This window comes from Stenella coeruleoalba (genome assembly GCF_951394435.1).
Source record: "Stenella coeruleoalba genome assembly, chromosome: 2".
Classification (NCBI taxonomy): Eukaryota; Metazoa; Chordata; class Mammalia; order Artiodactyla; family Delphinidae; genus Stenella; species Stenella coeruleoalba.
The window spans coordinates 157,075,809-157,319,601 of NC_137147.1; the positions used below are offsets into that span (position 1 = coordinate 157,075,809).

The 243,793-nt window shown below is 44.2% G+C and overlaps 3 protein-coding genes across 3 annotated transcripts; 1 reads left to right on the forward strand and 2 right to left on the reverse strand.

The window, feature by feature from the left end:
• Positions 1–84,138: 84,138 nt before the first annotated feature.
• ASB13 (ankyrin repeat and SOCS box containing 13) lies at positions 84,139–112,679 on the reverse strand. The gene is made up of 6 exons (XM_079913871.1): positions 112,591–112,679; positions 98,845–99,032; positions 97,549–97,699; positions 95,181–95,315; positions 88,690–88,881; positions 84,139–87,492 (listed from the first exon to the last, which is right to left on the reverse strand). Exons 1-6 carry the CDS (start codon positions 112,631–112,633, stop codon positions 87,365–87,367), a joined length of 837 nt encoding a protein of 278 aa, XP_079769997.1. The 5' UTR covers positions 112,634–112,679; the 3' UTR covers positions 84,139–87,364.
• Positions 112,680–127,974: 15,295 nt separating this feature from the next.
• Positions 127,975–195,180, forward strand: TASOR2 (transcription activation suppressor family member 2). Its single transcript, XM_079912534.1, is given in 26 exon segments — positions 127,975–128,503; positions 145,535–145,561; positions 145,564–145,668; positions 149,841–149,986; positions 150,283–150,378; positions 151,463–151,535; positions 154,555–154,646; positions 155,870–156,007; positions 156,141–156,271; positions 156,354–156,373; positions 156,474–156,573; positions 158,402–158,502; positions 162,088–162,191; positions 165,332–165,404; positions 165,502–165,564; positions 168,828–169,532; positions 169,847–170,134; positions 173,060–173,302; positions 177,113–177,980; positions 178,307–178,736; positions 181,891–185,703; positions 188,857–188,982; positions 189,748–189,901; positions 190,834–190,939; positions 193,029–193,210; positions 193,636–195,180. Coding segments are annotated over 26 exon segments (8,364 nt in total). The 5' UTR covers positions 127,975–128,442; the 3' UTR covers positions 193,755–195,180.
• Positions 195,181–196,074: 894 nt separating this feature from the next.
• GDI2 (GDP dissociation inhibitor 2) lies at positions 196,075–241,355 on the reverse strand. Its single transcript, XM_079912535.1, has 11 exons — positions 241,099–241,355; positions 229,898–230,005; positions 225,878–225,977; positions 220,591–220,725; positions 214,856–215,054; positions 214,462–214,593; positions 201,465–201,564; positions 199,670–199,841; positions 197,994–198,138; positions 197,755–197,809; positions 196,075–197,666 (listed from the first exon to the last, which is right to left on the reverse strand). The coding sequence occupies exons 1-11, from the start codon at positions 241,141–241,143 to the stop codon at positions 197,520–197,522; spliced, it is 1,338 nt and encodes a 445-aa protein (XP_079768661.1). The 5' UTR covers positions 241,144–241,355; the 3' UTR covers positions 196,075–197,519.
• Between the last annotated feature and the right edge of the window lie 2,438 nt (positions 241,356–243,793).

The following is a 243,793-nucleotide window of genomic DNA, read 5'->3' on the forward strand; positions in this document are numbered from 1 at the left end:
AACTCGGTGTAGGAATGCTTTTCCAATGTGGACATACCCAGACACGAGTGAGTCTGGCCAAGGGATCACTTTTTGAGAAGAGCTGCTTAACTGGGTTGTCCACTGAGCCTTGATTTTGGGGTGGAACTCGGTAGTCAGGGGTCAGTGTTTGGTTGGCTCAAGATATATCTACTTTAACAGAACCTGAGGACAAAAAAGCTTCCTTTTTTTTTTACCATGAATGTGATTGCACAGCACACTTTTGATGTGTCATTAAGCTATACACACACACACACACACACACACACACACACACATCCCAGCAGTAGCTCAGTTAGGGAGGGACAGAGAGGGCTGAGATGCCAGGGAGTCCGTACCTCGATTGTAGGGTTTTCTTATTATTGATAGAAACTTCTTCCCACCATTGGGATAAAATGTGCCCTCCAGAAATTCTCACCATTAGTCCTTACTCTGCCCTCGGTCCTGCGGCCATGGCAAGGTTGCCTTTCTGAGACTCTTCCCACAAGGCCAGGGCCTTCGTCCGTGGCCCAGTAGACAGTGGGCCTGCACATGAGCCCGAGGAGAGCTCTGTTCATTTTAACAGATGAAGAAACGGAGCTTATAATGGAGAGGGAGGAGAGCTCATAAACTCACAGGGTTGCCTCTGAGTCAAGACAGAAACTACTGAATTCTTCCTTCTCTAGCTGCCTTGGGCCTGAGAGCTCTGCCCCATCAGAGCCCCCCAGAAACACTCTCCTATCTGCCCCCTAAGGATGGTTCCCCTGTCCACACACCCACCTCCCCCTAAGCCCAGCCTGGCTAAGAGCACAAGGGCCTCCCCAGCCAGGGTGTCTGGGACTGAGAAGCCCTTACTTCCTCGTTTCTTTCCACACGGCTGGGCCCAGTTATACTAGATTATGTGCATTAGGAGCTCCAGTCTCAGGAGCAAAGGCATAATTTCCCCCCAAGGGCATTGTTCCATGCATGCCAGAGGGATGAATTGACACTATTGGATTAACCCTGGAAGCAGGCCCGCCCTGTTCCCTCTCACAGGTTGTGCGCTGCACAACTTCAGGGGTGCCGGGCATACAGTGACCTGCCTAGAGGGATTTATGATTTCATGGGAACAAACAAACCTTAATATAGATCTCTCTTTACTGTAGACAGAAGGGTCGGGAACAAGCAGACTGTCCACATCAGTTCAGAAATGACAGTGGAGGATCCCAGGCTAAGCCCGAGCTGAGTCCCAAGTGACCTGCTTCCAGCCCCAGCTCAGCCGGGGACCAGCTGGTTAACCTGAGGCAGGAGCCTTAAGTTGCATCACTCCCAACAATACAAAACATGCACAAGTACTGCAGAGCTATATAATTTAATAAGTATCACGTATCATTGTTTGGAAAATTAAAATTCAGCTGGACTAAAGACCTCAGAAATCCCTGCTGGCTGCGTGGCTCTAGCGTTCTCTACGGCAGACGAAGAGGGTTAATTGGTAGAGGACTCGGGGTGGGAGATGGGGAGGGAAGCCAGGTGGTTTTACCTAAACACTAAAAGCAGAGAAACAAGCACACACCCTCTCCCAATTCTGTGATTTTTTTCACCCGTCTCAGCTGGAACAAAAAGCCTTTTGTGAGCTTAGTGGAGCCTGACTTCGCACACTTTTCTGTCTCCTTCTCCTTCTGTGTGGGAAAAAACAAGCCGTTCCATCCGGGTTTGCTAGGTTCCTTTGAAGGCCTTGCGGCTTTGGTTCAGGCAAACAGGAACCTGGCCGGGCCGCCTCCGCCCTGCTGAGGGAGCTTTTTGGCAGGACTTTCTCCCGGCCTCCTCGTGCAGAGATTGCAGAGGGGGAGGGGAAGGGGAGCACGGGATGGGCGTGGGGGGAGAGCAGGGCTGCAGGTGCTGTGCCAGGCGAGGGACCTGAGTGCTGAGCAAGCAGGGCGCTGGGCCCTTTCTTGTGTGATGGGAACCCACCGACATCCCCTCACTGAATCCTCTCCTGCGCCCAGGGAGGCGGGAACCACGGCCTGGTTCCACATCAGGAACCGAAGCTCGCAGGGCGGCCTGCCTTTGCCGGAGGCCACACGGACCAGGTGAGTCTCACCCCGTGGCCTTTACTCCTTCATGGGAGCCGTCCGCTCCCCAGAAAGTCCCGGCCTCCCTCATCCTTCGCAAACCCAGAACCGGGGCCTCCACGGAGGCAGCGGGATAGCGGAGCCTGAAATCACGTCTCAGTGACTTGAGACTGGGGTCAGTTCCCCAGCATCGGGGAGGAGAGCAGGTTCACGCTCAGACTCCAGGTGCTGTGAGCCCGGTGCACTCTGCTCACGCCCCCGCCCCGGGGCTGCTTCCACTCGGTGCCGGAGGGGGGTTGGCCCCGCGCGGCCTGCCTGTTGCACGCTCACACTCTTACGCTCACTCACACTCATATATTCACACTTATGTGCACTCGCACACAGCCGCTCACCCACAGTCACACACACACACCCCTCCCAGCGCACCACGGGGCGCTAACACCCAGGCACCTTCCAGGAGCGCGGAGCCTCTGTCTGCACGTGGGGTGCGTCGCGGCCGGTGCACAGCTCAGCAGTCACGCAGGCTGACTAATGCTGGGTCAACCCGGAGGATACACGGGGGCCTCGGGTTGGAGGGATGAAGTCAGTTTCACGCAGTATCCTCTCATCGGAGTGGAGTGCCTGAACTAAGGGGGAGGGAAGGAAGGTCTGTCAGGAGCCCACATTTGGGGCAGAGGTCTGTGAGGGGCCCTTGCGGGAAATCAGGACCGCACTGGGAGATTCAACGGCCTCATAGCGCCCATCCTTGTACACACGCACACATGCTCACACACACATGCACACTCACACAGCAGCCGCACGGCCTGGTCAGCTCCCCGAATGCTGCAGGGCTGAACAGACGAAAGAGCAGAGTTTCTGAATATCCTCATTATGACCAGCATTCGCTGAACCCTCAGTAAGTGCTCGGCTTTCTGCTGAGCTCTTTCCATGCAAAAAAGAAATTTCCAATTAATTCGCATGACAACCCAGTAAGGTAGGCACCGTTGTCCCCATTTTCCAGATGAGGCCACTGAGGCTTAGGGCTCTGGTGACTCCTCCAAGCTCCCACCGCTGATAAGGGGCCAGAGAGCCACTTGGTAACCAGCTCACTCATCCCTCCCCTGCGGGGCCTCTCGGGCACCGTGAAAGCCCCTGCCGGCTGAGCACCTGCACTCAGAGGGCAATGCCCAGAGCCTGACTTTAAGTCACTGCTTTTAGCCGTTCAGCATTTCTGTGCTACAGCGGATGGACTTGCAGAGCAGGACGAGACCTTTCTTCTCACTGGCCCCCCACTGTGGAGGCCTAGTGGGGACGATGTGGAAGCAGTGGCTGGGTGGGAGGCCGGGACACCTCCTATCTTTTGCTTCCCCAGCAGCCTCTGATGATTTGTAAGGAGGCATGAGTTAGGGAGCCGGAATGGAGAGGGGAGTGGGGCTGAACCACACCATACCTCCCCAAAGACTTCATGCTAATCCCCAGGACCAGGGACTCACAAGGCAACAGGGACTTTGCAGATATGACGAAACTAAAAGTCTTGAGCTGGGAGAATCCCTGGGTTATGCGGTTGGATTATAGCCAGTGTGACCACAGGGTCATCGCACATGGGCCTCCATCCTCCCTGCCCTCGGACAGCAGCTCCCCTGCTTCGGGTTTGGACTGAAACTACACCACCAGCTTTTCCTTCCAAGGGGCAGGCAGGAGGGTCAGGTCAGCAGCAGGAGCTCACAGATGGTGGAGTAGGTGAGGAAGGGGCCATGAGCCAGGGACTGCACAGCCTCTAGAAAAAGCCAAGGAAACGGACTCTCCTCGACACCTCCAGAAAGAACCAGCCCCTCAAAGCCTTGGTTCTAGACTTCTGATCGCCCGGACCATCGGAGAATGCATCTATGTTGTTTGAAGACACTGAGTTTGTGGTAATTTGTCACACGCAGGAAACTAATACAGAGGGAAACCAGCGCAAGGAGGATTCAAATCAGCTGGAGAAGATGCTGGGGACCGGTTTAGTCCACTCCGCTGCCATACCAGAGCACCACACGGGGGCTTAAACAACAGACAGTCACTGTCTCAGTCTGGAATCTGGGAGTCCGAGATCAAGGTGTCAGCACAGCTGGTCTCCTCGGAGGCCTCTCTCCTTGCTGTGTAGGCAGCCACCCTCTTCACGTGGCCATCCCTCTGGGCACACGCACTCCTGGCTTCTCCCTGTGTCCTAATCTTTTCTTATAGGGACACCAGCCAGATTATGGGCCTCATTTTAACAAATCATCTCTGTAAAGACCCTGTTTCCAAATAGTCACGTTCTGAGGTGCTGGGGGAGGGGTTAGGGCTTCAACATGGGAATTCGGGGGCACGTAACAGGGAGCCTCCAAGCCTGCCTCATTCCCACAAGGCCCTCACTTTTCTGGCAGCTTCCAGACCTCCCTAGGGCCCAGCTTGAGCCCAGGCAGCCTCAGCCTGTAGAACCAGTTAGAGCTGCCAAGAGAACAGGTCGGGGCAGTCCAGGGGGCGTGGGTTTGCAGAAGGGACCTGGAGTTCCCTGAGGACTGGTGGTCAGGACAGGACCCAGGCACCGGGCATGGAGGAACTCAATCTCTCCCAGGCCAGACCCCAGAGCCACTCTCCCAGTCCTAACAAGGGCCGCTGAAGGCACCGGGGAACAAGCGGCAGTGGCGGGTGGCAGGCAGTGGGATCGGGAGTTAGACCTGCTCTGGTGACTTGGCTCTTTGCAGGGACATTGACACAGAAGGGCCAGAAGAGGCAGTGAAGCATGCAACATGCAGCCCCCAATGCAGCCCAGGACTGAGAGGAGAGGTCTCCTGATTCCTCCCTCTCCCGACACCACCCAGGCCCCTGATCACACGTGGCCCCAGAGCCTCAGGCAGCAGGAGTGACGCAGACTGCCTTCCAGACTCCCTCCTCGCTGACCTGTATCCTCCAGCCTCCACTGGGCTCCCCTCCCCACTTCTCCAGGCCAGGATGGACTCGCTCACACCCACAAACTGCAAAGGTGCAGGGCGTGTTTCAGACAGAAGACAGCCCACGCCAGGTACGCGAATGGAGAAGATTCGATACGTATAGTTACATAAGGTATAAAATTGCTATGCTGGTGACTCAAAAGGTAAAGAGAACTTGACAGTATCATCCCCGAGGCTGAGGCAGCAAAGGGAACGGCTGGGATTATTAAAATGCGGAAACATGGGCCTGGGACCCCAACCTCGGAGGGAGGGGGTCTGGCAGATGCTGGCGTGTCTGAGGTGCCATGAAGTTGTTTTTACAAGCGTTGGAAAAGCCACGAAGGGATTCAGCTCCCCACCCCGATCCTCTGCCTCTGAGACGCTGAGTGTTTCTACAGCTTCTTCATAAAAACACAACTCACATCCACGCGGAGAGAATCACATCCTTCCCGAACTCTTTCCTCCTGCATCACCACCGGCCTGTCTCAGCCAAGGGTGAAAAGTCTTGGAATCTAACAGGGTGACCGTTGAACCCAACCCTGACCCTTTTTCTCTCTTGCTACTTCAGCTTGTGTGATGGTTGATTTTAGGTGTCAACCTCATGGGGCTGACTGATGCCCAGGTAGCTGGTAGAATATGATTTCTGCCTGTGGCTACGAGGGCGTTTCTAGAAGAGATTCACATTTGAATCGGTGGGTGAGGAAAGCTGACCCCCCTCCCCGAGGTGATGGACCACGTTCAATTCTTTGAGGGCCCACGTGGAACCAAAGGTGGAGGAAGGGGAATCCACTCTCTCTGTTGAGCTAGGACGTCCATATTCTCCTGCCCTCAGACGTCGGTGCTTGTGGTTTTCAGGCCTTTGGACTTGGATTGAATCACACCCCAGCTCTTCTGGGCCTCTCAGATGGTGGGACTTCTGACTTCTCCGCCTCCATAATCACGTGAGTCAATTCCTAGCATGAATCTCCTATATCTCTATATACCCTGTTGGAGAACCCTGGCTAATACGCCAGCAGTGTCTCTCTTTGCCTTGAAGACGTTCATTTTATTTTATTTTTTATTGAAGTAGAGTTGATTTACAATATTATATTAGTTTCAGGTATACAACACAGTGAGTCAATATGTTTATAGATTATACTCCATTTATAGTCATAAAATAATGGCTATATTCCCCGCGCTATGCAATATATCCTTGTAGCTTATTTATTTTAGACATTAATAGTTTGTATCTCTTAACCACCTACCCCATCTCACCCCTCCCTGCTTTCTTCTCCCCAATGGTAACCACTAGTGTGTTCTCTATATCAGTGAGTCTATTTCTGTTTTGTTATGTACATTCGTTGTTTTTTACATTCCACATATAAGTGGTAACAGAGTATTTGTCTTTCTGACTTATTTCACTAAGCATAATACCCTCTAGGTCCATCCGTGTTGTTGCAAATGGCAACACTTCATTCTTTTTTATGGCTGAGTAGTATTCCATTGTATATATATATACCACACTTTCTTTATCCATTCATCTGCTGTTGGACACTTGGGTTGCTTCCATTTCTTGGCTATTGTAAATAATGCTGCTATGAACATTGGGGTGCATGTCTCTTTTCAAATTAGTGGTTTTGGTTTGGTTTTTATTTTTGGATATATACCCAGGAGTGGAATTGCTGGGTCATATGGTAGTTCTATTTTTAGGTTTTTGAGGAACCTCCATACTGTTCTCCATAGTGGCTGCACCAATTTACATTCCCACCAACGTGTAAGAGGGTTCTGTTTTCTCCACATCCTCACCAATATTTGTTGTTTATAGACTTTTTGATGATAGCCATTTTGAAAGGTGTGAGGTGGTATATCATTGTGGTTTTGATTTGCATTTCTCTGATGACTAATGATGTTGAGCATTTTTTTTATGTGCCTGTTGGCCATCTGTATGTCTTGTTTGGGAAAATGTCTATTCAGGTCTTCTGCCCATTTTTAATCAGATTGTTTGGGTGTGTGTGTGTGTGTGTGTGTGTGTGTTGAGTTGTATGAACTGTTTATGTACTTTGAGTATTAACCTCTTATTGGTCATATCATTTGCAAATATTTTCTCCCATTCAGTAGATTGTCTTTTTTGCTTTGCTTGGTTTCCTTTGCTGTACAAAAGCTTTTAATTTTAATTAGGTCCCATTTTGTTTATTTTTGCTTTCATTTCTTTTGCCTTAGATGACAGGTTTTTTTTAAATGTTGCTTTGATTTATGTCAAAGAGTGTTCTGCCTATGTTTTCTTCTAGGAGTTTATGGTTTCAGGTCTTACAGTTAGGTCTTTAATCCATTTTGAGTTTATTTTTGTATATGATGTGAGGAAATGTTCTAATTTCATTCTTTTACATGTAGCTGTCCAGTTTTGCCAGCACCACTTATTGAAGAGACTGTGTTTCCTCCATTGATTATTCTTGCCTCCTTTGTCATAGATTAATTGACCATATAAGTGTGGGTTTATTTCTGGGCTCTCTATTCTGTTCCATTGATCTATGTGTCTGTTTTTGTGCCAGTACCATGCTGTTTTGCTTACTGTAGCTTTGTAGTATAATCTGAATTCAGGGCCTGTGACGCCTCCAGCTCTGTTTTTCTTATCAAGGTTGTTTTGGCAATTTGGGGTCTTTTTGGTTCCATATAAATTTTAGGATGATTTGTTCTAGTTCTGTGAAAAATGTCATGGGTATTTTGATAGGGATTGCATTAAGTCTGTAGATTTCTTTGGGTAATATGGGCATTTTAACAATATTAAATTCTTCCAACCCATGAACACAGGATATCTTTCCATTTCTTTGCATCATCTTCAATTTCCTTCATTATTGTTTCACAGTTTTCAGAGTGTGGGTCTTTCACCTCCTTGGTTAAGTTTATTCCTAGGTATTTTTTTAATGCGATTGTAAATGGGATTATTTTCTTGCTTTTCTTTCTTATAGTTCATTATTAGTGTATAGAAAAGCAACAGATTTCTGTATATTAATCTTGTGTCCTACAACTTTACTGAATTCATTTACTAGTTCTAATAGGGTTTTTTTGGAGACTTTAGGGTTTTCTATATATAGTATTGTGTCATGCAGCAGGGTCTCTCTGGTCTGGCATCCCCCTACCTGTGGCTGGGAGGCTGGGTACACATAGGACCATGGGAGGTTTTCAGTGTAATTATCCGGGCTGGGTCCCTAGGACAAATGATTTCCAGTTAGTCGCCTGCACTCGGTGAGGGATCCCAGGAGATAGGCTGGCAATCCTGTTCTCATCCACGCCCCTGTGAACCCAGTCATGTACCCACGTGTCCTACCCAGCACCAGTCCAGAGTGTGGGCCGTAATTCCATATAATACAGCGGCCCTGAGCCCCAGGATTTTTTTTAACTTTTCATCACTTGTTTGCTCTCCAGCACATGTGTTTGAGGAGCTTTGTTCTTAGAGCAAGACACTGTCAAACCTCACTTATAGGAAAGTCCAGAAAGGATGGTTTTCCTATTAGGATAATTTGAGGAGGGCATGATAAAGGGACTGGTTATGAAGGGTTAGAGGGTAGGTCCCTGGAGAAAATCTACCTTTCTGTAAACTATACCTCTTGGAAAATGGCATTGCTGCTCCAAGGTGACCCCAAGGGCTTTCACCTCAAAAGCCCTGATGGACACAGGACAGCCCAGAGTCCCAAGTGGAGTCCTAGGGAGACAAGGGTGGTTTTAGGGTCTGCGAATGATGTGGACCATTCTGTGGGTCCCTAGCGATCCAGACCTCGAGCTTGAGAACCAGTGGGTTTCCCTGGCGTTATCCCCTCTCTTTCCAGCACATTCTCTGTGGAACCTTGGGATTTCCATAGGCTGCTTTGATTTAAAGCCAAACCTGAGATGACCCGGTGGGACCATCCACCTACCTCGCTCTGTGTGGCTCGGTGACCCCCATGGATTTCCCTCTGAGGCTCCTGCCCTCCCCCACATCAAGAGCTGCCGTAGGGAACACGGGTCCCGTAATTGATGGGGGTCAGCTCCCCACAGGTCATTCTCCTGGAGTCACCTTCCTCTCCAGCTAGCAGTCCACACCCAGAGAGCAGCACCACTCACCCAGGAGGGACGAGTCTGTGTGGCACTGCCCCCCGGGGCCGACATTACCCAGCGTCCCTTTGCATGTCCCTCGAGACTCCTCAAGCGCACTCGGCACTGCCAGTCGAGGGCAAGCACAGGGCCACGTTTCAGCCTTCTCCGGGCTGGCATTCGGGCTGGAGCCCAACACCCATCGCTCAGTTCAAAACCAAAAACAGTCCTGCAGGAAAACTCATCAGGCTCGGCTCCAGGCCAGCCAGTTAAAAGTGGATGCTGGTCCCTCAGAGGCTCACACAGATCATTTCTGCTAATGAAACAAATATTTTTCCAGACCAGTCTCGGTTTCCGCTACCGCCGTTGGCCCCAGTTGCTGGCACGCCATTGGACCTGTGCCCTGAGGAACAGCACAGATCAGGGACAGACAGAGCTCTGGGGGCAACAGAAAAGACGTGTCTTCAGAGCAGAGGAGTCTGAGTCCAAACAGAAAGAAGGGTGAGGGAGGAAGCACGGATGCTCCAGCCCTGAGTCACAACCAGCTTACAAATCCCAGCTCATTCACACACACACACACACACACACACACACACACATACACACAGACACACACACACACACACAAATAAGCAGTCTAGGGCACAATAACGATTCCAAATTCCGAGGCATGAGGGTATTTTGTTTCCCCCCTGAAGGAAGCGCGAGGGCAGCTCAAGAAGTTACTTGGAGAAAGGAACTAGGAGATGAGGTTCAAGGTCTCCATGTAACCAACATCAGTAGGGGTTCTGAACCCCTCTGGGAGTGTAATTATCACAGTCAGCCCCCACTTCCCCTCACCTGACAGCCCCTGCATCCCAGAGAAATGTCCACACACATCACGTTTCTGCACAAGGTCAGGAAGTGCAGGACCCTGAGGCCGGCCAAGAGCAAACCACTGATGGCAGGTCCAGAATCCCAGTGCCAGAGCGGTTGGTCCCTGAATGGGAAATGATTTGTCCTCTTTCTGCCCCCCCAAGACCCTGACTGGAAGCGCTCAGCTCTCCGGAGCCTCCCACTGCCATGTCCCCACAAACCCTGAGCCACCCTTTACACTTGGGACCCCTGGCTTTTCTCAGAAAAGGCGGAGCTTCTCACTGTCCCATCCCCATGAAGACCTGCCAGGCCTGGCTGCACGGAAGGAGTGATGCCCGTGAACTTTTTCCTCTCTTGAACCAGGTCTGTAAAGCAGAGCAAAGCAGAGGTGCTCCGGTTGAAGAGGGGGGTGGGAGAAGACCCCCCCCCCGACTCCTAGGTCTCTGGGAAGCACAGTTAGAAAATGCTGGACTAGCAGATTCCTAAGTGCCCTGCAGCCCAGGAATGTTATGATCAGAGACCCTGGATCTAAAACACCCCCCCCACCATCCCACGACCAGTCACCCATAAAACCAACACTCGCTTGACTAGTTATGCATTCCTTCTTTCCAGATCATTCCATTGTAGTGAACTGATGAACTAGCCATGCTTCAGGGTTCAGGGGGTGTTATTAGGTTAATGACCCAGTCCAGCCCCTTAAGGGAGCTGCATAGTAATGGGAATCACTTTGCTGTAAGTGAGAAATGTTAAAATATATTTTTTGCATTTTTTAAAATGTTATAAGCAACTGCTGTACCATAGAATTACAGTGCAAGAGAGGTGAAAACTCCCCCTCTCCTCTCCCTCCAAATCCAAGGCCTGGGATAAAGCGGTACTTAAGTGATGAGCATCTTGGCAGGCCTGGTGATTCATGCTAGGAGAGCTGGGTCCCTCCACCCTCCTGGGGCTCTGGCCTGTGCACGTGCTGCTGACCAGGGTTCTTGGTCCCCTTAATCAATAGAAATTGATCAGAGGCCACACAAGAAATTCAGGCAAGCCTTTATTGGGGCCCCTGCTGCAGCAGGGAGGAGCGAGAACAAACAAGTTCCCTTGCTTGCTTCCCAAGGTGGGGCGCGAACCTGTTCCTTATATGGGTGAGGGTAGGGGTGTGTCCATGGGTCCGGCTGGAGGGGGGGCTTAGGTGTTCTGCCCACCCCTTTGGTGTTGTTGGGTGCAGGGGGCACGCACAGGACCCTGCTTTTGCTCCCGACGCCCTGTTTCGCTCCCTGGCTCTTCGGGGGTGGCAGTTGGGTTTTTTTGGTCTCTTTGTATCTTGTCCAGAATTTGCCCAAATTCGCGAGCAGGCAGGCATGCAGTTATTTTTAGTCCCTTATAGCTTCTTTGTATTTTGTTGCTCGAGGAGACGAGGAGAAGTGTGTCCAGAGGCAAGCATTGCAGCACTGCAGGAAAGGGTCCCAGGCCCCAGCCTGTCTTACAGGTGCTGCCATGACAGCCTTTCCTGGAGGCTCATAAAACATAGGGTTGTATGAATTCCAGCCCTCACTCCCTAAACAAGTGCAACTCTGAGCCTGTCACTTGCTCCTACTGCCTTCCTGAGATAAAGGGTTAACCTTTATCTGACCCCGCAGGGAGAAAACCAAACCATAAAAGCATCAGTCTCATGAAGACCAGACAATCAGGGCTGAATAATCATCAGCGCTTCCAAACCACCAGGGGTCTGAGGTCTCTACAGACCTATGCTTCCAGGAGCTTTGCATTTATCAGGACTGGCAAGAAGCATCGAGTCCAGCACGACACGTTGTCTTGTGCAGACTCTACTTGAACACTTCTGGTGACGGGGAGCTCTCCACCTTGCGTTGGGAGAAGGTCTTGATAATCAGGAAGCCCTCCCTCACAGGGAGCCCAGACCCTCTTTCCAGGTTGTGCACACCCCCTGGGGCATCTACTGGGCCTCGCACATATAGGAGCTCCCCGCACAGTACGCTGACACCTCACAAGATAAAAAATGCCCGTCTCACATCAAAGAAACTTCTCTGCATTATGAGTCACCCGGCATCTTTCAGGCTGGACATTTTCTCCCCTAATAACCAGACCTTCCCTGAGCTCAGCCAGGCCAAATGTTTCATCTCCATGCGTGTCCTGTTTGAGCACCAGGGGAAGTCGTCGTGGGTACATCTGATCTTAGAGCTGGGAGCAAACAATACATCAAAGGCAGCTCCTTTTGAAAGTAGCGACTGCCCTGTTACAATCCAGCGACAAATTCCACCTGGCATTCCAGGAGGAAATCCCAACTGACCTCTCCCTCCTCGAGATCCTCCAGAGCTTAACTTACGCCCGCACCGTCCATCAGACAGTTCATCACGTGCTCTTTCCAGGCGTCTTTTGTCCTGGAGAGAGTCTGAGTAGACAGAGCATTTCTCCTTCCCCAGCCCCACATTCTGATCACAAGCAAAGTGTGGGGCCGCAGAGAACTCACTGAGTTTTCTGGCTGAGGAGTTACACCCCAGAGACCCTCGTGGTGCCACTGCTGCACCACAGCGCTGGGGGGCGTGGCCTGGAAGAAGACTGAACTCAGCGCCTGCCTGGGGTGGGGGGTCTCCCCGCAGGACAAGGGGAGCCAGCTAGCACGTTCGGATGGCACTTGTGCATCGTGGCGTGGGAGGGTGGCACGAGCCTTCCCATGAGCTGAGCAGACGCGGCAGAAGGGACAGGCTAACCCGGAAGGAAGGCAGCTCCTGGGGTGCAGGAGCAGAGCTAAGGGAAGGAGACAGGAGCCCAGCTAGCGAGGGTGTCCCCCACATCGGGGAAAGCTGCTGTGCTAGGGACTCACCCCTGGAGAAGGCCAGCAACGGTGCCTGGCATGAAGAGACCACTCTGGACCACAGCACCACTGCCCCCTGCATCTCTCCTCTTCATCCCGACCCCGAGGAGCCCGGAACCGAGGCAGGAGGCTCCAGCCCGAACCTGGGAGGGCAGTGGCCAAGGCTGGACAGGACTGGACCTCGCTCCTACACTTCTGGGCACACATGCCCCAACGCTGACAGGAGCCCCGGGCCCCCTCCTGGCATGGGGAAGGACACTGTGCCCTCCAGCTGCCTACTTCAGAAGCGGGGTCCTGGGCAGAAAGGAGGGGCAAGGCGATGGTCTCCATCTGGACGCAGGAAGGAGGCACCATCCTAACCATCCCTCAACGACACCACCTGTTAGGGAAGGTTTCCCCTGGGCTCCTCCCAGGGGACTTGAAACTCGCTGTGTGTGGTATTGATCTCACCTTTGATTCCCAAATGCCCTGGAATGTCTGGCACAAAGAAAGTGCTTCCAAGATATTCACTGGATTGAGTTTAACAAGGAGCCCAGTGTCTGGAGACAGCTCTGGTGTTTTGAGCATCACAGAATCAGCCAGCTGTCTGGTTCTATCACCCTTTACAAGTGACAAAGGCATCCTGCCTGAAATCACTGTCTTGGAGGCGGGAGAGACTTTGGAGGAAGGAAGTGTAGTTCCAAGTCAAGATCGTTACATACTTCAGTGTATTGGGGCCCAGATAAATCATAGTTGATACAATCTGAAATTCTCTCCCAAGCGTCCTTATATGAGCGATTCATCCTACAGCCATAACTCAGTTTTACATAGATGCACTTTTTTTGGTAAGTGCACGAACTTTTTTATGGGTCTTCCCCTCCACAGAGGATGCCTCAGCAAAGTGCTTAATAAATTGAGAGAACCATGTCAGCACATATTTTAGAGTGTAGACCCTTGGTGCAGTTTTGCACTGACCATAGCCATGGGTGAACTTTTGATCTTTGATCAAGTGGGCTTTTTTTTTTTTTTAACTCTTCCCCAAGATCCACAATACCTCTGGGTAACCTGGACCATATAAATATTTAACCAAGTTGTTCCACGTGGGATTTTCAAGTATGAATGATGCAATCTCCCTCGTAAGAAAAATCTATGTTCCCCTGATTTGCAGTCACAACCCACCACCCCTGCAGACCCACCCCCACCCCTCGCACACTGCCTTTTTCTTACCACACACACACTGTCTGGAGAGAGAGCCAAGGGACCTCCGGGGAGGAAACTGCGAAGAAACGGAATGTCTAAATAAAGTCAAGTCTTCTCAGAGCACCTCGCGTTCATTATTCAAAGAATATTTCACACATACTCTCTCGCTCTGCACAAAGCACACCTTCCCCGGTGGCTCGGAAAACTCACAGGCAGCCAGGCGTAATCAGTAGACATGCACATCCATAAATATTTGGTCCTTCAAGCCAGCCTCTAATGTAACTGCAGCGTTGGGAGGAAAATGCAAAGAATATTTAAACTTTAAACAATGTGACATCACCAAAACTAACGGGCAAGGGCCAGTCGGGTTCTCATCTAAAATGAAATGTAGTGTTGTTTGCAGAATCTTTACTCAAGTCCCTTCAGATTCATCCCCGAAATAGATTTGAGTCTTTGCCTCTCGCTCTTGGCTTTGTCTCCAGACAGCTTGCACTGATGGCAAAAGGGGGCGTGGGTGCAGGGGGACGAGTCTTGACCATAAGGCTGGGGGTAATGGACTGATCCCATCCAAAGATGCTTTGGAAACAAGTTGGAAATGATCTTCTTAAGGATTTGGACACCTTAAGAGAAGCACATTCTATTCTATTTAAAACAGTCTTGCGAGGCAAGCAATCCATCCGCGGCTGGTTGTTGAGATTAGCAGGAACATGACCACCCAAGAGTGGCTCTCAAAGAGCCGGTGATACGGTTTCCGGAGGTGAAGAGCTGAGTTTATTGGTCCGAGGCTGGGGAGAGGTCAAGGTCCAGCCCTGCCATGTACTAGAGTTTGTGCCTTGCTGGACAAGTTATTCAAGGTCCGGTTCCTCATCTGTAAAATGGGGGTGAGCTTTGTTGGGGAGGTTAAGTGCAGAGGTACCCAGGGGCCTGGCACGTACCAGTTCCCTATAAAGGTAGGTTATTACCGTCACCCATAAATAATGCTCCGAGGTACCAGGTGACATAGCAAGTAAGTGGCACCGTCATTAAATTCATGGACGCTCAGTGGTGGAGAGATCGGGGCGACACAGAGAGGGAGGAAGGTGTCCACAGAGAAAACGTTGAGCCGTGACTACGATTTCAGAGATCTGGTCGCTAAACATCCCAACCATGACCCTCGCTCCTCCTTAGGCTTGGTTTATCCTACTCTTGGCCAGACGGGATGGCTATCTTGTAAAGGGTGGGATTTGGGACCGTCTGCTTCTGTTCTGCTGGCCTCTCCTCCCACCCTGGACACCACATCCCAGTGAGTGACTCGAGATGGAAGGGGGGCGGTCCTCAGGCTGCGCCCAGAGCGGGTCTGCAGAATGTCTTCCGTGGCCTTACTGTGAGATGACCACCAGCTTCCTTTCCCGCCCGTGAGGAGGACCCAGAAGGATGGGCGGGCAGAGTGGGGAGATCCTTCCACACCTGCAGTTAGAATCCATTTGACCCATGCATTCCCACCCTGTGACCAGCCTGGGAAAGGACCCAAGTGGACCCTGCATGTCGTATGAATCCCAGATGAAGGGCTGGCCGAGGGTCGTGGTGCACGGCCATTTGGGGAGGGTCTGGGAGAGTCTGCGTTGGGTTCATTCCCTTCTTTGTGCAACCTGCTTGTTGAGCATCTGCTGACAGGCCGTCCAGTTCTGTTAGGAGATGATGGGAAAGGTGAGTCAGAGCACATGGGGGCTCGAACAGGTGCCCAGGACGCTGGACATTACTCGGTGGACAATGTCCCTTCTGGCTTCTTACCACCGTCAGCATCCCATCAGTGATAATAGTAATGCAAATAACAACAGCAATACCTAGCATTGCCTGCAAGCTTAGCGTGAGGAGTTGTTTGAAGATTTTGCATGAATTAATCCTTCAGTCTTCAGTACACTCTATGGGGAGAGAGTTCCATTTTACAGATGAGGAAACCGAGGTGCAGGAAGGTTAATGACGCTTCCCAGAGGCAAAAGCTCCGAGTGGCAGAGCGAGGCTCCCGACTCTGCCTCTCCTGACAGTCCCCTCCCAAGTTCACATCACCTCCAAGGCCCCCTCCTTGCTCCCGATCGCGACCACCACCCCGTGCTCTCGTCCTAACCCTCCACCCAGGTTTATCTCTACATCCGGCCCGTCTTCCCCATAGCCGCTCTCAGGGCTGGAAAGCAGTCTGACGGCCCCACCCCTTTCACAAAAGGTGGAACATCTCTTAGAGGCATCTTGTATGCTCTTTAACTATTCATCTGCTCCCATCAGCGGCAGCGCCTGCCACCTCCTTGGTCCCCCAAAGTAAACTCAGAGGCCCAGGGCTGTGTTGCCTGGCCATAGAGAGCGGGGCTCAGCACAGGCCCTGATGAGTCCTGGTATAGAGCCCGTGCCAGTGCAGTGAGCCAGCCCCAAAATGGTTCCTCTTTCTCAGGGATGTGGACATTTTCTTCTTTGAAATCCTCGAGTGACAGCAGCCAGATTCCTCTGCTCTTCCTGTACCTCTGTCCCCAGAGTCGTGTCCTCACACTTCCTCCCCACCTGGTATGTCTCCATAAAGGAATGAGGAGGCCCTGAAGCGACAGCCCCCCAGCAGCAGAAAGGCCTGTCATCGCCACCTTCGTGACCCCAGCCACTGAGGCTTCATGACCCCACAGACCAAGGCTGACCCCGGGGAAGAGAGGACATGGACATTTCAATGAACACAACTGAAATCTCAATGAAATGAACACCAAAGGCAATAGCCCAGAGTTCCCCAAAGGGAAGGGACTTTGAAGTCGGGGAGATCTGTGTTTTTACTACGTATTCTTTTTGTGCCGTTTGTGTCATACATAAAGCGTGTATAATTCCTGCTGTATTCGTCCAAGGAAGTACCAGCTGCTGTAACAAGCAACGGCAAGCCTTGGTGACTAACTTCTGTCTCAGGCAAAGCAGAGTGATCGTGTGGTTCTCCAGGTGGCTCTGCTCTGCCCTGCGGCACATGCTCCTCCACCAGACCTGCTGCCTTAACCAGCTGACTGGGGGAGAGGGGAAGCTAGAGAGGAGGGGGCCTGGGTCCAGCCTGGAAGAGGCGTACATCGCTTCAGCCACGTCCCCCATCTGGAAGTAGGGGGAGGAGGGGCAGGAAACATGGAAAACGAAATGATTTGGAGAACGCCTGCACTGTCTGCTTCTGTCTCGTCTACCTGACAGAACTGTGTTTATCAGAACGACACAAAGAGGCGATGAACAGGGTCCTGGCCCGTGGTAGACGCCAAAATAATACATTTCCTTCTTTCTTTGCCTTTGGTGGTTGGTTGGGGCTGGACGGTTTCTAGAATGATGTCTGTGTGTAGATGAGCCCTAGGTCTTTTTTCGTTTTCTAAGGAGCTGCTAATGAGGCTTTTTGCTGCACTAGCCACTCATCAGAGGCCCAGGGGTGTCCGGGGGCGGGGGTTCACCCTGATTTTCCGGAACATTTGGAAAGCTGTGCGCTGCGGACCACGATGACGTGTGCTCCCACACCTCCATCCACCCCGTCAGCCACAGACACACGTCTGTCCTGCTCCGGAAGGAGACGGAGGCTCAGTTGACTGGATTCCGAATTTCCTCAGTGCAGATTAAAGAGGCTCGAGGAGTCTGTCTGTGCGGACGGGGCCAGGGAATGAGCTGTCTCTGGCTGAGAAAGTGTGACTCAGGGTAGAGTCAGCTGTTCCCTGCTGACTCTGGGAGGCTGGTGGGATGAGACACAGGGGAGGCGAGAGGCCCAGGCTCAGACTCTTCCCTCACCTCCCCTTTAATCCCTTCCTGCCCTCACCTGAGGCTTGTTGATGTAGTAGGGGAGGGGATGGAGGGGGCTGTTGGCCAAGGACCCGGTGTCTTGGTGGCAGAGACAAGGTGCTGGTGAGGATGGGTGGCCTACAGGGCTTCAGACCACCTCCAGGGAGCAAACGGAGCTCAGTATCGGCAGACAGTCGGCTGCACAGAAAAGGAAGAGAAGCAACTCAACACAGCTTGTGGGGGAGCCCATCCCCACCGTGGCCCATGGTTCGTTGTCTCTGAGAGTCTTCCTGCCAGGCTGAGGGAGCTTTCTGTGAGATTCACAGGTTACCGGCTTCCGGGAGGAGCCCCAGTACTTTCTCATCTTGGTTTGGGACATCCCGTTGCTATTGGTTGCAGCAGCATCCAACAGCAGCTGTCAGGTGTCCCTTCCATAACCGTGTGATAGGCCCTCCTCTAGGCCTTCAGACGCTCCCCCAGCCTTCCTTTCCCACTGTCTCCCAGATCCGCTCGCTCCCTCCTTTTAAGACTCATATTTCATCTTAAGCCAGATTTCTCTTTTCTCCATAATCGTGATGACTGGCCATCACCATGACAACCCTCCCGCCCCACCAGCCTCCTCTTAGGAATGGGCCCACAGGCAGGGGCTTGTCCTCGTCCTGTGTCAGTCAAAGTGAGTCACAGCTCAGCTTCCACCAGGATCAGCGCTGAGTGCACCTCCCATTTGTTTCCTCGTAGCTAGGATGACTCCAGCACTGGTGAGCTCTGGGTAGGGTAAGAAAATCCTTCCCTGGGAGCAGGAAATAGGTTATCTTCCTTTGGCGTTGGCTCATCCAGTGATAAAATGGGGCTGCTCTGGGTCCCTGCACAGCACAATTCCCACAATGCAAGATCATAAAGCATCTTAAAATATATACTTTTAAAACAAATACATATTTTAAATATATATTTAAATATAAAGATATATATTTTAAATATATATTTAAATATAAATATATACACATATACATACACACTATATATATAACAATAACTGTTTTGAAGACTTTTCTCACACACATGATCAGAAACTACTCTGACAGGTGATTTGGCTCAAAAATTAAGCTAGCCGTAAATGCACAAAAGACGGGCATGAATGGAAGTCATCTCACAAACCTTGCTGTATCTTGTGGGAAGCAAACATACTGCACACATTTGACTTCTCAAGATATTATGAAGATATTTGTGGGGCAAAAATACTCAGGTGTAGATTTAAATAAATTTTGTTAAAGTAACCATCTATAAATGTTTACCCAGTGCGAAGGGGGAATACTCCCTTGCTCAAAACTTGTATTCCTTAAGGAATCATTTTAAGAGAATCAGCTAATTAAATAATACCAGTATTTTTCATTGTGGTTGAAGGGAATAACTCTCCTTTTCCGATACCTGTGTGCATTTTGTTTGTTTTGTGAAAGGAATGATATCACATGTATTTTATTAATTTATGGCCATGTTACTGAACCTAAATAGAAAAGCCACACCTGGATGTGGGTGTAGTAGGTGCGGTCTCTCTGACAGGTGAGGTCATTCCTAATATCACTCACCAGGTAAGAGGAGGTAGGTGGCTCAGATCGAAAATGATAGGAGGATCAGAGATCATTAAACCTTGATCCAGTGCTGATTTCACAAGTGTATCCACGTGTAAAACTTCATCAACCTGTGCAGCTGTGTACACGGAACTGTATCACCTCACATCCCGTAGAAAAGTAGAATAAGTGATCAGAGGGCGTGCCGAAGGCGAACTTCAGAGAGCATCTCAGTTCTCTTGGCTTTGACCATAGAGGCGTCAAAATACCCCCCAAACTGAAGAGAGAGGCCGGAAGGGAGGAGAATGGGGCCCAGGCAACACACCTGTAAAGTGTTGCAACCTGTGAGGGCTGGGAGATGCCTATCTAAGGAAGCAGTACGATATGCTAGTTTCTCTTCTCTCGGACTTTGTTAGCTAATTTGTTTTATGTGTCTTGGATTCTCTCCATTTATTTCCTTTATTTCTCACTTAGTATTAGACAAAGTACGGTTGCTTACTCTTATTCACAGTAGTGATGTTCGTTAAAATAGCCACGAACACTGAATTAGCAGACACTAAACCATCGCTCCTGGACAGGGAGGAGAGACAGAATTAGGCTCCTGCAGCTGCTGGTTAACACGCAACCTTGTTTTGTGTGTTTCTGTGTAAAGACACCTTACTTAGTGGGTATTGTTAGGGCAGAAAGGCGGCAACAGTGCGGGCAGGTATCTTTCTCCCTCCTTCCTCCTCCCTCCTTTCTTCCTGGCATTCTCTCTCCCTCTCTCCCTTTCGTTTTTCTTTCTCACTCTTCCTCTTTCCGTTTATTTGTTTCTTTGGCTGCGCCGGGTCTTAGTTGCAGCATGCAGGATCTTTAGTTACGGCATGCGAGCTCTTGTTGCGGCATGTGGGATCGAGTTCCCTGACCAGGAATCAAACCCGGGATTGCATTCCCTGCATTGGGAGCAAGGAGTCTTAGCCACTGGACCACCAGGGAAGTCCCTTCCTCTTTCCTTTTTAATTACGTCTTTCCTGATTAAAGTAATTGTATCAGACACCTGGGCACATCTCACTCTGGGTAACAAGGACTTGACCTTCCGTTCTAGAAGCAGAGAGGCCCTCTGGGAGGCTACTAATGATCGACAGTGGAGATTGCAATAGGTGGTCATATTCATGACATATTTGGAAGGGAGAGCTGGCCGAATGTGCTGGAGGACTGAACGTAGGGAGAGGAAGAGCAAGGGATCAGGGTCTCTGAGTTTTCTGACCAGAACAACTGAAAGTTGGAGCTGTCAGTTACTGGGATGGGGAACACCGGTGTGAGGGAGGGTCAGGACTGCAGGGGGTGCCCAGGAGCTTGGCTTTTGATGTTAACTTTGACCTTCCTCATGGGTCTTTGGGTTCAGGTGGGATCCCAAGTAAGAACCAAATGTATTTGCTCCGCCTCTGTCTGCTCAGGCAGGCCCTCAGCCTGTGAGAAATGCCACCCACCCACCCCTCCACTGCTGAGAATTTCCAAAGGTCCACAGGGAAATGCCGAGACGAAGTCACAAAAGAGTGGGGCATGGCCACCAAATCCTGAAAGCCCTCAGGTGCCCAAGTGAGCACGTTTCCTATGCAGATGAGGGGGGAACACATACACGCCTCTCTCCTGCTGTAGTAAGATTATGGGAGGGGGTGATGACATCACCAGGATGGCAACTTTGCTCGCCATCATGAGATACTGTCCTGAAATGTCTGTCTTTCTTCTGTTTCCCCTGAGTCCCTTTGCACAAGATTCTCCACCGAGTCAGAGTTGCCCACTTTGCCTCAAAGCGTGTTCAAGTTTCATACAAGAAAGCAAAAAGGAAGAAGGGCCCCGGACCCATTTCTCACTTCCTGATAAGCCACCAGTGCCCATCCCGGAATCTTCAGCTAGGAGAGCCGGAACTTCGGATTCCAAGAGGAGGCTTGCCTCCAGAAGAGGCTCTTTGATGATCGGAGGGGGTGGCACACGAGGAAGTGGGTAGAGCTCACCCCTCACGACAGGCTGGGGAGACTCTAGAGGAAAGCCGGGGCCACTCACCTCCCGGGAGGACTGGATGACAGTCATGGTCTGAAGGATGGGGAGCGGGGTGGGCACATCCGAGGGACCTGAGATAAGGCATCGGATCTGGAGAATCACATCGGTTTCCGCCAGGCGACGGTCAGAGGCCAGGAAGCCTCATCAGGGCACCAGGCTGATGCCCACATGTCCCAGTCTGTTCATGCTGGTGAGCCTGCTTGATCCCCACCGAGAGGGACACTCATTGTCCCTGTGCCGCACGCTGCACCGCCCCGTGGGTTTCCCCCAGAAGGGACACAGCCGCTGCCTCGCTTTCCCAGGGACCCATCAAAAGTCCTGCCTGTGTCCCTTTCTGAACAGCTCAGAATGCCTTTCAGCTCGGAAACAGAAGGTCAAGTGTTTGTTACCCAGAGTGAGAAGATGTGCGCAGGTGGTGTCTGATACAATTCCTTTAATCAGAAAGGAAGTGATTAAAAAGGAAAGAGGAAAAGTGAGAAAGAAAGAAGAAAGAAAGAGAGATGAAGATAGAACGCCAGGAAGAAAGGAGGGAGAAGAAGGAGGGAGAGAGAGATACCTGCCTGCACTGTTCCCGCCTTTCTCTCCTCTCTTTCCCTTTTCTCTGGCTGAGTCAGATCAACACCTGCCAGCTAGCAGCTTAGAGCTCGGCTTGCCCAGGAAGGACACCCACTGCGGAAGTTTCGGGGCCTGAGCAGGAGAGAACGTGGCCCCCACCTGCCTGGGTGAGTCGCTCCAGGCTCCTAGAAGCAGGGTGATGAGCGAGACTTCGCTGGTGGCGCAGTGGTTAAGAATCCGCCTGCCAGTGCAGGGGACACGGATTCAAGCCCTGGTCCGGGAAGATCCCACGTACCGCAGAGCAGCTAAGCCCGTGCACCACAGCTACGGAACCTGTGCTCTAGAGCCCGTGAGCCGCAACTACTGAAGCCCGCACACCTCGAGCCCGTGCTCCGCAACAAGAGAAGCCACCGCAATGAGACACCTGTGCACCACAATGAAGAGTAGCCCCCGCTCGCCGCAACTAGAGAAAGCCCGCGAGCAGCAAAGACCCAACACAGCCAAAAATAAATACATAATTAATTAAAAAAAAAAAAAACAGGGTGTTGAGGACGATTCACAGCTGTGTAGCCCCTCATTTCATTTTGCTACTGAGTGTGAGGTAAGCAAGGAAGGCCTTTGACTCTGCCTTCTGCCGAGAAATGAAAACCCCAAGAGGGGAGGTGATTTGCTCAAGGTCCCACAGCTGGCAACTGTCCTCAAGTCCCAGCATGTGACCCCCAGAGCAGCTGTGCTTTTCTCTGCGGAGCCCTGTCGTCCAGAGATGTGCTTTGTAGCCTGACCACTGGCACGGACGGTGCCCACCTCCTTGTAAATTCTACACTCAGTTGGCAACAATCTGGTGGTAATAAGAGCTAACAGTTATCATATACCAGGTCTTTCTCTAAGCATTTTGTATTCAATCCACAGAACAATCCTACTGACAGGTGAGGAAACTGAGGCACAGAAAGTGAACAACCATCTTGTGTACCTAAACGTGGACCCCAGAGTCAGGTGTGACAGTGGGACTCCAAGTCTGTGACAATTACATTGTCAGGGGCCCCTTTAGAAAGGGCCCATTTAAGGTGCCTTAAAATGGAATCTTCAAAGAATCTCAACCAATCTGAACCGACTTCAAGTAGTGCTTGAGCACAGACACCCCATCCTGAGCTCCACACCCTAACAATAGCCCTGATTCCTATCCAGTCCCACCTGGGGTCTCACCTGCCCAGGTGTGATGTTGAGCTTTGCCTTGCAGATGTCTGTGCACACAGTGGGTATTCAATCAATGTTGGGTTGTTGTTGATCAGTTGGTTGGTTGAATGAAATAACAACTATTGTAATCTCAGAAGCCCACCTTCCCAAAGTCCCTTCTCCAGCAGCCTTAAGACCTGACATTTCCAACGTGAAGATCACCAGTTCAAAAGCTTGATGGCAACATAAGTATTTTAATGGGATCACAAATAATTTTGCCAGGGAAGATAGAACCTGTTAAGCTAATGGTTACCCAGCACTCATTTCTCCAGTCCATCTTCCCTTTCCTCCATGGCACCCATTACCAAGCACAGGCACCTGGTGGGTGTGCTTTGATGGAAAAGAGGGAAGAAGTCAGAAAAGGTCTGGAGCAGAGCCTCCGAATTAGCTCTAGAAAAACTGTTGTGAGGCCATCTGCCCCTCAAATGAGCTTGCTTATTCATCTTTAAAGGATGGTTATCTGCTGTAAAGGGACATCCACTCTTTAATGTGTTACCACGATCACAAATCTTCCCAAAAGACGGGAAGTCCTCAGTGTGAGCTGGGCTTCTGGAGGGGAAATGAGCATCTGCAAGCCCCCTCCCCTTTAGTCCAGGGTTAGATCGGTTCCGTGTGTCTGTGGAATTATTTGCCGTGATCACTAGGGGACAACCCTGTTCTGCAACCCCTCCTCTCCATGTGAACAGGGGAGCAGAGCCTGGACATTCTTGCCTCTGTCTGACCTGGGGAGGGGGCGTGGGGCATCGCAGTTCTACCAGTGGTCTGGACAGTAGGGCTGAGGCTCAGCAAGTGAAGGGCTTGCACGGAGCCCGTCACTCTGTGGATAAAGTTCTATTGACCAATAAGGACGCGGCTCACACCTCACGCGTTTATGCAGATGCGTGTTTGTGCTTGTGGGTGGGGTGCATGCCAGGTGGGAACGTGCACCCTCCCACGTGGACACTGCCAGGCCCAGGTCCCTCCAGTACAATGGCCCAGGGCCTTGTCGTGAGGGCCCTGTGCTCCTGAGTCACGGCCTCTGTTCTCAGGACCCCGGGGGACGTGGATCGTGTAGCTGCCACTCCTCAGGTGGCAGGGCTGGAGGGGAGAATTCTTGCAGCAGGAGTTGTTCAACAAGTATCTAGTAAGCACCTAATGTGTGCCATGCACGGGGGTTAGAACCTTCTTTAGGTGGATGGGGACAAGGTCAGGGAGCCAAAGTTATTGACACAAGATTTTTTTTTTATAAATTTGATATCTATTCACACAACATATGGAATGCTCACTGTGTCTGGGATTTTGAAAGCAGAGGAAGAGGAAATCTAGCCGTGACCATGATTGGGGCCAAGTTTCCACCAGCCCTGTGGGATCCAGGAGCAAAGGAGAAGGGCCGCTCCTGCCTGCACACCCGTGGAGGTGGGCACACCTGCTCATACCTCTTCCACACCTGGGGCCCAGGAGTGGGGTTCGGAAACTCTGCAGTTGGAGGAACGCAGCCTGGACAGTAGATTCTGGGTGGCGGACAGGGACAGGGGAGTGACCACAGAGCTGAAAGCAGTCCCATCTGTGTGTCCTCTTTCTCCTGCCTTGGGCCTTGGGCCTCGGGCCATGGACTTGGTAAGGACAGAGCTTGCGGTGGCCTCCCTGGTTGCAGGACTCACACCTGCTGAGTTGCTGCCCGGTGGCCTTGGCCTTGAGCTGGCGGGAGCTCCGAGTGTGTGCGGCGCCTCCAGGGCTCCCAGGCTCAAGGGGCCTTGTTAGCCCTCTCCCCGCCCTGTCATGGCCACCTTTGCACTTTGCAGGCCTCTGAACCGATAAACACACCTCCCTGGGTGAGCTGGGCCTCAGAAGGACCAGGATCCCAAAGCCACAAGCTCTTTGCAGCCCTGACACTGAAGAGGGTGGCTCTGGGCCTCCCTGCGGGGTTGGTTCCTTCTCCTCAGGGCACTCACAGGTTCCCCGGGCCTCCTCCTGGGTACATGCTCTCGGAGCCCTTATTCACGTGGCTTTCACACCCACAAACCCCGGACCTGGTCACCTTGACCACACCGCCTGCATTACAGCATGAGAAACCCAAAATTCAGGGAGATTAAACACATCGCCGAGGGCAAGCGGATGACTGACGTCTGAGTCATTCTGAGGCCTTGCAAACATGGTTTCAACAAGGACAGAGCCTGAGGCCAGGCGCCCCCCAACAGAAATGAGACGCAGGGAGAGAGAAACCCTGCGCCGGGCAAGTGGCTAGGTTAAAAGCCAAAGCATAAACTGAGATGCACAACACTGCCCTGGGCCCCTCCCTCATGAGGAACACACTCCATCTGAGACTGTTCCACACGTGATGGGTACTTTACAGAGGCCAGCCAGGGAGGGAAAGGGCTTGGAGGCCGGTGGACTACGTTGGTATATGTTTAAGTCAGCGTGGTTGGGTCTTCCGTTGGAAAGATGGGAAATTAATGAGTGTTCATTCGACCTGTCAGGACCTGTGCTAAGGGTTTTCTGTGCAGGAAATGCTCATAAGAGCCCTGGGAGATGGGTGTGGTTGAGGACCAGGGGCTCCTGGTGACTGGCTTTGGGTGGTACATCCGGGCCGTTCCATTGCTCCCAGCGGCACATCCAGCCTCCGCCAGGCCTCAGAGGCCCCCAACACCGTGCCCATCTCTTCCAGAACAACATCCCGCCTGCAGACTTACTGCAATGCCCAACCTGCCCCACTCAGCCCAGGCGGCTCCTCCTCCCAGAGCCGAGGCCAGCCTGCAGGAGGCTGGGGACAAAACGCAGCTGCTCCTTCTGGAGCAGGCCGCACACAGCGTTCCTGGGCCTGACAAATGTACTGGGACTTCATGATCTGACACTAACGTGCAAAACTCCTGGCTGCCCACGCCTGCTGCAGAGGAGGGGGCAGCGGGCAGGAGGCTGGGCCCGCCCGCTTGAGCAGATGCCCGGTTGAGGCCGCCAGGGAAGGCTGCTCTGGAGCAGTCCCAGCTCAGCATAAAGGACCGCGGGGACTTTGGAGAAGACTGGGGTGCTCAGAGGTTGTCGGGGGTGCCGTCCAGCCGGGCGAGAGTCAGAAACAAGCTGGAGTCCAGGATTCTGACCTTTGTAATGATAAGAGTGCCCAGCACTTAGAATGTTCCAGGGAACTAAGAACGACCAGGGGCTGGCGGGCCCAGCTGTTCACTCACCCACTCCCCTCAGTGGCCCTGCGAGGCCAGGCCTGCTGCCGTCCGTGTCACACACGAGGAGACGGAGGCAAAGGACGGGAGGCTGGCCCCAGGTCACACGGGCCTGGTTAGGCTCTTGCTGTCACATCCCCTGTGCCTCCCACTAGGAGGGCCGCCTGGTTAATGACTGACATGGTCTCAGGTCCAAAGTGTGCGGGCAGCGTGCCCAGCCACGAGCTCACCAGCACCTGCTGTTCTGTGGATGGTCGTAAACGTCCCGTGACCATAAAAACAATGCTTTGTAGACTCTCAAGGCACGTCCAGACACACAGCCAACAAGGTGGACGCTCAGACACTTCCTCCTGTTGCCAGGCGTCCCTCCACACCCCCCTGGCGGCAGGAGGCCGGCCCGCCATCAAGACAGACACCACGGGCATCCCCTTCCCACGCCTGCCTTCTGCACGACACCTGCCACCGCGGCCTCACTGGGATGACCCTGACTCTTGAAAAGCCTTCTCTGACCCTCCATTTCCACTTCTGCGTGATTCCTCTGATCAGGATATTTTGAGAAAGACAAAGTTAACCCAAAGAACTATTACAAAATCAAGGAATTAGAAACGAGCCTGCAGGGTGGTGGGAATGAAGCAGAGAGCACCTGAAGAAGTGAGCCCTGGTTTAAACCTGTGCTCAGGCGAAGGGGCTCCATAAGTACCTGGACCTACAGCATTTTCCTCTTCCAGAAGGTAAAGGAGCTGGGGCTGGACACGCATGAAGGCTGCCTCCCGAGATACGGCTGCTCGGGATGGGCCGGAGGGGCCCAGGGAGCGAAGGAAGGGCCACGTCTCTCAAGGTCTTCAAAGGGCAAAGCCCCTCTGATTCCCCAGGGAGGACACTATCGCGGGGTCCTCACGGGGGTGATCCCACCAATCGCTGGTTCCAACGTTGGTGGGACTGGCCCTTCGGAGGTCGAGGTGCTAAGGCTACAGGGTGAACCTGCCCAGGTGGCCACCATCCATCCCTCCCCAGGCCTTGTTTTCATCTGAATTTAAATTTATGTCTTACTGTTTCAGTCTTTCGATGCTCATGTTCTCATACCTGGGAAAGGAGGGAAAAAGGAGTCCCAACAGAGGAAGAGAGAAGGGGAGGATGGGACTGAAGACGGGCGGGTGGGAGGGAGGATGTGTACAAAAGGAAGGGCTCCGCAGGGCCAGGTGGACCCCTGATGTGGCAGATACTCAGGAACACCTGTCGGTGGGATGCAGCAGGGTGCTCGCTGCGGGGGGCGCTGGCCATCCTTAGCAGGCAGAGGGACCCTCGGTTGACATTTGGGACACTTGCTCCTAAACAGTGGACCTGGGCCCGACCCTTGGCCCTCCCCTCCACTCCTTGACCCCTGGAGGCCAGGCCAGAGCCTCTGCTCTTTTCTGCACCCCTGGTTGCTTTGGCAACGGCTGCCGCTGGCCCCTGGCCTTCCAAAGCCCCGGCTGTAATGTGAATCTCAGGCAGGCTTGTTCGCTCCCCTGGCTTTGAAGACAATACGGGAGGGAATGCAGCAGCTCTGGTTTCAGAACCTGTCCCCGAGGACACCCCCCAAGTGCAGGAACAGGATCTGGGAGGAAAGGTAAAGAGAGGGCCACAAAGCAGTGCAGCTGGGGGAGAAGACCCCGGGGTGGGGTGGCGGGGTGAGGACCTTTCTGAGAACACCCTTTGGATCAGTGAGCAGGAGGGTCCACAGGCGCCGGTCTGTAGTTGATGAAGTAACGGCAGCTGAAGAAAGTGTCTTGTCCCTAGCCTGTTCCTTTGCTGTTTCATCAGAGACCAGAATGAAATCATGCTGTTCAGATCCACAGAGAATACCAAGCTACAAGGCAGAGCTAATGGGCTTCAGAGGACTGAACTGGTAAAGGAGACTTCATTACCTTAGAATCATGGGCCCAAACCAATCATTTTAAGCAATACCTTATGGGGGAAGTTTGACTGCCCAGAAATCGTCTGGAGGGTTCTAGTCACTCACAAACCCCGTGTGAGCAGGTAGGAACAAGACATCTTGGAAAGCAGATGTGACCAGAACACACCTGTGTGCTGGCCCATCGCCTGCTCCCCTCCACTGTCTAGAAGCTGGGAATCCCTCAGGGAAGGTGTGTGGATCTTGGACGTTAAGGTGACCGATGTCGTTTGAATGCAGGTTCCAGTATTGCATTTAGAATGTAAGTGATTGTGTAACCCAGGAGCTGTTTAATGGTGTGGTTAAACTCACTGGGTTTGGACCTTAACTCTAGTATTTATAAGCTGTGTGTCCTTGAAAAAGTTATTCATCTCTCTGTGTGTCAGTTGCCTCATCTATACGATGGAGATAACGTTCCTAGGATTTCATCGTGCTTTGAGCCCGTCACTCCGGATAAAGCACTAGTAAATGTTTCTAAGTCGTTGCTACTGGTGTTAGTGACTCAGCTGCGTGCTTTTAAAAGGTTGATGAGTTGCTTTTGCCTGGAGGGCCCTAGACTCGGAACGGCTGGCCAGCCTCAATGTGTTTGGACAACTCAACTTCCGAACTCCTGGTCGCCCTGATACCATTACAATAATCATATATCCAGGTTCAAGGTCCACTGGAAGTCAAATCTTCTGCCGTCTTGGGCCTAATGGGGTCTGACCAGTTTATGTCATAACCTCACCGGCTGTGTCATTCTTTTGAAGGTCGTGCCCTGCCCCCTTCCCTCCTGTCTCATCGATACTGATTTCGGGAGCTGTCACCCACACTGGTGAGAGAAGTAAGTAAGTTATTTACACAGTGCCTTTCGACAGTGCAGGCCTCTGTCCCGGAGACTGGCTCCCCGGCAAGGAGGCCGTGTCTTTAACTGCTTGTCAAATTCTCTGTTTGGGAACCGCCTTCCTGCCTATGTGCCTTTCCCCAAACCCAAACCAGATGCGAAGCAACTGAAACTAAGCTGTGTCTTAAAACCGGAATACCGTCTCCCCCACTACAAACCCGTTCTACAAACCTGTTCGTCGTGGCCACCTGTGGCCCTTTACATAGTTGTAGGTTATTTACTTTGCCAACACTGTGAGTGTGTGATGCGGGTGCTCTTTTAAGGGCTTTGCAAACAGTGACCCCTTTAACCCTCATAACAGCTCCGTAAAGTAGACGCTTTGTCTTCATCCCCATGTGCTGGGGGCAGGGCTGGGGGGAACCTTGGCCTGGAGAAGTTCCATACGTGCCTCAGGTGCCTAACTCAGGTGCTGAGTTAGGATTCAAACTGGGGCAGCGAGCTCCAGGGTCCCTGGTCTTGTGCTGCCTCCCGTCCTGCCATGCTTTCTGAGTTGTCTGTAAGTAGCCTGGGATCTTCTAGAAGGCGGAGACAGTGTCTTCATAAAAAGATCTTATAGTGAAGGTGGTCAGAGATGACTTGTGATAATGCTGAAAGCTGTTGACCCAGAAAAGCCATTTACCCGCCCTGCCACCCATCCGCCGTTGAGCAACCGCGGCCCCAGGAAGCAGGAGAAGCAGCTCCTCCCTGCTGGAGCCGCTGCCCAAATGCCCTAAGGGGTGAGGGTCGGGCCCGGGTAGGGCAGTCTCGTGATGCCCGCTCCTCCAAGGGAGGCGGCTTCCCGGCAGCACTCACTTGACCCCTCGGAGACCTGTAGCCACCACACTCCGTCCAGCTTCCCCAGCGGAAGACGGCATCTTCTCTTCCATTGTTCTTGGAGGAAGTCTTGCAGCGAGCACAGACAGCCTTCCTTCCAGGCCCCCAGGCAGGCTTGTTGGAGCCTCACCGGGCAAGAGCCCCCAGATGCCCCTGGAGTCCCCGCCGGAGCTGCAGCTCAGGGAGGGCCCGGTCTCTCTCATTGGAGCTGGAGGCTGAGCTGGGAGGGACAAGGCTGGCTCCCAGTCACAACCCCAGCAGCTCGCATGGCCTGAGCCCTGGGGCTGGGCGGCTGCCGCTGCCACGCTGGGGGAGAACTCTCACGAGTGGCACCCGCCTGGTGTGAGCAGAGGCCACACCCGTACCTGCCCGCAGGTCTGTAGAAGAATGATGGCTCTCACCCGTGTCACATGGGGCAGGGGGCATGCCTCTCCCCAGCCCTGGTGAGGTTTACTCCCCTCCCCACTGCTGGGAGCCTCTGAGCACAAGGGGAGTTTTGCTCTGGGAAGCCTGGGGTTTACAGCACGAGGTCTGCACTGAAGAGCACACAGATCGGAGCCCACTCCTACGGTGGGTGCGAGGTCTCTTCCCACGTGCCAACAAGGTGGCAGGTGAGGACAGATGTGTGACCCAAGGGCAAGGCAGGAAGGGACGTTTGCCATCCAGTCGATCGGCTAGCAGGCTGCAGGGCGTTCCGAGTATCACCCCATCACACGTGAGGATATGTGATCCCAGCAACCCCGCAAAGCAGATGGGCTGGGGCTTCATTACATCCATTCTACAGATGAGAAAACTCAGGGCCAGAGAAGTGATCAGTGGAATGGCACCCCCAGCCCGTACTTCTCTCTTTACCCCTCTGCTGTGGAGCATGGTACCAGGCAGGGGGGAGGGAAATGAGGCGAGGGATTGCACAGACTTGAGACTGAGCTCCTCCTTGAATTAGGGGCAGGATGCCCTGCCTGCCTCCCCCGGGTCCCAGCCCTGCAGAAAGAACCCTGTGTCCTGGAAGTAAAGGCAGGCGTTGCGGCCAGGACCCAGTGATCACCAGCCCCCATTTTCCCCTTACCCTCTCCAAGGAGAGCCCACCCAGACTTAGCAAGCATTTCCTCTTTCCGGACACCGTCACCTGGTCACCCCCAGGATGCTCCTGGCCAGAGCCGCCTTTCCTTAAGAAAACCCAGGGATGGGCTTCCCTGGTGGCGCAGTGGTTGGGAGTCCACCTGCCGATGCAGGCGACACGGGTTTGTGCCCCGGTCCGGGAAGATCCCACATGCCGCGGAGCGGCTGGGCCCGTGAGCCATGGCCGCTGAGCCTGCGCGTCCGGAGCCTGTGCTCCGCAACAGGAGAGGCCACAGCGGTAGGAGGCCCGCATACCGCAAACAAACAAACAAACAAAAAACCCAGGGACATGCAGCCACTGGCAGCCAGAGGGTGGACCTGAGGGACCTGGGAGTGTGGGTGCTGGCATGCACTGGGAGCTGCCTAATAATAGACCTGCACTCCAGGATGTTGAGTGACAGCCCCTCCACGAGCACAACTGGGACCGGGTGATGGAGGACTGGGGGACTGGGAGCCAGGGAGACTGGGTGTCCCCAGTGGGCTTAGTGAAGCTATTTTGAAGCCAGTTTATTGGGCTGCTGGGAGGGCTCCCCCAAGATGGCGTGCTGACCCGGCGGCACTGTGCTGGGAAATGATGGGGATGATGGCTCAGGGAAGCTGGGTCAGCTGGCATGGGAGCAGAAGGAAGGGGGAGGGGCACTGGGAGGGAAGGGGGCATCCACGGGACTCCAGACTGCAGACAAGTCCCAGATGTCCCAAGTCAGTGGCCACCGCAAGTCTGTCCTGGAGGGCCGTCACCAGAGCTGCGGGTGGTTCCCATCCACGGGCTGAAGCCTGTGGCCGACCACACACGCAGCCCTGCTCTGGGTTCATGGAGGTCCCTAGACACAGTAGCCACAGAGAACAGTCCAGGGGTAGAGGGTCTTGTGCTGCAGCCCCCTACCCGCGACAACTCCTGCTGCCCCAGCACCCAGCCCCCCACCCTGAGATGCTTTGTGCTGATAATTCAGAGTCTACTGACTCGATTGAGAAACGATTACACAGATGTCCCGACGTTCAATCGTATGAGACATCCTTGACCAAATGGGGTTTTCATCTAGCTGGATAGAATATGTGAGTAAAAAGGTGAATGACATTACAACACAACCAGTGGTAAGAACCACAAAAGCCTCTCTACAATAAGAGTTCCAGACAGGGACGCCACAGTGCCCAAGGCTGGCCAGGCTTGAGGGGGATTTGAGGTTGAACTGAACTCAGACCCCCGTCGCGGCACGGGGGTGTGGGCAGCAGGCCAGGCGGGAAAGGAGGAACACACCTTGTGGGGGGTCGAGGTCTCCTCCCGGGGGTCTTTGGAGGATCAGGCAGATGAAGGAACCTGTCTGAAAGCTGAGGGTAAGGGGCTTAGTCCTAGTCCCGTGGCCGGTGGGCGACCGTCAAAGGTTTAAAAGGTGGGGGCCCAAGTGGGGTTCTCAGGTGATCAGTCTGGGTGTGTCCTGGCTGGACTGCAGGGAAGAAACAGCCTCGAGGGTCCTAAGCAGAGTGCAGGCCATGAGGCAGAGAGGCAGGGACCAGGGGAGGTGGGAGAGAGAGGCAAGAGGGGAAAATGATGACTCCACAGTCTCCAGGCTAGAAAATCCAATAAAGGGACGCTTGCTCACTGCCCTCTCGATGACTTAGCAGCCTAATTAAATGGCATCTTTGTAAGCGGTTCCATGAGGAGTGAGGCTGGTGCCCAGAATTCCAAACACAGGAGGAGTAGCGTTTGCGGGGAAATTGTCCGGCTCGCCACCCTCATTTGTGACTGACTGGGGCGCAGCCTGCTGGGCTGCAGAGACCAAGGATGAAGCCAGAAGGAGCCCTCCGGATGGAAGGAGAAAGCCCCCCACCCAGCGGGCAGACCCCAGCCCCGAATCCACCCTCCCATGCCCAGCTTTTGGGCCCCCCCGCCGTGTGCATCCATGGAAGGGGCCTGCTGACCCTCTGACGCAGACAACCCCAGTTTGCTGGGAAGCACACGTTTCGCTTCAAGTTTGACTGGCGCCGTACGGAGACTCACCACCCTTCTGTGCTTTCCATCATTGTGCTCATGATCTGGGGGCCCCCCCTTCCCCAGAACTTGTTCCCAAGTCTCCCACCTACTGTGACTCTGTTTCTCCTCATACTCACAGCTCCCCGCCACAAAAAAAGAGAAGGAAAAACAGTAATGAGGTAACAAAGAGGTGACGCGTGTCTGAGCCATCAGAGCAGGGCAAGGAGGCCTTCCCTCTCAAGGAGGCGGGCGGGAGCCATGGCTGCAGGAGGACAGAACTGTAACTGGGGCCGAGATTAGACCAAACTCCTCCCAGCCCACGCCGCCCCCAGGCTTGAGGTCCCCTCCCATCTGTCACCGCCCCTCCACCTCCCTCATTAGGGTCCTGACCTTCAGTCTTCCTTGTTGGTCCTCTGTCATATTTGGCAAAGTTATCCTGATGCCCTGAAGTCTTCATCTTATAGTCTCTCAGAATTCAGACAGGATGCTAGCAGTGTGGTTCAAATACAATTGCATTTTGCTTTTCTGTCTTGAGGTTTAATATATACAATAAAGTACCCAACTAAACCATTAGGAAGAACTTAAAAGGAAGACACACAATGACCACCCCCAAGTGGCCCGCTTGAAGATTTGGGGAGATGGGCAGACAGAGGGGACCTGAAACACCAGGCGCCCTGGGCCACCCTGCTGGTGACAGGGGCCCAGCCTGGAGGCGGAATGCACTCTCGGACCCGCAGCCATCAGGGCCTGCACCTGTCCCTGCCTTTCACCCCACCCCTCAAGAGGCCCCGGGACAACTTCCCAGGCCCAGACGTGGGGAACTTTCGAGGCTGGGTCTGGAACGAGGTCTTTCCGGGTCACAATCGTGCAGAGAGCTGGCCTCCCAGCTTGAGCCACTCTAAGCTGGAGGTCTGCACCAGGCGAGGGGGTGACAGGCGTAGCTAAAGGCTTCCCAGGACAATAGGCCGGGCCTGCTTTCACCTGTTGTTCTCAGCCGACAGCTGCAGGAGATGAATGAGCCAGAGATGGGCCAGCGGCGATGGGGAGGCCGTTCGGCCCCTGTGCGCCCTGTGCACGCACAGAGCACTGCAAACGTAGCCTCTGAAATGAGCCCGAGACTCAGACTGCATCCTCTCGGTGCAGGACTCACAGCCTCCAAGGCCCGATGTCACCACGGCCCGAAGCTGAGCTTGTCACAGGATTTTGGGCCAAGTTTCCCGCTGGGTGAACCTCGGGGAAGACACACGGCAGAGGCAGCAGGACCACGGCTGTGCTTTCCATCAGGGTCTGCTCTGGGAGCCCCTCCAGGCCACACCTGCCACAACTGCTCCTCAGCCACCCAGAAGGCAAATGCAGTGACCCGTGACCACTGAGGTTTCACGGCCTTTCCTTGCATGTTTCGCCTGCTCACGGTGTCACGCCCTGATGTTCAGAACTCATCCTCTTTCTCTGTTGCATTCGGCAAACTTCATCGGGATGCCTTGAAGTCCTTGACTTACAGATTCTCAGAATTCAGACAGGATGCTGTCAGTGTGGTTCAAACACAATTGCACTTTGCATTTATTTCTCGATGCTTATTAGATATGAAGCACCAGGCTAGGTCACTAGAAATAATGTAAGTGTTAAAATTGGAGCAATCCAGAGGCAATTAGCATGGCCCCTGAGCAAAGAGGACACACAAATTTGTGAGGCATTCCATGTTTTTGGATGTAACTGACCTTATTGTGGTAGTGATTTTGTTATACATGCATAAAAATCACTACTTTGTACACCATAAACTTACAAAATGTTATACGTCCATTTTAGCTCAACAAGCCAGAAAACAAAAGAAAGCAAGCAAGTAAACAAGAAAGAAAGAAAGAAAAGGAAGGAAGGAAGGAAAGGAGGGAGGGAGGAAATAAAGAGAAAGGAAGGAAGGAAAGGGAAAAAAGAGAGGAAGGGAGGAAGGGAGAGAGGGAGGGACAGAGGGAGGGAGGGAAGAAGAAAGAAAACTTAAGAGGGAGGTGACACAATTACCACTCTCAAGGGACCTGCTCGAAGATTTGGAGAGGTGAGCTCACAAATGGACCTGAAATACTGCAAGGACGGCATGAGAAAGAATAGAGTTCAGGGCCCACAGACTGATTCAGAAGTGAAATGCTATGAAAGGAGAGAGAATCCACCCAGGCCGTGGGTGTCCCACAGGACTGGCTGTTACAGAGGATGGAGTCCTGTGATCCTATGTGAGTTGCTGATATAAGGGGAGTGTGTAGACTTGCCCAAACCCCAACCAAGAAAGAGGAAGAGTGAAGTGGTTCTGTCCCTGGGGGCGGCAGGAAGCCCATTGCTCTGGGTGGGGGGGGGCAGGACCTCCCCATCATTCTTAAATTACTGATTAAATGGGATTGAGATTTTTTCTTGAAATACTTTATCTGTGTTTGTGGTTAAATATATAGAAAATACAAATGAACAAGCGGAAGAAAATGTAAATCACGTGTATCCTCACCCACGGTACCACTTTGTCCCACGCGTCTTTCTCTACATGAGCACGGTTTTGCTAAATCGCAACTTGCCAAAAAGAGCATAGATTTGGGGCACGTTTATCTTAGTCTGTGCTATTGTTGGATGTGTTCAAAAGGCGCCCACTGACAGTGATTCTTCTTTCGTGTGCAGAGGGTTGAAAAGAGTTCCCTTTTGGGAATAATGGCCGTTATTTGTCACCCATCGACCTGGACGTCTTTGGATCCATAAAGGCAAGCCCTCTACCTGCCAGGTAGGATGGCCTGTTACCACCGATTTCACCTTCGTTTTCCATGGTGCGTGCCTGTGACACGGTGTGGGGCGTGCGGTTTATTTCAAATTCTTCTAAGTAACGTCTCTGCCTCTCGCTTAACCTCTTTAGTTCAAGCGTATTGAACCCACAGGGGCAAGAAAAGGTAGAGAAATAGCCATGTATACCCAGACATGGCCCCTGACCTCCAGGAAGCAGCCACCTTGGGAGAGGCGGCATGCGGATTAAAAACACCCTGGTAATGCACAACAGAACACGCTCACAGGCTTGCACACTGTAAGGGCTGGAGAGGGACTGAGAAATAGCCTGGTCCCCCCACCCCAACTTTGACATTACAGATGAGAAAACTGGTTCCAGAAATGGACTTGTCCAAATGCCTCTTGCAGAGCCCCAAAATGTCTGTTTCTGAGCCCTCATGTAATTTCTTAGCAGTTTCTGTGCCTTCTGTTTGGGACACAAGCACGTCAGACACATTTTTGCTGAGTCTGTAGTAAATCACTGTGACTCACACCATCTTCCTCCAAAAGGCAAAATAGCCCAGAGCAAGTCCAGGGCCTTCCTTGGCCCCAGAGCGTTGAATGGGGGCCAGTGACGTAAGTGCTGATCCCACCGGTGCTGGGACAGAAAGAGAACTCGGGGGCTGTTCTTCTCCGAAAGCCCCTCCCAGTGGAGTCACTGGGGTTTTATAAACCAAATGTCTTTACAGCTAAAATGAATAACCATGACCTCAGCCATCACACATGCAGCCTCTGCTGCTATACATTTAGCATCGCGGGGTCTGGGTGGTGTCCTGTAAATAACCGACGTCTGGGGCACATGTGGGGGAGGAGCTGCCATCAGGAAGGGTTCTTGTTGGAGGCCAGAGACTGGAGCCCGTGAGCCCCACCGTCATCTGTTAGCAATTTCTCGTTCCCATTAAAGCCAGACGCTGGATCTGTTTGCGTCGTCCAGACCGTCACAGGGGATTCATTTTTACGTCTTGGACTCGGGTCTCCGAACCACATCAGTTACAGCCCTTGGTGTTGCCAGTGGGGGGGTGTGAGATGAAATGAGGACAGTCTTATTGGGAACAGTTCACAGATTGTGCGGAGATGAATCCTGCGTTCATGGTGAGAACAGAGGAGGGGAAAAAAATCGAGATTCTAGGCAAATCAACCCCCAAAATATGATGCCTAATCACGATCAGCAAATCATTGCATTGCGGAGTTTAGGCTGCATTCAAACCTAACTTTATGAAGGTCGGGCAACAGAGACTTAGGACCCAAATTTAAGGAGTAAATCCCAGAGTTACAGAAACAACATGCCATTATTATTAGTTGTATTAGTATTAATTACAGCATATGAAAATTGAGTTGTTATTAACTAGCCTCATGGAAACTATAAAGCACACAGTGGACCAGCCAGAGAAGAAACCTGGGGTTTGTCCTGGGTCTTCCATGAATTTCTCGGTGACCTTGAGTATGTCACAGGCATGGAGCCTCAGTTTCCTCTTCTGTCAGATGAAGGGTTTAGATGATCCAAATTTCCCTCCATCCCTAACTAGGACTCGGATTCTAAGCACCTTTAGGAGGTGTGGAAATAAATTGTCAGCAGAAAAAGTCATGCCTGACCTGAGAAATCATCGTACCTTAGCCACGGGCACTGCTGGGCTGAAAGACACCAGAGCCTCTTAGACAGAAAGCCCAGTGCCTTCCCAGAGTCCACAGTCTAAGACAGCCATGATCACAGGCACGGGAATTTGGGTCCACACCACAAAGCCCTCCGCCCTGGAAGCCATGAAAGAGCTATGAGACTGCAGGCTCTCCAGCCTCTTGGCAACCATGTCCTGCCTTCCAGGGAACACCCCTCCCCCAGGAGAAGAGCCAAGGTTATGCCCTGGCACAGGTACCCTGGAAAGTATATGGAGAACAGTCTTCAGGGAACCCCCACACCTCACTGAACAGGCCTGACTTGGTCAAAAAACAACCCAGCCCCACAGGAGGCTCATCACACGACAATTCCACCAAATCCTGGGAGAAAAGGGACGTTTGCAACCAAGAGTTTGTAGACTGTCTCCTCTCTTGCTCCTTCTGTTTCCTGAGGGTGACTGATGGTGCCCTGGCCAGGAAGGGCCGCCGGGGAAGTCATTTCCTCCTCAAAGGCGCTTGACTCACCTCTGATTCACCTCGAGTGAGTCTGCTCAGAACCAGACAACGCGGGCAATTTTCCTGAGCGCTGATCTGTTGTAGTTCTTGACTCGAGGCCCCCATCACCCCATGTCATGTCGCTTGTGCAGGAAGCTGGGGGCTGGGGCCTGTGGGGCTGAGTCCTAACCCTGTTTCTCTGCTCTGAACTTGGTATGGTTCAGAAGGCATCCTGCTCATCTCCAGCTTCTGGGCCAGGGGAACAGGAGGATAAGGCTGCCAGATTCACAGGGGCTTGGGGCCCAGCCACAGTCGGGACCAGGCCCCACTTGTCCTGAGCACACAGGAGACCAGGGGCACTTGGCAGTCACCAGCCTGGTCTTACCAAGGAGTCCGACAGCAGCTCTCACCAGGCTTGACATCCGCGGAGTTCACATCCTAAGAAAAAAGCAGAGGGTATTTTCCACTTAAAAAGTCTTAATTGTCCACCAACCACATTTCTTCCAGACTTACTCCCAAGGCTTTGTGGAGGGACCTGCAGCTGACAGCCTAGGAGAAAACAAGAAGACTCCATGCTGTGCCATTTTTCTGAGTGTTGTGTGCCTGGGGACACACACACATGTACATGTACAACTAGTAGGGACCATGCCTTAGCAGCCCCATCAGGATGGGCAAAGGCCTCAATGACCAGAATGGTTTTGGCCAAGATAGAGCTGCCCCATGGGCTCCAGCTGGTGAGAGAGGAAGTGGCAACTCCACCTGCATCCCGTAGAGGACGCTCTCAGCCTACACGGAGGTGACCTTCCTCTGCCCATTCACACCTGCCATTCCACCAATAATCACTGACTCTACAAGATGGACCCACATGGTTGACCTGCACCATGGCAACGGCCTGGGGCTGACCACCGTCTCCGTCAGACCATGGTGGGGGGCTTCCCAGGAGGCACTGAGCTCACAGCTGACGCCACTGAAAACAGGTGGGGTGGCAGGTGGTCACCTGAAGGAGGACAAACATGCTGGAGAGGAGCAGATGTCTCTGCAGATTTGCCCATTCCCGGGGGGCCTGAGCACAGGCAGGATGGGTGACCCAGGGGCTCTGCAGAAGCTTCCACAGACCCCGCTGATTCTCACAATCTGTGGATGATCCAGGAGCAGGCTTCTCCATGAACAAAATACATAGTGTGATCCGAGACAGGAGAGTGGCTATGGAGGAGAAGGGGGCTGGGGGACGGTCCTCATCCTCTGCTTGGGCATCAAGGGCAGCTGGTGAAGGGGAGGACACGGTGTCATCCTCACGGGACACGTGGAAATGTGAACCCTGGAGGGTTTCTCTTCCTGAATTTTCCCCTTTCGAATTCAAACTTTGTGCCTCAATGTCCCCTGAGTAAAGGCAGCAAGAATGAGAATAGGAACATCTATTGGCTACTCCGTGTGCACCAGGCACATTTATTATTAACTCTCTTAATTCCAAGGGAGGCAGGAGGCGGGCAGGAAGCAGAAATAGCCTGCACATTTCCCTGGCTTTTTGTGGTGGATGGGAGAGAGTCAGTGTCTTGAAGAAACTTACAGGGAGAAGAATCTGGCCTGCAAGGAAGGAACCAGGGGGGAGGAAGAAGGAATGAGAGAGAGGACTGCGGTTCCCAGGGGGGAGCCAGTGGGGCCCTGTACCCACACTCTTGGAGAGGGGCAGGTGGGAACACGAGCAAGACCCTCCTCCAGCCTCAAGCCTGATGTGGAGGTGTGGGGCCGACTGCTAAGCAGTGACTATTTCAACGGCTCCCGAGTAGACTGGGCGTCAGGCCACAGGACCGTCCCCCAGAGCTTTTGCTCTACTCAAGACCCTGGAATATGCCACAATCTTTGGATGGGGAAGCCCGGGAAGGATAGAGGTTAATTTTCCCAGCATCCTGGAGAAAGATGGGCGTGAGATCAGATAATTACATCGTTAATAGAAAGATAAAGTCGGCTGTTTCTTTTTGCACTCAGAGTCACATATGCTACATGGTCTTTAAATTCCCAGCTCAACACTCAGCAATTCTTCAATGAATGTTTATTAAATGACTGTATGAGCCAGAGTTAAAAAGAGGGTTAAAGATGGATAGATCACAGACCAGTTGTTCTCAAAGTGTGATACAGGGAACCCTGAGGGTGTCCAGGCTTTTTGTAACAATCCAAAGACAGTTGCTAGTTTCCCTCTCAGTCTTTCACTGTGGAGTTTCCCCAGGCTACATGACGTGTGATATTGCAAACAATTGAGTGTAGAAGCAGATATTACAATCCCATGGTCTTCTATGAAGCCAGGCATGAAAACCGTTTGCAAAATGGAGAATGATACCCCTCTTTTCACTAATTTTTTTTGTTTTGGAAAACATAGTTATTACTCATAAAATATGTTGTGTTAATGTGCAATGAGTTTATTAATGTATTTTAATGAATTAATACATAATATATATTTTTAATTTCTCAGCTTTAACTTTTAACATAGGCATCCATCGATAGCTATAACCCAAATAAGCAAAAGCTCTTGGGGTCTTCATTAATTTTTTTTTAATTAATTAATTTATTTATTTTTGGCTGTGTTGGGTCTTCGTTTCTGTGCGCAGGCTTTCTCTAGTTGCGGCAAGCGGGGGCTACTCTTCATCGCGGTGCACGGGCTTCTCATTGTCGCGGCTTCTATTGTTGTGGAGCACGGGCTCTAGACGCGCAGGCTCAGTAGTTGTGGCTCACGGGCTTAGTTGCTCCGCGGCATGTGGGATCTTCCCAGAGCAGGGCTCGAACCTGTGTCCCCTGCATTGGCAGGCAGATTCTTAACCACTGCACCACCAGAGAAGCCCCTCATTAATTTTTGAGAGTGAGGGTGGTCCCAAGAGCAGGTTCTTTGGGAACTGCTTTAACAGAACAGAGCAGGAGGGATGAGGTCGGGGCAGAGCTGGGGATCAGGAAGGCAGATTTGCAGCTGACTGTCGACCTCTCCAGGCTCACCCACCAAATGAAGATGCTGGACCCATAGTTTCCATCCTTAACAGTCTCTAATTTCACAGGCAGAGGCAGAGATGGAAGCTCAAAAAAGCCAACGGGGCCCTCCCCAAAATTCTGTCTCCCTCAAGTGCACCATGGAAATGCCACAGGGTGGGTTCGAGGCTAAAAATAATTGCCCCAAGACCTGGAGGTCAGAGGGCTCCTCCCAGAGCCAGAAGGGGGGATGATGTCAGTGCCCAGGAGCCAGCAGCATTCCTGGCCGCTCAGGTCTGTGGGTGACTGCTCAGGAATCCACCATCCTTTTTTGCCTCCAGAATCTCCGCCTGAGCCCTGTGTGTGTGTGTGTGTGTGTGTGTGTGTGTGTGTGTGTGAAGTAATCTGATTCAGGCTCTAACAACGTCCTTTCACGGAAGCCCTGGTGGAGGAACAAAGCTCAGAGCCTTGCTTTTCAGACAGCCATGACTGCCCCCACGTTGGGGCCCCAGTGAGCAGAAGTGCTAAGGAGAGAGCGGGTGGTGATTCCAGCAGCCATGACATCTTTTCCTTTCTACCCCGTCCCTCGCCAGGGCTGGAGCCCACACTCCTTTGCGGGGTTATTGGAGAAATGCTCTGAAACACTGTTAAAAATACCCACTAATAAATAAACACAAGTCATTTCTGAAATGTACCCAGGAATAGCCAACTGCCCAAATAACCAATGTTGTTCTTCAGATTCTGGGAAAAATAGAAATGTAGGCATGGTTTATTTTTCCATTGCCCAAAGCAGCAGCATTGTGCATATATGCTAATTTTAAGTTTCTGTTTCCATGCTTTTTTATCCTATCATCTTGTAGCTTGCAGCAAGAGAGAAGAAGGAGAGAAAGGGAGACAATGAGAGGAAATAAAAAACAGAAGTGGGAAGGAAGATTCTACTCTTCTCTTCCAACTCTTTTGATAACATTCAGAAAAACAACATAGTTTAGGTTTTCATGCTTCCTTCACCCTGGTAGACATGAATGATAAGACCCAAGATGGCGGGTGAGCCATAGAAGGATGTTATCAACTTCCAGATCCCAAAAGAATCAGAAGAAAAGAGAGAAATCTGGGAAAAAGAGAAAGGCCACGATAAAGACCGGGGTGACTTGAGGCATTAGAAAAGGAGTTTGAATGTAAGTAATATAAAATAACTAGTATTTATTAAGCACCTGTGATCTACCTGTCATTTGACATGCGTTGTCTCATTTAATCACCAAAAAGCCTTTTCTCGTGTACAGATGAGGTAACGGCTCAAAGAGGTGGACTCATCTCTGAGTTCTCAGTGGTCTGGCTGGTGTACGGAGCCCTCGGCTTGTCCGCTCACCGCCACACCTCAGTCGTCTGCCTTTCCCGTCTGTCCCCGCTGGGCGGCAGAGAACCCCGTGAGGAGGGGACCAGGTGGCGGTCAGCCTTGCAGCTCCAGCCCCCGCACGGCGCTGACACTGAGGCACCAGCACGACAGCAGATCCCAGCCAAGCGCTGCACTTGGCAACTAGGATGTGGTGCTGGAAACAAGAGAAGCCTGTGTCCTCACGTTGTCAGGGGGCTGAAGGGCCCAGCAGGGGGGCCGCCCCAAAGGGCAGAGGTGGCACAACCTGCCTACGACCACCCCGACCCCGGGGGAGAAGGAGGTCGGGGTACGGCCCTGTGTTGGGGGGCTACGGCCAGGGGCTTTTCTTCCCCAGCCCACGGGAGAGCGTGCTCCTCTCTGAGGCCAGGTGAGGCTCAACTGAGGCTCATTCAGGTGTCCTTCCTCCAGGCAGTGCCGGCTTCCCCTCCCAGCCGGTACCTGCTGAGCAGGGGCGGAGCATGTGGAAGTACCTAGGAGTACATGACACGGTCCCCCAGGTGTGGGGTATGCGTGAGGGCCAAGGTCTCTGGGGTAGCCAAATCAGCAGGGGCTTTAAGAGACCAGGGCCCTGGAAGGAAGGAGAGGACATCCTCCCAGTTCAACAAGGCTCTGGAAGGTCAGAAAGGCACTCGGAACCTCCCACGGCTCCCCCTGAGCAGAGGGGAAAGAGGGGAACCCGGAGCAGGGGCCCCCCCGCTCAGATGGGGAGTGTCTGCCCGAGGTGGGGCTGGGGGACACAGCAACTCCTTCCTCGGGGATCCTCCAGTCGCAAAAGGAGCCTGGGACCGCCACACACACACACACACATGGGCGCACACACACCCACATACAGGCACACACGTGCACACACATGCATGCACGCAGCAGACCCACCATCTACACAGGACCTGCCATGTCATGAGAGGCCCCAGCGCCCACGGAACCAGACTGACGTCGGGACCCTCCACCACCAAGCACAGCCTCACTCAGGTAAGCAAACTTCTTCCTATGCCACACCTCCCCCCGACCCCGTTTTAATTGAAGTGTAGTTGGTTTACAACGTTGTGTTAGCTTCTGGTGTACAGCAAAGTGATTCAGTTTTATATATATAGATATATACTCTTTTTCATATTCTTTTCCATTATTCATTATATACAAGATATTGAATATAGTTCCCTGTGCTGTACAGTAGAATCTTGTTGTTTATCTATTTTATATATAGTAGCGAATATCTGCTAATCCCAAACTCCTAATGTATCCCTCTCCCCTTCCCCTTTGTAACCCTAAATTTACTTTCTATGTCTGTGAGTGTTTCTGTTTTGTAAATAAGTTCATTTGTATCATATTTTAGATTCCACATATAAGCGATATCGTGTAATATTTGTCTTTCTCTTTCTGACTTACTTCACTTAGTATGATAATCTCTAGGTCCACCCATGTTCCTGCAAATGGCATTATTTCATTCTTTTTTATGGCTGAGTAATATTCCATTGTATATATGTACCACATCTTCTTTATCCATTCCTCTGCTGTTGGACGTTTAGTTTGCTTCCATGTCTTGGCTATTGTAAATAGTGCTGCAATGAACATTGGGGTGCATGTATCTTTTTGAATTATGGTTTTCTCCAGGTATATACCCAGGAGTGGGATTTCTGGATCATATGGTAGTTCTATTTTTAGGTTTTTGAGGAACCTCCATACTGTTCTCCAGAGTGACTGCACCAGTTTACATTCCCACCAACAGTGTAAGAGGGTTCCCTTTTCTCCACACGCTCTCCAGCATTTATTGTTTGTAGACTTTTTAATGATGGCCATTCTGACCAGTGTGAGGTGATACCTCATTCTAGTTTTGACTTCTATGCCCTCCTTTTTTTAACCTTGAAAAAATTGTGGCATATAACACACATAGAGAAAAGTGTGTAGAACAGAAATGTTTGTGAATTATTATGAAGCAACTGTGTAAGCACGTGTCTCTTCAGCTGCTGGAACAGAACAGCAGGCTGGGGCTTAAACAACAGAAACTTATTCCTCACAGTGCCAGAGGCTGGGAGTCCAAGAGCAGGGGTCCAGTGTGGTCGGGGTTCTGGGGAGAGCCCGCTGCAGACTGCCTTCCGTTGTGTCCCCACATGTCTGGGAGCAGAGAGGACGCCGGCTCTCTCGTGACTCTTACGGGGGCACAAACCCATCCCTGAGGCTCCACCCTCATGGCCTCATCTCATCCCAAGGCCCCACCTCCTAACACCATCACATGGGGCAGAGGGGTAGGGTTTCAACATGTGAGTTTTGGGAGGACACAAGCATCTAGTCTATAACACAAGCAGGCAGAAAGCAGAACATGGCCAGGCCCCCAGAATCCTCCTGCAGGTCCATCCCAATCTCCACCTTCCCCTCTCCCAACCCTCCCTGCTACCTGACTTCCAACTCTGCCCTGTAGCTTGGCCTGGCTTTAACTGAAACCATTTCTTCATTTTCCCTTCTCTTCCCCACCTTCACCTAGAGTTGCGTCATGGGTTGAAATATGTCTCCCCAAAATCCATATGTTGAAGTCCTCACCCCCAGTCCCTCAGAATGTAACCTTATTTGGAAATAGGGTCATTGCAGATGTAATGGGGTCATCCTAGAGCTGGGTGGGCCCTAATCCAACATGACGGTGTCCTTACAAATAGGGGAAAACACCATTGAACATGAAGGCAGAAATCGGGGTGATGCTTCTACAAGCCAGGGGACACCAAAGTTTTCCAACAAACCGCCAGAAGCAGGGAGAGAGGCCTGAACGGATCCTCCCTCAGAGCCTCAGAAGGAACCAGCCCTGCTGACACCTTGATCTTAGACTTCCGGCCCCCGGGACTGGGAGATGACCCATTTCTGTAGTTTCTGCTGCCCAGTGTGTGGTGCTTCGTAATGACAGCCCTAGAAAATGAATACAGTCCTTCCACAGCCTAGGAGAGGGTATGAAAAGGAGGTGCAGAGCTTTGAATTGGCTCATAAGTCATGGTTTCAAACTAGACAGACTAACTTTTAATATCAAGAGTGTGCAGAGAGCAGTGGAATCTGGTCCAGCTCCTGTTCAGGGAGAGGATTGGGGGTTGCAGGGGGGTGAGGTTGCCATCGGGTTGGTCGAGGAGAAACACTTCCTGCGTCAACACACAGGTCGCAGCTCTTCGTGGGGTGGCTGGAGGCTGAAGGGGCTCCTCAGGGTGTCTCTGTGTGGTGAGGTGTCTGGGGGGGGGCCCACCCTGGCGCCGGTGGGAGAGACGTGACCCACATCTGGCTCGGTCACCCTGGGGCTGATGCCACCCGTCGGTATGGCCTGTGCTCTCACCTCCAAGGGAGACTGAGTCTTCTGCCCAGCGTGACCTCGTTTCCTGTTCTGTTTCCCCCTCGTGCAATAGAAAACTCCCTCCTGCACTGGGGGCGTGAGGAGTGACAAAGGGAAATTAGTCCAAGGCTTTTGTGATATAGAAGTTGCTTTAGAAATGGTAAACAGCGAGACCGCGTCGTTCCCCTCAGGAGACATTTGTCTCTTCTCTAAATCACTGGGTCAAGACTTCGGTTAAACTTTAAAATTAAAAAGCAGCAGCAGCGGGCTTCCCAGGAGAGCGTGCATGTGTGTGATGCATGGTTTCGGCCCTGAAAAGCATTGCTCTTCAGTGGTTTTCTGGGTGGCGAGGACAGGGCATCCTTCCCTGGGTGTCGGGGCTCCTGGGCACTGCGGCAGCTGGTCAGCACGCCCAGCGTGACATGGTGGCCGTTGGGAGGCAGCACTTTGCACGGAGGTCTTGTTGGACCCACCCTGCCTTCCCCACATGGTCCTGTTGGGAAGCTGCCAGCTGGCTCCAATGTCCAGATGACACAACTTTGTCTGGGGCCCCTCGAGGGACGTGGAACAAAAACACGGATCAGAGGGAGCCAGACACAGAGAGTGCAGGTTGCCGGACCCTCCACGTGGGGCCCCAGAAGAGGCAGAACTGCCAAGCTGCTGACGTCCATGTGCCCCTGCCCTGGGCTTGGGGATCAGTGGAAGGGACAGCGACAGGGCCCCTGGGGGCTGACTCTGCTTTGTGTCTCCAGCTGGGGCTGACTTCACAGGTGGGCTCAGTTTATAAAATGTCAGCTAGCTGAACGCATACAGCTTGTGCATTTTTCTGTCGGTACATTCAGTGAAAAGTGAGACAGAGAGAGACAAAGAGAGACCGAGAGACATAGAGACAGAGACAGAGAGACAGTGACAGACAGAGAGACAGAGACAGAGAGAGACAAAGAGAGACAGAGAGACAGAGACAGACAGTGACAGACAGACAGACAGAGACAAAGAGAGACAGAGAGGAGAGAGGGCAACAGCACAACCAAAGTACCCTTCAAATGTTGGGGTTTCTGCAGATTTCAAGCTGTCTTGTCTTCTTCTACATGGGATGAGTTCCTTCTCGCCCTTTCCTAAAAGTGATACTGTCTAATGTCCCAAATGAGAAAGAGCCTGTTCTCCAGCCTCAGAAGGGAGAAGTTGGCCCACTTTCCTGCTCCCTACAGGAAACGGCCTCGTGAGGAACATGATGCTTGGGCTCCAGGACATCAGGCAGATGTGATGTAATTACTGATGCAGGACCTGGGGGCAGGCAGCCGCCCCAGGGGCTGCATGGACACAGGGACACCCTCCCCACCTGTCTCAGAATTAGGCTCCCTCCCACTGGCTCTGTCTTCAGTGGTCTCCACCTGCTTCACCCAGGATTCCTCTGGGGAAGACCTGAAGGTGAGGTGGAAACTGAGGCCTTGGGGGTGGGGGGCAGGGCTGCTGTGGGATCCACGCTCTGTTCCTGAGGCAGCGTCATTCCCAGAGCCCAGGTGAAAACAGCACATTAATTCGCAGAACAGGCATCGGCCAAACTGAGTTCCACTCCTCCTAAGACCTAATAAGTAATCTCTCTCTCCACCTAAAAATATAATCTGGCTTTAAATCCAGCCCACAGGGTTATATAAGGCGCGGGGAGCAGGGAAACAGCGAGGCTGAGCTCTCACTCTGAAAAACGAAAACAAAAATCGTGCCCACGAGCAGGCGTGGACCTTATGGGCAGAGGTCTTCTCGTGTGCCCTGATTTCCCCAGCGTCAGCCCTGATGACTTCATCAGAACATGCCTCACTGACTCAAGTTAAAACCTTCACATAGCTGCTTCTCTCACACTCTGTCACCTTAAAGCATCTTAAGGCCAGATTCCCCTAGGGCCACAGTGGAAAGGGACCATGATGTCCCCTCCTGTGACAATTACCTCCTGTCCACAGCACTCGAGCTCTGAGCTCTTTACCAGACAGTCCAATGAGTCAGGTCTCAGGATCCTGAAATCTGGACAGACCCTCCCCCTGCCCCCCTGCCCCTCGGCCATGGACACATGAGAATGCATCTCAACGTGATTGGAAGGCCAGGAACTGGAAGTGATAAGACTGCCCAGGTGGCTTTTACTTTTGCTTTTACCTCTTAAAAGAGCTAAGGGCGCACATTGTTCAAGCCATAAATTTTTTAAAAGGTTAAGTGGATCCAGTTACATGATGTATTTGTAGTAACAAGCCCAGAAGTGGAGATCAGGAGGCAACAGGCCCAAGAGTTCTAATTCCATCACTTTCCAGGGTTTAATTCGGGGGTAGATCTTGCCCCCTCCCTGGGCCTCCATCCCCTATATAAGCTCAAAGGAGGGCATCAGATGGTCACTAGGTCCCTTCTGGGTCTCCAGGGTCTGATTCAATTCCTCCTGGGTTTCCCACATCAGCGTTGGGCCTCCCGCAGCCATGGCGTCTCCTGGTGTTCAACAGTCAGGCCCACGGGGTCTAGCAGGTCCAACCGGTGGGTCTCACTGTTCTAAAACCCGGGGTCCACCAAAGCGAATGCCCCCGAATGGTTGTTGTGTGACCCCCAACTCAGCAGCTGCGCATGCACTGCCATCTACCTAAACGGACAGGCACAGAGTATGGGCAGGTGCCGGGGTAGCCCGGACATAGAACACAGGTGCCCCGGAGCCAAGGCAGCTCCCTCACCAAGAGCATCACACACTCTCCAGCCTAGAAATGCTGTTGCCTGGACACGAGCGAAGTGAGGTGTGCTGGCCGTTTCCTGCCTAAAGGGAGCACAGTGGAGAGGTCACAGGTCACCACAAACAGGCAGGCAGGGCCCTTCCTGGACTTAAACACCAATACCCAATTCCGGTTTGGCCATTGAGGTTCAGGCTGGTACCTAGAAGCCCGGCTCACAGTTTCCGCTGACTCATTTCCGCATCTTCCCTGGGGAGACTGAGGCCTGTAGGTGGTTTTCACCTCTTCCGTGACCACACCAAGTGGGGCTACAGTGTCACACAAAATGCTGGTTTCAAAGTGAGAAAGCAAGAGGGAGAAGTGTGCCCGGGTGAGTGATTCCAGCCCGAAGGGCAGACTCACTGATGGCTCCAGCCCAGCAGGCCCAGGACCGGCGTGCAGAGGTGCCCCTCACCCTGGACCCCGCTCCTTCCCTTCCGTAGACTAGATGTGTTCTCAGCAACCGTGCGTGGATGCAAGCCTGAGTCCAAGAGGAGAGCCTTCTAGAAGCACTGTTTCTCCTTTTCCAAAGAAGAAACGGTTCTTTCAGAGAAGCCCCCTCCCCGTCCCCAATTAGTTCTCAGGCACATCCCTCCTGCCAGGAGCAGCAGTCTCGTGCCCAGAAGGAGACGGGGCTTTAACGTCCCACACGCACACAAGATCCCATCAGCTGCCCTCACCCAAGCCGCCCCTGGACGTTATTCTTTTTTTTTTTTTATAAATTTATTTATTTACTTATTTATTTTTGGCTGTGTTGAGTCTTCATCGCTGCATGTGGACTCGTTGCGGTGCGCGGGCTTCTTATTGCAGTGGCTTCTCTGGGTGTGGAGCATGGGCTCTAGGCGCGTGGGCTTCAGTAGTTGTGGCATGCGGGCTCAGTAGCTGTGACTTGCAAACTCTAGCGCAAAGACTCGGTAGTTGTGGCACATGGGCTTAGGTGCTCCACGGCAATGTGGGATCTTCCCGGACCAGGTTTCGAACCCATGTCCCCTGCACTGGCAGGCGGATTCTTAACCACTGCACCACCAGGGAAGTCCTGGACATTATTCTTTCCTTTCTTTTTTTTTTTTTTAACATCTTTATTGGAGTATAATTGCTTTACAGTGGTGTGTTAGTTTCTGCTTTATAACAAAGTGAATCAGTTATACATATACATATGTTCCCATATCTCTTCCCGCTTGCTTGCGTCTCCCTCCCTCCCACCCTCCCTATCCCACCCCTCTAGGTGGTCACAAACCACCGAGCTGATCTCCCTGTGCTATGCAGCTGCTTCCCACTAGCTATCTATTTTACGTTTGGTAGTGTATATATGTCCATGCCACTCTCTCACTTTGTCACAGCTTACCCTTCCCCCTCCCCATATCCTCAAGTCCATTCTCTAGTAGGTCTGTGTCTTTATTCCCGTCTTACCCCTAGGTTCTTCATGACCTTTTTTTTTTCTCTTAGATTCCATATATATGTGTTAGCATAAGGTATTTGTTTTTCTCTTTCTGACTTACTTCACTCTGTATGACAGACTCTAGGTCCATCCACCTCACTACAAATAACTCAGTTTCGTTCCTTTCTATGGCTGAGTAATATTCCATTGTATATATGTGCCACATCTTCTTTATCCATTCATCTGTTGATGGACACTTAGGTTGCTTCCATGTCCTGGCTATTGTAAATAGAGCTGCAATGAACATTCTCCAAAGAAGATATACAGATTGCCAACAAACACATGAAAGAATGCTCAACATCATTAATCATTAGAGAAATGCAAATCAAAACTCCAGTGAGATATCATCTCACACCGGTCAGAATGGCCATCATCAAAAAATCTAGAAACAATAAATTCTGGAGAGGGTGTGGAGAAAAGGGAAGCCTCTTACACTGTTGGTGGGAATGTAAATTGATACAGCCACAATGGGGAACAGTATGGAAGTTCCTTATAAAACTACAAAGAGAACTACCATATGGCCCAGCAATCCCACTACTGGGCATATACCCTGAGAAAACCATAATTCACAGAGTCATGGACCACAGTGTTCACTGGACGTTATTCTTGATGCGTTTTCTCAGCCTTATGCTGCTGTGGACACCAGGGGCCGCCCTCCCCCCCCCCCCCCCCCCCCCCCCCCCCCCCCCCCGCCGACCCCACATCCATTGTTTGCAGAGAACTGACACAGCCCAAGCTCCAGGTGATTTTTCTCATCACAGGTGTGGTTCAGGGAAGAATGCAAAAACTCAGTCCGCGCATTCAGGGTGAAATGCAGGGTTTGTTCTCTCTTTGGGGGAAGAGGCGCTCCCTCCCTCCTCCTGGAGGCGAACAGGAGAGCACATGCCCCAGGAGGTGTGGCAGCCAGGCCATCACCGTGAGGGAAGCCAGCCTGAGGACAAACCTGCCCCATGGAGGAGGCGGGACTCAGAGAAGCACAGACAAATGGACTTCTAGTCCTGATGAGACAGAATTCCCAGAGCGAATCCCCCAGGATCTGGCCCTACCTCTGGACGTTTTCGTTATGTAAGCTGACAGGTGCCCTGCTGTTAACATCAGGTGGATATGTATTTTCTTTATTTTTATTATTTTCTTTATTTATTTTGGCCCCGCCGCATGGCTTGTGGGATCTTAGTTCCCTGGCCAGGGATTGAACCCGGGCCACCACTGTGAAAGCGCTGAGTCCTAACCACTGGACCGCCAGGGAATTCCCATGATGTGGATTTTCTTGACCCATGAAGCACTCTGGTAAAACCATCTTTAGAAACCTTTGCTATTTGCATGCATCTGTTATTACACAGGAAGTAAACATGTCATGCTTGCTATAGAGGTCACTCCAAGGCGAATCCTAATCCCTCCCTTCCAGCCAGTTGCCCCACCAAGTCCCGCTGTCCAGGCATTCAGGAGCCACGGAGCAGGAACCTCTCAGACGTCCCACTGTGACATCCCGACTTGTCCCTACAACATGCTGAGGTTATAGATCCTTGAGCAGAATGGGCAACGTGATGAGCGAGAGATTCTGGGAGGATTGTCTGGTGACGTGAAGAAGCAGAAGAGCCAGCGGGAGGCAGCAGCAGTGATGGGGGCAGGGAAGGGAGAAGTTTGAGAGACACGTCCAAGGAGGAAGGGCCGATGCACTCAGAGGGACCAGGGGCCAGCAGGGACCTGCAGCTGTGCAGTGCCCGGCAGAGGAGGACATGGTGGGGGTGGGGTCTGGGAAGATGAGCTTAGCGATTTGGCGACATAAACTGCGATGTCTGCAGGAGTGGTATCAGGAAGCACCTATTCTGGTCTTAGATCATTTATAATTTTGTTTCTGTTTTGCTTGGTGGGTGTGTGGGAGTTCGAGTGGTGAGTGAGAGGTTTATGGGAAAGAGAGCATGAGAAATCACTGTTCTGCTAAGAGAAGTAAAGACAGGGATGAAGGGAAACAATGCTTGTATTTCACTGTTAAAGCCTCATTGGCTGTGGGGCGAACATCACCAAGGCTGACATGCAGGAAATTCTGCTTGGTTCCTTAAAAGGTAAGTTCGGCTGAGAAGGTCCTTCCTTCTAGGAGATATTTTAGAATAAGTGGAGTAGATTGCCTCACACACACACAATGAGATAAACTCCTGTAAAGCGGCCGACGTTTGCTGGGTATCTAGAGTCAGAAAGTATCCCATGAAAACAATAACATTTTACAATGAGGAAACAGCCCAGACAGATGAGCGGTGGTGCTGGACTGCAATCAGGCCTCCCGGTCCCTGCACTAGAGTCTGGGGTCCATCCAAGTCCTGCATCATTACTGCGTTCCCCCTTTCACTCTGAAGAGGGCCTGATTTGGACCATCCATTATCTGGTCCGCTACCTATGGGGTGGAAGAGTCTGGATGCAGAGTCACCGAGTCCTTTTCTTGGTCGCTGTGAGAGCCTGGCGGGAGACTAGGATTGAGCGGAGGTGACTCTGGTGGGTTTGAGAACCTGAGTTTTCTGCCTGCTGCCTGGTGGGCTCTGCATGGGGGCTGGAAAAGGGGTCCCTCCTCTTCGGGGTGTGCAGTATGAACTTCTCTCTTTGAATCTGTAGTCGGTGAGTCACCTGAATGCCTGCCCATCCAGCTCTCTCCTCCGGCCAACCTCCTGGTTCACTTCTGAACGAGCTGGCCACCGAGGCGCCGTCGCTGCGGGGACCACGGGCCGCCGAGGGTGTCTGCGTCCCTCCGCACGGTCCACACGCCGCTCGTTTACGTTCTGAGCTCTCACAGCACAAGTTCAGCGGCCGCAATCTCCCGAGTCCTCAAGAGTTTCGGGGAACTGGCCTGGGCCAGGGGTGTCTGCTCGTGGTCACTGCTGTCTGCGCCTGGGGACGCATGGCCGAGGAGACGGGAAGAGGCGCTAGAAGGTTGTGTGGTTGACAGTCACAGGGATGCGGCCACAGACAGGGGACAGAGTCCCGTCGAGGCCTCGCTGTTCTTCCAGGCAGCTGGGCGGTCTGCTCACCTGTCCTCACATCCCCGTGGACTGGTGAGAGAAGGGCATGTAGCAAGGCAGGTGCACCCTTTCCAAAGAGCAGAAAACCAGCGATTCCTCCCCAGATGGTCCATCAGGCCCAGAGCTGAAGGTCAAGCTCGACATTCTGTGCCAGGACCTCCTCCACTGCCTGTCTCTGAAGAGGCAGCAAGACCTTGCCACAGTCTGTCCCTCTGCTCACCATCTGACTGACACTAATCTCGGCGTCCATGCCATGTGCCATCCCAGGCAGCCTCCCGACAGCAGGATGGGGCCCGGGTCTGCATTCAGAACCTGAGTTCTCCACACGTACCCCTGTGCCTGTGACCCCAGCCAGTGCAGACTGAGGGGTCTAACAGAAAATGGACAATCAACAATCTGACGGTGCCTCCCACTAACATGCGTGGGAGTTATCAGAAGCCACCATGAAAGCTGGGTGTCAGGCCCCGTTCCAGCCACTGATCAATTCTGATTTTACTCCCAATGTACAGCTGAGGAAATGGAGGCCCAGAGATGTTAGCTCTTTTGGCCCAGGTCACACAGTTAGGCAGAGGCAGAGGTAAGATTTGAACCAGGTACTTGGAACAGCAGTGATTCTCCACCGTTCACTGTACAGACACTACACCCTCTTAGACCTAAAGAGGCGTCTCCCTGTGACCTCCAAGAAGCCATCCGCCTCCAATGGCTCTAATGTAGGTAGCAGGGCTGGGGGAATTTTAATGTCACCCCTTTGTCTTAGCGAGCTCGGCTGCTGTAACACACCACCACAAACTGGGCGGCTTATAAATAGCAAACGTTTATTTCTCACAGTTTTGGAGGCTGGAAGTCCAAGATCAAGGTGTGGCCAGGGTTTGTGTCTGCTGAGGACCCGTTTCCTGTTTCACAGACAGCTGTGTCCTCAGCTGGAGGAAGGGGCGAAGGAGCTCTCTGGGCTCCTTAATCCCATCATGACACTAATCCCATCATGGGGGCCTCCACCCTCATGACCTCCCAAATCCCCACCTCCTGACACCATCCCCTTGGGTTAGTGCTTCAGTGTATGAATTTGGTGGAGGACAAACATTTACTCTGCAGCACCCTTGCTCTCCTTCCTGGGGCCTTTTGGTTTGGGTACATAGAAACATTATTTGTGGGAAAACTCAAAATGGACAAGCTTTGGGGAAATGCTGGGGTACTGATGTGGGCATGGAAGGAAGCTCACATCCTGAGGGCAGGCACCGCGCCTGCCTGCTCCCTGCCGTACCAGCGTACTCTGGTATTCTGTACTCTGGCCCAGGGCCTGGTGCAGAGTGGTGAGAGCTCACTGATCGTTTCCTCCGTGAGTGACTGGTGATTTTTAACAGGTATAACCTATGTGACTGCCAAGCAGATCCACTGGAGTCTCTACGTCCTCAGGCTTTGTTTGCAGTCTCGCCAGCATCCCACTAATTGAAATGTTTGTGGACTTACATATTCTTCGGGTCTGCTCATGACACAGGAGCCCCCAGGTGACCAGGGTCTTTATCCTGGTCACCTTAACATCAACAAAGAGAAGAAGCATCATGGAAAATCTCCTCTCCACCTGGTCCTACCCTTCCAGAGTCCCCAGGCTCTGCTGGACCAACGAGCTGGAGGAACTGTGGGTGGGCAAGGCTTGTCGTATCCGCTTGGTGCAGCCAGTCCATGCCCGTGGGTGCACACACTGCATGTGCGTATCTATGCGTGCGTGTCCAATACCATTTCCTGGAAGGCCACAGCTATGCCATGAAGAACGAGTGACTCACTGCCCCACGGAAGTCCTCGCCATCTCACAGGCCTGTCTGGAGCTGCCCAGGTCTCATGGTGAAGGATGCTCAGCTCACTGCGAGCCGGCGCCCCGGACCCCGCCCTCAACCATCTGTTTGGCTTTTGGCCACTGAGAAGAGAAACCTGCTAACTCTCCAGGTAATACCCTCTCTCTTTAGCTTCTTAAATATTCCAGAAGGGGAATCAGTCAGGTCTCAGACAACAGCAGAAGTCTGAGAGAAAACGGGTCCCGTATCTTCCCATCCAGATCACCAATCCACCATCTCCTCTGCATTTCCCCCACCTCTGGCTCTGCAGATAATCTCTCTGTCCTTCTCCTCCTGGCATTTCCTGACTGTTACTCATCGTTCACTCAACACTTTAGGAACCTACTACTGTGTTAGATTTTATGCTTGGCCCTGAGGATACAAGGAAGGATCAGGCAGCATCCCTGCCCTGAAAGTAAAAACTGAGATCAGCCAGGACAAAAAGCTTGCTCTGAGTCGAGTGTTGGCAGATGTTGTGAAGAGGAAAAGGAGAAGCTGAGTCCTGGACCACTTCTCCTTGCAGGGGAGCAGTTCAGAGAGGAAAGTCTTCACTGCTTTGGGTCATCCTTGGAAACCGGAAGGCAGGACTGGTATGGGTATCCACATTCCCAAACAGTTCTGCTAGGTTAACAGTATGTGGTGGCTCTTTTTCCTAACCACGCACCCCTGGTCCCCCGGAAGTACTCTCTTCAGCATAGAATCGAAGACATGGCCTGTGTGTGTTTGGTCCCGCACAACCAGACCCCCTAGAGATGGTGAAACCAGACCAGGATGGGACTGGAAAGATCTGACGCCTTTGCGCAGAAGCAGAAAGAACAAGGGAAGGTCTGGAGGCATCCTGAATCCAGTCTACCTTCGTCCTGACTCCTTTTTAAATTTCATGAGCCAAACCATTTCACGGGATGACCTGTACAGTTAGGAAGCAGGGAGAAGGCCTGTGTTCCCAATCCCCTTGAACCCACTGGCCAAGATAGAATTTCCTCCCAAGCAGGTCAGGTCTGGGCCGTCAGAAGGATCTGTCTGCTTGTGTGTTTTGTTTGTTCGATGGGAGGGGGAGGTGGGGCAGCCTGGAAACAATCAAGGTGACCGTTGACCTTTCACCAGTTAAGGTCCTACGGTCCCAACACCCAACGTGTGAACAGGCACTGGAGGGCCCAGTAAGCCAGACACATGCAGACCACCTCCCCACGGCCCCACTGATCAGGGAACAAATGCAGACAAACAGGCAATCCGTGACATCCTTGAAAAACATGTCTCCAGTCCCAGCAGAGAGATGGGGGGAGGCTGGGAGAGGCTTTAATCATTCACAGGCCCCCAACCAGGAAGGTGCCCCTTCAGTGTCCGTCCCCCCTACCCCCGAGACTGAACCTGAGATCCGTCTGGTTCTGTACTCCACCTCCCTCACCCCTGCAAGCAGGATGAACAAAAGAGGCAGGAACACAAGGTTGAAAGCTCTGGTCCAGGTGGTTAGGACCACAGGGTTTGCTCCATGCTAGAGCTCCAGGTGGACCCCCGGCTCTGAAAGGCTTTGTAGCTGGAGGGGATGAACCCACAGCTCCAGCCAGTCGGGACCTGGGGTGGCATCCCTGGGGATGCTGGAGACGGATGCTGGTCCAGTCTGTGCTGGGGTCACGAGGTGCCGGGCTCACCCAGCCCAAGGAGCTGCATGGGGCGGGGAAGGTGTACGGAAACCTCGGTGGTCTCTAGGGGGATCACAGGCGAATTCATCAACCTCAAAGCTGCTGCTTGTGATTATGGGGCAGAGGGCAGTGCATCATGGTTTTGGGATCACTTTGTGGAAGTTTTTCAGGAAATCAAGGTCTGCCGGGAGCCAGGAATCTGGGTGTGTTTAGCCCCGCGCCCTGCCCTTGACAGTCATGGAATAGTCCTGAAATCCACATGCCCGACCCGCCCTAAGCTCCCTGTTTTGGTTGGGTTTGTTTTGCCCTGTCTCATCACTAACCCTGTGGTTTTCGAATGCCTCCTCCCTGCCCCTGTTCCATGAGGTCCCTCTGTCCCCACAGGGGTCTGCTGCCAGGAGCCAGAATAAATAGTGGGAGCTGGAAAAGAGGAGGGTTGAAAGTCAGCGGCTCCCACGAGTCTCTCTGTAGGTCTACACCCCACCCAACCTGCGTTTCATCTGCACACCACGGCTGGCTCCGGCACTGCCCTGGCCCCAGCTGCTGGGACTCCTCGAGTTTCTTTAGGTTGGCAGCAAAGGGAACCGGATGCTGCTGCCCTGGAGGACGTCGTGTTCTTACATCTGCCTCAGACCACAGCCCTGTGACCACAGAGATGGAGAAATTGATTTCTTCCCTTTCCCCCAGCCGTCCCCAATGTGACTACCTCTGCCCCGCAGACACCCTGGTTGCCTTGGATGTGAGTCCTGCTTTCCCTTCATCCGCAGAGGATAAATGGCTGAGGTGTCACAGCTCGCAGATTTCATAGCCACGGCTCAGATGCAATCAATACCTTCCTATAACAACCCCACGCAAGATATGGGATCTTCGTTAAGTCAACAAATATTTTTCACAACTGACACTCAGATGGGAGCCTGATTAGCAATTGGTTTTCATTCTTCTTGGTTGTGGTATTTTAGCTATTTCCTTCTATCTTTCTTTTTTCCTTTTCCCCTTCCTTCCTTCCTCCTTTCCTTGCTTCCTTCCTTCCTTCCTTCCTTTCTTTTATTTGTTAGCTCTAATATCCTTATTCTTCAAAGTATTTAGGTAAAGAGAGTTCCAAAAAGCCTTTGGTCATTTATTCTAGTGTCTTTCCATGACCACGGTCAGCAAGTTCTAACTTCAATCATGTTGGCAGCTAAAATAAACAGGGCTGTTTTCTCTCAAAAACGAGAATGTCTACACTAAAAAGCCTTAGTTAGGTTCCTGTATGAGTCATTCTGTGTTAATGTGGGAAGATTCGGACGATTAGCCCGAAGTTTCAGGAAGACGTCGCATCAAAGGAGGGCTGATAAAACACAATCTCAGGAGGTGAAGCCTGACTCTAAGAGGCTGTCATACACCCAGGGCTCGAGTGAAGCTCATGAAATAACAGTAATTTATTGAACAATTACTCTAGGCCAGTCCTGTGCTGAGCAAGTTTATTTGTTATATTATTTAATCCTCCCAACCGCCCTCTGAAAGAAATATTGTTATTTCCATATTCCAGTCAATACCTTCAGAGTCCATGTTCTCCCCAGGGTCAGACACTCACAGGCAGAGCCTGGTCCAGGAGGGACTGTCCGGCTCTGAGGCTTGGGCTCTAACTGCCGGGACCCTGGGGGTCTGGGTCTTCTTCCCTTGTTCTTTTTTTTTTTTTTTAATTTCTTTATTTTTATTTATTTTTGGCTGCGTTGGGTCTTCCTGGCTGCTTGCGGGCTTTCTCTAGTTGCGGCGAGCGGGGGCTACTCTTCGTTGCGTTGCGCGAGCTTCTCATTGTGGTGGCTTCCCTTGTTGCAGAGCATGGGCTCTAGGCACACAGGCTTCAGTAGTTGTGGCATGCAGGCTCAGTAGTTGTGGCTTGCAGGCTCTAGAGTGCAGGCTCAGTAGCTGTGGCTCACGGGCTTAGTTGCTCCACAGCATGTGGGATCTTCCCGGACCAGGGCTCGAACCCATGTCACCTGCGTTGGCAGGCGGATTCTTAAACACTGCGCCACCAGGGAAGCCCATTCCCTTGTTCTCATTCTTGGCAACTAGTGACAAATTACTTTTCTTCGGTGGCTTCAGTCTCCTTACTTTGCAATGGCATTATTGGCATTATTGTCAACCATTCACTAAAGAACATCAATGGACAGTTCCTGGCACTGCTCTAAGGGCTGTGAATGGGAATTGCAGCTATACAGCCCCCAGGGTTGTTATGGAGATTATATTATGGGATGGTGTCTAGAGATCACTTAGCGCAGAGCTGGCACACAGCTGGTACCTGACAGACAAGGGCTGGCTCATAACGATGGCACACCACAAAGCCTTCCCAGAGTGCCCAGGGCCACCAAACTTCTCTTCTTCTGAGCTGACTCTGCTCCCACTGCCACACGGCCACCTGCTGATAAGGTCTCACTCTGGCTCATGTAACCTCCAGTGTCTAGCAAAGTGCTAATGGCATAGAAGAGGCTCAGAAACATCATTTAGCTGATGCCCCAAATGCTCTCTACGCACTGCACCAGGCACGCAAGTATTTCCATCCACACCACTGGTGTGATCGCTCATTTCATGTGTCACATTGGCTGAGCTAAGCGATGCCCAGTAAACATGATTTCCAGGTGTGGCTATGAGGGTATTTCTGGAAGAGATTAGCATTTGAATTGGTGGATTGAGGAAAGACCACCTTTGCCCACGCAGGTGGGCACCATCCAGTCCATCAAGCGCCCGAATAGAACAAAAAGATGGAGGAAGGGGGGAGTTTGCTCGCTCTGAGCTGAGACCTCCATCCCTTGGACATCGACAATTATTCCTGGTTCTTGGGCCTTCGAACTTGGACTCAATCACCCCCCACCCCCAGCTCACTTGGGCCTCCAGCTGGTAGATGGCAGACGGTGGGGCTTCTCAGCCTCCATGATCACACGAGCCAATTTCTATCACAAATCTCCTCTGTATGTCTATATATCCGATTGATTCTGTTCCTCTAGAGAACCCTGAGCAGAGTGGCTGGGTCCAAGGCCCGCTCTTACCAAAGCAAATAGACAGTCAACTCCCTTGGTACAGAATGAAACAGTTCTCCTTGAATAACTGTTTTTGTTACAGTCATTTTTGTCCTGAGAGATTTCAAGTGCTTTTAAGGGCCCTTGAAGCTTGAGGAGACTTCTGTCGAATCAGCTGTGAGGGGAGTTTTCTGGTCCCTCCGCTGTCAGTGAGGGAACGCCAGGTTCAGGCCTCTTTGGGAGAGTCGGCAGGTGGAGTCTTCTTTGAACTCAGGCCGGGGCAGAGACCCCTGACCCCGGGTTCCCCCAGAGGCCCTGGGGGGAGGGGCAATGAGATCATGTCTGCAGAGGTCCCCAGCCACTTGGAAGGCGATACCGCTGTAATTTCTTGGAAAAGCCTTCTCCTTCCCATGGTTTCTGCTCACACCAGCTCAGTTTTCCTCACCTAACCGCCGCTCACAGCAGCCTCCTGCTCTTGCCAGATTTCCATCTGCTTGCCCTCCCGGCCCCTCCTCTGAGCTCTCCCCTCAAGGCCAGGTGCCCATCTGTCCACAGGAGCCTGAGTTTAAAATCCTGTGGTCTCCACCAGCCATTTAATCCTCCGGATCACTCTAACAAAGGGTGTTTGGGGGTTGGGGCAACATGTTTCATTTTTATGCATTCTCTCACTCTGGGTACAGGAGTCTGGGGAAGGAGGAATCCGGGGAGTAGGTTTTCGTGGTAGGAGATGCTCACCTGTTGGAAGCACAGTCATATACGTTTGGGGGGGCGCTCTGCCAGTCCGCAGCTTGTGTGTGATGACCCCACCCCCAATGGGCTCCTTCTCAGTGCCTGGGGTAGAGTTGGGCGGGGAGACAATGTCCCTCCGTAAACAACTCCACCCAGGACACCTCGGATCTGGGTTCTGGTTCTGCTTCTTATGTTGATTTTCTTGGGGGTGGACGGAAAACCCCTCTCCATCCTGAGTTCTGACCGTCTTATCTGAGGGATGGCTGTCAGCATCCACAATTTTCCGTGAGAGCATGGGATGCTTAAGTGGAGACAGACACGTGAAGGAATTTACGGGTCAGACGGATGTGTGAGCCATGAGTGTGAGGAAGGGTACAGGTGCCACTGGGGAGGGGCGTCCAGGGAGACCCTAGAGCTGACTTCTCCACATGGGATGGAGCAGGTGGCAGGTGAGCAGGGCCTTGAATAGCACTCCAAGGAGAGTGGGCCTTGCCCTGAGGACCAAGTGTTCTTAGCAGGTGTGGGCGGAGCTTGGCAAGACCAGAGCCAGAAGATTCTGCCAACTCATCCCTCGGGCTGGGGCAGCAGGGCACCTCTCGGACGCACATAGTGAGTAGAAGGCCCCGTGGAACGCAGTGACTCCAAGTCCTAAAGGAGCCTTGAGATCTCTGGACAGACTCAAGCCAGAGGAAATTTTCTGAAAGCGGCAAGCATTGTGTGCTTCAGAGCAAGCTCCCTGCCCCACCGCTGGTTAGTCACTTTGCACACATCACCTCTTCATCCAAAAGCTGGAGGGTAGGGCTCCTCCAGCTCTGAAAGGAGATGCTAGGAGCTCTAAAAGCAGGGGAGGCTCTGGCTGACGCTTCCACACTGGAAGGTGGGACAGGGTGGTGATTACAAGTGTGGGTTCCCAGGTTGTACATTTCAAACTTCCACTATGTCATGTCCACTATACCATAATAAAGTCGGAAAACAAAGAGCAGGGGTTCTGGGCTACAACGCCCAGGCTGGAGTCTCACCTCCACCACCAATAGGTGTGTGACCTTGTGCACGTTCCCTAAGTCCTCTGGGCATCCGCTCTTCTTTAGCCAACTAGGGATCATGGTGATATCTACCCCACAGATGTAGTCTGAGGATGTCATGGGATAATTCGTGTGAACACTTGGACTGCACCTGACACATTAGAAGACTTCCATAAAATGAGCCTTTATGAGGACTGTTTCTCCAGCATTTTACTTTGAAACCATCCCGGGAAGATTGAATAATAAGGAGTCTTTTGGGATTCTTGGATGTAGGAACTACGAGGCTCCCCATGTTCCTAGTGAGGAAACTGAACCTCAGAAGGTTAAATACCATGCAGCATCGCACTGCTGAAAAAGGGGCAAAGCACAGTTGGGAGGCTGTCCTCACCTCTCATCACCCAGCCTGGCCGGGAGGAGGGACACGCCAGCCTGAGCTTCACAGAGCATCTAGTTCAGAGGCACAAAAAATTGGGGGCTGTCTGGCTTCCCTGGTGGCGCAGTGGTTAAGAATCCGCCTGCCAATGCAGGGGACACGGGTTCAATCCGTGGTCCGGGAAGATCCCACATGCCGCGGAGCAACTAAGCCCGTGTGCCACAACTACTGAGTCTGCGCTCTAGAGCCCGCGAGCCACAACTACTGAAGCCCGCGCGCCTAGAGCCCGCGCCCTGCAACAAGGGAAGCCACCACAATGAGAAGCCCGTGCACCGCAACGAAGAGTAGCCTCTGCTCGCCGCAACTAGAGAAATCTCGAGCGCAGCAATGAAGACCCAACGCAGACAAAAAAAAAATGTGGGCTGTCGTGTCCTGGAGGGCGTCTCCCAGACAGGGCTTGGGGTTGCGGGGGAAGTGCAGGATCAGAGGAGGCGGTGGTGGAGGCAGGACCCCAGCCGGCCACATCAACCACACAGGCCTGCACTGCTCCACGGGTCGAGGGAGGCACCCTCATCTCCTCTTCCAAGCAGGAAAGACACCTGACCCGAGGCGGCCGAGCTCTCCATGCCAGGTAATGGGTCCCAGCTGCGGCCGCTGGCCCGCCAGCCCAGGCTCAGGCCCCGGCTCCCTGTGGTTCTGCAGCCTGGCCGAGCTGTAACTCAGAGCCTGGGTCTCTCCAGCCCAACGTCTGGAACCGCCCGCCTGCGGGTCTACAGAGAGCAGAGTAGGTGCTCAGGGCTCACTGAACGTTGAGACGACGCATGCGCGGTGCGTGGGCGCGTGCATGAGCGCCTGGCGTTGTCGGTGACGCCCGCCCAGTGGCCCGGCTCCCGCCCTTAGCAGCGCGGTGCTGAGAAGAGGGGCCTGCGGGGCGGGAGGACCTGGCCCCTGGAGCCTCACGGAGCACAACAGCAACAGCAGCAGCAGGCTGACCCCCCGGAGCTGTCTTCCGAGTGACCGCTGGCGCTTCCCTTGCGCGCCCCACGCCCGGACTCAGAGGCCCCGAGGCCCCACGCAGGGCTGGCTGCTGCCTCCGGGAAGAGGTGAGCAGAGAAGGGAGGCGAGGGCCCGGGGGCTTGGGGCTGTGCCCCCTCCTAGGGAGGGACGAAGGGGCTGAACTGCACAGGCCTGGGGCAGGAACGCTTGGAAGAGTTAACGGGAAACCCACCAGCCAGACTCTCCTTTCTGCTCTCCAAGAGGATGGGGGTCGCTGGGGCGCCGAGGAGGGGGCGCGATGAGAGAGCAGGTCTGACCACAACCCGCTTCTTCCAGACGCCCATTTCCGAGGCGGGGCGGGGGGGGGATCCCCCCGAGGCAAAGCCCTCAGCCCAGACGCGGGAGCCTTGTCACTTGGCTGTTTTATGTGGTTTGGAAGTGAATCGGGTTCTGGGTTTTGAGGCCAAGATACCCTTTTTTATTTAACTCCCCCCCCTTTCCTCTTTGGTGAGCTTGTTATGACTGGTTTTGGAGCCTGGCTTACGGAGCGGGGAGAGTGTGCAGGCTGTGTGGGTGTCGGGGCCCTGACAGGGGGAGGCAGCCCGGAGGGGGCCTGCGGAGGCCCGGCACCCCTGCAGGGGGTGGGGGCTGCCTCCCCAAGGGCAGGAGGAGGGGCGGTGGCGTCGTCCCACCTGGCCGGGGTTGGGGTTTAGGAGGTGGGGAGGTAGTACCCTCAGGTGCAGGTACTTTGCGTCTGTGAGTTAGATTGTTCTCTGGTGCAGACATCATTTATCCGCTCAACTGTTTCTCCTGTGCGGGGTCAATCGAGGCCCACCAGGACGAGAGACGCTTCAGGCGTGCCCTCGGCCAGCCCCAGGAGGCGGCTGGTGGTGGCCCAGCTGCCCTGGGCAGGCGCGGGGGGCTGAGCGCCAGGGGTTTCAGGGGCGCCCGGCGTGCACTGCCACCAGCATTCCACAGTGACCACAGCCCCGGAGAGGCTGAGGACGCGGTCCCAGACTAAACATGAGATGGGAAAGCCTGACTCTGAAAAATGGCTATTTTTACATCCCTCTTCCCCAAATTCCAAGGTGCTGAGATACGATTTAAAACAAAAAGAAACCAAAAAAAAAAAAAAAAAAAGGATAGGGGGAAAAAACCCCACCCACTAATGAAAGTTATTCGTTCTTTCAACATTTCTGTGGGGTGTTTTTACCCAGCAGCCCGTTGAAAGAATGCTGATTTTCGGGGGCCCACTCAGAGCTACAAAATCCATCACAGGCACAGGCCTGGAACTCTGTATTTTTAACTGGCATCCAGCTGACTCTTGTGCAGCACGTCTGCTCATTGTGGGGCCTGCTGCCAGCCACTGGGCCAGGCACTGGAGACACCGGGTATTCAAATCCCAGGGAATTCACAGCCACGTGGAGACACTTACCACAAAAAGCAACCATTTAATATCCCTCATCCCAGTGGGATCCAGGCAGAGCCAGTGAAAGCTCTTGTTGGAGGATCTGCGGTTGGTTTTGCAGCCCCAGAACCGGGAGTTCCTCTGGGCCTTGGAGGCAGAAGACAGAAGGTTCTGGTTTCCAGGTGTGGGGTTGCCCCCAGCAGCCTGCGTCCAGCCCCCTTTCTCTGCAATGGCCCAGCCCCCAGCCCTTTCTCAGCAGGAGAAGTCAGGGGTCACCGGGGACACTCCAGACAAGCTGGTGGCCCACTGAAAGGCCTCTTTCTTACAGCAAGTGAGTGCAAACCAGAGAGGGAAAGTGACTTAGCCCAGGTCGCCCAGCCAGGGTAACTGCAGCAGAAGCGAAACCGGCCTTGGGGCCCACAGCTGTGCTTTGGCCCAGCTGTATTTCCTGCAGAATTGAATTTTGAGAGCAGAAGTGACCTCAGAGATCTTTACGGTCCACCTTGAGTGTCTCAGTAAGGAGCCTGAGGCCAGGGAGGTGACACTCCTGCCCCAGGGCCACACAGCTCAGCTGTACATGGCAGCCCTGTAGCCCTGGGCCAGAAAGGGGGGGCAGCCAGGCTGACAGGGCTGAGATCAGGCGGGTAGGGCCAGGCCTGGGTGCCAGGCAGCAGGCCGGACCATCGGTGCCCCCTTGTGGCCAAACACCAGAATGCCAGGCTTTCCCCCATGGCACCTTTCACCCCACAGGTCATCAGCCAGTGAGGCTAAGGGGGTCTGTGTGTATGGCGACTCCTCAAGTGGCTGGCCAGAATATTGGGGTGAACCCTTAGTTCATCCATGAGAGCTGCAGACACACGGAGGACCCCAAGCTTAAGGGAGGTTCCTGCTGAGGTTAAAAAGCTTAAGTCGGGGATCTCTCCTGGCTCAGGCTTCAGTAGTTACAGAGCCCAGGTGCCACTTCCCCCAGAGCAGCCCCTCGGCAGCCCAGTGGCTAAATCCCTGGCCTGCTCGTTATCAGGCTGACTTTTCCAGGCAGGGGTGCTGCAGTGCTTGGTCCGTGGTGCTTCTAAGAGTCCGTGAAAACATTTCAACTTGAAGTTCTTCCAAAATAAAGAAGGAAGAAAATGAATATAATAATGATGAATATATAATAATCCAGCCTGTAATATGTAATAATCCTACAAACACAATCATGAAATATAATTCGTGTGTGTGTGTGTGTGTGTTTTAATGGGGCAGGAGACCATGAACACATGACATGCGTGACTCGGGCCCACGACAGTCACAATGCGGCCTGGAGCTCTTATGAAGGCAAAAAAATACATTTCCAGAGAAGGAACAAGATTAGGCCATCCTCGTTTGTTTACACAGAGTGGACTGTCTCATCTGTTCTCTGAGACATGCAGACAATCTTGAATAAATGGTGTAACCTCTCAGAACCTTCCCTCATCTGAAAAACAGAGAAGAAAGGAATATGTCCCCAATACAGCTCCTGTGATATACAGTAGAGTCTCAAGAAATGGGAGCTTAATAATAATATCACAGACTGGTAGCTTATGTCCCCCCAGATTCCTGTGTTGACGCCCTAACCCACACTGTGATGGTACGTGGAGGCGGGGCCTTGGGAGGTGATTAGGGGTAGATGAAGTCATGAGGGTCATGGGATTCGTTTTCTTACAAGAAGGGAGAGACCAGAGTTCCCTCCCTCCACCCTGTGAGGACACGTGGAGAAGACCGTTGTCTGCAAGCTGGGAAGTAGGCTCTCACCTGGGCCTGGCAGTGCCCAGGACAGTGAGAAACGAATGTGTGTTGTTTCAGCCCCTGGCCTGTGCTGTTGTGTTGCGTTGTGACAGCCCGAGATGAGAAGAATAACCTCCATCGTTATTCTTTGCAGGACTGACTGCCAGGCGGGAGGAAAAGCAGACTCATTTGCTTCGATTCCAAGGAGAGAATGAAGGCCAGTAAGTAAGAGCTTCACCGTCATCTCAGAGCAAAGCCTGAGGTGTGCAAAGAGGGGACAGACGCCGTCTAGAAGTGGCCAGTCCCGCGTGGCCAGGCGGGTGGGTGGTTAGAGCCTCCACTAAGGGTCGGGCCCAGGCCCATGTGCCGCCGTGGGAGGTACGGTGTGTGTGTGGGGAAGGAGGACATCTCCCTCTGCAGGGGAGAGAGGACCAGGCTTCGGGGGAGTCACAGAGGGCCCGGAGGGTCTACTCTGTGTCCCTCTGGGTGGCAGTCTGTCGCCGACCACCAGCATGGCGGGGCTGATTGCTGAAGTGGAAGTTGCCCTGATTTATCTCTGGTTTTCGCTGACTCTCTGGCTTGAGGATAGGGTGCTGTGGCCTCTTTCACCCTCCAGGCACTGTGGACGGGTCGTGAGACTGGGTCGCTTTGCCAGGACACCCTGATCACTGTTGGTTCAAAGGTCAGAAACCCCAAAGGGCAGCTGAACTTGTGGCAACTGTGGAGACAAGCTGTTGTGGTCTGCGAGCTTAGGAACCTTCTGCAGCACAGGACCATCTTAACCATTTCCCGACCGTTCCTCCCTGGCATTCTCTCTTTTCAATCTTCCGTGGAACCAGGGGTTGGCAGACTGTGGCCCATGAGCCAATTCTGGCCCACCACCTATTTTTGTAAATACAGTTTTATTGGAACACAGCCATGAAATTCACCTGTGGTTGACTTTGCCCTGTAATGACAAAGTAGAGTAGTTGCAACATATGTTCCAAAAAACTGAAAATGTTCACTAGCTGGTTCTTTACAGAAAAAGTTTGTCAACCTCTGCTCTAAACCACAGGCAGTACCTAGCTACCCCCAGACTTATTATGTAAAAATAATGAATCCTCCTTTGTGTAAGACAAGAGGTCAGCTTTCTGTTATTCACAGCCTGATTGATATAATAATACTTACACTTGAGGTACATAGAGTTTACACAGCTATGGGAGCATAGCAGAGCAACTTAGGGGAAATTAAGAAAAAAGCACACCCCAAATTCTCTTCATTGGAAGAAGGAGCATGGTCATCCAACTGGACATAGTCCTACATAACTCCAGGAGGCTCTATTCACACGGTAGTCTGGGTGGAGTTGTGAAGTACACAGCCTGGGCAGCTGTACATGGCAGCCCTGTAGCCCTGCCTTCATCCATTCATTCAACCAGTATGTGTGGATTATCTCTGTGCCAGATACTGGGGAAGGTGAATATAACATGGTCCCCAAAACAGCTATACTCCAGTAAAAATTAATTTTAAAAAAATGGTCTCAGGGCTTCCCTGGTGGCGCAGTGGTTGAGAGTCCGCCTGCCGATGCAGGGGACACGGGTTCGTGCCCCGGTCCGGGAAGATCCCACATGCCGTGGAGCGGCTGGGCCCGTGAGCCATGGCCGCTGAGCCTGCGCGTCCGGAGCCTGTGCTCCGCAACGGGAGAGGCCACAACAGTGAGAGGCCCGCGTACCGCAAAAAAAAAAAAAAAAAAAAAAAAAGGGTCTCAGATCTTTAGAATCTTACAGTACAGAGGAAGTAAACCAAATATTGCTATGTTAGGGACAGAACTACATCCCCCTTACCCCCAGTTCACGTTGAATCTATAACTCCCAACGTGACTGCATTTGGAGATGGGGTCTTTAACCAAGCTTTGGGGTAAGTGTCCTTGAAGGCAAACATAATTCAGCACGTAGCTTAGCTCTGAGCCTGTGGGACAAGGACATGCTGGTCTGCCAGTCTACATTCGGACGGTGAGCCATGGCTGGCACCTTCCCTAAGTTCAGGCGGGTGCACCCAACCCTGAGATTTTCCTTGACTGATGTGCTGTTTGAGAAGCAGGAACAGACCTGGGAGATGTGAATTCAGTTGCCTGGATTTCTTTCTTTCTTTTTTTAATATTTTTTTTTAATATTTATTGATTTTTATTTTTGGCTGTGTCAGGTCTTACTTCATTGCAGTGCACAGGCTTCTCTCTAGTTGTGATGTGCAGGTTCTAGAGCATGTGGGCTCTGTAGCTTGCAGCACATGGGCTCTTAGTTGTGGCTCGAGCGCTCAGTAGTTGTGGCACGTGGGCTTAGTTGCCCCCGCAGCATGTGGGATCTTAGTTCTCTGACCAGGGATCGAACCTGCATCCCCTGCATTGCAAGGCAGATTCTTAGCCACTGGCCCAGCAGGGAAGTCCCAGTTGCCCGGATTTCTTCTCTCTGGTCTAAATCAAAAGGCCCTCTTCTATCTGGGGGAGTAAAATGCTGACAGGCCCTGATGGGTCTCCGGGCTCACTTAGGCCGTGTACCTGACCTGTTCCAGGTGAAGTGTGTTGGACTTTAAGCTTCCGTCTCCCTTTGAATGCTTGATTTCCTGAGAATATGCTATTTTGGAAAATAGTGTTTTCTTTCCCTCAGCTCAGATGGGAACTCTTTCTGCTGCCCCTCCTGTCTCCCCGCTCCTTAAATGTTGGCGTGAGGCCGTGTCAGAGAAAATGTGGCCTCTGCTCTGCCCAGCGGCCGGTCCTCCTACAAGTCCAGTGTCCTGCAGGGCCAGAACTGAGTCAGGTTAGGTTGTCCCAAAGGAGGACAAGAGAGCAAGGACATGACATCTGGCTCCAAGGGGGACACAGACATGCCTCGGCCCTCATGGCAGAAAGGTCCTTCTCCTCCCTCCTGTATTACGTGCACAGCAGGTGCCCAGGGAGGCTGGTCCAAGCCTTAGGTGAGGACGCATCTTCTTGGCCAGCAGAGCTGGGGCAAAGTCTAGAAGGAGGTTGCATTTTGCACACCTTATCCCCAAACCTGCACAGGGTCTTGCTGACGTTTCAGCCTGGTCTTGAGGGAATGCTACAGGTGGAACCGGGGTCCTAAGCTGAGTGAAGGGGGTGGTCAACCAGCTCCATGTCTTGATCCCTTTACTGTGTGTGTGTGTGTGTGTGTGTGTGTGTGTGTGTGTGTGTGTGTGTGTGTGTGTGAGAGAGAGAGAGAGAGAGAGAGAGAGAGAGAGAGAGAGAGAGAGAGAGAGAGAGAGAGACTGACTGCCATTTTCCCAGGAACTCAGGCTTAAATTCACGAGACCACCATCCAGACTTAATGCAGTCATTCTGTCAGTCCAGTTGCTTTACATCTGAGCTGGAGGGCACAACCTTCCTCACTGTTGTCCCTCACTGCCACCTCTCCTTCCCCCTCCCCCCACTCCTCAAAGAAACTTTAACGGGCCTCGCATCTCGTGCCTCCAGCCTCTGCATCTGTTTGTCTGTCTCCCAGCTCCTGTTATTCCCTAAAATCCCTCAGAAGGTCCCCTCCGCCTCCAGAATAAATCTCCCTGCCCTCCTTCCTTTCCACTGTATTTCCTGATGCCACGTCACACATGTCCTAGGCCACAGTAGGTGGCCTTTACTGTGTTCCCTGGCGGTCCCTTTGTGGGCCCCCAACACCCATTTCACCCCAGTGATTAGTCTAAGCAAATCTCCATCACTTCATTGCCAGCAATTGGTTCAGGAATGAACATTAGTCCACATCTGCCCAATGTCTGCTGAGTGGGCGGTGGGGCAGGGCTGGGGGGAGCTGCAGAAAGATGAGGGATGTCTGTTAGGGAGATTTAGGGAAAGTTTCCCCCATCCTAAAAGAGAACCCCAGAAAAGAGATGATATCACTTAGGTCCTGGAGGGGACCTAAGAGCTTTGCTTTCCCCTCCCAACACCCAGCTCAGAACCGTGTATTGGACATGTAATACATTTCTACTAGATAAGGCATAGACAGATAAATGATAGACATAGATAGATGGATGACAGATAGATACATAGACACACAGACGTGATGGATGGATGCATGGATGGCTAGGTGGAAGGAAGGGAGGGAGGGAAGAAGGAGGGGAGATGCGGGGGAAGGAGGGAACATCAATAACATGGACAGCTGTTATCTCTGGCCTTGTGGAATGCTATTGGAGCCAGGTTAAAGGTCCTGGCTAGATAAGGGATGAAGATGGTGGAGCAGAAGGACGTGCGCTCACTCCCTCTTGTGAGAACGCCAGAGTCACGGCTAGCTGCTGGACAGTCATCGACAGGAGGACACTGGAGCTCACCAGAAAGGGTACCCCACATCCAAAGACAAAGGAGAAGCCACAATGAGACAGTAGGAGGGGTGCAGTCACAGTAAAATCAAATCCCATAACTGCTGGGTGGGTGACTCACAGACTGGAGAACACTTACACCACAGAAGTCCAACTACTGGAGTGAAGGTTCTGAGCACCACATCAGGCTTCCCAACCTGGGGTTCCGGCAACGGGAGGAGGAATTCCTAGAGAATCAAACTTTGAAGCCTAGTGGGATTTGATTGCAAGACTTTGACAGGACTGGGGGAAACAGAGACTCCACTCTTGGAGGGCACACACAAAGTCATGTGCGCATCGGGACCCAGGGGAAGGAGTAGTGACCCCAGGGGAGACTGAGCCAGACCTATCTGCTAGTGTTGGAGGGTCTCTTGCAGAGGTGGGGGGTGGCTGTGGCTCACCGTGGGGTCGAGGACACTGGTGGTGGAGGTTCTGGGAAGTACTCCTTGGCATGAGCCCTCCCTGAGTCTGTAATTGGCCCCACCAAAGAGTCCAGGTAGGCTCCAGTGTTGGGTCGCCTCAGGCCAAACAACCAACAGGGAGGGAACCCAGCCACACCCATCAGCAGTCAAGCAGATTAAAGTTTTACTGAGCTCTGCCCACCAGAGAAACAGTCAGCTATACCCACCACCAGTCCCTCCCATCAGGAGACTTACACAAGCCTCTTAGATAGTCTCATCCACCAGAGGGCAGACAACAGAAGCAAGAAGAACTACAGTCCTGCAGCCTGTGGAACAAAAACTACGTTCACAGAAAGATAGACAAGATGAAAAGGCAGAGGGCTATGTACCACATGAAGGAACATGATAAAACCCCGGAAAAACAACTAAATGAAGTGGAGATAGGCAACCTTCCAGAAAAAGAATTCAGAATAATGATAGTGAAGATGATCCAGGACCTCAGAAGAAGAACGGAGGCAAAGATCGAGAAGATTCAAGAAGTGTTTAACAAAGACCTAGATTTAAAGAACAAACAAACAGAAATGAACAATACAATAACTGAAATGAAAACTACACTAGAAGGAATCAATAGCAGAATAACTGAGGCAGAATAACGGATAAGTGACCTGGAAGACAGAATGGTGGAATTCACTGTTGCGGAACAGAATAAAGAAAAAAGAATGAAAAGAAATGAAGACAGCCTAAGAGACCTCTGGGACAACATTAAACGCAACAACATTCACATTATCGAGGTCTCAGAAGGAGAAGAGAGAGAGAAAGGACCTGAGAAAATAGTTGAAGAGATTATAGTCAAAAACTTCCCTAACATGGGAAAGGAAATAGCCACCCAAGTCCAGGAAGCGCAGCGAGTCCCAGACAGGATAAACCCAAGGAGAAACATGCCGAGACACATAGTAATCATATTGGCAAAAATTAAAGACAAAGAAAAATTCTTGAAAGCAGCAAGGGAAAAATGACAAATAACATACAAGGGAACGCCCATAAGGTTAACAGCTGATTTCTCAGCAGGAACTCTACAAGCCAGAAGGGAGTGGCATGATATACTTAAAGTGATGAAAGGGAAGAACCTACAACCAAGATTACTCTACCCAGCAAGGATCTCATTCAGATTCGATGGAGAAATCAAAAGCTTTACAGACAAGCAAAAGCTAAGAGAATTCAGCACCAGCAAACCAGCTCTACAACAAATGCTAAAGGAACTTCTCTAAATGGGAAACACAAGAGAAGAAAAGCACCTACGAAAACAAACCCAAAACAATTAAGAAAATGGTCATAGGAACATACATAGCAATAATTACCTTAAGCGTGAATGGATTAAATGCTCCAACCAAAAGACACAGGCTTGCTGAATGGATACAAAAACAAGACCCATACATATGCTGTCCACAAGAGACCCACTTCAGACCTAGGGACACATACAGACTGAAAGTGAGGGGATGGAAAAAGATATTCCATGAAATGGAAATCAAAAGAAAGCTGGAGTAACAATACTCATATCAGATAAAATAGACTTTAAAATAAAGAAAGTTACAAGAGACAAGGAAGGACGCTACATAATATAAAGGGATCAATCCAAGAAGAAGATATAACAATTATAAATATATATGCACCCAACATAGGAGCACCTCAATACATAAGGCAACTGTTAATAGCTATAAAAGAGGAAATCGACAGTAAGACAATAATAGTGAGGGACTTTAACACCTCACACCAATGGACAGATCATCCCAAATGAAAATAAATAAGGAAACAGAAGCTTTAAATGACACAATAGACCAGATAGACTTAATTGATATTTATAGGACATTCCATCCAAAAACAGATTACACTTTCTTCTCAAGTGCGCATGGAACATTCTCCAGGAGAGATCACATCTTGGGTCACAAATCAAGCCTCAGTAAATTTAGGAAAATTGAAATCATATCAAGCACCTTTTCTGACCACAGTGCTATGAGATTAGAAATGAATTACAGGGAAAAAATGTAAAAAACACAAACATATGGAGGCTAAACAATACGTTACTAAATAACTAAGAGATCACTGAAGAAATCAAAGAGGAAATAAAAAAATACCTAGAGACAAATGACAATGAAAACACAACGATCCAAAATGTATGGGATGCAGCAAAAGCAGTTCTAAGAGGGAAGTTTATAGCTCTACAAGCCTACCTCAAGAAACAAGAAAAATCTCAAATAAACAATCTAACCTTACACCTAAAGGAACTAGAGAAAGAAGAACAAACAAAACCCAAAGTTAGCAGAAGGAAAGAAATCATAAAGATCAGATCAGAAATAAATGAAATAGAAACAAAGAAAACAATAACAAAGATCAATAAAACTAAAAGCTGGTTCTTTGAGAGAATAAACAAAATTAATAAACCATTAGCCAGACTCATCAAGAAAAAGAGGGAGAGGACTCAAATCAATAAAATTAGAAATGAAAAAGGAGAAGTTACAACAGACAGTGCAGAAATACAAAGCATCCTAAGAGACTACTACAAGCAACTCTATGCCAATAAAATGGACAACCTGGAAGAAATGGACAAATTCTTCGAAAGGTATAAACTTCCAAGACTGAACCAGGAAGAAATAGAAAATATGAACGGACCAATCACAAGTAATGAAATTGAAACTGTGATTAAAAATCTTCCAACAAACGGAAGTCCGGGCCCGGTTGGCTTCATAGGTGAATTCTGTCAAACATTTAGAGAATAGCTAACACCCATCCTTCTCAAACTCTTCCAAAAAATTTTAGAGGAAGGAACACTCCCAAACTCATTCTGTGAGGCCACCATCACCCTGATACCAAAACCAGACTAAGATACTACAAAAAAAGAAAATTACAGACCAATATCACTGATGAATATAGATGCAAAAATTCTCAACAGAATACTAGCAAACAGAATCCAACAACACATTAAAAGGATCATACACCACAGTCAAGTGGGATTTATCCCAGGGACGCAAGGATTCTTCAATATACACAAATCAATCAATACGATACACCATATTAACAAATTGAAGAATAAAAGCCATATCATCATCTCAATAGATGCAGAAAAAGCTTTTGACAAAATTCAACACCCATTTATGATAAAAACTCTCCAGAAAGTGGGCATAGAGGGAACCTACCTCAACATAATAAAGGCCATATACCACAAACCCACAGCAAACATCATTCTCAATGGTGAAAGACTGAAAGCATTTCCTCTAAGATCAGGAACAAGACAAGGATGTCCACTCTCACCACTATTATTCAACATAGCTTTGGAAGTCCTAGCCATGGTAATCAGAGAAGAAAAAGAAATAAAAGGAATACAAATTGGAAAAGAAGAAGTAAATCTGTCACTGTTTGCAGATGACATGATACTATACTTGGAGAATCCTAAAAATGCCACCAGAAAACTACTAGAGCTAATCAATGAATTTGGTAAAGTTGCAGGATACAAAATTAATGCACAGAAATCTCTTGCATTCCTATACACTAATGATGAAAAATCTGAAAGAGAAATTAAGGAAACACTCCCATTTACCATTGCAACAAAAAGAATAAAATACCTAGGAATAAACCTACCTAGGGAAACAAAAGACCTGTATGCAGAAAACTATAAGACACTGATGAAAGAAATTAAAGATAATACCAACAGATGGAGAGATATGCCATGTTCTTGGATTGGAAGAATCAATATGTGAAAATGACTATGCTACCCAAAACAATCTACAGATTCAATGCAATCCCTATCAGATTACCAATGGAATTTTTTACAGAGCTAGAACAAAAAATCTTAAAATTTGTATGGAGCCACAGAAGACCCCGAATAGCCAAAGCAGTCTTCAGGGAAAAAAATGGAGCTGGAGGAATCAGACTCCCTGACTTCAGACTATACTACAAAGCTACAGTAATCAAGACAATATGGTACTGGCACAAAAACAGAAACATAGATCAATGGAACAGGATAGGAAGCCCAGAGATTAAACCCACACACCTATGGTCAACTAATCTATGACAAAGGAGGCAAGGGTATATAATGGAGAAAAGACAGTCTCTTCAATAAGTGGTGCTGGGAAAACTGGACAGCTACATGTTAAAGAAGGAAATTAGAACACTCCCTCACACCAAACACAGAAATAAACTCAAAATGGATTAGAGACCTAAATGTAAGACCGGACACTATAAAACTCTTAGAGGAAAACATAGGAAGAACACTCTGTGACATAAATCACAGCAAGATCTTTTTTGATCCATCTCCTAGAATAATGGAAATAAAAACAAAAATAAACAAATGGGACCTAATGAAACTTCAGAGCTTTTGCACAGCAAAGGAAACCATAAACAAGATGAAAATACAACCCTCAGAATGGGAGAAAATATTTGCAAACGAATCATCAGACAAATGATTAATCTCCAAAATACATAAACAGCTCATGCAGCTCAATATTAAAGAAACAAACAACCCAATCCCAAAATGGGCAGAAGACCTAAATAGACATTTCTCCAAAGAAGACATACAGATGGCCAAGAAGCACATGAAAAGCTGCTCAACATCACTAATTATTAGAGAAGTGCAAATCAAAACTACAATGAGGTATCACCTCACACCAGTTAGAACGTGCATCATCAGAAAATCTACAAACAACAAATGCTGGAGAGGGTGTGGAGAAAAGGGAACCCTCTCGCACTGTTGATGGGAATGTAAATTGATACAGCCACTATGGAGAGCGGTATGGAGGTTCCTTAAAAAACTAAAACTAGAATTACCATATGATCCAGCAATCCCACTACTGGGCATATGCCCAGAGAAAACCATAATTCAAAAAGACACGTGCACCCCAATGTTCACTGCAGCACTATTTACAATAGCCAGGTCACGGAAGCAACCTAAATGCCCATTGACAGACGAATGGATAAAGAAGGTGTGGTACATATATACAATGGAACATTACTCAGCCATTAAAAGGAACAAAATTGGGTCATTTGTTGAGACGTGGATGGACCTAGAGACTGTCATACAGAGTGAAGTAAGTCAGAGAGAAAAACAAATATCGTATATTAACGCATGTATGTGGAACCTAGAAAAATGGTACAGATGAACCGGTTTGCAGGGCAGAAGTTGAGACACAGATATAGAGAACAAACGTATGGACACCAAGGGAGGAAAGCCGCGGGGGAGTGGGGGTGGGGGTGTGATGAATTGGGCAATTGGGATTGACATGTATACACTGATGTGTATAAAATTGATGACTAGGTCTTCCCTGGTGGCGCAGTGGTTGAGAGTCCGCCTGCCGATGCAGGGGACACGGGTTCGTGCCCCGGTCCAGGAAGATTCCCACATGCCGTGGAGCGGCTGGGCCCGTGAGCCATGGCCGCTGAGCCTGCGCGTCCGAAGCCTGTGTTCCGCAATGGGAGAGGCTGCTGCAGTGAGAGGCCCGCATACCGCAAAAAAAAAAAAAAAAAAAAAAATTGATGACTAATAACTGTAATAAGTACTGTATAAAAATGTAAATAAAACAAAATTAGAAAGAAAACAAAACTAGTACTAAACTTTCTTTGGGTTATTTGTATGGAAATATGTGAATATAAATGTTTCAGACGTTACATGAAATTCCTAAAAATCTTATATGTTCTGGTATAATGTTATAAGTCATAGTTCTAGTTATTATTTTAAAATGTATATCTCAGAAATAACTAAATTTCCTTGTCAATTGCATTATTATGAACTTTCATCAAATCTTTAACCGTGGTCATTTTTAAGTCTTTTGTCAATTACAGACAGTTCTGGGTGTACTCTGATGCTTTTGCAAAAATGTTCCTATAAAAGGGTTTCATCTTCAAGGAATTCATGGAAAAGACTCTGACAAGTACAGGTTTCTGGTAACTGACTATACTGCTGAACTGAATGAATAAGCATTTTCAGAACTCTAATGGAAAACTGATGAATTCATAAAAGTGCTAACAAAAGATCAAGATGAAAAAAAATTAATTACATGGGACTGAGTGAACTGATGAGGATGATTATAATTTTTGTGACTTTCTGTTTGAATAAAAAAAAAAAAACTATAACAGAAAAAAAAAAGTCCTGCCTGCACTGGGCAGGGGCTGGGTCCCCACTCTGGCTGTAGCTTCCTGAGCACCATGAGAAATACTCCTGACCCCGGGTACCTGCCTTCCTCAGTGTCCCCCCCAGGAACCAGCCCAGGTGGGCATTCTGATCTCCTAAGAGGACCAGATGTCCCAGTTTGGGCAAAAGGACCTCCTGAGGAAATAAGGTGCAGCTGAGGGTTCAGTCTGGCAAATCCCCAGAAGGGAGAGAAGCATCCCCATCCTGCCATGCACTCGGATGCAGCCGCTCCCCAAGTTACAGTTTTATTCTGCTGTTTTCAGTGCAGAAAATGGCAGCACGCCCTCTCCTTTACTTTATGAAGCTGCTCAAGGGCCAGGCTTTACCAGGGGCCTGGATTCACTTGGAAATATAAAAAACACCAGAGGAAACTCAATCCACGGTGGCCTGCCCTTGTTCACTGGTAAGACAGAGATTTATGCAACGTCTCTGGATCTCTTCCAGTCATCTGTCACTTCCTTCAGCCATTGGAAGGAACATCCTGAGGGAAATAATGATTCACACCGGGACTGTGATCAGAGCCATCTGTCTGCAGCAAGTCCATACACTTACAGTGTATTCCTGAGGTTCAGACGCTTGGCTGCATCTGGAAGTCGACACAGACGGCAGCAGAGAGAAAGTGTTATTCTTTGTAGCCAGGAGCCGGGAATCAACGTTCCAAGGACTCCAGCCTCAGAAGCCTGGCTCTCTGCGATTCCTCCAGAAAGCACGGAGCACGGTCCACGACAGCAAATGGCCTCAGCTGTGCCTGGCATCGCGAGGCTGCATACATCTCCCTAAAGTACTAGACGTCAAGGACATTTCACTAAACAGGGCCTAGAAGCTAAAATCCAAGAGCCTGGTGAAGAGGAAACCGCAGCAGGCAGAGCAGTGGTCCCCAAAGTGTGGGTCTTCCCGACACCCCTCCAGCAGCAGCCGCGTTCCCCTGGAACCTACTGGAAATGCAGATTTTTGGACCTCACCCCAGACCGACTGAATCAGGTTCTCTGGGGTTGGGGGCCCAGCAGTCTGTTTTAACAAACCTCCCAGGTGACTCAGATCCATGCAAAAGTTTGGGAACCACTGGAACAGAAGCTGAGGAAAGCCCATGATCACCTCTATCTCCTTCCTGGCAGATCAGGGTGTGGGACTGGATATTTTAGGTCCGTTTGACCCCAACCCTGGAAATGCCAGCCTAGCTGCTTTCAGGCATTACTCCCTGACGGAAGACAGTGCTTAGTAGGTAGCAGACTATGCTACATATTTTAATAAATGCCGATTTTTAAGCCACATTTTTGCTTGGCAAATGGTGTGTCCTAAGTTTATGTTCAATAGACACCACCATGTTGAATCACGACCATCAGATTTGCAAAATACTCCTTTCTTGTGTTAGTCAAGGTTCTCCCCGGAAACAGAACCAATGGGATATGCATATCCATGCAGACAGAGAGCAGGGGACTTATCACACAGAGCTCACTCGATTATGGAGGCAGAAAGTCCCACCATCTGTCTGCAAGCTGGAGACCCAGGGAGCTGGTGGTGTATTTCAGTCCAAACCTGGAGGCCTGGGGACCAGAGACACCAATAGTGTAAGTCTCAGTCAGAGGGCAGGAGAAAGCCCACGTCTAGCTCAGCAGTCAGGCAGAGAGTAGATGTCCCCTCCTCCCCGTCTTTGTTCTCTCCCGGCCATCGAAGGATTGGATGGTGCCCACACATTGAGGATAGTCATCTTCTTTACTCGACAGTGGTCTTCTTACTCTACTGATTCAAATGCTCATCTCTTGCAAAGAGAACCTCACAGACACCCCAGAATAATGTTGAACCTGCTACCTGGCATCCCTTGGCCCAGTCAAGGTGACCCATAAAATTAACCATCACATTCTTCATAGAATCCCTTCCTCCCAATCCACCCCGAGGCCTCCCACCCGTGAGTGTCACTCCAGGTAGTAACCAAACTCTGCTGGGACAAGTTTTCAACATCTCTTTCACCCCTAACTTGTTTCTTTCTCATCCAACTTTTGCCCAATAACTTAGACATTTATTTTCCTCTCTCTCATTATTCGTTTTCTCTCTCCCACTCTTCTCCCATTTGGGGCACCAAACTGGACTTGCAGGTGACTCACAGGAGTCCTGGAGGCATACCTGTGACAAAAGGCACCACCTCCGTTTAAAGTCACATAGGTGGGACAACCCATGTTACAAACTTCTAAAACAAGAAGTGCCTTGGGCATCTCAGTAAAGGTTTCCTCCTCCTGCTTTCTCTCAAGTTCAATATAAACCAAATGCCTGTCTTTGAAATTGTTTTGTTTAGTCTCGAGTGCATTCGGTCCTCATCCTTCACCATCCAGCCTTTGGACTCCGTCATGCTTCCATTTGTGGGTGACGGCCCCTCCCCGAGCAGTGTCCCCACAGCCCTGAGCAGAGCCCTCGAGTTTGCAGTCAGCTGGCTGCCTTGCTTTGGGTTTTATTCTTCTGTGACCAGGGCAGACCCTAGCAGGATGCTCTAACCATCACAGGCAATCAGTTAAACCGATTACATGTTTCTAAAACACAAAGGAACACGTTGTTGCAGGCTGGGCTGGGAGCTTGTCATATTTGTTTCTGTAAAGCAATGTGTTCAACTAAGAACCAAAGTCCCCCGTCTGGTTCCTCGTGATTAGTTTCCTTGTGATTAGAAATGTCATTCGGTTTGATCAGGTCTCCGCGATTGTGCGGCCCTTGTTTTAGAGGCATGTGGAGTTGATCCTGGGGCTGCCTTTCAGGTGTGGCTCCCTGGCTTACAGGTGTGGAGGTTGATGTCCTCAAGCCTTGCAGGTAATATTGCTCTAATCGGTGCCCTATATGTCAGAAACAGCACCCTACTGTCAGCCTGTTCTGAGAGCTTTGGCCAGTCTTCTCTTGTGAGATGCCAAGGGCAGTTGGTAGAACTGGTAATCCCGACAAGCAGGACCCGGTGCCCCACCCATCTTCCACTAGCTCTCTCTCCTTTTCCCCTCCTCCGTGCCTCCACCTTCCACCCTCTCGCTGTGCTACCCTTATCCCCTTTCAGGTGGTTATTAAGTAGAACTAACTCCTATTTTTGCTGTACACTCTTTGCTTTTTTAAAAGAAGCAAGGGACCCCTCTGACTCTCCAGAATAAAAAGGGGGAAAAAAAAGTAATGATTAGATTCTTTGAAGGTAGCTTGTGATGATTTTTTTTTCCTACAGCTCAATTAATTTCAGTTTTTTTAATCATCTGTCCGTGTTCTGCATGGTATAGATCCCCAGAGGCTCATAGGCAAAATCTCTTGCTCCCTGCGTGGCCCAATCTGGCCCTTTGTAAAAGTCTCCTCCAGGTCTTTGGAAACAGTAAGCATAAGAAGGGATTAGAGTAAACACTTCACACGTGTAAAATTAAACTTCAGTCTCTTGTTTCTGCGTTTGGGAGAAAAGTATGAAACAAGAGAAACTGCATCAATGAGTCTTTTGCATCTTCACACTCACTCCTGCCAATAATTCAAGTCCTTATAAAGCTTTGTAAACTATACAACACCATGGATATAAAAATGAATGCAATCGTATTTATTAACCCCAGACCTGAGAAACAGAAGCAAGGTCATCTCTCTCTTTCCCTCCTAAGAGTAGAGTTGGAGCTTCCTTCCTGTTTGGGGCTCATGACCCTCACCTGCCCTGTTTCCAGTTGCAGTTCCTGTGTCTGCTCCCTGAGAAGTGATCTCAGATCCTTCAGGGCCAGGATTTGTGTTTGTTTGGGATGTTGCTTTTGGGTTTTGGTGGGTTTTTTTGGTATCCTCAGTGCCCAGCAGAGAACTGAAAATAGAATAACTGGTTAAAACAAGAAAGAAAAAAAGGATAGATGTATGGATGTGGGAAGGAAGGATGGATGAATGGATGGAAAGTTGGATGGAAGGGAGGGAGGGAGGGGTAAGTGGACCAAGGGGCTGAGAGAATGTTCTGCTTCTCATCTCATCCAGTGCCCTGCCTCTACCACAGCAGAATGAGCCTCGGGATTTGGTGAACAACGAGAAGCAGTGGGAGTGTTCTCTGTAGATCATGCAGAAAGCAGAGAGCTAAGCCACTTGCACACCCAGCTCAGAGTTCAGCTGCCAATTCTCATCTCTGAGGTCTGTGGTTCCTGAGAACTACACACCTAGAGACCAGCTGTTGGGAAGTCAAATTCTATACGGGGAAGGAACTGTGTGTGAGAGAGAGACTTGTCACGAACCTCTCCTCCCTTTATTTGTGGTTTTGAGACATTAGGCTTTTAGGAGGCACCCTGTTTAGATGGGGCCAACTTAGGACATATTTGCATTCAAACTGCCAGAGATCACCAGACTTCGACTCCAACATAACATGGGCTTAGCTGTCGATGCATATGGTACTCACACTGAGGAAAGAGGAAGCAAAGTCTCCGGGATCTGGAAGTCTTTTCCAGGCCATTACAGGGAGAACAGTCAATGCTGCGGGGCCGCCGAGGGTGGGAAAGCAATCAGCCTGCTAGCACTCCCCTGGGACAGCATAGCTGTTCACAACGTGAGCTGGTGAGCTTCGTGCCGGGAGCCAGGTTTAGGCTCATTTTCCCGAATAAAGGAACTCAAATGCTTAAACGTGAGGGGTGTTACCCCCGGAAGGAAAGCAGCCCAGGAGAGGAAATGGGCTTGCAAAGGCATCCTTTGTGTCTGCAAGAACTTGTTAAAAGATAAACTGAGGAATATTAAAAATTGTAAGAGTTTATTTGAGGAAACTGAGTCAAGTCTAGCAGCGTCCGTCTAGCTGTACAAAATGAGAGACTTTGATAGGCCAGGGGGAGCCAGGTTAAGGAAGTTATTTTAGGCAAAAAAAGCGGCTTGGTTACTGCAAGGTCACTTTTCTTTAGGGAGTGCAGGGGTCTGTCAGGCAGATTGTGTAACTAGTGCTGGTCAGGTGGTTCCTGATTGACTGCTCTGGGTTCAGTTCTGGGAGGCTGGAAACTGTAATTATGTCTCGGTTTGGTGACGTGGGGCTTAGCATAAGTGGCTTTATTGGGGTCTGTTGTCTTGCTTTTAACAAATGCCAAAGCTCCTCTAGGAGTATCGATGGGTCACCCCATGTAGTATCGCTGTGCAGGCATCAGTGAGGGCAGGAGGGAGGGAGGAGACTTCACCTCCTTTGAGGGAGATGGGGACACAGGCAGCCAGGAGACCCACTCTTTCCTGCCCCTCCCCTTGTTTCCACCTGCAGAGGTTGGGCAGTGCCCAGGAACCTGAGGCCAGTCTTCCTGCTGTAAAATGGTTCCTCCAGTTATAGGAACACACTTTGATCTCTCCAACGGCTGGGATTTGGAAGCTGGGGACTTTGGAAGGTTCACAGTCATCCAGGGAGTAAGTCACACCAAAGCAGGAGAGGCCAAGCAATGGAAGGGATCTTACCTGACGTTTTCCTTCCGATGAGATGCAGGCCAGCCCTGGGAGCCACACAGCACACAGCACGCTCAGGGCCTTTAAAGCCTAGTTTATCTAAGGAAGTAGCCGCAGCCTGTTTCCTCGTCCATGAACGAGGTGGGTCAAAAAGAAGTGTTAGGGGCTTCCCTGGTGGCACAGTGGTTAAGAATCCGCCTGCCAATGCAGGGGACACGGGTTCAAGCCCTGGTCCAGGAAGATCCCACGTGCCACGGAGCAACTAAGCCCGTGCGCCACAACTACTGAGCCTGTGCTCTAGAGCCCGCGAGCCACAACTGCTGAGCCCGTGTGCCACAACTACTGAAGCCCACGCACCCTAGAGCCCGTGCTCTGAGACAAGAGAAGCCACTGCAATGAGAAGGCTGCGCACCGCAACAAAGAGTAGCCCCCGCTCGCCGCAACTAGAGAAAGCCTGCGCACAGCAATGAAGACCCAACACAGCCAAAAATAATTAATTTTTTTAAAAAAGTGTCAGCACATATTGTGGAATGAATACAAGATCTTAGAACCCAAAACACGACCTCATCGCCAATAGGAAGCTGAGAGGGATTCTTAAACAGAATCCACTTAATAACAGTCACACAGATCTCTTTTTTTTAAGATAATTCTACCCTTTGTCCCTCCTCTGCATTAAATTTTTGTTATGAATAAAAATGCTGAAACACATGGAGAATAACACCCGTGTGTTATTACATGTATATTAATGCCACATACATATTCACCACCCAACATGAACAAATTGCAGCATTCTGTCATATTTGCTTCATGTCTTTTTTTTAAAACAAATGAAACCTCAGAGTTGAAGTTCCCTTTGTTCCCATCCCCAAGTCACATGTCCCTTCCTCACAAAGAGGTAACCACTGCGTGACACTGGCGTGTGGGTTCCATGATGTGTGTTCACTACACACGGGTATTCTTAGATAGACTGTTTTGTATTTCAATTTATACAAATGGATTCATACTACATGTAAATAAGGTTGGCAACATTTTTTCGTTTGCCATTATAATTTTTAGATCCATTAGTGGTAAGACATGTAACTCTTAATTCATCTTAACTGTCACGGAGTGTAAGCATTATGTGAATACATGAATATCTTGTACAACTTCTCCCCTACTGATGGGGTCTTTCACTATGACAAACACTGCGGCACTAAACATCCCCACTCATCTCCTTTTGATACATCTGAGCGTTTCTTTAAGGTACATTCGCTAAAGTAGAAATACCAGGGGGAATTGGATGAAAGCGGTCAAAAGGTACAAACTTCCAGTTACAAGTTAAATAAGTACTAGGAATGTAACGTACAACGTGATAGAGATAATTAATTGCTGTACATTGTATGAAAGTCGTTAAGAGAGTAAATCCTGAGTTTTCATCACAAGGAAAAACATTTTTTCTCTATTTCTTTTTTTTGTTTGTTTACATCTTTATTGGAGTATAATTGCTTTACAATGGTGTGTCAGTTTCTGCTTTATAACAAAGTGAATCAGTTATACATATACATATGTTCCCATATCTCTTCCCTCTTGCGTCTCCCTCCCTCCCACCCTCCCTATCCCAACCCTCCAGGCGGTCACAAAGCACCGAGCTGATCTCCCTGTGCTATGCAGCTGCTTCCCACTAGCTATCTACCTTACGTTTGGTAGTGTATATATGTCCATGCCACTCTCTCGCTTTGTCACAGCTCACCCTTCCCCCTCCCCATATCCTCAAGTCCATTCTCTAGTAGGTCTGTGTCTTGATTCCTGTCTTACCCCTAGGTTCTTCATGACATTTTTTTTCCCTTAAATTCCATATATATGTGTTAACATACGGTATTTGTCTTTCTCTTTCTGACTTACTTCACTCTGTATGACAGACTCTAGGTCCATCCACCTCATTACAAATAGCTCAATTTCATTTCTTTTTATGGCTGAGTAATATTCCATTGTATATATGTGCCACATCTTCTTTATCCATTCATCCGATGATGGACACTTAGGTTGTTTCCATCTCCGGGCTATTGTAAATAGAGCTGCAATGAACATTTTGGTACATGACTCTTTTTGAATTATGGTTTTCTCAGGGTATATGCCCAGTAGTGGGATTGTTGGGTCATATGGTAGTTCTATTTGTAGTTTTTTAAGGAACCTCCATACTGTTCTCCATAGTGGCTGTGCCAATTCACATTCCCACCAGCAGTGCAAGAGTGTTCCCTTTTCTCTGCACCCTCTCCAGCATTTATTGTTTCTAGATTTTTTGATGATGGCCATTCTGACTGGTGTGAGATGATATCTCATTGTAGTTTTGATTTGCATTTCTCTAATGATTAATGATGTTGAGCATTCTTTCATGTGTTTGTTGGCAGTCTGTGTATCTTCTTTGGAGAAATGTCTATTTAGGTCTTCTGCCCATTTTTGGATTGGGTTGTTTGTTTTTTTGTTATTGAGCTGCATGAGCCGCTTATAAATTTTGGAGATTAATCCTTTGTCAGTTGCCTCATTTGCAAATATTTTCTCCTATTCTGAGGGTTCTATTTCTTTAATGTAACTGTATGAGATGATGGATATTCGCTAAATCTAAGGTTGTCATCATTTCACGATGTACACCTTAAACTTATACAGTGCCGTAAGTCAACTATATCTCAACAAAACTGGAAGGGAAAAAAAAATTCCCCAACAAATAGAAATGCTGTGCACATGTGGTATAAGCACTTTTAACAGTACCATTTAATAGCTCTCCAAAACACAAGTACCAGTTTATATCCCCATTGGCAGTCTGTGAGTTCCCATTTACCCATACGATCTATCAACATTAAGTAACTGTCAGACCTTTTCATTTTCGTCAAGATATTGGTATATAACAGTATCATTTTGTTGAACTGTGTATTCACTAATTTGCATTTCTCTCTTCATTAGTGACCATCCTTTCCTGTCATGGGACATTTGAGGTTTCCGCTTTTGTAAATTTCTTGTTCATCGTCTTTGCCTGTTTTTTTTACTGGGTTGTTAATCTTTTTCTGAATGATTTATAAAACATCCTTATATATTTCGATCACCATTTATATCAGTGTTGCAAATGTCTTCTCCAAATCTGTTAGCTGCATGTTGAATTTTTTTTTAATTTTGTCGAAGTATAGTTGATTTACAGTGTTGTGTTAATTTCTGCTGTTCAGCAAAGTGACTCATTTATACACATATATATATTCTTTTTCATATTCTTTTCCATTATGGTTTATCACAGGATATTAAATATAGTTCCCTATGTGCACATTGAGTTTTAAAATGTAAACTGCGAGGACTTCTGAATCGATTACTCCTGAAATAGGTGGTCCTATCCCAAAGTCAGAAGAGAATCATTTACATGGCTGTAAGATCTACACACATCAGCAAAGCCACAGTACAGTCATACATACAACTTTTACATTTGAGGAGCACGTCTCAGTTTTCAAGGCATCTTCTAATCACCTAATTTCGGCCTCACAAAAACATCTGAGCCTAACAGGGCCTCATTTTCTCACTGCTAAGATTCAGTGGTTGATCATCAACATCCTTTCAATGATCAAAGTCTGACCTTTGATCCCTCTCCTGCAGCTGGGAAGACCCAGGCTCAGAGGGCTGGAGAGATGTCTTCAGCCTCACCCTACGGATGGGTCTAGACTGAAGAATCTTATGTCAATTACATCTCAGTAAAGATGGGGAGGGGTAGGTACTGGAGGCCCTAGAATCTTAGTCATCTGATCCCTTGGGCAGGGTCTCTCCGCATGTGGGTGGCATTGAGACCAGCATCAGGGACAGAGAGGTGGGAAGATGGGAATGTGAGACAGACATCACTTGACCATCTAAAACCCAGAGGAGATGACAGTGGCCCCTCTGACTCCCATAGGATGAAGCTCACACACACACACACCCAAGTAAGAAAAGGGCCATGTGAACACAAGGATGGACTCTCTCCAACAACCTTTATTGAGCAGTGAGTATGGGGACCGGATTCTGCCCTGAGCACTCCGCGTGTGGAAATGTTAGCAACTGTCATGGCTAGAGGCAAGTTCCTGTTACAAAGATGAAAGGGCAGAACCCAACGCTCTTTTTAATTTTATTAGTACACGCAGATACACTGATTTACCCAGAACATGCATGTACACCTGCAGCCGAATGGGAGGGGCTCTTATCTCCACATACGATGAAGCACCATCGTAACAACAGCCAGAACCGAGGAGCTGGAAAATACCCACGGCTGCCAGCATGGAACTTTCCACCAGATCTGGGCCCCACCCAAGTAGACCTGCCAAGAGGTGCCTCTGGTTGTGGGCACAGCTGGCGTGACCTTGGCCCATCCCCGCTCACTCTGCTCCCCACACTCCTGGGGGAATCTGGTGAGGTCACATTTTTGGGGACGATGGCTTCAGGCTTGACCCTCAAGAGGGTTCACAAGCGGTACCTTCTCCATTTCCCCTGAAACCAAATAGACCTCAACTACTTATACAGAAGTCCTCTAGTTTAACTCCCGGGTTTTGGGTTCGTTTTTTAAACTATGATATAGAATCTTAAGCAGACAGATGCAGTCTAAACATACTATGTCATGTTACCTCATGGTTTATCATGTAGAATTACTTGTTTCTATTACTAAAGAAACAGATTGTGAAACCGTTTCTTTCCCTGCCTTGATGGTGAGTCACATTCTTAGCCAGTTCAAAACACTGAGCCAGTGCCTGAAGCGTAACAGATGTTCCTTAGGTATCCACAAAATGCACAAGTCCACGGTTGACAGTACCCACCAGGTGCCAGCGACCTCTCCTGCCAATTGCAATTGCAGAGCTTCAAGGAATGAGCAAAACTTAGGGTGGCAATAGGATTCATTTGGCAGCTGTAGAGAGATGAAAAACAATCTCTGAAGAGCTTCCTAACAGTGCTTCACATTGGATCACTAGCCCTGGGAAGATGTGCTGAGATGCCTTCCTTTTACCCGTTGCTTTAGAGACTTGTTAACGAAACCTAAGTGTTACAGCGTATGTGTCTAAAAGTTTTTGCTTTATACACTTTTTAAAAGAATTAAGACCTCAAAGAAAAACTTCCTAAGAAACACTGAGCTTATTGTGGGGAATAAGAAGCCTGAGGCTTCCCCCACTAAGACCCGTATAAAGCCCCCTGAGCGATGGGTACACCTGGGCGCAGGTGGGTCTCGGAAAGTGCCAACTGTGGCTTCAGAAAACAGCACCCAAGTGGCAGGCTGTCCCCAAAGTGGCGTCCAGGCCGCAGTCAGGACCCCCCTCCCAGGGCCCCACCCCTCTTCAGCACAGGTCCTCCTCTTGAACACCCAGGGCCACCTGGTGATGAAGGAATCATTCCCGGGCATGTGGAATCAGCATCAGGGCCCTGGACCCCCAGCCCCGCCGGGCTCCCTTGTGCTCCTGGGAGAGTCTTTCCTGACGATCCCTCCAAGGGATCTGTGAAGAGAGACAACTGCATGGCCGGGAGGATGCCAGAGTTAGACTGAAGTCCCAGGAGGGCCAGCCCAGGGCCTTCCCAGGGCCTCAGAAACACCTGCCAAGGGTCTGCAGAGAAGACGAAACAGGACGGCCCGGAGAGACTCCAGTTCTCTACAGCAACAGCATGGCTTCAGGCACCCAGGGCAGAGCGACCCTGTGGCCCAACGCTGGGCTCAGCAAGGCCAGCAGCCCGGTGTCACCAGCCCACCCTGACCCCGTGTCTGCAGCTCAGTTGTAGGAAAGGTAGTCAATGAGCCGGGCAGGGATGTTCAACCTGGCAATTTTCTCCAGCCCCCTGACGCCAGCCGCCCTCCTCAGGCTCACCCTGCAGAGCTGGGACAGGCTCAGAGGTGTCTCTGGAAAAAGGGGACAAGACGCACGTGAGGTTAGCTTAACTTAAGGAAGAAGCACAGCATCCTTCAACTTAACAAGTACCAACATGGAACTGAAAACACCTCCCTTTTCCTGAAAAGAGGCTGAACCCTGAGTACCTTCTCTGGAAGGCGACCAGGAAGGACAAATAGGGACCAAGGATGGAAGATCAGGAAATGGAATTCAGGTCATGGCCACTGGGATTTCACTTTGTGAGCTTCTGGCTTTTGGGGTTTTGTGATTTTTTTTTTCCCCCATAACGTTATAACTCAGCACACATATTTGCCAGCAAAGCACTAATCTACAGCTAGTAGGCTTGTTTGTCAAACTTCCAGACAAATGAGGGCTGGGGGAGGGTTCGGGCGGGCAGTGCTGGCTCTGCTCTGCTCCTGATCGCTGCAGGCCACAGGGACCCACGGAGAACTGACCCACAGGGGCAGACAGTCCACAAATGCACATCCTGGTGGCAGAGGGTCAGGGCCACAGGCCTGAAGATGAAGCCTGGAGCTACAGCTCACGAGGGATGGACACCAGGGCCAAAGAAGGAAAGTGCCTGGAGGTCCCTGGCAGCTGGGCCACGGGAATGTGTACAGAGCAGAGCCTGGCCTCGAAGGCTGCCTTTAGGATCATCTGTGTTTGATCAAAGTATAAATCAACCAAAGAAAGTATTCTCAACTTATGAAACATTATGAAAGACAAAGCTCCCTGAAAGAAAAATAAACAGAATTACTAGTGACATTCATTTTCCCATTTACTTCCTCCCCCAAATTATTTGAATGCAGGAAAAGAAACACCTTCTAGGAAATGTTTCCCCAGTAGACGTGGATGGTATTTGCCTCTAAACTCATGATGGATTTTGGTTGGGTAAGGTTGGCAAAATGTGGAATAAATGGGCTCTTTTTCAATTGATAAGTGTTTGAAAGCCTCTTGTGACTGTAATTCTATGTAAACTCATTTAAAAATGTGTCCCAGAGAGGAGGTCTTGTCTTAGCCAGATGGTTTGTCCTTTGTTTCCTGAAGAGTGAGGGCTGCATCTGTATCATCGGCCTCATAGGGACCCAGTCTGAGTCAAGAAACGACTGACTCAGAGATGAACTGATACGTGATCAGAACAAAGCCCTCCTGCACGAGGTTCCCCTGCAGACCTTAGTGCAGGCGTCACACAAACGACACACACTCACTCTCATAGTGCTCCAGGCACTTGGCGGAGGCACTGCTGCTCCATGTGTAGTCGGATGGCTTCCGCCCCCGGTTGTCCCGGGCATAGATGTTGCCTCCAAACTGGATGAGCATCTCGATGAGGTCCACGTTCTTCACCTTGGCTGCATGGTGCAGTGCCGTCTCGTGGAGCTTTGCCGCGTTCACGTTGGCCCCTGCAGGTCCGGAGCAGGAACAAACGTCACCAAGGAGCACAGGACACAAAAGCGGCAACCCCTCCCCGGGAACAAAATCAAGACTCTGCTGCAGCCTTTTCAAAACCTTCTTCAAAATCCAGAAGCACTGATTCCTTTTATTTTTCCTTAGGAAAAGAGAGCTAAAAAAGAAGTATAACTGGAAACAACCAAAAAGAAGAAAAACAAGACAGAAACCTTCCCTGTGAGTTCAGAGGCTGCTCTAATGCCCTATGCTGTCTGTCCCCAGGTCCTGAGGCTCTGGAAGCTCAGGTGAGTTGCTCAAGCTCTCCTGCCGTCCTCCACGTGTACACACACACACACCATGGACACACACACACAGGCACACACACGTGCACACAGGTACACAGTTGCACACACCTCAGATACAGACATGCACTCAGGCACACACATCACGTGCACGCACACACCACGTACACAGGACAGTGGCTCTAAAAATGTGTGTTGTATGAATGAATGAACATTAAATATAAGAAATCTTTTACAAAAGGGAAGCTCAAAGGGAAAATAGGGAGTGTTCCCCCCAAATTCCCTGAAGTTCAGATAGAGAGGAAGTATAGTAACTGTGAATTCAGCTCTGCCATCCACCTCGCTCTCGGGATGACAGCAGACATTCAGAAAGATGCAAACAAGTAATAGCTAAACACAGCATTTTTAGACGCTTTTTAAAAATAAGAGATTTTGATAAAAATATGATTTGTGTAAAACACCATTCTTAGGGCACGACCATCACCATTCTATACAGTGGGATCCCCTGGAGCCTCAGAATTTTTTTTAAGAAAATACCAACTTCTTTGAGGTCTGCTCCCAAGTGGATAAGGAGGTTACAAGAGAAAGGAGATGGGAGAAAAGTATTTTCAAGAAGCCAGCAAAGAGCCCAGGATCAGTGAAGATATTCCCTCCAATAACAGATTCAAATCACAATCATAAAATATTATCAAGGTGAGGCTTAAAAAAAGTCAGATCACCAGTATGTCACTGTGTAATAAGAAATTCTGAGGGTCAGAACAAGAGGAAATGAGGGGGTATAAGGCTAGTAGATGTTCTAGTCCCACAGCTCAAAAATACTTGAAAACTTCTGCTTTCTGACTTAAAATCATTTTAATCCCCTAGTAGAATATAAGAACTGTGTTCCTAAAGCGGCCTGTGTGATGCTAAGAAGATAGCAAGCATGCAAGCACACAACACACGTGACGAAAAGCTCCCATACTTCCCAGAGTCAAAACTCAGACGGCAGTTCAGGAAAAAGAATCCGTCAGTTAGGAAGCAGGATAAATTACCTAATTGTTTAACTTAGCAGATACGTATTACAAAAATAATAGTAAAAATCAACCCATGAAATAAAAGAAGCATTTTCCCCACAATCTAACCAATCTACCACATCAGGGGTTTCTTCCAATATTGCTGATACAAATAAGTAATGTTACAGTGTTGCAGTCATAATGCAAATATGAATTTGAACATTAAACTTGTAATGAAAAATAAGCTGCAAAGTCTGCAGAATCTAAAGTCCCTGTGGCTTCCTCTCAGGTCATTAATGCTCTCAATATTCTTGCCAATCGGGGAGGAAAGAGGCTGTCTCTATTTGAGGGATGGAGAAGGGTGGGTGGGGAAGCAGAGTCACTCTCAAGGTCAAGGAGAACCAGCACTGAACAGCTCTTCCCTCCCGCCCACTGTGGGTTCTCGGTACACAAGGCTTGGCGGGGTGACTGTTCCAAGGGACAAATGGGATCTGTGTAAAATGTGCCTTGGTATCACTGGATTGGGCGCAGAGAGAGGGCTGGTGATTAAGAGGGGCAGCTGGCATCTCCGCAGAAGCTGGAAACAACGGACCAGAGCTTCCTGGAGCAACACGGGTGGGTCTCGAAAATTCAGGAATGGGTGAGCAAACAGGAAGGAGAGTCAAATCTATAACAACACCATTTACCGCGATGAAAAGTTCATGTCTCAACCAATAACACACAGATACTCATTAGAACAGTGGGATGGGGAGGGGGGCAGAGGAAAGAAGGGACAGAGAAGCCAGGGAGAAAGTGGCTTTATGGGACTAACGATGACATTGCCTGGAACTGAGGACAAAAGCCAGAGCCAGCAAAACACCTGACGCCACCTAGGCCTTAAAAATTCTCCATTCACGCGTCAGAGAGAAGGGATCAATGTTTGCTCGTGATCAAAAGCCTGATTTCAAAGCAAAACAGGATTAGAGTGGATTCAGTAAAACCTCCGGGAACAAGGACAGGGGCTGTCACATGCCCACCAAGAACCCAGCACGACACTATGGAGAACAGTATGGAGGTTCCTCAAAAAACTAAAAATAGAGCTACCATATGACCCAGCAATCCCACTCCTGGGCATATAGCCAGACAAAACTCTAATTCAAAAAGATACATGCACCCCTATGTTCATTGTAACACTATTTACAATAGCCAAGACATGGAAGCAACCTAAATGTCCATTGACAGATGAATGGATAAAGAAGATGTGGCACATATATACAATGGAATACTACGCAGCCATGAGAAAGAATGAAATAATGCCATTTGCAGCAACATAGATGGACCTAGAGATTGTCATATTGAGTGAAGTAAGTCAGAGAGACAAATATATGATATCGCATATATGTAGAATCTAAAAAAAAACGATACAAATGAACTTACTTACAAAAACAGAAATAGAGTCACAGATGTAGAAAACAAACTTACAATTACCGGGGGAAAGGAAGTGGGGAGGGATAAGTTGGAAGATTGGGACTGACACATACACAATACTATATATAAAATAGATAACTAATAAGGACCTACTGTATAGCACAGGGAACTCTACTCAATACTCTGTAATGGCCTATATGGGAAAAGAATCTAAAAAAGAATGGATATATGTATACGTATAACTGATTCACTTTGCTGTACACCTGAAACTAACATAACATTGTAAATCAACTATACTCCAATAAAAAAAATTTTAATATACATATATATAAAAATAGAACCCAGCGCAATGCCCAGGACGGGGTGGCAAGCACAGGGTCTTGGGATTCGCTCACTGAGACAACAGCAGAGACGTGAGGGACCAGCACTGCTGGGAGGGTGGACGCCCCTTCTGAACGCTCCCAGCACGGTTAAATATTTACTGCCGGGGACCAGATTAAAAGTTACCTCACCAGAAATAACTGGACTTTCACCCCCTTGGCCGCAATCCTCTGCAAAAATAATCCACAGCTTGGCAGCTTGACCTCGCTGCCAACAGAAAGCCTCTGAGTCCACCCCGGGGGGCACCACGTGGCCCCGACGGCTCTGCTCCTCCTGCGGGGCCAGGGCCCTCTCCAAAATCGCGTGCAAAAGCACCTGCACGTGTATTTTTCTAGAGATGTGGTCCATAGCTTTCATTAGATGTTCCAGCAAAAAGTGACAAATCACTACTCTAAAAATAAAGCATATGCTGTCCTCTTCTCTCTACTTTTCCGTATGTTTGAGATTTTCCATAGTTAACAAGTAGTTTTCTTTAAGAAGAAAAAAGAATGCATGTGATCTAGGAAGGGGTGTCAAGGAGACCATCTGAGATTACAGCAGAATCAGGGATGAAATCTGGAGCTGGTGGTAGACACTGACACCTCAGGATCCTGCCCCAGGGGAAGTCTCCTCAGCCCTCACTCCCAGGGGATGGAAACCCCCTTTGTAACCACCGGATCCCCTGCTTAAGGCCGTCATGGACATCATGGCTGCCTCCCACCCAGGAGCTGCACCCTGCGGTGTGGGGCAGGGGTCCCGGGGCAGAGGTCTTAGGGCAGGGCTGGGCCCTGATTGGGTGAATCCCTCTCCTCAACCCAGACCCCAGCCGCTCAGAATGTGGCACAATTCAGCCAAAGGGATGGGATAAGGTTTGGACACGAACCCATTTCAGGCCGATGGGACATGGAGGAGGTGTGAGGGGGGAGTTTCGCTCTTCTGAGGGGAGGAAGCCATCAGAAGCCTCAGGAGTCAAGAATCTGCATTTTAGCCAAACTCTGCTGCTGCAGCCATTTCTCCCCTACTAGGGACGCCAGGCGTGGGATAAAGGGAACGGTGAGGAAGGCAGAGATGTAAGATTCAGACGAGGTGAGTTCTTGCTGACACTGCTGAGCCCCCCGCGTCAGAGAGACCCTGAAATCTGCTCTACTTCTGATCCTTTCGGTTACTGAACCAGGAAACTCCATCACCCAGGGGTCGAGGGGAGCTGGTTTCCTACTTCTTACAAAGGAGTCATCACTTACACAGGGTCCTCAGGACACGGAAAGGACAGTGGGTTACACCACTCGCTTGATCCTCTCCCCTCCAACCACGAGAAAGGAACCAGAGAGAAAACAGATGAAGGTGTACTGCACACGTGCACGCCAGGCGCCCCGCAGAGGGTGGCTGTGCTATGAAATTTTTATTTTAATAAGCTCAACAGGGCTTCCCCAGTGGCGCAGTGGTTGAGAGTCCGCCTGCCGATGCAGGGGACACGGGTTCGTGCCCCGGTCCGGGAAGATCCCACATGCCACGGAGCGGCTGGGCCCGTGAGCCATGGCCACTGAGCCTGCGCGTCCGGAGCCTGTGCTCTGCAATGGGAGAGGCCACAACAGTGAGAGGCCCGCGTACCGCAAAAAAAAAAAAAAAAAAAAAAATCTCAACAGGAACAATAGGTAGATGCCGTTGGTAAAAATGGGATCCAACCATCCCATGAGCAACTCGGCTGGAAGACCCACTGTTTCTAATCTAGATATTTAATCTTTGCGTAAAAAACAAAAACTACCCCAGTGACTAACCTTACACAAAATGAAGCGTGTTCACTGAAAAGACTTAAGGGTGGCATGCTAAAGTGAATAAGACTCAGTAGTAGAAAACTGTATATAACTGATGCTCAAAAGACCGTCATCCGGAAAGAATTCATCCTCTATTTCTGAACCATTTTGGTTTTTCCCTAGGTTGCCCCCAGAATGGACAAGATGGCTGAGCTAAAATGTTCCCTCAACAAAACATTTAAGTTGGGGGCTTCCCTGGTGGCACAGTGGTTAAGAATCCGCCTGCCAGTGCAGGAGACACGGGTTGAAGCCCTGGTCCCAGAAGATCCCACGTGCCGCAGAGCAACTAAGCCCATGCGCCACAACTACTGAGCCTGTGCTCTAGATCCCGCGAGCCACAACTACTGAAGCCCACACGCCTAGAGCCCGTGCTCTGCAACAAGAGAAGCCACCGCAATGAGAAGCCCGCTCACCGCAATGAAGAGTAGCCCCCGCTCACCACAACTAAAGAAAGCCCACGTGCAGCAACGAAGACCCAATGCAGCCAAAAGTAAGTAAATTAATTAAAGAAAAAAAGAATGCATTAGATGTGACCCTACTTTATAAAGAAAATCTTGAAAAAAAAGAAATTTAAGTTGGGTTCATAATAACTCCTTGCCCATAGCCGCTTTGGCTACATTTTAAAACTTCTGTGGTCGACAGGTCCTGACTCTAGCTTCAGTTGGGCAGGTTGTTTGTTTGTTTTTAATAAATTAATTAATTTATTATTGGCTGCGTTGAGTCTTCGTTGCTGTGTGCGGGCTTTCTCTAGTTGTGGCGAGCGGAGGCTACTCTTTGTTGTGGTGCGCGGGCTTCATTGTGCGGGCTTCTCTTATCGCACAGCCCGGGCTCTAGGTGCATGGGCTCAGTAGTTGTGGCTTGCAGGCTCTAGAGCGCAGGCTCAGTAGTTATGGTGAACGGGCTTAGTTGCTCCGTGGCATGTGGGATCTTCCCAGAACAGGGATTGCACCCGTGTCCCCTGCATTGGCAGGTGGATTCTTAACCACTGCGCCACGAGGGAAGTCTCTTGGTGGGTTCTTTTTATTTCGTTTTTGTTTTTCACCATGGGAACCTCTCTATCCTTAGGACACCTGACAGCCTCCTGGATCCTGATGCAACTGACCCGCTTCCCCTGGACCCCATCTCCTGATTCAGACCAGGCAGGCCTTGGGGACAATCCCCTGCGGCTGCCAAACATAATCATTCATGTTCGTTGAGCACCTACTGTTCAGCAAGTACTGTGGAAATGTTATCACGAATCCTCCCAACAGTCCTGCAAAATAAGTTTTATTTGTCTGGTTTTATAGATGCAGAAACTGAGGCCCAAGGACTCAGCTGACAAGTGGGAGAACCAGCTGCAAACCTGGGCTGCCTGACCGCACCAGTCAGCTCTCTGCCAGCTTGCAGCACAGGTGAACACCACGCACCTGCAGTGAGCCGGGCAGGTATAAACATGACGCACCTGCATTGAGCAGCATTTTGACGCAGTCCAGATGCTCCCGGGCGCAGGCCACGTGCAGAGGGGTCCCAAAGTGGCAGTCGTGCGCTTCCAGGTTGGCCCCAACATCAATAAGAAGCCTCACACACTCAGAACTTCCTTAAAAGAAATGGAGACGGAGGAAAGGCATCGTATCACATATATTTGAAATAACAGGCTTGGCAGACACGCGGCTGCTGAAGCAGGTGAGCCCCGAGCTTGGCGGCAGCAGGAGGGAAGGGAAGTGGGCCTGCATCCTGACCAGGAGCAGTGGGTCCTGGACACGGCGTGGGTGTCCTTCCCCCGGGAGCTCAGTGGCCCCCCGAGCTCACCAGGCAGTGGGAGAAAGGGAGGGAGGGCACGGCTGGCGCCCGTGCTGGGAGAACACAAAATTGGGCTCACCAGCTGTGGACGCAGAGAAGGCTCCTCACTGCTCTCGAGCCCTCGGGGGAAAAGGAAGGGGCTCCCCACCTCCAGCTGTCCCCCAAGCTGTGTCAGGAACGCCAAGCCGCCTGGATGAACTTCCCTAGACTTCCCCACTGCTTGGGTTCCCTGCCCCCTCTCAGCAGACACCTTTCTGGCCCCTTTCCCGGCTCCTCTCTGGCGTCTTTAACTCTGGTTTGGGGTCAGGCTTCATCCCGTCCCAGACTCCATCCTCTCTCACCCCTTGATCATGCTTGGCTGTTGGCACCGACTCTCCACCTCCAGCCCTGAAACCCAGCCCCACCTCCACCACCAGGCGCTGGCCCTTCACCGGGGGACATGCCCCCCACGACGAGGTCCTCCCCCCACTCCCCAGCCAGCCTCCTCCTCACCCTGAGTCGGTCTTGACGCCGTGCTCTCCTCTCCCTCACGTCAAATCCCATTGATTCTTCCCTCAAAGCTCTGCACATGAATCCATCCCACCTGGGCTCCAAGAGCTTTGCACTTGGGTCACTGCGATGGCCCCCAGCTCATCTCTTCATTTCCAGGATATCGCCCCCCCCATTTCATATTGAAGGGCAGCAGAATATGCCACCCCAAAATATGCCACTTTGGCATAAGGACTGTTTGGAGCTGAAGACAAGTAAGAAGCAGCAGATACAAGAAAAGCTCTCTTGTCTTCCCCCATTTGCCTAAAAGCAGGACATAAATGTATAAAGGTGTCCCCTCCCGTCTCTACTAGGAAGGACAGAAGTGAACCACCAGGGACAACTCTAGACCCTGATCAGCCCAGAGCCGGCACCAGAGGAGTCCACACCGCAAATCTTACTAACTGGCCTTTGTCTCCCAGGAGTTCCCCACTGTATTTGCCTTCATATAACTTATCATCCCTAGAAGCTCATAGTCCTTTTCGTTGGTCTTGTGTCTGCTCGACAGAATTACTGCTCTTTGTTAAAATGCTACATAAACCCCAATTCTAACCACCCTTTGCCTGAGCTCTCCCGTGCGTATGTGCAATGCACACGCTAACTTCCACTTGTTTTTCTCTTGTTAATTGGTCCCTTGTCAGTCTCATCGGCAGGGCCCCGGCCAATGAACCAAAGATAGGTGAAGGAAGAAAAATAAGCTTCCCTCCCCTACGCTGCACATGGATGGCCACTAAACGAACCTTTCAAAAATGTGTTCTTATCATTCAGCATCTGCTCAAAAACCTTCAGAGCCGTCTGTAGCAATTCCCAGTGCCTGTGGGCGACCAAGGTGACCTAACTGTGGGATTCGGGGTGAGGGCAGCAAAGACTGGCCCTGTGTGCAGCCGTGGAAGAGCCCACACCCCGCACCCTAACAAATGCAGCGAAGACGAACACCGTGCCGACCAAAGCACAAGACACAAGTGTGCAAACCTTGCTCAAAACAGTCGAACCCGAACTCCCTGGTCTGTCATCTGAAACACTGCCCATCAGCTGGCCTCACCCCAAACTTCCAGGTCTGCCTGTTGTAGCTCCTCTGCTGGGCACGTCTGACCCAGCGAGGCTGGAGCAGCCATATCCTCCCACCGTCTGAAATCCACCTATTCTCAGAGGGCAACCCTGAGCCTTGAGGACCAGCTCTCGGCTCCTCTGAGAGTTCCTGCCTGGGGGTGCGTCTGGGCCTCATCTCCCCACAAGATCAGGGGCCTGCAGGCCAGAACGACAGCAGCCACTAAGTGAGCGGCTGCCGAGGGCATCCGTTTCCAGGGTTAGCATCTGAAAGGCACCGAATGAGCTAGAAATAGAACCCTACCTTCAGCCCCCAGCCCTGGGTGAGGACTGTATCTCCAGGAGGAAAAGCGTCAGATTCCACGGCTGACGGACCAAGAGCCAGACCCAGCCCAGGAGCCCGGCTTCACCAGCGGATGGCTTCCCCTCCTGGCTATCACCGCTACCCGACTCACCGCTCATGCAGGCCTCGTGCAGCGGGGATGCCGTGTACAGGGGCGGGTTGACCTTGGCCCCGTGGGAGAGCAGGAGCTTCACGCACTCGATGCTGCCCGAGGCACAGGCGTCACAGAGCGGGGTGCTGCCATCGATGTTGCGGGCGTCCACCTTGAGGGGGGGAGGAAACGAGCATCAGAGGGCAAGGTGCAGGCCACTCGCCTTCTCATCCTGATGCACGCTCATCTTTGAAACACCACGTAGTTTTTCGAAGTTCCTAGGTTTTCTATTACGTGCTGAGGTGCCGTGCCAGGCAAGGGGGTTCAGAGATAGAAAGTAGGGCGTGTCTACTGGCCGCCTGAGTACAGCGGGCGTGCAACTGGGGGCTTTTTTTTAGCTTAGCCTCACTCCGGCCACCACCCCAACACCTACTAAGCACAGGCGGCGTGTGAAAACGGGCTTTAACTCCAGCCTCAGCTAGGAGGTGTGCCTGAAACTGTTTAACATGCCTCCTCTAGTTGGAAAATCATGAGGCAGGAAAAGGCAACTCCCCAAACTGGCAGATTCTGCTTAGAATTTGTCCAAATTCAGCTGTTTACTTGGGTTCACGCTGAAGCCTGTTCCATTTCCTCTGGAACCGCCTTCATAGCTGAGTTCTGGGAAGAGTGAGCAGAACACAGCCTTCCCTTCTTCCTCACCCCCCACCGCTGTCCCAGGGCAGCTCCTACCAGCTCGCCCAGCCAACTGGTAAATACCCAGCAATTCTACCAGCCGGATACCAGATACCATATGCTGGGGACTCCACGTGGGCTGTGGTGTGAGTACGTAAACTAGGGGAAAGCAGCGAATCAGAATCTTGTTCTTGTTCCTTTTACCTGTCCTTCCAGAGCTAGATTGCCAGCATCCCACTTAGTCATCCTGCTCTCTGAGCCCAAAAGGCTCCTGCCGTCAAGGCCCCGCCAGCCCGGTAGGCAGCCCGCCTCTGTGTCCACAGCCTGCCTGCCCACGTGCAGAGCAGAGCATGCCATCACTTTGCTAACCCGGACTTCTCTTCCACCACCAGTGACCTCCCAACAGCCAGGTCCACGAGCACCCTCACCGGTCCTCTCAGGGTGTGGTTGCCATGGAGACCAGCCCTCCCTCCTCCTTCAGCCTCCACTACAGCCCACTCTGGTTTCCTCCTTCCTCTCCTTCTCAGCCTCCTGCAGTGGTTTCCTTTCTTCCCATGTGTTGCATAACACAGAACGCTCTTCCCAAGCCTCTTTTTCTCTGGAGCTGGTCCCATCAGTCTGGGGACCATGCTGCAGGTGGCTTACCTGGGCCCCGGCGGCCAGCAGCAGCTGCACGCACTGCGCCTGGCCCTGCAGGCTGGCCGCGTGCAGGGGCGTGATGGAGTCCACCATGACCTGGTTGACGCAGGCCCCGCTCTCGATCAGCTGCTGCAGCTGCCGTGTCTCCCCCCGCTGGGCTGCCTCGTGCACGGGGGTGCGCTCCACCCAGAAACCTGGAAAGAAAAACATGCAGTGCTAAGAGCACGCCACTTCTGTCCAGGTCAGATGAACCCCAGGACCCTTTACGAAACCCAAGCCATTGTATATACAGTGGTGTAATTGGTCCAAACACCCCTACTCAAAACCCTTGAGTGATTCCCACTGCCCAGGGGTGGAGTCCAAGACTTTGGTGAGGCCTGCAAGGTCCTTCATGATCTGGAGCTTGCTCACCTCCTTGACCCATCTGCCACCACTGCCCTACACAAGCCCCCTCTCTCCAGACACACAGCTGGCTCAATGTGGCCCCCTGCCCTTGCACACCTGCATCTCTGCATATATTCTCTCTGCCTGAGAAGCCCACCTTTGCCCCCACCCCGATCATCCATTCTGCATCTCCTGTTTAGATGTTATGTCACCCACGTGGACCCATTTGAAATAGCTCCTTCTCCGGAAGACACGTCTCCCACAACCCTGACATCTACATGCTTATAATGCAGCAATTATACTGTCCCCACTCCTGGCCTGGGAGAGCCTTCAAAGTAGGGACTTGATTTAATTATTCAATTTTAGCAGAAATCTCAGGATTTCCTACATACAAAATCATGTCATATGCATTTAGATAGAGGTAGCTGTGCTTCTTCCTTTCTAATCTGAATGCCTTTTCTTTTTCTTGCCTAACTGCCTTGGTTTGAACGTCTAGCCCCACGTTGACCAAAATGCCGAGAGGCACCTCCTGCCATGTTCCTGGTCCTGGAGCTTTGTCCTTCACCACAAACCATCATGTGAGCTGTGGGTTTTCATAAATGCCCTTTATCAGGTCAAGGAAGTTCTCTTCTATTTCTAGTTTGTTGAGTCTTTTTATCATGAGAGGGTGTTGCAGTTTGTCAAGTACTTTATCTGCATCTATTGCAAAGATCAGGCTGGCTTTTTTCCCTTAATTCTGTCAAAATGCTGTATTACATGGATTGATTTTCAGATGTTAAACCAACCATGCATCCCTGGGATAAATTCCACTTGGTCATGGTGTATAATCTTTTTTATACATTGCTCAATTTGGTTGGTGCATATTTTGAGAATTTGGGGGTCTACATTCATAAGTGTCATTTTTCTTGTGATTGATGTATTTGTCTGGTTTTGGCATCAAAGTAATACTGGACTCAGAGAATGAGTTGGGAAGTATTCTCTCTTTTAATTTTTGGAAGAGTTTATGAAGAATTGGTATTCAATCTTTAAATATTTGGTCAAATTCATCTGTGAAGACATCTGGGCCTGAGCTTTCATTTATTTAAGTTTTTTTTAATAATTCAATCTCTTCATTTGTTATAAATCTATTCCTTTTTTTTTTGAGTCCACTTTGGTAGTTTATCTTTTTTAGGAATTTGTCCACTTAATGTACATTATCTAATTTGTTGGCATACAATTTGTTATGGACTGAACTGTGCCCCCTGTCACAAAATCCATATGTTGAAGCCCTAACCCCTAATACCTCAGAATGTGACTGTATTTGGAGATGTAACTCCAAATAAAGTGAGGCCATTAGTGTGGGCCCTAATCCAATCTGACTGGTGCCCTTATAAGAAGAGGAGATTAGGACACACAGACACCAGGGATGAGTATGAACAGAGGAAAGACCATGTGAGGACATGCAAGAAGGCGCTGTCTGCAAGCATAGGAGAGAAGCCTCAGGAGAAATCAAGCCTGCTGGCACCTTGATCTTGGACGTCCAGCCTCCAGAACCTCAGAAATAAACGTGTTGTTTAAGCCTCCAGTCTGTGGTGTTCTGGTATGGCAGCCCAAGCAGACTAACAAACAATTGCTCATAGTATTCCCTTATAATCATTTTATGTCTGTAATGTCCATAATAACATCCCCTCTTTCATTGCTGATTTTGTCATTTGCATCTTTCCCCCCCACACACCCTTGGTCAGTTTAACTAAAGACTTGTCAATTTTGTTGATCTTTTCAAAGAACCAACTTCTGTTTTGTTGATATTCTGCATTGTTTCTCTATTCTATTTCATTAATTTCCTCTCTAATCTTTATTATTTCTTTGCTTCTGCTGTCTTTAGGTTTAGTTTGCTTTTTTATTTCCAATGTCTTAAGATGAAAGGTTATTAGGTTATTGATTTGAGCTCTTTCTTCTTTTTTTTAATGTAAACGTTTACAGCTATAAATCTTCTCTAAGTATGGCATGAGTTGCAGCTTATAAGTTTGGTATGTTATCTCTTCATTTTCATTCATCTCAAACTATAATTATTTATTTTTGCATTCCAACCTCGTAAAATACATATTCAACAACAATGTGTTGATTAAGAAATAAACAAAGGCACGACTCCTCTCCCAAAAAGGAGTAAAATTCTCTAACATCCCCCCTTTCTTCCACAATGCCTTACCTCTCCCCCTCCCCTGCCCTCATCTCTAGAGAACCAGGTGCACGAGATGCAGCACGCTGACCTCCCATGTTTTAGCCAAGGGTTCTCAAACTGGAGCTTCCATCAGCATCGCCTGGAGGGCTTGTGAAATCGAAGGCTGCTGAGCCCCACCCCCAGAGCTGAGTGGGTCTTGGTGGGACCTGGGAATCTAAGTTTCTAAAACGTGCCCAGACGATGCTGATGTAGCTGGTCTGGAGACCACACTTAAGAACCGACACCACTTCTCCCCCTTCTCTCCCCACCTCTAGCCTCTCTATCTCACCTTCCACCCCTCCCTGTTCATCCTAGATAACGCCTGCTTGTTCCTTTCCTGACTGAAGTGCAGTGGTCAGGTTTGCAGGAGGCCTTGCCCAGCCTCAGCCTCATCCGTGCTGGGTGAGGCCCTCGTCTGTGCCTCCACCAGGGCTTACTGTGCTGCGGTCCCCACCTGGCTGCCTGCCGTGCAGCAGCAGTAGACCAGTAGTGCCGTGTATCCATCCCACCCAGACAAGCGGTCTAAGTTAACCACAGGATTCCCATTTCCCGTAGGACGTCTGACCCAACTCCAGTGAACGACACATGAGGGAGAGGCTGCTGACAGCGTTCACAGTTTCAACACACCCCTCGCCCCCGATGTTGCCTAGACGCGAGCTGGGAAGTGCCGTGGCCGTCGGACCACCTGCCTAACGTCGGCTCTGAGGATGGGAAGCACCAGGTGAGTCACTGGTCACGTGGGGCCTGCAGCCCTGACAGCCAGGCTTCCTGTGGTGTGAGGGTGATGTTTCTTTACGGTTTAAGCCAGGTGCAGACAAACGCATGCAAACTCAGAGTGTAAACTCCCCAGATGCAGAAACTACAGGACGTTTTCTCAACACCCGTCAGAGCACCTGGGATACAGGGCAGTCTTCTAGACACTCTTTTAAAACGTCATAAATGACAACAGTGCTGGATTATGCTGACACATCCTTACTGTCAAGCCCCAACTTCGGCAGATGACCACATTACACACCTCTTCATAATAAGCAGTTTCCTTTTATTATAACTACATTTTATTATCACATCTCCCTAGAAAACCTTCTGATCAACCACATGGTTCCCAAGTCTTATCAGAAGCACTTTCACGAACCATATCTGGGGTGAATGTGTTTCCTTGGCAGGTGGATAACCCCCTGGGTTATGTGTTGATGACTGTCCCCTCTTGGAGATCCCCTCATTTCCGCCGACCTACAGCCCTACCCCACCCCCGCAGTGGAGCCGCATGATGCGTGGCTCAGGGTTCTCCAGAGCCAAACGGCTCAGGGCTAAAACTCAGCGCGGCCGTTTATTAGCTTGTGCGAGAAATAGCTTCCCTGACTGTCAGTTTTGTCACCTGTAAATTGGGATAATAATATAGTTCATTCATCGGTGGGTTATGAAAATTAAATGAATGAAAGTAAAAGCACTTAGCGTTGGGCCCAGCACAGAGTAAGTGCTCCATAAATGGAGTCTATTTGTGGTATTTTAACCCCCTCATTGTACCTAACTGTGCGACCCCACAGGGGTCATGGGGGCCAGGGAAGTGAAGGGAGGACTGGAATGCAGAGGAAGATCTGATCCCCACAAACGTAAAAGCCAGGCTTGGGGAACTTCTTACTTACTGTCCCAGGAGTAAGTAAGTAAGCCAAGCTTGGGGACCCCAGTATGTCTCCCAGTCGTGATGAATGGCCGCCCGTATGCCTGTCTTGTGGGGTGGGTAGTGGAAAGCAGCTGTGGATCACTCTCAAGTCAGTCTGGAGGGAGCAGAACCCCAAGGGCAGACTGAGTAAAAAGAGGAGAGCAGGGCGAGTCCTGGGTCCTGCAGGAAGGAGGAAAGTGCAGCTCAGGAAGGCGGTGCAGGGAAGGCCTGAGCATCCCTCAGCAGCCTGTGCAGGTAGATGCAGCCTCTCCCATCGCGTTGCACAGAGACGGATGGACATGGCAATCAGCAGGTCACGGTCACGGGCTGGGGAGGGTGGGGAAACAATTCAAAACAACAGGACAGGACGACTGCGACAGTGGTGGAACAGGTCACGCTACGGGAACTTAGAAGCAAGACAGCCCATCAGGAAAGCATCACCGAGGAGGCGGGGCTGCAGTGAGCCTGCTGGGCATCACTGGCTTGGCTCTATTCCCAGCACCTGGCACAGTGTGAGGCCCAAAAAAGATGCTCACGTCACTTGCTTGTTGAGTGCGTAAGGGACGAATGAATGGAAGGAATTACTAATGTGAATGATAAAGTATGGACATAAAATTTTTTAAAGAAAATCTAATTCTATCTCCTTATGACCAGTCTATAGAGGAAGTGCAACTTACTGGGAACCATATTTTCTAGTGAATAAACATCACCTGCAGTTGTCTTAGCAGCAACTGAGGGCAGAGATCAGAAGCAGCAGGTGTGATAACACAGGAGAGCATTGTGTGCATCAAAGAGCACAGTCAACAGTGAAAAGGCACCTATAGGATAGGGAGGAATATTTGTAAACCATGTATATCAGAATATATAAAGAATGCCTACAACTCAATAACATAAATAACCCAATTAAAAAATTAACAAAGGACTTAAATAGGTATTTCCCTAAAAAAGATATACAAATGGTCAACAGGCACAAGAAAAGATATTCAACATCACCAGTTATCAGAGGAATGCAAATTAAAACCACAGCAAGATACCACCTCACACCAATTAGGATGGCTACTATCAAAAAACAAAAAATAAATGTTGCCAAAGATGTGGAGAAACTGGAACGCTTGTGCATTGTTGATGGGAATGTAAAGTGGTGCAAGGACTTTGGACAAGAGTATTCTGGTTCCTCAAAAATTCAAACAGAACTACCATACGATCCAGCAGTTTTTATCCTAAGAAAATGCAAACACTAACTCGATAAGATATGTGCACCCCTATTCACTGCTGTATTACTTACAATAGGCGTGACATGGAAACAACCTAAGTGTCCATGAAGGGAAGAATGGATAAAGAAGATGTGATATATACACACAATGGAATATTTATTACTCAGCCTTAAAAACGAAAGAGATTCTGTCACAGGCTACAACGTAAATGAACCTTGAGGACATGATGCTCAGTAAAATAAGCAAGTCACAAAAGACAAATACTGTACAATTCCACTTATATGAGGTTCCTAGAATCAAAGTCGTAGAGACAGAAAATGGAATAGTGGCTGCCGGGGGTGGGGAAGGGGAGAAATGGGAAGGTGAACAGGTGCAGAGTTTCCTGTGTTATAAGATGAAAAAATTCTGGAGCTCTGTTGTACCAAAATGTGCATGTAGTTAATATTGCTGAACTGCACACTTAAAATTTACCATCTTAACCATTTCTATGTTTTTAGCCACAATTAAAACTTTAAAAATTATGTTTTTTAAATGTCACTTTTAAAATTTTTATTTATTTTTGGCTGCGTTGGGTCTTCGATGCTACACGTGGGTTTTCTCTAGTTGTGGCGAGTGGGGGCTACTCTTCATTGCAGTGCGCGGGCTTCTCATTGCAGTGGCTTCTCTTGTTGCAGAGCACAGGCTCTAGGCGCGTGGGCTCCTGTAGTTGTGGCACGCGGGCTCAGTAGCTGTGGCTCACGGGCTCTAGAGCACAGGCTCAGTAGTTGTGGCGCATGGGCTTAGTTGCTCTGCAGCATGTGGGATCTTCCCGGACCAGGGTTCAAACCCATGTCCCCTGCATTGGCAGGTGGATTCTTAACCACTGCACCACCAGGGAAGTCTGGAGCACGGGCTTTAGGCACGCGGGCTTCAGTAGCTGTGGCTCGCAGGCTCTAGAGCACAGGCTCAGTAGTTGTGGCGCATGGGCTTAGTTGCTCCGCAGCCTGTGGGATCTTCCCAGACCAGGGCTCGAACCCGTGTTCCCTGCATTGGCAGGCAGATTCTTAACCACTGCGCCACCAGGGAAGCCCTAAAAATTATTTTTTAAAGAAGTAACAAAGATGGAGGAGGCCCCGGAGATGAGGGAGGTTGTCACCCACAGCTGGTACCAACCACAGGATGTCATTGGGGGGACACCTTTACAGTGGGAGGTGGGGGTAAGGGGGAGGTGGTAGCCTCAATGGCCTCTGGAGACCCCAAGAAGCACAGGGGGAGGGGAGAGCCACCCCAGAGATAAAGAACACGGGGTGCCTGGTGGCCCACGGGGCTGCAGCTGCATGAAGGAGCGCTGGTCCTCAGTGGGAAGCTCAGAGGCATCCACCCCCGACCCCTCCCACGACCCCCCACCAGAGAGAAGACGGGGGACGGCTGACACGTACTTATCAACTTTAAAGCAAAAAGACGTCTGTTAGCAGGGAAGAGAGGCAGGAAAACGCTGTACGTTGGTCAACCCACTGACCTCAGGCTTTGTTTCTGGCCCTGTGCCTGGACCCCACTTGTGACCAGATGCCCCCACCCCTGTACCATCACCCTGGGAGAGGGGCCGCCCTGGAAACCTGAGACCCTCCCTCTGGCAAGTTCCCTCGGGGATGAGCCTTCCCCTAAATCCCAGCCCTGCCACATAAGTGGACTCCTAGCACCCCCTTCCCGTCACCCTCCCTCCCTTCATCCCGTCAACAGCCCCCTCTGGTGCTCCCCTGCCCCAGCAGCCCCTCCCCTCGCCCCCTCCCTAATGCAGCTAGGTCATCAGCAGGTCATGGGGGGCCTGCTCAGGACCCTTAGATTGCTCCTGATTCCAGAAAAGCATCCACACTCCTTCGCAAGCCAGGCAAACTGACCCTCCAGGATGGAGTCCCAGCCCCATTTTCCAGTCTCCCCCCACACCCTCCCATCACCACCCTCACACACACATCCTTGTCTCCAATTACACTGAGCTTCATGTAGCTGACATAGGGTCGGGTGGTCCAGGGCCTGTGCCTTTGGGGGTGCTGTGCCCCACTCAGCCCCCCACTCTCCATCCTCCCCACCGAGACCGAGTCTTAGCGCCTTCAGGAAGCCTTCCAGCGTGCAGCCTGCCCACCCAGGCCCTCCTGTAAGCCACCTCTCTACACACAGCTGCACCTGATTTCACGCCTCTTCCATCCTTCCACGAGCATCTTTAGGACAGGACCGCAGCCGCCGACCTCCTGTTCCAGCACAGCGCCTGACACACAGGTATCAAATAAATAGACTCTCCAGAAGCCTGTTCTACTTGCCGGAAAACTTCTACTGCAGTTGGGTCTGCCCCCGCCAGAGTACACCCCACTACCGGCCCCTTACAGGCCTGCCCAGCCCTGACACTGACCTGGGCCACACCTTGGCCTTGCCCACTCCGGCCGTGCCAGGGGCCAGGGCATCAATTAAACAGGAGTTTGTTGTAGCAGAGCCCAGGCTGCAGTCCCCAGAAGACAGAGCACCAGGGCGCTGGTGCTGCAGGGCAGACAGCAGCGCCCAGGCCCCTCCTGCCTCCTGCCCGTGCTTCGGTTCAAGGTCACGGAGATACCTGTGTCACTCCTTCTGCTGAGTGGCTGCTGGCAAGCCAGGCTCACGAAGGACTAAGTGAAAACCGTCATCTGCAAAACTAGAGTCTCACCAACACCACCTACAGGATCTTCTACCAGACAAGTGCAAGGTCACACCGAGAAGGAATGACAGACGCTTAAGAACATTTCTGCCACTTTTCTGCACCCCTGCCTGACCTCACTGATCCAGCCTGGACACCAGATGTGCACCTGCTGACTCCCAACCTGACACCCCTGTGTACCTTGGCCGGGCCCTGACACTCTCACATCTGAGGGCTGGCCCTGCCTGGCCCAGGCCCAGCCTTCGGGAATCAAGAAACCCCAGCTGAACACTTCAAGTGGTTCAGCGTCAGCCTTCCCTTGGGAGCGGGATACATGGTGAGGAGCCTCAGGGACCACCCAGCTCATGAGTCCAACGCCTGTCTGTCCTTTAGCCCTGTGACCTGGGGCACGTCACTTATCCTCTCAAAGCCTCAGTTTTCAATTACACATCAATTTTTTTTAAGCCTCAGCTTTCTCTCATATAAAATGGCGATGTTTTTGCCTACTCCCCTGGGGTGGCTGTAATGACAGTGAAATCCTGCTGGGCGTGACCGGCACGGTGGCAGGCAAGTGTACGACGACAGCACACACTATGACCATGATGGGATTGTTAGCATCATTCTATTTCTGCTGGTCCTGCTTGGGTCCCAGCCTCCAGTTCTACTGCCTGTCATGTTCCAAAGCCCCACCTGGGACTCCGGCTCCAGCATCTGGATCCCGCATGAGTCCCCTGCATGGAGTCCCAGCCCCTTGGCCCTGGCACCCGCCTTCTCTACGCGTGTCCAGCAGTGGGTGTTCCAGACCAGCTCCCCTGGCCGACTGTTCAATATTCAGCAAGTCCGCCAGGCGGAAACCCCTGGGAGCTGAAATCAGCGTGAGGGTGAGTATTTACACCAGGGAAAGCAGAAAATCAGATCAGGTTTCCTTTTTTTTTTTTTTTTTTTTTCCTTTTTTCTCCAGAGAGCCAATTTACCAACATCCTGCTTAGTCATCCAGAGCCCAGAATCCTGCTCTTTGAGCCCAAACCGCAGCTCTCAGCCAGGGCCCCACCGGCCCTCCTCGAGAGCCTGGCCTTGCGACGTGCAGGGCCTGCCGGGCTCCCGTTCCACATGCAGAGCGGAGCACTCATCGGCCCTACCCACCTGTGCAGAGTCTAGAACCCGACCCCTGTGCAGACCCTGACCCTGACCGCTCCTCCCTCAGCCAGGGGCCCCTCCACACAGCAGCCCCGCTCAAACAAAGTGTTTTCCAAACGCCACAGAGAACACCTACACCACAAGCGGATCCAACGTGCTCAGTATCCACCAGGCACCCTTCAATGCTGCTTGGGCCAGGAATCTTGCTCCAGGTATGTCATGAAGGGGGGCCCAGGGCCCTCGCTGCAGACATGTCCTTCTCGGCCACAGCTGCAGCTCTGAAATAAGCCCTTCTCCCCAAATACCCCAGCAGATAAATATTCTTGAAATGATGATGGATAGCCTCCCCATACCCCATCCATGCCCGTGGGGCACCTGTGTGCAGATGTAGCCGCCGGGAGCGGCTGCTGAAGCCACAGTGGAGCTGGTGTTTTGAGGACCGCTCTCAGCGGGCTAAACTCAGCTTTCGGGAAAGTCAGGGGTCCCGAGTGACTTGTCCCCCAAGGTCCCAGAAGGCCAAGGATTTGTGTGTACAAAGCAAAAACAAATTGAAGAGCTAAAAGGACCTAGAAATCATGGCAAAGTACACCCATCCATCTGACAGTAAAGAGTGAAAAAACAAAATAGGGGCAAAACCCCACAAGCACAAAGAAACCAGCACCTGAGAACGACAGACCTGCTCCAGAGGATGCTGCAAAGACCAAAGACACCATACATGCAAAGTGCCTGGCACAGGTGGTGCTTAATAAATGCTTTGTGGCGACCACCCATCTTTAACATGCTGTCCGAATTAAAGTTCAGTGAGCTTGATATTACCAGTCACCTTGATTCTCAGGGAAAATGGAACTCATTTTTATATGTAGAAACACTTATTTAGAAACTGGGGCTGAGAATTTTGTTACTCTTGAGGAGATTTTTCAACAAGTTCTATTTCAGTGTTTTAATTATGAATACCCCAAATACTGTTTGTCAGTAAACTTGAGGTTGGCATACGTGGTTTTAAGATCTGTTAAATGTGATAAAAATTAAAGAGAAAAGGTTTACTTTCCTACAGGGACAAGACAGTCAAAGCTCAGTTAGGAGAGGCAAAAGGAAAGTGAAAGAGAACAAGTGAAAGCAAAAGAGAAAAGCGGGAAGAGGTTACCGAAGCAGCAGACAGCCAGGGAAAAGGAAAGAAAGATCTTCCTAAACATGCTTAAGGAGAAACGCCCGAATCCAACTTTCGCCCTCACTCAGCAGCCCCTACTAATCACTTATCCAATTCTCTGCCACCCAACCCCTCCCCTTGCCTCCCTCCCACCCCACGGTGCTGATGACCAGGGCAGGAGGGTTATACCAAAAAAATCAAAACTCACTTGTACTGCTATAGTCGGCAGCCACTCCTGGCCGCAGTGACTACCCGGAATCCCAGCTGGTGTTAACATCAGCCTAATTTCCTTCAAACGTTGTTATTAGCAGTGTAATATAGTGCCCAGAGGCTTCTCCACTAAAGGACACATCTAGACACTTCTAGAATGCAGCTTTCGCTAAGGCAGAAACAGAAGCACGATTTGAGAAGATTTTAAGGAAGTTGACCTCCCAGCCAGGGCACTGATTATCTAGATCTCTCAAAGTACTTTCCATACAATTCTATGTTTAAAAAATCAAATTCCGGAATTCCGTGGCAGTCCAGTGGATAGGACTCCTTGCTCTCACTGCCAGGGCCCCAGGTTCCATCCCTGGTCGGGGAACTAGGATCCCGCAAGCCACACAGCGCAGCAAAAAAAAAAAAATCCAATTCCACAGACTCAACAAAAGGATGAACTTGGATACAGGTTCCCGGGCCCGGGGACTCAGATCAGTCTACCATCCTGATTGTGGACCCCTGGAGGCAAAGACATTTCTCAGAGCCCGAAAGGTGCTATAGTACAGAGATGATGGCTGGTAGCGGTGCTCCCCAGTCCCCTGAGAACCCCCAGCGGACATGGCTCATCCATCCCAGTCACAAAACCAGCTCAGCCTCCAGGCAGTCCTACAGATTGATTACAGATGAACCTATCTGATAGGAAGAACAAAAGGATCTTTAACATAAAACAAGCAAAGCAAAAAGAAAGGAAACAAAAAAGAACCACCTGTGTTAAAACCTCAGCTTTGTGACTTCCTAGCTGTGCGAACTCAGTTTCACCTCTAAGTTAATCGATAATGATGACTGTCCTGCAACTGTCACAGGGCTCGTGGCCAGCGCCTGGCCCACAGCAAAGCAGCTCAGTGGCTCTCATCACGGTCCCAGGGGCTGCCTCTCCTTTTCTCTCTCCATCCCATCTTCCCAACACCCCAGAGGCCAATGAACTGGTTAGACTTCTCGGCTGAGGATAACTGAAGAACACCAGCAGCTCACCTTGCTTAGAGCCCAGATCCCTAAGGCAGCCTTTCATCTTCTGCCAACCTCTTGCTTCCAAGTCAGAAGCCCTTGAGCACAGATGCTGAATACGAGAGTCACGTTTTCAACTTTACAAATAGACACAACCTAGGGTCAATAATGATATGAATTACATTTGCTAAGTAACAAACACTGATTCACTTTAGGATGTGACTTGCCCTAAATTCTTGGTTCTTATTGATAAGGCCATATTATAAGACTGCAACCTTTACCTCTGTGAGGTGTTACATTAAAAATAAAGCTACAGGGCTTCCCTGGTGGCGCAGTGGTTAAGAATCCGCCTGCCAGTGCAGGGGACACGGGTTCGAGCCCTGGTCCGGGAAGATCCCACATGGCGCGGACCACCTAAGCCCATGCACCACAACTACTGAGCCTGCGCTCTAGAGCCCACGAGCCACAACTACTGAAGCCTGTGCACCTAAAGCCCGTACTCCGCGACAAGAGAAGCCACCGCAGTGAGAAGCCCACGTACCACAACGAAGAGTAGCCCCCGCTTCCTGCAACTAGAGAAAGCCCGCACGCAGCAACGAAGACCCAACGCAGCCAAAAAAATTAAATAAATAAATTCATTAAAAAATAATAATAAAACTACGGAGAACCTACTGTATAGCACAGGGAACTCTACTCAGTGTTCTGTGGTGACCAAATTGGAAGGAAATCCAAAAAAGGGGATATATGTATACGTATAGCTGATTCACTTTTGCTGTACAGTAGAAACTAACACAACATTGTAAAGCACCTATACTCCAATAAAAAAATTTTTTAATTTAAAAAAATAAAAATAAAGCTACACGGTTTGGTTAGAGTATACCACATGTATAGAATTTGAGATCAGAATGATAAAATGCGTTAAAGTTCCTATGATGGGCCTCTACTTCTGCTGGGATTACTTCTGCTGGGATAGCAGTGTCGCTCTGGATTCAACACATTGAGTTTATTCATTAGTGTTGAGAATAAAACTGTCAGCAGGATGTATTTTGAGAGAAATATATGAAATTAAACAATGACAATGTCAAAAGTAGCCACAAACCCCAGAAACGGTGCATCTATTAGTTTAGAATATGTTTTTCTTCTAAAGATACATTCCTTAAACTATACAAAAAACATACTCGGAAGTGATGCTATGCTATTGAAACTTACACATGAACAAAAATATTAAAACGTGTTTAAAAAGCTTCCACGGTGAACCAACCAAACACAGCACCCACTGGCAGGGTCAAAGCCCTGTGCCTGCCTGGGGTGGAATGCCAAGTAAAAACAGAGATGCTTATTAAATGCCTTTGATCCTGTGGCAGGTGGCTGTTTTGCAAAATCAACTAAAATAGCTTTGCGAGGACTGCACTTCGTCTTAAGCTAAATTAACCCATAAGACTTCTCACTTTCATTCGCACTACATTTTTTTTATCAGTGTAAAAATACTTTATAGATTATTTTTTTCTTTGCAGTCTTTGGAAGTGTTTTCACTGCTCATTTGCCCTAGAATTACTCCGTAGGCGGGAAAGTTTGCTTCCCCAAAGAATGGCCTTTTGCCCTCGAATCCATTTTATTCTCGGGTTGCCCAAACGGTAAAGAAGGTTCCGTTAAGAACCGAGGTCGCATGTCTCACACAGTGCGACAAGGGCACATGCTCATTCTGGATTGGATTCCTGGGTGTATCCGTTGCATGCGAACGACCCTGCGCACGACCTTCCCACAGGGCGCCTGGAAGACGGTCCAGCTCCCACCCCGGGCCCGTGCCAGGGCTGCCCTACGAGTGGTCCCGCGTGGGCATTTCCTAGGTTCCCCTCGGAACCTGGCAATGACCACGTACAGTCCCGCATCCTCCCCAGGGTGCGCAACGCTCCGGTGGGTCTCCGGTTCTGAAGTCACAAGGATGACCCGGCCGGCAGGGGACCAGGAGCCGGACGCAGAAACCGCGTCTGAGCTGCATGGGACCCCCGGACCTGCTCCTTTAAAGACACGGCCCTCCGACCCGGACCCAGCCAGACGCCCCTGACGACCCCTCGGAGCGGGTTCGTCCCTGCCCGGGGCGAATGTAAGCAGATGCACCTCTCGGTCCACGAAGGCGGCCCCGCGCTCCCGGCAACCCGCACGTACCCAAGTCGCCCAGGAAGCTGCCGTCTGCGGCACGGGTCTCCATGCCACCGGCTCCCCGCGTCCCGGCTCTGCGGCCCCGCCACTAGCACCGCCCGCTGGGCGGGGCCAATCGGCGTCGCCGCGCGTCCAGGAGAGGCGGCCGCGCGCGCTGGGAGTTGTAGTTCCAGGCCCGGCCGGCGCGCCTCCCCCAGCTCAGGGCCTTCGCCAAGCCGCAGACACCTGCGTCTGACTCCGCGCTCGCCGCTGGTGTTTGCTAGGCAAACGTGTTCACGTGCAAAATATTCTTGTGCAAACCGTGCCGTGTGTCCATGTGCAGAGGGTGTCAGTGTGCAAAACGTGTCCATACGTCCCTCTGCAAAACACGTGTCCAGGTGCAAAATATGTCCACATGCAAAACGTGCCCGTATGTCCATGTGCACAGCGCGTCCGTGTCAGTGTGCAAAACGTGTCTAAGTGCAGAACAAGTGTCCGTGTGCAAAACATTTCTACATGTCCAAGTATCCACGGGCAAAATCAGCGTCCGTGTGCAAAATATGTATGTGCATGCAAATTGCGCCCATGTGTCCACGTGTATAACATGTCCTGTGTCCGTGTGTAAAACGTGTCCACGTGTCTAAGTGTCCGTGTGCAAAAGTGTCCAGCTGCTACAACTCACTACCTTCCTTTGTATTGAATCGACCTCAGCAAAGCTCCAGAGCCTCCCCGCCCCTCCCCCCATACTTTCATTTTAAAGACACACTTCCTACCCGAGTTGGCATACCCCTGTTTCTTTCATCTTTCCAGAGAAATCATAAATTCCAAATTGTTCAGTTTCGTTAAAACGCACGCATACACCACGCCTTTTGAAGTCTCATGACAGAAAGGAAGACTCTGTTTACAAATGATTCCTAGTGGGCGATTGCGTAATCGATTGCAGCCACATCACGGGACCTGTACTGAGCCTAAATGCAGAAGTTAGTTTGAGCTGAAAAGTAAAAATAGCAGGAATGATCCCATCTGGAAACACATAAGGACTAGCAGAGAGCAGACCCAGGAGAGGTCTCCCCTAAGACTGAGTCTTTACCACCAGTCCGGCGCTGTACCCACAAGGGTTTGAACCCCGTCTATCCGAATCCCAAGCGCGGGGAAATTCATAGCCCCAGGCCTGGAAGTGACATTTCAAGCCTATTAGCAATATGTGTTTATAACCTTTTTGCCACTTGTCTACCAAAATTAGGCTCTTGCATTTTTCTTGCAAGTTTCTTGCATTTTTTACTAAGTGCAGTACATTTTTTAATGAATATATTTGCCCAGGGGATGTTATGTTTTTCCCTATGACAATGCCGTGTGTTTGTATGTTTGTATTTTCTTCAATATTTCTTCCTTAACAAAGGATCATCTAGATCTGAGTATAGACTATATTTTAAAATTTATATTTATATATGTATATACCATATATTTATATACTTATGTATAGATGTATTTATATCTGTATCTGTATGCATATATACACACATATATGTGTATGCAAGTATTTACTAAATATATTAGAAAGCAAACATTTCCTTATTATTAGCTTACTATGTTATAATTTTTCTCCACTCTGTTGCTTGATTTCAACATTTTCTTGTAGAAAAGATTTTTTAAGTTTTTATATATTCAGAAATATATTCTCTTAGAGTATTTCTTTTATCTTCAATATTCTGAATGTATTTACCCACCAAGAGCCAGAATATGTATATTATTCTGTTTTGTTCTGTTCTGTTAAGTCTTTAACCCATCTGGAATTTGTTGCTATGTGTAGAATCTAAGGTAATTTTTTTCTGAACTTAAAAAGAATTGTTCCCAAAATACTTATTATGTAGTAATTCATTTATCTATTTTTTTGTTAATCTCTAAGGCTACTATTTTTTTTGCTAACCTACTAAGGCAAGGCTTTCAGGGGTTTCTCTTGAATGCCCCAGGTGTTCAGCAAGGTCTTTCTTTCCTCTCTGGTAGGTCAGAACTCAAATGTCTTCCAAGCCTGTGTGAGCTCTGGTACTTGGTAATTCTACAGCTCCCCAGGAGTCTTTTTCTGGGAGTTCTTTTCCTGACCTCTTGGAGTCTCTTGCTATACATGTGAAACTTAGTATTCAGTCAGACTTTAGTGAACCCCTATGCAAATTTCTGGAGTTCTTCACATATCTTTCTCCTCCTTGTGTACTGTCCCAAAAATTCAAACCACCTTAGTTTCTTGAAACGCAAATTTCTGTTTCCTTAGCTCAACAATACCATCATTCTATGTGGGGTTCTCCCTTCCCACCCATGGTGCAATACATGCATCCAGTCAGAAAGCTTGTTGGTTCACTTTCTTTCAGTTCAGGGATCAAAGTGCTGGGCTATCTCTTGTTCAAAGTCTGAAAATAGTTGTTGTAAATGTTTTTCCCAGTTTTCCAGAAATTTATAGTGAAAAGCTAAAATGACACCAGTTACTTCATCATGGCCAGAAAGCAAAATGCTGTTTTGGTGTTTTTAGTTTTAACAACTATTAATGCGTGATTAAACTTGTTTTGCCTAAAATTTCCCAATTCTCCATGCCAATGGTTACTGTCTAGGAGCATCCTGAAGGAAATGTGAATGCCATGGTGGGTCCAGTGGGCTGGCTGCTGGAGTCCGTGACTCAACTACACTTCCACAGCAGGTGCTCTTGAACGAGTTCACCTCCAGTGCCATCACAGTCAATCCTTTGCACCACACAGATCCATTTCTCCACACACATTTGGGGAGCAGTTCCTCCGTGGTTCCCAAGGCCCTCTCAAGGGGGAACTTAGGAAAAGAAGGTTTACTTGTTGATCTTATTATTCTATCCATTATTGAAAGTGAGTATTGACGTCTCCAACTATGTTGTTTAATTGCCTATTTCTCTCTTCATTTCTGCAGTTTTTTCTTCATGTGTTTCGGAGTTCTGTTATTAGGTGCATATCTATTTATAACTGGTATCTCTTCCTTATGAATTGATACTTATATAAATTTCCCTCCTTATCTCTAGGAATATCTTTTTTTGTTTCAAAGTATGTTTTGTCTTATATTAGTATAGCCATTTCAGCTTTCTTATGGGTGAATATACTCCCATCCTTTTACTTTCAATATATTTATATCTTTGGATCTAGAGTGTCTCTCCTGCAAACAGACTATAGTTATATCATCTTTTAATCCATTCTGCTGAACTCTCTACTAATTCTCCTTTTGATTTGTTGTTTAATCCATTCACATTTAATTATATTTATATAGTTGGATTAATGTCTTGCCATTTTATTTTTTGTTTTCTATATGTCTCATGTCTTATTTGTTTCTCTGTTCCTCCGTTACTGCTTTCATTTGCATTAAGTAATATTTTCTATTGTAGCATTTTCATTTCTTTAATTTTGTTTGTTTATTTTAGTTTTTCTCTAGGGTTTGCTATATACATCTTATCGGAATCAGTTTCAGATTTATACTAGCTTAATTCAGTGATATATAAAAATGCTACACCTATTTAGATCTAATCCATTTTTTCCTTTTGCATTATTATTGTCATACATATTACACATACAAATGTTACAAACCCAAGAATACATTCTTATAATTATTACCTTACCATCTGTTGTCATTTCCTTAGCCAAATGCAGCTTTGCCCCCACTTACCTCCTTTGTGCTTTTATTGGCAACTGTACTGTACATATATTTCATTTCTACATGTTATAAGCCCCAATAAGCCCAATATTACATTATGTACATATTATTTCATGGCTTTTAAAATTAGTTATGAGAATGAAGAAGAAAAATATGCATTTATACTGTTTTTTATCTTTATGTAATAAATTTTACCAGAGTTCTTTGCTTTTTCATGCAGATTCAGATTACCATTTGTGGTCACTTGGTTTCAACCTGAAGAACTTCTTTAGTATTTGTTGCAATGCAGATCTGCTAGCAAAAAATTCTTTCAGTTTTTGTTTATTTGGGACAGTCTTTTATTCACTTTCACTTTTGAAACATAAAGTTGCTGGATATAGGATCCTTGGTTGACAGTTTTTTTTCTTTGAGTACTTTAAATATGTCATCTCACTGTCTTCTAGATTCCACTGTTTCTGCTGAGAAGTCGACTGTTAATCTTATCAGGGGTCTATTATAAGCAACAAGTTATTTTTTTGTTGCTGCTTTCAAGATTTTGTCCTTGTCTTTGACTTTGAGCATTTTTTTCCTATGATGTGTTTGTTTGTGACTCTCTGAATTTATACCACTTGGAGTTCATTGAGCTTCCTGGATGTCTATATTATTATTTTTCCATCAATTTGGGGAGTTTTTAGCTATTATTTCTCCAAATATATTTTCTTCTCTGTTCTCTCTCCTCTCCTGCTACTCCCATTATACATAGGTTAATGTACTCTGAGTAGTATTCCATTGTATGTATGTACCATATCTTATTTATCCATTCATCTGTCGATGGACACTTAGGTTGCTTCCATGTCCTGGCTATTATAAATAGAGCTGCAATGAACATTGTGTTACATGACTCTTCTTGAATTATGATTTTCTCAGGGTATATGCCCAGTAGTGGGATTGCTGGGCCTTATGGTAGTTCTATTTTTAGTTTTTTAAGGAACCTCCATACTGTTCTCCATAGTGGCTGCACCAATTTACATTCCCACCAAAAGTGCAAGAGGGTTCCCTTTTCTCCACACCCTCTCCAGCATTTATTGTGTGTGGATTTTTTTGATGATGGCCATTCTGACTGGTGTGAGATGATATCTCAATGTAGTTTTGATTTGCATTTCTCTAATGATTAATGATGTTGAGCATTCTTTCATGTGTTTCTTGGCAATCTGTATATCTTCTTTGGAGAAATGTCTGTTTAGGTCTTCTGCCCATTTTTGGATTGGGTTGTTTGTTTTTTTGGATACTGAGCTGCATGAGCTGCTTGTAAATTTTGGAGATTAATCCTTTGTCAGTTGCTTCATTTGCAAATATTTTCTCCCATTCTGAGGGTTGTCTTTTCATCTTGTTTGTGTTTTCCTTTGCTGTGTAAAAGCTTTTAAGTTTCATCAGGTCCCATCTGTTTATTTTTGTTTTTATTTCCATTACTCTAGGAGGTGGGTCAAAAAGGATCTTGCTGTGATGTATGTCATAGAGTGTTCTGCCTATGTTTTCCTCTAAGAGTTTTATAGTATCTGCCCTTACATTTAGGTCTTTAATCCATTTTGAGTTTATTTTTGTGTATGTTGTTAGGGAGTGTTCTAATTTCACTCTTTACATTTAGCTGTCCAGTTTTCCCAGCACCACTTATTGAAGAGGCTGTCTTTTCTCCATTGTATATTCTTGCCTACTTTATCAAAGATAAGGTGACCATATGTGTGTGGGTTTATCTCTGGTCATTCTATCCTGTTCCACTATCTATTTCTGTTTTTGTGCCAGTACCATTCTGTCTTGATTACTGTAGCTTTGTAGTATAGTCGGAAGACAGGGAGCCTGATTCTTCCAGCTCCGTTTTTCTTTCTCAAGATTGCTTTGGCTCTTCAGGGTCTTTTGTGTTTCCATACAAATTGTGAAATTTTTTGTTCTAGTTCTGTGAAAAATGCCAGTGGTAGTTTGATAGGGATTGCATTGAATCTGTAGATTGCTTTGGGTAGTATAGTCATTTTCACAATATTGATTCTTCCAATCCAAGAACATGGTATATCTCTCCATCTATTTGTATCATCTTTGATTTCTTTCATCAGTGTCTTATAATTTGCTGCATACAGGACTTTTGTGTCCTTAGGTAGGTTTATTCCTAGGTATTTTATTCTTTTTGTTGCAGTGGTAAATGGGAGTGTTTCCTTAATTTCTCTTTCAGATTTTTTTATCATTAGTGTATAGGAATGCAAGAGACTTCTGTGCATAAATTTTGTATCCTGCTACTTTACCAAATTCATTGATTAGCTCTAGTAGTTTTCTGGTAGCATCTTTAGTATTCTCTATGTATAGTTTCATGTCATCTGCAAACAGTGACAGCTTTACTTCTTACCCGATTTGGATTCCTTTTATTTCTTTTTCTTCTCTGATTGCTGTGGCTAAAAGTTCCAAAACTATAAAACTATGTTGAATAATAGTGGTGAGAGTGGGCAACCTTGTCTTGCTCCTGATCTTAGTGGAAGTGGTTTCAGTTTTTCACCATTGAGACCAATGTTGGCTGTGGGTTTGTCATATATGACCTTTATTATGTTGAGGTAACTTCCCTCTCTGCCTACTTCCTCAAGGGTTTTTATCATAAATGGGTTGAATTTTGTCAAAAGCTTTCTCTGCATCTATTGAGATGATCATATGGTTTTTCTCTTTCAGTTTATTAATATGGTGTATCACATTGATTGATTTGCGTATACTGAAGAATCCTTGCATTTCTGGGATAAACCCCACTTGATCATTGTGTATGATCCATTTAATGTGCTCTTGGATTCTGTTTGCTAGTATTTTATTTAGGATTTTTGCATCTATGTTCATCAGTGATATTGGCCTGTAGTTTTCTTTCTTTGTGGCTTCTTTGTCTGATTTTGGTATCAGGATGATGGTGGCCTCATAGAATGAGTTTGGGAGTGTTCCTACCTCTGCTATATTTTGGAAGAGTTTGAGAAGGATAGGTGTTAGCTCTTCTCTAAATGTTTGATAGAATTTGCCTGTGCAGCCATCTGGTCTTGGGCTTTTGTTTGTTGGAAGATTTTTAATCACAGTTTCAATTTCAGTGCTTGTGATTGGTCTGTTCATATTTTCTATTTCTTCCTGGTTCAGTCTTGGAAGGTTGTGCATTTCTAAGAAATTGTCCATTTCTTCCAGGTTGTTCATTTTATTAGCTTATATTTGCTTGTAGTAATCTCTCATGATCCTTTCTATTGCTGCAGTGTCAGTTATTACTTCTCCTTTTTCATTTCTAATTCTATTGATTTGAGTCTTCTCCCTTTTTTTTTCTTGATGAGTCTGGCTAATGGTTTATCAGTTCTGTTTATCTTCTCAAAGAACCAGCTTTTAGTTTTATTGACCTTTGCTATCGTTTCCTTCATTTCTTTTTCATTTATTTATGATCTGATCTTTATGATTCTTTCCTTCTGCTAGTTTTGGGGTTTTTTGGTTCTTCTTTCTCTAATTCCTTTAAGTGTAAGGTTAGGTTGTTTATTTGAGATTTTTCTTGTTTGTTAAGATAGGACTGCATTGCTATAAACTTCCCTCTTAGAACTGCTTTTGCTGCTTCCCATAAGTTTTGGGTCGTCGTGTTTTCATTGTCATTTGTTTCTAGGTATTTTTTGATTTCCTCTTTGATTTCTTCAGTGATATTTTGCTTATTAAGTAGTGTATTTTTAGCCTCCAAGTGTTTGTATTTTTTACAGGTTTTTTCCTGTAATTGATATGTAGTCTCATAGCACTGTGGTCAGAAAAGATACTTGATACCATTTCAGTTTTCTTAAATTTCCCAAGGCTTGATTTGTGACCCAAGATATGATCTATCCTAGAGAATGTTCCATGAGAACTTGAAAAGAAAGTGTATTCTGTTGTTTTTGGATGGAATGTCCTATAAATATCAATTAAGTCTATCTTGTTTAATGTAGCATTTAAAGCTTGTGTTTCCTTATTTATTTTCATTTTGGATGATTTGTCCATTGGTGAAAGTGGGGTGTTAAAGTCCCCTTCTATGATTGTGTTACTGTTGATTTCCCCTTTTATGGCTGTTAGTTTTTGCCTTATGTATTGAGGTGCTCCTATGTTGGGTGCATAAATATTTAGAATTGTTATATTTCTTCTTGGATTGATCCCTTGATCATTATGTAGTGTCCTTCTTTGTCTCTTGTAATAATAGTCTTTGTTTTAAAGTCTATTTTGTCTGATATGAGAATTGCTATTCCAGCTTTCTTTCAATTTCCATTTGCATGGAATATCCTTTTCCATCCCCTCACTTTCAGTCTGTATGTGTCCCTAGGTCTGAAGTGGGTCTCTTGTAGACAGCATATATACGGGTCTTGTTTTTGTATCCCTTCAGCCAGTCTATGTCTTTTGGTTGGATCATTTAATCCATTTACATTTAAGGTAATTATCGATATGTATGTTCCTATTACCATTTTTTAAATTGTTTTGGGTTTGTTATTGTAGGTGTTTTCCTTCTCTTGTGTTTCCTGCCTAGAGAAGTTCCTTTAGCATTTGTTGTAAAGCTGGTTTGGTGGTGCTGAATTCTCTTAGCTTTTGCTTGTCTGCAAAGGTTTTAATTTCTCCATCGAATCTGAATGAGATCCTTGCTGGGCAGAGTAATCTTGGTTGTAGGTTTTTTCCCTTTCATCAATTTAAATATGTCTTGCCACTCCTTCCTGGCTTGCAGTTTCTGCTGAAAGATCAGCTGTTTACCATATGGGGATTCCCTTGTATGTTATTTGTTGTTTTCCTTTGCTGCTTTTAATATTTTTTCTTTGTATTTAAGTTTTGGTAGTTTGATTAATATGTGTCTTGGCGTGTTTCTCTTTGGATTTATCCTGTATGGGACTCTCTGTGCTTCCTGGACTTGATTGACTATTTCTTTTCCCATGTTAGGGAAGTTTTCAACTATAATCTCTTCAAATATTTTCTCAGTCCCTTTCTTTTTCTCTTCTTCTTCTGGGACCCCTATAATTTGAATGTTGCTGTCTTTAATGTTGTCTCAGAGGTCTCTGAGACTGTCCTTAATTCTTTTGATTCTTTTTTCTTTATTCTGCTCTGCAGTAGTTATTTCCACTATTTTATCTTCCAGGTCACTTATCTGTTCTTCCGCCTCAGTTATTCTGCTATTGATCCCTTCTAGAGAATTTTTAATTTCATTTATTGTGTTGTTCATCATTGTTTGCTTGCTCTTTAGTTCTTCTAGGTCTTTGTTAAATGTTTCTTGTATTTCTCTGTTCTATTTCCAAGATTTTGGATCATCTTTACTATCATTCTGAATTCTTTTTCAGGTAGACTGCCTATTTCCTCTTCATTTGTTAGGTCTGGTGGGTTTTTACCTTGCTCCTTCATCTGCTATGTGTTTCTCTGTCTTCTCATTTTGTTTACCTTACTGTGTTTGGGGTCTGCTTTTCACAGACTGCAGGTTAGTAATTCCCATTGTTTTTGGTGTGTGCCCCCAGTGGCTATGGTTGGTTCAGTGGGTTGTGTAGGCTTCCTGGTGGAGGGGACTAGTGCCTGTGTTCTGGTGGATGAGGCTGGATCTTGTCTTTCAGGTGGGCAGGTCCACATCTGGTGGTGTGTTTTGGGGTGTCTGTGATCTTATTATGCTTGTAGGCAGCCTCTCTGCTAATGGGTGGGGTTGTGGTCCTGTCCTGCTAGTTGTTTGACACAGGGTGTCCAGCACTGTAGCTTGCTGGTCATTGACTGGAGCTGGGTCTTGGCATTGAGATGGAGATCTCTGGGAGATTTTTGCCATTTGATATTACGTGGAGCTGGGACGTCTCTGGTGGACCGATGTCCTGAACTTGGCTCTCCCACCTCAGAGGCACTGCCCTGATGCCTGGCCAGAGCACCATGAGCCTGTCATCCACACGGCTCAGAAAAAAAGGGAGAAAAAAAGAAAGAAAGAAAAAAAAAAGAAAATAACGTTATTTAAAATAAAAAAATATTAAGAAAAAATTTTAAAAGTAATAAAAAAAAGAAAGAAGAGAGCAACCAAACCAAATAACAAATGCACCAATGATAACAGGCACTAAAAACTATACTAAAAAAAAGAAGGAAAAAAACCGGACAGACAGAACCCTAGGACAAATGGTAAAAGCAAAGCTACACAGACAGAATCACACACAGAAGCATACACACACACATTAACAAAAAAAGAAAAAGGGGAAAAAAATATATATCATTGCTCCCAACATCCACCTCCTCAAGTTATGATGATTTGTTGTCTATTCAGGTATTCCACAGAGGCAGGGTACATCAAGTTGATTTTGGAGATTTAATCCGCTGCTCCTGAGGCCGCTGGGAGAGATTTCCCTTTCTCCTCTTTGTTCGCACAGCTCCTGGGATTCAGCTTTGGATTTGGCCCTCTGCCTGTGCGTGTAGGTCGCCTAAGGGCGTCTGTTCTTCGCTCTGACAGGACGGGGTTAAAGGAGCAGCTGATTCGGGGTCTCTGGCTCTCTCAGGCTGGGGAGAGGAGGGGTACGGGTGTGGGGTGAGCCTGCAGCGGCAGCGGCTGGTGTGACGCTGCACCAGCCTCAGGCGCGCCGTGCATTCTCCCGGGGAAGTTGTCCCTGGATCACGGGACCCTGGCAGTGGCGGGCCGCACAGGCTCCTGGGAGGGGAGGTGTGGAGAGTGACCTGTGCTTGCACACAGGCTTCTTGGTGGCTGCAGCAGCAGCCTTAGCGTCTCATGCCCATCTCTGGGGTCTGCGCTGTTAGCCGCGGCTCGCGCCCGTCTCTGGAGCTCCTTTAAGCGGAGCTCTGAATCCCCTCTCCTCGCACACCGCGAAACAAAGAGGCAAGAAGAAGTCTCTTGCCTTTTCGGCAGCTCCAGACTTTTTCCCGGACTCCCTCCTCGCTAGCTGTGGCGCACTAGTCCCTTCAGGCTGTGTTCACGCAGCCAACCCCAGTCCTCTGCCTGGGATCCAACCTCCGAAGCCCGAGCCTCAGCTCCCAGCCACAGCCCGCCCCAGCGGGTGAGCAGACAAGCCTCTCGGGCTGGTGAGTGCCGGTCGGCACTGGTCCTCTGTGCGGGAATCTCTCCACTTTGCCCTGTGCACCCCTTTTACTGCGCTCTCCTTCGCGGCTCTGAAGCTTCCCCCCTAAGCAACCCGCAGTCTCCGCCAGTGAAGGGGCTTCCTAGTGTGTGGAAACCTATCCTCCTTCACAGCTCCCTCCCAGTGGTGCAGGTCCCGTCCCTATTCTTTTGTCTCTGTTTTTTCTTTTTTTTTTTTTTGCCCTACCCAGGTACGTGGGGACTTTCTTGCCATTTGGGAGGTCTGAGGTCTTCTGCCAGCGTCCAGTAGGTGTTCTGTAGGAGTTGTTCCAGATGTAGATGTATTTCTGATGTATTTGTGGGGAGGAAGGTGATCTCCACGTCTTACTCTTCTGCCATCTTGAAGCCTCTTTTTCCTTTTTCTTTATTGTTTATGCTGTTTTTCAGCTTGATCAATAATCTCTATTGATCTATATTCAAGCTTGCTAATTCTTTCTTCTTCCAGTTCTAATCACTGTTGAGTCCCTCTAGGTGTTTTTATTTCAATTATTTTACTTTTCAACTCCACACTTTCCATTTGGCTCTTTTTTGTAATTTCTCTTTGTTTTTTTTAGAATTGGTTTCATAATTTCGCTTTATTGATATTCTTCATTTGATGTGATATTGTCAACATATCTTTCCTTACTTCTTTTATCACACTTTCCTTTAGTCTGTTGAACATGTTTATAATGGCTACTTTGAAGTCTTTCTTTCTTAAATACAATTTTAGTCACTCTCACAAGAGTTTCTGTTGCTTGCTTTTTTCAGTGCATGGTCATACTTTTCTGTTTTCTTTTCATGACTCATAATTTTTGGTTGGAAGCTGAACATTTATGTAATAAATTGCCACAACTCTGTGTGCTGTTCTCCCCTCACCCCTTGGGGCCTTGTTACTGTTATTTGCTTATTTATTTGCTCAGTGACTCACTGGATTATTTTGGTGGTATCTATTTCCTCAAACACACAGTGTTAAGCTTCTGCTGTTTCTCCTTGGGGCTTTGGGAGAAAGCCCACAGTCACCCTGCTGTGACAGTGGTATTGGTAGAGCTCTATTCCTCTAAAATAGATATTCTTAATAACTCTATATCTATTAATGAAATAAAATTTGTACTTAAAAAAACTCCCTATAAAGAAAATACAGGTCCCTAATGACTTCACTGATTAATTCTATTAAACATTTTTGGAAGAAATAATACCTATTTTAATCAGAGTATTTTGGAAATTAAAAGATGAGGGAATACTTACCAACTCATTCTGTGAAGCTAGAGTTACCCTCATACCAAAACTAAGATATCACAAGAAAAGTAAACTGTGGACCAATATCTCTCATGAACATACATGCCAAAATCCTTAACAAAATATAGCAATTCATGTCCAGTAATATAGAGAAAGGATAATGCATCCTAAGTAAATTTGGTTCATCCCAGGAATTCAAGGTTGGATGAACATTTGAAAATAATGTAATTCATCATACTAGTAGATTAAAAAAAACTATATAATCCTCTCAATAGATGCAGACAAAATTCAACATTCATTTATGATAAAAGCTCTCAAAAACTAGGAATAAAAGGGCAAATCCTCAACCTAAAAAAGGACAGAAAACACCAAAGGTAACATTATACTTAATGGTGAAATATTGAATGCTTTCCCCATAGATCAATAATAAGATGTTTGCTCTCACCTCTTATATTCAATATTGCATTTGAGGACTTAACCAATGCAATAGGAAAAAAAATACAGATTGGAAACAAAGAAAAGTATTTTTATTTGCAATCAACATGTTTGTCTTAGAAAAATCTTAAGGAATACACACACATACACACACACAAATAGCTATTAGATCTAATTAGTGAGTTTAGCAAGTTGCAGGATATAAGGTTGCTATGGGAACATCATTTGTATTTCTATATACTAGCAATAAGCCATTATAAATTAAAATTTCAAAATACCATAAAAATATGAAGAGATAAATATAACAAAATGTGCACAAGACCTGAACACTGGAAAATATAGATGTTGCCTAGAGAAAATATGAGAGACCTAAATAAATAGAGATATCATGTTCATGAATTCAAAGGTAGAATATTGAGATGTTAATTCTCTCCAAATTGATCTATGTATTAAACACAATCCCAGGCAATATCCTAGAAGCTGTGGGTTGTTTGTTTTTTTTTGATTTGTTTGTTTTTGTGTGTGTATGTGTGTTTTGAGGTAGAAAATAAACTGATTCTAAAATTTATACAGAAATTCAAATGACTTAGAATAGCCAAAACTATTCAAATATTGGAAAAAGAACAAAGTTGGAGGCAATGCAGATTCAAACCATATGACACCCTTCAGAGTAACTAAAGTTAAAAAATATTGACCAAGATGTAGAGAAACTAGAATTCTCATAGATTTCTTGTGGAAATATAACTTTGTAAAACCAATTTGCAAGAAGTTTGACTTTATCTATTAAAGCTGAACATATGCCTTCTTTATTGCCACAATAATGCTGTATAATAGACCACCCCAGGCTCAGTGACTTAGGACAACAGCATTAATTCTCATACTCACCAATCTTTGGGATGTCTAAGTTTATGCTAATCTAAGATTGGTTTGGCCTGCAGGTTGGATTCACATCTGCTCCATATGTGCTTATTCTGAGGGCCCAGACTGAAGGGGCAACAGCTACATGAGACTATGGACTCCTCGTGTGCATCACCTGCACTCAGGAGCCAAATCAAACTATGCAAGCACACAAGACTCCTGCATATATCATGTCTGCTAATATTCTATCAGCCAAAAGCATTCATATGACCAAGGACAATATCAATGGGGTAGAAAAGCAAACCTGACCAACAGTAAAAGAGGGAAGGGAATAAATATTTGCTGAAGCAAAAAGTCCAAATCATCATGTCCAGCACGTCCAGCATGTAATACACCCAACATAAATGATGCCCAGGTGTACAGAGATGTGAATAAGGAAGTTCAGGGCTTCCCTGGTGGCGCAGTGGTTGAGAGTCCACCTGCCGATGCAGGGGACATGGGTTCGTGCCCTGGTCCGGGAAGATCCCACATGCTGCGGAGCGGCTAGGCCCATAAGCCATGGCCGCTGAGCCTGCGCGTCCGGAGCCTGTGCTCCACAGTATTATTCATCATAGCCAAGAACTGGAAATAATGCAAATGTCTATCAACAGTAAAATAGATAAAGAAAATGTACTACACCCACCCCTATATATATAGCAATGAAAATGAAAGAATTGTGTACACAAAAACATGAGTCTCACAGTGTTACTCCAAAGAAACCAGGCACAAACCCATTCAGTTTATATAAAGTTCAAACCACAAGCAAAACTAAATGATAAAGTTTAGGGATGCATATTTAGGCAGCAAACCTACTGAGAAAGGAAAGGAAGAGATTACCATGGAAGTTAGATTCATTGTTAGGTTTGATGGTAGGTAAGGGGAGTGGGTATTGATCCATAGGTGGCGCAAGAAGGAACTCCTGGGTTTTTGGCAATGTTCTATTTCCTGACCAGGGTGGTGGTTTCATGAATATTTGCTTTGTGATAAACCAGGGAGTTGTACATACTGGTTTTATGTACTTTGAAAACATCGGCTGTACCTCAGTCTCTGCTTCTACAGCCAACCTTCCTCAGTTCTTGAACACAATTTCATGTCTAGGACTTTTGTACTTACTTTGTCTTCTGCTTGGAAAGTTCTTCCTCCTCATCTTCCAAGAACTAATTTGGTCTGTTTTTATCACTGAGGTTTGACCTCAAATGTCCCTTATTCAGTGAGACGTTGTAGCTCTGCCTCTTCTGCTCCGGCCTCCAGCCTCCAACCCCATCCTCAGCATTTCTGGCTTGTTTTCACTGCAGTATTATTAAGTTCTGTTCTGGTGGTGGTGGTGGTGTTACTTGTTACTGTTTGTCATCCACCTCTAGAATAAGCTCCACTCTGTGCAGGTCCTTATCTGGCTTATTCATGACTGTAATCTTAGTGCCTAATTCAGCACCTGGCCACAGTAAACAATAAAAGATGCTACTGAATGAGTAAATTATTCTATTCCCATAGTGTGGCCCAGTGTCTGGCTCACGGTTAAGTGCATCACCTAGTATCTCTGATTGGTATAAGTAATGCTATTTGTGGTAACAGCATTGCTATAGTAATGCTATTCCCTTAACTCTGCATGGAATAGAAACTTCTAGTGGTGTTTTCCTAGGGAACCCACCACATAAACAAATGTTACATGGATCAACGTTTATTAAATTACTACAAAGGCGTGATTTCGTAAACGTCGCTTTTGGGCAAGACAAGACAAGCAACGCTGCGGCAGCTGTAGCAGGAGACTCAAGGAGGTATATACTCCCAACGGTGAGGCGAAAGACGCCCGCAAACACATTCAAGGCCGTCATGGCCGCGCCTCCGCGGTTCCCCTTGCGCGCCTTCCGCTTCCGGTAACGCGTCAGCCCCGCGAGACGCCCCGCTCCGCCCGCCGGGCAACCGCGCCCGCCAGAATCCTTTGTCCAATCCCGGGCCGCGCCGCGGGCTCGCGCCTGCGTAGAGGAGAGAGGTGAGCGCCGCGTGGACGACGGCCGCAGCTCGCGCCTGCGCGTTGGCTTCTCCCCAGCGATTGGCTCCTGCCTCCTAGGGACGCCACAGTTCAGTTTTCACTTTCTCTCCCCCCATCTCCGCTTCCTGTGGGCGTGGGGTTTTACTTCCGGGTTCCAGCGTCAGTCACTGAGAAAGTCGACTTGTTACCTCAGGTGGTGGGGAGTTTCAGCGTTCGTGCCTTCCTATGACCCTCTGGGGCAGGAGCAGCGTTTGGCTGACGAGCGCGGCGAGGTCTGCAGGCTCCGAGCCTGGACTCCGGTCCCGCGTCACTCCCGCCGGCGCCTCGGAGCCGCCCCGCGACGCCCGGGCGGCGTTCTTGGCACAAGGGCGGAGAGGAAGGACTGTTTGCGACGTGGAGGGTCCCGCGCGCTGCTGACGAGCCTGTGCGAACGCGGGCCCTGTGGAACCGAGAGGAGGGGGAGTCCCTGCAAGGGGCGGCCCGAAGGCTCCCCGGCCCGGGGAGTTGGCCCGGGCGCGGCTGGTTGGCAGGGTCCGACGGGATCTGTCACGCTTGGCCTCGAGGGCCTGAGGGGAGGAAGCGCGTGTGGAGGCGCGGACAGCATTTTAGCATGGGGAGGAAACTGAACGCTGATCTTCGGTCCGCGGGGGCGGCGGCGGCGCACAGGACAGGTGAGACTGCCTCTCGTGAACGCCCACCCAGAGGGCAGGCGAGAGGAGCCCGTCCTCCGGGGCCGAGTGCCCGGCGTGGCCGCTCGGGCTGTGCGGGGTTCGTTGTTGTCATTTTATTTTTTAATGAAAAATTGAGTTCCAGTCGACTTTGCATGCTTCTCATGGATGCTGAGTTGACTCACGCGTTCTTGCCTGGTAGCGCTGCTCTGGGTGGGAGGGGCGGGGGTCGGAGGTTTTCAGAATCGCTTTTGCTTTGCTGCTTCGGCTCTGACTCCACCTGTGGCCGCTTTCAGCTGCTAACACACCGATCTTCACCTGTTTCTAGTCAGTCAGCGTCTTCCAGGTGTGTAAGGCGTCAGAATTCCTGTTTCCCCTTTCGGAGGTGGAAAGTGTAGGGTGGTTCAGCACTTCCTTTGAGTTGCCTGTGAGAGGACCGCTGCATCCCCGTGGACGTTGTAAGAAGTAGCCAGCTGAAGCTTTCTTTGCTCCTTGGGTTGGGACTGGCAGTGAAGTACTTTTCTAAGGATTCTTGGTGAAGTCCGCACCTCCGCTTTCCTTCTGTATAGACTTCATTGGCCGTGTGTGACCTTTTCTTTTTTAAAGTAGGCATAGAAGAGGTCTTTCCCCAGGGAGGGTCATTTAGCTGAAAACCGAAGTAGCGCGTCATCGTAGGTTGGTCCATTCAACCCAGCAGTTTGTCTGAAGGTGGCACCAAGCAGCATTTGTGGGAGAACGTGGCACATTAACCTCAAAATTGGGGGGAAGATCCTTTGAAAATCCTCAAGTTTCTCTTAATCACCACTTGTCTATTTGAAATCCATATATTTAAATACACCTCTTTTACCCTTTATTCTCCCTGTAAGGTAAAATTAGAACAGTAAGGTTTTTGAAAATATATTCCAGACGTTAAGTGCTGTGCAAGCATACGGTGTTATTGCAGTAACGTTGGTGATCCAAGGGCCCACGGTGTTCCCCTGAAAAAGCATTAGAAGGGGAAAGGGGTTTGGATATATTTAATATTATAGGCTATGAGATAGGTAGTAAGCCTACTCAGGAGGTTTATAACAAAGCTGCTATTCCTTAATAGTGTAAAAATACTTTTCTGTTGAAAAACTGCCTTCTAGAACCGGATAGCTCTATACAGTATACTCAGTACAACAGTAAATAACTCATACTGGAGAAAAATTAAAAGTGACACAGTGTTCACAACTATTTTAAGGAAGACAAAGAACAGTGTTTGAAATTTTGTGTTTTCAGGACATTTGTCCAAGTGTAACCAGTTCTTTTTTAAAAAGAGTTGTATCAGGAGCATCTCCTGTAATCCAGACATAGTTGCTTAAATGAATTAAAATCTGCAAAGTGTCTAAAAACTTAACTGAGACGTAGTGTTTGTTAAATAAATGCAGTGTGATATATCTACTTAGTGTAATTAAATAGATATGGCATCTATTTGTCAAATGAGTCTTTCATTCCTCTACTGATGGACGTTTAAATTATTTTCAAGTTTTCCCTTATAACTAAAATGCTGCAGTGATTTTTTTGCCATTATAAGCAGTGTTTCATGTGCTCATCATAGTATTTCTATGAATCGTAGACTTGATAGCTTCTGAGAATGATGGATAATAATGGTATTAAATTACCCTCAAATGATTGTACCTTTTTATATTCACTTTCTCAAAAGATGTGTTTTATCTCCCCACTAGCCAGCACCGGATGGTAATATTTTACTAATTTTCTAATAGTTGAAATAACATCTCATTTAAATGTTTATCTTCCTTGGGTAGTAGGAAAATTAAGCATTTTTGGCCAGGTCATATACTTTGCTGATTTTTTTTTTAATTGAGTTCTGAATTTTCTTCTTTTCTTTGACTCATTTATCTACTACCACACTGTTTTAATTATTGTAGCTTTATAACATAGTTTGGTACTTTCTTTTGAAAAAAGTTTTGGGCTCTTCTTTTGCATTTTTCTTCCAGATGAAATTTAAAATCATCTTTTCAAGTTCTATAGAAAATCTTGTTGGGATAGATATTGTTTGTGATTGCATTGAATTTATAGATTAATTTGAAAAGAGACATTCTTTTGAGTTTTTCCTTCTAAGAGGATAGGTATGTCTCCTTGTTTCTTCTGTTAAAATTTTTGTTGTGAAATATACCATTTGTATATACTGTTTTAAAAAACAAAAACAAAAAACTGTATCTGTGTACTCTGCTTAATAGACCATCACAAGTACCTTAGAAGCCTTTGGTGTGTGCCTTTCTCCAGAAACAAAGGATTCTCTGCCCCCATCACCATGGTCATCCTGAATTTTGTGTTAATTATCCCTTTGCTTTTCTTTACAGTTTTATCAACCATATATGTATCCTTAACCAACATATTGTTTACTTTCACCTGTTTTTGAACTTTAAGTAGAATCATATTGTGTACTCTGTGAATTACTTTCGTTAAACGTTATGTTTCTGAGATCCATCCCTGTTGAAGCATGTACCTATAGCTCAATTCAGAAACTTGAGGACTCCTTCACAGTTCTAGGAAGTATTGAGGACCACAAAGATCCTTTGCTTATGTGGATTATATCATATTAGATATTAAAACCAACCAATTTTAAACGTAGATGTTGGTATATTTACATATAACATTAAGCATATGGTGTATTGCTTATAGATTTGTATACCTCTAAAAAATACTACTACTAATAATAGTAAACCTACTACATCTTAAACAACATTTTTAATGAAAAATAACTATGTTCCAACACCCAAAATAAGTTAGTGGCAAGAGTGTTTTTGTTTTACGTTTTCGCAAATATATTTAATGACTGGAGTCTCATGTTTGCTTCTGCATTCAGTTAGTTGCAATATACTGTTTTAGTTGAAGTATATGAAAAAATCCGGCCTCACTAAGCTGTATGTTTAGAAGAGGGAGGAATATTTTAATATTCTTTTAAATAGTTATCTTTTTCTTTAATACTCATCAAAACCTAATAGTTTCTTAACGGTTAGCTGAAATATAGAGTTTGGAATCAATGAACTTCTCAAACTATGCGATATTAAAACCTATTGGTCTAGCTTGCATTTTTTTAACATCTTTATTGGAGTATAATTGCTTTATAATGGTGTGTTAGTTTCTTCTTTATAACAGAGTGAACCAGCTATACATATACATATATCCCCATATCTCCTCCCTCTTGCATCTCCCTCCCACACGCCCTATCTCACCCCTCTAGGTGGTCACAAAGCACCGAGCTGATCTCCCTGTGCTATGCAGCTGCTTCCCACTAGCTACCTATGTTACATTTGGTAGTATATATAAGTCCATGCCACTCTCTCACTTCATCCCAGCTTACCCTTCCCCCTCCCTGTGTCCTCAAGTCCATTCTCTACGTCTGCATCTTTATTCCTGTCTTGCCCCTAGGTTCTTCAGAACTTTTTTTAAAAAAAACTCCATATATATGTGTTATTGTACAGTATTTGTTTTTCTCTTTCTGACTTACTTCACTCTGTATGACAGACTCTAGGTCCATCCACCTCACTACAAATAACTCAGTTTTGTTTCCTTCTGTGGCTGAGTAATATTCCATTGTATATATGTGCCACTTCTTTATCCATTCATCTGTCAGTGGACACTTAGGTTGCTTCCATGTCCTGGCTATTGTAAACAGAGCTGCAGTGAACATTGTGGTACATGACTCTTTTTGAATTATGGTTTTCTCAGGTATATGCCCAGTAGTGGGATTGCTGGGTCGTATGGTAGTTTTATTTTTAGCTTTTTAAGGAACCTCCCTACTGTTCTCCATAGTGGCTGTATCAATTTACATTCCCACCAACAGTGCAAGAGGCTTCCCTTTTCTCCACACCCTCTCCAGCATTTATTGTTTGTAGATTCTTTGATGATGGCCATTCTGACTGGTGTGAGGTGATACCTTACTGTAGTTTTGATTTGTATTTCTCTAATGATTAATGATGTTGAGCATCCTTACATGTGTTTGTTGGCAATCTGTATATCTTCTTTGGAGAAATGTCTATTTAGGTCTTCTGTCCACTTTTGGATTGGGTTGTTTGTTTTTTTGATACTGAGCTGCTTGTAAATTTTGGAGATTAATCCTTTGTCAGTTGCTTCATTTGCAAATATTTTCTCCCATTCTGAGGGTTGTCTTTTCATCTTGTTTGTGTTTTCATTTGCTGTGTAAAAGCTTTTAAGTTTCATCAGGTCCCATTTGTTTATTTTTGTTTTTATTTCCATTACTCTAGGAGGTGGGTCAAAAAGGATCTTGCTGTGATGTATGTCATAGAGTGTTCTGCCTATGTTTTCCTCTAAGTGTTTTATAGTGTATGACCTTACATTTAGGTCTTTAATCCATTTTGAGTTTATTTTTGTTTATGGTGTTAGGGAGTGTTCTAATTTCCTTCTTTTACATGTAGCTGTCCAGTTTTTCCTAGCACCACTTATTGAAGAGGCTGTCTTTTCTCCATTGTATATTCTTGCCTCCTTTATCAAAAATAAGGTGACCATATGTGTGTGGGTTTATCTCTGGGTTTTCTGTCCTGTTCCATTGATCTATATTTCTGTTTTTGTGCCAGTACCATAGTGTCTTGATTACTGTAGCTTTGTAGTATAGTCTGAAGTCACGGAGCCTGATTCCTTGAGCTCCGCTTTTCTTTCTCAAGATTGCTTTGGCTCTTCAGGGTCTTTTGTGTTTCCATACAAATTGTGAAATTTTTTGTTCTAGTTCTGTGAAGAATGCCATTGGTAGTTTGATAAGGATTGCATTGAATCTGTAGATTGCTTTGGGTAGTAGAGTCACTTTCACAATGTTGATTCTCCCAATCCAAGAACATGGTATATCTCTCCATCTGTTGGTATCATCTTTAATTTCTTTCATCAGTGTCTTATAATTTTCTGCATACAGGTCTTTTGTGTCCTTAGGTAGGTTTATTCCTAGGTATTTTATTCTTTTTGTTGCAGTGGTAAATGTGAGTGTTTCCTTAATTTCTCTTTCAGATTTTTTATCATTAGTTTATAGGAATGCAAGAGATTTCTGTGCATAAATTTTGTATCCTGCTACATTACCAAATTCACTGATTAGCTCTAGTAGTTTTCTGGTAAAGTATTTAGGATTCTCTGTAGTATTATGTCATCAGCAGACAGTGACAGCTTTGCTTCTACTTTTCTGGTTTGGATTCCTTTTATTTCTTCTTCTTCTCTGATTGCTGTGGCTAAAACTTCCAAAACTGTGTTGAATAATAGTGGTGAGAGTGAGCAACCTTGTTTTGTTACTGATCTTAGAGGAAATGGTTTCAGTTTTTCACCATTGAGAACGATGCTGTCTGTGGGTTTGTCATATATGGCCGTTATTATGTTGAGGTAAGTTCTCTCTGTGCCTACTTTCTGGAGGGTTTTTATCATAAATGTGTGTTGAATTTTTTCAGAAGCTTTTTCTGCATCTATTGAGATGGTCATATGCTTTTTCTCCTTCAATTTGTTAATATGGTGTATCACATTGATTGCTTTTTGTATATTGAAGAATCCTTGCATTCCTGGGATAAACCCCAGTTGATCATGGTGTATGATCCTTTTAATGTGCTGTTGGATTCTGTTTGCTAGTATTTTGTTGAGGATTTTTGCATCTATGTTCATCAGTGATATTGGCCTGTAGTTTTCTTTCTTTGTGACATGTTTGTCTGGTAGCTTGCACTTTAAAGGGATCTTTCACCCATGCATTGGTCATGAGGAAGATACTAGTTCACTGAATTATGTAGATTTCCCAAATGATGGCACATTTCAATATATAATACCAAAAACTCACTTACATTATCATCACCACTTTGGGAACCACTCCTGTGATTCATTCGTTTTTGTTGAAGTATAATAATCTACTCAAAGAATATATTATACGTTTATCCATTTTATTCTTTATGAACATATTGGTTATTTCCAACATTTGGGCTATTATAATTAGCGGAGCCATAAATGTTCTCAGTCATCTCCAAGTGCATATACACAGTACTGTTGATCGGGCATATTTGTAGTGGAAATGCTAGATCCATTGGGAGGATATTTGCATGTTCAATTTCATTAGATAATATCTAACTTTTCCCAGATGGTGATTCTGATTTATACTCCACCAGTTGTGAATGAAACCTCCCTTTGCTCTCCATTCTCTCTACGTATGGCATTGTCCAACTTTTAAAATCTTTGCTGGTCTGGTAGAAGTGAAATGATATATTACTGTGGTTTTAAACTGCATTTCTCTGATTACTTAAAAGAAACTCAGGGTCTGTTTTCTACAGGCTGCTTGTTTTTTCTTACTAATATCTACGAATTAAAATGAAATATGTTATATATACTAGTTGATGAACTCTTCCTGTTGCTAAAAAAGTTACTAGGATCATTTATTTAAACAATTTAAAAACATGTAAAGGCATGTTTTAGTCTTTCTTCCCTGTACCTGTCCAGCTCATTCCCCCAGTGTATTTTTTTATATTCCTCCTTCTTACTCTAATTTCTGCTATTATGCTCCTTATTTTCCTCCACTTTTCAGTATATTCTAGAAGTCTTCACAAATAAGTATAGACGAAGCGTACTCATTCTATAGAGTAGGAAAAGCAGTTTTCTACTTTGTGGCTGTACCAGTTTTACCTAATCTGTAGTAGATAGAGTATTTGATATTTTTCTAATCTTTTGCTATTAAAAAAAAACGAAACAGTGGTGCATGGAGTAACTTTGTAGAGTTGTCATTTTGTATGTGAGATTTCTATACAGTTAATTTCCAAAACTGATTGTTGGGTCAATATGTAAATGCTTTTGAAATTTTGGTAAATATTGCCAAATTGCTTTTCCTTGGATTTTGCACTCTTACCTGCAGTATACCTAAGTGACTATTTTTCCTAAAACCTCGCCTCACGGAATATGCTTATAAATTTATAGGTTTTGATAGTGTGATCAGTGAAAAGTGGTATCAGTTTATTTGAATTTACATTTTCTTGGACCGTTTGAGCATCTTTATATATGCTTAAAGGTCTTTCCCCCCTCTTTTTTTGTACTAACTGTTCATATCCTTTGTCCATTTTTCTGTTTTTTATTGGGTTGTTGAACTTTGGGACTTCTTTACATACTCTAGGTACTAATCTTTTGATAGTTAAGTAGGTTGCAAATTCTTTTTCTCTTTGTGGTGCTAGTAATTCTTAATTTTAAACATTTTTATTTCATGTCTGTATATTTAGAATTGTTATTTGTGGGTAGTTTGGAGTATAGCTGTAATTTTAACTTTATTCACATATGGATAACCAGTTGTGGTAGAAATTACCATTGAATCCACTTGGGTTTGAAGTTTTGGTGGTGGCAGATTCTTGACTAGTGATTTAATTTTTTTAATAGTAGCAGGATTACTTAGATTCTTAAAGAAAATTATGTCAGTTTTGGTAAATTAGATTTTTTCTAGGACTCTGTCCATTTTGTCTAAATTTGTAATATTTATTGGTACAGGGTTGTTAAAAGTGCCCTCTTCCTATTTTTAATGTGTGAAGAATGTGTAATTATGTCTCCTTTTTTCATTTCTGATACTGCATACTTCTGTTCCCAACTCCCCTCCTCCTTTTCTATTAATTCATCTTGCCTGTAGTTTATCATCTATCTTATTAGTCTTTTCAGTGAATCCTTTTTTAGCTTTGTGATTATCTCTATCATGTATTTGTTTTTATTTTTTAATTCTTTTTTTATTAATTTATTTGTTTATATTTTATACTCAGCTGCGTTGGGTCTTCGTTGCTGTGTGCGGGCTGTTTCTAGTTGCGGTGAGATGGGACTACTCTTCGTTGTGGTGTGCAGGCTTCTCATTGCGGTGGCTTCTCTTGTTGCGGAGCACAGGCTCTAGGCTCTCAGGCTTCAGTAGTTGTGGCATGTGGGCTCAGTAGTTTGGCTTGCAGACTCAGTAGTTGTGGCACATGGGCTTAGTTGCTCCGCAGCATGTGGGATCTTCCCAGACCAAGGCTTGAACCTGTATCCCCTGCATTGGCAGGTAGATTCTTAAGCACTGAGCTACCAGGGAAGTCTTATCATATATTTCTTTTTGTGTTTATTTTTTGTTTTTTCATTTATTAAACTATTTTTGAGATAGCTATAGATTTGTATGCATGTGTATGCTTTAGATATGCTCATTTTAAAGAGCATCAGTTGGAATTTTAATGCAATTTTCAAACATTTTTAGCTGGGATATATAGCCTATTTACATTTGCTGCAGTTGCTCTTATTTTTGCTTTCTATTTGTCCTGGCTGTTTTATATTTCTTTTTTCTCCTTTTTTGTTATTTTTTTTAAAATAGCTATTTAATATCTTATATCATTTCATTTTCCCCATATATTATTTCAGAAGTTTTATACTTTTTTCTCTTTTTATAGTTATCCTAGAAATATCATGCATCCTTGACTTTTCAAAATCTAAAAATAACCAGTAGGGCTTCCCTGGTGGCACAGGGGTTGGGGGTCCGCCTGCTGATGCAGGGGACGCGGGTTCGTGCGCCGGTCCGGGAGGATCCCACGTGCCGCAGAGCGGCTGGGCCCGTGGGCCATGGCCGCTGGGCCTGCGCGTAGAGGGCAACAGTAGAGGCTGCGGTGGTGAGAGGCCCGTGTACCGCAAAAAAAAAATTTTTTTTTAATAATAAAAATAAAATAACCAATATCTTTACCTTCCTCTTAGATAATACAAGAACCTTAGTAGTTTAATTTTATTCAGCCCCTCATGACTTAACATGTTATTATTATGTAGTTTAATTTTTTTTTAATATTCTTATAAGACAGAAGGAGACCTGTTTAGAATTGTTATTGTGTCTTGCAGTCAGTCCTTTTTTATATTTCCCACATTTTTGCTACTTTCTCTATTATTCATTGATTGTTTTATCTTTTAGACCATCCACCTAGGGCCATTTTCCTTCTGCTTAAAGTCTATCCTTTAGAATAGATGAACTTTCTTAGTTTGTGTTTACCTGAAAATGTCTTTGTTTCACCATCACTTAAGGAAGATGTTTTTGCTAAATATAGCAGTTTAGGTTGGCAGTTATTTTCTTGTAGCAATTTGAAGATCTCATTCCTCTGTCTTTTGGTTTCCATTATTGCTATTGAAAAGTCACCTGTCAGTCTTTCGGTTCCTTGTCTCTGGCTGCTTTAATATTTTTCCCTTTGTTTTTAGCTTTCTGCTGTTTCACTGTATCTATATTTATCTTGCTTGGGTTTATTTGGCTTTTTTAAGTCTGTAAATTGGAGGTGTTTTGAAATGTGTTTATTGACTTATTCATAACTCCTAAACTGTGAATTTCCATTTTTATGTTCTATTGATCTGTTTGTCTTAATGTATAAATAAATCTTTTACAACCTTCATAGTAAATATTTTCTCCTGGTCTTTTGCTTTTCTTTTCCTTTGTTTCCCACAGTTTCCCCAACAGACTGCATTGCCAAACTCATGGATTTTTGATAATCTGATAAGTGAAAAGTGAACCTTGACAATAAAACTCTGGAACTGGTCTTTTGAGAGGAGTAGGACTGCGACTACTCTTTCAGTTTTTTCATCATAATTGGTTTATTCAGATGTTTCTTCCACTTAGACCAATGTTAGTAAATTATATTTTTATAATTTTCAAATTTATTGGTATAGTGTGTGATAATTTATTATTTTCGAAATTTTTCCCTGTATTTGTGGTTAGCCTTCTTTTGTTGATATTTAATTTTTTCTCTTTATTGATTATATTTGCTAAAGGTTACTTATTCCAAAAGAACCAGTTTGGGGACTTCCCTGGTGGTCCAGTGGTTAGGGCTTCACCTTCCAATGCAGGGGGTGTGGGTTCAATCCCTGGTGGGGGAGCTAAGATCCCACATGCCTCATGGCTGGCAGGGGTGGGGGGACAAAAACCATAAAACAGAAGCAATATTGTAACAAATTCAGTAAAGTTTTTTTCAAGAAATGGTCCACATTAAAAAAAATCTTTTTTTTTAAAAAAAGAACTAGCTTTTGGTTTTTATTGTTTAACTCAATTGGCCTTTTGTTTTTAAATTTGGCCTCTTTTTATTTATGAATTTTCTAAGAAGTGTCTGGGGCATACTTTCTGTTTTTTTCTTAAGAATTTAGTAACACTTAATTGGATAACTAAATCCCTTGGTAATATTCTATGTTAAAGACTCTGCCCTCCTTGGTACGGTGAAATAGACCCTGTTTAGAACCTTTGGGTACACCTGCTCCCTCATTAAATATTCAAGACCCCAACTCCTGAGGCCTGTTTTGACCAGTTGAAGCACCTGCTTCACCCTGTGGTTATCCTCCACTTCTCTATGAGCCACCTTTAGTAAATAGGCCTATTCTCTGCCCAGGGCATTTGTGATGGGATATATCTAGGGGTGGTGGTGATTAAAAAAAAATCATTGTTATGGTATGGATTAGATGTCACTTTCCCTTTTGTTATATGTGATAATCAAAATAATCTAAAGCAGGTCTTAAAATGTAATTGACCCTGAGAGAAATTTAGTCTTAGGATTTTCTTGTAAGAAGGACAAAACTACTTAACAGTATCTTTGTAGTGTATAAATACAGTAATGTGTTTAATGCAGCCATTTCATTGCAGGCTGATAGTTTGATGCTGAAGCACAAATTAGTAAACGTGGTTTGATGAGCCAGAACAAAGGCCGGTTCCTTTATACAGATGTCTGAAAATGGCACCATATAAACTTCGAAGTGATTCTAATAAAAAGTGCATAATCTTGAATATGGAAAGTATGTTCTCCAAAGAATCTGTTGACTTTTTACACAGCATAGCAAGAAAGAAAACAAAATATGATATAAGATTATAAGCATCTGTCTGATATATAGAAATCTTTTTTATAGTAGAAATGGATTTTGAAAATGTTAAAACAATCTTCAAAAATTGAATATTAAGTCTAAAAGTAAGCCACAGTTAAATGAAAAAATCATAGTACAAAGGGATTTTTAGCAATGGAAATAATTTTTATTTTACTTTTAAATTTTCTTTATGTTTTTATACAGCAGGTTCTTATTAGTTATCCATTTTATACATATTAGTGTATACATGTCAATCCCAATCTCCCAATTCATCACACCACTACCACCCGCAGCCAATTTTCCCCCAGCAATGGAAATAATTTTTTAAAGTTTTTAAAAAGAAGGCAGTTGCTCTCCCATTGCATATGTTAAATATGCAAAGTGATTTTGCTATTTTAAATAGTAATTAATCTACGTGATTCTTTATGAATTTAAGTAATTTCCTTTGTGAGTTAAGGTTTTCCTGTATGTTTTCTATTTGTACAATACCATAGCGGCAATGATTCTCTAGGAGCTCCTGATTAGTTTTCCGCTAGCAAGTGCAGATACGGTCCAGGAAATGCGTATGGATGTCTTAGATTACTTGGTTAAAACATAAGCCAAAAGGAAAGACGTCCTTAGATCAGGCCAAACACCACACACACACACACACACACACACACACACACACACGCACACACGCACATACGCACATACGCACACACACACTCCAACTTTATTTTTCATGAGTTTTGTTAAGGCTGTGTGGCTTAGTGGGAGGGACAAGCACCCCATCCCAACCCTGGGTGCTGGTATCAGCATCTCCTGGGCATATATGGAGTATCCAAAACCATATTCAGTAGACCTTTTTTTTTTGTAAATTACACAGCAAAGCCCCATGAAACTATAATCAGCGAATTTACTAGACAATAATGGGAAAGCTTTATAGCAGCGGTGAGTTAGAATAACTTGGGGTCACTGTGGTGAAAAGACGTGGATTTCGGTTTAGGTCTAGGATTTGCAATCCAGAATGGTTACTGAATAACCTGCAGGCAAGACCTTCGAGGGAATTGAAGCTTGGAGCGACCGTTGTAAAATAACAATAAAACTGGCCACCTAGGAGTACTGGGAGACGTCAGAAACAGGGAACTGAGGACACTCTGCTTGTCCAGCCCTCGGACCAGACTGCGGCTCCCCGACCCGGCGCACAGCCAGGCTACCTGGCTGTGCGCGTGTGCGCGGCTCGCGGTTCGCCACCCGCCCTCGTTGACTTTTAAAGGCACAACCCGCGCCGCCCCCGCCACACTGGCTTTCGCTGGCGGGAGGGGGCCGGAGGGGCCAGCTGGGCAGAGGGACAGCCCCCTCCGCCACACACCATGAGGTGAGGAGGAGGGGCCGGCTCTAACCCCCACCCAGCCAGGGGCTCCTGGAGACACCTGCGTCTGGGGCCTCCCACCTGGCCGCTGAGCTGCCTGCCAGAGAACTGGGTGACGAGGAGACTGGGAGAAGGGACGGACTGGGTGTCCCACCTTCAGGGGGCTTTAGGGAGTGAAACTTTGGTGGGGCCGCCGAGGTAGGTGGTGAACAAACGGTTTTATGTACTTAAGGGTTTACGGAGCGCCTTTGCCTCCTGACTCATGGGATTCTGCGAGGGTGGAGTGGAGAAACCCTTGCCGAACTGCCAGAGAGATGGCATCACTCTTTACAACTCTTCTGTGTGTGTAGACATCTGTGTGTGTACAGTATTTTAGGAAGTCTTTTGAATTGTAAAGCAGTGATTCCAAATGGACTTTTGCACTTCAAATAATAGCAAGGGTATCTTGGTTTTTATTCTTTCTGTGGGTGATTATCTTGACATTAGAAAACATTTAAACTTTTGTACGTGGTAGACTTTTTTTAATTTAAGAAATTTTAAAAATTTAAAGTTTAAAAATTTTTAAGAACTTAAAAATTGTTATAAAAATCATACATTTCTCATTCTGTAGTATTTTTTAATAGAGAAGCTTTATCTTATGGGCCTCTTACTGTTTTGGCTTATGGGAAATGTTATTTCCATTCATTTACTTTGTGTTCATTTTAAAAACTAACTTGCTACTACGTAGGGCCATGGAAGATCTTTTTTTCCAAAATGAAAATAGCTTTACTTCCCCAGATTATATTTATGCTTACGTAAAATTTCAGATAATACATAAAGCTGTAAAAAGAATGAAACAGGAATTACCTGTACTTGACCTACCCAAAGATAACTTGGTAGAGCGTTGAGTACTGTGGTACTAGGAGCTCTGCTGGGTACTGAAGGGCTTTGTGAGCAAGACAAAGAGTATTTGCCTCTATGGACCTTACATTCTGCTGGGAAAGATGGACACACACACACACAAAAGTAAATTGACAAAATAGCTGTATGTTGTAATGAGTGATTTAAAGAAAATACCTACTTTAGGTGGGGTGATCAGAGGAGGTTTATCTGAGGGAATAACTTGAGATTTCACTAAAAGAAGAGAGGGAGCTAAGCCGAGGGCAAAACAGGAGAGCGAGCGTTTCAGTCAGAAATAACAGCAAGTGCAAAGGCCTGAAAAGAGCAAAGAGCTTGAATGGAAAGACCAGGGTAGCTGGACCGTAGTAGTAAGCCAGAGGAGGGAGGATCAGGTGAGGTGGAGGAAGCAAGCAGGGGTCAGATTTCACAGGGCCATGGCAGGGAGTGTGTGTTGTATTCTGGGGGGCAACGAGAAGCCGCTAAGGGTTTAAGTAGAGAAGTGAAGTGATTTGGAATATGGATTGATTCATTCAATACATGAATGTGTATTGAAACCTTACTGTGTACCAGGCACTGTTCTGGGCACTGGGGTACAGCATGGAAAAGGATAAATTCCTGTATTCATGAAGCTAATAATCTAGTGGTGGGAGCATAATCAAATAAACAAGAAAAACATCAGATATTGATAAGCATTATACAGATGATGACCATTGTTTAAATCATAGTATATGTTCTTAAGACTTTGTGTATATATATATACATACTTCTTCTTTGTTATCAGCTTTTCTTTCCCCTAAACAACTTATGGTAGGATTTTTTCTGTGTTACATTAAATGAACAGCTTTCTTTTATTTGGGAGCATCAATTTGTTTTGTAGATTAAGTATGGCCAAAATAATACTACATAAATGAAAAAATACTGTGCAGCAACAAAAACTTATCTAAGTCATCTGTTTGGAAAGAAGTATATAGTAACTTCCTTTGGACAGTCTGACATGTGGCTCTCCTACCTCATCCCATGTTCCAGCAGCCCCTCATGATAACTTTGACCTGTTAATGTGGTTAGTTAAATTTATGGATTTCCTATTTATTGAACCAATTCATACATTCCTAAAATGTACCTTAATTGACTTCTGTTATTATATTAGTGTCCTGATGGATTCTCTTTGCCAATACATATATTTTAGGATTTTAGTATCAATATTCATGAGATAGATCTATAGTTTCCTTTCTTAGTATTTTCTTTGTCAGATTTTGGTGTTAGCATTTGACTGCTTTATAAAAAAAATTGGGAAGCTCTTTTTCTGAGTTTTGGAACAGATTAAATTGCATAAGTATTATTCTTTCATTTAATTATCAAATACATATTTACTGAACATTCACTGCGTGCCAGGCATTGGGCTGATGCTGGGTAATCACAAGTAGACAAAACAGACATGATTCCTGTCCTCATAAGGCTTGGTTTATTAGGTAAATAGACATTAGTGAAATAATTATGATTATGTAATTATAAACCATGATAAATACTCTGAAAGAAATCATTGAAGATCTACTTTGACTGTTCTTTTCATGTATTTGAGTAAATGGTTATTGCGTTAATACACACTAAAAATTAATTCTTTTAAAATTAATATTTGTTGAAGATTTGATATGTAATTACTTCTGTGATAAATACATAAGTAAATAAAATGCGGTCTTCATAATTATAAAAGTTAAAATAAAAATAATGGTGATAGTAGCTACCATGGTAGGTGGTATATTGCACATTTTTTGATTGAAGAAATTAAGACTTACATTAAGTAGACACTTCAGTTATGTCTGTGACACCTCCAGTTGTACACTCCTCTGGAAATTCCACTAAGATTATAGTAAAAGAGTAAAGATATAAATCCACAAAGATCAAGAGAGTGAGAAAGGAGAAGATAAATGAAATCAGTATTTGGGAAACTACAAAAGAAGGTGGTCAATTACTAAATGATTTAGTGGATTAGAGAATGCTGAAGGCTGAAGAGAGGTAAGCCAACAAGAGCAAGCCAATTCCCTCCACAGAATCTGGAAAAGGCTCAGGATTTAGAGGTACCAAGTACTTCTCAGGGCAGGAATATGGGTGGAATAGAAATAGAAGTATCTGTAAACTGTGGTATCTTTAAAAAGAAAAGAGAAAATACAACTTACGTAAAAGAAGAGATTCTATTTTTTAAAAAGGGAGAGAAATTATTCAGGAAGCAGGAAAGGATTAGATAATAAAGCTGAAGAACTCTCCTAAAAAATAGAATAGCCACAACAATTAGACGAAAAGAGTGAGAAAGTATTTAGAAAATAAAGGTCCAGTCAAGGAAGTTTTTCATCTAATCCAGTGGTAGGGAGAAAAATCTATAACGAAATCAGTACTATAAATATGTGGGAGAATCTGGAACATGATACAGTGGGTACCCAGTGATACCAACAGCCAGTGTCATTGAGATGGGATATGTCATGAAAGGTTTCAGAGAGGTACTGATACCTGAAATCTAAGTAAGTATTCAAATGATAAGCCAAAAAAGGGCACTAGTGTAAACATTTTCAGGGCAATAGAAATAGCAAATGCAGAGGTGGAAACACGATACACATGAGGAACTGCAAGCAGTTCATTATTTGAGAAATTCAGTATACTTTACAAAAAATAGCATGTATAGGTTTATAATAGTACACCTTTTTTCAAAAAGGATTTGAGGTAGAACTGTGTGAATATATTTAAGATTCTTTAGAAAAAGTAGCAATATTGATTATATCATTCATTATGTCAAGAGGGGAGAATTAAATTGGGATTCAGGAGACCAGGATTCTAGTGCAGACCTACCACTAACTTGTTGAGACCTTAGTGTGATAATGTTGTTGACTGCCTTCCCAGTAATCACCTCCCTTTTTCTTCCCTTCCCCCAAACCACAATTTTGTCTAGCTTTTGGGGTGATCCCATGCTTCAGGAGCAGTTTGGGCGGGTGAGAGTGGGGGGCTGTGTGACTATTAGTTACTCTAAGCTCATTATGGTAATTCCACTCTCTTTGGTTAGTGATTGTTTTAGGAATAAACGTGTGACTCAGTTCTGGCCAATGAGGTGAGAATGGGGTGCCTGCAGAGAGAATTCTGGGAAAGCTTTCTCACCAAGGACAAAGGAAAAGATGCACTCTCCCTGCCTTCATCTTATTCTAGCTCTGAAGATGTGTTTGAGCCCAGTGTAGGGATGCAACAGAGCAGTTTTCAGGCTTAAGGGTTCCCTCCTCTGCTCCTGAAGCTGAGGATTGTTTTTAAAAATATGGTGCCTTTGTTGCTACTCCTTTTCTAAGTTGCAAGTGTAATCTGGTTTGGGAGGGTCTTTACTTCCAGCTCTGCTTTCCTCTTTGAGACCACTGTCACCAGGAGATACAGCCCTTGCTTTCCAAAGGTCACACACTCACTCTCGGAGTATTTTGTGAGCACATTCTAAGATCTCCAGGCCACCCGGACACTTTCATTATAGAGACTTTTTCTCGTTTGTCTTGATAAAATCCAGGGTATAACATAGTACTAGATACATAGTAGTCATCACTAATAGTTTTGTTTAATGTTTTGTTATTACTTATTTAGGGGTGGGGAGAGGTTTTATTTGTGTTCTATTTGATTTTATTATTTCCAACCAGTAGAACGTGGGTGTGGTTCTATAATCTGTGCATTTTGAAAGTTTTTTTTCAATGAGGCAAAATTGATTCCTGTTTATCTCTGTGAAGAAAATTTTCTTTAGAAATCAAATAATTGGGGGAAAACCACTTCAATTTATGTGTGTTACTACTTCTTATACAGCAAATTTAGCCTTTAGCTCTGGAGACTTGACAAAGAAGGGAAACATTACAAAATTGTACCTAATGCAAACTAGATGCTCAGTAAACATTTATTTATATAGTAGATATGCCTGAAATAGAACTATTCACTTTATGATTTAATTTTTTCTTTTTTCATTTTAGCATTTATGACATTAGCAGAGAACAGGACTATGTCAAGAATTCTGGGGGTATACTTGGTGAAAATGAATTAAGACCACCCTCCCAGCTACATTCCCTGTTAGAGAAGACCAAGACAAGGTTCATATCAGAGAAGAGTGGGTATTAAACTAAATGCTATAAGCTATTACTAATGAATCCAAAGTTGCACAGTACAGTTTTTTAGATTTCAATTTAGATTGTGTAAAATGAAAGGACTTTTTAAAAAATTATAACTTCCAGTAGCTACAGATTTCTTATAATTATTAGTCCAAAATTGATAGGTGATTAAGTTTGCAAATTGCATCAGAAAAGGTGTGTGTGTTCAAGAGAAATTGTCACACTCCTGTATTTGTATTTCTTTGAAATTATGATTTATTTTACTTGATTTTAAATTGAGATATTTCAAATAGTAGAAGTAATACATGCTTATGTAAGAAAAATCTAAATTGTAGTGATATATATAAGGTAAAAGTATAAGTTCTCCTTTTTGTCCACTCTCCAATCACCATTGGTGTATATACCGTTAATGGTTGGATTTCCCATCTTTCTACATCTTTTTCTGTATACTTCCAAACACATAATTTTTTATGGTTTTTTTTACCAAAATGACATATAATACATATTATTCACTCAGTAGTATACAATAGATATCTTTGTACGTCAGTATATACAGATTTACTTTGTTTTTATTTAGTAATTGCAAGGTGTTTCCCTATTGATGGCAATTTAGGTTGTCTCCAGTGTTTTTGCTGTTATAGGTGTTGGTGCATGGAACACCCTTGTACATACAACCCCTGCACTTATGCTAATATTTCTGAGGAATAGATTCCCAGAAATGGAATGGTTATTTGGTATGCCATGCCCATTTAAGTTTTTGTTACTTTCTGCCAAATTGTGTTCTAAAAAAGTTGTATATATCTTAAACTGGCAGTCCTTTGATATCTTAAAGGTAAGGGTAGTACATTTTAGGATTAGGTGATTAAAGAATGGGCTGTTCCTTCAGCAACTGTCAAATGACCTACTTAGAGGAGATAAAGTATATAGGCATGGAGAGTATTAAAAGGTGTAGGTTGCATTCTACTAATAAGGGCCTTTAATGGCACATATTGTTGGGTTCTTAGTGTTTCTGTCTTTGATAAGTGCTATTGCTTAATTCACAAACATGAGTTGTGGTCATGTAAGTCTGGGGGAGATGTAGAAGTGGCTAGATTCTGTTAGATTACTGTGACCCCTAAGTTGTTGACGTTTGTTCATCTCATTATTTGCTTTCAGACCAGATGCTTATAGAATGGAAAATAGATACCTGTGGTATAGCATCAGAAACTGGTTTATAATTTTTTTATCTCTCTTATTAGAAGTTGTAAAGAGAGAAAAAAGTGTCCCGAAATCAGACACTCAGTATCCCTGTCATGGATTTTGAGATGGGGGAGATTGATGCAGGGCGCTTTGAGCAGAATCCAACTTGTTGTGTCAAGCTTGACCTAACTTTTTTTTGCGGTACGCAGGCCTCTCGCTGTTGTGGCCTCTCCCGTTGCGGAGCACAGGCTCCGGATGTGCAGGCTCAGCGGCCATGGCTCACGGGCTCAGCCGCTCCGCGGCATGTGGGATCTTCCCGGACCGGGGCACGAACCCGTGTCCCCTGCATCGGCAGGCGGACTCTCAACCACTGTGCCACCAGGGAAACCCAAGCTTGACCTAACTTTTAAGATCCAATCCACAAATGGCAGAGAAACGTGCCCAAAGCCAGGTGCTACAGGAAAGAATATTAACTCAGTTTTCAGAGCCATTTTGATTGAACTTCAGTTTTTTCCATGTGCTCTCTGTTGGTCACTTAAACCATAAGGGATACTCTTTATGCTTTACAGACAGGTACTTTTCAAGTTACCTTCTTAGATGTTGCTTTAGATTTCTTTGTGGAATAGCCCCCTCTTCTTTCTCTTAATATTCTGATCATCTTGAATGTTTAACTAGAGCATGTGCATTGCTCAGCAAAAAATGAAACTATCCATTTATTTAATGCTCCTCGTTTTGTACATTTGTTTTAGGTGGTTAAATGAAAGCGCATTGTATGGAAAGAGACAATGTCAAATGATTTATCAATAACATTCTCATTATCTCCTTAATTATAGAGCAGGAAACTTGTGCTTTCTTGAGAGTATAATTGAGGTCATTTATTATGAAGTCATGAAAGATTCAGGGTTTATTGTGGTTTTCCACTAACTTCTCTCTTGATATGCTTTTCCTTCTGCCAACTGTAAAATTATTACTTTTCTAACATATGGCTATTTGGAGAGTGCTGACATAAAAAGGAAGCATTTTTAACCATAAATAAATAGTTTTAGAAGTTACAGTATAAAAGTACAAAATAAGTCATTTCTTACTTGTTCCTCCTTGTTTATTTTAAATCATTACCATTAGTCCTAGCTTTATTGGGAGCAGTACTCCCCACATTGTATTAGATAGGGTTTTTTAAATTGCATTATGTCTCACAGTTTTCAGTTTATTATTGTGCGTTGACGCTCAAAATTGGGGATATATGTAGTATTCAGTACTTCTGAAACTTAAAATCTATTAACATCTTGCAGAATTTAGGGAAGTTGATAATCATAGATTGGTCATTTCCAAAGCTATGACAACTTTTATTTCTTTCACTTGTAAGCAACATCTTTCACAAATATTAAGCCTCATAGTATAATTAGATTCTTTAAATATTATATTGCCTTTTAAAAAAATTAAATACTAGGTTTCCAAAATTATAATTTTTAAAGGAATCCTGATTTGCATTTGAGCTAGCTCTACAGATTATTTGTAAAAGGAGTTTGCAAGTGCATAGGCTTCCCAGTTTGTTTTGAGGAAGTAGCTAAAGAAAGCCATAATTTTTTAATTGTTATCACTGATGTTTTGCTATTTGAATCTCTTTAGAATATCCATATTTTTCACAGCACTGGTATACTGATATTGAAAGAGAGAAGGTGAAACTGAGGAAAAATAAAAGTAAGATACAATCGATATAGATCAGATGTGCCAACTTCAGAATATTAAGTTTTTTCATCCTCTTTTCTTTCTTTCCTTGCTATTTATAATCTTTTATTTTTGATACTATGAAGTATTGTTATCAAAATCATCTTTAAATTACCTTGGGAATTGAAGCATTAGGACAGTTTAGTCCAAATTAATTTTACTGAAATGTTTGTTTTGATTTCTGTAATAGTCTAGGGTTTTTTAATCTGTTGTTCATAAATTAATTTTAATTAAAGAGCTTATGTTTTCTTTAACTTTTGAACTTTAGTGTAATTGGCAGAGTCCTGCTATAAGTAGGAAGCCATACTAATGTACTTATTTATACTGTAAGGCCCAAACTTCCAGTCTTACATAAATTATTCTATTATTTACAAATAATCAGTGTGTATCCTCCCCCCAACCTTGTTAAAGAGAATAGAGAGGATATAAATAGAAAGGAGTAAACAAATCAAATAGTTAAATGTTATGAGAACTCATTAGGCTCAGTTCTTGCTAAGTGAGGACTGGTAAAATCAAAAGACACAAGGGCTCAATCAAGAGAATTACTGGATTGAGTCAGTAGTTCTCAATTAGGAAACATGCCTCTCATGGGAGGGGTATACCAACATCTTTGGGATAACACATGGGTATGGTTTGAAAAAAGCACTTTCAAAAAAAGTAATAAAGTTTTATTTTTGTAAAATGAGGATTTTATAATACAGCCCATAAGAAGTAAATTTTAATAGACATGTACAGGCTGGTGAGGAAGCCCCAAAGAAATATGATTTCTAATGTGTTTGCTGAGTGTGCAGTAGTAGGCTCCTTCCAAGGAACCTAACAGACTTCCTTGGGGATTTGGTGCGAAGACAGGAAGGGTAAGTTTATCAAAATGTGGCTTAGGTTTAAAAAAATTTAAGAATGAGAAGCATTGGTCTAAGCAGTTGCTGACCACCAACTTGACACTACAGTTGCATCTGCTTTTACCCAGTATGGTTACAGCACCCAGCTTTAAACCAAAAGGGATTTATTCTTGCATTAAAAGTAATTCACCCTCAGTTATAATCCATTTAGGTTATTTTCACATGTGAGATCTTTTAAGATAGTCCAGATATGGTAGCCAAAACACATTGTAAATGTCTTAATTATACAGGAAGGAAATAGATGATTATTTCCTATTATCATAGATGATATATTTCCTGTATCAGTATTCAGTGATATTTAGTGTGCCACTTTTCCCCATCCTTTGGTTATCTTAAACAGTTGCATTATTTTTGTTTGTGTTTTACAGTTTTTGAGACAGTGTCCTTGAGTTCAGACTCTCTCTTCCAGAGGGCAGTTTCAATTCTCCATACTTCTTACTTGGACTCTGCATCTGAGCATGGTTTTCAGTACAGTCAAGTGACTTTGGTGAAAAATGACATTTTCTTAAATGAGGTGAGGTGCTTGGTACACACTGTGTCTGTGTGTTCGTTTTATTTTAGTTTTAAAGAAATAGACCCATTATTTTTGATATATAAGCCTAGTTCTTTTTAGCTATCACATTTCAGCTGAAATAAAAGATCCTTGGAAATAGTCACTTGAAAGGTAATTATAATATATTCTACGGAATAGAAAAATAATAAATTTCATTAGTCTTTTAGCAGGAGGAATTCAGATGATGCATTTTTAAAAATTAATTTTCAAGGCAAAATAACATGTTTATAACATTTGATTATTCTCTCCTTATACAGTACAAAACTTTTTACCAAGAAAAAAAAGCAAGTAACTATACTCACGAAGAACTTCAAGAAACTTACGGATTTCTTCTGTTTGAAACTGAAAATCAGGTAAGGGAATTCGATCTTAGAAAAGTAATTTTGTGATGTTAATGTACAAAATTAATTATATCATTAAAGTTAAATATTGGTATTTTAGGTCTATAAAGTTTGTAAGATTACCAGTTCATCAGTCTTTTTTGTTAGTTTGGTGGCAATGTAAATGACAGTGAAAGCTTGTCATGAAAGAGATTGGATTTCTACAACTTTCCATAGGTTTTCTTTAGTTTTATCTTGAATACATTTGTAAGCTCGTGGTGAGATTTTGATTAATACAGATTTCTTAAGTATTAATAATGACTTTTAATGGAGTGAATGGATATTTTCTATTCTCGGTCATTGTTTAGATAGATATTTTCTATTTCTTGTGGAGGTTTTTCAAGTTTAAATTACATGATTTTGGGGACAAGATGAACACGTTCAGCATTCTAGTTACTTGGAATTGTTTCATGCCTTATTTTGAAAATTGAACATCCATATTATTGGTTGTACCTAAATTGTGGAGAAGGAAACTGCTGTGTGCAGGTATGTCTCCAGAGATGTGTGTGGCTTCGAGATACAGTTCAGCAATGCTAGAGATCTATAATCCAACTTAAAGTAATTCAAAGGTAGTATTTCGGTTGAGGTCATGATTTTTAAAGAACAGGGATAGATTTGCTAAAGAATAATTAACATTACCATATAACTTATGGATTATATAGTAATACTAGAGAGTTTATTTAACTTCCAAATAAGATATGTTATGGATTCATACCCAAAAAAAAAAAAAAAAAGCATTTGCGGATAAGACATTTTCAAATTTACTGATTCCCAAGCTGTAATTGAAAAAGAAATCTTCAAGAGAGGACTTATCTGTGAGCTTGTTTAATTTGGTTTTGCTGGTGACATTTTTGTTAACAGGAATAATAAAATTTCACGAAAAAGTTTGAACTGTTAATATTAACTAAAACACAATTGCCTTACATAAGCTTACTTTGTGCCATGAATGCATACAATGTACAGATTCTGTATTGAAAGTTTGTATATAGATTATAGAGTTATTTCATTGACCCTCCCAAGAACGATATGATAAGCAAAGTACGATCTTTTGTTTAAGGCAAAGTTGGTATGTCAGCGTGGACTCTGTGTTGGCAGCAGTGCTATCACCACTCTGGGTGACCCAGGGAAAGGTACGTCTGTAAGGAAAAGGAATCTCTTTTACAAGGTGAAGTGGGGTTTAGTTAGTTACATAAGATACCTATGTTAAATGCTAGTTTCATTGATGATAAATAGTAATCTTTGGAAGCAGACCTTTAAACATATAAATGAGCTTTGAATCTAAGACTTAAGGTTTTCTAATAGGAGTTATCTTTTTTAAAAGGATGGTTGGACTAGAAAAGGTACTGAAGGTATCTTTCAGTGCCAAGAGTTTAGTGCAGTCATCTGGGGCTAATGAGGATTTCTTCGGAATTATCATAATGGCAGTTAGGAACACATAATAGATGGAACTGACGCACCTTGGCAACTGTGGAATGTGAGGAGTAACAGAAAGGAAAGAATCAGATATAAGGTAACTTACACTGCATTGATATTGTCAGTAGAGGAGAGACACGGAGGAGAGGAAATTGTAGCGAAGCTGTTGAGTTAAACGAGAAAGGTAATCTTATTGTCAAGAATGCGGATTAGCACTAATTTCTTTAAGCTTCACTTTCCTCATCTGTAAAATAGATAAAACTATCATCTAGATTTGCTGTGAGGATTACATGAGACTGTGTCAAGTGCTTAGCTTGGAGCTTACACCTAAATGAACACTACTACTTCAGTGAGCTAAATTTGAGAAATAATGAGGTGGTCATAAGTGTTTCTGAAAGCTGTCCTGCTGGTGGTAAAAATAGTTGGAAAAGGGATTAGAACTGGAGGTTGGGGTTCAAGGTGGCAGCGGGTGGGTGTTAGTTGAAGCCAAAAACATTGTTACATGGGGCAGCAAAGATGGCAAGAGCAGAACTTTCAGGTGGTTATGGGAGCAAGGGATGGGGCCCTGGGGCAAGACTAGGAAGAGGGAGTTGAGAGCAGTCCAGGGGATGAAGAATCAGGAGGTGGAGTTTCACAGAGAACAGAAGGCTGTAAGGAGGGGTGTTAGCAGTGTCAGATGCTACAGAAGTTGGAGATAAGCACTGAGAAGGATTACTGGGCTTCATGGCTACATTCCTGCTGACCATTTCTTTTAAATAACAACTTTATTGAGATAACATTCACATACCATTCATTTCACCTGTTGAAAGTATACAATTTTTTTTAGCATATTCACTAAAATGAATATGCAGCCATCAGCACAATCAATTTTAGACCATTTTCATCAGTCACTCCCCACTCCCACCAGCCTAAGCAACCAGTACTCTACTTTTTGCCCCTATGGATTGGCCTATTCCAGACATTCCATGTAGATGGAATCGTATATGACCTTTTGTGACTAACTTTTTTACTTAGCTTAGTGTTTTTGAGATTCATCCATGTTGTAGCATGTACTTCATTCCTTTTTTGACTGAATAATATTCCACTGTACCACATTTTCTTTATCCATTCAGCACTTGATGGACATTTGATTGTTTCTACTTTTTGGCTATTATAAAAAATGCTACTATGTACATTCTTGTACAGGTCTTTATGTGGGCATGTTTTTTCATTTCTGTTGGGTTTATACCTAGGAGTGGAATTGCTGGCTCATATGGTAACTCTGTGTAAAACAAATGTTTTTTTAAACTTATATTCAGCTCTTCTAAAGGACATGAAAGGGGATAAGTTCATAACCCCAATAACAGTTTACCTAAAACCTATTTTTCCTTCTCCCCTACTCTTTTTAACCCCCGCTTCTTTTCATTATGAAAAATGCTAACATAGAAAAAGTAGAGAGCATAGTATAATATACCTATCACCTACATTTAACAGATAATGTTTTGCATTATTCTCTTCATTTGTTTAAAAAATTTTTTTTTTCTGAAAATTGTGAAAGTGAATTACAAGCAAACACCTCAGCTTACATCTCTAAAAATTAAGGCCATTTTTGTGCTTTACTGCAATCGCATGAGTTTATTGTTGATGTTTGAGAGGCTGGCTTCAGTAGGGTGGTGGAGTAGATAGAGGCTGGATTGCTCCTATAAATACACAATCTTCTTCATCACGTGTACTGGGGGTAATAATAAAATAGCACTACTGCCTGTGCGTGTTCTATAGTTTTGGGCTCAAATAGAAATGGATAGTTCTGTGTATAAAAGTAATCCTTTATATTACTGTAGTGTATTATAGTTTTAAAAGTTTATGGATCTTTTTAAATCTTCCTGAGAACCCTGTGATTTATGTATCTATACTCATGCCCACCCTGCCCGCTTAAGTGACATACTCCTCAGTCACATGGTTATTATTAGCAGTAAGTGAAAAACCTGGAACTGGAACCCAATCTTCTGGCCACAAGTTTATTGCTCTGTCTGCTATATCCATGTCCTCACCATTGTCTTTTATATTTCAAAAGAGATACTTCAGGAATATCTCTGAAATGTGTCCTTTCCTCCTTATTCTCACTGCTGCTGCCGTGTGGGGATCCTCTTCTCCTGTCGTAACTTAAAGGAGTCTCTCCCCTCTTGAGACTCACTTCTCTATTAAGCTGCAGTGGGCTGTGATGTGGCTACAGTGGTGAACAAAACAAATATAACCCCCGCCTCCCTGGAATTCACAGCCCAGCAGAATAAGCTGCTTGAAGGCAGGACCTCGTTGTATTTCCCTTTGTGGCACTGCTGCCTGGCACACAGCTGCAGTGTAGTAGACCTCAGCACACATTCTTAAATATGAGTACTTACTGAGATTTTTTGCAAAAAATAACTTGAGAATCAGATTACTATAGGCCTTTTCACTGAATGATTGCATGGAGAAAAAAAAGACTCACGAAGACTTTTCCAAAAATGTGATACTCTTATCCCTTTTCACTTACCATACCCAAATAGAAAATTGGTTGTCGAACAGATGTATTGTATCTCAGCTCTAATGTTTCCATACCTTTAGAATATCTCAAATAGTTTTTAAAAGGTAAGCAGTTTCAAAATAGTTTTTTAATGTTAGCATTTACTTGTCTTTTGTGTTGTCTTGTTCAGTTAAAGGTAACCCATGTGTAAATAATCTTTTTAAAGTGTAAATTAATCTATTTTTATACTTTTATAGGTGTATACATTTCCAAATACTCAGACTATCTTCATGCAAGACCTTGGTATCATGGGAAGTCTGGTTATGTTGTAATTTTTAATCTAATTAAGGTAAAGACTAAATGTGCTTCTATGTAATTTTTCTTTTAAAAATGAAAGATTATCAGTCTGTGATAATGTTCTTTGCAGATCATTTGCTACACATAGTCCTTGCCAAAGACAGCTATCTAAAGTCAGAAAAAATAACTGCTTTTTGCTTTCCTTTACGGACAAAGCTTTTTTTAAATTCATTTTATAGATGATCTATGAATATGTTTTTTAAAAAAAAGCTTCAAAATAATACAACAGGTATTCAGTGAAAAGCTTTCCTCTCACCCTGTCCCACAATGCCACTTCTTAAATAGTAAATAACAGAAAACAAGTAGCTGCTTATAAAGCAGTGTGATTTCAGTTATAAGAGATGAATTTAGAAAGCAACGTTCATTGATTTAAATTGTCAAAATGAGAAACCTTTATATATTTTTTTAACCCCTAAAACATCGAGACCTTGTTCACAGTTTCATGGGGCACCTGCAACTGATGATCTCAGAAATGTTTAAATGCCCTTAAATAGTCCAGTATAAATGAATCACGCAATTAGAATTTTCACTCAAATAGTAGGAAAACTCTAATTTTAGAGGTTGGGGGGCTTTTTGAGGACATATTCTGTGGTCTTGTTTTGTTTTTGCTTTTGTTTTAGCTTTCCTACTATCTTAAGTTCTTTGGTTATAAACCTAACACTACTGATTTTTTTAAGAGTGTGAACTCTTCATATTCCAAAACTTGTCCCCAAGAACTGGAGGGAAAGTAGCATTGCATTGGCTCATAGTCACTGCTTCCCTCCCTTACTCTTCCCTCTCCTGCTCTGTGATAAGTGCTGTAGTTCTGCCGCAGACAACGTGCCTGTCAGCTCAGGTAACAAACATTTTTTGTTTATGTCAGATTGTGCCTCGCCATTGGTTTCGTGCCCCCATATCCCACCCTGTCTGGTGGATACTGCTGTTTAGTTTTTGCCTATGTGCTCTCAGTCTTCCTTACTTTACTGCTTAGAAGCCAGCCCTGCCCAACATCATAAGCTGTTTAATGGGGAGAGGATACAGGTTTTGATTGCTCACTGAAGTACCATTTATATCATTTGTCTTCTTAGTATTGCCTTTGGTGGTCCTGTTGATGAAGAGGCGGGACCTTGACAGCAAACGTGTATATGTTCTTTATTAGGCTACTTTTAAATAAATCCTAGAGTAAGATTATTGCTATTTGAAAACATTTGATTAGTCTTAATATTTTCATTCTAGGGAAGAGTCAAGTTTGTGTCTGAGAATTATACAACTAACTATACCAGCCCATCTTCTGGCTATGATTGCCACGTGGCTGTAAATACTAACAAGGTTTCTCACAAGACAAGTCATTTTCGCACCTTTGAACTGAATCAGGTATAGTCACCTGGGAATAAATCATTTCTAAATCTAATGAGTTAAATTTTGGGGTTGGGTAGGGTTGAAATAAACTTGATGCACGTGGAATTCTGTAGTATTACCCTGATAATACTTATTTTGCTTCTTTCAGTATTACCTCTATGAACTTTCAGGCAGCACTGTTATTGAGCGACCCAGACAGATCTGTCCTTATGTGATTGTAGCTTTTCAGTACAGGGAACCTAAAAAAATGGCAGCACCAGCTCATAATCATAAAAGCATGTAAGTAATTATGTACATACTTTGTTTTACTGGATTTCTTTCCTTTGCTCTTATAAAATATGTTTCTTTTTTTTCCCCCTAGACTTGAACTCAAAGAAGATGGTAAGAAATTATTTAATTGGTTCTTTTAGCTGTTTCTTTAAGTAAATGTTTTGTTCATAAATAAAATAATCAGTTTCTTTCTTACCCTCATTTCTTACAGTTCTCATCTATCCATGGAAAGGGAAATTAATTATTCAAGGCTGTCTGATGTGTGATATAACTCTTTGGTCCTCTTACGGTACATTGGTTCCAAAACAACTGTAAGTATTGAATAAGTGCCTTTACTGATGCTTGTATAATTTTTTGATTCTCATTTTTAGGTCTTGCTTGTTGGCACTGGTGTGAAATACAGCAACTGTACTTGGTTTTAGATTACTCTTGGGGAGATGTATACAGCACAGGGCCATGACACAGGAGACCTAAATTCAGATATAAATCTGACCGTTGCCTTGAAATAAGTTAGTTTTATAATCTTTGACAAATCACTTTTTATATTTTAGTATCTTAATCCATTTATGGGAGAATGATCGCTCAGGCTAAGATGCTAGAAGTTTGACTTTCCCCAAGAAACAAATTGGACTTGCCTAGATAACAGTTGCAACAGATTCTAGCCACTGAATTCTATTAGAATCTTTATAAGGTTTGCAGTATCTAGTTTTTCAATTTTCACATGATTTTCCTAGACTAGTATTAGAGTAGCTTTTACATGTATTTACATTATGATGAATTACAGTATTTGCTTCTGCAGAGAGAACTGTGAAGGGCATCTTGTGATATCTTTTTGTTTAATCTATTCTTAGTTTGCACCCAAAACTGTTGAAAGTTAGACATGCTTTAATTGAAAAATAAAATGAAAACTGGTGTGCTATTAGAAATCATTTACTTTCTACTGGCCTTTTTTAAGAAGAGGGAGGGAATTTTTAGCCCATAGAATAAATTAAGGATTCTGTGAATAAATAAATGGGAGAGAAGGGAAAGTTCTTTCTCACTGTAGAGTGCAACTAATAGGTATAGAAAGAGTGATGGAATTTGGAAATCACATTTTGGCAACATCATAATAATCAATGGAGGCTTGATATAGTAGGTGAAAGTTTGATGGTATTTACATATCTCGCAAAGGAAAAAATAAAGACTTTACAATGGAAGAAGCTACAGATACCATCTTCACTAAGTGGTTAAGTTAATGTCACCAGGAGAGGAATAAACATCATGTGCTTCCTGATATGATGCACAGAGAATAACACGATATCAGTCTGTGGTGCTCCTGCCAATCTAATCAGGAAGAAATGTTAGACATGCCCAGATTGAGGGACATTCTGCAAAATAAATGGTCTATATTATTCAAAAATATCAAGGTCACTGAAGATAAAGACTAAGAGATTGTTGCAGACTGAAGGAGACTAAAGAGACATACGTAAATGCAATGTAGCATCCTGGATTGGATCCTGAACCAGAAAAAAGTACCTTCTTTTGTTACAAGGGACCTTAGTGAGACAGTTGGCAACATTTGAATGAGGTCTGTGGTTAAAAGATTGTCCTGTATCATTGTTAATTTCTTGATTTTTGCTAATTGTTTTGTGGTTATATAAAGAAATATTTTTCTTAAGGGTACACATTAAGAAGTATTTGGGGGGAAAGGAGGCATCTGTAAGTCTACAAGTATTTAAAAATGAGTTTTAAAGAAGGAAAAGGTAGTCAGGGGAAATGATTCAAGTCTGGCTGCAGTTCATCCTGTGGCACTGCATGGTCGGCAGTCCCATATTATCAAACGTTCTTACGTAGTGTAATTTCTAGAAGATTCTCATTCCAATATGCATAATTCTTCCACATGTCTGGATATTTTGGTTATAACAGAAATGCATGCATTCAGAAAATGTGAACACATTTGCAGACCATGGTTTATGAGGTCACATACTCAAAAATCTATAATATTTATGAATATGTACATTATTTGATCTGGCGTTTATAGATTTAAGAATTTTTTGTGGTTATAATATTTTTGTTTGCTTTATATTAGAAAACCAAAACTTATGAAGCTGTAGTTTCAGTGTTTATTACATTACATGATATTGTTATTTTGTTTTTTAGACCACATGAACTAGATTTTAAGTATGTAATGAAAGTGTCGTCTTTGAAAAACAGACTACCAGAAGCTGCTTTTAGAAAACAGAATTACGTGGAGCACAAAGGTCTGTTCAGATATCATGGTACACTGCATGTCCTGAGCTTTGTTCCAGTTCTTTTCCACCCTCTCTTTCATACACACATGCACGCGTGCATGTGCACTCTCTCTCTCGCCCTCTTACTTCTGTTTTCCCTTAAGTAATTCTTAAAAGGGTCTTTTGTGAAAGGTGTAGAGTAGCTCTGTGATTCAGTTCTTGGGAGGTTCCCTTTCTGCCTACTTTCTGGAGAGTTTATATCGTAAATGGGTGCTGAATTTTCTCAAAAGCTTTTTCTGCATCCATTGAGATTATCATGTGGTTTTTATCCTCCAGTTTGTTAATATGGTGTATCACATTGATTGATTTGCGTATATTGAAGAATCCTTGCATTCCTGGGATAAACCCCACTTGATCATGGTGTATGATCCTTTTAATGTGTTCTTGGATTCTGTTTTCTAGTATTTTGTTGAGGATTTTTGCATCTATGTTCATTAGTGTTATTGGCCTGTAGTTTTCTTTCTTTCTGACATCTTTGTCTGGTTTTGGTATCAGGATGATGGTGGCCTCGTAGAATGAGGTTGGCAGTGTTCCTCCCTCTGCTATATTTTGGAAGAGTTTGAGAAGGATAGGTGTTAGCTCTTCTCTAAATGTTTGATAGAATTTGCCTGTGAAGCCATCTGGTCCTGGCCTTTTGTTTGTTGGAAGAATTTTAATCACAGTTTCAATTTCACTGCTTGTGATTGGTCTGTTTGTATTTTCTGTTTCTTCCTGATTCAGTCTCGGAAGGTTGTGCTTTTCTGAGAACTTGTCCATTTCTTCCAGGTTGTCCATTTTATTGGCATATAGTTGCTTGCAGTAGTCTCTTATGATCCTTTGTATTTCTGCAGTGTCAGTTGTTACTTCTCCTTTTTTCATTTCTAATTCTGTTGATTTGAGTCTTCTCCCTGTTTTTCTTGATGAGTCTGGCTAATGGTTTATCAATTTTGTTTATCTTCTCAAAGAACCAGCTTTTAGTTTGATTGATCTTTGCTATTGTTTCCTTCATTTCTTTTTCATTTATTTCTGATCTGATCTTTATGATTTCTTTCCATCTGTTAACTTTGGGGGTTTTTTTGTTCTTCTTTCTCTAATTGCTTTAGATGTAAGGTTAGGTTGTTTATTTGAGATGTTTCTTGTTTCTTGAGGTAGGATTGTATTGCTGTAAACTTCCCTCTTAGAACTTTTGCTGCATCCCATAGGTTTTGGGTCGTGTTTTCATTGTCATTTGTCTCTAGGTATTTTTTATTTCCTCTTTGATTTCTTCAGTGATTTCTTGGTTATTTAGTAGCATGTTGTTTAACCTCCATGTGTTTGTATTTTTTACAGTTTTTTTTCCTGTAATTGATATCTAGTCTCATAAAGTTGTGGTCCGAAAAGATACTGGATACGATTTCAATTTTCTTAAATTTCCCAAGGCTTGATTTGTGACCCAAGATATGATGTATCCTGGGGAATGTTCCATGAGCACTTGAGAAGAAAGTGTATTCTGTTGTTGTTGGATGGAATGTCCTATAAATATCAGTGAAGTCCATCTTGTTTAAGGTGTTATTTAAAGCTTGTGTTTCCTTATTTATTTTCATTTTGGATGATTTGTCTGTTGGTGAAAGTGGAGTGTTAAAGTCCCCTACTATTATTGTGTTACTATTGATTTCCCCTTTTATGGCTGTTAGCATTTGTCTTGTGTATTGCGGTGCTCCTATGTCAGATGCATAATATTTACAATTGTTATATCTTCTTGGATTGATCCCTTGATCATTATGTAGTGTCCTTCTTTGTCTCTTGTAATAGTCTTTATTTTAAAGTTTATTTTGTCTGATATGAGAATTGCTATTTCAGCTTTCTTTCAATTTCCATTTGCATGGAATATCTTTTTCCATCCCCTCACTTTCAGTCTGTATGTGTCCCTGGGTCTGAAGTGGGTCTCTTGTAGACAGCATATATACAGGTCTTGTTTCTGTATCCCTTCAGCCAGTCTATGTCTTTTTGTTGGAGCATTTAATCCATTTACATTTAAGGTAATTATCGATATGTATGTTCCTAGTACCATTTTCTTAATTGTTTTGGGTTGGTTTTTATAGGTGTTTTCCTTCTCTTGTGTTTCCTGCCTAGAGAAGTTCCTTTAGCATTTGTTGTAAAGCTGGTTTGGTGGTGCTGAATTCTCTTAGCTTTTGCTTGTCTGTAAAGGTTTTAATTTCTCCATCGAACCTGAATGAGATCCGTGCTGGTAGAGTAATCTTGGTTGTAGGTTTTTCCCTTTCATCACTTTAAATATGTCCTGCCACTCCCTTCTGGCCTGCAGAGTTTCTGCTGAATGATCAGCTGTTAACCTTACGGGGATTCCCTTGTGTGTTATTTGTTGCTTTTCCCTTGCTACTTTTAGGATTTTTTTCTTTGTATTTAACTTTTGATAGTTTGATTAATATGTGTCTTGGCATGTTTCTCCTTGGATTTATCCTGTATGGGACTCTCTGCACTTCCTGGACTTGACTATTTCTTTTCCCATGTTAGGGAAGTTTTCAACTATAATCTCTTCAAATATTTTCTCAGACCCTTTCTTTTTCTCTTCTTCTTCTGGGATCCTTATAATTCAAACATTGGTGCTTTTAATGTTGTCCCAGAGGTCTCTGAGACTGTCCTCAGTTCTTTTCATTCTTTTTTCTCTATTTTGCTCTGCGGTAGTTACTTCCACTGTTTTATCTTCCCGGTCACTTATCCATTCTTCTGCCTCAGTTATTCTGCTATTGCTTCCTTCCTGAGAATTTTTATTTTCATTTATTGTGTTGTTCATCATTGTTTGTTTGCTCTTTAGTTCTTCTAGGTCCTTGTTAAACGTTTCTTGTTTTTTCTCCATCCTATTTCCAAGATTTTGGATCATCTTTCCTATCATTACTCTGAATTCTTTTTCAGGTAGACTGCCTATTTCCTCTTCGTTTGGTCTGATGGTTTTTTACCTTGCTCCTTCATCTGCTACATATTTCTCTGTTTTCCCATTGTGCTTAACTTACTGTGTTTGGGATCTCCTTTTCGCAGGCTGCAGGTTCGTAGTTCCTTTTGTTTTTGGTGTCTGCCCTCAGTGGGTAAGGTTGGTTCAGTGGCTTGTGTAGCCTTCCTGGTGGAGAGGACTGGTGCCTGTGTTCTGGTGGGTGGGGCTGGATCTTGTCTTTCTGGTGGGCAGGGCTGTGTCCAGTGGTGTGTTTTGGGGTGTCTCTGAATTTAGTATGATTTTAGGTAGCCTCTCTGCTAATGGGTGGGGTTGTGTTCCTGTCTTGCTAGTTGTTTGGCATGGGGCATCCAGCCCTGGAGTTTGCTGGCCATTGGGTGGAGCTGGATCTTAGCGTTGAGATAGAGATCTCTGGGAGAGCTCTTGCCGGTTGATATTACATGGAGCCGGGTGGTCTCTGGTGGTCCAGTGTCCTGAACTCGGCTCTCCCACCTCAGAGGCTCAGGCCTGACACCAGGCCGGAGCACCAAGACCAACCATGTCAGCCACACGGTGGGTCTAGGGAGAAACGGAATTTTTCACAATAGCATTTTAAAATAGGAAATGTTCTGTGTTTCTGGTTTTCTTCACAGTCTGTTGCCAAGATATGTGCTTCAATATGTATGAGGTGGAACTATCCAACAAACAAGGGGAAAAAGTAGATAAACTAACAGAGTACATTAAAAGGGAGCAATTGGTAAGAATCATCAGTTTAAAATATTATTATTATGTTTTCCTTAAATTGAGAAATTGATATCTATTTATTAGTTGGCTCTGCCTAGATTGAATTGTTTTAGCTTGCTTAAAAGGATTTTTTTTTTTTTTTTTTTTTTTGGTCACGCCACACAGCTTGTAGGATCTTAGTTCCCTGACCAGGGGTCAAACCCTGGGCCCACAACAATGAAAGTGCCAAGTCCTAACCACTGGACCACGAGGAAATTCCCTTCAGAGGATATTTATCATTTAATATTTATTGACATGATATTTATTGGCTAACATATTCATCCCCTTTGTATCTTAGTTTACTTTTTCTGTGTCTCACTAGTCAGTTCATACTCCTGGTTTTAAGTATAGGAGGACAGTTTTTCTCAAATCCTTTTTTGTTGTTGTTTTTGTTTTATGATGGAAGAATTGAGTAGATCCCTAGTATTTCTGCATTAATCAAAGGAGATTGATTTGTGGGATATTTCTTTAAAAGTGACCCTTGTCAACACATAGGTGTATAAAGAAAGAAAAGTTGCTGCTTCTATTGTTTTCATAGCTTAGAAAAGCACGATTCTACTGAGAAATATGTAACATCCAAAGACCTCTCCACTGTGTTAACCAGGGCTCCTCGGTCTGAGGAAAGGAGTAGATGCTGACCTTATAGTGAGTGATTCCCAAACATCCCAAAGGAAACAGTGTGCGTGATAGAAGTGACCAAACAAGTCTGCTCAGCCCTTTAGTGGCACAACGGACTTATCCCCGTAGTAGACAGTATGAAACCAGTAAATTAACAGAATAGATAGGTGAGCTGCCTTGGGGGTAGTGTCAGGTAAGATGCTTGAGTTGCATGTAACAGAAATTCAAACTGGCTTAAACAATAAAGAGTTTTGATAGGCTTACTTTTCAGTTTTAGATGGTAAAGCAAGTTCAAGTGCTGTTTGCTCAGGACTCTTTTTCTTTCAGCTTCTCCCTCCTCTGTGCAATAGTTCTGTCCTCGGCTGCCAGGCAGGGCTGCGTGCCTCCTTTTTGCATCCAGAGAGAACCCGTCCTCCAAACCATGGCTTATGTCCTTAGACCAGTTCCATCATCTGCATGTCTCTCAGCAGTAACTAGAAAGCGAATGGCCCACACTGATAAGTTCAGGCCACTCAGAGCCCACCTTCCAGAACTGGGTGCGAGGTCAGTGCCCCCCATTCTGCAGTAAGGAGGTGCAGTGGGTGACACAAGATGCTGAGCAGATAACCACTGAATATCGACTGGGATTATAGGCTATGTGTTTTTGAAGTAGTGTAGTTCATTTTATATTTGGAAATTCAAAAGAAGGAAGTTCAAAGATACTTTCAGAAAATGCATTAGTGAAGGGTCTACTTGTGAGTGCTTCTGGTATTGAACTCAGGAGACTCGGTGCCCAGCTTTACTTCACAGTTTGTGTGTTAATTACTTAACAGAAATTACTTATCACATAAGGTCCTTCGCTCTCAGTGCTCCAGGCTGCTTTTCCTGCCTCATTTTATAATGAATAATCTTTACATATCGGTCTCCCTACCTAGACATTGAGCTCCTTGAGGGTAGGTATCATGTCTTAAGCATCTTTGACACCTTGGTGCCTGGTGTATAGTGGACGAGCAGTAAATGTCCCTTGTACCTACAACACTGGACTTCAAGAACAGTACTGAGGAAGGTCTCTTCTTTAAAAGGTGGTAAAGACATGTATGGCTGGATTTTTCTGTGTGTGAATGGAAAAGGCTAGAAGTAGATATTTCAAAGATTCTAAGATTTTTTTCCCCACAAAGGTTAAAATAGGAATTTTATATAGCCCTTTCAGCGCATAATTTGAGAGACTAATAAGATACACTACATATTTGTTTTACTTGCACATATTTTGGAATAAAGAAATGTACAGTTTTAAGCAGATACAGGATTTTACTTTCATCTATATTACAAAACTAAAATTCAGAATAATGTAGCTAATTATTGTCACTTTTACTCTTTACACCGATAAAAAAATAAAACAAGAATTACATCTGTTTGCTGATAAATACCAAAGATATGGGTATATATAACTGTTGATACATTTATTCAGTAATTCTTTCTTGAATGCTTACTGTGTGCCAGAAGCAAAAAGACAAATAGTCCCTGCCATCAAGGAACTTACAAGACTATAGGAGACAAAAATGTAAACCAACCAATGCATAGGGGCTGTGATAGAAATGTTTGGACACTCACAATAGTGATTGTTCCTGTGGGTGAAGTTTCAGTCTCATAATTAGTTCCAATAAACAACTAGAAAAGACGTCTTTTTTTCATACTTGAGTTGTTGAATAATTTATTGATTTATCATATTTGTAGGCTTATGACCTGTCAATTTTTGAAGTATGTTTTATCACTTTATAAAGTGGTATATTTTATTGTTTTTTTAACTGACAAATTATTGTATGACATTGAATTTTATCTTTGTTAAGGGTATATAGGCTTTTGAAATGGTGACTAATGGGGAAGAAGAGCTGTTATCTCTGTGATTTAGAATGACAGAAGATGCCACTGGAGACTGTGGTAGAGGGAAAATAGAAGTATTTATTTTCATCTGCATTTCTTATAACCAGGGGACCTAATGATGTTATTTTCTTTTATTACTCATCTCTTAGGAAGCTGTAGAAAGGATTCTTTTAATGGATAGTATCTTCCAGTTTTTCTAGTCCCAGGATTCTGTGATATGTTTTGTATTAAAATGAGCTTAACATGTTAATCATAGGTCTGATTGACCTTGAATTTGTAGTGGCTAAATGGGAACAGAGCGGCTACTTAGCAGGATGAAATGTCCAACATGTCAATGAAAAAAATGAAAGACGTTGTTTCTGATTGATTTGTTATGTAGTTGAACACTATCCTAAAACTAACCCATGATGTTCTAGTTATTTATTATATGTAGCCATAACAAGGCCAAGATTACTTGAATGCTAAGGAACTTGCAGTTTCTGATACTGGGGACAAAATTGTCCTGATTCCCATAAATACTGACATTTCAAGAATTTTCTTCTTTAACTTTTCATGAGCTTAAAAATCACTGAAGAATGTGGTAGAGGGAGAAGGAGAGAGTAATTGAATCTTCTTTCTTGCTATTTTATGTTTAAGGCAATCATCAAATGCTTAGAAGATCGAGAATTTTTCATTTTACTTACGTCGTCAGCCTTTATGTCAGAAACAAGTAAGAACAACTTTTTGAATAAATGTTTTTCAGTATGTTTACTTTTATTGTATAAGATCAGCAACCTCACTTTTCTTCTGATTCTCATTCTGTGTAGGTTTTGGAGAGGAGCAGATGGGTCTTCACGGGTTGCATTTATTCCATTCATCCCCGTCAGCAGGTAAGGACCAGGACTGGCAGTTCACTGCACCTGTGGGCCATTTTTCAGTCCTCATCTTAAACTCTCAGCAGCATATGACCCTGGTAACTCTTTTCTTCTCTTAAATAACTCTTCCTTTACTCTCCCTGGTTAATCCTTCATCTCCTTTCTTTGTAGGCTTATCCTTTCCTGTCTGCTCCATGTTCAGATATCCACCTGCCTATGGACATTTCTTTCTACTTAAATGTCTCAGATGGTCCTCACATTCAGCATGTCCAAAACTGGATTCATTTGTTATTGAACAACAAGAGCTGGGAGTTGGTTTTATCATAGTCTCCCGTCAGTAGGACTTAAGGTCCTCACAGAAGCACTTCCCTCTGTCTGGACTACTTGTCTCCTTCCCCCTGATCAGATGATGTTGACCACCCCCCGAGCCAGGACCAGGAATTGCCTGTTAGGGGCAAAAAATATTGCTCCTGCAGTATGTAAATAGATATACAGTATATCTGTGGTATTAGAATTTCAGAGGGCAGTTAGGAAACAAAGTCTAGAAAGGCTCTCTCTGGTGGGAGTAGATAATGAATAAAATTGGAGGAGAAGTGCTGGTCTAGCCACTTACCCATAGCTGTCAGGTGTCAGTTTAAATATCACTTTATTTATTCCCATCACCACTTTTCCTTCAGTGAGGACCCCTAGGCTTTTCACCAATATAATTTAAATATTTATTTTTATAATTATTTAATGCCTGCCTTTCTTGTATTCTACTGCATCCCTACTGCTTAGAAATGTCAGGCACCTAAAAAATAATAAATGCTTGCTGAGCAAATAAATAAATTAAAGTAAATGAGTCATTTCTTTTTGTCATATGAGGAAATTTTCCTCATTGTTTTATAATCACACTGTGTATGTTTAAACATAATTTGTATATAGTATATAGTATTTATAAAGCTACAACCAACCCAAAAAAATTTTTTTAATTGATATTTTTAAATTGTATTCAGCTACTCAAAGCAGAGAACTACTGGCATTACCTGTTTGGAATAAGCAAAATATTACCAATTATAATAACATAATGGCAATAGCTGCTTGCATTTTTCAAGCATTTACTACATTGATATTCTGCTAGGCACAATTGATTTCACAGCCCTTAATAGGTATTTTTATTATGACCATTTCAAAGATGAGGAAACTGAAACTTAAACTTGCCCAAGGTCAAACAGCTGAGTCTGAGCAGGCTTCCAGCTCTGTTCCCACACTGCCTCCCTCCGTATGCAGGAGCTCTGCCTTTATTCTTATTTTTAGGTGTACACTACCACCTGAATAAGAAACATTAGTTCCTGTACCATTTGGTGTTGAACAGCACAGGATTTCTTTTTGAGTAAACATTGGATTGTTGTGTTCAATGTTCACAGCCTCCTCTAGTTCATTAAGACACTTTTCTATTTCTGGTCACTCAGAAATGTTCAGTGCTGTGGTTATTTGTTTTAAATTGAGTGACTCTTCGCTTAGCAGACTTAAAAAGTTCTTTTTCTTAGATTTCATAATAGCCTGTTACAAATCGTTCTGACTTCTGCCTTTCCAAATTCTTGAAATAATGAAGTTGTCTAGAAAACTACTGCTTTATTGTGAACTGTTAGTAGTACCTAAGAACTTTGTCATGTTTTATTTTTCCTTGTTACTATCTAAATGAACTGCAGAGAAAGGAATTTTTATTTTAATGGCTAGCCACATTTTCCTATTTATTTTTATTTGCCATTCTTTTCCTGATACCTGCTCAAGTATAAATGTATTCAGCTAGGTGTTTCTTAATTTTGCAGTTACTTTTTCGTTAAAAAGAATGGTATAATTCATACTTCAGTTTAGTAGGCACCAAAGGTCTTTATTATCTGTGGGTTTTTTATTACTGATAAATTACATTTTCTAGGATTTTATTACCTATTTCTCAGTGACCTGACCTTTTCTCTTTTTTCCCTGTACTATTTTCCTTTAGGTTATTGAGTTGCTGAAAAATTAGCATTTCAGTCAGAGAGTGAACCAGGGAGAGGAAGTAAAATACAGACTAGTCAGTCTAGTTACATAATATTAAAAAATTTCATTTGATAGAGAAGGTGATGAAATATATACCAGTAGTTACCATGAGACTTGGGGGTTACTTAGGGTTTACTTTCTTTTAGTTCAGCTGGTTTGTGTTGTAACTCTAGTTTCTTCCAGTTTTATTGAGATATTATATAATTGACATACAGCACTATATAAGTTTAGGGTTTACCAGCATAAAGATTTGACTTACATACATCATGAAACAACTACCACAGTATTTCTAGTGAACATCCATCATATCGTATAGATACAAAATTAAAGAAAATAGAACAAAAAATTTTTTCCCTTATGATGAGAACTATTAGTATTCCCTTTCTTTTTCTTTCTTTGGCTGCGTTGGGTCCTCGTTGCTACAGGCTTTCTCTAGTTGCGGCTAGCGCGGGCTACTCTTCATTGCAGTGCACATGCTTCTCATTGTGGTGGCTTCTATTGTCGCAGAGCACTGGCTCTAGGCACGCGGGCTTCGGTAGTTGTGGCATGCAAGCTCAGTAGTTGTGGCTCGCAGTCTCTAGAGCGCAGGCTCAGTAGTTGTGGCGCACGGGCTTTGTTGCTCCATGGCATGTGGGATCTTCCCAGACCAGGGCTCGAACCCGTGTACCCTGCAAAGGCAGCTGGATTCTCAACCACTGCACCACCAGGGAAGTCCCAGTATTTACTTTCTTAACTTTCATATGTAACGTCAGCAGTGTTAATTATTTTTTATTATGTTGTACATTACATCTTTAGTACTTATTTATCTTATAACTGAAAGTTTGCACCTGTGACTACCTTCTTAAGAGAACTTGAAGTAGGTCATATAAGGTACAGATTAGATATATTTTAAAAGCAGAAAATGAGAATAGAAAAGTAATTCTGCCAACTCTAAATGCCGGTGCATTGAGCCCACGCTGGGCTCCTGGTCAGATGAGATGGAGCTGCAGGCGGGCCTGCCTTCTTCATTCTCACCTGATGATCCCATCTGAGTGACTCTTTTTTGGTTCTGTGTGTGCGTGTTTTCATATATATGGAGATAATATATGTTCATTAAGTGCATCCATAAGTCTGCTATTAATTGCTATTTAGATTACCATTTGAAACACTGTATCATATTTAACCATCTTGTAATTTTGTAACCTAAAGCGTTTTTTCCTGCATGTTTTTGAAAAAAAAAGAACTTTGGGTTTTTAATACATGTGTATATATTTTAGGGCTGAAAGACTTGAAAGTTGAAGATGACATCTCATTGAAGGTGGTACCTATTTTACCTGCCCTTAATTGTGCCCTGCTGGAAGCAAAGAAATCATTTTCTGAAAAAGGAATCTGTCTAAACACATTAGTAAAGCATAATCTCCAAGAACTGTACAAGGTGGACAAAAGTCCTTCATTGACTGCTGCTTCTCAGGATGGAATTAAAGAGACTGCATTCTTTGGCAAAGTGTCCAGTGGTTTTGACGTGACTCCTCCAGCTGAAAAGTGCCCTTTACAGTCTTTAACTCAGTTGAGATCTTATTTTTCAAATCCTAATGGGTACATTTTGGAAGTATCTACTGCACTAGACTTATTGGCAGAGTGTCCTCAGTCTCCGTGTATTTCAGATGGAATTTGTGATGCTGGATTTTCTTTAGTTATGACTCCAGATGCTGAATTTCACGACTCAGAGGCAGAAGTAAGAAAAGAAACAGAAACACAAAAGAATTCTGAAGAGATGTTTAAAGCAAGGCAGGGAGTTCTGGTCCCATTAAGTCCAGCATCAAATCTGAGAGTTCAGCCTAAGAGAAAAGCAGGCACGCTGCCCGTGGTACAGAGTAAAAGGGTGAAGTTGTGCCGTCCCTTTCCCAGAAGAACTCCTGCTGGAGCAAACAAGCGTCCAGACTCTCCCACAACTCTCAAGTTTCCTCAGAAAAGAGAAAACGGTAAGCATGGTCTGTATGGATTTTCAGATGAGCAATTAGTAATAACTGTTGTGTGTTAACCCTGTTCCTGTGTGACCATCCTGGACTGTAGCTTGACAGTGTCCGTTAGCTCTCTCCAGGTGATCTGTGTGCATGCTAAAGTTGGAGAAGCACTAATCTAGATAACATGAAAATCAAGAAATAGGACAAAAGCCCGCCCACCAAAAGCTTGTATTTCACTTGTAAAACTGCTCAAATCATCACTCAGTTGTTTACTTACCTGTCTAAGAAATAAGGTATTTCAGATGGAATTTGTGATGCTGGATTTTCTTTAGTTATGACTCCAGATCCTGAATTTCACGACTCAGAGGCAGAAGTAAGAAAAGAAACAGAAACACAAAAGAATTCTGAAGAGATGTTTAAAGCAAGGCAGGGAGCTCTGGTCCCATTAAGTCCAGCATCAAATCTGAGAGTTCAGCCTAAGAGAAAAGCAGGCACGCTGCCCGTGGTACGGAGTAAAAGGGTGAAGTTGTGCCGTCCCTTTCCCAGAAGAACTCCTGCTGGAGCAAACAAGCGTCCAGACTCTCCCACAACTCTCAAGTTTCCTCGGAAAAGAGAAAACGGTAAGCATGGTCTGTATGGATTTTCAGATGAGCAATTAGTAATAACTGTTGTGTGTTAGCCCTGTTCCTGTGTGACCATCCTGGACTGTAGCTTGACAGTGTCCGTTAGCTCTCTCCAGGTGATCTGTGTGCATGCTAAGGTTGGAGAAGCACTAGTCTAGATAACATGAAATTCAAGAAATAGGACAAAAGCCCACCCACCGAAAGCTTGTATTTCACTTGTAAAACTGCTCAAATCATCACTCAGTTATTTACTTACCTGTCTAAGAAATAAGGTCATTCCGTTTCTGAACTGTCCTTGGACAAATTCGAGTGGAAGAAGAGGATCTGCTAAAATCAGGCACACTAAGAACAGATGGCAAAAACTGATAAGTGATAGTCTGAACATGTTTAAAGAGGGGGGAAAGTGCCTGGACTCTCCCAGAACTAGAGCATCCTGGGGCAGAATTTCTAATCCTTTGTGTGTTTTAAAAGTGGTCGTCTGGATCCTACTACAGACCTACTGAAACAAGGTCCAGTGGCCTCGAGACATATATATTGAAACAGTTCCTCAAGTGGTTTTGTTGCCCCCTGAAAACTGAGGGAGAATCAGCGTCCAGAGCCATTTAATGTTAGTCAAATGCACTTCAGTGAACAGAGCACAACAAATAACACAATTTTGGCTGAGAGTCATCTCAGATTACGTGTGGTGTATTTTGTTTAAAACTAGGGAACTTATGCTCTATGACCCCTTAGAGAAGAGGTGAGCAGACTTGGGCCAAAGGGCCCCTCAGGCATTACCTGTTGTCTCTGTACTTCACTGCGCTGGCACAGGTGGGCGGCTGTGACTGAGGTCTGGCCCTTCACAGAAAAAATTTGCCAACCCTATCTATAGTATTTTGAATTTAAAAATTCTGATGCCTAAAGAAGAAACATCGGAGGTGTGTGGATCCCCAGGATCCTAGATAATTAAGATTTTACCCTGTGGTTTAACAAGTAGTTATTTCTGGCCAATTATAGTTTGAGAAATTGTGTGTGTATGTGTGTTTAGGAGGGTGGTAGAAAGAACGGCAGTATGAAGCAGCGACTCACACTCTACATTTCCTCACAAATTCCAGGCCAACCATATTGGGTTTCTCTCTATATGAACCATTTTAAAGGTATTAAATAAATTACCTATAATTCAACATATATGTTGTCACTGTTTCTCAAGTGTGCTAATTTCATCCACTATAAGAAATATGTTTTAGGGATGTCCCTGGCAGTACAGTGGTTACAACTCCACACTTCCAGTGCACAGGGCATGGGTTTGATCCCTGGTCAGGGAACTAAGACACAACATGCCACACAGTGTGGCCAAAAAATGAACAACAACAACGATGTGATTAAACCAGCCAAGATGACTAAATATAATACCACAAAAGCTCAAAAAAAAAAAAAAGAAAAGAAATACGTTGTATATTGTAGTCCAGTACACACAAATTCATACATTACTGAAATAGAAATTTCAGGGAGCATTTACCCTAACTATGTGTAATACAATCTGATATCTTCTGTTTCATTTAATAAAGAATTCTGGTTGCAACCCATTAAGTTTATTTTATAATACACCCATGGATTATTGCATGCAGTTTGAGAAACATGTCACTGAGTGATGCAAATAAGCAGGGCAGTCCCTGCAGGATCACCTGTTTTGTGTTTCTCCTTTTCCTCGCAGGACCTAGGTTGTGAGAGATGTTCCCCTCCTGCCCATGCAGATGTTACGCTTCCCCTAGTCTTGATCATCTCATCTTATTTTCTTTCTCTTCTTAATTTAGTCTTAACAGTTTTCCTGCTTGACTTATATTTTGCCTTTTTTTATGCTAAAAATTTTAGAAATTGTAACCGGTATAAAATCAGAAGTCTTACTCTAAAAGCAAATAAAACTGCTGCTTTATTGCCTTTAATAGTTTAGTAGGGAAGAAAATAATTAGACCCAGGGAAATGTACAACATTAAGAGAGTCTAAAAGCTTTTTTAAAAAACCATTTGTTTTTCTAACCTTCAAAAGAATAAAATGAAATTGGTCTCTTTTCTACATTTCACTAATAACCATCACATTCTGAAACTTTAATATGTTTTCTGTTCTCAATCAATTAGAAATAGTATTTTCCATATAATGTGATTTTAAAATATTTGCAAACATTCACATGTGTGATTATTTTATATAGTCAATGGGGAAAACGTTTTCACGGGGAACATTTATTAACTTTTTTTTAACTCTTAAAGGATTGAAACACTTTCTGCGTGTGATACAAGCAGGTTGTTAATAGTTTTTTCTCCTCATGTGCCTCCACCTTTAGTTCTTTCCTTCCTTCCCTGTGAGAGGTAAAGCTGAGCATTTTGTAAGAGAAATGAGCAATTATAATAGATTTATAGGAAGTTAAATCAGAAGAGGACTTTCTTCAATGTACCTTCCTCTGTCTTAAGAGATGATTTTTCAGGCAGTGTTAAAGCTTTGATATTTAGGTGTAGTGAAGGAAAATATGTAAGATGGCTCTTTGTGAACCTACAGTCTCTTCTCTACATTGTGATCATAGTTTTAACCATATGGCTTTATGGGAGCTGTGTCGCTTTTGTGTAAATTGAATTATCCGTCACCCTGTGCTGTGAACTAGCATGTTCAGCCTTACCTGCCACATCAGTCAGCAAAGATTATGGAATCTTTTTAAAAAATTAAGTCATGCCTTGTTTTGATAAAGTTATTACTCGGATATTTTTCTCCTAATCCTAATTAGGGATACAGACCAACACTTAGCAAGTTCAAAAATCTTTTAATGAAATACCCCAAATTTTATATTTTGTTCCCCATTATTAAAGTTTCCCCCCAAAACAAATCAAAGGAAAGCTATGCTGATAAATATGTGAGCCCCCTACCCCTTAAAAAACGGTGTCTTTTCTGCATAAGGTGCTGAAGTGCTGACTGCACAGTTTGTACAGACAACCAAATTGGATTGGAAAAACCAAGAAGCTCCTATTTCTGAAGATGTTCCAGTGTCAACGAATGCTAAAAGGGCAAGGAAACAAGAGACATCTCCAGTCAAAACTGTTCCAAGGGCTGAGCCACCTGTGAAGAAATCTCCACAAAAACAGAGGGAAAATATAGTAAAAGGCAATCAGAATCCCAGAATCAGAAAGCAGCCACAACCTGGTAAGAAGTCCTCTTCCTGTAAATTTCAGCACCGTAATACAGACTAATCGAGATTATAAAATAGCATATTGAAACAGTGTAAGATCAGTTGAAATCTGTCACGTTCTTATGGTCTTCTTTAGTTCAGACACTGACAGGACAAGTAACTTGGTTTCCCATTGTGAATAAATTAGAAAGTGCAAAGATTCATACCTTCACTAAATAGACCCTACTTTTCATTCTGCAGAAAGCCTGAACGTGAACTGTTCAGCAGAGTTAAAGTATAAATGGCCTTTTTTAATGACTAAATTCACAAGCAAGTAGCATCTGGCAGTATTTTTCTGGACCATAATCAGTTATAAAAAGGATATTATAAGTTTGTCCAGAGGGAACTGTAAAGACATGGTTCAAAGCAGTCAGTAATCCCGAATCCTGTATTTCATTTGTATTTTTTCTTGTTTTTTTTTTTGTTTTTTTTTTTCGGTATGCGGGCCTCTCACTGCTGTGGCCTCTCCCATTGCGGAGCACAGGCTCCAGACGCACAGGCTCAGCAGCCATGGCTCACGGGCCCAGCCGCTCCGCGGCATGCGGGATCTTCCCGGACCGGGGCACGAACCCGTGTACCCTGCATCGGCAGGCAGACTCTCAACCACTACGCCACCAGGGAAGCCCCTCCCTGTATTTGGTTTTAAAAGGCATTAAATTAATTTTAAAAGCAGTTTTACTTTTCTACTTCTACTTGTGCGGAAGTGAATAACCAAGTCTCCTTCTGTGAGCCAGCAGCTGACTGCTAGTTCCGTGTTCCACCTGCTGGAACCTCCTCGTTGCTGGCACGTTCCCTCATCACCGCGGACCTCACTTTTCTCCCAGCTCCATGTCCCTCTTCGCACCCGTCTCTCTGAGTAGAGTGCAGCTCCACCAAGCTGCAAAATCTATACATTTTACAGTATCTTCGGTATTGAGTCCTACTGTGTTGTATGTGTGGTGGTGTTTTTTGTTTAGAAAAACCTTCATTTCCTCATATCTCTGTATTTCCATCAATTTTCTGTCTAATCTCATGATTCTACTTTCTCTCATCTACCTTTAGGTTTTTTAAAAGCCTCAAATTTAGTGGAATTCAGGGAAAGAAACTCTTGTTTTGTTGGGGTGATGGTATTATGGATGAGCTTTGTTTTTTCTTTCCTCATTTTTAAAAAAAATTTTTTCGGCCACACCTTGCTGCATGTGGGATATCGGTTCCCTGACCAGGGATCGAACCCACACTGCCTGCATTGGAAGCGCAGAGTCTTAACCACTGGACCACAGGGAAGTCCCTTTCCTCAGTTTCGTTAATGTTGTTTATGGCTGAAGATTTTTCTGAAAGCTCCTCAGTCATATCACCGTACAACCTGTAGAGAGTCATACCCAACACAGACTCTCTGCTTGTCTCCCCAGGCAGTTACGAGGTGGTCTTACCCACGGGTCCACATTTCTCTCCTGCTGTTTCCCAATGCGTGCCTTCCCTGCCAGGCACATGGTGCCACCCACACGAACCATGCCTGTTGTCACCCCTGTGCAGTCCCCTCTGCTCAGCTAAGTCCACACGGAGCCATTTCCTGATGCTCTGATCTGTACTCATTTCTCCTTTTTTTTTTCATTTCTTTTTTGGGTTTTTGAGAACATTAAAGAGTTAATTCATACTATTTTCCAATCATCTGGTGTGTCTTGGTCCTGTCTTTCCAATTAGTCTGTAAACAGGATGAGTATAGATACATACATAATGCATTGTATTCCCAGCCTTGTCATTAGAATTCCTTGTGCTGAATTGGCTTCTATATACTTGTAGGCTAATCGATTAGCGGGAGGAGGTGTGCAACTGGGCATTGGCAGAAAAGTGAGCCCAGAAAATGAAAAGTTTCCAGAATGGGTATTCAGAAAGAGGCCGATTTGTATTGCAAGTGTCTGTATATATTGTGCAGCCACATTCCAAGTTAAAATTTTAAGATTACCACCTTTTAAATAATGTGTTAATTTTTCTTTTATTTCTTAATCACCCATGCTAATCCACTTCATTTCTTTTACTTGAAATATCAGAGTTTAAGAAGGCTCAATCCTTTTGTTGCTGAAACTAATGGTTTTCTGTCCTTTTTAAAGTTTTCAATATAGTTTTTATTTACTGAACTCTTTAATTTTTTATAATTTATTTGGCATCATTTTATCTATATTTCTTAAAAGAGATAGATTATCAGTATTGTATTTTTAATTAATTGAAAACCTCTAACAAGACAGTTATTAAATGATTTACCTGAAATGACACATATTAAAATGAACCCTTTTTCTTGACTCAATACAGTGTTCTCTATATTCGACCTTCCTCATAGTGATACTCAGTGTAAGAACCATAGTATTTAAGGATAGAATGAACTTAGTGTCAGTAAACACATCAGATCCTAAAATGAATGTGTTTCCAGTACACCCGGAGGGTTCACGAGACAGCCCTCTTTGGGCCACTTTCTCGTACCTCACCCCGTTGGGCTTTGATATTTTAAATAAAAACTGGGCAGTGGTTGATTAATTTTACCCTCCTCACCATACACACACTCTTGTCATTCTGTTTGATGACCTCATAGGCCAGAGTTTTCTCTGTAAATGTACTGTCATTGGGCTTTGCAGACAGGTCAGTAATTTATTTCAGACCTGCTACTGCTAATTATAAAGAGGAGCACAGTTGGCTTTTCTGTCCATCCAGCCACCTGCTACAGGGACTCACTGCCCAGTATTGTTGAGAACTTTGTCCTTCATGATAACCACATTTTAAAAGGCTGAATCAAAGTCCTGAGAAGGCAAGTAAACCACCTGAGAATGTTAGTTTTCTGACCGAATGCCAGTGGGTAGATTTGAGTACCTGCTGTAAGAAGAATTATCAGTAGATGAGGAGATTTGCTTTTTTGCAGATAGAATAGAGAGGAAATATTTTTAATGCAGAAACTGAAGTTTTAAAACTTGAAATTAATTGGCGATTCTGAATATTCTTACTTTTCTCATTTTCTATTTGTATCATAACGTATTATAAATATCATTATAACATCATAAACATTATAAACATCAATATGGTTAAAAATCATCTCTATTTTGAACTTATGTGATTTCTCTAATAACTTGCCAAGGGAAATGATTTCTAAGAAAGTACATTAACCTTCTATAATATACACTTTAAACTTAGAAATTCTTAGATTCTCACTAGATTGTAAGCTCTCTGAGGGCAGGAGTCTTGTTTTCTTTTCTTGCTTTTGTTTTTTTCTCTGTATATTTCTTTAGCTGAGCAGTATGCCTTGTGTGTAGATCAGTACATGCAGGGTTGTTTTTTTTCTTTTTTTTTTTTTTGCGGTACGCGGGCCTCTCACTGTTGTGGCCTCTTCCGTTGCGGAGCACAGGCTCCGGACGTGCAGGTTCAGCGGCCACGGCTCACGGGCCCAGCCACTCCGCGGCATGTGGGATCTTCCCATACCGGGGCACGAACCCGTATCCCCTGCATCGGCAGGCAGACTCTTAACCACTGCGCCACCAGGGAAGCCTGAGTACATGCAGTTTTGAAGGGTGATTTCTTTTTAAATTAATATGCACATTCCTTAAGACTTGTTCCTCTGGTAAATACATTATAATACATCAGGAAGTTGGACAAGACCTCACTCTGGTAATAAAAATTTAACATACAATTTATGCAACATATCAAGAGGTTTTTCTTGAATATGTTGACTTAACTGTTGATTTTCACTGAACCATAGTAATATGACAAAGAATTAATTCTATGGAAATCAAGTGTTATGTGTCTTTTTTTCTTTTATGCTGAAGCCAAAGGAGAAACTTCTTCACAGCTTCAATCAGAAATTTCAGATGGTCAAGAAGTTATTAGCATAAGTACAGCTCAACCAGAAAATATCACAGTGGCTCCAGAAGACCCACCTGAAAACTCCATTGTCAACTGTGACTCCCAGGCCCTAAATATGTTGGCTGATCTTGCATTAAGCGCTGCTACCTCTACCACACCATCCTCTGAGCCCAGAAACTTGCCCTGCTCCTCTGAATTGCCACAAAACGATGTTTTGCTTTCTAAAGAACATTCTTTGCGTGGTACATCAGACCACGAATATCATAGAGGAGTTAAAAGTCAAAAAGGTGGACCATTATCCAAGCCCTCTGATAAGAGTAATCTGACATCAGACCCCACGGTCAGCCAGGAGGAAGAAAGCTTGGTTGCTGGCATTCAGGCCCCTGCAGAAGCCCAGTTGGCACTGCCTGAGGAAACCCTAGGAAGTTCCGACGCAAGCCAAAGCTCTTTTGTGGCTGTGGAGCATTCCTATGCCCTGCTCCTTGCAGAACATTCAAAGAAGCATCTACAGCAGAGAGGGGCCCCAGGCCCTGCGTTTGCCAAGAATGGCACAAAAGGCCCTGAAGCGGGAACCCCAGTGGGGAAAGTGATGCCATTTCGGCATCAGCAGGTCACCTCCCCACTGCAGCAGCTTTCCGAGGCCCCAGCGCTCAGGCGCAGGAGCAGGGTGCTGCCCTCCAGCCTGCAGGACTTCTGCCGCTCTCGTACCGTATTCAGCTGTGACGGCTCCTTTAAGGTCACTTTCATATGGGAAGCAGATTACGTGTTCAGCTTAGACAGCAAGTATACCAACAACCCCCTGGAGAAGACTGTAATCAGAGCACTACATGGGTGAGTAGGAGTGACACTGGATGAAAATGGATGAACTTTTCTGTTGAGATAAATGTAGCGAGAAGGGATACTTGCGCTAAACTCTGGGGAGGGAGAAGGAAGTGTGTAAAATCCAGTAACTTGGGAATAATACCAGGCAGATTCACTGTAATTATTTGTTACATCAACTTCATTTTTATTTTACTCATTGTTTCATGTTCATGTAATTTTTAAAATAAAAACGAACACAAAAACTAAGGTTAATAATTAAGGCACTTATTTATAAGATAATCAACTAAAATAGTCATTTTCAATGATTTTGGTTTCTTCTTTCTTTAAAATCTCAGGCCTTGGAATACTGATTTACCAGATAACATGGAAGAAGTGAGGCTTTTACTTCATATGTGGGTAGCTCTGTTTTACAGCAATCAAAACAAAGGCATACAATCATCCCGAAAAGTAGTAGAACACAGCAACCCAGCAAAATACGTGTGCATAAATAGCACGTTAGAATCGTTTGAATTCAGTGAAATTGAGGAGTCCTCCGGTGTAGAAAGGTGCTCCGTAGACCCTCTGTTGGAGACTAATGAGGCTCCCAGAGGTCCTACTGCCAAAGTGTCCTTCCCAGACACTGACCCCCTGCTTCCTTTCATGAAACCACCGCCTGTGAGAGGCTTGGAGCTTTGGGTGCAGAATGAACAGAAAGAAATGTTTGCAACAGCAGGTCATCCAGAGACCCCGGAAAGCCAGAATTTCATCTATTCTTGTAATAATGAGGTAGGTAAAAGCTGAATACTGTAAATGCTGGTATTATTTTTGAAGAAATTTTTTTTGTACGTAAAATCACATTCATAACAAGGAATTGGTTTCTTTAGGAAAGTGGATTCTCTAGCTATGTAAAGGATTAGAATGCCAGAAACTTAGTTTACAAAGTCTGGATTGTCTGCAGGTGGAGCTTATCTACCATCCTGATTGAAGAAACAAAAGTAGGAAAAAAATCGGAGGCCTCAGATGATCTGGGAGCCAACCATAATTATGTAACTTTTTAGTTGTATGATTTGGGGCAAATTACTTGTTCTCTGAGCTTATTACTTTTTAAAAGAGGTGAATAATACTTATTCTGTTTACCTATCATAGTGTTTATGGATCAAATGCAGTAATAATAAATATAAAAAATCTTTGATAAACCTTAAAGGAAACTAAAATTGAATATATTAAAAAATATTTTTAAAACCAAATCCTGAGGGCTTCCCTGGTGGCGCAGTGGTTGAGAGTCCACCTGCCGATGCAGGGGACACGGGTTCGTGCCCCGGTCTGGGAAGATCCCACATGCCGCGGAGCGGCTGGGCCCGTGAGCCGTGGCCGCTGAGCCTGCGCGTCCGGAGTCTGTGCTCCGCAACGGGAGAGGCCACAACAGTGACAGGCCCGTGTACCGCGAAACAACAAATCCTGAGACAGTAAATAAAATGCCAGACCTCTCATAGGTCTGCAGATAACTGTTTGTAAATATGGAAAATACACTTTGTTTCATTTCACTGTTCTCAACTGATAGGACAGATAATCGAATTTTTTTTTTTTTTTTTTTGCGGTACACGGGCCTCTCACTGTTGTGGCCTCTTCCTTTGCGAAGCACAGGCTCCAGACGCGCAGGTTCAGCGGCCACGGCTCACGGGCCCAGCCGCTCCGCGGCATGTGGGATGTTCCCGTACTGGGGCACGAACCCGTATCCCCTGCATCGGCAGGCAGGCTCTTAACCACTGCGCCACCAGGGAAGCCTGATAATCGAATTTTAATTGGAGCAAATTAAAAAGTTGTATCAAGATTCTAAGTAAATGGATTGACAAAATAACTGCCTTTTTAAGCTTTCAGAGCAGATTTATTACAGAATAATTTTACATGGGTTTGGGCACCTTCAGTGCCTGTGTGAACATTGAGTTTCTGTACCTGGGCTTCCGTGAGGATTTGCAGGTCCAGGGGTGAGCCTCAGAGGGTCTGTGAGTGTCTGCAGATGCTCATCTTCATCAGAATGAAGACTGGTGGAACGCTGTGGGCCAGAGACTGGTCTGAGCCCTTCACTCGCATTAGCTCAGTTAATTCTCACACGGCCGGGTGAGGTAAGGACCGTGCCACCCATCTCATAGGTGAGAAGACTGAGGATGGAGAAGTACAGAATGGCCTGGAGGCACATAGTAAATTGTCCGGCCAAGACTCAGATCTGGACACTCTAGCTGTTTCTCAATGTCTAATTCTGTGGATGTATTTATGTATATATATGCACATATGTGTGTGTTTATATGTGTACACATAAAATATATGTTACGTGTGTATGCGTTTTTTTTCTGAGGATGGCGTTCATAAATTTCATCTTATTCTCAAAGAGATACATAAAATCACTACCTTAGAATAAGAAAGTATTTATGTTTAGTCAGGCAGATTTTATTATTACATATATATTTATACACACACTAGTTTCTTATAAAGTATTTTTGGTTGTGGTACTTTAGTAATGTCCAATTAGGAATGATTTTCTTGCAAACATGAAAGAGTATTAAGTAGAAAGTAGAATGTTAAAATTAACGATTCCTAACACTTTCTATAGCATATACTTAGAAATATGTTTCCGTCATCTTCTTGAATACTGTACCCATACTTTAAAGGTGCACACACATCCTGTACCACTCCCTATTCTAGGGCAAACTAGGATTATCAAAGTTTTCATTTCACTAAGAGCACAGGCATGGTGAGATTCACGACTATGGCCCAACATTATCAGCCACAGTATGATTGGGAGGGTCATAGAACTGTTCTCAGAATGAGTGTACCATCAAGAGTTTTCTATGCTTTGTATCTGGCCAGTCGTGTCCTCTTAAAACCAAGTCTCAGCTCCTCCCTGCCAATTACTCAGGTCAGTGTCTTTCTTTGACTAAGGCAGAAATGTTTTTAACAAGAGATTTGAAACACAGGTCCTGACTTACAACACGACTGCTTCAAAATATGGCAGGAAATCTGTGACCGTAGTGTTCCAGAACTACAGGTGTAGGTCAACTGTATGATCAATCCACTTTACCATATTCTGAACAAGACCATTCTTCAGCCTTTAAAAAAAAAAAGAAAAGAAACAGCCTTTTTATGAGGTTATCAAAATTGTCCAGAGGTATTTCTGTTACTGTTTATCCTAAATCCTTTCTGGTACTGTTTAAATCAGTCCTTTTAGTTTAGTTTATTAATGCAAGCTGCACTGTGTTTTCTACTGCTTTGTTGAATAGGGAGGTATTAAAATGAGAGAGAGATTATGTCCAGTTATAAGCTAAGAAGACAGCTAAGGGGTAAGGGACCTTTATTTAACAGGATAGAGATTGATACCTTGGGAAAGCTGCTTATCAGTGTATTCTGAGTACAAGAGATAATAATTAGTGTTTCCTCATGGGAACATTCCAGATGACAGTGCATTTATAGTCTAATTGAAAGCTGGTGTTTAAAATAAGTTATTCTTTGCTTTAAAGATTATCTTTTAATCTTACTAAAAATAATTTAAATTAATTGAGCACTTTTTCCTCTACTGCTGCATTTCTGAATTAAGTGATGCTATTTAGCAAACAGTCTGTATTTTCAAGTCTTTAAATTGCCAGTGGTCTAGCCACTTTTCTTCCCAAAAGTCCATTAAAAAAAAAAAAGGCTGTGCAACTAAGAAAGTTTTGGAGTTCTCGTGTGTGTGTATTTAGATAAAACAAATTCCTATTTGGGGGGTATTTTAAGCCTATCTAAGAAGAGAGGGATTTGCTTGATCTCTACCCTATGAAGATTCAAAAGAACAGAGCAAACTGAAATTGATCTTTGTTCTGTTCTTCACATATGTAAATGCTTGAAAAAAAGATCTATTTGGCTCTTGATTTTTTTAATTAATTTATTTCTTTTGCTTTTATCGTTTCAGATAATTGGGGGGAAAGCCGAACAAGAGTCATCAGATAAACTAGAGACCTCTAATCTGGTGCTTTCTAGCATTGGAAGCACCCAAACTAATGGATCTTCTATTCCTGCTGAAGATAAAACTTTTGAGCCACTTGATGGCACACAGGTGACTTCTTATAATGATACCGTCACACAGTCCACATTCGCCAGGACTTACGATGGGATCAGCAATCCGTCAATGATTTTTCAGAAGTCTGTGTACAGCACCCTTGAAAGCAAAGTTGATGTTTTTCATGCAAAAATGCAAACAAAAACAGGTGCTTTGCAGGGCCTTATCCAGCACAGCAACTCTATAAACAAAGAATGTCAGTCATCGTTGGAAGGGGAGGATGATACGGAGTATGTAGTGATTAATCTGGAACCAGTTACATTCACTTTTGAAAAAAATGCCTATGCACCAATACAGACAGAAGTTGTAAACAGAGCTGATAAACCTACAACCTTTAATGTGGAGTTGATTAAACAAGTATCACCTGCTACAAGCCTTAGACATCCTGTGTCCACATTTGAAAAGGCACAGACACAGGGTCTTAGGGACGTTCCCTCTCTGGCAGTGTCAGGACAACAAGGCGCTAAGTACCTTTGTGCCTCCTCAGTGAGTAGAGAGATACTTGCTAAAGAAATGTGTTCATTACAGAAAGGACAGGCTGTTGTAGGCTCACCATCGCCGTCTGATAATTCCCTTGTAACAGAGGCATTATCACTAGTTAAAAGTTCTAGTTATTTGTTACCCAGAGAAGAAATGAAGCTCTCTCAAGAATGTTTTCTGTCAGCTCAGAGTCTCTTTAGCATCTCTTCGGAAGAGACTGTAGAGTCGTCCCAGCTTGAAGAAGTAGTCTCATCGTCGGCCTCTGACCCCTTGGAAGAAAAGGATTCACTTGACTGCATCCCATCAATGAGGAATGCTTCGGATGGCTCTTCAGAACTAAAGAATGACAAGAGTGGTCTAAACAGTGAAAATATGAGTTTTGAAACATTTAATTCTGCATTTACCAAACAAACCAGCCTATCTGTGACTAGAGAGGAAGTCAGCCTCGAGTTATCAGAGGAGGATTCTGACCTTGACCTCACTCTCACCATATCACCGCCCACAAGTCCCTGGGAAGAAGCATCCGCTGGTGAAATGGAGCAGCAGCAGGAGGCCACGTTACCCTGCTTAGAGCTTCAGGAGACAGTGGAAGAAATAATTGAGCCTGAAGAGGTGCCTGATGTGAACTCTGCTGATCACACGTCAATGAAACCACGAGAAAGTGAGAGAAAAGGTGATAACTTACAGACAGTGGCTTTCATACTTTCGAAAGAAACCTGTGCCCTTGAGGTTGCAGAGGAAGTTCATGCTGGTTCAGACTTCTCCTTCAGTTCTTTAATTGAAGAAGTGTCACCAGCTTCTAGCCCTGACTGCCAGGTACCAGGTGAAGAAGCACAACCAGCTTGGGCTGTATCTCCAAGTAGTTTTAAACTCTGTGATGCACACTGTAAGAAAACTGACAGATCCTCCCAGGTTGAAACAGTAGATTTAGCCATAACAGAAAAAGAGAATTCTTTTGTTGGTCCCACCCATCCAGTGGGACAAGATAACTTAACTCAGATACAGCAAATGCAGCTTTCTGCTGAAATGCCTCTAATACTAAAAAATCACCCAGGAAGAAAAGATAGATTTTTAACCCTTCCTGGTGAAGTCACTGAGGAAATTGTCCCAAGTGAGTGTGGTGAGGGTTACTCTTTCTCAGAAAAGGTGCCACACCATGATGCAGAGTTAAACCAGCCTGCCTCAGCTGCCACATGCAGAGATTCTCTAGAAAACCTGGTAACGTCAAGAAATCCACTGCAACCAATGAGTGTAGAGAACAGAAATCCCCACCTAAGTCATCTTGTGGATACCAGTGAGCCTCCGTTTAGCCCTCAGAAGATCCTTGAAAATAAGTCTTTTGCTGACACGTTTGTTTCTACAACCACACCAAGTGGTGTGAATGTGTCATTAAAACAGCAGACCAGCTCTAAGAGCCTTAAGGAAAATGACTCGAGCAGTGATGTGAAAACAAACGAACTCTGTTACATCCTGGTTAAGTCCTTGTGCCTTGACCCAGTTGCTGGAGCTGAGGCTGTGCAGGCCCGCGGGTACCTGGAGCTCCCCAAGCCCACCCTCTTCTCGGGAGGGGCCACCCTAACCCACAGGGCAGGACCCAGCGATGCAGAGATGGAGTTTGAAACACAGGAGATGATCGTCAGAATGGCCAGTCTGCTGAAGAATAATGAAACTGGAGCTGAGTTATGTGAAACAGCTATAGATCTAGGAGGTGTCGGCTCTCAGCTGCACACCACCTCTTCAGAAGACAGACACAAACCGGCCCACATGCTGCAAGATGAGTCACCGTGTTCAGCAAGAGCTCTGCTGAATGGTGGGCTTTTCCCTGTCTGTTTACATGCTGATTCTTACCAGAATACAGCAGCAACCGGTGAAACTATCGATACAGAGCCTTCTTCCTTTGTTCCCAAATCTTGTGCCCCTCTTGTTTGTGGGGTCTTTGAAGAGCAGGTGGAAGATAAGAGTGCTGATGAGGGGCTGAGGGCTGAGTGGGGCTCTGTGACCCGAGGTGGAGGCCTGGATGTCAGTGGGAACTCTGACATCCATTATGAACCACTTTCTGGAGACTCGGATCAAGACTCTTTTGGTGAGTGTGGAAACCCCAGATTAGATACGGAAGAGTCCTGTACTTTGCGATATAGTCACACCGAGAAAAAACAACGTACTTCCAAAGATGGTTTTGACTCTTTCCTGAACCTAAACAACAGTGATAATGACGACTGGGGCTACTCGAGCCAGGTTCCAGGGCTGGAGACGGGCATTTCTCCCAGAAGCTGGCCCATGGGATTAAAGAAGGAAGATAAGTGTGTGCCCTCTTACGTCCAAATCCGAGATCTCCGTGGGATCCCCAGGACCTACGCTAACTTCACTGTCACTAAAGACCTGAGAGACACTACGAGAACCCTGCATAGCCTGTGCAGGCACCCCGGCATCACGGCCAAGGGCGGCTTGCTCAGCTCCTGGACAGACACTTGGCAGGTGGCAGACGACCTCACCCAGAACACTTTAGATCTGGAGTATCTGCGTTTTGCACATAAACTAAAACAAATTGTGAAGACGGGAGTTGCTCCATGTTCCGCCCCTTCCACCGCCATCTTTCCTAAGGAGCCCCCTCTCCAGGGCGCCATGGGGGCTTTCCCTGCGACAAAAGTGCCCGAGGCCCCAGGGCTGCCTCCTTCCTCCCGTAGCAGGAGTCCCCTCATGGTGACAGTCGTGCACTCAGACCCCAGACACCAGGGTCAGCAGGCGAGAAGGCAGACACCCAGCTGTGTGGGCCGTTCCTCCTCCTCCTGGAAGGAGAGGTGTGGCCACGATAGAAATCATCTCCCAAACTCTGAACGAAATTCGACTGTTTCATACCACCTCAACAAACTGAAATATAACAGTACATTGAAAGAGTCCCGGAATGACATTTCCCTCATTCTCAGCGAATACGCCGAATTCAACAAGGTGATGAACAGCCACCCGGTCATCTTCCAGGAGAAAGAGCCACATGCTGCTTCTGGAGAAGCCAAACCCCGAGAGCTGTGCCCCTCCATCCCTCGGTCAGCCTCCTACGATGACATGGTTGCAGACCTGTGCACCAGTCTGCACGTCAAACTGGAGAGGGTTGTGAAGGAGGCTTGTACCAGGACCTTCCTCTTCCACCTCGTGGAGACAGAGGACAAGTCATTCTTTGTAAGAACAAAGGTAAAGTGCCAGATTTTTCTTAACAGTTTATATTATTTTGATTGCTGTCTACGTTTTTTGTAAGTAATACAGGATTCTCAGCTTCAGAAAGAAGCCATTGATATGAAGTGGTGTTTCAGCTTCTCAGCTCAGTCTTTCCCTGCAGACTAAAGGTTTGGCCACAGGGATCTGCCGTTGTACTATATTTGAAGATTTGTATGATTACCCAGGATTAGTGCAGTGAGTTCTTTTCATAAAACAGTACCAGTGGAGGCATATTCAATTGTACACACACACACAGGCCAAAGGTAAGATTCAGCTTTAAAAAAAAACTTACCTGTGTACCTCCATTAGTGTGGAGAGTGAGGGGGATCCAGGGTCCTTCTCAGGTGTGCGTGTTGGAGCCCCGCGTGCGCAGGTGAGGGGAACGTTGCCTCTCCTGATCCTCACGGTCTAACGGGACGTGAGAAACATGGTAAAGATAACTGTGCAGCTGTGGCAGGTGTGGCGGGGCAGGTGCGAAGATGTCATTCTGAGGGTGGCAGACCTGGTCAGGGGCCCAGGGACGTTATCCTTCAGGAGAGGACGCCGGCCTCTCACCAAGTGTGGACGGGTAGACCAGTAAGAGTTCGGGTCCCGATGCCCGATGAGATTTGTTTCAGGTCCACGCGTGTCTGCCCTCGTGCTAAGTCTTGGGTTAAGTCGGGGTGGCTGCCCCGGGATGACGTGTCCCAGGAGACCCCTGCCAGCGCCAAGCTGCTGAGGAGCACAGAGTGCCTGCAGATGTTTGCAACGTCTGGGCTGAGTGACGAGCGTGACGGTCGCCATGACGGGTGCGCGGCGTGTAGATGCCAGGGCCGCTGCGGAGGAGCGAAAGGCCCCAGACTGCGCCTTGCGCCTCCTGGCAGGTCCTGCCCCGCATCGGTCAGTGTGGACGTCGCAGTCATCAGGCACCTGCGGGCCGAGGCTCAGCGCTGCCCCGGGGGGAAGCACGGGGCCTGAGGAGGCTTCCGGAAGGGTGGGGGGCGGTCGGGGGTACGGCGATCACCGTCAGGGGTAAAAGGGCCACGTGGACGTCACGCGGGGGCACTTGGGCTCTCCTGAGGTACCTGCAGGGCACCGAGAAATGTTTCTGAAAGATGAAGAGCAGCACGTTTGCACTTGACAGAGTGGTCCCTCCACCACAGCACGGAGAGTGGATTAGAAAAGCGAGGCAACCGGCCTCAACGCGAGGCTTCCCCGTGTCGCCCGAGTCAGCAGTACGTTCTCCTGTGAGGCGGCTGATGGCTCCTGTTTTGTATCATTTAATATGATTTTTAGTTTTTTCCAAATTTGTGGAATCAAGGATCCTTTTGTTGTCCAACATTCTTCACAAATGGCTGCCATGTCTGGTCTGCCCTCCGCCCGCCCCCCTCCCCATTGTCTTTGTTGCAATTTCTGACAATTTTGGTAAGATTTTAGTTGAAAAAATAAAGCATTAAGTGGCCTTCAGTCTTTGGAAGGTGATTAGCCTCCAAAAGTAACCTGGAAATTATTTATTTATTTCAACCTTGAATTAAAGTTGATTTTCTCTGGCTGAGTAGATACACCACACCCTGACCTGCGCTGAAATAAGTCAGGCATCGACTGAGTTAGCACCATGGCCATGTCCTTGTTTTACCACATTGAGCAAAATACTTGATTTCTTTTTGCTTCCATCTCAAAAGCAACAATGCACTATCTTAGTTCTCATGTCTTTTACAAAGCACAGGTGACGCTGGTTTTCATACGGGAGCAGTCACAGTGATGTTTATCGAAGTAACACTTCTAGATAACACGCTTGTTTCGGTAGTGACTGTATCATTTCATGGTACTTCTAGATAACATGCTTGTTTCGGTAGTGACTGTATCATTTCATGGTAATATTTTATCACGTGGCCACTATTTACAACAGAAAATAACAAATTGTTTGCACCTTTAAAACAACTTCTAGTGAGAAAGTGGACATAGTATAAAGTACATTTGAGAATAAAGTGTGATCAAGAGCAAAGTGTTTTTAAAAAGCTCAGAAAGCTATGGTGGAGAATCCGTCTGTCCTGGAGCATTCACCAGTGATGGGATATCAGGTCCTGTTTACTCATACGGTGATTCAGGGTGTGACAGGATGGCCCAGAATTCCACAGGAGCTGATGAAAATGTTGAACCTATCAGAAAATGTATTAATTCAAATCGTTCATTAGTAAAATAGGTGAGGATTTATAAGGATTTATATTTAGATATTTTAAGGAGCTCTTTGTTAAAAGATATCTTGTCTGTAGGAATGTCTTTGAAAATACATCACCATACTTTTCTCATTTTATTTTTAAATTTTTATTGGAGTATAGTTGATTCACTATGTTGTGTTAGCACTGCCATGCATTTTGAGTGAAAACTTGAAGTCAAAATTTGAGTTGTCTTGAGATCTGGCGGGGAGACTGACCAAAGTAACACCTTATTTTAGAAAGGAAATAACAAGTGATGGTCCGTGTTTTTGGTAAACCTCCAGAATCCTTCAGACAGAAACAATGTCAAAATCACAAAGGAGGACAAGGTTAAGGAACTTCTTTAACTACACGAACTTATCCTCCCAATGAGGCTTATTGCAGAACTGCTCTGTGGAACACAGCCGCGCCCCATAACCAGGCACAGTGTAACACCCGGCTCCCGCCACTCTTCAAAGCCTGGGTCCAAGCCACTGCCAGCTTCCAGAATCCGTCCTTGTTATCGATACTCAAAGTAATGCATAGGCATCATAAGTATTGTCAAAAGTCGTAGAAACATTTTGACTGGAGATGGCATTTTTAAAGTAAATATCTGCCTTCCCAAGGTAACTCCTTTGAATAGGGTGAGGTTCATGTATGTATATTAGTCTGAGGTTTCAGAAGAATCCACTTTTGATACTTTATGAACATGAAAGATTCATTATAAAGTGCTTTGCCTTTGAAATAAACTTCTAAATCCAGTTGTCAGTGATACCCAGGAGTCATTTTATATGTGAAAGCTGACATCTAGTAATAAGATAAACTGCCATTTATGTTGCCTTATTAGAACGTAATTTAGTAAACAGGATGTGGTCTTTGATATTTTTAGTAAACTGTAAAAGTAGTTCTGTGCAAGTATCCTTTTTTAAATCATGTCTATTTGTAAATCTTTCAGCATATTCTAAGGAAAGGAGGCTACACAGAAATTGAACCTCAGCATTTCTGTCAAGCATTTTACAGGGAGAAGGATATGCTCATAGTCATCATCAGAAATGAAGATATATCATCACATTTGCATCAGGTAGGTTTGGAAGTAACTTTCTTACGGAGAAATGTATTCCGGGCATTTTATGTTATTCTATAATTATCAGGCTCATCACTGCCTTTTTATTTAGGGAAGAAGTTAAAGCACAATACCATTTGTACTACTGATACTAACGTTGTAATTTACCAAGGTATTTATAAGGCAAATTATATCTCAGAGTTAAGAACATTTTCATAGTAACTAAGGGAGAACTTCGATGAAGAGAGACTGGTAAAATCTTCTCACCTGAAATATAAATCTACATTTGTTGATGTCTAACAGTAATAAATCTTGCTTTAAAAGGACTTTTGAAAATTTTCTTAACTCTTTGTTACCATATTTATCTATCAGTTAAATAAAAGTAATTGCTTGTCCCAAAAAGCTCTGACATCGAGGCTCAGCCTGGGCTTACGGTCCTGCGTCAGGAGGCAGGAACTGAACCCACAGCATGGACGCCACGTGAAGTGGGAGACTAGGGTGGTGGTGAGCTTGCCACCTGCCTGATTACAGGTCCCAAACCTCAGGTGTTCTCCCCTCATTCCGTCTTCCACCTTTGGAGTTGAGAGACCACTTTGTAACCAATCTTAATGAGTTTGCAGCATTGCTGATGGAGTTAAAATTCCTTATTAACTGACAGAATTACCAGTCAGTCATCAAGGTTAAAGATATTTCCAGCTGTTCCTGAGTTTGGACACCCTTGGATAGAAATGACAAAAGTGACCCAATGAGCCTGTCTTCACCGGGGTACTTTTTATGTTTCAGATTCCTTCTCTGCTGAAGCTGAAGCACCTTCCCAGTGTCATCTTTGCCGGAATCGACAGCCCTGAAGACGTCCTCAGTTACACCTACCAAGAGCTGTTCCAGACAGGAGGCTTTGTGGTGTCAGATGACAGAATACTAGAAACTTTAACATTAGGTTTGTCTCTCATTTTCCTTTCATATCTAGTCAAATCAATTTCTCCTTGCCCAGTGATTCAAATATTATTTCATCAAAAAGAAATCAGCATTAACTCAATATGTCACCGTCTGTTGAGGGCTTAATTTCTGTCATATGCTGTGCTAAATAAGCACTTTGCTCTTGACCTCTTCTGTATTAAAACCTCTCAGTAATGTGGCTAAACTACTCATACACATTTGAGAGTTTGTTATATTCAATTCTTCCCTTTGCCAAATCAATCAGCTACATATTGGTTTAGAATCAGCCCTCTTTCCTCCATTTCTGTTGCCATCACCCCTACCGTTTTGTCGGTATCATGGAAATCTAAAAAAGGCTACTGGAAGTCTTCTCAGTCATCTGCTTAAACACTCATATATAAATAGTTTCTCTCGGGGCAATGAATTTGACGTCAAAGAATGTTAGAGCACAGGGCAGACACTTTATGTACAATCAAAACCTGCCCAGCTCTGATAGCACATTAGAAGTAAACATGGATACCACTTCTCCATTGAAGAGGAGGAGGACGTACCTTAACAAGCATGAATGTTGCATAGAAAGTGGAGTTGAAAACATTTGTAGATTCTGTATTTAGAAGCCTAGACCTATCTTATCTCTGTTGCAACAGGACCCCACTTTCGTTCCATCCATAGATTTATATACACTCAGAGCTTTTAACTGCTAATGACTGCAGTGCTCTTCTCTCCTGCTAGTGTGAGAAGGTGGGGCTGGGTTGAGGGACCACGGGTTAAAGTGTGGCACAGCATCCTTCCTGCCCAGCTACAGGAGTGGCAGTGATGGTCAACACTCAAACATGGGGCCTTATTCTCACAAATCATCATCCCTGGGCTTTGACTAGACAAGCCAAAAATCCTAAAATACATCTTGTCTTGTCAAACTTGTTCATTCTGTAGTACAACTGAAGGAAATTATCAGAATCCTGGAGAAACTAAATGAAAATGGAAGATGGAAGTGGTTGCTTCACTACAGGGAAACTAAAAAGCTAAAAGAAGATGTGAGGTGAGACCTTTATGGAATTTGAGGCCTGGGTGTGGGGGAGGGTGGAGACACCTGGGTTCACCCAGAAAGGCTCCCTGAGCTCTGGACCAGTGTCATCCACATGTTGCCACAAGGTCACTTTGTAAGAACATAAATCGTCTATGTCACTGAAGGCAGTGTTTAGGTCTGTGGACTGTTTTTCGGGTTTTGTTTTTATAGTAAGGCTTTCAGTGCAGGAAGCTGTGTTGTGACCATAATCCAGGGTCTGAGTTGCCTTCTCCAGACCAACAGTGACCAAGTCAGACACACACAGGAATCCTAAAATGTAAAAAAAATAAATTCACCTATGGGTTTTTGTACATTTATTGATAAATTAGGTTGCTCCAGTTATAAGGACAGAAAAATTGAGACCAGCATGTAGCCTTAATTTAACTCTTAAATAATAGACTAGAAACAGGCAGACTCCCTTAAATGAAGAGACTTGGGGCCTGCGGGAGGCCCTTCCGTATCAAAGATGGGCCTGCAGGTTGTAATGAGAGGGGAAAAGGAGTGTGGGAATGCAGAGGTGGACTGGGGGAATCTATAGATGGGACAGGTCATCTGTCACAGGACTGTCATTAGGACAGTCCTGTGACAGATGACCTGTCCCATCTCTAATAAGTTCACACATAGGAAGTAGACAGTACAAACCCACTTTAATGATGTGGAAGTTGAGGCACAGAGGATGCCAGACCTGACCCAGGCAGACAAGGAGGAAGTCAGGAAGCTGGGCTTTGACCCGGAATGTTCGTCTCCAACCTGACAGTTACCTTCTGTTTGACCGCACTGCTTTCTCCGGAGGAAGACAACTGAAATCGTGGATGTGCACGGGATCTCGAAAGATGGCCGAGAATAGCAGTTGGGGAAAGGCTTGCACTTAGGAGAGGAACTTGTACAGGAGGAAAAGAGGGAGCGGAACCGAGAGCTGAGACTGTCAGGGAGGAAGGGCTCCAAGGGGCCCTCACAGGGCTTAGTTAACACAGCACTTCAGAGGGAAGGTTCAACTTCAGGAGTAAGTACAGAAGCAGATGAAAGCTGAGGTGGCAGAGCACACCTGTTAAGATCGGTCAGTGTAAATTAATTCAGCATGCATAGGACTTTGCGTAAACAGAGACACTTATGTCACTGGAATCTCTTCACATCAGGCCAGTCTCGAATAGTGAGAACTTTTCAGAAAACTTATCATATCCTTTTGCCCTTGGAGGCGGGGAGAATTTGTCCAAAACTAAAACAAAACAGAACAAAAACCATGCGTGGTTATGAGTAGCTACAAAACCATCCTCTAATTCATCTCTAGGCAGATACAGGACTAAATAGATACATAATTTTTTAAATATGCAAAATAATGCCACACATAGCATAAAATAGTAACTAGAAGCATATAAAAAATTTCTATTCACAGTGATAAACTATGTACAGTATGATGCCAGGCATATAAATTTACACACATGAAGGATAAAACCTGGAAGGAAATTCATCGTGATGCAGTTCATGGTGTGACTAGAGCTATGGGAATACGCAGGCTTTGGGTTTTCTCCAGCAAGCAGGAGCGAGGGTGTGAGTACTGGAGGGGCTGCAGGATGGAACACTTTCCTCTAAAAGGAAGAATAAAAGGTAGAAACAAGATTTAAAGTGAGGTGAGAAAATTCTAGCTGTTAGATGATCTTAATGAAGTTGGTGACTATCTAACCAAAAAGAAGTAGAGTGGTTTTGGAGAGCCAAAGCACGGGAAGCACTGCTGTATGAGTCAGGATGCAGGAAGGGGCCCGCTGGGAATGAGTGGGAGGCTTGCCAGCCACATGGCTGGAAGCAGTGTTCGATGGCCATGTGCTGTCCTTCCTGACTGGACGAGGAGTAAGTACACTCGGAATGTTTTGAGGGAATTCGACAGGACGGTGCCGTCTGGGAAGCCAAGTGTGTCGTACAGAAGAACAAAGAAGGGAAAAGGAGTTTGACTAAGTATAGTGAAGGCCAGAAAAAGTCTAGGAATAAAGCAACTGAAAATTAAGATACAGAAAATCTTTCACAAACTTAGACTTATCTAAATTTAACATTTTTGTGTATTTTTCAGAGTGGATTCAATTGCATATAAAAAGAACTTAATATTGAAATCGTATCAGAGTGCAAATATCTTTGAGCTGCTTCATTATCACCAGTGTGACTCCCGATTATCAACAAAAGCTGAGCACCTGAAATGTCTGCTAAACCTGCAAATTCAGCGTGTCCACGCGAGGTTTGCCGTCTTCCTTACAGGTAAATTCATAGCCTTAAGTTCTAATTTTCATCAACCAGTTAACGCCCAGTAGGTCCACTCTTTAGAAACGTCCTTCCATCCAAGTGGAGTCATTGGCGGCCAGGAATAAACGCACACGAGGCTGGGGCACCAGGTATTGTGGGTTTTGTCCTGTTAATAGAAAAAAAAAACCTGTACTAGATCTGTTAAGTGTAACCATCTAAGCTTTTAAAAAAGTGCCCATCAGTGGTTTCAGCTCCCTCCCTCCCACCACCGCCCATGGAGGCGACTGCTCCCAGAGCTCCAACCTCATTCCTCACTTGAAACAGGCTCGCTTTTTCCTTCACGTGTATGAGTCTTTTTTTTTCAATAAAAGGGATTTTGCTACTTTTAAAAAGTATTAATGAATTTTTTTCACCAAAAAAGGTTATTTTTCTTTTTACAGAAAAGCCTGTTGTCTCCAGAGATGTCTTTGAAAACAGTGGCATCCTTGTTACAGATGTAAATGACTTTATTGAAAATATACAGAAAGTAGCAGCTCCGTTCAGGAGTAGCTACTGGTAAGAACACTTGTGACTCTCTCCCACGTGAGCTGCAACTGACAGCAGATGCTGACATCTGTGTCTGCGGGAAACCAGTTGCTCAAAAACTTTTGTACGTTATACGTCATGCTGTAAATTTAAAGTTTTGTTTATTTAGGGGTGCTGCTAGTTTGGCATAAATGGGACTTTCTCAAGTATCACTAATGAAATAACTAACCTCCATTCTGTGAGTGTTTTCACCTGCAGTCCATCTGCTGCCAGGACGGAAGACAATGTAGCCTACATGCATAGACATTTTCCCCAGTAGGTAGCATCCTATTTATGGAATAGTTCTTGGTTATTTTATTTTAAAGACGGAATTATCAATTTTGTATTCAGGTGATTTAACTGCACCTTACCTAGACATCGGTGATGCCAACAACAAATGAGTATTTTCCCTTTTCTTTGAAAACCTTTGATTTATATGAGAAGACTGTTCTGTGTATCTCAGTGTTCTACAACTTGGGGGAACATTTTTCTTCATGTTTTACACATTGCCAGAATGTCTGACTTTGTTGTCTGGCTTTGTTCACAGCAGCACTGTAGTTTTCCATTAGTTTTGGGTTACAGTGTTCAATATTATTGTTTTAAATTATTCTCATTTTAAGCAGAATAGCTTCAAAGCTGTTCACTGAAATTAATGATAAAAATAAGAATTTCACAAGTGTACTCAATTGTAGCAAAAATAAGTCTATTTTAACCAGTAGCTTTGTTTTTGCACGTTAAGGTCAGAAATGCACATGTAATGCATGTTGTAGTCTGTTTTAAAGGTTTTACCACCTGTGTAAAAACTAACATCTTCAATGGCTCTATCTGCTGTTATTCATGCTACACTACATAACATTTTTTTCCTAAATGGTACAAATTTATAAACTGTCATTTTCACTTACTCAGTTTTTGTAAACAGCATACTACAAAAATCAATCCTCGGAGGAAGAAATAATCATTTATTTATATTAGAAATAATTTCTACAACTATCTTTAAAACTCAAAACCAAGCAAAAACATTGGTAAGATACATAGTATCTATTTGGAACAAAGGTTTTTGTACCTAATTTGTTTCATTTTAATAAAGACAACTAAAAATCATTCAACTGCTTCTGCAATGATTTTATAGCAAATATTAAATTTGTAAGAGAATGTTTTACAGCACTTTAAATTTTTTAGGCCATTTAGCAGAATAAGTAGCTTCCAAAAGAATCCTACCACTTACCTCACTTTGGCCGCCATCTGTCAAGCCTCATCCCCGCAGGCCTGCCCGGTGCTTTCCCCTCCCTCGTGCGGTGCCGAGCAGCAGGCTCCAGCAAGAGGACACTTCACACGCTCCAATTGGCCCTTCCAGGGGGTCATGTCAGCCTGCACAGGAACTTCCCTCAAAAGCCATTTATCTGCTTTTATACTCCCCCTACAGAACCCAAAGTGTTCCTTTCCCCTCGGTATGTTCTTAGGAGGAGGAAGAATGACTGAGTTTTAATTCTTACCCTAGCTCTTGCTTAGAGACCCACTCAGCTGATTTTTACCCCAGGGATAAGAATCTAATAGGACCATAACTGTATTTGGTACACTGAATTAATCTGAAATTACTACGGAAAAGGAAAGTAACATTTACAGCGCACCTGCCAGCCGTGCTCCTCCCCCGAAGAACCTTCCAGCACCCACAAGGCCGCCCGTTCTGTAACTGAAGGCTTAGCCAGGCCACAGAGGAGCAGGCGCCTCCAGACTGAGCTTCTGCAGAGACTCTGCCCTCATCACCTTTGTGCCCCGTTGGCCTGGCACAGAAATGTTAGTTGTTCCAATAAATATGCCGAGTGCAGAATACGAAGACATCCTGATGCTTCCTTCGTACTACTAACCCAGCTTGTGCCTCCACCTGCGTTAATGGTTCACAATGTGAAATATTGCAAGAAAAGAGGGGAAAGGCCTGCTGGAATTTTAGATAATCTTATGAAAAGGAAGCAGTTGTTTTCAACCGGGGTTATCTGGGGTTGTCACGCCAGGGAGGTGCATACAATGTGCAGGACAGCCCACCTACAACAAAAAATTCTTCAGCCAAAAATGGATAGTATGAGATTGAGAAAGCTAAAGTAATCACTTGGATAATCGAAGTTATTATTACCCTAAATCCTTTAACAGATCGCCTACCTTAGTCTATGTCCTTCAGACTCAACTTTAAAAGAGAATACAGTTACAATGTCCTCATTCCTCCGACATAAATGACCGACTCAACTATAAAAGAGAATACAATGTCCTCGATATAAATGACAGCACATACAGTGAGGCTTGTAACAATCAAGGGGAAAGGAGGTACCACTAAAAACTGTCTACAATCTGAATTAAATGAAAATACTGGGACTTCCCTTGTGGCACAGTGGTTAAGAATCCACCTGCCAATGCAGGGGACACAGGTTCGATCCCTGGTCCGGGAAGATCCCACATGCCACAGAGCAACTAAGCCCGTGTGCCACAATTACTGAGCCCATGTGCCACAACTACTGAAGACCACGTGCCTGGAGTCCATGCTCCGCAACAAGAAGCCCAGACACCACAACGAAGAGTAGCCCCCACTCACCACAACTAGAGAAAGCCCGTGAACAGCAAGGAAGACCCAACACAGCCAAAAATAAAATTAATTAACTTATTAAATAAATACATTAACGCACCCATTCCACCGGATGTCACTTACTCTCTGATGGGAACGAATCCTTGTTCTACACCACTACTAAGGATATCTAAGAAGGTCTAATTATTGTACCAAGAAGTAATTCGGGGTCTACTCACAGTGAAGCCAGATGGCAGCACTCCACCAACCACTAGGGTCTTCAGCACTCTTCCCCAGCATCCGTTTTCAGCTCTAGTGAAGGAAATGAGCAGCTGTGTCAAGGCCAGTACAATACTTACTAGCTCTGAATTGTCAGGACACAAAAGACCAACAAGAGGGAGCTGGTTTCCAGAGTTTGGCTTTATTTTGCAGTACAGAAATCATTTGGAGCCATTGTGAGACAGACATCATTGAAGCAGAGGCTCTGTCAAATCAATACTGCGTTGCAGCAGCTTGGTCCATTGAAGAAGCCACACCTGGGATACAAAAGAAGCTTCTACGTTTACCTGCTTTATGATAGTTTCTTTCCCCTCTGCTCTCATCAAATTTATTAGATTAAAACACCGCACACAGGCTTCCTCCAAAATGACTCTCAAAGTCTGGAGTTTGGTTAGAATTGGAGGCCCACATAAACCCAGCTTGTGGCTATGCTGCCTGGGCACTGTTCTAACACTTGATGTAAATGTAAAGGGGTGGGGAGGAGGGAGGGATACTGTCCCCAACGATGGAACATTCGATTCCGTATCTCCTTAATGTCAAGAGGACAGATGGCACGCAAACTGTACTGACACAGCTCTTGAGCAGCAGAAGCTCATAACTGCAAAGGCTACACTGATTAAAAGATACAAATACTGTATCAAGTTCTCTGTATCAGTATCACAATGTTTTAAAACTGATCCTTCACTAGAAAAAACAAGCCAGTATTGGTTAAATTGAACAGAATGTGGGAACCTGCCAATTCTGAAGAGCCACTCCATGAAAACAAGTTAATACATGATATTAGAAAGGGGAAGAATATTTACTGGTACAGTGCTCTGCAATCTCTCAGCTTTGATTACAAAAGCAGGCCTTACAATATTGATTTCATACAATATGCATCATTTGCCAAATTTTAAGTTTGTCCTAATTAGGTGATAACATGTACTGCTGTTAGTCTTCCCCATAGATGTCATTTTTCTTGCGCTTCATTTCCTCAAAGTCAAACTCGGATCCCATCATCCTCTTATAGATGTCCTTAATGTCATCACAGGTTGTCTCAAAGTGAGTTGTCGCATCATATGTACGGGATATAAAGATCTGGAAATGAAAGTCACAAAGACCTAAGACTATTTAGTGATGTCTCCCAATAAAGCCTGGTAATTACCCTTTTCAGATTGCCACTCACCTGGCTTTCTGTTCCCAAATCTTTTGGTACAAGGAGGTCACTGATGCTTACGAATCTGGAGGGGAAAAAGAATTAAGTAAGCAGGGAAGTTGACACGCCCACTCACCGCTTTGCCTGAAATTCAAAACCCAGGCTGGTAAGAGATGATGGCTGCTCTCATTGTTCTCGTGGGGTTCTGTTCACCATGGAGCCAAAGGCAATCCTGGGTTTGAGCTGCTATAAATGAACGCATCACTTACTTCTGCTCAATTGGTTCCAAGAGTTCCAGAGCTGGTCTGATTTCTTTCTCGGGCTCCTTGGTCTCCACGGTTGTGCTGGCGATGGCAATGTACTTGCCCTGTGCGGCCACATTGTGTGCGGAGGAGATCATGCAGACATAGATATCTGCAAGCAAGCAAAGCCACCTCACTGCCAGGGTCTTTAAACCTTGGGCCTGTGTGTGCACTCAGTTTCACCCATACTTCATTGAGGTGTGAGTTAAAATTACTTGGAACAGACTGGATATTCTAAGATTAAGTTTTATATGGAGACAAACAAGGTCATACATAAAATATACAAATATTCAGCAACTCTTAGCCTACTGGAGATGAAGGATTTATGTGGCAGTGAACGGTGGACGGGGAGATGACATTCTCTACCCAGATGTCACAGCTCACTGTGGAAACCTGTCTTCCTCTCTGAACCCTGCATTTAGAAAGGTTTTGAATAGCTAAGATAGGATTTATTTAACTACTGATTTCTCATTTTTTAAGCAATATAAAATTGCAAACACAATAAGCTATTCTTGAGTTGGCATAAGCTCGTAATAATTCCATAGATTCTACTTGTCTGTATACTACTAGTTAACTACGTAATTTCCAATATAAGAGATAATTACTAATTACTGGGTTCCCTTTACTCTTTTTACACTCTCCCTGACCCTGAGATCTACTTGGGAACCCTTGAAAGATTACTTTCATCTGTGTCTCTTAGTTCTCATAATAATCTTCTGTGATTTCGTCTCTTACATGGGAAAAAAAATTAAAAGCTTTAGGGCTTCTAACTGAAAGGGGGGAAAGCTAGTGGATGAAAGAAAACTGGTTAAAGCAAACAGATTAGGAATTACGATTTCAGAGCTAAGTCCTGATCTTTTTTTTTTAATTTATTATTTATTTTTGTCTGCGTTGGGTCTTCATTGCTGCACGCGGGCTTTCTCTATTTGTGGCGAGTAGGGGCTACTCTTCGTTGCAGTTCACAGGCTTCTCATTGTGGTGGCTTCTCTTGTTGCAGAGCACAGGCTCTAGGTGCGTGGGCTTCAGTAGTTGCGGAGCGTACGCTCAGCAGTTGTGGCTCACGGGCTCTAGAGTGCAGACTCAGTAATTGTGGCGCACGGGCTTAGTTGCTCCGTGGCATGTGGGGTCTTCCCAGACCAGGGATCAAACCCGTGTCCCCCGCATTGGCAGGCGGATTCTTAACCACTGCGCCACCAGGGAAGTCCTGCTAAGTCCTGATCTCAATCAGAGAAATCAAAGTTGTTTTCTAGCGCACTGCTAAAATCAAATACAAGTATTAAGTTGACAAATCATGACACAAAAGCAGTGCTGTCATCAGCTCAAAGTAACAGTGAAATCAGGTCAACTAATAAGCATAAACCTCCACAAGGCACACAATGTTCAAACCAGGCAAGACTGCCTGCTCATCCAGTCCAGCCTCTCAGTTCTACAGAAGAAATGGAGGCCCAAAGAGTGGGGGGTACAAGTCCAAGGCGGGGCTCCTAGGCAAACGTTTCCATTTCAAAGTGATGACTTAGGATCTCTATGAGCTAAAAGGGATACATCACATTTTATTTTCCATATGGAAACTACAGTCTCTTCACTATAATAGAGCAGATAAAATTTGGAATTCCTACACACATCTGCTTATCTTCAAAACTGACCTGACTTCCGATTGACTTGGTTCTGTGGAATAATGATCTGGCAGGAGTTGGCATCATTGGTGTTCTTGATGGGATGGCTGAGGATACAGATGACTCTGATCACCTGGCCCACTTTTTCGACTCGATCTTTCACGTAGCTGGGATCACAGATGAGCTGCTTACAGCGAGCAATCTGTAATAAAACATTAAAGACTTTCTAATGGGTATAATAATGCCATCGTTCTTGAACATCACCTGTTATCTTCAAGTTAACTGTAGATAATTAGTGAATTATAGATAACTATTAAAACCAGCTTTGCCGACAATCCCTATAAATTCTCCTGGAGCAAATCTATAAATTCTAAATCTTATTGAAATATTAGGAAAAGTGTGTTGCATGGTTTTCAGACACATAAGTTTTAAAACTGGGCAGAAGAGGGTTAAAATCCTTGCTCTACCCAACCTCAAAGAGGTTGTTGTTAGGATTAAATGAAACAGTGTATTTAAGGAATGTCACTATATGTAAATGGACCCAGTAAAAAGTAAATGGTCTATAAATAGTTCTTTCTAATATTAGAAACAGACCATAATCTCTCCTTTTAAGACTATACTTACTAAGTAAAACTTAAGTTGCAAGATAAATTATGTATTATATTATAGTCTTCCTCTTTATATCAAAGCCCTGAAATGTCCTAAGAGGAAGCAGTTGCCTGAAGCAAAGAAAAATGGAATGAATAAAAAGAACTTTGAGATATCAGATTAAGACATTTATCCCTATTCCTAAACATCTACTATGTGTATGCTGGAAGCACAAGGTAGTTACAAAAGACCTACAACAATAAAGGGTCAGATGGCCAGCTAGTGAGTGTAGATTATATGGTCTGAACCCATAGAATACCATCAGGAATCCCCAAATATATATATATATATATATATATATATATATATATATTTTTTTTTTTTTTTTTTTTTTTTTTTTTTGCGGTACGCAGGGCAGAGCACAGGCTCCGGATGCTCAGGCCCAGCGGCCACGGCTCACGGGCCCAACCACTCCACGGCATGTGGGATCTTCCTGGACCAGGACACGAACCCGTGTCCCCTGCACTGGCAGGCAGACCCTCAACCACTACACCACCAGGGAAGCCCCCAAAATATTTTTTTACACATAGTTTTTCAGTTTCTTTTTTGAACGGTTCCGTTTGTAAAAGTTGATGGTTCATGAAATATGGTCTGGCTTGCAGACCAACAGCACTGGCACCATCTGAGAGCTTGCAAGAAAATGCAGACCCACCACAGACCTACTGAATGAGAAACATGTACTCTGACAAAATTAACAATTTACATTCAATTCAAATTTGAGAAACACTGCTCAAAACTCCACCCGGCCAGTTCCTTGGCTAAACCCAAAATAAAATAATGTTAACAATAATGATTAACATTACTAATATTTAATAATAATAAATTAAATAATAAAATAGTATTGGCCAAGCCCCAATTCAACCAATAAGTTATGTGGTACATATAAAGCTAAATTTAAATGAAAATTTGGGAGACAGACACCAACCCACACTACATATATAATACTTACCATTTAGAGCTCATTCATAATTTCTGTTTTAGTCTTAAGCAACAATCAACACAACAGAAAATATTAAACATTATAAGTTTTCAGTCATTATGAATACCAAGTTACCATAAAGAAAACATACATGGTGTGAAATCTAGGATCGATGTCCATACCAAATTTAGTACTTATTAAACAATAAAGTTTTCTTTACAAGAATATAATATTTCTTAAATTGTAAAAGCTACTTACCTCTCCTTCAGATTTTACACCAATCACTTTTCCATTTTGCATAATGATTTCTTCAATTGGTTTATTCAGCATGTAGGTACCTCCATAAATAGCACTTAGCCTAGCAAAGTATTTAAACTATAATTAGTAATTATAATTGTAATTATAATCAATCAGTAATTTATAATTATTTCAACTACTAAAGTCTCCTTTCTTAGATTTTAATGAGTTACAGGAAACATGTATTTATTTGTTCAGTTTCCTTCCAGATGGCATTAGTTTAAGTCGTAAAAGCATCAATTCTAAAACAGTCAAAACCATGTAATGATGTCTCACATTCGTAGTTATGAATATCAAGTGCAAACAAACCACACTGACCAGTAATGGAAGAACAGCTTGTAAGTCTAATCCTCCTGCATATTAAAAATTAAGACTCTGAACAACCAAAAATCTATCAGAAAGCACACTGGACAGTGAGTAAAAGCAGGCAGAAACTAGACAAGAGACTTGAAGGAAGCAATTGGATGAGATCTTCATGTGGTTTGTATGGCTCTTCCCCTGACAGAATGACCTACCCAGTCCTTGTAACATGGGACAGCTAGAACAGAAGCAAAAAACCTGCAGTCTTACTGATTTAACGTGCCATAAGATAGAGTTTGGGGCTGTATGAGGAGATAAAAATTGTGGGAGAAAGTCTTCCAAAATGGGGAGCAACCAAATTATAAAATCTCTTCAAATCCTTAACTAACTCCAGAAATGCTTGTACACAGGAGAGAGACTCCAAGGAACCCAGGAAAAAGCAAAAGCTAAAAGGCAAAAAGACTTGAGGAGAAACTACAGCTACAGGCCTTAAGGACAAATAAGTTTGAAGTTTGAAACTGCCATATTAGAGGAACTTGGTACATACCTTGGGCTTTCCAATGAAACCCCAGAGGACCACACCTCATGAAGGATTCAGCCAAAGACAAAAGACCCCCCACCTACAAAGTATAAAATCAAGTCTCCAAAAGTTCAAGGTGAACAGCCAATAGTTTAACTGCCAACTCAAAACTAAAATCAACACTCATCACAGAAAGAATCCACCATCTCTACAATATACCAATCAGTTATGTCCAATATACAATCAAAAATTACTGGACACATGAAAAAAAGAAAATGGAAAAAAGTAAAGAGGAAGAGTGATCAAAACAAACAGATGCCCAGATTACTGATGCTAAAATACGCAGGGAGTTAAATGCAGCTACTACGAATATGGACAAGGACAAACATCCTTGTTCAAAGATCTATGTTCAAGAACGTTATAGGAGAGAAGTCAAGAGGGCGATGTGGGAAGACACGGAGTTAGCGTCTCCCCAGAACTAGGGTGGCTGCCGGGCGCTGGTGGGGGACTCTGACCCCCAAGGAGACAGAAGGAACTCCATAATGAACGAGTAGGATGTAAGGGGACCGAGGGGGGAGGAGAAGTGGAGGCCAGACAAGATCAGCCCCTGAGTCTGGGGAGATCAGGAGAGGCAGGTGGGAGGGAGTCTCCAGGAAGAGCGGGAGAGCAGTGGAGGGCGACTGCCCCACCTACTCGGGCACGGGGAGCTCCCAAGCCGGTTCCCCCAGCTCCAAAGCACCATCCAGGCCACATGTGTCCTGGGGGGCACAGAAAGGAGGCCAAGGGGAGTACCTGAGAGGCAAGCGGGAGGGGCCCTCCAGAGGAGTGGGTGAGGAGCAGAGGGTTACTGTCACCCCGTGCACTCAGGCACGGGGAGCCTGCTGAGCTCCCAGATGAGGTCCCCTGCCCTCTGAGACCAGGGGTGGGGAGCACGCCTGGGCCCCTTCTGTTCCTTGAGCCTAAGCCCCACCCCTCACAGCCCCCAGGGCCTTTTCCAGTCCTGCGGGTCCTGAGCATTGGCCCTACCTACCACCCAAACCTCACCCTTGCTTAGGCCCCGCTCTCCACAGCCAAGGACCTTCCCCCCGCCCCCCGCTTTTTTTTTTCCCTTTTCCCTCCTCCTCTTTTTCACTATTGTGGTACTGATGTACCTTCTGGTTATTGATTCATCTTTATTTTTATTTTTACATTCTTTATAATACATCTGTTAGTTTCCTAGTCTAATTTTACTTTTTACTTTGTTATTCTTTATTTTCTTTTTTGCCACCCTACGCGGCTTGCGGGATCTTGATTCGTGAGCCTGGGGTCGGGTGGAAGCTCCTATGGTGGGAGCTGTGAGTCCGAACCACTGGACTAACAGAGGCCCCAGGGAATATTCACTGGAGTGAGGTCTCACAGAGTTCCTCATCTCAGCACCAAGACCCAGCTCTACCGAATAGCCTACAAACTCCAGTGTTGGAAGCCTCTGGCCAAACAACTAGTAAAACAGGAACACAAGCCCACTAATTAAAAAAAAAAAAAAAAAAAGGGAGATGGCAAAAAAATGTCACAGATGAAGAAGCAAGGTAAAAACCTACAAGACCAAATAAATAAAGAGGAAATAGGCAATCTACCTGAAAAGAATTCAGAGTAACGATAGTAAAGATGATCCAGAATCTCAGAAATAAAATGGAAGCACGGATTGAGAAAATACAAGAAATGTTTAACAAAGATCTAGAAGAACTAGAGAATAAACTAACAGAGATGAACAACACAGTAACTGAAATGAAAAATACACTAGAAGGAATCAATAACAGAATAACTGAGGTAGGAGAACGAAAAAGTGAGCTGGAAGACAATGGTGGAAATAACTGCTGAGGAGCAGAATAAAGAAAAAAGAAAAGAATTGAGGAAAATCTCAGAGGCCTCTGGGACAACACTAAACGCACCAACATTCGAATTATAGGGGTCCCAGAAGAAGAAAAGAAAAACAAAGGTCTGAGAATATATCTGAAGAGATTATAGTGGAAAACTTCCCTAACATGGGAAAGGACATAGTCATTCAAGTCCAGGAAGCACAGAGAGTCCCATACAGGATAAACCCTCAGAAAGACACACCAAGACACGTATTAATCAAACAAACAAAAATTAAATTCAAAGAAAAAATATTAAAAGCAGCAAGGGAAAAACAAAAAATAACATACAAAGGGATCCATCCCCATAAGGTTATCAGCTGATTTTTCAGCAGAAACTCTGCAGGCCAGAAGGGAGTGGCAGGATATACTTAAAGAGATGAAAGAGAAAAACCTACAACCAAGATTACTCTAACCAGCAAGGATCTCATTTAGATTTGATGGAGAAGTCAAAAGCTTTTCAGACTAGCAAAAGCTAAGAGAATTCAGCACCACCATACCAGCTTTACAACAAATGTTAAAGGAACTTCTCTAAGCGGGAAACAAAAGAGAAGAAAAAGAACCACAAAAACAAACCCAAAACAATTAAGAAAATGGTAATAGGAACATACATATCAATAATAACCTTGAATGTAAATGGATTAAATGCCCCAACCAAAAGACACAGACTGGCTGAATGGATACAAAAACAAGACCCATATATATGCTGTCTATAAGAGACCCACTTCAGACCTAGGGACACATACAGACTGAAAGCGAAGGGAAGGAAAAAGATATTCCACGCAAATGGAAATCAAAAGAAACCTGGAGGAGCAATACTCGGGATCAGATAAAATAGACTTTAAAATAAACACTGTTACAAGAGATAAGGAGGGACATTACATAATGATCAAAGGATCAATCCAAGAAGAAGGTGTAACAATTATAAATGTTTATGCACCCAACATAGGAGCACCTCAATACATAAGGCAAATACTAACAACCATGAAAGGAGAAATCGACAGTAACACAACAACAGTAGGGGACTTTAACAACCCACTTACAAATGAACAGATCATCCAAAATGAAAATAAATAAGGAAACACAAGCTTTAAATAACACAACAGACCAGACAGACTTAATTGATATTTATAGAACATTCCATCCAAAAGTGGCAGAATACACTTTCTCCTCAAGTGCACATGGAACATTCTCCAGGATAGATCACACCTTGGGTCACAAATCAAGCCACAGAAAATTTAAGAAAACTGAAATCGTATCAAGCATCTTTTCTGACCACAATGCTACTGGAAATCAATTACAGGAAAAAAAATGTAAAAAACACAAATACATGGAGGCTAAACAGTGCACTACTAAATAACCAAGAGATCACTGAAGAAATCAAAGAAGAAATAAAAAGACACATAGAAACGAATGACAATGAAAATACAATGACCCAACACCTATGGGATGCAGCAAAGCAGTTCTAAGAGGGAAGTTTATAGCAATTCAATCTCATCTCAAGAAACAAGAAAAATCTCAACAATCTAACCCTACACTTAAAACAACTAGAGAAAGAAGAACAAAGAAAACCCAAAGTCAGTAGAAGGAAAGAAATCATAAAGATCGGAGCAGAAATAAATGAAACAGAAATGAAGAAAACAATAGCAAATATCAATAAAACTAAAAGCTGGTTCTTTGAGAGGATAAACAAAATTGATAAACCCTTAGCCAGACTGATCAAGAAAAAGAGGGAGAAGATGCAAATCAATAAAATTAGAAATGAAAAATCACACAACTGACACGGCAGAAATACAAAGGATTATAAGAGACTACTACAAACAACTATATGCCAATAAAATGGACAACCACGAAGAAATAGACAAATTCTTGGAAAGGTACAGTTTTCCAAGACTGAACCAGGCAGAATTAGAAAATATAAACAGACCTATCACAAGTAATTAAATTGAAACCGTAATTAAAAATCTTCGAACAAACAAAAGTCCAGGACCAGATGGACTCACAGGCGGATTCTATCAATCATTTAGAGAAGAGCTAACACCGATCCTTCTCAAACTCTTCCAAAAAACTGCAGATGGAGAAACACTCCCAAATTCATTCTACAAAGCCACCATCACCCTGATACCAAAACCAGAAAAAGATATCACAAAATTATAGACTAATATCACTGATGAACACAGATGCAAAAATCCTCAACAAAATACTAGCAAACAGAATCCAACAGCACATTAAAAGGATCATACACCATGGTAAAGTGGGATTTATCCCAGGGATGCAAGGATTCTTCAATATACACAAATCAATCAAGGTGATACACAACATTAACAAATTAAGGAATAAAAACCATATGATCATCTCAATAGATGCAGAAAAAGCTTTTGACAAAATTCAACACCAATTTATGATCAAAAACTCTCAAGAAAATGGGCATAGAGGGAACCTACTTCAACATAATAAAGGCCATATATGACAAACCCTCAGCAAGCATCATACTCAATGGTGGAAAACAAAGCATTTCCACTAGGATCAGGAACATGACAAGGATGTCCACTCTTATTCAACATAGTTTTGGAAGTCCAAGCAACAGCAATCAGAGAAGAAAAAGAAACAAAAGGAATACAAATTGGAAAAGAAGAAGTAAAACTGTCACTATTTGCCAATGACATGATACTATATATAGAAAATCCTAAAGATGCCACCAGAAAACTATTAGAACTAATCAATGAATTTGGTAAGGTTGCAGGATACAAAATTAATGCACAGGAATCTCTGGCATTCCTATACACCAACAACAAAAAACCAGAAAGAGAAATTAAGGAAACACTCCCATTTACCACTGCAACAAAAAGAATAAAATACCTAGGAATAAACCTGCCTAAGGAGGTGAAAGACTTGTACTCAGAAAACTATAAAACACTGATGAAAGAAATCAAAGATAACACAAACAGATGGAGAAACATACCATGTTCTGGATTGGAACAATCAATATTGTGAAAATGACTATACTACCCAAAGCAATCTACAGTTTCAATGCAATTACTATCAAACTACCAATGGCATTCTTCACAGAATTAGAAGAAAAAAATCTTACAATTCATATGGAAACACAAAAGACCCTGAATAGCCAGAGCAATCTTGAGAAAGAAAACGGAGTTGGAAGAATCAGGCTCCCCGACCTCAAACTATACCACAAAGCTACAATAATCTAGACAGTATGGTACTGGCACAAAAACAGAAATATAGATTAATGGTACAGGATAGAATGCCCAGAGATAAACCCACACACATATGGGCACCTAATTTACGACAAGGGAGGCAAGAACATACAATGGAGAAAAGACAGCCTCTTCAGTAAGTGGTGCTGGGAAAACTGGACAGCTACATGTAAAAGAAGGAAATTAGAACACTCCCTAACACCAAACACAAAAATAAACTCAAAATGGATTAGAGACTTAAATGTAAGACCAGACACTATAAAACTTTTATAGGAAAAACACTCTTTGACATAAATCACAGCAAGATTTTTGACTCACCTCCTAGAGTAACAGAAATAAAAACAAAAATAAACAAATGGGACTTAATTAAACTTAAAAGCTTTTGAACAGCAAAGGAAACCATAAACAAGACAAAAAGACAACTTTCAGAATAGGAGAAAATATTTGCAAATGAAACAACAGACACAGGATTAATCTCCAAAATATACAAATAGCTCATGGAGCTCAATATCAAAAAAACAATCCAGTTATAAAATGGGTAAAAGACCTAAATAGACATTTCACCAAGGAAGACATACAGATAGCCAAGAGGCACATGAAAAGATGCTCAACATCACTAATTATTAGATAAATGCAAATCAAAACTAAAATGAGGTATCACCTCTCACCAGTCATAATGGCCATTATCAAAAAAAGCTAGAAACAATAAATGCTGGAAAGGGTGTGGTGAAAAGGGAACCCTCCTACACTGTTGATGGGAATGTAAATTGATACAACCACTATGGGAAACAGTATGGAGGGTCCTTAGAAAACTAAAAATAGAACTACCATATGACCCAGCAATCCCACTAATGGGCATATACCGTAAGAAAACCATAATTCAAAAAGAGACATGCACCACAATGTTCACTGCAGCACTATTTACAATAGCCAGGACATGGAACCAACTTAAACATCCATCGACAGATGAATAGATAAAGAAAATGTGGCACATATATACAATGGAATATTACTCCATAAAAAGAAACGAAATTGAGTTATTTGTAGTGAGGTGGATGGACCCAGAGTCTGTCATACAGAGTGAAGTAAGTGAGAAAGAGAAAAACAAATACTGTATGCTAACACATATACATGGAATCAAAAAAAAAAAAAAAAGGTACTGATGAACCTAGCTGCAGGGCAGGAATAAAGAGGTAGACATAGAGAATGGACTTGATGACATGGGGTCGGAGGGTGAAGCTGGGGCTAAGTGAGAGTAGCATCAACATATATACACTACCGAATTTAAAATAGTTAGCTGGTGGGAAGCAACAGCATAGCACAGGGAGACTGGCTTGGTGCTTTGCGATGACCGAGAGGGATGGGATAGGGAGGATGGGAGGGAGACTCAAGAGGGAGGGGATATGGGGACATGTGTATGCATATGGCTGATTTGCTTTGTTGTGCAGAAGAAACTAACACACTATTGTGAAGCAATTATACTCCAATGAAGATTTAAAAAAAAGAACATTATATACTCGTGAAAGTCAAAATGAATAAACAGAAAATCTCACAAGAAAAATGAAAACTATATTTAAAAAATGAAAATTCTAGATCAGTTGAAAAATATTTTTTAAAAAATTAAAACTCACTGAATGTGATTAACAGCTTACTGGAAATAACAGAAAAAGGAACTAGTGAACTTAAATGAACATGCATTACCCGATATGAAACATAAAGAGATAAAACAAAGAAAAAAATGAGCAGAGCCTCAGTGACCTATGGCAGCGGTCCCCAACCTTTTTGGCACCAGAGACCAGTTTCATGGAAGACAATGTTTCCACAGACCAGGGGTAGGGGAAGCGGGGGTAGAGTTTGTTCAGGTGGTAATGTGAGTGATGGGGGGGATCATTCAGGCGGTAATGCGAGCAATGGGGAGCGGCAGATGAAGCTTCGCTTGCTCACCCACCAATCACCTCCTGCTGTGTGGCCTGGTTCTTAACAGGCTGAGGACCTTTACCAGGGGTTGGAGACCCCTGAACTATGGAATAATACCAAGTATCTAACATACAAGCAATCAGTGTCCCAGGGGACAAGAGGGAAAATGAGACAGAATATCTGAAGAGGATAATGACTTTAAAATTCCCAGCTTGATCTAAAAAATTAACTTACACATCCAAGCAGTTCAGCAAATCCCAAGCAAAACCACACCTAGGCAAATCCTAGTTATACTCCCAAAAACACAAAGAAAATCTTGAAAGCAACCAGAAGAACAAAAAACAAACAAAAAACAAAAACACAGAAACAACTATTTATTACAGTTGACAGCTAACTTCTCATAAACAAAGCAGGCCACAAGTGAACAACAGCTATAAAGTTCTGAATAAAAAAAAAATCTTAAGCCAACAAAAGTCCTTCAAAAATGAGGGTGACTTAACACTTTCAGATAAAAATAAAAGTTGAGAGAAATCATCAACAGTAACTACAATAATGCCAATGAAAAGCTGAAGAGAAATGACAACAGATGGAAACAAGGATTTATAAGAAAAAATGAATAGCATCAAAAATGGTAAAATTGTGGACAAATGATTACATTTTTCCTTCCCTTCATTTCTTTAAACTGACTGTTTAATGCAGAAATTATAATGTTGTATTGTGGGGTTTAATAAAGTATGTAGACATAAAATATAGGCAACAACAGCACAAAGGAATAGTAAATGGGATGAGATTGTTGCAAAGTTCTTACAGTTTATGTAAAGAAGGACAGTATTAACTCCAAATAACTGTGATAAATGAAGGATGATATTATAATTTATGGAGTGAGCACTAAAAAATTAGAAATGAAAAGGCACAGCTAAAAATTAAGATGAAAATATTTGATTAATTCCAAAAAAGGAAAGAGAAACCTGGGGGGGGAGTCAGGGGGAGGGAGGGAAAACAGCAAAACAACAGATCTAATCCCAACCATATCAATAATTATATTAAACATAAATGACTAAAAAATTCCATTAAAAGGCCAAGGTTGTCACATTGGATAAAAAAGCAATATTCAACTATATGCTGTAAGAGACTCACTTTAAATATAAAGACACAGAGGGTTTAAAATCAAAAGGATAAAAAAAATTGTTCAAACAGTAAACAAGTTGGTATGGTTATATTAGTATGAGACAAGGAAGATTTGGTGTAATCAGAAATTAGTATCACCTAGTAAAAGAGCTTTAAATGTCTCAAGTACAAACTGACAGAACTAAAGTAGGAAACAGATAAATCCACAATCGTGGTAGAAGACCCTCTCTCAGCAACAGAACTAGAAAAAGAATCAGTAAGAATATACATTTGAACAACTCTACGAGCTACCTTTCTAAAACATGCATGCAGAATTCTTTCAAGGGCATATTCACTAAAACATATATTTGGCCATAAATTATGCCTTAATTAATTTCAAAGACTGATAATTTACAAGTTTGTCCTCTGACCATAATGGAATTAAATTAGATGTCAGTACGGTATTTAGGGAAATCCTCAAATGTTTAGGAATTAGACACTATACTTTCAAATAACCCAAGGGTCAAAGAAAAAAAAATCATAGGAAAGATAGGGTACCATATTAGATGGTACATATTTAGAGGGAAATTTAGACCTTCAAATGTTTATGTCAGAGAAGAAAAGTATAAAATCAATTATGTTTCAACCTTAAAAACTAAAAGAAAAAAAAACCCAAATAAGTAAAAGGAAAAAATTAAGGTCAGAAATCAGTAAAATTAAAAATAACTACAAAGGAAATTAACAAAGCTAAAAATTTGGCACTTTGAAAAGATTAATAAAATTGATGCAATCCCATCAAGAAAAATTATAAACTATCCAACACAAGAATGAAGATGGGAACCTCACTAAAGATCCTATAGACATCAAAAACATAATAAAGAAATATTATGAACAACTTTTTGTCAAAAAGTTCAAGAACTTATTTGAAATAGTCAAATTCCTTGAAAAACACAACTGAAAATAAGAAGTAGTACATTTGAACAGCCTTATTTCTATTAAAAGAAAATGAATTAACACTCAAAAGCCTTCCCATAAAAAAAGTTCTACAGGTCCAGATGGCTTCATTGGTCAATTCTATCAAACCTTTAAGCACAATACCATTTTTCACAACCTCTTTCAGAAGACAGAGTAGGAGGAAACTCTTCCAACTCATGTTATGAGTCTATTAAGCCCTGATACAAAAAAACAGACAAGAATATTACAGGAATTATAAACCAGTATCTATCATGAACATAGGCACAAGAACTCGTGTGTGAATGTACACATACAAACAGGCACACACAAACGCATACATACACACACATATATGCAAATTAAATCCAACAATAAATTAAAAGGAAAATACATCATGAATAAGTAGTGTTTGCTCTAAGAATGCAAGGTTAATTTAATATCCAAATATCAATCTATAAAATTCACAATAGCATAAAGAAAATATGCATTATTAACTCAATGTCAACACCCATTCATAATAAAAATTCTCAGCAAGCTATGAAAATGGAATTTAATCTGACAAAACTGCCTATTAAAAAAAACATACAGAAAACATATTTAATAATAAAATACTGAAAACATTCCCCTGAAGGCTGGAAACAAAGCAAGAATGTCCATCTTCATCGCTTCTATTCCTCATTCTTCTGGAAGTACTAGCCAGTTCATAAAGTTAAGAGGGTAAAAACACAAAGGTTGTATAGGAAGAAGCTAATCTCTCTATTCACTGATGATGTAACTGTGTACAAGGAAAATTCTAAGAAATCTATAAAACTAATAGAATAAGTGCAAGGTCACAGGAAGTACAAAAATCAATTGTACTTCTGTATATAAGCAGCAAACAACTTTAAATAAAATTGAAACTTTCATTAACAGCAGCATCAAAATAACATATAATACTTATGAATAAGTTTGAACCAAAAAAGTGCTGGATCTCTACAATGAAAGCTACAAAATATTGCTGAACCAAAGAAAACCTAAATACATGGTGAGAGACAGCGTTCACGTACTGGAAAACTCAATGTTATTAAGATAATTCTCTCCCTAATTGATCTACAGGTTTAACTCAATCCCAACTAAAATCACACCAAATATTTTTTTCAAGACACTGACACCTTCTTCTAAAATCTATGTAGAAATGCAAGGACCTAGAATAGACAAACCAATTTTGAAAAAGAACAAAGTTGAAGGATTTATATTACCTGATTTCAAGACTTATTATAAAAAACTGTAATAATCAGGATGGTGTAGTAATGGAATAGGAAAAGTAAATCGATCATTGGAACAAAATAGGCATGTGTATATGGCCAACTGATTTTTCACAAAGGCACCAAGACAACTTTACAACAAATGGTGCTAGAACAACTAAATATCAGTACAGAAAAAAGTGAACCTCAAGCCTCACCTCACACACCAACATGATTTCAGGATGAATCACAGATTTAAACACAAAGCTAAAACTATAAAGCTTCTAGAAAAAGACATAGGAGTATCTTTGTGCTCCTGAGGTAGGCAAAGCTTCTTAGAAACCAAAAAATACTAAACATTAAAAAAAAAAACCTTTGGTATATTAGCAAAATTTAAAACTTCTGCTTATCAGAAGACAAGCCACAGACTAAGAGAAACATTTATAATACATATACTGACAGAAGACTTCAGTCAGGATACATCAAGATTGCCTACAAATCAAAAACAAAAAGCCCAATCTTTAAAAATGTGCAAAAGAAATGAACACTCACACCACAAAATTATATAAAACAAGTTCATGAAAAGATGATCAACATTAGTCCTCAGGAAATGTAAATTAAAACCATAATGAGATAGCATTTCACACCTACTTGGGTCATTAAAATTAAGAAGACTGACAATACTAAAGGTTGGCAGGTATGTGGAGCAACCACAACTCTCACACGCTGCTAAGTGAATGTAAAATGGTACAACCACCACTCTGGAAAGTTGTTAGGCAGTATTATCAAGTTAAACATATACTTGCCATATCAGCCAGCAATTCCACTCCTGGATATGTACCCAAAAGAATGACAACTGATGTCCATACACACTTTTACACAAAAGTTCATAGTAGCTTCATTCATAATACCCCAAAACGTTTTGAAAACTACCCAGATGTCCATCAACAGGACAATCTGGTATATTCACATAATTCACATAATGAAACATTACTCAGTATTTTTTAAATGAATTAACAGCACGTGCATCAACATGGCTGAATCTCAAAAACATTGTTAAGCGAAAGCCAGATAAAAATGAGTACATAGGGACTTCCCTGGTGGTGCAGTAGTTAAGAATCCGCCTGCCAATGCAGGGGACGCGGGTTCCATCCCTGGTCCGGGAAGATCCCACATGCCGCGGAGCAACTAAGCCTGTGCGCCACAGCTACTGAGCCTGCGCTCTAGAGCCCATGAGCCACAACTACTGAGCCCGTGTGCCACAACGACTGAAGCCCGCGCGCCTAGAGCCCATGCTCCGCAACAAGAGAAGCCACCGCAATGAGAAGCCCGTGCACCACAACGAAGAGCAGCCCCCGCTCACCGCAACTAGAGAAAGCCTGTGCACAGCAACAAAGACCCAACACAGCAAAAAATAAATAAATAATTTTTTAAGTAAGTACATATTATTCCTTTTATATAATAAAACTTCAAAAACAGGCAAAAGTGTTCTATGATGATAGGAATCACAAATGTAGCTGTTACAGTGCAAGGGTGGTGGTGATTATGAGGGGATACAAGGGAACTTCTGGAGTAAGGAAAATGTTCTACATCTAGATTGGAGTTTTGGTTACAAAGGTCTATATATATGTCCAACTCATTTTTTTTTAACCATAGATCTGTGGTTTCACTGTATATAAATTTTACTTCAATAAAAACAAAAAGCACCTCACCACTCACAGACAAATCTTGTCTCATTATTCACAACCACAACCATATCATAAACTACCGTTCAAGACGAGGTTCAGGATCAGTGAGGTTTTAGCACAAAGATTAAACATGGGCTCTCACCGTGCAAATCCTTGTGGCAGTTCTCCAAGGCCGTAGAGTGGATAAAGGTATGGGCTTTTGCCATATCTTGCCAAAGACTCACTGTAAAGTTTAATCCTATTAATGGTTTCACAACATGGTTGATCTAAATAGCTAGACAAAAGGAAATGACCATTAGAAAAGGGCTTTGGTTTGCATTCTTATATTCAATTTAAAATCTTTTTCTGAATGGATTTTAATTCAACATCTCCATATTTTATTTAAAAGGCTCTAACTCTAATATGCAGTTAGAACTTCTTCTTTAGTAGTATAATAGAGCTATATATTTGTTTTGTTAGAATTTCCACTCTGCAGAATTGGGAAATTCAGTGAAGAATTCCAAGAAAAATGTAAATCTAAAAACCAAAAAACTTACTCATCAGTTCTGTAAAGTGCCAGGGCATGACCAGTAAAATCTATAACATCTTGGCCCAGGTCAAATTTCTTATACACCTCTCGCATTGCCGTCTTCTTAGGATCAATGCCCTCAAAAGTTCTAGGATCACTCTCATCAAAGTTGGCAACATACACCAGGAATTTTCTGAATCGACGTTTTTCAAACAGCCCCATTAGGCCTAAAAAATAATTTTTCAAAAAGCACACACTCACAATAGGACACTGAGGAAAAGAAAGTGTGAAAATAAAGTTTAAATATTTTATGTTATCTGAGGCTCTTCTAAGGCAATGTGCAATTTAAAATATGGGAGTTTGGACATTGCTTTAAAATAAACTGACAGTTTCATAACACTTTAAAATAAACTGTCATAATTACAATAGATCAGCTATTAAGCCTTCAATTTTACACTACAATTACAAGTAATTATAACCAGTAATTAATTAAATGCAATATGTATAATTATACCTCTTATTAGGTACAAGATAAATAAGACTTTGAAAAACTATTATTCATGAAGGCATCTATCTGAAAGTTTTTTTGACAACTCTGATCTGTACTCCAGCAACTGCCTAAAATTCTCAATGCACTTCATTCTTTTTTCTTTTTCTGTATGCTAAGATACACTCTGGTATTTAATGGAAAAGCAGCTTAGATACCAAGAACAACCTCTGACCTCAAAGAAATTTAGATGCTGATTATGCTGCCAGTCACTTTAATGAAGTCCTAGATAAGCAGTTCACTGCTTTTTACACTAAAAAGTAGATCAGGAGAAAGCTATGAACTACCACCTAAGAAACCCTCAGTTCTTCCTACTAGTCAGGATCCCTACTACCGTAGATTGCTGGTAGAAAGACAAGGTCAAAGGAAAAGAAAAATTTCTGGTTCCATCTCCGTCTTCCCCTTTCTTAAACCATACGGCTACTTTAAAAACAACTATAGCTTTAAAAATAAACGCTTAACCATTTCTTTTATATCTGTTGACAGCTGAATATTGTGATAATTTAAACATTATTTCCCCCAAGACTATAGCTGAAATCAACAAAACTGAAAATTAAAATGATCATGAGGCTATTCATGACAGCTGACTACATTTAACTTTTTAAATTAATATTTACAACCTAGCTTTAAAAAAATGGACAGACTGCATACACAGTAAAAGCATAAGGCTAAAAAGAAATATTCTATTACCACGCAGCCCCCTACTTAAGACACAAGTGTAGTTTCAGGGGAAGGTGTAAAACAGCCAAAGGAAACATGAGTCACCACTGCAACGCACTTACAACTTGGGGGTCAATCTGGTGGACACTGCCTGTTGGAACCTAAAGCTCTTACCAACAGTTTATTGTTGAGTTATCGCATAACTTCTCTTAAAATAAAAATGAAAATCTACTGTGTATTCTTAAACTCCCCACTCTTTCCCTCTTTTCATCTCCCTCCCTCCTCCAAGCCTTGAGCCTGACAGGGACACTCTCCCAGCGCAGTGGACTCCTGTCTCCCAGCACAGAGGAGATGCTCTAAGCTGCTCCTCCATCCCTTTATGTCAGAACCAGATACCAGTGCAATTACCAACATGTGAGAGACCCGGTGCTCATTCTGAAAAAGTCCTAATTTAACAAATTCAAATATTATTTCCTACCACGTAATTTTTATAACAGCTACTTCTATATGACGATGCCTTCCCTGGTCACCCTATTTAAACTAGTAGCCCCACCCTCACTCCCTCCTTTCATCTCCATATCCATCTGATACGTTTTTATATCAGATTATATCACCATCTGAAATGCTTCTCCTTATTTATCTATAGCCAGTCTCCCACTAATGGAAGCTCCAAAAGGGAAAGCATTTTTGTTTACTTTTTTCCTTCTGTTGCACCCTCCCTACCCCCAAACCTAGAAGGGTACCTGGCATATAGCAAGTGCTCAATAAATATTCAATCCATATAATTAACATCTGATGGGACTGAATATAAAAGAAGTTGACTTATTCATATACTGGACATACAATATATAAATAAAATACTCAAATTATATGATAAAAGGACTAGAAAAAATCTTTTTCACAATTAGTCCATTGAGTTGTACCTTCACTCATTTCAAATGGTTTTACTTTTCCTTCATTCACTTGCACACTGAGGGTTATTTACCAAAAAAGACACTTATGTCAAGACTTTTAAAACAGAATAAAGCTACAAAATCCAGAGCAGTTTCAATAAGAGAACAGAAAAAAGCGTTCCAATTAACTAACAGGCATAAGATTTGACAAGTGAATTAAAAAATAGAAAAATCAGAGTAGAATTAACGTCACAAGAAAAGCACTAAAACATGGCACACAACATGTCATTCCAACAGTGGACCTAAGCAGCCTCACCCCAGTTCACAGCTGGGCTTTGCAGCAGGCACACCAACTCCTGACAGCCACAAGCCCTGAGATGTCAAAGGTGCTCCCGACAAACAGATGCCTCACAGCGGTAAGAGTGAGAACAAACAAGCAAGCTAAAGATTCAACCAAGGATACAAGATTTTGCTGGGCACGTTTCAAAGCTATTCATGAAAATGTCTCAAACTTCTCTGAACATAGTATCTGTGTTCAACATTACTCTAGAGGCCAAATATACTCCTCATTTATTTGACTAAAATAACATGTGACCAATAAACAAATATTTATTGGAACCTTGAGGTTTTAGCTGGCATCATGACCTACCACAAGAACCAACAGTATATACAGCTCCTAAAAAAGCCAATGTAAACTTAGGCTACATTAATAGAAACATATTGTCCTAGGAAAGTAAAAGTCCCAAGGACACTGAGTGGGCAGACAACACTTGGAGTATCAGGTCTGGTCTGGCTCTAATTCTATTATATATTAGATAATCTTGGCAAATCAGAGAATTTCCAAAGAAAAGTGGCCAAGGGACCTAGACAGCATATTATATGAGAAACAACCACATGAACTGGAAATATGTAGCACGGAGAAAAAAGGAATTCCAGTGTACGTGACAGTTGTTAAAATATCTGAGAAGCTACGTTTATATACTAGATAGTTCAGAGGTTAAGAGTGTGGGGTTCTTGAGTCTGACAAATCTGGCTTCAAACTAGTTTTACTAGTCATGAACTATGCTGCTTTGGGCTCTTTCACACCTGTATACCTCGGTGTTCCCATCTGTCAATATAGATAATAGCACCACGTCTCAGAGGGTTGTAGTGAAGGACTATATAAAATAAACTTCGACTATACACATAAAATAATTAGTATATAAATGCCTGCACAAAATGTTAAAAAATGTTAGCTATTATTAAAAGCATAAAATAATTTGTTTTTATTTATCTTTCTTTTGAACTTCCCACCCTCTACACTTTTCCTACCCCATTCATTCATTCTGCCTAGAATTGTCTTGCCTGCCATTCCAAATTCAAAATCCTATCCATTAATATAAAAATAGTTGCTGATAAGGTAGTGATTGGTAAAAATTCATGAAACTGTATACTAAAATAGGTAAATCCTAGTATATGTAAATTAAACCTCAATAAATCTAACCTTAAGAAATACATACATTAATATATTTGCTTATTTTTGCAAAAAGAAACATAAGGAGGGTAAATCAGAAATAAGTAAAAATGATCACCTATCAGGGTGGAAAGAATGGAGTGGCAAAGATAAGACTCTAAATATATCTTTTAATATAATTTTGACTTTCAAGCCATGTAAATGTTTTACATATTTGAAAATACTAAATCAAAAACAGAAACATAAAACTGTTAAGTCCTTCAATTTTTATTAAATGAAGGAAGTGGCTGAAGCTATTAATATAGATAAGAGCTCAAAGAGAGAATAAAAATTTTAAATTAGAAAACCACAAACTTTGTTTAAAAGAGTTCTACTCAAACTGCTGAACTCTTATTTCTATGAAAACACTTTATTTAAATTAGATGCACTGTCACTGAAAAGACTTTAAATGATTTCTAACCCATGATCACACCATGGACTCCCCTCCATTCATTCAGAAGCCATCCCTTCCCTTACCCAACTGTCACTCCCAACCTGGCTGCAATTATTAGTGCTATTTTTTACTTTCTGGCTTTAGTGTTTTTCAACGTTTTATGCCCAATATTTTCTCCCCTAATAGCAAGAAGTAAATAAATGGAGTTAGAAAAACTGCCAAAATAACTTAAACTAGGTTTTTGTTTTCGTTTTTTTGCGGTACGCGGGCCTCTCACTGTTGTGGCCTCTCCCGTTGCGGAGCACAGGCTCCGGACGCGCAGGCTCAGCGGCCATGGCTCACGGGCCCAGCCGCTCCGCAGCATGTGGGATCTTCCCGGACTGGGGCACGAACCTGTGTCCCCTGCATCGGCAGGCGGACTTCTCAACCACTGCGCCACCAGGGAAGCCCTTAAACTAGGTTTTTAGGTGAGAAATTTTTTTTTTTTTTGGGGGGGGCTGCATTGGGTCTTCATTGTTGTGCACGGGCTTTCTCTAGTTATGGCGAGCGGGGGCTACTCTTTGTTGCGGTGAGTGGGCTTCTCATTGCGGTGGCTTCTCTTGCTGCGGAGCACAGGCTCTAGGCGTGTGGGCGTCAGTAGTTGTGGCTCATGGGCTTCAGTAGTTGTGGCTCATGGGCTTCAGTAGTTGTGGCTCATGGGCTCTAGAGCGCAGGCTCAGTAGCTGTGATGCATGGGCTTAGTTGCTCCGCGGCATGTGGGATCTTCCTGGACCAGGGCTCGACCCTGCATTGGCAGGCAGATTCTTAACCGCTGTGCCACCAGGGACGACCCCTAGGTGAGAAATCTTTTCCAATCTCAATGCCAAAATAATTACTGGAGAATTTACTGACACTCTTCCTATTCTCCCAATGCAAACCTTTCCCTCCTCTGAACTCCTACAGCACCTACAAAACTTATCTACCCTTTAGATATACAAATTTATCCTTCCTTAAACTGCTCTGCATGGCAACAAAAACATCTTAAAGGATGGAAGGTTTTTTCTCAGGGTGTTTGCTATTTAAAATACTCAGAATAAAAAATGTTAAGCAGAAATCTTTGATGAGCCAGTAGAGGAAATAATTTGGGGCAGAAAACAAAATCACTCCATATTTACTGGGAATACCTAGAAACAGAGATGGTGGATAATGACACCAGCACCACTTAGAGGATGAGTTCCACCAGAACAGCATGTTGGATAGAGTAGCAAAGGAGGTCAGCGTAGATGGGTGATGAAGTACACGGACTGTGCAGCAATCCCACCAGGGTTTCAATGCCATCCTGCCACTCATTACCTATGTGATTTTGGGCCCGAGTTTCCTCATCTATAAAATGGAAACCCTACCTCACAAAGGGCTTCACAAGTCAACTAAGAAAGCAAATGTGAAGTGTCTCTCACAGAGCCTAGCACAGGAAACAGTCCAAGAGACAGTGACTCTCACGAATTATTAATCTGAAAAGAGTATACTAGACCTAGGAAGGCTCAGCTTCACCAGCAACAGGCTCCATGAGATAAAACCTCTCCAGGCTTCAGAAGGGCAGGAATTTCTGAACATCTTGTTTACTGAAGTACTCTCAACTGCCTACAACAGTGTCTGGCACATAACAGACACCCAATAAATCTTTGTTGACTGGATGAATGGATGGATGACTAATGCAGGGGACCTTAAATTTTATCTCTAAGATCCCTTTATGTTATAAAATCTTAATATTCTGAGAAAATAAAATAGAATTACTTACTAGATGCCAGGGCTTCTGCTTCAGTGGAAGGAACCTTGTAGATTTTTCCTCCCTTATAAACAAAGCTCCCTTCAGTCACTTTGAAATCCAGATAGCGAGTGACCTCTGTAAAAAGCAGCATCTTAACCAGCTGACCTGTAAGAGTCACATAATTCAAACTGTTACTTAAATCTTACTACTTTCAAAAATCAGCAGAAATAAAAGTACATTTACTAATACTAATGGCTTTCCAATTTTTTCTTAACACCATCCAGTAACTCCTAGAAAAGTCTCCAAAGCCATATTTTAAATAGGACAATCAGAATGCAGACCTACTGCTTAGCATATTTAGACTTTTTTTAAATGTTACAACTTCAAGGTTAATAACTTCAACATGCTTTTGTAAAAGTTATACAATAATTATTAGAAGTATGAGGTTTCGAATTATAGTACAACTGCAGGTGTGTTTGGGTTTCTTTAAAGTTCCTACTGTATTTTAAAGAGAGACAACTCATAGGCAAAATTTTCCAGGAATTTGTGCTTTTCAGTTTCTAAGTTAATTTATATTTATTAAAATGAATACTAGTTTTGGGTCAAGAAAAAGCTAGGATAAACCAAAGAAATTCTGGTATACTAAAAATTGTAAACTTCTTTGAGAAACCAAAAAAATTATTTTAAAGCTCATTTGAAAGGATAAACATACAAGGACATTCAAAAAAATTCTTTTTGAGAACAAGAAATAGAGTAATGAGGAGACCTTTATACAGCCAAATGTTTCAGTATACTGTACATTAACTAGTCCATAATCAGTGAAAAATAGAGACCCATGTAAAAGAATTTAATATATGATGAAAGTTTTCTAATCAAAGTGGAAAAGATAAATGATGTTGAGGAACAACTGATTAGCCATTTTGAAGAAATAAATTTCTATCTCTACTTCTCAAACAACAAGGTAATAAAATAAATTTATTCATGTTAAGACAGATGAACCTTGGGAGATTGGGATTGACAGAAACACACTACTATATATAAAACAGAACTAATAAGGACCTACTCTATAGCACAGGGAGCTCTACTCAATACTCTGTAATGGCCTATATGGGAAAAGAATCTAAAAAAGTGATATATGTGTATTTATAACTAATTCACTTCGCTGTACACCTGAAACTAACACAACATTGTAAATCTACTCCAATAAAATTTTTTTTAAAAATAAAATAAAATTGTGACATATTTTCATAGTTCTATGAAGGAATAAGATAGATGCTGACATAAAAACACAAAACAAAACAGATGAACTTATTTATACAGTGAAAAAATGAAACCATAATACCATTAAAAGCAGATATTAGTATTTTTATAAACTTGAGGTAGAGAGAAAAATTTTAAACATACTTCCAAATCAAAACCAATAAAAGAAAGCTCAACCAATGACTGTGTGAAAAATAAAAGCTTTTGTACAGAAAAAAAAAAAACCACAGGAGTTATATATAATGCCAATCACAAACTGGAAAAGATATTTTCAACATACTTCAAAAGGGCATTTAACAGCTGTTATAATAAGCTCTTTTATAATCAATAAGGAAAAACACAAAACGTCAATAGAAAAATGTGCAAAGCGAAAGGCTGGCCAGTTCATTAAAGAACATGAAAGCCGGGCTTCCCTGGTGGTGCAGTGGTTGAGAGTCCGCCTGCCGATGCAGGCGACGCGGGTTCGTGCCCCGGTCCGGGAAGATCCCACATGCCGCAGAGCGGCTAGGCTTGTGAGCCATGGCTGCTGAGCCTGCGCATCCGGAGCCTGTGCTCCGCAACAGGAGAGGCCATAACAGTGAGAGGCCCGCGTCCAGCAAAAAAAAAAAAAAAAAAAGAACATGAAAGCCAGTAACTCTAGAAATCATTTCACCCTCTAGTAAGTAGACATATTTTAAAAATCCACTATTTTGTCTTCTAGTATGACAAAATCACAAAAACTAAAATGAGTAATATCTGGGAGTGGTAAAGGTACTGGGAAAGGGGCAGCCTCAGTCTACTGGTGAAGTAAAATTTGGCAATATAAAGGAAAAAGCCTTAAAAAATTACTGCCTTTAGGGACTTCCCTGGAGGCACAGTGGATAAGACTCCGTGCTCCCAAAGCAGGGTGGTCAGGTTCGATCCCTGGTCAGGGAACTAGATCCCACACGCATTTCGCAACTAAGAGTTCACATGCCACAACTAAGGAGCTCATGAATGAAACTAAGGAGCCCACCTGCCACAACTAACACCCGACACAACCAAATAAATATTTTTAAAGAAAGAAAGAAAATTACTGCCTTTATCCCCATACTACACTTCCAGGAGTATACAATGAGATTTATCATCCCCTCCAGCCCCTGGTTCCATCCCTCCCTCCCTCTTTTAAATGTTCACAGTATACTGACTGAAAAACATGTTAACTGGGAAGAGGTGGGGGGGAAACTGGCAGGTGATACACCAGAATATTAACCATGATTCTAAACAATAAGATTCTGGTTATGAAAATTTTATTTCCTTTCTGCTTATCTGTGTTTTCTAATTTTAATTAAATAATTTTACTATTTATATAATAAAAATTTTGTGTTTACAATTAACCTCAAGATAATTCAGTTATTTAACTTCAAATTTCAGGGAAAATTCCAATAGGATCTTTCCACTGAACATATTCCCAAATTACAGAACATAAATTCAAAAAAGGGGGAAAGGGTGGTACATACTTTATATCATGGGACATAAACAATTTCGTTCTTCAACGTCATCTCAGAAAAAGATGCTAAAAATCACAAGATGCAATTTAAAGATACTCCTCTAACTAAAAATATGAGAAAAAGAGTATACTTTAAATTTCTAGTTTGTGTTAAGGATTAGTTTATTAGTTTGCCTAGGGAAAAAAAAGTTTCAAAAAATTCAACAGCTAAAATTATAATGTTCTAAAATAATATACCCATTAAACCAGGAACTAAGAAAATACCGTGATGCGTTTTAAAAACAAAAATCTAATGAACATCCATTACTTAGTCTATGCCAAGGCCTTTGAAAGGGTTATTTAACAACTCCCTCAATCCTCAGAACCACCCTATCACATTACTATTATTATCATCTCCATTTTACAGATAAGGAAATGAAGCTCAGACAGGTTTTGTAGGTGGTCTGGGGTCGCCCAGGTAAAGACATTTTGTGAAGTTCTCTCACCGTATGTCACCTTTTTCTGACATTAAAGAGCCTGCAATGGACTGTTAAGGCAGTGCTTCTCTAACGTCATTCTGCTTAGGAATTGCCCGGGGCTCTTATTAAAATACAAATTTTGCTTGGGTAGTTGTAGGTAGCGTCCAAGATTCTGCATTTCCAACCAGCTCCAAGTGCCCCTTAGTCCATGGACTGAACTTTGCAAAGTCTTAAGGCATTACTTTCCTCCGTTTTCTCGCCTCTTCCACCTCCTTCTCTCTGCCTTGGCCTTATTTCCTTTTCTACTCCCTGCCTTCATATACCTTTAAAAAATTTCCTAACAGAAATGACCCACAAGTGTGAACCAGTAATATTAGTGATTCTCAAAAGGATGTACAGAAATAAATCCACTCAGCTGTCTTAAAGTTTCATGTATATTGAACAGTGTCAGATCATTCAGACTTCACTGAGCTCTTTGGTGTTACCTAGGGACTTCACATTATTTTTAAAGCACACAAAAGACCTCCCCCCACAAAAAAAAAGAAAAGAAAAAGCCCACTAGAGCATACTGAATCCAGTTTCTTCTTACTCTTCGTGCTCCGTGAGGCAAAGTGAATCATCAGGTGATCTCTAAGTACCCCAGTGCATGAGCCCTCTGTTCTGTGATATGAACCCTGCTGAAAGCCATGGTCGCCGACCAGGAGGGTGGATCCACTCTACCACTGCAGTGTTCCTTGGAGCCACCTGAGGCCGTATTTATGACTTCATAGCTGCCATTTCTGCTGCATTACAGTGAGATGTGTCCATGTTTCTATTGATGAGTGAACCTCAAGAAGATCTTCTGACTGGCATACATTTGAGAGCAGCCACAAAGATATTATTAGTATTTATTTACCAAAAGTTAAGATTTGAGATTGGAATTCTGCGCACACCAAAATTATTGCCTTTGTAGGAATTTTTCTTTTAATATAACTTGATTATGATAATTATTTGAAAAAAGTCACACTTTTTATACTACTGCAATGCCATTAACACATTATGCAATCATTTGTTTTCAGTTCCCTTTTATTCTTTGTCAGGTGCCCCAGCTGTTCCATGGGAGTTGATGAACAGAAGACACTGTCCTGGGAAATGTCTGTTCCACCCAGTTCCATGTGTAGTGAGGAAAGTATACACAGTGTGTGGATCAGTTCCTTAACTGAGTTAAGGGACCTACCTGGAATATGAGCATTTATGTCTCTCACTGTTCACTCACTCACATTTACTTGCTTACCGCCCCCCATCCCCCGCCCACCCACCTGCCTGTCCTTTTCTCTCTTATCTAGCCTAGCATGTTACAGACGAGTTTGCAAACTCATTTCCTACTGAGGCCAGGCAGGTAATAGAAACGAGCAAGGTGGACTGGGCTTAAGGGAAGGTAGGAAGTGGTGGAAGCTGAGGGGAACCTGAGAGCTCAGGAGGCCTTATCTAAGGGAGGAAGCTGCCAGTGAGTCCTTATCTTCCAGCATTTAAAGGGGATCTAGGTGGTTAAGAGAGTGGATCCTAAGAGATCTCATCACAAGAAAAAAAACCATTTTTTTCTTTTTCTTTTTTGTATCTCTATGAGATGATGGATTTTCACTAAATTTACTACGGTAATCTTCACAATATATGTAAGTCAAATCATTATGCCGTATACCTTAAACTTATACAGTGCTGTATGTCAATTATATCTCAATAAAACGGAAGGAAAAAAGGAAAAAAATGAGAAAAAATTAATATGAAAAAATAATTGTGAAAGCTTACAAACTAGAAAAAAACATTAATATGGCTGTTTCTGAAGGCCCAGTTACCTAAGATTGTCACCAAAGTATCAAGAGGAAAGTCTGTTACAAATGCTTACAATTCTGATATTATGCCACAGCATAATTTTGTTTCTCCAAAACCAATTACTAAGAAGTCACCCCCTCTTCCCTCCATTCTTAACTTACCAACTCTAGATGCCTCTAATGGGCCCTATTACTCACCATACCGTTGCCATTCAACAGAATCCACTTCCACATAACTGGAGTAACACTCTCTGTCAACAGTTACTTTCTACTTTCAAATTGGATTCAATGTACTATCATAAGTTTAAGCTGGAATTCTTTACCATTCGCCATAAGGAACTTGGGAATTAAGTCAACATTCCAGTCTCTTCCTCTCCCCATTGATGCTGGTGGTGCTCCAGGTATTTTAAATCTTTTGTATAACTAAAACCAAAACAAAACACACACATAATGTAACAAAATTTAACTTTCATTGCACAACTATTTTTTGATGAAGTGATTTTGGTATAACTAAATACCACCAACATGAGGTAAAGTACAAGTGCATTTCATTTTTAATCAGAACATGTAACACTATTCCAATACATATATAAATTAAACATATTACTCAACTCATGAATGCCAAAATAAATATTGCAGAGGTGGTGTGTATTTGCTTTTAACTAGCAGGAATACAAAACAAACTATTTGTTATGATGTACTAGTTTTGCAGAAACATCCCTTACTATTTGTAGAAATCATTTACGTTCATTCTCTATTAAATAAAAAGCTAACAAAGGCTTAATTTTGCTTCTGTGGTTACATAGGGAGTTAAAAATAAATTTTGGATTATTCAAATCAGAAAAGACAATTAAAATTAGTTCCAGTTAATTTATAATTTACATGAGTTTGAGGCTCTAAAAAGCAGCTTGCAGCTTAAAATTTAATATTCATTCAAACTCATGAATTCTATTGCTAAGATGGAACAGAACAAGCAAAGGTGGTATATATTCACTCAATAAAAACCCCCAAGTTCTTGAGTACATTAAAAAAGAGTACACAACCCAGTCAAAAAATGGGCAAAAGATCTAAACAGACATTTCTACACAGACATATATATGGCCAAAAAACACATGAAAAAATGCTCAACATCACTAATTATTAGAGAAATGCAAATCACCTCACACCAGTAAGAATGGCCTTCATCAAAAAGTCTACAAACAATAAACGCTAGAGAGGGTGTGGAGAAAAGGGAACTCTCCTACACTGTTGGTGGGAATGTAAATTGGTGTAGCCACTATGGAGAACAGCATGGAGCTTCCTTAAAAACCTAAAAAGAGACCTACCATATAATCCAGCAATCCCACTCCTGGGCATATATGTGAAGAAAACCACAATTCAAAAAGATACATGCACCCCAATGTTCACTGCAGCACTATTTACAATAGCCAAGACATGGAAGCAACCTAAATGTCCATCAGCAGAGGAATGGATAAAGAAGATATCGTACATATATACAATGGAATATTACTCAGCCGTAAAACAGAATGAAGTAATGCCATTTGCAGCAACATGGGTGGACCTAGAGATTATCATACTAAGTGAAGTAAGTCAGTAGAGGAAGACAAATACCATATGATATCACTTACACGTGGAATCTAAAGAAAAAATCATACAAATGAACTTAAAACACAGAAACAGACTCACAGATTTCGAAAACAAACTTATGGTTAACAAAGGAGAAACACGCAGGGGACGGATAATCTAGGAGTTTGTGATTAACATACACACACCACTATATATAAAATAGATAATCAACAAGGACCTACTATATAGCACAGGGAACTCTACTCAGTATTCTATAATAAGCTATATGGGAAAAGAAACTGAAAAAGAATGGATATATGTATATATATAACTAAATCACTTAGCTATACACCTGAAACTAACAACATTATAAATCAACTATACTCCAATATAAAATAAAAATTAAATTTAAAAAAAGAGGGGGGCTTCTCTGGTGGCGCAGTGGTTGAGAGTCCGCCTGCCGATGCAGGGGACACAGGTTCGTGCCCCGGTCCGGGAAGATCCCACATGCCGTGTAGCAGCTAGGCCCATGAGCCATGGCCGCTGAGCCTGCGCGTCTAGAGCCTGTGCTCCGCAACGGGAGAGGCCACAACAGTGAGAGGCCCGCGCACCGCAAAAAAAAAAAAAAAAAAGAAACAGGACAGCTTGCTCATCTTACTTAACACTAGCTAATAAATATACTAGGTGAAGAAGGAATGACGCCAGTGCATCACTCCACAGATGATTTACAATGGAGAGGTCAGTGGTCATCACCTCAACCAGATCAAATTGAGCATCATGAACAGTGATGCTGATGCAGGCACTGTGCCTCCTTATGGGATGCAGTATGAAGTGCCCAACAATACCTTCTTATAAACTGGCCTAGACTTGCCAAAAAAAAAGAGGTGGCGAGACTTTTGTAGATTAAGAGAATAAAGGGAAACAACACAAAAGGCAATGCTTAAACTAGTTTAAAAAAAAAACAAACCACTCCTACACAGCAATATACAACATTCTTGGGTTCAGTGGGGGATTTCAATATAGTCTGGATATTATGGTTAATTTTCTTAAGTGTGATAATGATATTATGATTATGTTGGAGAATGTTGTTCTTCACAGATGAATGCTGAAATATTTAGGTCAAGTATCATGTCTATTACTTTCAATGGTTCAAAACCAATAACACAAACAGACATGAAGCAAAAAAATATTCCACTGGTATTATTCTTTCAACTTCCCTATATGCCTGAATATAGAGAAAAACCCTCTTTGATATAAACATTAAGTTTATTTCATCAAAGTCACTATTTTAAAAGTAACTGACAATATCTATATATCTCCTATAAAGCACAGTACAGCTCAGATTCATACACGTAGATGGTGAACAAACCCCACACAGAGAAATAAATATACTTAGTAAAACACACTTTGGAAATGCTTCATGTGCTCATTTTCTAAAGAAGTAGGAAGCACAGAGTATAGCAAAAGGAACTAAGCTTTGACATGGAAACACCTAAATATCCATCAACAGAGGAATGGATAAAGAAGATGTGGTGCATATATACAATGGAATACTACTCAGCCATAAAAAAGAATGAAATAATGCCATTTGCAGCAACATGATGGACCTAGAGATTATCATACTAAGTGAAATAAATCAGAAAGAGGAAGAAATACCATATGATATCACTTATATGTGGTATCTAAAATATGACACAAATGAATCTATCTACAAAACAGTAACAGACTCTCAGAGAACAGACTTGTGGTTGCCAAGGGGGGGGGGAAGCTGGAGGAGAGATGGAGTGCGACTTTGGGATTAGAAGATGCAAACTAGAGCGGACAAACAATAAGGTACTGTATGGCACAGGGAACTGTATTCAATATCCTGTGAAAAACCATAATGGAAAAGAATATGAAAAAGAATATATATAGGGCTTCCCTGGTGGCATAGTGGTTAAGAATCCACTTGCCAATGCAGGGGACACGGGTTCAAGACCTGGTCTGGGAAGATCCCACATGCCGCGGAGCAACTAAGCCCGCGTGCCACAACTACGGAGCCTGTGCTCTAGAGCCCGCGTGCCACAACTACTGAAGCCTGTGCACCTAGAGCCTGTGCTCGGCAACAAGAGAAGCCACCACAATGAGAAACCCGCGCTCCACAACGAAGAGTAGCCCCTGCTCACCACAACTAGAGAAAGCCTGCATGCACCAACAAAGACCCAATGCAGCCAAAAATAAATGAAAATAAAATAAATTTTAAAAAAGAATATATATATGTATGTGTAACTGAATCACTCTGCTGTACAGCAGAAATTAACATAACATTGTAAATCAACTGTACTTCAATAAAATAAATTAAAAGAAAAAGGAACTAAGCTTTGGAATCATATAACCTGGGTTATCAGCCCGTCTCCGTGATCTTAAGCCCACAGAAACTATTTTGCAATCTAAAAAATGGGGATAAAATCTCTTTGAGTGACTGGGAAGATAACTAAGACCATGTGGAAAGCACTGGCACTGTGCCTGGCGTATGTTAGGTCTTCATCAAAAGGTACCCTCCATGCACCCTGTCAAGTCTACACTCTATTAACTTCGAGAGGGAATAGATAACTGCTCCAGATGGCAACAAAGGTCACAATTTAAATATCTACAAGCCCCAAACTAGGCGCTCCTGAAAATTATGTTACAGATAATCTATTTAATAAAACAAAATTAAAACCATCCATAAAGAAGTAGAGATTCACAAGTAAAAGACTCAAAGTACAAAAGGGACATTAATTTATTTTAATACTTACATCTTCCAGCGGTGTTATAGATGCACTCTCTCCTCCATAATATGGGTTTCTATCCATGTGAAGAACTTTCTTTCCGTTCACTGACATTATACCTGACAGGATACATTCCTACAGGGAAAGCGTAAGTATCTTCAAAGGAAGGAAAATGTTACTGCATGTTTCAAACAGATAATTTTTACAAGCCTGTCATTAAACATTCTTTTAGTAATTAATTAATACTTATGTATATGCGATATTTGATGTAATTTTTAAAGACAAAGCCCTAAAGCAACCAGGGTTCAAAGTGTGTTCTGAGTCCCAAGGTTTAAACTATTTTCATAGTAACACTAAGACATCATTTTTTCCCACTGTGTTATACTTGCACTGACAGCAGAAGATCAATGGTGGATAAAGCAAATTAAGGCGGTGGCATCTAGCTGCACTAGTCATTATATTCTTCACCACAAGGCACTCATGGTTTAAAAAAACAAGGCCAGTTTCACTTAAGACTATCCTTGATGAAGCATTAAAAATCACCTCTGTTAACAACACCCTTGAACACCCATCTTTTAAATATCCCGTGTAGCAAAACAGGAAGTTCACATAAAGCAATTCTAGCTCAAGGAAAGCCTTTTGTGTGACTGATTTGTAAGCTGACCTAGCTACTTTTTTCATGGATCATCATTTTTTTTTAATATACTTATTTTTATTTATTTATTTTTGGCTGCACTGGGTCTTTGTCGCTGTGCGCGGGCTTCTCATTGTGGTGGCTTCTCTTGTTGCGGAGCACAGGCTCTAGGCGTGCGGGCTTAAGTAGTTGTGGCACGGGGGCTCAGTAGTTGTAGCTCACGGGCTTAGTTGCTCCGCGGTATGTGGGATCTTCCCGGACCAGGACTTGAATCTGTGTCCCCTGCATTGGCAGGCGGATTCTTAACCACTGCGCCACCAGGGAAGCCCCACGGATCATCATTTTTAAGTGGAAAAATAACTGACAGACTATGATTGCTCAGACTTAGGATTTTGGCAGACATTTTCTCAAAAATGAATGTCAAGGAAAATAACCAACAGTATTTGTTGCCAAAAATGAAAAGTCAAAATTCTGAATGAGGGACTTCCCTGGTGGCACAATGGTTAAGAATCCGCCTGCCAATGCAGAGGACACGGGTTCGATCCCTGGTCCGGGAAGATCCCACATGCCACAGAGCAACTAAGCCCATGTGCCACAACTACTGAGCCTGTGCTCTACAGCCCACGAGCCGCAACTACTGAGCCCATGTGCCACTACCACTGAAGCCCACACACCTAGAGCCCGTGCTCTGCAACAAGAGAAGCCACTGCAATGAGAAGCCGATGCAAGCAAGAGTAGCCCCTGCTCGCCACAACTAGAGAAGGCCCATGCGCAGCAATGAAGACCCAACACATCCAAATATTAAAAATAAATAAATAAAATGTATTGAAAAAAATTTTTGAATGAAAATCTGAATTTTGGAAAACTTATATCCACCACCATGGGTACATCAGATCCCCAATACTTAAAGGACTTTTCAGACAACATCAGTGATATTAACAAATATGAGCTTTTGATATGGCATAATGAAATGTGTCAACAATTCAGAAGACCTGCATTACTAAGTAAAACAGTACTTTCCCAAGTGACCAATGAATGATGTTACAAAATCATACAGGAGGTTAAAAGAGAAATTCAAAGTGCAAGCTAGATTAACAGATTTTAATGTAACGGAATAAGAAATGTTCACTGATGTGGTTTCAAATTTCATATTACAATTAATCTTTAAAAATACCCTGCCACTTGTGTTTAGGTGTAAATTATAAAAGGATACCCACAACAATCTGAAAGGCTATTAAAATACTCCTCCTTTTTCCAACTACACATCTGTCTAAAGCCTGATTTTCTTCATATACTTCAGCTATGACAAAAATTATGGAAGACTGAACACCAAAGCAGATAAGAATCGGCTATCTTTTAAACTAGATATTAAAGAGATGTGCAGAAAATGTAAAACAACCATACTCTTCTCATAAATTTTTTTGTTTTGGAAAACAGTTATACTTCAAAAAACTGTTATTCACGTTAACATGTAATGAGTTTATCACCGTTATCTTTTTTTTTTTTTTTTTTTTTTTTTTTTTTTTTTTTTTTGCAGTACGCGGGCCTCTCACTGTTGTGGCCTCTCCCGTTGTGGAGCACAGGCTCCGGATGCACAGGCTCAGCGGCCATGGCTCTCGGGCCCAGCCGCTCCGCGGCATGTGGGATCTTCCCAGACCGGGGCACAAACCCGTGTCCCCTGTGTCGGCAGGCGGACTCTCAACCACTGCGCCACCAGGGAAGCCCTATCACCGTTATCTTTAAGTGAATAAAAAACATTTTTTTAATTTCTCAGCATTGATTTCTAATAGGATAAATACTGACAGATACTCTTACAAGCAAAAGCTCTTCAGGGACCTCAATTTTTAAGAGTGTAAATAGATCCTGAGACCAAGAGTTTGAGAACTAGAGCCCTAAATGAAGCATCCAGGATAACCATTAATCAACTGATAATCAACAGAGGATTATAAACCATCACTCTCAGTAAAAAGGTAAACAAAGCGTGAATATACTAAGACATACCAAATCAAGATGGGGTGGGGGAGCAGTCAAGAAAGTCAATCCAATTAATGGATTAATGAGAAGAAACACAGAGATGGGATATTCATTCACCCAAAACCCTTATACCAGAGTTTAGGTGATGCGAGCTTTATTTTTTTTAATGACAAAGGAAAATCTCTGTAACTTTATAAATCCTAGTGCTTCTCAAATTTATCCAAGACTCCAGACAACAGAGAACAAGCTCATCCCCCTAGAAGCCTGACTCTAAAATCTTTATTTTCAAAAATTCATACATATCTCAAATTCTCCTCCATAATGTACTATTCATTTTAATATTTTAAAAATATTTTAAATTAGTTACTATCAGGTTCAAATTTTACTCCAAGAGGGTGCATCATTTCTTATTTAGATCAAAAAACATTATGAGCACTCCAGGCCACCTCCAGCCATAACCACTCCTCAGCCCACAGCCACGCTCATGACTTTTAAGAGGAAAGATTTTGAACTCTGAATAAACAGAATCTTGTAGTATACACTTCTTGTATACACCTTTTGGTCAACATATGTTTACAAGATTCATCCATGTTTTGTTTGCAATAGAAACTTTCTTACTCTTACTGTTATACGGCAGAGGTCTCTAAAGTACAGGAGCCAAATCCAGCCTGCAGGCTATATTTGTAAATAAAGTTTTACCAGTAAACACCCATGCCCATTCATTTACATGTTGGCTGTTTTCACTGTACCACATTGGAACTGTAGCTGTGACAAAGACCAAGTGGCCTGAAAAAGCTGTGGACTTTTACAGGTTTGCCTAGCCCTACCAACAGTGGATCTCAAAGAGAGCTCCTGATTTGGTATCACCTTGTGAACTTGTTAGAAATGTAAATTCTAAGCAGATTCTGAAACTTTACTTTGCATCCACATCACCGGGACAGCTTGCTAAAACAGAACGCAGGGCCCCACCCCCAGAGCTTCTGAGTCAGCAGGTCTGCGGTGGAGCCTGAGAATCTGCATTTCTCACCAGTTCCCAGGTGAGAATACTGCTGGTCCAGGACCAGTTTCAAGAACCACTAGTAAAGCAGTGCTGCTCAAACTTTATTAAACACCTGGGAAACTAGATTTTGATTCAGCGTATCTGGGGTGAGGGGTATAACCGTCTGCACCTCTAGTAAGTTCTCAGGTGTTGCAGAAGCAGTTGATTCATGGACCACGCTGCGGGTAACAAAGCCATAGGAGTCTTTTGAATGAATACTCCACACAGATATTCCACAACTTATTTGTCCATTCTATTACAGGTGGACATTGGGATCGTTTCCAGTTTGGGGCTGTTACAAATAATGCTCTATAAACATTCTCAATGTGTCTTTTATGTATGCACTTGTTGGATAGACATCAAGGAGAGTACAGATACTGCCAAACAGCTTTCCAAAATGGTTGTACCAATTTCATAAGCTGTGTCAGCAGTATATGAAAGTTCCTGTTGTTTCAAATCCTTGCCCAACATTTTGTTCTGGCCTTTTAATTTTAGTCATTCTAGTTAGGATATGGTTTAATTTACATTGCCTGACAAATAATGAGACTGAGCACTTTTTCACAGTTTACTGATAATTGTAGTACCTTCTTTTGATAAGTGCCTATTCATATTATTTGCCCATTTTTAAAGTGGGCTTTCTTTTTTTTACTACTATATAAAAATTCCTTATATATTCTAGATATTTAAAAGTGCTTTATTGGTTATATATATATTGAAAATATCTTCATCCATTCCACAGCTTGACTTTTAACTTTCTTAATGAGGTCTTGATAAACAGAACCGAAAGTATTTTAACTGTAAAAATTAACTCCAATATTATCAAAAGCAAATCACTTGCTTAAAAAAAAAAATCTAAAGAAGTACTAACATATGATTCAATATATTATATGAAAGTAGAATATTTACAATCTCAAAAACAGATTATGACATAAACAAAGGAAAACCAAATAGTCACATTTCCAGTTGACAAAAAGTAGACTTCACTGTTCAACTTTTGGAAGCAAAATCACAGCAAGCAACTTTGAGTGTTGCACAGCTTCTATATATAACTTTTCATACTTCACTGCAAATAAGCATGACCCACTCACTGGACCATGGCTCCAAAGGAAGCACTGAAGGCTGAGGCCTAATAAAGGACCCAGGAATATAAAGATTCAGCAGTCCAAAGAGCTGATACTAACTACCTTTAAAGGCATCACTTGGAGCAAATATATTAAAAGCTAATTAATAATTTGCAGGTTCACTGATTCTTCTAAACCCATCTATAAAAGACTGCTTTTACAATGCCAAGAGAATACATAGAAGCACAAATGTAATATTTTAAATTTTACTTTACAACATGGGATGAAGTCATTAATTCACTGATAAAACCAATCACATCTGAGTATAGGGTATATATTAATGATCCCAAAATTTTAGTATCTTCCCAAATTAACAACTCAAAATTAAAATCTACTACTATCTGGTGAATACAGAATAAAAAGCAAAGCACATCAAAGTCAGAGAAAATACTCTAAGTGAATTTCCTTTTTTCACACTAGACAACCTGGACCATCCATCATCTATGTCAAGAATACTGATAACTTTTACCAGGAAACATATATGAATGAATATTAACGAACACATTAGTTTTAAAACTAACAGATGAGAGTGCTCCACACTTAATTTCAAGCTCACCCACAACTGACCTAACAGGATAAGAATATACAGACTCACAACCAAAATAACTAAAACTGTAAAGCCATCTTCAGAATCCAAGTTTTTTTGGTGTTTTGTTTGCTATTATGCCTTATTTATTTTTTATTTTTAGTGCTTAGAGCATATTAGGTGCTCAGCATGAATAAGTGAACAAATGCATGCATGCATGCATGCATTAATGATGCACATAGGATGCCTGGCAATCTCAGGTGGGTCTTTCATCCAAACTGAGCTCAGGCCCAGAATCCAAGTTAAGATAATGGCATCTGCCACCCAACTGGTTCTTCATGTTGGCCTACATAAAGAGGTAACCAGATTAAACTAAATGTTTGAAGTTCAGCTGCAGCAAAATTCTAGTCTGTGCAGATGTGTGGGTGCGGTGATGGTCAGGAAGGACCAAATCAGTGATACTGAGGCTCACTTCCCTTCAGCACCTACACATAGCGCTAGGTTTGCAATAATCAGAGTAACTAACTCAAACGGACAGCACCTAAACACACTAGGCGAAGTACCTCTTACGTAGTGAAGCAGCCTGTATGGTGTTCCCAAATATGAACTGTGACGAACCTAAACACAATTGCGAAGGCCACTGGTACTAAAATAGTATCCCAGTATCCTGGAAAAGTTAATGCCCACCCCCCTTCCTACTTAGAGGGCAACTCAGGCTTGGAAGAGAATAGAACCAGAGTACGTTAATATTCTGATGTAAAAAAAAAAATTCTGATGTAACTTCCAAGTGACCAAACTAAACACTATTAACACTCTAAATCCTCCTGCATTTTAAAGTTCTGGAGTGATTTAAAAAAAAAAAAGAAACAAAGTAAATGCACACAAAAATGTGATCAGGAAAACAAGGTACCTAATAAGTCATCTTAAAGAAAAGTGTCTTTATACTTATCTAGAAAATATATTAGCTAGAAAACTTTTAAATCATTTAATCTCAGTGGTATACGTCTTACAGCAATAACAATAAAAGTGGAAGTTAGTTTTCAGCAGAATAAGTGTTTCTTTAAATGTCTCTGTCCCTCTAATGCATCTCATTAAAAGCTGTCAAGGATAACTTTTCTTGAAATTTGGCTCTAATTAGGTCATTCCTGCTCAAAACCCTCTCTCGTTGGCCTAGAAGATAAAATTCAAACTTCTTAACCTACTATCTTCAGCATCCTTGGTGATATACCTTCTTTCCAACACTGTTTCCATTACACCTCTTCATACCTTCTGTTTCACACTAAATAAACTCCCTATCCCCTAAATATATATATCCTTTTCTTAATACTGACTTACACTGCTCTCTCTGCCTAGAAAATCATTCCTCCTCATGTTCAAAACTTACCAATATTTTTTTAAACTTTTTCAGTTTTATTGAGATATAATTGACATACAGCACGGTAAAGACTTAAGGTGTACAGCATAATGATTTGATTTACATACAACATGAAATGATTACCATAGGTTTAGTTAACATCCATCATCTCACATAGATACAACATTAAAGAAATGGAAAAAATACATTTTTCCTTGTGATTTACGCTCTTAACTTTCATTCATAACATACAGCAGTGTTCATTATCTTTATCATGTTGTACATTACATCCCTAGTACTTATCTTATAGCTTAAGTTTGTTCCTTTTGATTACCTTCATCTAATACCCCCTTCCCCCTACCCTGCTTATCAATTATTTTTAAAAGCCAACTTCAATAACTCCTTCTTTATGCAGGTTTTTCTGATTCCCCTATCTGAATTCCCACATGTGTGAATTCCCTTATGGCACTTAGTACTTTCTCATATTAACTCATATTATAGTTACCCCCACATGAGAAGAAGCTACTCACAGACAGGTGTGTTTGCCTTTTTATTGCCCATAATCGAGCACAACAGTCACAGGTAACTGAAACTGAGTAGGCCAGTTTACTCCAGTAAGTCTTTACTCCAGTAAGTCTTTAATCAGGTACTGTGAGAGGGGACATAAGGGTAACTGCAGGGTATCACGTATGCGAGCCAAACGTTTACCTAGCGGTCTTCACAACCAAATGCCTCACTACTACCTCGAAATGCTGAAATATGTCTGATTTTACTTCTACTCTACTGGACCAGTATGCTTAAGGCTGATTTAAAATACAAACTGCCTACACAGTATTTATACCTTCCAAAAATAAGACATTTGAACACATTGGTCCTATGATCACTACTGCAGTGGACAGAAAGTTGTTTGTCCATAGAACTCAAATAGCAATGGCAAGGATTGTCAAGGAGTAAATATAAAAGGCAATTCAAGATTTTTAAATGCGGTACAAAAACTCCTCTTTGAAGTCGCAAAATTTTAATAAAGAGAAAGGAGGAAAAGTATGGCTGGGATATAAAACAATGTTTTAAACAAATACTGCTGAGAATAATCTGGTTAGATATCACTAAAGTGTCCTTTTCGATTCAAAACTCCTTACGAAAATTACCATGCAGCACAAAACAAAACAAAATACTGCTCGGAAGCACAAGCAGCTGTGGAGCTAGTTACCCTTATTTTATTATTTATTACTATTTCTAAGAAGACTCATGAATTTATTGCCAAGCCCAAAGTCAATCAGAAACAGCAAATTAAGTGGTCAGAGGCTGTCGACAGTCACCAGCCTAACCAAAGTAAGCAAAGAGGAAAAAATGAAAAGTAGACGGTAGAACTAACTCCCAAAGCTGAGCAGTCTAAGAGGACTTAGTAAGGAGGCCAAAGTTCCTACAAAGCTCCCTAGGTCTCAATGGCTTCATTATGTTATAGCATAACAGTAATTAATCCTCCTGATGTGAAATCTTTGTTATCAGTACATTAACTATGTTCCTTAGTCTGTTAAAGAAGTTGTGATACCATTTGAAAGGTTTTTATCTAAAAGTTATGGTTTAAAGGGATAGCCCTCACTTCCTTAAAGAACTCAATTATATGAAATATTCCATTTCTCCTAGACAGAATGAAGATTTTGCTCTAGTTTATACTAAATTGTTTTATGCCTTCTTTATCAAAGTTACTATCAATATTTGTGCACTATTATGACCTTATTTTAGATGTAACAATCGATACAAAACAGTGACAACATTAGGCAACACAGAGAAACCCCAACACTTCCTTACACTTTATATTAAAAGTAACAAGTTAATCGCACTAAAAAATGCACTGACACACAGGCATCATGCAGTATTTGGTACCCACAACTGATAGCACACACCTGTTTTTAGGTTCTTAAATCTCAGGCACTAAATATTTATAAATCAAAAATTAAGAAAAGTAAATGGTATGTTCACACCAATTACTCAAAGTTAATTATAATTTGAGGCTTTTTAACTTTGGTGATCTCTTCATTTAAGTAATCAAAGTCCCTGTATCACTAAAAATGAGGGTATAAGATTTTATCACTATCAAAATCATCCCGGGGGGCTTCCCTGGTGGCGCAGTGGTTGAGAGTCCGCCTGCCGATGCAGGGGACACGGGTTCGTGCCCCGGTCCGGGAAGATCCCACATGCCGCGAAGCGGCTGGGCCCGTGAGCCATGGCCGCTGAGTCTGCGCGTCCGGAGCCTGTGCTCCGCAACGGGAGAGGCCACAACAGTGAGAGGCCCGCGTCCAGAAAAAAAAAAAAAAAAAAATCATCCCGGGACTTCCGTGGTAGCGCAATGGTTAAGAATCCACCTGCCAACGCAAGGGACACGGGTTTGAGCCCTGGTCCGGAAAGACCCCACATGCCGCGGAGCAACTAAGCCCGTGCGCCACAACTACTGAGCCTGCGCTCTAGAGCCCGCGAGCCACACCTACTGAAGCCCACGTGCCACAACTACTGAAGCCCGTGTGCCGCAAGGAAGAGTAGCCCCGCCCCGCCACAATTAGAGAAAGCCGGCGTGCAGCAACGAAGACCCAATGCAGCCAAAAATAAATAAAATAATAAATGACAGCAGAAATGTATCTGATTACTAGTTAAGTATGCATCTATCATTCACCAAAACGGTCACAATTGATCCAAATGAAAATTTAAATAAGGTGCATTATCTTAACTTGGTTGTTATGCAATAAGACTGTGCCCTCTTTGAGACAAAGTGATACTTCCGAATTAGGCATATAGAAACCTGCATGAGAAAGGATTTGCACTTATTTGTCCGTGTTTAACTGCCCTAATCAAGAGCAAATCTGAAAGACCAGCAATAACCGTAGAAAAACAGTGGAACTAACTAGCTCTTACAATATGCTGGCAACAACAGTGCCCATTCCAGTGGGCAAAATCCACCACAAACTAATAAGCTCAGCTCAGAATCCCAATTAAGCACTTAGAAAATGAAAAAAAAACACCCTGCAGTGGGTAGGCTATTCATTTAGGCATCCAACAGTCTTCCAACTCACCATCAAAAAAGAAATTCAACCCAATACCTCACATTCAAAATGACTAAATAGCTTTCTAGGTAAACAATCTCATCTATTCGGTACTATTTCCTAGCCAGTCCCATTTCTTTTTCTGGACTGCTGAAACATAATGAAGCATTCAGAAATGAGTATTATCCAACAATCACCATAAATCACCATAAATAGAAAAATGACATGCCAGAAAAGTGCCATTCTAGTTCCCAACAATCTTTTCCTAAAAAACTGGCCAAATGCAAGTTTGACAGTTTTCTCTTGTCCAGAGAAATCTAAAATAGTTACTCTGGAGTGTTAGCTGAAAGAAATGTTAATTCCATCTTGAGAGATTACAATGCATTTCAACAAATTCGTAGTGGTTTACATTAAATGACTCCGGACTTTGAGATCAGTTTATATGGGATACGCAAGATCAAAATCAGTATTCATCTTTTAAAACAAAGCAGTCCAATGTCAGAATTTCAAATTTCCAAAAAACTTTTGATAACGGAAATGGTCCTCTCTTCAAATGGAATTCTTTTGCAAGATGAATAGTCTTCATTTTCCTTTAAAAGCACAAAAAGAAGTAAAACATCTGCCTGTATTATTTGCAGAATATTATCTAAAGTTCTCTAAGCAGACAGCCAGGAAAATAAATTTACCATGGTATTACGCACACCATGCAGTAATAGAGAACCTGGCCTCTAGCACCCTATCACCAACCTCTTTCTCAGGGGAAAGCCTCCAGAAGAGACAATGTAGGCAAGGACAGACCACACAAAAGTAAAAGATGGCAAAGGCCAGGTGAGAATGGACTAGACAAATTTTGAGAAAACTCATTTCCATTCTACAGTTGCTCAAGTGGGATGGGAGGGTGGTTAAAAGAAAAGGATAATGCTTCTCACCTGGAGTGGGGCAGGAGGATGAAATCTAATTTTCTCCAAAAATGTAAGTTCATTGAACTTAATTACCTACCAAACAGTGATTATCCAGTGACTCGTCACCGACACCGACTAGTAGTAGAGGCTGAAGTCTAAGTAGGAAATGCCACTGTGATTGGCCTCCACCCTCCCCCACTCCGCCGGCTGCTTTTCTGTTTCCAATCGCGAGAGGCCATCAACCCGTAAGGAAGACGCATCAATACACCAATCCGGGCTTTTCCGGCCTCTGCTGCAGCAGAGCGGACTCTCGTTTCCCACCTACTCTTACTCGGCCGTCACAACCCGCCCAGGCACCTGCCGGACCGGGCTTTCCATCCCCCGGTGTCTCCTCCCCGTCCCGATGCGCCGCCCGGCCCGCAGGCCCCGCCGCAGGCCCGACCCGCCTCCGCTCCAGAGCGCGGCCCGAGACCGCGGCGGAAACCGGCCCCACCCGGAGACCCTCGGAGGCGAGGCGAGGCGCGGCGCGGCCCGCGGGGATGGGGAAAAGGGGGCTGAGCAAGGCGTGCGGCCAGCCCTCTCCCGACCCTGAACCCCGGCCCCCGGCCCCGGGACCCCCGCCCTCCCCGCCGGGCCTCACCGTCAGGCCGGTGCCCAGCACTATCACGTCGTACTCCTCATTCATGGCGGGGCCGGGCGCGGACGGAAGACCAGAGAAAAGAAAAGGCGCAGTACTCTAGGGGTCGGGAGCTAGGCGGCCACCCTGAGGAGGCGGAGGAAGCGCTCAGGCCGGGCCCGGGCACAAGGGAAAAGGGAAGCGGGAGCAGAGGGAAAACGGAGCTGGCGAGGAGGGAGCCGGCCGCCACCTCAGACGGAAAGAGAAGAGCGGGGCGGGGAGGGAAGGGAGTGCAAGAAGGGAGAGAAGGAGAGGCGGGCGGCGACTGGGGCCTCTGCAGCCGGGGCGGGGCTCAGAGGAGGCCGTCGATCACGCCCTTCCCGCTCGCTCATTGGCTAGATCCCCATCGCCAGCCCAACCTTCCTCTTTTCCTACCTCTCGCGAGAAGAGGGCGGGCCGTGCCCCTTGCGGAATCCGGCTCTCCACGCGGCGGACTGCTGCCGTGGTTGGGAGCGGAGGCGGTCGCGCCCTGGCCTCCGAGGGCTGGGGCGGGAGCATGCTTGCGGCCGGGAGGCAGCTGTCCAGTTCGTTACTCCCGCCGCCCAGCGGGAGCCTTGCCGCCGCCCTTGGACTTTGGGCCAGGACAGCGAGCGGCCGCCCCGGGCCCCGCAGACCCGGAGCTGACGCCATGTGACCTGACCCTGGCTGGGGCTCAGCCCCCTGCGCACCTACGGCGCGCCTAGGCTGGTCTTTTGCAACTTCTCTTGCTTTTCTTTCTATCCTGCCTCCCTTTCCTGAAGGAAAAAGGACCCAACATATTTTAAGGAATTCAGAAATCACTGTTTTCTCTTACTTCCCGCCCTATGTCGTCCTTGCTTGATGCATTGCCACTTGTGCAGCCTTACGAAATTTAGAAGAATTTTAAAAAACGAAAAACGAACAAAAAATCTTCCTTTTAAAAAGTTACCCTTCGCATAAAGGGGAAGGCCAGATTTGATTGGAAGCAGGTCTGAGCCTACTGAGGGCTATAACTTAAACCAGCTGTAAAAATAGCTGACCAGTATGTGCATCGGTTTACGCCATGAGTGTAGCAGGAAAGAGTCCCTGTTTGCCTTCCACTCCCTCTACCACTGACTGCCCGGCCCTCCAAACACACACACACCTTTTTTTAGGATTCTATTTGGCATCTCCAGCTCTGGGTGAGGTGTAAGCAGTGGCTTGTGTTCTCAACCAGAGAGTAGACCCTATACAGGCCTTCTATAAAGGTAATTTTCCTAAAGGCCTTGACAACCTGTGTTTTCAGCCTGTGACAGGTCTGCATACTCAGCAGACAAGAGTTGGTATTTCTTTCAAGATTTACTCTCAAACATAGCTGGATAAGTGCTACTATGAATAGCATGATAGCATAAAGTAAATCTTGGTAGACAGATCTGCCTTCCTTCATGTTTAAATCACTGATTCAGGAAAGAATAACAATTTTTTACAATGTTTCTTCACCCCTAACTAGAGGTTAAGAAGGTATATTATATTGGAAGATGGACTTTTTTGGGGGGGTGAGGGGGAGGGAGAAGAAAGCTGCTTAAATTTACAATTTTTTTTTAAGATGTTTTTGATGTGGACCATTTTTAGAGTATTGAATTTGTTACAGTATTCCTTCTGTTTTATGTTTTGGGTTTTTAGCCAGGAGGCATGCGGGATCTTAGCTCCCTCACCAGGGATTGTACCCCCTAGTTAGAAGGTGAAGTCCCAACCACTGGGCCACCAAGGAAGTCCCTATATTCAATCTTAATTGGATCTGTATACATTAGTGACCAAATGAATTTTTACAAGTAGACAAAAATCAAGTGCAAAGTTACTAGACTACTGAACAGATTGTGTAACAGTGTAACTGACTTTTCTTTGGCTAAACAGATGATGCCTTAAGAAAGTCCTGCTGTTACTCTCTAAGTAGTCAGGTGTCATGTGTATCTAACATGTTTACAAACAACAGGAATTTATTTCTTACAGTTCTGGAGTCTAGGAAGTACAGGGTCAAGTTGTGTCTGGTGAGGACCAGTTGCCTGGTTCACCCTGTCTTTTCACTGTGTCCTTATGTGGCGGAAGGGACAAGGGATCTCTCTGGGGCTGCTTTTATAATGTTACCTATGTTTTTAAACTGACCGAAAATATTGACTCATTTTTTTTTTAACTAGAACCTTTTTCACATATTGCCATCAGCCTCTGAATGTTGAAGAAGCTTTTAAGCATATCAGCTGAATTACATTGCCATGTCTTAAGTGAAGGATAGTTCATCAATACCCACATGGAGTTACTGAAAAACTTAAAGGTATTAGATAAGAGAATAGAATTTAAGGTTAATAAGGCTCCTCAGTCTGATCCGTTACACTCAAGTTTAGTTTTGTTGGCAGATAAATCCTATGGCCCTGCAGAAGGACAAAAAAAAAAAAAAAAAACTAATCTTCAACAGATTGAGTCCATCCAGATTCCACCCCACCTACTCCAGTTGCCAACAAACTTGGCAGACAACAAATACTGTTTATGGTGCAGTGGCTTAAAAGCCACTAATTGTTTCAGTGTATCAAAGGCCACAGATGGCAGTTCCTGATAGAGTGTGAAACCTTAGGTTGGGGGAAGTAGGTTGGTGGAAAGGAGTAGAAAACACCATCAACCTTGAAAATGTTTCAAATCTTTACACAAAGCAAGAGGAGTCCAGAGACAG

Excerpts from the sequence above, each read along its gene's own strand:
- ASB13 (XM_079913871.1), bottom strand. The coding sequence starts at position 112,633 with ATGGAGACCCGTGCCGCAGACGGCAGCTTCCTGGGCGACTTGG. Across the intron at positions 99,033-112,590 it reads CAGCTTCCTGGGCGACTTGG|GTTTCTGGGTGGAGCGCACC; the intron begins GTACGTGCGGGT and ends TTTTCTTTCCAG. Across the intron at positions 97,700-98,844 it reads TGCTGGCCGCCGGGGCCCAG|GTGGACGCCCGCAACATCGA; the intron begins GTAAGCCACCTG and ends CCCCCCCTCAAG.
- GDI2 (XM_079912535.1), bottom strand. The coding sequence starts at position 241,143 with ATGAATGAGGAGTACGACGTGATAGTGCTGGGCACCGGCCTGACG. Across the intron at positions 230,006-241,098 it reads TGCTGGGCACCGGCCTGACG|GAATGTATCCTGTCAGGTAT; the intron begins GTGAGGCCCGGC and ends CTTTCCCTGTAG. Across the intron at positions 201,565-214,461 it reads CTGCCACAAGGATTTGCACG|GCTAAGTGCTATTTATGGAG; the intron begins GTGAGAGCCCAT and ends ATACTTTGCTAG.